The 223,640-nt window shown below is 42.9% G+C and overlaps 6 protein-coding genes, 1 long non-coding RNA gene and 1 pseudogene across 7 annotated transcripts; 5 read left to right on the plus strand and 3 right to left on the minus strand.

The window, feature by feature from the left end:
* The first annotated feature begins 7,718 nt into the window (after positions 1–7,718).
* LOC112230400 (mitochondrial import receptor subunit TOM20 homolog) lies at positions 7,719–13,386 on the plus strand. The gene is made up of 5 exons (XM_024396688.2): positions 7,719–7,957; positions 9,140–9,186; positions 9,818–9,899; positions 10,225–10,367; positions 12,481–13,386. The coding sequence occupies exons 1-5, from the start codon at positions 7,834–7,836 to the stop codon at positions 12,526–12,528; spliced, it is 444 nt and encodes a 147-aa protein (XP_024252456.1). The 5' UTR covers positions 7,719–7,833; the 3' UTR covers positions 12,529–13,386.
* Positions 13,387–14,847: 1,461 nt separating this feature from the next.
* Positions 14,848–22,556, minus strand: LOC112230126 (RNA-binding protein 34-like). Its single transcript, XM_024396327.2, is given in 9 exon segments — positions 14,848–15,587; positions 15,786–15,874; positions 15,877–15,903; positions 17,405–17,468; positions 17,633–17,723; positions 17,725–17,847; positions 17,924–18,042; positions 18,361–18,495; positions 22,539–22,556. Coding segments are annotated over 9 exon segments (810 nt in total). The 3' UTR covers positions 14,848–15,443.
* Positions 22,033–33,207, plus strand: LOC112230399 (annotated as a pseudogene).
* Positions 33,208–62,613: 29,406 nt separating this feature from the next.
* Positions 62,614–64,673, minus strand: LOC121841563 (glycine-rich cell wall structural protein 1-like). The gene is made up of 4 exons (XM_042310650.1): positions 64,652–64,673; positions 63,868–64,380; positions 63,189–63,804; positions 62,614–62,713 (listed from the first exon to the last, which is right to left on the minus strand). The coding sequence occupies exons 1-4, from the start codon at positions 64,671–64,673 to the stop codon at positions 62,614–62,616; spliced, it is 1,251 nt and encodes a 416-aa protein (XP_042166584.1).
* A 484-nt stretch (positions 64,674–65,157) lies between these two features.
* On the plus strand, positions 65,158–109,953 carry LOC112230398 (complement C3). The gene is given in 43 exon segments (XM_024396687.2): positions 65,158–65,263; positions 68,943–69,138; positions 70,533–70,701; positions 71,229–71,299; positions 71,504–71,592; positions 71,682–71,764; positions 74,592–74,679; positions 74,846–74,948; positions 75,106–75,226; positions 75,333–75,448; positions 75,641–75,793; positions 75,927–76,136; positions 76,480–76,674; positions 76,915–77,070; positions 78,534–78,663; positions 80,823–80,891; positions 81,202–81,396; positions 81,578–81,695; positions 81,816–81,895; positions 81,977–82,116; positions 82,294–82,506; positions 83,737–83,797; positions 85,893–85,979; positions 86,363–86,478; positions 86,480–86,507; positions 86,510–86,566; positions 87,024–87,099; positions 87,672–87,831; positions 88,132–88,233; positions 88,419–88,569; positions 99,399–99,562; positions 99,823–99,981; positions 100,298–100,357; positions 100,691–100,781; positions 101,003–101,051; positions 101,223–101,310; positions 105,525–105,614; positions 105,740–105,845; positions 106,173–106,262; positions 106,702–106,785; positions 106,947–107,030; positions 107,902–108,037; positions 109,420–109,953. Coding segments are annotated over 43 exon segments (4,956 nt in total). The 5' UTR covers positions 65,158–65,192; the 3' UTR covers positions 109,571–109,953.
* Positions 66,357–66,850, plus strand: LOC121841573. Its single transcript, XR_006080596.1, has 2 exons — positions 66,357–66,397; positions 66,658–66,850. It is a non-coding gene; the product is annotated as an uncharacterized LOC121841573 (long non-coding RNA).
* Positions 109,954–112,316: 2,363 nt separating the features above from the next.
* Positions 112,317–192,667, minus strand: LOC112230397 (nidogen 1a). The gene is made up of 20 exons (XM_024396686.2): positions 192,343–192,667; positions 169,343–169,645; positions 168,688–168,920; positions 167,822–168,393; positions 162,362–162,502; positions 161,877–162,128; positions 160,215–160,415; positions 158,390–158,623; positions 144,030–144,167; positions 143,030–143,158; positions 142,538–142,681; positions 133,728–133,856; positions 130,863–131,099; positions 130,238–130,410; positions 129,130–129,256; positions 122,991–123,162; positions 120,988–121,145; positions 120,020–120,143; positions 117,735–117,847; positions 112,317–112,848 (listed from the first exon to the last, which is right to left on the minus strand). The coding sequence occupies exons 1-20, from the start codon at positions 192,544–192,546 to the stop codon at positions 112,730–112,732; spliced, it is 3,903 nt and encodes a 1,300-aa protein (XP_024252454.2). The 5' UTR covers positions 192,547–192,667; the 3' UTR covers positions 112,317–112,729.
* Positions 192,668–209,286: 16,619 nt separating this feature from the next.
* On the plus strand, positions 209,287–214,813 carry LOC112230396 (cytochrome P450 2F2). Its single transcript, XM_024396685.2, has 9 exons — positions 209,287–209,556; positions 211,119–211,281; positions 211,530–211,682; positions 212,043–212,203; positions 212,521–212,694; positions 213,081–213,219; positions 213,413–213,600; positions 213,760–213,901; positions 214,049–214,813. Exons 1-9 carry the CDS (start codon positions 209,395–209,397, stop codon positions 214,264–214,266), a joined length of 1,500 nt encoding a protein of 499 aa, XP_024252453.1. The 5' UTR covers positions 209,287–209,394; the 3' UTR covers positions 214,267–214,813.
* Positions 214,814–223,640: the final 8,827 nt, after the last annotated feature.

The following is a 223,640-nucleotide window of genomic DNA, read 5'->3' on the forward strand; positions in this document are numbered from 1 at the left end:
ACTTGTAAATATTAAATCCAACTATTTCCCAGAAATCTAAAAGCATTGGATTGATGGAGGCATGGGCTAGAGCAGGTGTATAAAACAAATGTGGCCCTGGGGGCTCCCTGACTGTCTAGCTTTCATTTTGATGAGTTAGCAAACTACACAGAGTGAAGAGTCTATAAAATGTTAGTCCATTATCTTTTCTACGCAGTTTTGAATCGGTTTTAGTCATTTCAATGACGATTGAAACCCCGCAAAGTAAAAAAAAAAAAAAACTGGGTATTTTACTCAAGCCAATCCCGGGATAGATTAAATGGGTTTACATTTTTCGAACATACATTCCATCTGAAATGCCCCTTCTTTTTTTTCTCCTCCCCGGACGGCGCACATGTGATGTGGGAAGGGGTGGCCCGGTCATCTGGAATCCACCGAAGCTCCCCTTTAAGTCTGGGGTAACCACCAGAGCCCTCCTTTAATGCGGTGGGAAATCATTGCCATGTGCTAACGGGAGGTCGGAGGGCACGGAAAATGTTAACTCACTTGAGGCGGCCATGAGGAAAGGATAGAGAGATGGTGGAGGGAGGTAGTGATAGGGGTGACTGTCTGAGAACTGTTTTGTGGAGGAGGGGATGTAAGTGGAAGGGGAATGCGGTTGAGGGCTTTTCTGGGATGTAGAAGTCAACCAATGTAGAAGTCAACCAATATTGTGACAGTCAAATGAAAGGTGTCAAGATCAAAAGAGAGGCGGACCAGTCCAATTGTTTTCTTTCTTTCTTTTGTGCACTCACTGGCTGGTGGTGCCCCTTTCAAAAAAGGTCACTGTCCTAACATTAAAGTAGGTCTACCTCCTTGGTATGTACTCTACACCTCTTAAGCTCTCTCTTCTTTTCTTCTCCCACTTTTTCACAGGAGTGCCATTATGTTCCCATAAGGCCTCTTTTCTTTTCTTCCCCACTGATCCCGATAAATCTGGGAGGGAGGTTAGGGGGTCAGACTCCGACATTCCTGAGCCCCTGGTTAACCCCTCTATTCTACCCCCCTCCCACTTCATTGCTACATATCCCAAGCTATGACTGGGATATTACACATGTTAGACATATACATTCATTTCTATTGGCCACATATGTAGCCTGATGGCCCATTTCTATCGGCCACATATGTAGCCTGATGGCCCATTTCTATTGGCCACATATGTAGCCTGATGGCCCATTTCTATCGGCCACATATGTAGCCTGATGGCCCATTTCTATCGGCCACATATGTAGCCTGATGGCCCATTTCTATTGGCCACATATGTAGCCTGATGGCCCATTTCTATTGGCCACATATGTAGCCTGATGGCCCATTTCTATTGGCCACATATGTAGCCTGATGGCCCATTTCTATCGGCCATAGGTGGACGCTATTGCTCACACATCACTCTGAATCGAATCATGTCTACACTATTCTGAATCATACTTATGGGCATGACACGGCATGGCTCCGAAATATCCTTTTGCAACCTTATACTACAAACCAGTGGCGGATTTAGGTATAGGCGACATGGGCAGGTGACATGGGCAGCTGCCCAGGGCGGTGTCTTGCCGGGGGCGGCACGGGTCGCCCGCACAAAAACAATCTAAATGGTGACGTTTGCCCAATCGGTTTTCAATTGCCCATTTGCATGTCACGTCAATGATATCATGTCACCGTGTGGGACTGTGGGTCAATTAACCTTGTCGGAGTGTGCGCCCTGATTCTAGATTGTGAGCTAGGCAGGTCTGGGAAGGTCTCCCCCTCAGAAGTACGAGATGGGGAGGGGGGCGTGGGTAGGTTGACCTCAGGTCCCCCCACTGGAAGCCCGAGGTAGGGGGAGCGGGGGAGTCTATCAAATAGTGGACCTCTAACTTTATACAGTACCAATGCAGTTAGTAAAATCAGTCACATTACGAAATACTGTGAATAATATATAGTTTCACAGACATATTGTAGCATTTTTTTCTGGTTTGTGCGAAATCGTTAAGAATAATATAAAACCAATCTGCACACCACCAAGGTGAATTGATTTAGTCTTGACAGTGTTGGGGGATGGGTAATGTTTTGATGCTCGAGTGCCAAATCAACACAAATTTGTTTCTATTTGCCTTTGTTACTTCTTTTTGATATTTATGAGTCTAATTTTTGTATGTATTTGTATATTTATAAAGTTTTAAATGTTATGATGTATTATTTGTGTTGTTCCAAATGTCTGCTTAGAAATTACAGTTAGTGCAGAATGCTGCTTTTTTTTTTTTTTTGGGGGGCTGAAGGGGGTTCACCCAGGAAGCCATACAAGCTAGAACCGCCACTGCTACAAACCATGTAAAAGCTTTGCATTCCTGTCACCAGGAAATGGTAAGGTAAACAACATTATATGAACCCAAGCAATATGGCTGCTTCCGCCACTACACAGCCACAACCATGTTTACATTTTTCCCCCTGCCACTGAATCCCACAGAAATAAAATGCAAAAAACAGTTGCTGGGGAATCCAAACAACAGCTTGGCCTGTGTGTTGATAAAGCCCAGAGGTCCGTCATCATTTCCTGAATAGAGCCCCTCTTTATAACACCCCTCTAGCACTCCTCCCCCTCCTTTCTCCTGGTACAGTGTGCTAAACTAAAGGCAGCGTGTCTGGCTACATCATTGACGACGGGAAACTCCGCTAAAAGCTCACAGACAACCTCATTAAGGTTGAGGAGTGCAGAGATTCGCTGCATGTCACTGCACGGTGGGTATCCCATGACAACGCTAAGGCCCACTCTGGTTTTAAATATTAATCTCCTGATCCGTCTGCTTGTTTGTTTGGTTTTACCCACCTCCAGGCAGGCTGGGACAAGCCACCTTTTCAACCAGACTGCTACCTGCCAAGCTGCCCGGCACACTTCCTCCTCTTGTGCCCAAATTATTTCCTTTGTTTGATGCCTTCTCGACACATAGAGAAGGAAAACATTTGTGGACAAAACATTTGTGGATGCTGACCTATACTCAGTATTCTCACCACAAAGCAAAGCAGATCTGGCGGATGACCCAACAACAACAAAAATAATATGTTCAACCACTAAGACAAAAATAACACTCTCGCTACATTATATAGCGACAACACGATAGCTATACTTCAAAGACGAGTGGGACCTCCGAGGCCAATTGGTATGCTGAGAGAAGAGCCTCCATGTAAATGGATGTCTATCTCTTTCAAAGAGGGTCTAATCATCAGAGACATCTAAGGCGGAGGCGTCACACTGAGCTGCCCATCCCCAGCCATCTGGACAGACAGCGGACGCTGCCAAGGCCTTCCTACGGGCGTGCTTGGCCTGGCAGCCGTGATGGCAGAGAGACGATATAGCTAGCTAGCTTGCTAACCAGGCTACAGCAGACAGGGACGCTATAGGAAGCTAGCACTACTAACCAGATGCCGCAGAATAGGGCTAGGGGTAGATGTATGTTGCCACCCAAGAGCAGATCTAGGAACAACTTACCAGGACTCAATCTTTGATCTGACCATAGGAGATGTTTCTCATAAGCATAGATCAGTGCTAACAAGAACTCTCTCCCTATAGCTCCTGCAGCATCCTGTTATGGAATTGAGAGCCAAGAAAACAAACAAACATACACAGATTAACACTGAAAGTAGGTTTATAGGTTGAGATGTGCCTGATGGTAATTCCCCAAGTGTAAGAATCTGTATTTTGTACTAAACTGCAGCAATGACAGAAAAGCATCTGCTGTTTACAATTAATACAATCCTGTAGAGTTAGCAGTAAATACTAACTTCCAAAGCCTTGTTTTGTCCACTCTTAAACTTCCCACTGGGCAAAAACGGGTTGAATCAACGTTGTTTTCAAGTCATTTCAATCAAAAAAAAAGTCACTGTGATGATGTTGGATCAATATGGAAAACTGATTGGATTTGAAAAAAAGTCATCAACTTAAGGGAATTTCATATTTTTTCCCACACAACTTTTGTTGATTTCATGTTAGTTGACAACTCAACCAAATGTAAATCGAAACTAGACATTGAACTAACATCTGTGCCCAGTGGGTTGTGTGTATTGATATAACTTATTCATAGAATACTACTTTTTTAGTGTCATTCACCCATTACTTCAGCTGAAAGTTATCTTGTTTTGGGAGTGTGTGTGTTTCTCTGAGTGTGGGTGTGTGTTAGTGTTTGAGTGAGCGAGTGTGTTTTTCTGTGTGTGTGGTGGTGCTGTGAATGTTGTGCTGGAGCAGCAGCTACCCCTATTGACAGCTGAAGGGTGATGGACTGTCTGCCTCGGCTCAGCAACCTCTTCTCTCTCTCACCATGCCAAATAGCTCCCTCTATCTTCCACTCTTTTATCAAACCCCTCTATTCCTCCTTGGCTCCATAACAGCTCAAACCCTAAACTATGTCTCAAGTTCTACAACCAAATGATAATCCAGGAGCTAACTCAGAATATAAAGGTCATTCTAAAATGCTAAATAGCCTGAAAGCTAACTCTTGGTCCTGGAGCTAACTCGGCTAACTTTTGGAGATAAAATGGTAGCCAACTCTCACTGGCCAGAACTCTGTTGCACTCATATCCGTCCAGAGATTCCACTCACCCAGAAGGGTGGAGGGAAAGGGAAGGAAACTGGCTGGAGCTGTAGCCAGCCGCCTCCGCCAGCGCTTACTTTCCCCTTACTGACCCCAGAGGGAGGGAGTGGTGATTTCAACATGGAGGACTAGTTGGAGCACTGCAGGGAGGGAGAAATGGTTCACTTACAGCCGCCGATAAAACCTCCACCGCCTATGCCGATGCCAAGAGCTGAAGAGAGAGCTAGCTAATGGGGTCCTGGGGCGCAACGCCATGCTAACACAAGCGGTCCTCTTTTACCTCTCTCTCTCTCCCTTCCTTCCCTCTCTCTCTCACTTTCCATTCCTTTTCAGTCAGCACTCTCTCCCCCATTCAGACACCCTAAACAGAAAAGTCTCTCTCTTCCCCACTTGGCTCAGAGACTTGGCAAGCCTGCCATCCTCCCTCCTCCCTCCATTCCTGGTTCCACTATGTGTTTCTCCCTTGAAAACACATCTAATGACATAGCCTTTGGAATGGGGAGAGCACAGGGTTCATGGAAAATACAGGGTAGGCCTGCCATTTCCAGTTTTATGGGACGTTCCTGGGCCGCGATTCAAAACGTTCTATATTTTATTCCAAGAAGATTTTTTTCAGTTCCTGTCTCCTGGCCTGTCTCTCTGCTGCTGGAGCCAGGGCTGCCAAGACACACAGAAAAGCAGCTGCAGCCAGGGTAAAAATAATTACTTCTCTGTTGGTCCCTGCAAGCTTTCCTTCACTGGAGCCCTTGTGCAAATCTCCACTCAAAAACACTGGCTTGGTGTGTGTGTGTGTGTCTGCCTTATTCAGCTGCTCTGAAATAAAAAATAAATACAAATCCTGTCATGTTTGAACAGCTTTCTCCCCCCCCATCTTATCTCTCTCTGCCACTTTGGGGAATACCAACAGTGTTGCCATAGTTACCTCTCTGGTCTGAAACCATGGCAACAGAGGAGTACGAGCACCATTCCAAGGAAGATGACAGGGCAGAAGAGGATAATTGCTTTTGCACTCACATACGCAAGTCGCCGTGCCAGGTTTTACAGTAAATGTGCAGAGTCAGCATGGGTGTGAATGTCATATAGCGATGAGCTCACCGTGCAGCATCATGCACACTGATTGGATTAGGAGCCCAAGCATGCTAATTACCTAGCCTTTATGGAGCATGCTTAATTAATTTAATAGTGTTATGTGCACAGTCAATAAAGGTACACAGTGAGGCTCGTATACTACACAATAAGCAACTGCAGGGTGTCTCCTGTCTTATTGCCAACCTTAGCACACACAGGAGAACAGTAAAAGTTATACCTATATAAATGGTTTTAAGAGAGATATGTAGGAATCAGTCGGTAAAGCATCCCCATTGGTTGGTTCTCTTTATAAACCCTAAAGTCTCACATAATTCTACTATCTGATTGATAGATAGTTTTGCAATAACCATTATTTGTACAACATCCCTAAACATGTGTGTGTGTGTGTGATGTGTGTGTCATGGTCTTTCTGTCCAAACCTCCAACCCACATCGACATAAGGACATGAGATCTGTCTGAGTCCCAGCAAATGACAAGAGTACTTGTTTCCTAGGGAATTGCTACAGACATGTATAATGTGGCCTGGGGTGACGGCATGGATTAGGAGACCTCCGAACACACAAGCACTGGGATCACATACAGTAGGGCTTCCAAAGCAGCTTCCAGGAACGATTGAGTAATGGTAATAATAACCCACCGCCGCGAGACGATGAGCCTCTGGCTAAGCAGCGACACGTCAAGCCCGGGCACTGGCGGAGCTAGATGTCCCTGAGGGGTGAATTCTTCGCCAAACCCTCAGCCAGCTGCATGCCAGGTGCGAGCTGCTAAGCCGCTGGCGAGAGAGACGACAGGGCAGACGGGTAATCCTCCTACCATGTAAATTGTCCACAGACAAGTGTACACATTCACGCACATACACACACATGCCAGTGGAGGCTGCTGAGGGAAGGACGGCTCACTCCATTCTGGCCATTATTATGAATCATCCTCCCCTCAGCAGCCTCCACTGATACATACACACACAAATGAAGAAGTACACATGCAATGCATGCTCACATACACACACACATAGAGACATAAGTACGGGTATGAAGGTGTACACACGCTTGTTCAAACACACACTTGTACAAACACACATGCACGCACACAACCACACACCCACAGCTTAACTGGAAACCCCCTCAAAAGCACACACCCTCTTCCAAAATCCTGTCAACTGGCGACGTGTGGTCAATGACGCCAATCTCTAAGGTTCAGTTATTCCTTTATTAAACTGTAACAACAACAACCAGCCACAGAAATGGTGCAGGGGTGCAGAACGACATTGAATGCCATTTAAAGGCAAAGGTGCACGCAATACCAGACACAGTCTGGTGAGGATATAATCCATGTAAGGATGTGCATGCCTGATGGTTTGTATTACTGCAGGTCTGAGCATGTGCCCTCAGAAGCCTAATAGTCAAGGTGGTATATTTTTGCAGCTGCCTGGCCTTGCACATGTAATGCAGTTGACCATCTGTTCTGTTGAGCAGCACTTCTAGGGATTAGCTATCATCTGGGAGATGAAAAGTGCAAACTAAGGCCAGACAGGCATAGGAGCAAGGCTCAGAGCAACTGGCATCATTTTTCATAAATGAATTGGTCATAGTGAAAGCAAAATTGTACATGTTGTCTTACTAGTCTAAATGATTGTGCCACACCATGTAGCCTACTGTTCAATATTTCACTTGGCCATTGTTTGCTGCTGTGTAGTCTACCCCAGATTAGTCAAAATACCTATAGTCGTAGCTGAATTGTTTCTATTTTTCTTACTCTGGAGAAAATACTGTTTAATTGTATCAAACGTAATCATTAGCCTGCTGCTTCTTTTTTTGATGAATTGCTACTGCTCCCATGTGGCACTTACATTTCAATGCGATCCAATACTACTTACATTGATTTAAAGAAATCCTAACCCCCCCCCCCATCTGGGTTCAACATACAACACTTTATATTCAATCAAATGCATACGCTATCGGAGATATCATGTGATTGGGAATTAAATGTGTATTATTTTCGATCAGGCGTTCAATGCGGACACCCTAGCTGTCAAATTAGTCAGCGGTCCTACTGGTCCTTTTTGCTGCGAACTTGCGACTGTGTGAGGTCATGTACCACCTTTGATATAAGCCAAAATTGAAATATTCTCTTTGTTAACATAGAAATATCAACCATTTCGGAAGTGATGATGGGCGGTAAATCGAGCACGATAGCCGCCGGTGTTTGCGGGGCTCTGTTCGTTGGCTACTGCATCTACTTCGACAGGAAAAGACGGAGTGACCCCAACTTCAAGAACAGGCTGCGAGAACGTGAGTGTTGTCCACGTCTTTTGCAACTCGCTCCGGTCTCTATTTGGGAGACCTGACGTGCAACTAAATGCCCGAGCCAGGCCGAACTCGTTTAACTATTCCCAATAACTATTCCCAATTGGCGAATTATAGAATCTTGCATGGTTACGTTAATGATTTGTGCACTAGATCTGATTCATTGTCAGCGCACTGCTAACCCCAAAAGTCCTGCACCTAACTAGCGCATAGCAACTCAACTCTGTTCTCTTATAGAGTTGAGCGTTTCTCTGCTAACTACCTCCTTTATCATGTATTCATGTACTTCCTACTCACTCACAAGCGTTCTGTTAAGTTGAATTCAGACATGGAAAGCTGCACCTACCCTGATTCATTCATTGATGGTGTGTTTTGAACTGTTATGTAATCTAAACCAACCATTCTAGGCTACTAGCCATATCAGACATAGAGCTTGCCAAGCAGCCAAAATCCATCTTTCATACTGTAGCCCAGCTACAATTGGAGCCAATTAGAATACACATATGGATGCATGTTACAATAAAAATCCTATACAGATCACATTCCAGTCCCACATTAACTAGACTACAATTGTAGCTGGACTACAGTATGAAAGATGGATTTTGGCTGCTTGAAAAAAAAAACTAAATAAAATGCAAAACAGTGCCTTGCATTCACATAAAAAAAAAAGTTACCACACCAGGGACAGACAGTTAATAAATAATGGTCCATTTCAATTGAGAAATAAATGTCTAAAATTTTGGCTGTTAGCTGGCCACAATACTTTATACACCTGCTTTACTGCAATTGAATGAGCCATGTTCCTCTGTTAGCCTTTTTTAAATTTACCTTCCACTCTGGTAGTTAATCACTCTATCAGAAAAAAATAACTAGGATTGTTTGGCTAGTTGACACTTGCTATTTAGCAGCTACACTTAAGTATTTCCTGATTCTGACCTGGGTAAACCACTTTATCAAGGGAAGGTGTGTGGATTATTTTGGAGCTTTGTTCAAAGCCGAAGTTGTACTTCAGGGTGTCAATTTAGGATGTTAATGGGACTTCCTTACTGTTCCTAATCATAGTCTTGCATTGTAGGATTGCCTGAGAAACTAAGTTGTCTAAGTACAAACAGGAGCAATCCCCAAAGCTATTTATATTAACAGTGATTGTGTTTACCTCTGCCCAAGGGAGGAGAAATCAGGTGGCTGCAAAACAGGGGACAGGACTGTCAAAGGTGAGTAAAATCCCCTCAAGGTACTATTTCTATTCTTCCTCAATGAACACACGTCTAAAGAAGTCATGTCTAGTACACTTCAGATGATACCTTGTGGAAAATAATCTCCAATGACCTCAAGTGGAATAAACAGGATATCTTCACTGGCATGTATTGGGACACGGCAAGGTGATGGCTGGGTATGACTGATTTGAGACTGGAATTAGTGCATTTATTAAACCTTTTGTCTGTACAGTGGTACCGAATTTCAGTCAACACAACTGTATAGCTCCCCAATGGAAACAGACCTACTCGACTACACTCTTCTCTCCAAAATCTGTTACTGTATAGGGCCCACATACTTGACTCGTACAAGAATGGTTCTGTGGCGAACAAGCCATTGTTTTCCAATGGAGGAAGTGCAAACCCAGCAAGAACGGCTGTGCTGAGCTAGGCGGTGCGTTAAGAGTTCACTTAAATTGAACTCTTACCTTACACCTGACGAAGCCTCGGCGGATTGCCCCGACTCATGTGAATAGGCATTTTATTCTTCCTGGAGCATAGGCCATCGACAAGAGCTTTTCCACCTGTCTATGTTTTAGTTATTTCTTGACCAATGAAAAGAAAAGTGTGTGTTGTGGAACTCTTGCAGCTCCCAGACCTGAAGGATGCTGAGGCGGTTCAGAAGTTCTTCCTGGAGGAGATTCAGCTGGGAGAGGAGCTGTTGGCTCAAGGTAAACCAGTCTTGCTTACATTGACATCACTTAGGCTGTGTGTGACTCTCTATTCCCCATATAGGTCTGCTAGTGCACTTTTACCAAGCGATGACCCCCATATAGTGCACTACTTTTTACCAAGCGATGACTGCATATTCCTCCCACTACTTTGGACCAAAGCATTGACATCCTCCCCCACTACTTTCGACCAGTGCAATGACACCTTGTGCCCCATAATGCACTACCTAATTTACTTTTGACCAGAGTAACGACACTGTTCTTCATATAATGTACTGCTCGTTTTGTCAATCTAAACCTCTTTGCGCTTGGTATTCCGATATAGGAGATTACGAGAACGGCATCGAGCACCTGACCAACGCCATCGCCGTGTGCGGCCAGCCCCAGCAGCTTCTCCAGGTGCTGCAGCAGACTCTCCCTCCACCAGTCTTCCAGATGCTACTCACCAAACTGCCCACCATCAGCCAGGTACAGTCCTTTTCTCTACTTCAAGGTCATTTAGCAAACACTCCTACCCTGGGCTGCTTACAGTAAGTGCATACAAGCAAGGAAGCTAATGTATCTAATATGTAGTCAGAACTGCAATCCTATTCAAAATTGAGCTTGTGTAACAACTCCAACACTAACCATCAGCCAGGTATAGTGCCTCTCATACATTTCAGGGTCATTTACAGTTGCAGGTTTTGAAAAGTTATGTTGCGCTGTGCTATTAGCATAACCATTGCCACAATGTGTGCAACACAGTCTGCTACAGATAGTTTTTGACCAAATAACTTTTTAGTGCCCGCATCTGCAGCGGGTACGCTTCTATTCAGAGCAATTTACAGTGTATTCAAGCAAGAAAGCGGAAACCAACTAGGGCTGGCCGATATGGCCTAAAAATTGTGTCTTTATTTCTAAACATTGGTGAGTCACAATATACCTTGATTTTTATTTGTAAACATTTTCCCTAAGCTTTGTTGCACAGTTAAAGGTCAATACACCTCATTTCAAACAGTCAGCAATAATCTTAACTGAATTCAGGGCTTGTAAAATTATAACTAAGCTAAATATGATCTTTCCACAACCATAAGACTGACTAATAATTTAATTATTTGATTAATAGTTTAACCTACTTAAAAAAAAATATATAATTGATCTGTCTTTCATGTCTGTCTATGAAATTGCATGTATTTATTTTTTACACATTTAACCAGAACCATGCACCATGACCAACTTCTTGTAGCAGGCATAATAGAAAATTTAACACAGGTCCCGTAAAATCACTCCAGCACAAACCCACGTGCTAGTGAGTAGCCAGCTAATGTTTATTTCAAGTCTGACCAACTTGAATCTATTTGCTAGCCAACAAGGTAGAACAGTTGAACTTATTTAGATATCGAAATCAAGTGGCCTACCTGGATAAACCGATGCTTATTTCTCAGAATGAGAATGAGTTTCCAATTCCTAATGTAAATGTATTTTTATGCACATTTCTAAAAACACAGACTACACAGCTAGCACACAAGTCTGTGGCTAAAATGCTGCTAGCGGTACAGCGCGTGACAGACTGAGCATGAATTTTCCACCATCATATTCACTGATACTCATTTTAGTAGGGTCTGCTCTGTACTACATTGAGAGTTGACCCACAGAAAGGTTAAGTTCTCGTCTATTTCAGTAAAAGTGTCTTAGCATTTCGGTGTTCCTATGACTGGTTCTGTTGGACCAAACCTCAAATGCTGCAAACAGCGAGTTTTAACTTCCTCTATGACAACAAGCAGTTTCTTTCGTCTTTGTTGTGAGGGGCTTGGTGTCTGTGTGCTAGTGGGAAGGTGCACAAGGAGCGAAGGAGATGAGACCAAAAAGACGTAAGCTCATCAAAATAATAAAAACGTAGATTCCTGCGATACAGGCATCTGAACATTTAGCAAAAACAAATTTAGATCTCGCCCAGCCCTAAAACCAGTTGTATTATATGCTAGACAGAAGTACAATCTGATTCAAAAAAACAAAAAAATGGTCACGTGTTTAACAGATGTTATTGTGGGTGTAGCGAAATGCTTATATAAAAAATACTGCACCGTTGCCTAGGGGATAGAAGCACGGCTGCCCACTATCGGCACCATTTTTTTTCAAGAATGAGTTTAGGTAACAAACATGTCTGAGACTGAAACATAGCTCATGACTTTTGGTGGAGGTGGATGTGCCTCCGAGTACAGATCCAGCATACTGCTTTTACCTATCAAACCTTGTCAAAAATTATGATGGTCTTTCTAACACGATGAAAGGCACCCACCACACTGTTTAACAATCTTCAGTCCTTTCAGGGGCTGTTGTCTCAACCATAGAGTAGGAGTGCTGATTTTTAGGGCCAGTTTTTACCTTGAGTAAGAACATGGACAGAGGGGACCTGAGCCCGTATTCATAAAACATCTGAGTAGGAGAAGATGCTTTTTGAATATGGGCCCTGATCCTAGATCAGCACTTCTACTCTGACTCTTTTATGATTATGGTCCGAGATCAACAACGAAGTGGAAACTGGACACATTTTGCATGTTTATGGCTTTAGAATTTGATGTTATTTCCCTCTTTCCTGCAGCGTATTGTGAGCGCACAAGGTAGCTTGAATGAAGAGGACTTAGAATGAGGATCGTCGCTGGAAATTTCCCCTCGGAACCCTCCTATAACGGAGTGCCCCTAGATGCTGATCTTGGGTCAGTTTTGTATTTCCCCCACTAATCGTTAAGGTCAGGATTGGGGAGGGGAAGGTGATCCTAGATCGGTACCTAGGGGAAAGTTAATCCCGGGGCTCCTATAACCAATTTTCTAGACAAGTCAGGATAAGAGGTTAACTTTTTTTTACTCACTTTTTGAATGGTATTGAACATTCTTTCGCTGATGTCCAAATGAAAGAAACATGAACCCGTCCCCCACACGTGTGTTACTATTGGTCGCATCAAATTACCATATCGTGATTTGCAGCAACCAATCAAAAATGCCCATCGGACAGCATTTTTATTGGATTCATATGTAGTTAGAAAAATACATTGTTTTGCTTCTCTTAGTGGTCGGTCTCTGGAAGATGTAGCAAAGCATTTCTCAGCATTTACAATACAATCCCTGCAACCACTCCCACGTTTACACAGCTCTGGGACCATATGTATTAAGCATCTTGAGTAGGAGTGCTGATCTAGGATCAGGTCCCCCCCCTGCCCATGCATTCTTATTCATTGTGATCTAAAAGGGAAATGGATCCTAAAAAAGCATTCCTACTTGATACATATAGCCCCTGTATTAAGACCTATTTCTACAAACTTCTTAGATCACATGTAGGAGGAACAAGGAAATTGAACGACTGTCTCAATGTTGTTGCTTCATTGTATTTAAGTTATTGTTTTGATTTCAGTCCGACATGCAGATACTTTAGAAAGTGGTTGAATGTTCTGTTAGGTCATTAAGAGGTTGTTCCTCTTTGTAAGAAATCAAAATAAAAAGGTAAATGACACTTGCTTCTAAAACTTTATTTAGTCTCTCAGATGTTAATGTCCAGAATAGTTAATGAATGTTTTCCCTACCATTAGGTGGGACCATAGACGTACAGTTGGAAGTTTTACATACCGTAGCCAAATACATTTAAACTGTTTTTCACAATTCCTGACATTTTTAATCCTAGTAAAAATTCCCTGTCTTAGTCAGTTAGGATCACCACTTTATTTTAAGAATGTGAAATGTCAGAATAGTCTTTCTTTCATAACATTCCCAGTGGGTCAGAAGTTTACATACACTCAATTAGAATTTGGTAGCATTGCCTTAAACAATTTAAACTTGGGTCAAATGTTAGAGGTAGCTTTTCAACAGGCTTCCCACAATAAGTTGGGTGAATTTTGGCCCATTCCTCCTGACAGAGCTGGTGTAACTGAGTCAGGTTTGTAGGCCTCCTTGCTCGCACATGCTTTTTCAGTTCTGCCCACAAATGTTCTATAGGATTGAGGTCAGGGCTTTGTGATGGCCACTCCAATACCTTGACTTTGTTGTCCTTAAGCCATTTTGCCACAACTTTGGAAGTATGCTTAGGGTCATTGTCCATATGGAAGACCCATTTGCGACCAAGATTTAACTTCCTGACTGATGTCTTGATGTTGCTTCAATATATCCACATATTTTTCCTCCCTCATGATGCCATCTATTTTGTGAAGTGCACCAGTCCCTCCTGCAGCAAAGCACCCACACAACATGATGCTGCCACCCCTGTGCTTCACGGTTGGGATGAGGTTCTTTGGCTTGCAAGCCTCCCACTTTTTCCTCCAAACATAACGATGGTCATTATGGCCAAACCGTTGTATTAGACCAGAGGACATTTCTCCAAAAAGTACAATCTTTGTCCCCATGTGCAGTTGCAAACCGTAGTCTGGCTTTTTTTTATGGCGGTTTTGGAGAAGTGCCTTCTTCCTTGCTGAGGGGCCTTTCAGGTTATGTCGATATAGGACTTGTTTTACTGTACCTGCTTCCTCCAGCATCTTCAAGGTCCTTTGTTGTTCTGGGATTGATTTGCACTTTTCGCACCAAAGTACGTTCATCTCGAGGAGACAGAACGCGTCTCCTTCCTGAGTGGTATGACGGCTGCGTGGTCCCATGGTGTTTATACTTGCGTACTATTGTGTGTACCTTCAGGTATTTGGAAATTGCTCCCAAGGATGAACCAGACTTGTGGAGGTCTACAATTTTTTTTGAGGTCTTGGCTGATTTTTCTTTTGATTTTCCCATGATGTCAAGGAAAGAGGCACCGAATTTGAAGGTAGGCCTTGAAATACATCCACAGGTACACCTCCAATTGACTCTGTCAATTGGCCTATCAGAAGCTTCTAAAGCCACAATTTTCTGGAATTTTCCAAGCTGTTTAAAGGTACAGTCAACTTAGTGTATGTGAACTTCAGGCCCACTTGAATTATGATACAGTGAAATAATCTCTAAACAATTGCTAGAAAAATTACTTGTGTAAAAGTGATGTCCTTGCCGAGTGGAGTGGTTGAAAAACGAGTTAGTGACTCCAAACTAAGTTGATGTAAACTTCCGACTTCAGCTGTACATGTTAGTATTTACATACATTGGGTGTGATAGCCCCAACCTAAAAAACAACAGTTTCAACTGGAAATGTGGGTAGGCATGGATGTTAAGTCATGAACGCTTACACACCATCTCATGATATAGCTCCACTGACATGTTAATTGTACAACACATTTTATCTGCTTTAACAATATCAAATTAATTTACATCCAAAGGCACAAAGCACAGACCATCAAATGTGTACGACCTGATTCCTTTTCCTCGGTTTGAGTTTCTTCTTCAGTGCCTTTGCTTTTTTTCTGTTTGGGTCGGCCATCTCACCTTTGAAGGAAGAGAGGCCTGTGGGGGCTTTCGTTGCCTCACCTAGACTTTTCTTGAATGGCTTCCCCTTTGATTTGAGGCCCCTTCCCCTGCGGCCTCCCGGAAGACTTGTTTTGGGGACCGCCCTGGCCCGGTCTCTCCTTAAATCCCCCTTTGGTAGGCTCCTTCCCTGCACCCTTAATATCTCTTTCTTTCCCTCTGGGACCTCTGTGCACCACTTTCTTCTTCTTTCTCCTTCTTCACTGACCTCTTCACCCGGACCGACCTCCCGAGGAGTTTTGAGCCGTCTGGTTTCAAGGCCAGCTGGACAGCATCGATGCTCTACAACAAAAGCGTTAGCTGTTAGAGATGATGCAGGTACGGATGGAGGGGGTGTAGTTAGAAAATAAACTGTGTGCTGCTGCCGTATGGGACTTGGCCAGCTCAGTAGTGGGAAGACTGCTGAAATGCATACATAACTGCTTCACACACATCTCTGAGCAGGTTGGGTGCGTATGAAATGTGCATTCTTTTTCTTACCTCGAATAAGATGTAGCCAAAGCCCTTGCCCATTCCAGAGTTCTTGTCCCGCACCAGCCTCACCCCCTCCACCTTGCCACACTCCTCAAGTGCTGTCGCAATGGCAATTCGTTTATATCTGCAAGTTAATACAGTATGAGCCAAATAACGTGCATTTTATTGTTTTCCTTTTGACTGGGACGTTGCGGGGGTACCGTTGTCGAGGTAATATGTACATGTAGGTAGAGTTATTAAAGTGACTATGCACAGATAACAGAACCGTTCCAGAGGGGGGGGGTGAAATGTAATTAGTCCGGGTGGCCATTTGATTAGCTGTTCAGGAGTCTTATGGCTTGGGGGTAGAAGCTATTTTGGCGTCTTTTGGACCTAGACTTGGCACTCCGGTGCCTGGTATAGAGGTCCTGGATGGCAGGAAGCTTGGCCCCGGAGATGTACTGGGCCGTACTCGCTACCCTCTGTAGTGCCTTGCGGTCGGAGGCCAAGCACTTGCCATACCAGGCAGTGATGCAACCCACCAGGATGCTCTCGATAGTGTAGCTGTAAAACCTTTTGAGGTTCTGAGAACTCGTGCCAAATCTTTTCAGTCTCCTGAGGGGGAATAGGTTTTGTCGTGCCCTCTTCACGACTGTCTTGGTGTGCTTGGACCATGTTTGTTGGTGATGTGGACACCAAGGAACTTGAAGTTCTCAACCTGCTCCACTACAGCGCTGTTGATGAGAATGGGGGCGTGCTCGGTCCTCCTTTTTCTGTAGTCCACAATCAGCTCCTTTGTCTTGATCACATTGAGGGAGAGGTTGTGCTTGCACCACATGGTCAGGTTTCTGACCTCTTACCTATAGGCTGTCTCATTCTTGTTGGTGATCAGGCTCATCAAACTTAATGGTGTTGGGAGTCGTGTTTGGCCGTGCAGTCATGAGTGAATAGGGAGTACAGGAGGGGCCTAAGCACGCAACCCTGAGGGGCCCACGTGTTGAGGATCAGCGTTGCGGATGTGTTGTTACCTACCCTTACCACCTGGGGGCGGCCCGTCAGGAAGTCCAGGATCCAGTTGCAGAGAGAGGTGTTCAGTCCCAGGGTCCTTAGCTTAGTGATGAGCTTTGTGGGCACTATGGTGTTGAAAGCTGAGATGTAGTCCATGAACAGCATTCTCACAGATGTTCATTTTGTCCAGGTGTGAGAGGGCAGTGTGGCGTGCAATAGAGATCTCATCATCTGTGAATCTGTTGGTGTGGTATGCAAATTGGAGTGGGTCTAGGGTTTCTGGGATAATGGTGTTGATGTGAGCTATGACCAGCCTTTCAAAGCATTTCATGGCTACGGATGTGAGTGCTACGTGTCGGTAGTCATTTAGGCAGATTACCTTCATGTTCTTGGGCACAGGGACTATGGTGGTCTGCTTGGAACATGTTGGTATTACAGACTTCGACAGGGAGAGGTTGAAAACATTAGTGAAGCCAGTTGGTCAGCTCATGCTCGGAGTACACATCCTGGTAATCCGTCTGGCCCTGTGGCCTTGTGAAGATTGACCTGAAAGTCTTACCTACATCATCTAACTCACAAATAAGCACTCATTGTCTGATGATGGGTATGAGATTAATCTAATACAGTGAATGGAGTACTTACCACTGATCGAAATCGAATGCTTTCAATCGCTCCCTGATCCTTGAAGACAAGCTGTAGTGTCTGAAAAACCAAACACAGAAACAACATAAGGCATATTTGTATTTTCACTTCGATCACCATTTATTTGCTTTTAAATGCTATTTGAACCCAGGTCTGCTTTCAACATACCTAAATGAGATTATGTTCACTGCTTATAACTCAACTAGGACTGGGGCTGCTGTTACCTTCTTTGTGCAGCTGGCAGGAAGGTTGCCGACAAACACTGTTCGTTTCTGCTTTACCCTCTCCTCTGCAATTTGGGCTCCAGTCCTCTTTTTTTGTCTGCCTCTCCTCCTCCTCTGTCACACCCCCTTCTCCCATCTCAACAGCTTTCCTTTTAGTCTTCTTGGGCATCTTTGGGACCTGTTCATCTTCGTCAGCATTTTGTAACGCACATTCTCTGAAAGCAAGAGGGAGAACTTTTATCTATCAATCTACATCTCTTGCAGCATATTGTTTCATTTTTAATCACTCACCTGTTTTCTAGACTTAGGTCTGCAGCTGATTTGTCCTTTGCGGCTTTCTTTGTTTGTTTCTGGTGTTTCGGGACTTTTGTGACCGCACCTTCCTTCAACTCCACGCTCCTCGGTTCAGGCTATGAATGGAAATACATTTTTTTTAACAGAACTTCACTCAGTTGGCAAATACAGAAGATTCTAGCAAGGGTACACGACTCAGGCCCTCAAGCTTTCTAGTTCTGTTGGTTTTTCCAGGTAATACCTCCCCATCATTTTGGAAAAGAAAGCTAAAATGTGTGTTTCTTAGTGGGTAGGTAGGAACTCCGTTTCACATTATTTCAGAACCTTTTCTCTACTGAATATGGCCTTGGTTTCCTGGAAAACAAAAAGTCAGCTGGGCTGCAGCGTTTAAAAGACCCAAGCTGTGCATCCTTGCCTTGGACTTATGGGCTTACCTTAGGAGCAGGAACAAAGAACAGAGTGTCAACTACTGGCGCAGCTTGGAACAATGCAGATAACGATCCGGAGCTGGATGTAGACTCCTTTGGAAACAAGCTGGCTGATACTGATCCCACTACATAGTCCAAGGACTATTTGTCCACAGATGGCCCCTCCTCACTAAGGAAAAAAGAACAATGTTAGACTTAATAGATACAGCAGCAGTTTGTTCACTACCACAGTTGTTGGGTAGCTAGAGGTGCATGAATGCCAAAGTACGTGTAATGTTATTATTTATTATTTTACCCCCCTTTTCTCCCCAAATTTGTGGTGTCCAGTTATTAGTAGCTACTATCTTGTCTCATCGCTACAACTCCCGTACGGGCTCGGGAGAGACAAAGGTCGGAAGTCTTACGTCCTCCGATACACAACCCAACCAAGCCGCACTGCTTCTTAACACAGCGCGCATCCAACCCGGAAGCCAGCCGCACCAATGTGTCGTAGGAAACACCGTGCACCTGGCAACCTTGTTTAGCGCGCACTGCGCCCGGCCCGCCACAGGAGTCGCTGGTGCGCGATGAGACAAGGATATCCCTACCGGCCAATTGTGCGTCGCTCCACGGACCTCCCGATCGCGGACCAATTACGACAGAGCCTGGGTGCGAACCCAGAGTCTCTGGTGGCACAGCCCTTAACCACTGCTCCACCCGTGAGGCCCTAGTACGTGTAATATTTACACATGTAATATTTATTGCTACAAAGACAGCTTGCTGCCCTTGTGATGACTTCATAAGCATTTCCTGAACTTCCAGAGGTAACACACTAAGGTAGGCTATCCAGTGTCAATGAGCTGCCAACCTAATTGTTTGCGAACAAACATAAGCAATTTACTGAACAAAAATATAAACGCAACATGAAACAATTAACGTTTTCACTGAGTTACAGTTCATATAAATGATATCAGTCAATTGAAATACATAAATTAGGCCTTACTCTACAGATTTCACGACTGAATACAGATATGCATCTGTTGGTCACAGATAGGGGCGTGGATCAGAATACCAGTCTGCATCCCGTGTGGCCTCGTAACACAACACATCTCCTTCGAATAGAGTTGATTAGGCTGTTAATTGTGGCCTGAGGAATGTTGTCTCACTCCTCTTAAAATAGCTGTGATAAATATGGCGAGACCTGGAGCATGCTGTCGTACACGTAGATCCAGAGCATCCCAAACATGTTAAATGGGTGACATGTCTGGTGAGTATGCAGACCATGGAAGAACAGAGACATTTTCAGCTTCCAGGAAGTGTGTACGGAGCCTTACGACATGGTGCCGTGCATTGTCATGCTGAAACATGGTGTTGGCGGCGGATGAATGTCACGACAATTGGCCTCTCGTCATGGTGTCGCTGTGCATTCAAATTGCCATCGATAAAATTCAATTGTGTTCGTTGTCTGTAGTTTATGCCTGACCATAACCCCACCGCCACCTTGGGGCAGACTGTTCACAACGTTGACATCAGCAAACTGCTCTCCCGCACGATGCCGTACACGTGGTCTGCGGTTGTGAGGCCGGTTGGATCTGCTGCCAAATTCTGTAAAATGACATTGAAGGTGGCTTATGGTAGAGAAATTAACATTAAATTCTCTGGCAACAGCTCTGGATATTCCTGCAGTCAGCATGCCAATTGCAAGCTCCCTCAACCTGAGACATCTGTGGCATTTGTATTGTAGCAAATCTGCACATTTTAGTGGCCTTTTATTGTCCCCAGCACAAGGTGCACCTGTGTCAAATCATATTATTGGTCACATACACATATTTAGCAGAAGTTATTGCGGGTGTAGCGAAATGCTTGTGTTCCTAGCTCCAACAGTGCAGTAGTATAACAATTCATGTCAATATACACAAATCTAAAAAATAATGGAATTAAGAAATATATAAAATATTAGATTGAGCAATGTCAGTGGCTCATATGAGATGATTAAAGCAGTATGTAAACCTTATTAAAGTGGCCAGTGATTCCAAGTCTATATAGGGCAGCAGCCTCTAAGGAGCAGGGTTGCGTAACCGGGTGGAAGATGGCTAGTAATGGCTATTTAACAGTCTGATGGCCTTGAGATGGATGTTTTCAGTCTCTCGGTTCCATCTTTGATGCACCTGTACTGACGTCGCCTTCTGGATGATAGCGGGGTGAACAGGCAGTGGCTCGGGTGGTTGTTGTTTTTTGATGATCTTTCTGGCCTTCCTGTGACATTGGGTGCTGTAGGTGTCCTGGAGGGCAGGTAGTTTGCCCCCGGTGATGCGTTGGGCAGACCACACACAGCACCCTCTGGAGAGACCTGTAGTTGCGGTCGGTGCAGTTGCCGTACCAGGCGGTGATATAGCCCGACAGGATGCTCTCAATTGTGCATCTGTAAACGTTTTAGGGGCCAAGCTAAATTTCCTCAACCTCCTGAGGTTGATGAGGAGCTGTTGCGCCTTCTTCACCACACTGTCTGTTGTGGGTGGACCATTTCAGATCATCAGTGATGTGTACGTCGAGGAACTTGAAGCTTTCCAACTTTCCGTTGATGTTGATAAGGGCATGCTCCCTCTGCTGTTTCCTGAAGTCCACAATCATCTCCTTTGTTTTGTTGACGTTGCGTGAGAGGTTATTTTCCTGGCACCTCTCCCAAGGCCCTCACTTCCTCCCTGTAGGCTGTCTTGTCATTGTTGGTAATCAGGCCCACTACTGTTGGGTTGTCTGCTAACTTGATGATTGAGTTGGAGGTGTACGTGGCCATGTAGTCATGGGTGAACAGGGAGTACAGGAGGGGGCTGGGCACGCACCCTTGTGGGTCCCCTGTGTTGAGGATCAGCATCTGGGCTTGCAGCCTTGCGGGGGTTAATACGCTTAAATGTCTTACTCAAGTTGGCCACGGAGAAGGAGAGCCCACAGTCCTTGGGTGTCGGTGGCATCCTCAAAGCAGGCGAAAGTGTTTAGCTTGTCGGGAAGCAAGACGTCTGTGTCCGCGACGTGGTTGGTTTTCCTTTTGTAGTCGAGGATTGTCTGTAGACCCTGCCACATACTTCTGTGTAATGATCATGCTGTTTAATTATGTTCTTGATATGCCACACTTGTCAGGTGGATGGATTATTTTGGCAAAAGAGAAATGCTCAAAAACAGGGATGTAAACAAATTTGTGCACAATATGAGATAAATACTTTTGTGCATATAGAACATTTCTGGGATCTTTTATTTCAGCTCATGAAACATTGGACCAACACTTTACATGTTGCGTAAAAAAAAATGTTCAGTGTAATACAGTGTGCGTTTCCCAAACTACCTTGTATTTCCAACAATGTACAAATTGAACATAATTATTAACGTTAGATACATGCGGATACTCGTGGAATGGCGACTAACCTCTCTCCAGAAAGTGTATTTTTCATGGTCAGTTCACGTCAATGTTCTCGATGGTCGATTCCAGCTGCTTTGAATGATGAGACAATCTTATACAAACGTGCTTTTATCATGGAAATAATTCATCAAATAATTTGTACTGGAAGTTATAATGAAAACATCTCATTAGAACTATGTGTTGATGCCCAAAAAAAATGTATCTATTTACTCACGTTTTACTCCATGAAGATCTGTCCTTCACCTAATTATGTCCTACCATGCACAACGCAATTGTAAATGTTCCTAGCTGTTACATATGGGTGGGCTTTCATCCAGTGATCTAAATATAGATGCATTGATTGTTACCTGATTATAACGATGATGGCTATTTAAATAATGGCACTAAAATTACGTTTTATTGCCGATAACTTAATCATTAATAATCTATCAAACTTGTACGGCAAACGTGTGCATCATCATACTCAGTTATTTCCAGTCGGGGTTTGTGAGCTGTGATTATTTATGCTGCTGCGAAATATGACAACAACTCTCTGATTAAGGTAACTTTCAAACACATATTTGGAAATAACATTATATCCATTCTGTGGACACGTGGTCCTCGTGTTTCATCGGCAGTGAAGATGTTTGTTGTAGCTAATCTCACTATAGTAGCCAATCAAATAAAGCTAAACAACATTGCAGTTTCTTGGGAGTTGACATGACAGCAAGTATTTTAGCTAGCTAACGTTATTACCTAATGCTTTCTTAAATAGCACTGTCAAAGTACAGCAAGTGAGTATAGAAGGCTTTACCTGTTCATTCTTTTTCATTGCACATATATAGGTATACTTAAACCCAACGTTATAGATTCAGTGAGTTCAATGAGAGTCCCTGGCCAGACACAACCCACCACCATGGACGAGTGCCTTCCATCAGACGCAGTGGGCAGACGTGTGGCTTGTGACGGGGAGCGTGGCACGGTGCGGTTTGTTGGCACTGTACCACCAACTGCGGGTAAGCTAACTAGTTTACAGACGGCTTGGGATATCGATATAATAGGCAAAATAACATACGCGTTATCCACAATGTGTGTGGCAGCACCGTTTGAGAGAAATGCACAATTATTCTTGGTCATGCACTATAACCAAGTACTTATTCAATGTCTGTACTTACCAAGTCCTCTGTGCTTAGGGTTGTGGCTTGGTGTGGAGTGGGACAACCCTGATCGAGGCAAGCACAATGGAAGCCATGAAGGTGTCCACTACTTCACGTGCAGGTAAAATAAACCATATCTAGTATCTCCATGATGGTAGCATGACATGGGTGTCATCCTAATTACTGTTAACCCATATGTAAAATCTTCTGTAATTTTTTCAGCTGCGTGATTAATTTCTGTGCTCATTCGTGTTAGAAATTGAAATTCTGGCAAAAATGAAGTCTCCACCCTCAAAAAAGGAAACAGGAAACAGACTTTTGGTTTGGAATGTGGCCGTTATGTGTTTTTGCTGCTCTCAGACCAAGATTCTCTCCCCCGCCACCCCACCTAAGGCACCCGAAGGGAGGCTCTTTCGTCCGGCCCAAGAAGGCCAGCTTCGGGGTGGACTACCTGACAGCCATCAGGCGGCGTTACGAGATGGAGGTCCAGCAGGTCTTGGGAGAGGAGATCCAGATCTCCATGAGGACGGTGGAGATGGTGGGCTTCGAGGCCATCTCGGAGAAACAGAAGTAAGGGGACAACAAGGCTTTGGAGCCTGAGAGTGAGAGGGTATTTTTTTAGGCTTAATCTGATTTTGGGAATCTGTCCCAAAGTGGGCTTGTTTGTACAGTCAACTTCATATGTACTGTTTGTAATACTTAAGGAATATTGTTAAAGCATGCCACCTATACCAGAGGATGCCAGTATCAGGTCCCAAAAAGAGGTTTCTAACCTAAAGGCTATTCCCTGGTTAAATAAATAGATTTTAAGTTAAGAATGTTATAAAAAGTAGGCTAATGCACTTTAATTGGGACTGTTGAACTGCACCACTCTCCAACAGATTTGCACTTCTGATGTGCAGTCATCTGTACTTATTCAGTGAAAAGCGTTGTTATCATCTGTGCTTCTCCACGGGGTGGAAAACCTCACTGATGTTGCACTGGGGTTGCGTGAGGTTTCCAGCCCGGGCCCTGCAAACGAAATCCAAAACACCACTCCCCGTATCCTTTCATTTCGTAGCTTTTAATTAGTTAACAAGTGCCCATGTCAAAAAAATACAACTATAATTTTTGTTAATTTTAATTATTTATTTTTAAACCCATTTTTCTCCCAAATTTTGTGGTATCCAATTGTCTCATCGCTGCAACTCCCGTACGGACTCGGGAGAGGCGAAGGTCGAGAGCCATGCGTCCTCTGAAACACAACCCAGCCAAGCTGCGCTGCTTCTTAACACAATGCCCGCTTAACCCAGAAGCTAGCCACACAGACGTGTCGGAGGAAACACCATACACCTGGCGACCCCGTCAGCGTGCAAGCGCCCGGCCCTCCACTGGATTCGCTAGAGCGCAATGGGACAAGGACATCTCTGCCGGCCAAACGCTCCCCTAACCCGGACAACGCTAGGCCAATTGTGCGCCGCCCCATGGGTCTCCCGGTCGCGGCCTGCTGTGACAGAGCCAGGATCTCTAGTGGCACTGCTAGCAACTGCGATGCAGCGCCTTAGACCGCTGCGCCACTCGGGAGGCCACAAAATGTTAATGTTAATAATACTTGAGTGCACTTTTCTGACCTTGACTTACTGGGATATGTAGCTACATTACACCATGTTTGTGTCCCAAATGGCACCCATTTTCCCTATATAGTGCGCTACTTTTGACTAGGGCTCTGATCAAAAGTAGTGCACTTTAGTGAATGTGTGTGTTATTTGGGATACAGCCCCATGTCCTGTTAGTAAATGTACGGTCCACCCACCCAATTGAATTAGCTTGGGGGAAGCATTGATTGGACATTTACCTGATGGTGCGCTACTACTGCATCCTTAATGGTCACTATCAGACGTGCTGATATTGGACCTGTGTGGGAACCTCCTGTGCTGCTGGGACGACGTGATGGCCATCACAGAACAGATGGAGGAACTCAAAGAGCTTCAGCTCAGGTAGATCACACTGAATAATGGTGTGTGTTTTTGTGCCCGACTTTTCTCAAACTCTGATCCCCTCACTGACGTGTCTCTCTCTCGTCCTCTGTCCCCTCAGCCACAACAGACTGCATGTGCCCTCCAACCCTACGGTGCGACCTCGGGCCTTCCCCTGCCTCAGGGTCCTCTCCCTCACCAACTATGCCCTCACGTGGCCTCAGGTGACAGCCACCACCCTGTACCCTTCCCTTAGGCATTATGGGTCTCTTTCTCAATGCATATTTCCTCAATTCCTTGTATCCTCTATGCTTACATCCTCAAAACCCATTGGAGAAGAAGGCTGGAGGGAAAGAACCTTGGACCTTATCCACCTATATGGTTGAGAAGGAGGCAATGAGATAGGATGTGAGGATTGATGAAAGATTCATTCAGATCAATCCCATCTGAAGAAAATACAATTTTGCAGGCTGATTTTATTTTGAAAGGTGTTTTTATACCAGTTAATACGGTAATAGATCATTAAGTTGCAGTGCACGATATGTTAATTAACGAGCTGGTGCAAACCTGTGAAGGCCTAATGAAATGAGAAAAACTTCTCTATATGCTGTCTCTACATTTAACCCCTCTCCCTTTGGTGTTGGTCTGTTAGCTGCTTGAGTGCGCCCCCATGTGGCCACTGCTGGAAGAGCTCTACGTCTCTGAAAATGACTTCACTGAACTGCAGAGGTAAGGTTTTAGCCGTTTTGGGTCTCCCTTCTAATTTTTTAAAATATTTTTTTATAACATATAGAACTGACTTGTATTTCCGCCTCTTTCGCACAGGCCAAACAATGTCTTATACAGTCCTTGGCAGTTTTGGATCTCTCAACAAACCCTTTGGTTGATGGAACCGTACTGAGTATTGCCAAACTGCCGAGGTAAGAGCGAGCATAACCCTACCAACACAGACACTTGTCTACGTCTTATGACAAATGACACAGCTCTGTCGTTAGCTTCGACTTGTGCATTGACAGTTCTTGGGAGTACTTTACTTTCATGAGCAATAATCAACAAAACATTTTTTGGGGATACATACTATCCTAATAAATTAGTATTTCGTTATTTGCTTTTAACATTAGCATTTCAATGAATAAGCATTTATAACATTTATAATAACTTGTGTAGCATTTATCATGGAATTTTACAATAAAGTGTAACCTTTTTACAGCCATGATTTTCATGAATTTCAGACTGGAGAATCTAAATATGTCTAAGACTGGTTTGTCGACCTTGAGGTTTGATGATGCACTGCCTGGTAAAGTATACATCCACACTTCTTTTTTTTTTCCCGTTATATTTCTGTGTGTTTGTTATCGGAAGTCAAGTTGAATTAACATATCAGTAGAGATATTTGATCAAGATGTCAGAGCATGTATATAGATGACCGGTATTTCACAATGTGTAAAAATCTAAGAGCGAAAGATCGTCATTGAGTATACTAGTATTTTTTTTAATGTCTTCTGAAGGTTGCAAAACAGCTATGTTTCCTGCCCTGAAAATTCTCACAGTCAATAGCAACAACATTTCAGAGGTGAGTAATGTCTGTGAGTGGAGATGAAACGGTATGAACATTTCATATCACGATTTGGACAAATTATCACGGTTGTCAGTATTATTATCACAGTATTGTTCAAATGTGCTGGAAATGTTCAAAAAGTACTGATACACACACACTGAAATAATTTCACCAAGTTTTATATTAAAAACCAACAAACAACAAATAAAATTAGCAGCACTATGCACTTTGTGTACATAAGCATTAAAATAATAACATTAACATTAAAGATGGCACCATGTGGCCATGAGAAGTAAAAGTTTCCCTCGTGCAGGTTTAAATGAACACAACCTCAAGTAAGCAAATCAAATGTGCATATACAAGCAACGTGCATGTAAGAGCAATACAACCATATGTAAACAAATCCAATGTGCATGTAAGAGCAATACAGCCATATGTAAACAAATCCAATGTGCATGTAAGAGCAATACAACCATATGTAAACAAATCCAATGTGCAAGTAAGAGCAATACAACCATATGTAAACAAATCCAATGTGCATGTAAGAGCAATACAGCCATATGTAAACAAATCCAATGTGCATGTAAGAGCAATACAACCATATGTAAACAAATCCAATGTGCATGTAAGAGCAATACAACCATATGTAAACAAATCCAATGTGCAAGTAAGAGCAATACAACCATATGTAAACAAATCCAATGTGCATGTAAGAGCAATACAGCCATATGTAAACAAATCCAATGTGCAAGTAAGAGCAATACAACCATATGTAAACAAATCCAATGTGCAAGTAAGAGCAATACAACCATATGTAAACAAATCCAATGTGCATGTAAGAGCAATACAGCCATATGCAAACAAATCCAATGTGCATGTAAGAGCAATACAACCATATGTAAACAAATCCAATGTGCATGTAAGAGCAATACAACCATATGTAAACAAATCCAATGTGCATGTAAGAGCAATACAGCCATATGCAAACAAATCCAATGTGCAAGTAAGAGCAATACAGCCATATGCAAACAAATCCAATGTGCATGTAAGAGCAATACAACCATATGCAAACAAATCCAATGTGCATGTAAGAGCAATACAGCCATATGCAAACAAATCCAATGTGCATGTAAGAGCAATACAACCATATGCAAACAAATCCAATGTGCAGGTGTTGACATTAAAATAACAACACAAAATATGTAAACAAATCAAGTGAACAGCACTGATTGTATGTCCGTTCTCTCCTTCATACAGAAATAAGGTGCTGCTGGCCTAACATCCTGTATGTATGCATCTTTGCTCACTTGAGAATGAAATGTAAAAATGTCAGCATATTTACTTTGTCCGGTTAAAGTAGTGATCTGCGAGGGGAGACAATGTGCCCACTGGCACTGAACACTCTCTGATGACACGCTGGTTGCAGGGATGCACAAAAGCTTCCTGGCAACCCTGTCAAGGTGAGACAGCTCTGATGCATGGCCCCTCCACCACACCAGTGGATCCTCTTCTGCTGGAATGGGTGGCAGAGATGGGTAGACCTTGATCTCTTCTTTTACTTTGTCTTTTGGGATGGTCGGAATCTGACCCCCTTTACCTCATCAAGGCAACAGATAGGTGATCTTTCTCAGCAACCCAGCCAGGCCTTTCCCCTCCGATGCCACTTTAGGGGTGGAGGTGCTGCTGGTGCTTTGTGGTTCTTCCCTGACTTGTGCAGCTGCCAGCTTCAAGGCCTCCTGTACACAGCTGTCAGTGTCAACTTTTGCAGCCTCAGGCTCATCTAAAAAGCTAATTTTGAAGTGTGGGTCAACGAAACAAACCATGTGCATGACTCTCTTTGCCTTCTCTGTGTATCTGTTGTTAAACTTCTTCGGGATCGGTGTCCCTTCCACAGGACGGTTGAGCTAACGTAGGCTAATGCAATTAGCATGAGGTTGTAAGTAACAAGAACATTTCCCAGGACATAGACATATCTAATATTGGCAGTGTCTAATTTTGAACATGAAGTTATTAATAAACAAATTAGGCACATTTGGGCAGTCTTGATATAACATTTTAAACAGAAATACAGTGGTTCATTGGATCAGTCTAAAATGTTGCACATACACCGCTGCCATCTAGTGGCCAACATCTAAATTGCACCTGGGCTGGAATAATACATTATGGCCTTTCTCTTGCATTTCAAAAATGGTTAAAAAAATACACAAAATGTTTTTTTTTTTCCTTCTTTGTATTATCTTTTACCAGATCAATTGTGGTGTTCTCCATTCTTTTCACATTTCCATAAACTTCAAAGTGATTCCTTTCAAATGGTACCAAGAATATGCATCTCCTTGCTTCCGGGCCTTAGCTACAGGCAGTTAGACTTGGGTATGTCATTTTAGGCGAAAATTGAAAAAAAGGGGTTACTGTCTTCTCTCATTACCCTTTTCATCTCCTTTGTCAGGGATGGCTCCGTATCCTTTTCCACCAGAACATCATGGGTGATGTGGTCCAGGGCAGGCTTGATGGCTGACAGTGTCTCTGAGCAGTTGCTCCATGACGCATGCCGGTATCCTTGGACATCAGATGTCATGTTCCTCTTTCCCCAGCCAGTGTCGCACAGACTGGCTGCTGTTGGCTGAGGAAACGCTCAAGCATCTTGTGTGTAGATCCCCTTCGGGTCACCACATCATGGATCAGAGCCTTCTGTGGCATGTTGAGGGCAGCCTGCTTTTCTCTCAGTTCTCTCCTTCTCTTCCGGCTCCGTGAGAAGCCTTGGATGAGATGACTGCACTCCTTGACTGCTGTGTCAACTCTCTGAATTGTCAGAGCCTTTGAGATGGCCAGGTTCAAATGATGGCCAAAGCACCCAAGCTACAGATCTGGGAACTCTTCAAAAGCCTTGATCATGTTTGTGGCGTTGTCTCTGGTTATGCAGACCAGGTCTTGTTGACCCCCCCCACTCTTCCAGCATGTTCTCAAAAAACTCTCTGTTGTGAGCAGAGTGATCTTCTGGGAAGAACTGTGTTTCCAGGCAGTTTGATTCCAGTTGCCATTCTGGGGTGAGGTAATGGATAGTGAAGCTGATGTAGGGTTGAACCACCCCCTGCTTTCACTGGTCCAGAGGTCAGTAGTTGTAGCAAACCATGTGCCTTGAGCCACACTTTTTCCAACATCAGCTTTAACCTGGTTGTACAGGTTTGGGATTTCAGTCTTGGAAAATAATATTCGTGATGGCACTTTGTAGTGAGGCACGGCAACCTTCATCAGCCTCAGAAAGCCAGGCCTCTCAACAATTTGAAATGGCATCATGTCCTTTGCAATGTAATATGAAAGGGCTGCAGTGAGGTCTTAGGCATTTTTTTGATGTGGATGCATAAGCAGCCTGCCTTTTTAAATGCTTGCTTCAGTGTCTGTGTCACAACTGTAGATGAGGGACCAGTAGCATCACTGGGTTTTTGCTGTGAGTAAGGTCTCTCTTCTAAGGGAGATTTTATTTTAATGAAATGTATCTAGATATATGAATGATGAATTACTAAACTAATTTCGTGAATGTCACTAACCTTAGTCTGCAAAAAGTTAATACTTGTTCTGTAAAGATAGATAGTAGGGGGATGAATAAAGTTTTTGCATATAACTCAATCCTTTATCTCCCCTCTCTAAACCCTACACATACACTCCCTTGTGCTTACACACTGACACTGCAATACATACAACGATAAAATTTGCACACAAACACACACTCACTGACATGCACTCTTACAATCTCATTCACTCACTGACACACTCATTGACACACACACTCAGTGGTCTGTAATAAACGAGCTAGAGAATCTGCAGAGCCTGGTCCGGTTGTCATGTCGGCAGAACCCCCTGCTGAGCCGGGAGAGGAACCCCGGCACTGCCATGCAGCTGCTCATCACCAGGGTGGACCCGGCTGGAGGCCCTCAACAGGTGGACAGTGAGGCCCCGTCCTCCATTTTAATACACCCAGGTTTGAAAGACGGACACAGCTTACAGTTGATCCACACATGGCCGGCATGCAATTTATACTGGTGCATTAATGGTCAGCCAATGCGCGCAAGCGTGAAGTGATCGCTGTGGTAGATCCAGCTATACGCCTCCATCCCAAATGAATGGAAAAGATATGCACCTAAGAAAACCAGGAAATTAGACAGTGCTTACTGTATCTTCATTCGATATTTGAGGTGTATAGTAGCTGGATCTACACATGTCATGGGACGTGGTTTCATCTAGACATTGTGAAATGTACCTTTTAAAGCTATACATGTTTCCTTCTCGTATCTCCCCCTATGAATCCATCAGTGTTTGCTGATGTGCTTAATGAAATCCTCCATTCTCTTTCCCTGTTACCTGTAGATCCTGCCTGAGGACAGGAGGGGGTCAGAGCTGGACTACTGCAAGATGTTTGGGCTAGAGTGGCTGGCATCTGGGGGACACCGAGACCCCCAGCAGAACCGCCCCAGTGCTGAATTCACCGCACAGCACCCCCGCTATCAGAGTCTCATACAGAGTGAGTCACGAGTGGTACATTCCTCCTGAGGTTTTCCCGGCCCTCTGCTGCAACACCCTATTTCAGATGGAGAAGTGGTACAGCCCATCCTATATCTACTCCACTATAGGCATTTCTGAAGAAAAAAACATTTCATGTCTTGTTATCTGCCATACTGCTACCCATATCGCAAGAAAGAAGTGATAACAACGCAACCCATGTCACCATGCCGTCACTCTTACGAAGAGATAATGGCCATCCTAAATTCCCGCCCTGTATCATGAGTTCAATGAGTTCACAGAGGCTCGATATCTTTTGTTTTTCAGAATACGGAGCTCCAGAAGACAGCGAACTGAAGAAGCAGGAGCCATTTGCACTGAAAAATCAGCTCTTAAGTGAGTCCTCCTCACTTCTCTTAAGCCTACTTTCTACAGTATGCAAGGCAAGAACGCAATTAGCTATGCAATTAGCAATCCTATATAGTTGCGTCAAGTTGCACATTCCGGGGCTGCACACATTTGCATAAAGCAGTGTTTCTTAATCCTGGTCCTGGGATGTTTGCCCTAGCACTACACACCTGATTCCACTAGTTAACTTATTATCAAACATTTAATAAGTGTAATCGGCTGTCTAGGGCAAACACTAAAATGTGTCCCCCAAGACCAGGATTATGAAGTGGTTATGGAATGAATTGATTTGATAATAACCTGTAATGTGCTGTGACCCAATAAACACACATAAATATTTAGTCAGGAGACGAGTCAGAGTATCAAAATTGCATTCGTTCGTAAGAATAATATAGAATTTCATACTCCGACTTTCATACTGCCATTTCTGACTGCTTTGAAATAACAATATGTAAGGAGGTCGGGACCCCGATCTCCAATAAAACATTTTTTTTTTAAAGACTTCACAATACTGAACCAAGCTGTACTGAGCTGGCCTGGTTACTCGTCGCCAGCGTAGTTACTGAAACGCACAATGTGAAAAGAAAATGTCAGAGCCAGCACAGTTTGGTTCCGTTCAGCACGATAGTGGGAAAAGGATATACCTGTGCCAAAGGTCTTTTTTTTTTTTCATTGAGGGACTGAAAATGAAAGAAAATCTAGTTAACATCCTCGATACCTGTGTCGAATTATAGTAAGAGATACTTTACTAGGCAATAGGAAACGTGTTGGACATTTTTTTTAACAGTGTGTTTTTTGCTCTACGTCCAACAACCGCAGACTTTGGATTGTTTGCACTTGTTAGGCAATGTTTTGGGCAGCATGCACACTGCACGAAGTTGTCTGCTGTTGACTGTAGACCCATGTGAAAATGGCACGCCAAATTATGAAGTGCTGTTTGGATAAATAGTTGCACTTATCAACTGCTTTTATACTCTTCAATCTCTTTGTGCCAATGGGCGATCATGCATGTAAGATCTTAATGAGATGGTACCATCTGTGTGTGACCTTCTGTGTAAGAGCAATTGAAGTGACGGTAACCTATTGTATTTTAATAAAACACTCTTTTTGATATGTTTTAGATTCCATGATCGTTCAGAAAGTGAAGGGGCTGCTCTACAGACTGCTAAAGATACCGGGTGCTGAGTTGAAACTCTCCTACACCAGCTCAAAGGTAAAGCGGTTTTCTCTCAACAGCAACTGCCCTATACTACCTCAAAGGTAAAGGGTTCTAGTCTAGTTTTATTTCTATGTTGATGTTAACCATACTCGCCACTCATATGTGAATCTGTTTAATAGACCAATGGTACAGTATCACTTTCATAGCAGTGGAAGGGACTCCCTAAAACGGCATTTGTCTTTCCTCAGATGGAGGGCAAAGAGATTGAGATCGACAACGACCTGAAACCGCTGCAGTTCTACTCCATCGAAGACGGAGACGAGGTCCTTGTCCGCTGGTTGTGATCAGGAAAGGTCCGGATTGGTTGCCTGATGACTCAAACTGAATTCTTCCGCTTCCGTGGCATAATGTTTGGCCGGAGCAAGGAGTTTGGGTAGCCAGGCAACCGGATTGGAAGTTTAAGCGATATTCCGAAATCCATGAGATAAATGTACAGCACTAAAACTTGGACGAAAACCCAGCGCAATATCTATTCAGCCAGGGGAGACCAATCGATGTAGGAGAAGGAAACACTTGGGTTGTGTTCATTTGGCATGGATCGAAAGAGAACTGTTCAAAATGAAGTGAAACGGGAAGAGAACATCTGAACTTGTCCAATAAGAGACCCTAGTGTCATGTGCCCCTTAGAACACAACCCAAGTGTGCACTATGTGAACAGTTTGTGTATTTGTATTTATTAAATCAAATCAAATTTTATTTGTCACATACACATGGTTAGCAGATGTTAATGCGAGTGTAGCGAAATGCTTGTGCTTCTAGTTCCGACAATGTAGTAATAACGAACAAGTAATCTAACTAACAATTCCAAAAAAACTACTGTCTTATACACAGTGTAAGGGGATAAAGAATATGTACATAAGGATATATGAATGAGTGATGGTACAGAGCAGCATAGGCAAGATACAGTAGATGATATCGAGTACAGTATATACATATGAGATGAGTATGTAAACCAAGTGGCGTAGTTAAAGTGGCTAGTGATACATGTATTACATAAGGATGCAGTCGATGATATAGAGTACAGTATCTACGTATGCATATGAGATGAATAATGTAGGGTAAGTAACATTATATAAGGTAGCATTGTTTAAAGTGGCTAGTGATATATTTACATCATTTCCCATCAATTCCCATGATTAAAGTGGCTGGAGTAGAGTCAGTGTCATTGACAGTGTGTTGGCAGTAGCCACTCAATGTTAGTGGTGGCTGTTTAACAGTCTGATGGCCTTGAGATAGAAGCTGTTTTTCAGTCTCTCGGTCCCAGCTTTGATGCACCTGTACTGACCTCGCCTTCTGGATGACAGCGGGGTGAACAGGCAGTGGCTCGGGTGGTTGATGTCCTTGATGATCTTTATGGCCTTCCTGTAGCATCGGGTGGTGTAGGTGTCCTGGAGGGCAGGTAGTTTGCCCCCGGTGATGCGTTGTGCAGACCTCACTACCCTCTGGAGAGCCTTACGGTTGAGGGCGGTGCAGTTGCCATACCAGGCGGTGATACAGCCCGCCAGGATGCTCTCGATTGTGCATCTGTAGAAGTTTGTGAGTGCTTTTGGTGACAAGCCGAATTTCTTCAGCCTCCTGAGGTTGAAGAGGCGCTGCTGCGCCTTCCTCACGATGCTGTCTGTGTGAGTGGACCAATTCAGTTTGTCTGTGATGTGTATGCCGAGGAACTTAAAACTTGCTACCCTCTCCACTACTGTTCCATCGATGTGGATGGGGGTGTTCCCTCTGCTGTTTCCTGAAGTCCACAATCATCTCCTTAGTTTTGTTGACGTTGAGTGTGAGGTTATTTTCCTGACACCACACTCCGAGGGCCCTCACCTCCTCCCTGTAGGCCGTCTCGTCGTTGTTGGTAATCAAGCCTACCACTGTTGTGTCGTCCGCAAACTTGATGATTGAGTTGGAGGCGTGCATGGCCACGCAGTCGTGGGTGAACAGGGAGTACAGGAGAGGGCTCAGAACGCACCCTTGTGGGGCCCCAGTGTTGAGGATCAGCGGGGAGGAGATGTTGTTGCCTACCCTCACCACCTGGGGCGGCCCGTCAGGAAGTCCAGTACCCAGTTGCACAGGGCGGGGTCGAGACCCAGGGTCTCGAGCTTGATGACGAGCTTGGAGGGTACTATGGTGTTGAATGCCGAGCTGTAGTCGATGAACAGCATTCTCACATAGGTATTCCTCTTGTCCAGATGGGTTAGGGCAGTGTGGTTGAGATTGCATCGTCTGTGGACCTATTTGGGCGGTAAGCAAATTGGAGTGGGTCAAGGGTGTCAGGTAGGGTGGAGGTGATATGGTCCTTGACTAGTCTCTCAAAGCACTTCATGATGACGGATGTGAGTGCTACGGGGCGGTAGTCGTTTAGCTCAGTTACCTTAGCTTTCTTGGGAACAGGAACAATGGTGGCTCTCTTGAAGCATGTGGGAACAGCAGACTGGTATAGGGATTGATTGAATATGTCCGTAAACACACCGGCCAGCTGGTCTGCGCATGCTCTGAGGGCGCGGCTGGGGATGCCGTCTGGGCCTGCAGCCTTGCGAGGGTTAACACGTCTAAATGTCTTACTCACTTCGGCTGCAGTGAAGGAGAGACCGCATGTTTTCGTTGCAGGCCGTGTCAGTGGCACTGTATTGTCCTCAAAGCGGGCAAAAAGTTATTTAGTCTGCCTGGGAGCAAGACATCCTGGTCCGTGACTGGGCTGGGTTTCTTCCTGTAGTCCGTGATTGACTGTAGACCCTGCCACATGCCTCTTGTGTCTGAGCCGTTGAATTGAGATTCTACTTTGTCTCTGTACTGGCGCTTAGCTTGTTTGATAGCCTTGCGGAGGGAATAGCTGCACTGTTTGTATTCAGTCATGTCACCAGACACCTTGCCCTGATTAAAAGCAGTGGTTCGCGCCTTCAGTTCCACACGAATGCTGCCATCAATCCACGGTTTCTGGTTAGGGAATGTTTTAATCGTTGCTATGGGAACGACATCTTCAACGCACGTTCTAATGAACTCGCACACCGAATCAGCGTATTCGTCAATGTTGTTGTCTGACGCAATACGAAACATCTCCCAGTCCACGTGATGGAAGCAGTCTTGGAGTGTGGAGTCAGCTTGGTCGGACCAGCGTTGGACAGACCTCAGCGTGGGAGCTTCTTGTTTTAGTTTCTGTCTGTAGGCAGGGATCAACAAAATGGAGTCGTGGTCAGCTTTTCCGAAAGGGGGGCGGGGCAGGGCCTTATATGCGTCGCGGAAGTTAGAGTAACAATGATCCAGGGTCTTTCCACCCATTAGGATCGTATCAACAGCTTACATCATAAATAAAACAATCATGTAATAAACTATTGCAAAATTACTCTTATTACTCTCATTCAATGAGGTACCGGGCAAATGAGAACTAAGCCCATGAGGGGTGGAGTTTCCCATCCCTGAGCTATGATACCTTTCATAGCTTGGCCTTGAGTGAGTTAGCAGCAGTTAAGTTCATCAGTTAAGTTCATTCATCATCATCAGGTGGTGTCAAATTAACCTACAACTTTCCAGCAAATACAGCTCTGAATATGTGGCTATGATCCTACACTAGGGCTGACTCCAATTTAGTCGATTGTTTGGTCGATAGGCTGTTGGTCGACCAAGATGGGTTCCTCCCCCCCATGCTTCATGAGACACCTGCATGATTCGCGTCCGTCTCAGTGGACTAATCCATTGAGGAGGAGGCCACAGGGATGCCACGGTCCAAGAAGAAAAGGAGTGTGGCTGAGATGCACAAAGCACATCTCTGTCTAGAATGCACTAAGCATCTGAGTTCTGATCTAGGATCAGGTTCCCCCACCATTACAATATTATTTATGATCTTTAAAAAGAAAAACGATCTGGGATCAGCGGTTCGACTGAATATGGGCCATTCTTTGTATGTAGATACCTTGGCTATTTTGGTCGGGGCTTTATTTTCGGTGTCATCTGGACTTTTTTTTCCCCCCCTTGCCTTCTTTTTCCCCTTGCCTCTCTAAACTTCTTCTGCATTTCCTGTACTTGTGCAACGTGAGCAAGTGGCTGCCTTTCTTTTTTGTATTTATTCTTTATCAGGCCATGCCATGACTCCTTAACAAATGTCATGTGGGGAGGAGAAATGTCACGACGGATTATTTCGACGGAGGTCAGAAGAGCAGACTTGAGATGGTCTTGTTAAGCTGCTGGAAATGTGATGGAATAGCAATGTGACAAGAAAAATTATCCGAGCCAGCACATTATGGTCTGGGTGGGCACAATGACGTAAAAAGGTTATTGGTGTGTGAATTAACGTGAGTAAGGACATTTGAGGAATTCTTACATATCCCTTCCCTTTGTGGTCTCTCAACGAGGGGTACTTTTGAATGAACGCAGTGCACACATCCATGTATTGCCGGGTAGTGGAGTACCTAAAGCAAAAGAGAAAAATACAAGATTACATTTAGACTAACAATTCTGTTTGTAATACAAATGACATTGATGGAAGGCGTTGATTGTCATCATGTAAAAGTTGTGTGCTATGCGATCAGCTGCAGTGATTATGACAAGACAGTATGGAGGAGAGTATGGAGGACAGAGACAGTGCTCAGGATGATACACACACAAGCATTATGACTCATAACTGAGGAATGTATGTCATTAACATTAAGCTAAGATCAGGTAACTACATAACTATACTCACCAAGTGTAAGTACATATGAAGTCGAACAACACCTGCACAATCTGAGACCTCCACTTTGAGCGCACAGTAGGGTGATGAGATCGTCACATTTTTGGAAAAGTTTTTATTATAATACGTCTGGAAATTCAAAGTCGAAACACAAATGGTCAGACTCTTTGGCTGATTGATATGTCCTGTTGCTGTGACATTTTGCTGGACAGACGCTGGCTCATTTTGCTGGACAGATGCTGGCTCATTTTGTTGGACAGACGCTGGCTCATTTTGCACTCGTCTGAGCACTGTGGGTGACCTAGACAACTACAAGTACCATCAGGCTGTGGAAGAAAATCCAGACAATGCATTGATGTATGGCATCAAAAAAGCCTTTTGCTTCTCTCAGCTGAATCATGTGCCATTTCCAATTACACCAGACATCATCATGACCTTCATTGGGGCATCATCAAATCAGTTCAGTCAATATGGAATATTTCAAGGACTTTCAAAGTTTCCCCCAGTGCAGTCGCAAAAACCATCAAGCGCTATGATGAAATTGGCTTTCATGAGGACCGCCACGGGAAAGGAAGATCCAGAGTTAACTCTGCTGCAGAGGATAAGTTCATTAGAGTTACCAGCTTCAGACATTGCAGCCCATTTGGGCAGCCCATTCGACCATGAAGGCCTGATTCTCCTCTGAACAGTTGATGTTGAGATGTGTCTCTTATTTGAATCTAAATATATACTTGAACTCTGAAGCATTTTGAGATGTGTCTCTTACTTGAACTCTGTGAAGCATTTAAATAAATGCTTCACAGAGTCGAATTGCTGCAAAGAAACCACTACTAAAGGACACCAATAAGATGAAGATACCTGCATGGGCCAAGAAACACGAGCAATGGTCACCGGTTCCAACCGCCATGTCTTTGTGATACGCAGAGTAGGTGAACTGACGATTTCTGAATATATGTGAAGCATGGAGAAGGAGGTGTGATGGTGTGGGGTTGCTTTGCTGGTGACACTGTCAGTGATTTATTTAGAATTCAAGGCACACTTAACCAGCATGGCTAACACAGTATTCTGCAGCGATACGCCATCCCATCTGGTTTGTGCTTAGTGGCACTATTGTTTGTTTTTCAACAGGACAGTGGCCCAACACACCTCCAGGCTGTGTAAGGGCTATTTGACCAATAGGGAGAGTGATGGAGGGCTGCATCAGATAACCTGGCCTCCGCAATCACCAGACCTCAACCCAATTGAGATGGTTTGGGATGAGTCAGACCGCAGAGTGAAGGAAAAGCTGCATATGCTCAGCATATGTGGGAACTCTTTCAAGACAGTTGGAAAATCATTACAGGTGAAGCTGGTTGAGAGAATGCCAAGAGTGTGCACAGCTGTCGTCAAGGCAAAGGGTGACTACTTTGCAGAATCTAAAATCTACAATATATTTAGATTTTTGAAAAACGTTTTAGGTTACTACATGATTCCATATGTGTTATTTCATAGTTGTGATGTCTTCACTATCATTCTACAATGTATAAAATAGTAAAAATAAAGAAAAACCCTTGAATGAGTCGGTGTGTCCAAACTTTTGACTGGTACTGTATGTTCAGCAAATCCCCTTATTGTTTGGGATACTTTTAAATGTAGCTTCAGAGGTCATTCAATTCAATATTAATCAGTAAAGAAAAAGCAGTTTCTGTCCAAAAGAGACAAGACTAACAAGGGAAATACTGGAACTAACAGTACAGGTAGATAGCAAAAGAAATAGAAAACAGTACTACAGAGATACGATAGAAGTTAGAGGAAAAACTAAAAGAAATAGAGGAATTTATTCAAGAACAATCTAATGTTTTTCAATTTCAGCCCCCAGAAAAGATACAACTACATTACAACAAATATTATGGTTGAACTCAAATGTGCTGGTTGATAAAATACCTGTATTTATACAAAATGTGTATTTTGTTTTTAAATTATATGTTAAATTGGAATGGTAGAGTTATATCTTTCATGGCGCTATTGGATTTGTATGGAAAGGTCTGCTCAATTCAAGATTACAACCAATTGATTACAGCATTACCTCAAAAATGGAGGAGGCAGGTGGCAGCGGGAGGAGGTAGGGAACTGGTCTGTCTGCCCAATATAAAGGATCAAAACTGGCAGAGGAACAATAATAGCATAAATATGAAAGCATAACAGTTTCATTTGAAGACCAGGATGTTGACTGCTGTGTCATACAGATTGCAAAATAGCTGGGAAGAGATTTTTGATGTACCAATTCCATGGCACAGGGTGTATGAGTTGATATATAAAACTACATAAGATTCAAGACTATTTGGGACATAAAAACATCACAGCTCTCTGCAGATTTTGTTGTGAGGACACAGAATCAATAGACAATTTGTTCTGGTATTGCCCTCAGGTAGCCTGTCTCTAGTCTCAGCTTCAGGAATGGCTGAAAAAGCATAACATTAATTTAAAATTGACCATAGAAAGATCATTGTTGGGAGATTTGGAGAGACCTGGTCAGTCAATGGTTGTTTTGGTTGGGTTGGATACTATGATGCTCCAAATGGGGTTCTTCTTTCATGTCAAAACAAACACCTGTTTAGGCTCTTTCTTTATTGAGAACTCTATTTGGACAGTAATAAAGGCTTCGTGATACAGTACAGTAATTTATCTGGTGTGACCGTCATTGGCATCATGTCATGCAGCACGACACATCTCCTTCGCATCGAGTTGATCAGACTGTTGATTGTGGCCTGTGGAATGTCCCACTCCTCTTCAATGGAAGTTGCTGGATATTGGCAAGAATTGGAACACGCTGCCGTAATCATCGATCCAGAGCATACCAAACATGCTCAATAGTTGACATGTCTGGTGAGTATGCTGGCCCTGAAAGAACTGGGAGATTTTCAGCTTCCAGGAGTTGTGTACAAATCCTTGTGAAATGGGGCTGTGCATTATCATGCTGAAACATCAGTTGATGGCGGCAGAGTGGCACGACAATGGCCTCAGGATCTCGTCACGGTATCTCTGTGCATTCAAGTTGCCTTGGATAAAATGCAATTGTGTTCGTTGTCCGTAGCTTATGCCGGCCCATACCATAACCCTACAACCACCATGGGGCACTCTGTTCACAACGTTGACATCAGCAAAATGCTCGCACACACAACGCCATGAATGGGAGGGGGATTGTAGTGTGTGTGTGTGTGTGAGTCCCATAAAATCCTCCCATTGTCCCGCATTTGGATATCTTAAATGTGGTCACTTAACTGCAAACCACCAATAGTATTAGTATTTCATGTGCAGAGCCATGTTGTATCTGGCACCTGTCACACACAACTTTCCACCTGAGAACAGGGATCAATCTCTGCTTCCAACCTTTCCACTGTTTCTCCCATTTGCCTGTGTCCCTGTCTCTCTATCTGAATACAGTGTAAAAACCACCTAAAAAATATATTTAAAACAATTATTAGCATACTTAAAATTTCATCCCACAAGAAACTCAAAGAAAGTTGTCAAATGTTTAGTGTTCATTTAATGTTCAAAGCATCCTGAATACACTTTGTTTATAAAAAATATAAACAATGTCGACCCTGGTTATAGGCCTAATATGTAGAATTGCAGGAAATTAGCTTTAAAACAGTCAAATGTTCCTGGGAGAGGTCCCCCTGTATAGGGGTTGTGCAAGGGGGCAATGAAATTCACATATCATACCTCACTTCAATCACTCCAAAAGTTGGCAGCCCTGATTTTGGTAGCCTTGTGAAACCAGGCTGACCGCTGCACTCACGTTTCGTAACCGTTCATGTGAGGTCAGCAGACTTGGGTCAAATACATGTTTATTTTCTTGACTACCCAAGGTGTGTTTGATGTCACTGACTCCAGTGTGCTGGGTAAGCAACATTGCCTAAACAAACACTGATGTTTGCAGAGAGATAAGAGCTGCTGGGAATTTTGGTTTAAATGATCGATCAGTAATAATAACACAACACACACGCTTACAAATCAGCTAAATCGCAAAACCTTCCCCAGGTATTGGTGGGATGGAATGCTCAATCTTCTGTTAGGTCCAAGATTACAATGATTTGATTACAGCATTACCTCAAAAATGGAGGAGGCAGGTGGCAGTGGGAGGAAGTGGGTAACTGGTCTGTCTGCCCAATATAAAGGATCAAAACTGTCAGAGGAACAAAAATAGCCAAATAGGAACGTATAACATTTTCATTTGAGAACCAGGATGTTGACAGCTGTGGCAAAAAAACTGGGAAGAGATGTTTGATGTACCGATACCATGGCACAGGGTGTATGAGTTGATATATAGAAACAGGATTGTGTCGAGGCACGGATCTGGGGAAGGGTACCACAATTTCTGCAGCATTGAAGGTCTCCAAGAACACAGTTGGCTCCATCATTCTTAAATGGAAGAAGATTGGAACAGGAAGACTCTTCCTAGAGCTGGCTGCCCGGCTAAACTGAGCAATCTCTGTGGAGATGGGAGAACCTTCCAAAAGGACATCCATTTCTGCAGCATTCCACCAATCAGGCCTTTATGGTAGAGTGGCCAGACAGAAGCCACTCCTCAGTAAAAGGCACATGACAGCCTTTTTAAAAAAAAAAGTTTTTGCTTTGTCATTATGCGGTATTGTGTGTAGATTGATGAGGAGAAAAAAAAACAATTGAATCCATTTTAGAATAAGGCTGTAACGTAACAAAATGTGGAAAAGTCAAGGGGTCTGAAAACTTTCCGTATGCATTGTATGAATCCTATTGTTTTTCTCTTAAATATTATCATAGTTGAATGTCAAGTGTGCTGGCTGGGTGAATTTTGCACTTGTGGAAATTCCCTTGCTTCACTTGTCTGCTAACCCAAGAGCACTTCAACATTTTGAGAGGAAAATACATATTTAAACCCCATGTTTGGTCCATAGTAAGGCTTCTACAGTAGCAGGATAGCTCCTTTGTATTGAATGTGTACTAAATAAAGGTACAGAATTGCTGTGTGAACGTTTTTGTTTGGATTTGTCTTTCAACATTTGGGAATTTATGTGGAAAATTGGCAACATGATTTTAGCTTTGTAGTGCGTATTAATATACTCTTGAACTTTGTGTATTTAATAATAAAAATTCATAGTGGTGATCAAGTTTGGAATATCCTGACAAACCACTACAGCACCCTGCCTGCACCCCCTACCCCCTGGCTGCACCCCCTACTTTCTGAAACCAGGACGACGAGACGGCCTACAGGGAGGAGGTGAGGGCCCTCGGAGTGTGGTGTCAGGAAAATAACCTCACACTCAACGTCAACAAAACTAAGGAGATGATTGTGGACTTCAGGAAACAGCAGAGGGAACACCCCCCTATCCACATCGATGGAACAGTAGTGGAGAGGGTAGCAAGTTTTAAGTTCCTCGGCATACACATCACAGACAAACTGAATTGGTCCACTCACACAGACAGCATCGTGAAGAAGGCGCAGCAGCGCCTCTTCAACCTTAGGAGGCTGAAGAAATTCGGCTTGTCACCAAAAGCACACAAACTTCTACAGATGCACAATCGAGAGCATCCTGGCGGGCTGTATCACCGCCTGGTACGGCAACTGCTCCGCCCTCAACCGTAAGGCTCTCCAGAGGGTAGTGAGGTCTGCACAACGCATCACCGGGGCAAACTACCTGCCCTCCAGGTCACCTACACCACCCGATGTTACAGGAAGGCCATAAAGATCATCAAGGACATCAACCACCCGAGCCACTGCCTGTTCACCCCGCTATCATCCAGAAGGCGAGGTCAGTACAGGTGCATCAAAGCTGGGACCGAGAGACTGAAAAACAGCTTCTATCTCAAGGCCATCAGACTGTTAAACAGCCACCACTAACATTGAGTGGCTGCTGCCAACACACTGACACTGAGTCAACTCCAGCCACTTTAATAACGGGAATTGATGGGAAATGATGTAAATATATCACGAGCCACTTTAAACAATGCTACCTTATATAATGTTTACATACCCTACATTATTCATCTCATATGCATATGTATATACTGTACTCTATATCATCGACTGCATCCTTATGTAATACATGTATCACTAGCCACTTTAACTATGCCACTTTGTTTACATACTCATCTCATATGTATATACTGTACTCGATATCAGCTACTGTATCTTGCCTATGCTGCTCTGTACCATCACTCATTCATATATCCACATATCCACATATGTACATATTCTTTATCCCCTTACACTGTGTATAAGACAGTAGTTTTGGAATTGTTAGTTAGATTACTTGTTGGTTATTACTGCATTGTCGGAACTAGAAGCACAAGCATTTCGCTACACTCGCATTAACATCTGCTAACCATGTGTATGTGACAAATAAAATTTGATTTGATTTTGATTTGATTTGATTTGAGTCTTAACTACTGTACCTGCTTATTAACGCAGCTGTTCTAGAAAGCCAACAATTAGCCTTTTAAAGGTAATTTCCCCAGGGTTCATGGAAATTTGCATTCATGGAAATCGCTGTGGATGTTGGCTTAAGCTTAAGAGTAAATTTCCTTTAATACACGTTATCGGCTGCCTAGAGCAACTGTGCTTATAGTGTGGCTTGGATAGAATCCCAGCCTTACACTTACTAGGCTAGTGGCCAATCCAAAAAAGGGCGCTTTAGTTTTTGAGATACCTGAGATAGAACAAAACACAACCATGTCTCTTATTTCTCACATTTATGAAGTAAAACACACCCTAAACTAAAGAAAGTGCTTCATAAGCTTTTTTAACTCAATATTGCAAGCTCTGAAATGTGGAATACAAGTAGTCAGTTGTCTGCCCTACATACACAAACAAACTGTAAACACAGAGGTACATTTGGCAGAAATATCAACTATGAAGTTTTATGACGAATGTACAGTGCCTTGCGAAAGTATTCGGCCCCCTTGAACTTTGCGACCTTTTGCCACATTTCAGGCTTCAAACATAAAGATATAAAACTGTATTTTTTTTGTGAAGAATCAACAACAAGTGGGACACAATCATGAAGTGGAACGACATTTATTGGATATTTCAAACTTTTTTAACAAATCAAAAACGGAAAAATTGGGCGTGCAAAATTATTCAGCCCCCTTAAGTTAATACTTTGTAGCGCCACCTTTTGCTGCGATTACAGCTGTAAGTCGCTTGGGGTATGTCTCTATCAGTTTTGCACATCGAGAGACTGAAATGTTTTCCCATTCCTCCTTGCAAAACAGCTCGAGTTCAGTGAGGTTGAATAGAGAGCATTTGTGAACAGCAGTTTTCAGTTCTTTCCACAGATTCTCGATTGGATTCAGGTCTGGACTTTGACTTGGCCATTCTAACACCTGGATATGTTTATTTTTGAACCATTCCATTGTAGATTTTGCTTTATGTTTTGGATCATTGTCTTGTTGGAAGACAAATCTCCGTCCCAGTCTCAGGTCTTTTGCAGACTCCATCAGGTTTTCTTCCAGAATGGTCCTGTATTTGGCTCCATCCATCTTCCCATCAATTTTAACCATCTTCCCTATCCCTGCTGAAGAAAAGCAGGCCCAAACCATGATGCTGCCACCACCATGTTTGACAGTGGGGATGGTGTGTTCAGGGTGATGAGCTGTGTTGCTTTTACGCCAAACATAACGTTTTGCATTGTTGCCAAAAAGTTCAATTTTGGTTTCATCTGACCAGAGCACCTTCTTCCACATGTTTGGTGTGTCTCCCAGGTGGCTTGTGGCAAACTTTAAACAGCACTTTTTATGGATATCTTAAAGAAATGGCTTTCTTCTTGCCACTCTTCCATAAAGGCCAGATTTGTGCAATATACGACTGATTTGTTGTCCTATGGACAGAGTCTCCCACCTCAGCTGTAGATCTCTGCAGTTTATCCAGAGTGATCATGGGCCTCTTGGCTGCATCTCTGATCAGTCTTCTCCTTGTATGAGCTGAAAGTTTAGAGGGACGGCCAGGTCTTGGTAGATTTGCAGTGGTCTGATACTCCTTCCATTTCAATATTGTCGCTTGCACAGTGCTCCTTGGGATGTTTAAAGCTTGGGAAATCTTTTTGTATCCAAATCCGGCTTTAAACTTCTTCACAACAGTATCTCGGACCTGCCTGGTGTGTTCCTTGTTCTTCATGATGCTCGCTGCGCTTTTAACGGACCTCTGAGACTATCACAGTGCAGGTGCATTTATACGGAGACTTGATTACACACAGGTGGATTGTATTTATCATCATTAGTCATTTAGGTCAACATTGGATCATTCAAAGATCCTCACTGAACTTCTGGAGAGAGTTTGCTGCACTGAAAGTAAAGGGGCTTAATAATTTTGCACGCCCAATTTTTCAGTTTTTGATTTGTTAAAAAAGTTTGAAATATCCAATAAATGTCGTTCCACTTCATGATTGTGTCCCACTTGTTGTTGATTCTTCACAAAAAAATACAGTTTTATATCTTTATGTTTGAAGCCTGAAATGTGGCAAAAGGTCGCAAAGTTCAAGGGGGCCGAATACTTTCGCAAGGCACTGTAGGTTACTGTTTTTGTAGCTGATTAACTGACAAATTTGCTCTCATTCAGTACTATATGGTCCTGTTGTCTGACAAAAATACATACAGTTACACCTGTCTTTTAAGAATTATTTTTAGTATTTTCATCCAATTAGTAGTTACACAATCTTGTAACTACAGACTCGGGATAGGCGAAGGTTGAGAGCTGTGCGTCCTCCAAAACAACCCAGTCGAGCTGCTTCTTGACACAACACCCACTTAACCCAGAAGCACCAATGTGTCGGAGGAAACACTGCACACCTGATGACCGTGTCAGCGTGCATTGCGCCCGGCCCGCCACAGGAGTCAATTGAGCGTGATGGGACAAGAACATCCTTGCCGGCCACACCCTTCCCTATTGCCTCAAATCCAATATCGCTGCCATAATACCATTTCATTCAAATTAAATCACGTGTAAATATCAATTTTGTACAACTCACAAAAGACTGTTTTGGTGTTATAATTTTTTAAATCAAATATACTGAAAATTAAATAAATAAATATCCAATTTATAAATATCTCTTTCCGGGTAAGTCGCTAAGAGCTTTGCAAGAGCTGGTTTGTACAATATTTAAACATTATCATTTTTTTTAATTCTTCAAGCTCTGTCAAATTGGTTATTGATCATTGCTAGACAGTCATTTGAAGTCTTGCCATAGATTTTCAAGCCGATTTAATTGTGACTAGGGGGCAGTATTTTCATTTTTGGAAAAAATCATGTTCCCGTAGTAAACGGGATATTTTGTCAGGACAAGATGCTAGAATATGCATATTATTGACAGCTTAGGATAGAAAACACTCTAAAGTTTCCAAAACTGTAAAAAATATTGTCTGTGAGTATAACAGAACTGATATTGCAGGCGCAAGCCTGAAAAAAATCCAATCCGGAAGTGACTCATCTTTTGAAACTCTGCATTCCAATGCGTCCCTATTGAGCAGTGAATGGGCTATCAACCAGATTACTTTTTCTCCGTATTCCCCAAGGTGTCTACAGCATTGTGACGTAGTTTTACGCATTGATGTTGAAGAATAGCCGTAAGCGGCTACATTGCGCAAGTGGTCACCTGATAGCTCTCAGAGTGATTCTCACGTAAAATACAGAGGTAGCCATTATTCCAATCGGTCCTACTGAAAAATTGTCCCGGTGGATATATTATCGAATAGATATTTGAAAAACACCTTGAGAATTGATTATAAACAACGTTTGCCATGTTTCTGTCGATATTATGGAGCTAATTTTGAATATTTTTTGGTGTTTTCGTGACTGCAATTTCCGGGAGATTTCTCAGCCAAACGTGAAGAACAAACGGAGCTATTTCGCCTTCAAAAATAATATTTTTGGAAAAAAGGAACATTGGCTATCTAACTGAGAGGCTGGTGAGTGAAAACATCCGAAGCTCATCAAAAAATTTGATTGCTTTTCTGATTTCCGTGACCAAGTTACCTGCTGCTAGCTGGACATAATGCTATGCTAGGCTATCGATAAACTTACACAAATACTTGTCTAGCTTTGGCTGTAAAGCATATTTTGAAAATCTGAGATGACAGGGTGATTAACAAAAGGCTAAGCTGTGTCTCAATGTATTTCACTTGTGATTTTCATGAATAGGAATATTTTCTAGGAATATTTATGTCTGTTGCGTTATGCTAATTAGTGTCAGTCGATGATTACGCTCCCGGACCCGGGATGGGGAGTCACTAGATGTTATTAAGTCAAAACTGTAACTGAACCACTCAGGAACATTCAATGTCGTCTTGGTAAGCAACTCCATTGTATATATCGCCTAGTCTTTTAGGTTATTGTCCTGTGAAAGGGGAATTTGTCTCCTAGTGTGTAACGGAAACACTGGGAGTCAGGAAGCAGGTGCAGAAGGTGAGTGTAATGATAAGAATAAGGCAGAACAAAACAGGAGAGGCGTACTGAACGTGACCAAAACCAATACTGCCTGATGACTGAGCCTACTCGGGACTAAATAAATGAAGAGTAATCAAGGTGATGACAGTAGGTCCAGGTGTGCGTAACAATGGGGAACAGGTGTGTGTGATGACGGTTGCCAGGACCGGTGGTTAGTAGATTGGCGAAGTCGAGCGCTGGAGCGTAAGGAGGGACCTGATGGTATAGGCCAGGCCTGGGCAATTCCAGTCCACAGGGGTCTGATTGGTGTCACACTTTTCCCCCATCCCTAGCAAACACACCTGATTTATACTAATTTAACTTTTAACTGAAGGTCACGGTTAGTTGATTATTGGAGTCAGGTGTGTTAGCTGGGGCTAGGGCAAAAGTGTGACACCTGTCAGGCCCCTAAGGACTGGAGTTGCCCAGGCCTGGCATGGCGGTAGCCCCATCGATGTCAGGAATGGTATGGCGGAAAGCAATGATGATGTAATACTCACGCCTACCCTGGAAGATGGGTGATCATGGGGCCCGGCCCTCGGCCCCCGTGGACCTCGGGTTAGGACTCACCGGACACTGCTGAAACTGATAACCCTCCTGTTCACAATAGGAACAGCTGTTTCAGCGACGCCGCTCTGCAGTGGGGAGGTGTGTGGCCCATACCTCCATGAATTCAGGCTCTGCCTCAGGACGGCGAAAGGAGGAGGGAGAGAGGCGAAGTGGGGCACTGACACTCCTGAAGAAGGTTGTCCAGACGGATGGCCATCGTGATAAGCATATCCAAGGAAAGGTCATCGGCTCAGCACGCCAACCCTGTCTGGACCTCCTCACCCAGTCCACTTCGGAATAGGGAGTGGAGTGCCGGCTCATTCCATCCGCTGGAGGCTGCCACGGTAGGTGAGGGCATATTCCACAGCGGTCTTGTCACCCTGCCGGAGTGGGAGTAATCGTTTACCTCCCTATCTGCCCTCCAGTGGATGCTCGAAGACTACCCTTAACAGAGCCATGGACCTCTCGTATGAACCCAGCTCTTTAGCTTGGCTCTATTCCATTTCTAAATGTATGGATTTCATGACTGGGAATACAGATATGCATCTGTTGGTCAATGATACCTTTTCAAAAAAGTTAGGGCAGTGGATCAGAAAACCAGTCAGGATCGGATCACGTGACCCTTGGACGAGATGGCCGCATGAACTAAGAGCTCCGCACAAGTAGTTTCCAATTCCTAATCTTACCTCCACTCCAAGTTCAAACTCATTTAGCTTTAGTAAGAAAAAGTCATGGCGGCTACAAAAGGCGACACTACAGGCGACATTTTTACCCGGACTCTAGTATTAGCGACGGAAAAAGCCTCCAAGAAGAAGCTAGCTTCAGAAAAAACTAGCGCCATTAGCCAGGAGCAAGAGAACCCGCTCCCCCACGAGGCACAACGAATGCCAACCTCGCACTCTGTCGAAGACATCCTTTCTGAGTTGAGATCCCAACGTACAGAACTAAACACTAAATTAGATGCCATTAACTCTCAGCTCAGTGCGATAGGGGGCAAGGTGACAATCCTGGAAAACGCTTTGCCTGACATCAACAACAAGATAACCATAAACGCGGGCGCCTGGACGAGGCAGAGGGGCGAATCCTATCCATGGAAAACTTATTGACAGATGCCATGGAAACAATAGCATATGCTAAAAAGAAAATCGAGCATCTGGAAGAGAAAACAGAGGACCTGGAAAACAGGGGGCGAAGGAATAATTGTGTTCTATTCAATCTGGGCGAAAAAGAAGAGGGAAACATGCCACTGATCCGCTACCTGCAAGACAAACTTCCCGAGTGGCTCCACATGTCCACCGACAGGCCCATAGAACTCGAGAGAGCTCACCGAGCTCCCACCAGCAGCCAGACAACCACCGCGCCCAATCACCATACGTTTCCTGAGATTCACCGACAAGGAACGAATCCTACAGGTGGCGAAAAACAACACCATCACAGTGGGAAACGCCAAACTCGCTTTACACCAGGACCTGTCAGCTGGAATACGGCGAAAGCGCCGAGAATTTGACGAAGTGAAGAAATACTCCATTGACCGAGGCATCTTCAGGGGATTCAAATACCCAAACGAGCTCAGGATTCTTCACCAAGGAGCCTTGCGACACTTCAAAACTCCCGAAGAGGCAAAACGTTTTTTGAAAGACAATCCTGGCCAATGAGAAACAGACCAATGACTAAATGCGATTAATGCCATTACTAAAGGAGGTAAGACGACATATAGCCAATATCCAGAGACCCACCCCCTAAATGTCATTATAGCCGTCCAATTTATATTTATTTTCCTTTAACTGAGAGGGATGGGCTGTATAGCCTAACCTAGGCCTACTAATGTTTCAGCCTACTTTTATTTCCCTGTTTTTTTTTTGTTGCTATTATTACTTGGGGTTCCCTAGGTCCCTTGGGGGAGGTATATGTAGGCTGGGCTATTGATTTTATTTTTCTCCCCTCTTTTACTGTGGTCTGGACGAGGGCAACTGTGTTATTTACTCAATGCGGGGTGGAGAGGATGAGGCATTTCTTTGGTGGGGAGAAGGAGACGTTGTGCGTTGCTAACTGTTCCCGGTTTTTGTTTTATTCGGAACACAGTATTGAGACTGAGCGGGGGGGGGTAATAGATCCAAGTTGTTTCAGTTGTTTGGGAACTCGGCTGGGGTGTTCAGGATTATTATTTTATGTACACCATTTATTTTCCTTTTATGTGAACGCAGCTGTAATTACTATCCACTTTTACCCAGCGATGACTTGCACTAAAGTTCGATTACTGCTCGATGACGATGACTAGTACCTTAAATCTATTGACATGGAACTGCCATGGTCTAGGGCATGCAATAAAACGAAAAAATATACTATGTGCTCTAAAAAAGGAAAAAGCAGACATCGCGCTATTACAAGAGACACACCTCTGTGATGCTGAACATGCCAAACTCCGCAGAGCTTGGGTGGGACAGGTGTATTTCTCATCTTTCAAATCAAACAGTAGAGGCACAGCCATACTTATCCATAAAAATGTTCCATTCATAATTGACAAAAACATATCTGATCCGGAGGGGAGATTTATTTTGATAACTGGGTCACTATATGGTCAACCAATTACTATATTAAACATATACGCCCCTAACACAGATACTCCTGCCTTCATGTAAAAAATTATAACCCTGTTCAATGAGCATTGTGTCTCCTTTGGCGTGGTGGCCGGAGATTTTAATTGTACCCTTAACCCAACCCTAGACAAATCATCTCAAGTCCCCACCACAAATCCTAGATCTGCAAAGATGTTGAACTCTCTTACTAAAGAGATGGGACTGATAGATATCTGGAGAGAGACTAATAGCTCATCTATGGACTATACATACTACTCTAATTCCCATAACACCTACTCCCGTATAGATTACATTTTTATCCCAAAGAGTTTCATAAATTCAGCCACTTGTACAATCGGACCCATAGCACTTTCAGATCACGCCTTTGTCCACCTCCGCTTTGACCTCTGCAAAAACATCCCAAGGTCAAAGAGCTGGAAATTCAACACCTCCATGCTATCAAACGAAGCGTTCCATACATTGGTAACTACATGGATAGACAACTACACACAAGACAATAAAGTTTTGTTTCTCCGGCCACAATGTGGGACGCTGCTAAAGCCACACTAAGAGGTCATCTAATTGCATATGCTTCCTCTAAGAAAAAAGCAATGGAAGCACACAGGTTAGATCTTGAGAGGGAGCTGGAATGCTGTGAAAAAATACATAAACAATCCCTAGACAGCACCTCCTGGAGTCAACTTAAAGCAGCCAAAGCCAAACTGAATTTGGACTACACTCGGGAGATAAAAAAAAGTTTTCTTTACTAAACAGAAATACCATGAGTATAGCAATAGGCCCAGTAGATTGCTTGCTTACCAATTAAAAAAGGAGCAGTCAGAGCGTACAATCATGGCTATCCGAACAGCAGAGGACGATGTCACATATGACCCAAAAAAGATCCATTTAACTTTTCATGATTTTTACTGCAAACTATATACCTCTGAGAGAAAACACACGGAGGCAGAACTCCACTCTTTCCTAGAGGGAATCTCGCTACCTAAACTATCAGAGACCGACCAAGAAGATCTCAACTCCCCCTTCACTCCTGAGGAGATCCTGGAGGCAATTACCTCCATGCCACCTAATAAGTCCCCAGGCCCAGATGGATTCCCCAGAGAGTTCTACAAAGCTTTTTGGCCCCAGCTCAGCCCTATCTTCATGCCAATGCTGGAGGATTTTTGCAAAAACGGAGTTCTCCCAGACTCAATGCACACAGCTCGCATTATAGTGTTGCTAAAAAAAGGACTCCCTATCCTGCTCGTCCTTCCGGCCCATAAGCTTGTTGGATTTCGACTATAAAATAACTACCAAATTGCTCGCCAAAAGACTAAACACTCTTCTTCCCAAAATAATAAAAGCGGACCAAACTGGATTTATTAGAGACAGATACTCTTCTGATAACATTCGCCGTCTTTTTGATATTATTGGTCAAGTAAACGCACAGAAGACCCCTGTCCTGCTGGCTTCACTGGATGCTGAGAAGGCGTTTGACAGGATGGAGTGGAGCTTTCTGTTTTCAGTCTTAGAAAAGTTCAATATGGGCCCAAATTTTATTAAATGGATCAAATCACTATACTCTCATCCAAATGCCATGGTGACTACTAATGGACTGAACTCTGACAGATTCCCTCTGGAACGGGGCACAAGACAAGGGTGCTCGCTGTCCCCGCTGCTCTACTTGTTGGGGGCGGAGCCTCTGGCAGAGCTGATAAGGAGCAATTCAAGTATTATGGGTGTTTCTGCAGGCGGCCTGCAGCACAAGATTTCGCTTTATGCGGATGATGTCTTGCTCTACATATCCAACCCTGAGAAATCCCTCCCTCTTATTTTAGACACAATTGCTCAGTATGGCAAGTTTTCAGGTTATAAGATCAATTTTAACAAATCCACTGTCTGCCCTCTCAATATTACACTCACCAGCTCTATGAAGACACTTTATCCTTTCCAATGGAAAACACAGGGGTTTCAATACCTCGGGATCTTCATAACACCAGATCTGAATAGCCTTTTTAAGGAAAATTATCTTCCACTCCTGGATCGAATCAAGAACGATCTCCAAACCTGGATCTCCCTCCCAATTAGCTTAGTAGGAAGAATTAATGTAATCCGTATGAACGTCCTCCCTAGACTGAACTACTTATTTCAGATGCTCCCATGCTATCTCCCAGTTTCCTTCTTCAAAACAACTAACCAAAACATCACCAAATTTATATGGGGCAATAAAAAACCTAGGATCAAGTTTTCCACTCTATCGAAACCTGAATCTAAGGGTGGTCTTGCCCTTCCCTCCCTTCAATTGTACTACTGGTCTGCCCAAATCCGCAACATGCTAACATGGATCACAAACAGGCAAGAGTCAACGTGGATTCAGATAGAAGCCCAATCCTGTGGTTCATTGCCCTTAAACTCAATTATATTCATTAATAACTTTAGTGAAGTGGGCAACATAGCCAAAACCTTTGTGATTTACAGCACCCTACTAGCGTGGAGGGACTGTAAGAAATACCTGGGCATTTCCTCCCAAATATGTTCTCACTCGCCTATAGTAGGCAACCCAGACTTGCCAAAAGCCCTGAGGGATGCCAACTTTAATCTTTGGCATACTCTAGGAATCAGGACCTTTTCAGACCTATTTCATCAGAAAACCACTACACTGAAATCCTTTCAAGAGCTCTGCAGTGAATTCGATGTACCAAGATCCCATTTTTAAAAAATATCTTCAAATTAGACATGTAATTTCCTCATTTACCTCCAAGAGGAGGTTTAGAACTCAGTTGAATGAAGTTGAAACCCTTCTTGTCACAGCAAAATCCATTAAAGGCTAAATATCTTACATCTATAGACTCCTTTCTGAGAAAGGAAGCTCCTCCTTTAGTCCTTTGAAAATAATCTGGGAAAAGGACCTTGGTCTGACTATCAGTGATGAGTTATGGGCGGAGGTTTGCGACACGGTATACTGCTCCTCTACCAGTGTAAAAGTGAAAGAATCTAATTACAAATTTTTGTACAAATTTTATTATACTCCTTTGAGACTCCATAGAATGAAAACAGATATGTCTCCTAACTGTAAAAGATGTACCTCTGAAAGTGGAACCTATATGCATGTATTTTGGAGCTATAGAGAGATTGCCAGATTCTGGCAATCTGTACATACTGCTGCACAGAAAATACTAGAGGTACAGTTTGATATGACCCCGTGTATCTATCTTCTTAATGCCCAGCAGGACTTTGTTCTTGATCCTGACAGAGAAAATTTGCTTATGACTATTACATACTTCGCTAAGAAATGATTTCTTCTATTGTGGGCCTCTAATACCCCTCCTACATTTAAAATGTGGATTGATCAGATTGTTAACTTTCTTCCTCTTGAAAAGCTCACTTATGACCTCCACAAGAGACAGCCCAAGTTTGATAGACTCTGGTCTCCACTATTCAACTATATTTCAAACTGGACAGAGTGAAAGGGGTGACTAGGGAAATGCGCAGATACATGTTGTGTAAGGTACTGTAAAACCTAAAAACGAATTATTGGCCCGTCGTCTCAGCGAATGCTTGAAATAGCTGATAAGAACCTTGATAGTGCTGCTGCAAGTGTTATGTGTTTTTTGTGTGTTTTTATTTTAATTTAGTTTTTGAGTACGTGTGCGTATGTGTGTATATATGTGTGTATGTATGTATGTATGTATATATATATATATGCACCAAGGAAAATAAATAGATTAAGAAAAATAAATACTTTTATTTGACTTTATCATTCATTTTAATTGTATTTTTATTTTTTCAAATGTATTATTATTTTTTTACTTTTTCTTTTTTTAAAGCCTGTCACATCTGTGAATGTGGAATGTGTTTTGTTGGTTGATTGAAAAACAAGAAAACTTAATAAAACTTTAAATTGAAAAAAAAGAAAACCAGTCAGTATTTGGTGTGACCACTATTTGCCTCATGCAGCATGATACAGTACATCTCCTTGGCATATAGTTGATCAGGCTTTTGATTGTGGCCTGTGGAATGTTGACCCACTCCTCTTCAATAGCTGTGCGAAGTCGATGGATATTGTTGGGAACTGGAACACGATGACGTACACGTCGATCCAGAGCATCCCAAACTGGCTCAATGGGTGACATGTCTGGTGAGTATGCAGGCCATAGAAGAACTGGGACATTTTCAGCTTCCAGGAATTGTGTACAGATGTGACATGGGGCTGTGCATTATCATGATGAAACATAAGGGGATGGCGGTGAATGAATGGCACGACAATGGGTCTCAGGATCTCATCATGGTATCTTTCATTCAAATTGCCTTCGATAAAATGCAATTGTCTTCGTTGACTGTAGCCTATGCCTGCCCATACCATAACCCGGTTATGGTATTTTTTTTAAATGCCGTTTTTAAAAAAGAATTTTTTTTAAATGCCTTCCTAACCACCTTAAATAAACATGCCCCATTCAAGACATTTAGAACCAGGAACAGATATAGCCCTTGGTTCTCCCCAGACTTGACTGTCCTTAACCAACACAAAAACATCCTATGGCGTTCTGCATTAGCATCGAACAGCCCCCGTGATATGCAGCTGTTCAGGGAAGCTAGAAACCATTATACACAGGCCGTTAGAAAAGCCAAGGCTAGCTTTTTCAAGCAGAAATTTGCTTCCTGCAACACTAACTCAAAAAAGTTCTGGGACACTGTAAAGTCCATGGAGAATAAGAACACCTCCTCCCAGCTGCCCACTGCACTGAAGATAGGAAATACTGTCACCACTGATAAATCCACTATAATTGAGAATTTCAATAAGCATTTTTCTACGGCTGGCCATGCTTTCCACCTGGCTACTCCTACCCCGGTCAACAGCACTGCACCCCCCACAGCAACTCGCCCAAGCCTTCCCCATTTCTCCTTCTCCCAAATCCAGTCAGCGGATGTTCTGAAAGAGCTGCAAAATCTGGACCCCTACAAATCAGCCGGGCTAAACAATCTGGACCCTTTCTTTCTAAAATTATCTGCCGAAATTGTTGCCAGCCCTATTACTAGCCTGTTCAACCTCTCTTTCGTGTCGTCTGAGATTCCCAAAGATTGGATAGCAGCTGCGGTCATCCCCCTCTTCAAAGGGGGGGACACTCTTGACCCAAACTGCTACAGACCTATATCTATCCTACCCTGCCTTTCTAAGGTCTTCGAAAGCCAAGTCAACAAACAGATTACCGACCATTTCGAATCTCACCATACCTTCTCTGCTATGCAATCTGGTTTCAGAGCTGGTCATGGGTGCACCTCAGCCACGCTCAAGGTCCTAAACGATATCTTAACCGCCATCGATAAAAAACATTACTGTGCAGCTGTATTCATTGATCTTGGTTTCTCAAATGATTGCCTCGCCATTCTGTATACTTCTGGCCCTTCTGTGGACACTGTGTTAACAACCCTCCAGGCAAGCTTCAATGCCATACAACTCTCCTTCCGTGGCCTCCAATTGCTCTTAAATACAAGTAAAACTAAATGCATGCTCTTCAACCGATCACTGCCTGCACCTGCCCGCCTGTCCAACATCACTACTCTGGACGGCTCTGACTTAGAATACGTGGACAACTACAAATACCTAGGTGTCTGATTAGACTGTAAACTCTCCTTCCAGACCCACATCAAACTTCTCCAATCCAAAGTTAAATATAGAATTGGCTTCCTATTTCGCAACAAAGCATCCTTCACTAATGCTGCCAAAAATACCCTTGTAAAACTGACCATCCTACCAATCCTCGACTTCGGCGATGTCATTTACAAAATAGCCTTCAATACCCTACTCAACAAATTGGATGCAGTCTATCACATTGCAATCCGTTTTGTCACCAAAGCCCAATATACTACCCACCATTGCGACCTGTACGCTCTCGTTGGCTGGCCCTCGCTTCATACTCGTCGCCAAACCCACTGGCTCCATGTCATCTACAAGACCCTGCTAGGTAAAGTCCCCCCTTATCTCAGCTCGCTGGTCACCATAGCATCACCCACCTGTAGCACGCGCTCCAGCAGGTATATCTCTCTGGTCACCCCCAAAACCAATTCTTTCTTTGGCCGCCCCTCCTTCCAGTTCTCTGCTGCCAATGACTGGAACGAACTACAAAAATCCCTGAAACTGGAAACACTTATCTCCCTCACTAGCTTTAAGCACCAACTGTCAGAGCAGCTCACAGATTACTGCACATAGCCCACCTATAATTTAGCCCAAACAACTACCTCTTTCCCTACTGTATTTATTTTATTTATTTAGCTCCTTTGCGCCACACTATTTTTATTTCTACTTTGCACATTCTTCCACTGCAAATCTACCATTCCAGTGTTTTACTTGCTATATTGTATTTACTTTGCCACCATGGCCTTTTTTTGCCTTTACCTCCCTTATCTCACCTCATTTGCTCACATTGTATATAGACTTGTTTATACTGTATTATTGACTGTATGTTTGTTTTACTCCATGTGTAACTCTGTGTCGTTGTATGTGTCGAACTGCTTTGCTTGATCTTGGCCAGGTCGAAATTGTAAATGAGAACTTGTTCTCAACTTGCCTACCTGGTTAAATAAAGGTGAAATAAAAAATATTTTAAAATATTTAATAAACACCAACACTATGGAGCACTCTGTTCACAACGTTGATATCAACCAACCGCACGTCCACACAATGCCATCTGCCCAGCACAGTTGAAACCGCAATTAATCCGTGAAGAGCACACCTCTCCAGCATACCAGTGCCCATCGAAGGTGAGCATATTTGTCCACTGAAGTCGGTTACGACACCGAACTGAAGTTAGGTCAAGACCATGGTGAGGACTACGAGCAAGCAGATGAGCTTCCCTGATAAGGTTTATGACAATTGGTGTAGAAATTCTTTAGTTGTGCAAACCCATAGTTTCATTAGATGTCCGGGTGGCTCGTCTCGCAGGTGAAGAACCCGGATGTCAAGGTCCTGGGCTGGTGTGGTTACACTTCGTCTGCGGTTGTGAGGCCAAATTCTCTAAAATGACATGGTAGAGAAATTAACATTCAATTCTCTGGCAACAGCTCTGGTGGAGATTCCTGCAGCCAGCATGCCAATTGCATGCTCCCTCTAACCTTCAGACATCTGTGGCATTGTGATGTGACAAAACTGCACATTTTAGAGTGGCCTTTTATTGTCCCCAGCACAAGGTGCACCTGTGTAATGATCATGCTGTTTAATAAGCTTCTTGATTTGCCACACCTGTCAGGTGGATGAATTATCTTGGCAAAGGAAAAAATGCTCACTAACAGGGATTTGAGCACAACATTTGAGCTAAATAAGCTTTTTGTGCATATGGAAAAATCTTTGATTTCATAAAACATGGGACCAACACTTAAATGTTGCATTTATATTTTTGTTCAGTATAATTTGTAAACATTTCTAAAAACACAAGTCCACTTTGACATGAGTTGTGTAGATCTGTGAAACAAAATATAAATGTAATGTTTAATTCGTAATTGCAAGAGTGTGGGCAGAACAAATCAAATCCGCAGACAAACCATTGACTGAAAAAAAAGAGTTTCCAGTGTCTGAGCCCACTTGTTTTCGTTAGAGCCGATTAGATTACAATAGCCACAACATAAAAAAACATGTGTAACTGTTTGTACATTTGTCAGACAGAAGGACCATACAGCAGTGAATGAGAGCAATTTTGACTTGGAAAGTTGTCTAGTAATCAAGTACCAAAAAGTAAAGCTTACATTCATCATAAATATTTTCACCTATTTTAGCTCTGTGTTTCCAGGTCTATATTTCCAAGATAAAGATATCTTAGTGCTATTTGTGCATGTAGTACATATGACTGACAACTCATATTCCAAATTTGAGCAATATCAGAGTATTGGTTTACATTAGTTTGTGTGTCCCATCACCCCTCAACCCTGTAATTATTCTGCACTTGAGTTTAGGAGCGGGGGGGTTGTGACAGTATCTATCAATTTAACCTCAGTTGCAGTAAAACATTTCTACCCAACCATCCAGCTCATAAATGGGAGACATTAGGGATGTGAAAAAACATTTTTTTATTTTGTTATACCTCGAGTTGGATAATAAAAAAATAAAAGGGGGCTCTGCCACTAGCCTTTCACATAACACTGTTTTCAGAGAGATAAGAGCTGCTAGGAAATGTTGAAACAATCAGTAAACACACACACCAGCTAAATCATAAAACATTACCAAGTATTGGTGGGCAAGTGGGGCTCAATCATCTATTTGGTCAAAGTTAAGTACAAAAACCTACTTAGCCTAATGTCCAGGAATTAGTAGGGGGGTCAGTCACCAAGCTACGCTTCATCTATTCTCCGGCCTGCATCTGGCCAAAATACTTCGTCCACGTCACTAGATAGGGTTTCTCTTGCCAAACAGCGAGGGAAGTATCTCCTAGCATGGCGTATCCAACCTTGGACAGAGGCAACCTCTATGTCCCCACATGCGTCCTCCATTGCCTGGAGAAGCGGCATGCGGGCATAGGGTTGGCGATCATACACTTTCCAGCGCCAGGCTGAGAAAAATTCCTCTATGGGATTTAGAAAAGGTGAATATGGGGGTAGGTACAAAACTACAAATTGTGGATGGGTGGCAAACCAGTTTTGGACCAGAACAGCCCGGTGAAAACTAACATTGTTCCATAAAACCACAAATCTAGCAGGCTATTGATCTGGATCAGGGACAATCATTGTATAAATTACATCCAGAAAAGTGAGAGTATGGCCGGTGTTGTACGGACCCAGTGTGGCATTGTGATGGAGGATCCCGTTTTGAGTGATGGCAGCACACATAGTTTATTATCCCCACGCTGTCCAGGGACATTGGTAATTGTCCTCTGTCCTATTACATTTCTTCAGCGGCGCCTGGTTTTGGTAAGGTTGAAGCCAACCTCATCCACATAAATAAATTCATGGCGAATTAAGTAGTGTTGCATACATACCTCTACAAAGTCATGTCGCATATTCTTGACTCTGTCAGAGTTTCTCAAATTGCACCTTGTAAAGTTGTTTCATCTTCACTCGGTGCCGTTGGAGGATGCGTTGTATGGTCGACAGGCTTACAGCATTGATGTTGTTAAATATGGTGTCATTATTCAAGATAAGCTCTCTTATCTCTCGAATCCTAATTGCATTGTCGGCCAAAACCATATTTATAATTGCAGTCTCTTGTACATCTGTAAACAAGTGTCCTCGTCCTCCATGATGGCTTTGCCTTTCCACTCTGTACAGAATTCAAACACAGTATGTGTTCAGCATAGGAACTGTAAACAATGTACAAAAAAATGTAGTACAGCATGATAACCAACCTCATTCATTCAATACAGTGCAGTAAATGGATGGCTTAGAGTTAAATGTTTATGCAATACTGTGCAGTCATACATATTTTACAGTACATTACTGTAATGCTAAAATAGTCATTAGATAGTTGCATACCTGTTCTCATTTCTGAAGGTTCGAATCATGGACGGCACTGTAAATCGACTCAAATTGGGCTGGACTCTGAGTCCATGGTTAAACCGTGGTTGATCACATGATCAACAAGTGTTGCCCTAATCTCATTAGAGATGGCTCTCCTTCCTTCCTTCCTTCTCTTCTTTGCCCTCGTCCTCCTACTCCTCTTGCTCACTGTCCATTGTTGGCATCCATTGTTCAAAACAGGTCATCTGACCTTTGACCAATTTATAGGCCTATACCACAGTAAAGCAGTGATTGGTTAGTGATCAGTTAAGCTATTAGTGTTTGCACATGTGAGGAGTGTGTGTGTGTGACCTGGTGAATAAGTGTAGCATTTTGATTGGTTGTGTTCGGAAAAGGAAAGCAAGTCGCTTCCTGTTAGATTTTTGTGTTTTAGGTAGAGAATTGTGTGTAGTGTTTTGAAAAAAGTGTTTTATGCAATTGACAACTGAGTCAAAGGCTGAGAAATAGCTTATGGTTTTGGATATTTGGTGTGTAGTTTTGCACTTTGAGTGAGAGGTTTCAAAAATCATGTGACATGAAAATATTTTGTGTGTAAGCAGTTGGAAAAAACTGTAATATACCCACATGGCATTTTAAGCATTGACATACACAGGTATAGACTTACAGTTTTTCCAATTGCTAACACACTAAAATGACATGCACATCACAATTATTTAAACTGACACACAGAGAGCAAAACCTCTTCTCAAGTCTCCAAAAGTCTAAACACATTTTCTGCTTTACACACATTTTGCAATTCAAAATGGCACTTTTTAAATGCACTCAACACGGTTCTCTGCATAAGACACAATAATCTGACATAAAGTCACATGTTTGCCATTTCAAAACACTGCCATTCAAAATTACACTACATGAGCTAATTGGCCAATACATGTGCCACCTGGCCAAACACCTCAACGGTTAATTGTTACCACTTCAATCAGGAAGTAAGCACTATGAAAAGACCACAGGTGAGCACCTTTTGTTTTACAACAATGGAAGCCATTGCAGAGAGAGGAAGAGGGAGGGTGAGAATCAGAGGGGGAGGAAGAGTGAGAGGTATGGGTAGAGCTGGTAGAGGAGTTCATGGCCAAAGAAGACAACATCTTTCAAATGAAATCAGAGCAACCTTAGTTGATCATGTCATCAACCATGGTCTGACAATGCGAGAGGCTGGACAGGGTTGTCTGGGTTGGCGCCCCCCCTCCCTTGGGTTGTGCCGTGGCGGAGATCTTTGTGGGCTATACTCAGCCTTGTCTCAGGATGGTAAGTTGGTGGTTGAAGATATCCCTCTAGTGGTGTGGGGGCTGTGCTTTGGCAAAGTGGGTGGGGTTATATCCTTCCTGTTTGGCCCTGTCCGGGGGTGTCCTCGGATGGGGCCACAGTGTCTCCTGACCCCTCCTGTCTCAGCCTCTAATTTCTTTCACACTATGTAGTACACCCCATGTCATAGTGTATCAGTTGGGTGACACCTGTCTACTTCATAAATGGCTGATGTCATACACTAACTGCACAAATTTCCTGTAGAATTTACTCTACTGTGGGGGAAATATCTTTAGGCTGCATTGTCCAAGCCCTATATTTTTGTTTTTTTGTTTTTCTAAAGGACTGAGAGACGCAACCATGGTAGAGGAAGGGGCCAAATGTTCACCGGGGTACAGGAAGCTAACATTGTAAACTTGGTTTTGGAAAATAATGAAATCAGATTACGAGAAATTCAAAGCCAAATCATCCAAGACAACACCATATTCAACAACATTCAACGAGTCAGTCTGTCCACATTGGCTTGCATTCTCACGCGAAACCAAATCCGAATGAAACAACTTTATAAGGTGCCGTTTGAGAGAAACTCTCAAAGAAACAAAGAGGTCAGACGAGCATATGTGGATGTAAGTATAATATTGACTGCAGTACACTACACGCAACATTGTTTCCCAGTGTACTGGATAACACCATATTGACTGCTTTTGTTCTTTGTTTTCAGGGAGTACTGGAAATGGATGCTCATGCAATCCCACATGAGTTCATCTTTATAGATGAGGCTGGGTTCAACCTAGCAAAGAGCAGAAGAAGGGGGAGAAACGTCATTGGCCACAGAGCCATTATAGATGTTCCTGGCCAACGTGGTGGGAACATCACAATGTGCGCTGCCATCTCCAATACGCATGGTGTCCTCCACCGTCATGCCAACCTTGGACCATACAACACAGCCCATATTCTCACATTTCTGGACAGACTCCACAACATTCTCATACCACCAGAGCATATGAATGATGCAGATCATCAAAGAACCCGGTACGTTGTAGTATGGGACAACATGAGCTTTCATCGTGCAGCACCAGTCCAAAACTGGTTTGCTGACCACCCACCATTTCTCGTGCAATACCTCCCACCATACTCACCATTTCTGATAGAAATGCCCATAGAAGAGTTGTTTTCGGCATGGCGGTGGAAGGTATACGACCGGCAGACCTTTGTGCTCATGCCTCTTGTGCAGGCTATGGAAGAGGCATGTGATGAGATTGATGTGGGTGCGTTTCAGGGATGGATAAGGCACTTCTTCCCTCGATGTTTGGCAAGGGAAGATATTGCCTGCGATGTGGACGAGGCGTTGTGGCCAGACCCAGCTGTGATGTGGACGAGGCGTTGTGGCCAGACCCAGCTGTGATGTGGACGAGGCGTTGTGGCCAGACCCAGCTGTGATGTGGACGAGGCGTTGTGGCCAGACCCAGCTGTGATGTGGACGAGGCGTTGTGGCCAGACCCAGCTGTGATGTGGACGAGGCGTTGTGGCCAGACCCAGCTGTGATGTGGACGAGGCGTTGTGGCCAGACCCGGCTGTGATGTGGACGAGGCGTTGTGGCCAGACCCGGCTGCGATGTGGACGAGGCGTTGTGGCCAGACCCGGCTGCGATGTGGACGAGGCGTTGTGGCCAGACCCGGCTGCGATGTGGACGAGGCGTTGTGGCCAGACCCGGCTGCGATGTGGTACGAGGCGTTGTGGCCAGACCCGGCTGCGATGTGGTACGAGGCGTTGTGGCCAGACCCGGCTGCGATGTGGTACGAGGCGTTGTGGCCAGACCCGGCTGCGATGTGGTACGAGGCGTTGTGGCCAGACCCGGCTGCGATGTGGTACGAGGCGTTGTGGCCAGACCCGGCTGAGATGTGGTACGAGGCGTTGTGGCCAGACCCGGCTGCGATGTGGTACGAGGCGTTGTGGCCAGACCCGGCTGCGATGTGGTACGAGGCGTTGTGGCCAGACCCGGCTGCGATGTGGTACGAGGCGTTGTGGCCAGACCCGGCTGCGATGTGGTACGAGGCGTTGTGGCCAGACCCGGCTGCGATGTGGTACGAGGCGTTGTGGCCAGACCCGGCTGCGATGTGGTACGAGGCGTTGTGGCCAGACCCGGCTGCGATGTGGTACGAGGCGTTGTGGCCAGACCCGGCTGCGATGTGGTACGAGGCGTTGTGGCCAGACCCGGCTGCGATGTGGTACGAGGCGTTGTGGCCAGACCCGGCTGCGATGTGGTACGAGGCGTTGTGGCCAGACCCGGCTGCGATGTGGTACGAGGCGTTGTGGCCAGACCCGGCTGCGATGTGGTACGAGGCGTTGTGGCCAGACCCGGCTGCGATGTGTTACGAGGCGTTGTGGCCAGACCCGGCTGCGATGTGGTACGAGGCGTTGTGGCCAGACCCGGCTGCGATGTGGTACGAGGCGTTGTGGCCAGACCCGGCTGCGATGTGGTACGAGGCGTTGTGGCCAGACCCGGCTGCGATGTGGTACGAGGCGTTGTGGCCAGACCCGGCTGCGATGTGGTACGAGGCGTTGTGGCCAGACCCGGCTGCGATGTGGTACGAGGCGTTGTGGCCAGACCCGGCTGCGATGTGGTACGAGGCGTTGTGGCCAGACCCGGCTGCGATGTGGTACGAGGCGTTGTGGCCAGACCCGGCTGCGATGTGGTACGAGGCGTTGTGGCCAGACCCGGCTGCGATGTGGTACGAGGCGTTGTGGCCAGACCCGGCTGCGATGTGGTACGAGGCGTTGTGGCCAGACCCGGCTGCGATGTGGTACGAGGCGCTGTGGCCAGACCCGGCTGCGATGTGGTACGAGGCGTTGTGGCCAGACCCGGCTGTGATGTGGTACGAGGCGTTGTGGCCAGACCCAGCTGTGCGGCAAGGTGCTGCCTAATTATTTTTCTTGCCTCTTTTTTTTCTATACATTTTTTCTGCAATTTTCTTTTTCAGTTTACTGTTTTTTTGTGAGCATATTTTTGTTCAGTCCAATGTAAATATATCTGCTGTGCATATGTTGCACTGACTTGTTTGGTGAAAAATAAATAAACTGTTTCAAAAGCATGTGTGTGTCTCTGCAAATCTTTCTGTGCATCTGAAGATTTTCTACAATTTGAACTATTTTAGTATTATGGCAAAGCATACTAAAGAGGAGAGTGCTTTTCATTATGCCCAAAAGTGTGTAGTTGGTTAGACAAAAATCTGGTAATATGAATGAAGTGTGTGCCATTTCGTGCAAACATTTGATTTTGATAATGCTGTATGTAGTTTTGGTTGCAGTGCTTCATTTTGCAGGATCTGAGGTATTTTGCAGTTTGTTTGTGTGGTTTTGTGAATTGTGTTAAGTATTTTGATAAAACCAGCCTAGTTTGCAAAATTGTGTTTTAGCAATTGGGAAAAACTGTAACAGCAATAAATAAACAATTACACACAGTTAAGATAATGTCTCAATTAATTAGATGGTAGAAGTAAGGTTTAAGGGTGTCTTGTATTGTATCTCTCTGTTCCCGTAAATTCCCAATTCTGATAAGAAGAAATACAGGGTGGGAGGGTGAACATGTTGTCTGGCACTTGTCCAAAAGGGGAGGGTCAAAAGCAGAACTGAGTTATGGTCTGGGAAAATGCCACGATAAAAGCTTGAGCCTGGGTGAAGCAATTTAATTTGGGCTTGAATCAGACCCACGTTATGCTGGTGGAGCTAGTGTTGCTGGCCGCTGTGGCTCTGTCTCTCCCTCTCCTCTCCAATGGTGAAGTGCTGTGAGTACATCATAAATAAAATCGTTTTCAATGTGGTAGAACATTTGGTGCCACAATTCTAAAGGCAATACATCAGCCATCATTCCTAGAATTGTCATGGTAAAACATGTCATAGAAACATTGATGAATAATAAATATTACTTCAAAAAAATTGTAGTATTAATAGATTTCCATCCAATTGGAGACAGATTTTCATGCGAAATTCTAAAATCTGCTTAAAGGACTTGTTGCGGGTAACATTGACTTTTTGTGGATAAAAATCAGGGTGTAATGATGTAGCGCACACAAAATTTACTTTTTGCTTAAGTTGTCATGTACAAAATCTAAATCTGAAGTTCAATATTTTTCCATTGCATTTTCAACAGTACCAATAGTTTTGTCACAAAAACTGTTGCGCTAAATAGCAAATGTGCCTAATCTGGTTTTGGCACATGTACCAGTGGTTCTCAACTGATTTTGCCTGGGGACCCAAAATTGACAATGACAAATGAGTCATGACCCAATATTATGGACTGTTATATTGCAGCTACATTTTGTAATGTTGTATTGCAGCTGCCTTCTTGGGCAAGCTTCACTTGCAAAATAGACTCTGGCTCAATGGGCTACTAGAATACAAACAGTGAATGGTTATACAAACTATAATCCCCATTATCAAAGTCAATCAGTTAGCAAACAATGACGTTTCTCATTTCACTCTTTCAATTGTCTTCATGTGTACATATAATTAATGTCAATACATATGAACCATATCGATTTCATAATTGGCCTATGAGGACCCGTAGGGCCGTGATCATTGACAATTCACATTACACAATATGTTTGAAGCGTGCGCTCCAAGCCGAATTAATAACTATTAACAGTAACTGAATGGCCCACTCTCCCGATCGCCACAGATAATTCAGATGAAAGGTAACAGAGTCGGTGGATTCATGGACGCACAGAACTTCTGGATCAGATGGAGTTAAACAAGAGAAAGCAGCGAGATCAGGCGACGGCAATTTCCTCCTTTTATGGAGTTGAGATCTGTCGGACATTTCCACCTGACCTAATTAAAGCGCCCCTGGCCCAGCTGAGTAAATGGCAATGAATTAAAGGATTATTCCACCAACTCCATGGGCCTTTTCTACAATTATGGTATAAAGGAAAGTCATTACATAGCCATATTAACAAAGAAAACATTTATTATCAATTCAAGAGAATAAGCCATTTAATTAGGCAACCAGTTCAGGAGTGGGTGTAATAAATGATCAGATTCAGAATATGACATCGAATGAATAGCTTCACAACCTTGAAAAGGTGTACATTTTTAACCAGTTCAATAAAATGTCATATGAATGTCAGAGTTGATTAACATACTGAACAATAACTAATTTACCTGTTTATCTGTTTAACAGTTTTTTTCAGTGTGTCGCTGTGTGCTTTGTTGATCAGATTCCAAATCTCGAAATCAGCATTGGGAAACATGTCAATCGTCCCGTTAGAAATATGATTTGCCCAAAGGGTAAGCTTCATCTTGAAGGCATCCACTTTGTCCCTCTGTTCAAGTCGATTGTGCCCCCGTCCCTTGCGTTGACACTTTGAGCGAATTCAGATTCTAAAAAATATCCACCAGGTAGGCAAACTTTGTGAGCTACTCCTCACAAACGAAATGTTCAGCCAGAGGTAACTTGTTCTCCGAAAAAAAAAAAAAAAAAAAAGCAATCTCCGCTTGAAGTGTGTATTGTGTGGGGTGAGAATTGTTATTGTTTTGGTCAGTGAGTGAGTATGTGCAGCGTGAAAATGTAGCTAGCCATTTCATCACTGCGGAAGTGCTGCACGTGGGGGTCGCGACCCCCCAAATTGAGAATCACTGCTCTAGCCAACAGCTTGCAGATACAGTGCGGGTAGGCTAGTTTAGATGATGAGATTATTATGGATAAGAGCAATAATATTTTTATTTGTCATGATATCGCCAGAATAAGACCCTCAATATTTATTGGAATGGAGCATCAAGATCACTGTGCACTTTCACCACCCTGTGAAGTTCACCAGTAGCCCAGTAAACAGTATGGTTTGCCGAGTCATAGTGGGAGGACACCATATCTTCATGACTCCAAGTCTAGTACATATGATGGTTATTATATCAATATTTGTTTATAAAGACGTGTCCATCGTATATTTACTGACACAAAAAGACCACACCATGTCAAACAAACAAATGATCTGTTTGCATTTATAAAATTATACCGAAACTTCCTGTTTCCATGAGCTGTTGTGATTTTTTAAATTTAATATGATATGACTTTACTTACGTAAAAAATGTGGATGGAAACGTGATTTGTGCCATACAACTTGTTTACTAGTTACTGTGCATGCGTTGTGAATTTATTCATGTTTTGTTTGCATGGCCACTGCAGGTACCATCATGTTATGACACACCAGTTACATTTTTATTTCCTGCAATTATACAAAAAAAGTACAATATTTTATAAAAAAGGAGGGGGGAAATTCTTAAAGAGATTAAATCAAAGGGAAAGTTCAGGATTTTACAACTTGATGTTAAGAGGATCATCACCCTAAAAGTAGTCTATGGGCCCGAAGAAACTGTAATCTATGGGTTAGTTGTCTTTAAACGACCTCTACAAACATCGTCTTTGTTTAACCACCGTCTTGACCTCTGAATACTCGGCTATGAAAAGCCAACTGACATTTACTCCTGAGGTGCTGACCTATTGCACCCTCTACAACCACTGATTATTATTTGACCCTGCTGGTCATCTATGAACGTTTGAACATATTGAAGAACAATCTGGCTTTAATGGCCATGCACTCTTATAATCTCCACTTGACACAGCCAGAAGAGGACTGGCCACCCCTCAGAGCCAGGTTCCTCTAGGTTTCATCCTAGGTTCCCAACTTTTCTAGGGAGTGTTCCCTAGCTACTGTGCTTCTACATCTAAATTACTTCCTCCTTTTTGAGTTTTAGGGTGGGTTCTGTGTAAGCACTTTGTGACATCTGCTGATGTAAAAAGGGCTTTATAAATACATTTGATTGATGGACAGTTGCGCCTATCAATGGCCAAATCAACTGAAATCAACTACATATTTGGTTGACAAAAAACATATTCTGTTTATATGATTTTTTTAACCCAAAGTTTGCATAGAGGGGTCAGTGAAGCATTAGCCTACTAGACATCCCAGAATGGCTGAATAAGTCTACTGGTTTGGAACCTTGTTCAGAGGTAATACAATTCTCAGCAGTTTACAACATTTTGCTATACTTTATGAATGGTGTGAGAAATGGGAACTAAAAATGGATTATTACACGGCTCCAAACACAGCATGTATCTGCAGACAGATTCCCCAAAAACACACACGCAGACAGATGCATGTACACATTGATCAGATGTCAGTCATTCCATAACAAAAACGTCTAGCCTGTGATTCAGTGCAAGGTGTGTTATAGTATGGTGCACTAAACAGCCAACAATATGCCTTTAAAAGGCATTTTTCCCAACGTTCGTGGAGATCACATTCATGGTAAACGCTGCCCATGTCAGGTCAACTGTAAATGACCTTTAAAGTGTGTTATAGTGTGCTGTGACGTGCCCTGAATTACATCCCGGGCTTAGTCAAGCACAAATCAATATTCCACCCTCCATATTTTGAATCATCCTTTCCCCTCTCTTCATCACTGCAGGTATGTCATGTCTGCTCCTAACCCTCTACGGGTGGGTAGCATGGAAAGGGTCTTTGTTGAAGCTCAAGGTTACTCAGGGGATGACCTCAATGTCCAAATCAAGGTGATGAACTTCCCTGCGCAAAATAAATTGCTTTACACCACAAGTGTGTCCCTGAATTCAGTGAACAAATACCAGGCACTTAAGGACATTAAAGTAAGTCTTTATACATGTTTCCTCACATAAATTAAATGGCTTCAGAAAGAATTCACACCCCTCGACTTTTTACACATAATACGTTACAGACTGAATTTAAAATTGATGAAATGTAGATTTTTTTTTTGTCACTGGCCTACACACAATACCCCAAAGTGGAATTATGTTTTTTGAAAAAACAGGTAAAAGCTGATATGTCTTGAGTCAATAAGTATTCAACCCCTTCCTTATGGCAAACCTAGAGTTTAGGAGTAAAAATAATAACATAATAAGTTGCAGCTGCACAATTCACTTTTTGTCCTGAATACAAATTGTTATGTTTGGGGCAAATCCAATACAAGACATTACTGAGTACCACTCTCCATACTTTCAAGCATAGTGGTGTCTGCATCATGTTATGGGTATGCTTGTAATCATTAAGGACTTTTTCAGGATAAAAAGGAAATGGAATGTAGCTAAGCACAGGCAAAATCCTAGAGGAAAACCTAGCTCGTCTTTGAACCTTTCTACACAGGTCTTCCGGTCCCTCTCTGCTACTGGACAGCTAAGCTGTTTACCAGTGTATACAACAAGAGTAAACAGAAATCCAACAGGCTTGTCCTTACTGGTGTCAGGTCAACGGCCAAGTAATGTCCGTTAGGTTCATGTCCAGCCACCACCCAACCTCCAAACTAGTTATGTTCAGGTGTGTTCAATTAGGCTCATACCTTTCCGGGCCATCCTCTCCCCTGGCCAGCAGATTTAGCCAACGAGGCCATTGTCCACAGAGGATTTTGGTGGGACAAGGCATCTGCATTTCCAGATGGCCAAAGCTAGGTTAAAACAGCCACCACCCAAATTCCAATCTAATTTTGGGGCTCCCGAGAGGCGCAGCGGTCTAAGGCACTGCGTCTCAGTGCTAGAGGCGTCATTACAGACGCCCTGGTTTAAATCCAGGCTGTATCACAACCGTCTGTGATTGGGCGGCGTTCGGGTTTGGCCGGTGTAGGCCGTCATAGTAAATAAGAATTTGTTCTCAACTGACTTGCCTAGTTAAATAAAGGTTACCTTTACAAGGCTCTTTACCCTTCCAGGCCATCCTCTCTCCTGGCCAGCAGATATAGGCAACGAGCAGGAATATACCGACCTTCACACACCCACCCTCTAAGCTCCATCACTTTCTAAAAACATGTTTTCACTTTGCCATTATGGGATATTGTGTGTAGATGGGTAGAAAAATATATATATTTAGTCAATTTTGAATTCAGGCTGTAACACAAAATGTAGAATAAGTCAAGGGGTATGAATACTCTCTGAAGGGACTGTATCTTCATATAAGTTATTAATTTCACAATTTTACCTATGGTTGTGAACTTTGCACAAAAAAAACACTTGTGTTTTCTCCAACTTGTCAGATCCCGGAGGGACCTGACTTCTTTGATGAGGACTACACAGGGAGCCAATATGTGAACCTGTACGCTCAGTTCCCAAGCCACAAGCTTGAGAAAGTAGTCCTGGTCTCCTTTCAAACCGGCTACATATTTATACAAATGGACAAAACCATTTACACGCCGGAAAGTACAGGTATGGCTGAGCCCACTGACCTAAAGACTTCGAATTAGCATCGCTCAGCAACCACCTATGCTCGGTGGCGGACTGGGACCAGAAATCGGCCCTGGTATTCCTAACACACCGGCCCATTTTTTATTTTCTTGGAGCCCCCATTATTAGCCAGATAATGATCATTTAGCGGAAAAAAAAGACAAGTTAAACAGGCCCACTGGGCTAAAAATGGACCGACCCATCTGGCATTTCGAGCAAATGCCAGATGGCCAGTCTGCCCCTGTGAATCAATTTGATTAATTTGTGGTCGGGTCGAAACTCACATGAAACATTCATGGACATTTAGCTAGCTAGCTGGGAGATGAACATTGGGGTGTTACTTTACCTGAAATGCATGTGGTCCTTTTTTACCAGATCTTTGTAGAATTTTGATCCGCAGTCAAAATCGTGTTTCTCTGCTTAATCCACAGATAAAAAGGTGTTACTCTATAAAAACCTAACATCTTAAACTACATTCTTAGTGTATTAATTCAGTAATATTGTTTCAGTTAAATACAGAGTCTTCAGCTTAAACTCCGGTTTAGAGCCTGTAACAGATAGCATCAATGTGGAAATTATGGTAAGTAAAGTAGTCCTCACAATAAATGTTACTGCATTGACAATGTTTCCTTAGTGGTGGTCGATGCATATGGCCAGTTGTCAAAATATTTTCTTTCTGACATTACTCATGTTTACAACTGTCAGTCTTGCGTAGTAACAGATTAATTATCTGTAATCCATTTATGTTAGTCTTTCACATTTCATGTATATTATTTATTTATAGAACCCTGATGGAATCACCTTACTGCAGGAAGATTTCAAACCAGATGATGGGATGACATCTAGAGTCTTCCCTGTCCCAGAAATCACCAGGTTTTTTTGTGCTATTCAATCATCCTAACACACTTATCAGGAAAACTTTTGCCTGTGAACTCTTCTGCTCTCATTCTCTTTTTATATAGCTTTGGAAACTGGAAAGTCGTGGCCAAGTTTAAGAATAGCCCACATAAGAACTTCACTGCAGATTTCGAGGTGAAAGAATATGGTAAGAAGGGTATTGGTTTGGGTGGCCTTTAATTAAAAGGACAATTACGCCACTTTTCAACCTCATATTCATTTCCAGTCTCCATATGTGAAAATGACACGTTTCTATGATCTGTGGTTAAAAAGATAAGAAAAGAATGTTCCTAAAAAATGCTTCTCTATGACATAATAGGGTAGGATTAAAAGTAAGAAAAACAGTGATTTTCAAAACCTGTTTCTAGCCATAGGGAGGTTATTTTCTTTCGCCCCACATCACTGAAAATATCATAATGATTGAAAATCAATTTTTTTTAATGTTTTAATCTCTGATGATGTCATTGGGAATATTTTTTTGTTTGTTCTTTCTATAAAACATAGAAATGCACCGTTTTCAATGAGATGAAAAGAGGTGGAATTGGCCTTTTAAGAACAGGCCTCGCTTGTATAGGACGGAGTGTTTGCACAGTGTTTGTACAGAGTAAATAGGGCCTATGTAAACTACATGAACTGAACAAAAATATAAACCAACATGCAACAATTTAAAAGATTTTACTGAGTTACAATTCATATAAGGAAATCAGTCAATTGAAATAAATACATTTGGCCCTAATCTATGGATTTCACATGACTGGGAATGCTGATACAGTGCATTCGGAAAGTATTCAGACCACTTGACTTTTTCCACATTTTGTTACGTTACAGCCTTATTCTAAAATTGATTAAATCGTTTTTTTCCCTTATCAATCTACACCCAATACCCCATAATGACGAAGGAAAAACAGGTTTTTAGAAACTCTGGAGCTCTGTCAGAGTGACCATAGGGTTCTTGGTCACCTCCCTGATCAAGGCCCTTCTCCCTCGATTGCTCAGTTTGGCCAGGTGGCCAGGTATAGGAAGAGTCTTGGTGGTTCCAAACTTCTTCCATTTAAGAATGATGGAGGCCACTGTGTTCTTGGGGATCTTAAATGCTGCAGAAATAGATGTAGACAGGTGGGTGCCTTTCCAAATCATGTCCAATCAATTGAATTTACCACATGTGGACTCCAATCAAGTTGTAAAAACATCTCAAGTATGATCAATGGAAACACGCACCTGAGCAAAATTTCAAGTCTAAGGTATTTCTGTTTTTATTTTAAATACATTTACAAAAATGTCTAAAAACCTGTTTTCGCTTTGTCATTATGGGGTATTGTGTGTAGATTAAGGCTGTAAAGCAACAAAATGTAGAAAAAGTCAAGGGGTCTGAATACTTTCCAAATGCACTGTAAGCATCTGGTGGTCACAGATACCTTCAAAAAAAGGTTGGTGCGTGGATCAGAAAACCAGTCCGTATCTGGTGTGACCAACATTTGCCTCATGCAGCGTGACACATCTCCTTCGCATAGAGTTGATCAGGCTGTTGATTGGAATGTTGTCCCACACCTCTTCAAAGGCCGTGCGAAGTTGCTGGATATTGGCGGAACTGGAACACGCTGTCGTACACGTCAATCCAGAGCATCCCAAACATGCCCAATTTGTGACATTGAGCATGGAAGAACTTGGACATTTCAGCTTCCAGGAATTGTGTACAGATCCTTGTGTACAAGTCACTTTGTTCACAATGTTAACATCAGCAAACCACTCCACAACGCCATACACGCTGTCAGCCATCTACCAGGTACAATTGAAACTGGGATTCATCTGTGAAGAGTACACTTCTTCAGCGTGCCAGTGGCCATCGAAGGTGAGCATTTCCCCACTGAAGTCGGTCACAACGCCAAACTGCAGTCAGTGCAAGATCCTGGTGAGGACGATGAGAATGCAGAGGATTTTCCGTGAGACGGTTTCTGACAGTTTGTGCAGAAATTCTTCAGCAAATCCATAGGTTCATCAGCTATGTGGGTGGATGGTGTTCTGACAAACAGAGTGAAAAACTAACGGACAACTAGTCAAAGCTCAAACCAAGTTTATTCACCCACTTGGTCAAACCGCTGAAAAGACATGTTTACACAGGCACATATATTTATACCCTCCTTCTAGGTGGAGTCTGTTGCTAGGCAGGAATTTAAGTGGTGACTGTTCCTTCTCACTTCATCTGACCTGACCTTGGCCCACATTCCTCACTCCTCCCTAATCCACTGCTATACAACCTTATCAGTGACTGAAACCAGACTGTTACTCTTTGCCTCTCTCCATAGGATACATGAGATTTGACAAAAACAAAATGTAAGCAATAGGAGATTAGGAGCAGGAGACAGAGACAATGCCATAGCTATTCTCACGGCAGTCGCTGTATGGACAGAATGTAAACTTTCTGCACTCCCCTTTCTCACTCAGTAGATTTCTATACACCCAGTTCTAATATGGTAACATGAATAAGGATATTTTAAGTTAGAATCCAACACTTAAGCCGGGTGTGAAGGTCCTGGGGTTGGCTGGTTACATGTGGTCTGCAGTTGTGAGGCCGGTTGGACGTACTGCCAACTAATCTGAAACGACGTTGGAGGCCGCTTATGGTAGAGAAATGAACATTAAATTCTCTGGCAACAGCTCTGGTGGACATTCCTGCAGTGCAACGCTCCCTCACAACCTGAGACATCTGTGTTGTGTAACAAAACTGCACATTTTAGTGACCTTTTACTGTCCCCAGCAAAGGCTTTTTGATATGCGGATGGATTATTTGACAATGGAGAAATGCTCACTAACATGGATGTAAACAACATTTTTGAACAACATTTTAGAGAAATATGGTGAGTTTGGACATTTTTTAGGATCTTTTATTTCAGGTCATGAAACAAGAAACCAACCCTTTACATGTTGCGTTTATATTTTTGTTCAGTAAATTAATTCATAACTAACTTCCTATCTAGTTCTACCCAGCTTTGAAGTCAAATTGACAGTGAGCAAGTCCTTCTTCTACGTTGACGACGATGAGCTAACGGTCAACATTTATGCCAGGTTGGAGCCATTGTAGAATGTCAAAATATATTTATAGTTGTTATTTCCATGGTAACTATTGCTAAAATTGCTACTTAACGTTTCATGTCATTTATAGTACTCCTCTATCTGTTTCCCTCCCCCTGAATTCTCTGTGGTGATATTGCTGTATGGTTTGTGTCGGAAGGTACCTGTTTGAGGAGCCTGTGAAAGGAGTTTGTTTTGTGGTGTTCGGGGTGATCCAAGGAGTTGACAGGACGAGTTTTCCTGGCTCTCTCCAGAGAGTGGAGGTTTGTGCATGTAATATGGGAGGGAGTATATTTGGATGATACACATACGGGTATTCACAAACATTCACCATGGGTGGTCTATATTTGATTAGCTCTATAGCTTGAATAACACAAGTCTGACAGATGGACATCTTGTCTTTGTTTCTTTCAAATGCAGCTTAAGGAAGGAGTGGGCAAAGCAGTACTGAAGAGACAGCACATTAAAACAACATTTACAGACATCAATAAGCTTTTGCATAAATCCCTATACATATCAGTCAATGTGCTAACGGACACAGGTAAGTAGAGGCTGTAAGTTGTGGTACGTGCATACATTTGCATCTTTTGAAGTGTGCGTTTGTGTTCAGTCTCAGAACAGGGAAGGTGTTGGTTTTAAACCCTCAGGGAGTGAGATGGTGAAAGCAGAGAAAAAGGGAATCTTCATAGTCAAGTCACCGTATAGCATTCACTTCAAGAAGACCCCGCCGTACTTCAAACCAGGAATGCCGTATGATGTCTTGGTACATTTAAGAACATTCAATCACTGTGTTCTACATTAACTCAATTACTATGCTATTCCAAAGTGTTGCCCAGTTCTTTTAACCAGGGAACCCACCTGGTAACTGTGGTCAAGGGGTAGGATGATATATTGGGCTTACACTGTCTTTCCTACCTATTGGTCTAATTGTACCTCTTTCCATTTGTACTATTAGGTGTATGTGACCAATCCAGACGATTCTCCAGCCAAAGATATCGATGTGGAGGTTTTACAAAAAGACCAAAAAGTGCTGGGGAAGACCCATGACAATGGTATTGCCAAAATAACCATTAACACGAGAGCGGGGGATTCTGAGCTGCCAATCACGGCAAGTTCAAAACTAAAACTTCTCTAAGCCGCAATCCAATTATGTGTGCATGTCTGTTTTGGCTTTTTGTTCTGTATCAATCACAGTGTTGACGCCTTGGAGTCGTTCATGTTGTTACTCTATTTCCACACAGGTGAAAACCAAAGTCGACGGACTTGGGGATGACAGGCAGGGCACACAGAAGATGACTGCCAAACCCTATCAAACAAAAGACAATTCACAGAACTACATTCACATACACATCCATTCTACAGATGTCAAAATCAAAGATCAACTCAAAGTAGACCTAAGCCTCGGCAGCAGTCCCTCGGCCCAAAATAACAATCATGAGATAACCTTCCTGGTGTGTACCGGTCAACTTTAACCACATAGACTTGTGTATTTTACCGAGCTGGGGTGCATTGGTTGGCAACATTACAGGGTAAAAATGCTACATGGTGTGTATTTATTGTATTCAAGTGTGGTATGTAAACCAATATATCTATATTTTTAGTTGTTTTTGAAAAAAACGTAAAAGCGCAGAGGTGCTGCTTTGAGGAAGGAACAATAACCATGGGTTTTGTTCCTTACTTAAACCATGAACTCACTGACTCCACCCATCCCTGGTTGGTAATTTATTCCCTTAGTGCCAGTTTGTCATCCCCGTAGGGAGGATTACTGTCAGTTATCGGTCTCTGTATTCACAGATCTTGAGCAAGGGACAGCTCATCAACTCCCAAAAGATAGAGTGGAATAAGGGACAGGGACTGATGTCACTGCCTCTGGTGGTGAACAAGGATATGATCCCCTCCTTCCGGGTCGTGGCGTATTACCACGTGGGCCATAATGAGGTTGTGTCTGACTCTGTGTGGATCGACGTCAAGGACACGTGCATGGGATTGGTAAGAATGTTGCCTTACTGTGCAGAGCCCATCGTCTAGTGGTAACACTGTGCTCTAGTCACATCTACCACTCTCCACCAGAGAGCGGGGTTCAACCTGTGTCCACCCTTTCTACTGTTATACCCATGTGCCTGTCTCCCCCTCTTAAAAATGGTTCCTTACTGTGTTAGTATTTCAGTGTGAGGTGTTGCATTCAGAACTTCTCAAATATGACCTCCGTCTTTGTGTGCCATACTGTAGCTAAAAGTGAAGGATGTCAGACACAGTCGTAGTTATGCACCTCAGAAAAGAGTCACCCTGTCTATCATTGGTGATCCTGGGGCCAAGGTGGGACTTGTGGCCGTGGATAAGGGGGTCTACGTCCTGAATGACAAAAGACGACTTACTCAGACTAAGGTGAATAACTGCAGACTGAACTTTCCCTACTTCAGCCAGCTAATTAATGATACTCTTTGAGCCTTGTCATCTAAATTGTGCATAATTGTTCACTTATTGATGTTAGACCTACAGTGGTATCCAAAATTATTGACACGCTTGAAACAGATGAGCAATATTGACTGTATAAAATAAATACTGAGCTATATTGCATGCCAAAACATTTTTTTTTATACTAACACAATTGCTCAGAGAAAGAGATTTTGTAACAAAAATTAGGTAGGGGTCAAAATTATAGACACCCCTAAAGATTCTTATGAATAAAGTAGTCAAACGTTTAGTGTTTGGGCCTATATTCCTAGCACGCAATGACTACAGTACATCAACCTTGTGACTCTACAAACTTGTTGGATGAATTTGCAGTTTGTTTTGGTTTTGTAAATAGTATACAGATAATACAGATATTCCTGAATGAATTGTGAATGATGATGATGAGAGGGTCAAAGATTATACCCCCCCCAAGACATGCTAATCTCGCCTGTTATTGGAACTTCAAAAGCAAGCTTGATGTAGTCATTGTGTACTAGCAATAGGGGACCAGATACTAAACCCCTTTATTCGTAAGAATCTTTAGGGGTGTCAATAATTTTGACCCCTACCTTATCTAGATGAAGAAGAAAAAAGATGTTAAACAATATTTATTTCGCAGAGAAATGTATTAAATAATATAATTTCCCAATTTTTTGGAGCATAGAATATTTTATTTATTTATTTTACAAATTTGTATTGTTCATCTTTATCAATGGTGTCAATCATTTCAGACCCCCACTGAATGTATTTCATGTGGGTATAAAAAAAAAGTGACGTGTTTTTTTAAATGTAATCTTTCAAATCTTTAAAAAAAAAAAAGCCATGTGGGTATTTAACATAATTGTACTCGGGAAACTGGTTGGTTTGATAAATCAAATGAATGTGCGAGAGAATTCAACTTGGAGAATCTTTATAAAACAATATGATAAATAGATTTTTGATAGATGCAACATTTTCATTTGTACTCTTTTTTTTGTAAACTTTTTTGTAAACTTTGACCATACAGAAGATTGCACCCTACTTGCCCACCAACACTTGGGAATGTTTTGGGACTTAGCTGATTTGTGTGTAAGTGTGTTTTTGGTTTTACTGTCCTTGTGCGGACCAGAAGTCCACAAGGATAGTAAAATAGGAAAGGTCGGAACAAGTGGGGGAATTTTTGCCGGTCCCCACAAGGAAAAGGCTATTTTAGGTTTAGAGGTTAGGTTTAGGGGTTAGTTTTAGGGTTGGGTTAGGGGTTAGGGGAAATAGGATTTTGAATGGGAATCAATTGTCTTGTCCCCACAAGGATAGTAAAATGTGTGTGTGTGTGTGTGTGTGTGTGTGTGTGTGTGTGTGTGTGTGTGTGTGTGTGTGTGTACATGGTATGGGTATGTGCATGCATCCATCCTTAGATCTGGGACATAATAGAGAAACATGACACAGGCTGCACTGCAGGGAGTGGAAATGACAGTATGGGGGTTTTCTACGATGCTGGGCTGGTGTTTGCATTCAACACTGCAAAGGGCACCCCTCAGAGGACAGGTATTTGACATAAGGCCTCTACATAAAAGCTGCAATACACATTCAGGCCTGTCTAGTCTTGCGTGGCCATGCCTGCCTAGTCTCTCGTTCACTTGACTATTGGAAGTCAGGCAAACTTCACGTTTGGATTTCTAGTTTGAATGGGAATGGTCAAAGTCAATTGCATTCAGCGCTCGGATTTGGTTGCCTCAGTAAAGGCATTTAGTGTATTTTCTTTTTCTTGTTTTGTCCGTGTCTCTGTTTAAGTAGCCTATGCAACATTTGTTTTGTATCTTATGCATGCTAGCTTGTTGCTTGTTATTTTGTTACTCAATGTCTCTTTGGAATGGCACCCATGCAAAATACTTGATTGGTTTGGTAGAGGTTTGATAGAGGTTTGAAAGAGGCATTACCCACTGGGCACAAACTGGTTGAATCAACATTGTTTCAACATAATTTGTCAATGTATTGTGAAGTTGAATCATCAACGTAAACTGTTGTTTTGAGGATGAAATTTCAACCACAGGATTGTCCTTTGCTAACCAAAGGTCAACATAGACAAACCTTTGAATTTGTACCTTTAAAACAACGTCAGATCTTCAACGTTATATCCACTATCAGAAGAAAAACTACAGGCTGGGCCGCACCTCCAACTGGAGAATTGATCTATCAAAAGCTACCCGTTGGTCTCCCATCCAGGGTTTTAACCAAGGCCTGCTTAGCTATGACACATGTGTACACAGGTACACATTTTTCGTTCTGCCCCTGAGCAAGGCAGTTAACCTACTGTTTCCCGGGTGCCAATGAAGTGGATGACAATTAAGGCAGCCCCCCACACCTCTCTGATTCAGAGGGTTTGGTTAAATGCGGAAGACACATTTCAGTTGAATGCATTCAGTTGTACCCCCTTTCCCTTCCCTACGATATTTGTATTACCAATATTATTACCAATATATTTCCTATTACCAATATGCTATGGTGAGAATGATTATTGAAAAATCTCAACCTAAAAACTAAATGGAAACACTGTTGCTTTCGATATTGGCCATATACCACAGCCCTCTGGCCTTATTTCTTAAATAGATAATTCATGTTGTAGGCCTACAGTTTCAAGCTCTGGTTGATTTCAAATGTAATAGTATTCAGTGATAATGAATTGGGTTTGGTTGTCAATGCTGTGTCTTCTGCTCGGTAGTTCCATCTGTGCCACTGAATTAGTCTGGCTTTAATTCCAGTTTGGCTACAAAAAAAGCTACATTGATTACAAATATAGTGTAGACATTGTTAATGTTGTAAATGACTATTGTAGTTGGAAACGGCTGATTTTTAATGGAATATCTACATAGGCGTACAGAGGCCCATTATCAGCAACCATCACTCCTGTGTTCCAATGGCACGTTGTGTTAGCTAATCCATGTTTATAATTCTAAAAGGCTAATTGATCATTAGAAAACCCTTCTGCAATTAAGTTAGCACAGCTGAAAACTGTTGTCTGATTAAAGAAGCATAAAACGGTCCTTCTTTATACTAGTTGAGTATCTGGAGCATCAGCATTTGTGGGTTTTATTACAGGCTCAAAATGGCCAGAAACAAAGAGCTTTCTTCTGAAACTCGTCAGTCTATTCTTGTTCTGCGATAGGAAGGCTATTCCATATGAGAAATTGCCAAGAAACTGAAGATCTCATACAACGCTGTGTACTACTCCCTTCACAGAACAGCACAAACTGTCTCTAACCAGAATAGAAAGAGGAGTGGGAGGCCCCGGTGCACAACTGAGCAAGAGAACAAGTACATTAAAGTGTCTAGTTTGAGAAATAGACACCTCACAAGTCCTCAACTGGCAGCTTCATTAAATAGTACCCGCAAAACACCAGTCTCAACATCAACAATGAAGAGGCGATTGTGTTCTTTTGCCCATCTTCATCTTTTATTTTTATTGGCCAGTCTGAGATATTACTTTTTATTTGCAACTCTGCAAAGAAGTCCCATGTATTATTACTTAACTTGTAAATACACTAAAATAAATATTTTAGCCAGTTATCAGCTGGTGTATCATATATTACTTCACCAGAGTATCTTCATTCTCAATGTGGAGTTTGGTTGATGTAGGCTTAATAGATTTGTCCTTAATATTGTCTTGGCAAGTTTTGTCCATCAGTCTTCTTCTTTGTGTGCTTTAGTCTCCAGCTGCCCTGTCAACTCACGGAGACGACGAGCAGTAACTGTAAATGATGTCGGAACCACAATGGGTAGGACAAGAGTTTCTCTGCTTGTGATGCCTGATCATAAAACTGGATGTTTTTATTTGGACTATGTACTGTATGTATCCATGTACGTATGTATTTATTTATTAGTAGAACTTAGTACTACTTTCTTACCAAACAGACATATGTTGTAAGGATGTCAAATAGTGTTTTATTGTTTATGTTTTCAATCTCTGGGAATGAGAACGAATTGTGAAATAGGAAGACTGCTGTCCTGATTGGTCACTAAACAAACTTCAAGTGACTCTCACTACTGGGTTTCCCAAAGCTTTTAATGCATTTCTCTCTGTCCTAGCGAGCCAGTACACAGGCCTGGAGAGACAGTGCTGCATGGACGGTATGAGGAAGAACATTCTAGATTACACGTGCGAGCGGCGATCCCAATACATCAGTGATGGAACAGAGTGTGTGGGAGCCTTCCTGAAATGTTGTAGAGAAATGGTCACCAAAGGCGAAGAGGCCAAGATTGACCAGCTCACACTAGCCCGCAGTAAGTAAAACAACTGTGGTGGACTGGAATTGTCAATTCTAAAATTGCACACTATGGAAATCGAGAGGTATAAACAAAAACAGAATGTGAATGTTAAAGTATACTGGTATTCCCTTCTGTGTAAAAGGGAAATACATTCACAGTGATGGAAACTGTCTGACTTCTTGTCACTCTTTGTAAGGTGAGAAAGAGGATGACCAATTCGAAAGTTTTGACGAAATCAAGTCCCGTTCCTTCTTCCCTGAGAGTTGGCTATGGAATGAGGAGAGTTTGCCACAGTGTCCTAAAGATGAGGAGTGGTAAGAACAGAATTGAGTGAGATTGTTCAATGCACTACAGTAAAATGCGTTCTTATGCATATCCCTTTTCCCATGTAAATAAAATCCTACTTATTTTCTCTCTCTCTTTTTGCCATTTAGTGCTATACAGAAATCAATTGACTTACCAGATTCCATCACCAGCTGGCAGATCACTGCTATTGGCCTGTCCAAAACACATGGTACAGTCATGTATTTGTGCCCCTCTTTCTATATTGGTGGCTACACTTTCTACATCTTATGGCAACTCTCTTGCTCAATAGGAATCTGTGTGTCTGAACCCCTTACGCTGATTGTTCGTAAGAACTTCTTCCTTGATCTGAAGCTGCCCTACTCTGCCGTACGCAATGAGCAGCTGGAAATCAAAGCCATTCTTCACAACTACATGGCCGACACTATAACCGTAAGCTTATTGTCATTTAAAAGCAGGCACGCAACCCAGCCCAAATATTTTATTCTAAAATCAGTATGACGCCTGATTATTAGTATGATAATTACTATTATTATACCATTCAGTGTGTTTTTTATCTGATCAGATGCACGATGATGTGACAACATCACCTCTCCACCCTAATGGCAGGTCCGTGTAGAACTGAGGGAGACATCAGATGTGTGCAGCTCTGCTAGCAAGAAGGGGAAGTATGTTGTTACTGTTATGGTGGACCCCAGGTCCACACGAAGTGTCCGCTTTGTCATCATCCCCATGATGTTGGGCCTCCATACCATCGAGGTGAAGGCCTCCGTCCGAGATTGGGGTGGTCAAGACGGTGTTAAGAAGGAGCTACGTGTGGTGGTAAGGCAAACCGTTGCATCTTGACAGATCTATCTAGTAACTACCCTGAGGATGATATGGAATTTATATATGAACATGTGTCGATCAGTGTGAATCTGATTGATTGAATCATAAATTCCAGTCCTCAACAAATGAGGGCTACCACCTTACAGTTATGCTAAGAGGTAACACCTGGAGAAGAGTGGAAGGCGCTCAACCAATTTGAGATGAGGTGCCACAATTTTTATATCCAATTATAACCAATAAGGCGGGGGGGTCACAGAGTCACCGGGCCAACATAGAGAAGGGGCCCTTGCCCTTCACAGAAACATTCTGCAGTCAATGTGGCTGTTTCCAAATTACTAAGTTATCGAAACAAGATTTTGACTTATTAAGAATGTGACCTTTCCCAACCTATCCAAGGTACAGGTTGCCAATATTTGGTGCCATCCATGTACCCAGCCGTCCAACTACACTGTAACCAATAAGGCGTCAAACTTAAAATAATTAGTGTTGCTGGAAAAGAGGAATGTGGATTGGTATCAATTCTCAAATCAAGATGTTCTGGTACCTTGAAGTCACCTGTCTTTATGATAAGATGGAAGAACAGGAAGCATTTGTTTGATGCTCTCAATATCTGACACAATGGGTTTGCCTGTCCAGGCACTTGTGAATCTTCAGTTATGTGTAGAAGAGTGGGAAGTTGGACATACATGAACTGCCAAGTAGTGCTGCTTCTTAATTCACTATAGCTTAACCCGGATGCCAGCCGCACCATTTAACTCACAACCGAGGTCAGCTTGCAGGTGCCTGGCCCGCCACAAAGACACGCTAGAGTGCAATGAGCCAAGGAAAGCCCTCCAGCCAGTCCCTCCCCTAACCCGGTCGGCACTGGGCCAATTATGTGCCGCCTTATATGGAGCTCCCGACCGGCTGTCACAGAGCCTGGCATCGAACCCCAGACTGTAGTGGTGCCTCACCACTAATGATGAAATGTGGCATTTCTTGACTCTTGTGGTGGATGTTGATCCTTGAATATTTGGTAACTGGAAAGCCTTGCTATTTAACAATGATTCCAGAATTTTCCCATAAAAAGTAGGCCTATTTGCTGTACAAGTAAATACTTTATCGAGCCTTTTGGAAAACCTAGGCCACCAGGTGAATTGTTGTAATTCAAGCAAATAACCTATATGTTGAGTTGATAAATAAGCATAAGAGCAAATTACAGTGTTTTCATTCTAACAATGACAGGCCGAAGGGGTGCGGACAAGGCTTCAGGTGAAGAATGTGGAACTGGATCCTGCCAGACACGGTGAGTGTATGGCAACATATACAGATGTAAATTATTTATAGTTCCAGTGACAGTGTTGCCATTCGTTTAAAAAAAAATAAACATTTGTATTTAACCATTGATTTAACTAGGCAAGTCAGTTAAGAACAAATTCTTATTTATAATGAGGCCTACCAAAAGGCCTCGTGGGGACGGGAGCTGGGGTAATAAAAAAAAAAATATATATATATATATATATATATATATATATATATATATATATATAGGACAAAACACACATCACAAAAAGAGAGACAACACAACACTATATAAAAAGAAACCTAAGACAACTGTCGTGTCTTTGGCTATGCCGGATTAAGTGATATGACATGCTATTCTATAAAATAATTTCTCGGTAATTAATATCACCTGATGGAGCTAATCATGTAAATGCAATTAACTAGAGAGTCGGGCACCACAAAATAATATTTATATCTTCCGAATAAACTCTTAAGGACCTCGTAATATTTTACATCAATAGCAATCAATATCAATCGTCACCTTAATTCAGTCTCATCTGAAAGTTGTAAATTCTTAGTTATCTGCACAAACCCTGGCTAACAATTTGAATCAGCAATACAAAATTGGGTTTAATTATTTATTTACTATATACCTAACTAATCACACAGAATTACACATATACATAATTAAATCATAACTTGATTACAAATTACATCATAAAGGAAAACGTCCCTAGCGGGCGAAACAGATATGACAGCTTGTCACACAAAAGAAAAGGGGCTGGGTTTGAGTGAAGGAGCGGTAAGACTGAGGAACAAAGGGAAGAAGCTGGGCTATCGTAAATACAGTATCTTATGCATTCTAAATTACCGCCCATTTGGAAAAGGAAAATGCAATAAATATTTACTCTGAGCTGCGCTTCGGTAGGTTGGTGGTAGATGGAAGGCCGTGTTGCCAAACCGAGTCCTTTGAAGAATGTCTCTGGTTGTCAATTGGATACGTTGTAGTAACGTCGTTGGATAGACTGGATACTCTGTCTGTTCCTTCCTAACCCTCGTTGATCTGCTGTTGCTAACTCAACGGCTAGGAGGTATCACTTCTGTAGTGAATAAGAGTTCAAAGTTCATACCATTTGCAACCAAAGCTCACGCTGTTGTTGGCTTCGTTCTGTAGTTATTATCTGAACCATTCTGACATAGGACCATCGTCCTCACATCGTTGGAACAGCTGGTTATATTGTCGTCAAGACTTTATATAGGAAGGGAGAAAAGGGGTGTGTTTCATAGTTTACAACCTATGTCTCTTCACGTGGGCGGGCCATTGAGTGAGCAGCCCTATCTTATGAAAACCCACATCTCACATTTTAGAAGCTAAAATCACATTTCATCCCACCACAAATAATTTCATATTCAAACATTTAAATTGAACAACAATTCCATGTGGTTCCGATATCTCTGATGTGTAGACTTTCCACTGTAGAGTTTATGTCATCTTATCATTGATGAGAATGTCTCAGATGACAACCGAACTGACATCATATTCATTAAGTACCACCGCATATGTTCAATTGGTCGCATTACCAGAATATAGTTCATTTCTCCCCACCTTCTGATGTTCCCAGAATCTCTATGTTAATCAAGAGTTTTGCAAATGTAACATCAGTAGGGTAGAGAGAGGAAACGGGGGGAAAGAGGTATTTATGACTGTCATAAACCTAACCCCCAGGCCAATGTCATGACACAACATAGCAAGGCAGGAACACATGACAACACAGCATGGTAGGAACACAACATGACAACAACATGGTAGCAGCACAACATGGTAGCAGCACAAAAACACGTACCGAAACATGGTACAAACATTATTGGGCACAGACAAGAGCACAAAGGGCAAGAAGGTAGAGACAACAATACATCCCGCAAAGCAGCCAAAACTGTCGGTAAGAGTGTCCATGATTGAGTCTTTGCACTGATGAGTATCATGATGGTTGATAATATACATTTAATATGCAAGCCATATTGTATGGCTTTACCCGTAAGTGAGACTGAATGGTTAAAACTCCTAACAACTGTTTGCTCTCTCTTTCTTTCTGTCTTTGTCTCTCTCTGGTTAAAAGGGGGGACTGATATTGTGCATGTTGGGAGTGGTGCACTGACTGACCAGGTTCCAAATACACTTGCCAGCACACACATAAGTGTGACAGGTGAGACGGAATGATCTGACATACATGCACCATTAAGAAATGTACTGCGGATACGTGTTGACAACATTAGTTGAATTAGCTAGAGTTGCTCACTAGTCTCGTCTGGATTCACAAAGCTATAGGACCGCCATGGCTATTAACATCGTCAGTAGAAAAAAAAACATTGTGTGATGCTTTGGAAGCTTAGTGTAGGGATAAGCTGGGATCAGTAATAATACTGTTGTAGTGTGGCTCTATTGCTCCGTGGTAATTCTTTATCATCTATGTCACAAAAATGTCTTTGTCATTTTGTCACTGACCATTGACTCTGGAGTCATATTCCAGTTCTGATTATGTTTTACTGTCTGCATTTACCTTTGAATGGGCTGTATGCAACTTGTCAGGTCAGCAGTTGGCCCGGACGATAGAGGCTGCCATCAGTGGTTCACCCCTGGGTGACCTCCTTCAGCAACCAAGTGGCTGCGGGGAGCAAAACATGATGAAGATGACTTTACCTCTCATCGCCACACTTTACCTGGACGAGACCAAACAGTGGGATACGGTGGGGTTAGAACGCAGGAAGGAAGCAGTCAACTTCATTAAAATGGGTAAGAAGCTTTAGAAATCCACTTTTGAGGTTTTCAATTTACAGTTGCACAACTCCCAGAGAGGATGGCATTGATTGGAGCATTTGCATTAAAAGTTGATATAATATTACAGTGTAGTTTTAGCAATTGTTTTTTTTTTTTTTACATTGGATTTGGTTAGCAACCACACAAAAAGCAAGTTAGAATTATTTTGTTTAAAGCTTGAACAGACCAGGGGTGGGTTTCCAAAAGCCTTTGTAGCTAATTTGGTACTTTGTCTCTCAACAATGAGTGATGTAGTGGTAAAAAAAAAAATGTGCGGAAACGCTGATCGCTGAATAAAGTAACACTCCCTAACATGTTAGCTACAAAGGCTTTGGGTGTGATCAGCACCCTCGGCACAAATTCTTTGTTATCATCAGCACAAATAAGGCTTTGATTATCTTCATGGTTCCTGGTTTTCTTTTGTTATATCAAGGCTATGAGCAGGAAATGGCCTATCGGAAAGCAGATGGATCATATGCTACCTTTCTTTATGAGCGTAGTGGTACCTGGTGAGCTAAACCTTCCTCCACTCCCACACAAATGTTCTCTATATCCTCCAATGTCCCACAATACCAGGGACACAACATTAGATGTACAACATATAGGCCTAGGTCTACTGTATGTTAAAACAACAGTCTGCAATTGGTACATCATTTAACAAATAAATAGATGATTGACATAGCCATTGATTCTTTAAGAATATAACAACTGTCTTACCCCTCTTACTGTCTTATTTCATTGTTTGTAAACAATGTTACTGTTTTTTGATCTCATGAATGTCCTTGCATCTATAGCTCTGTCTGTAATTTCTTTGAGTGGCTACAGTTCCTCAGCCCCAATCCCTCAGCTGTTTACCAAAACAAGTGTCAGGGCAGCCGTGTTGTTTTTCTCTTCTTCGAATCGCAGACTGCAACTTTAACTGAATTGTATCTGTTGACTTACACCAATAAGACCTTGTAGTGGTGAAACAAAGAAGCACGTAGCACTTTGAGGAATAACAAAGGAGGACGATTTATACATGTACATTTTGTTCATGGCAGGGTATGTGATACATAGGCCTAAATATCATCCTTCCATCTAGGCTCACAGCTTATGTTGTGAAGGTATTTGCCATGGCAAACCCGTTCATCGTTATTCCGAAAGATGTCCTGTGCAGTGCAGTCAAGTGGCTTGTCATGGAAAGACAGCGGCCCAATGGCATTTTTGAAGAATCTGGCAAAATCCTGACCCCCAGCATGATGGTACTGTATGGGTTGCAGGCAAAATCAAGTCAACCATCATTATTTGTGCCAAATTGATTTTCTAAAACAAATGATATCAATGGCAGTAGGAAACATCTCACCCCTGTCCTACCATACATGTAGCCGAACAAGAATTCTAATAATATTCCTCAGTTGTAATTTTGTTTCTGAGTCTTATTTAATCAAAATCTTTGGAGTTTTCATGGAAAGGTTCTTAAACAAATTCAGGGGTACATTCTTGCAGAGAATTAGACAAGAAAACGGACATACCATTTCTGTCTTGTATTTGCTTATCTACAGGGAGATGTACTGGGGAAAGACGTGGACGACACACTGACAGCATTTGTGCTCATAGCCATGCAGGAAGCACACACATTTTGCACAAATTACGATGGTATCAGTGTAAGTGAAATTTACACAATCTAATTTCCTATTACTTCTTTCATAAACATGTTTTCTATGGTCATGCATAGTCGAACAACAATGGCAGTTTTTTAAGAAGTCTATGGAATTGTTTTTGGTTGCATTTTTCCTCTGATACTTCAAGAAGTTCGCAACTGCCTCTCTTTTTCTTTCTCTCTCTCCAGGAGCTACCAGACAGCATGAAAAAGGCTGTGCAATACCTGGAATCTCGAAATCAATACCTGACCAACCCCTATTCAGTGGCCATGACCTCATATGCCCTGGCTAACAAGGGCAAGCTCAACAAGGATATCCTGTTCAAATTCTCATCGAAAGGTAACCTTCAGTTTCATGAAACACAATTGCTGACTCATACAGTGGGGCAAAAAAGTATTTAGTCAGCCACCAATTGTGCAAGTTCTCCCACTTAAAAAGATGAGAGAGGCCTGTAATTTTCATCATAGGTACACTTCAACTATGAATTTATTTGCAAATTATGGTGGAAAATAAGTATTTGGTCACCTACAAACAAGCAAGATTTCTGGCTCTCACAGACCTGTAACTTCTTCTTTAAGAGGCTTCTCTGTCCTCCACTCGTTACCTGTATTAATGGCACCTGTTTGAACTTGTTATCAGTATAAACGACATCTGTCCACAACCTCAAACAGTCACACTCCAAACTCCAATATGGCCAAGACCAAAGAGATGTCAAAGAACACCAGAAACAAAATTGTAGACCTGCACCAGGCTGGGAAGATTGAATCTGCAATAGGTAAGCAGCTTGGTTTGAAGAAATCAACTGTGGGAGCAATTATTAGGAAATGGAAGACATACAAGACCACTGATAATCTTCCTCGATCTGGGGCTCCATGTAAGATCTCACCCCGTGGGGTCAAAATGATCACAAGAACGGTGAGCAAAAATCCCAGAACCACACGGGGGGACCTAGTGAATGACCTGCATGTCATATGGTCAGATGAAACCAAAATATTACTTTTTGGTAAAAACTCAACTCGTCGTGTTTGGAGGACAAAGAATGCTGAGTTGCATCCAAAGAACACCATACCTATGGGGGTGGAAACATCATGCTTTGGGGCTGTTTTTCTGCAAAGGGACCAGGACGACTGATCCGTGTAAAGGAAAGAATGAATGGGGCCATGTATCGTGAGATTTTGAGTGAAAACCTCCTTCCATCAGCAAGGGTATTGAAGATGAAACATGGCTGGGTCTTTCAGCATGACAATGATCCCAAACACACCATCCGGGCAACGAAGGAGTGGCTTCGTAAGAAGCATTTCAAGGTCCTGGAGTGGCCTAGCCAGTCTCCAGATATCAACCCCATAGAAAATCTTTGGAGGGAGTTGAAAGTCCATGTTGCCCAGCAACAGCCCCAAAACATCACTGCTCTAGAGGAGATCTGCATGGAGGAATGGGCCAAAATACCAGCAACAGTGTGTGAAAACCTTGTGAAGACTTACAGAAAACGTTTGACCTCTGTCATTGCCAACAAAGGGTATATAACAAAGTATTGAGATAAACTTTTGTTATTAACCAAATACTTATTTTCCACCATAATTTGCAAATAAATTCATAAAAAATCCTACAATGTGATTTTTCTGGATGTTTTTTTCTCATTTTGTCTGTCATAGTTGAAGTGTACCTATGATGAAAATTACAGGCCTCTCTCATCTTTTTAAGTGGGAGAACTTGCACAATTGGTGGCTGACTAAATACTTTTTTGCCCCACTGTATAGCTCAGTGCTCTTGACATCAAAAAAGGTTCATTTCCCAGTGTAGCAGATGTGTTTTTGTACACTTCTTTTGTTATCAATAAAGAATGTAGGGCTGTCCCCGACTAAAACAAATATTTGTCGACCGAGAGTCATCCTGTTCTTTCGACCAATCGATTGGTCAAAATGTTTAAACAACTTTTTCCGTATAGACAGACACACCCTATGTGTTTGAATAAAATCAACTACATATGCACTGAGATTGACTGACTGATGATTTCAGCACATTGTTTGATTAAATAATGAAGACAAGAAAGAGCCCGATGGTCACACTGGGTTAAAAAAAATGACAGTGACTGGCGCACGTTGTCTCGCTCTCCTCCCTACTGCAGCGAAAAGGCACTACAGCACAGCAAGTGTTTATTATGCTGTCCATGCTGAAGTTGCAACTATCATTTCAGCCATTTAGTTTCATACTTATGTTATCGAAATCCCTAATTTGTTTAGGAAAAACATTCCCTATTTCCTCAACCCTTGCTCTCTTTACGTGAAACATGTAAGCATTGTATGCATGTGAACAATAGGGCCTGACCTGAAGCTTATCATATTCACATCAATAAATTGGTTATAACAAACTCTGAACACAGTAACACATGACAGCAAAATGGATGTGGAGGACGTGAAAAAGAAACTTGACATGGGCGAATGTTTACTGGTTGCTCAGGAGGGAAAGGGGAAGTCATATCTGTGGAAGACACAGTTGTGGAAACTACTGGAGATCAAGAAAAAGGAGGGTATAGGAGCAAAGGTTGGGTAATTATTATGTGTGCCAAAAAAACAAAAACAAAAACATATTTAACCAAACATCAGCTCTGTCTATTGATGGACACTGTGTTTATACAGTATTTTTCTGTAATATCTTTGAAGGAACTGTCTGTAAAATAATGGAAATTGTATCAATAATGTTCTGTTTTTATATGGATATGTTGTTAAAATAGTGCTCCCCCTCCATGTATATACAAAGTTATTTTTAATCTCTCTCTGTAAATCTATGGTAAATACTGTATGTTGAAAAATTGCAAATGTACATAAATTAACAGAAACTATTGTTTTAAAGAAACTGTGAAATTATGATTCAGAAATATTTTTTTGCAAAAGAACAAACGATACATTCCTCAATACAACAAATAAATGCAATAATATAAACACTTAATGTACAATAGCATTGTGTAAAGTACAAATTGTTGTTGTCTATATTGGCAAAAGAGAGAAAAGGTTATGAATTTTTTTTCAAATTCAATTAGTGCTCTTTGTGGTCGGTTTTGATAATGATAAAAATTATCACGGTTTTCACATTAAATACACTTTGCATTATGTTATGAATATGGGTCCAAATACTTAACTTTTTAGTACTTTAATACACAAGTGAATTTGTCCCAATACCTTTGGTCCCCTAAAATGGGGGGGAACTTTGTAAAAAATAAAAAATAAAAAAGGGTCACCCGATATGGATGAAAATACCCTCACATTAAAGCTGACCTCCATAGTCATTGTATAATTTTAAATCCAAACCTTTGGAGTATAGCACCAAAACAAAAAAAAATGTGTCACTTTCCCAATAATTACGGAGGGCACTGTAGTTGGCGACCTCATCCTGTACCAGTGAGGGGCGTGAAAACTAATACATTTGAGTAAATGGGAGTAAAAAGTAAACTTTGGTCAGTATTCTACTTGAAATAGTTGGAAAAATAAATCGTATCCCGTTTCAATGACATTCTTTCCACTTCTGTCTTCCAAAGAGCAGGGATATTTCTCTATGATCTCTTCAGCATCTTGCTGCCCCTTTCCTCTTCCTGGGCCTGGACTCTTTGCTCAGTAGATCATCAGTGAAAATGAGAACCATCTCTCTTCTTAGTGATTTGCTTGATCTCTTTTTTTTCTTCCATTGCAAGAGTGAGGTTTAGAGGGTAGTTTGTGCCAAGGAATTGTGAACACCTCACTGGATAGGCAACTGGGACCTATCAATGTTGGAGGCTATGACAAAACCGGTTGAGAGGGCTAGGGGGCAGCAACACCACATCACCAAAAACAAATCATGAGCAATGGCAGACATAACAGAAATAGTTCAGTTTATTGATTAACTGACTTTTGAGCGCATGTTAAGATCATTCATATTCTTCCATTTGAAAATGTCTTTAATATATAGAATTCATACCCGGATTGATATTTATAATGTGCACAATACAAAACTGACAATGGACAGAAGTAAATGTGTTATCTATCAACTCAGCAAAAAAAGAAACGTTCTCACTGTCAATTGCATTTTTTTCCATCAAACTTAGCACGTGTAAATATTTGCATGGACAATTTTATATTTTTTATTTCACCTTTATTAAACTAGGTAGGCCAGTTGAGAACAAGTGCTCATTTACAACTGTGAGGATAAAGCAAAGCAGTGCGACAAAAACAACACAGAGTTACACGTGGGATAAACAAACGTACAGTCAATAACACAATAGAAAGATCTAAATACAGTGTGTGCAAATGTAGTAAGATTAGGGAGGTAAAGGCAACAAATAGGCCACAGTGGTGAAATAATGACAATTTAGCATTAACACTGGAGTGATAGATGATGATGTGTATAACATTTTTTTTTTAACCTTTATTTTATTAGGCAAGTCAGTAAGAACAAATTCTTATTTTCAATGACGGTCTAGGAACAGTGGGTTAACTGCCTGTTCAAATTGAATAATGTGTCCCTGAACAAAGGTGGGTCAAAATCAAAAGGAACCGTCAGTATCTGGTGTGGCCACCAGCTGCATTAAGTACTGCAGTGCATCTCCTCCTCATGGACTGCACCAGATTTGCCAGTTCTTGCTGTGAGATGTCACCCTCTCTTCTACCAAGGCACCTGCAAGTTCCTGGAAATTTCTGGGGGGAATGGCTCTAGCCCTCACCCTCCGATCCAACAGGTCCCAGATATGCTCAATGGGATTGAGATCCGGGTTCTTCACTGGCCATGGCAGAACACTGACGTTCCTGTCTTGCAGGAAATCACCCACAGAATGAGCAGAATGGCTGGTGGCATTGTCATGCTGGAGGGTCATGTCAGGATGAGCCTGCAGGAAGGGTACCACATAAGGGAGGAGGATGTCTTCCCTGTAACGCACAGTGTTGAGATTGCCTGCAATGACAACAAGCTCAGTCCGATGATGCTGTGACACACCGCCCCAGACCATTACGAACCCTCCACCTCCAAATCGATCCCGCTCCGGAGTACAGGCATCGGTGTAACACTCATTCCTTCGACGATAAACGCGACCATCACCCCTGGTGAGACAAAACCGAGACTCATCAGTTAAGAGCACTTTTTACCAGTCCTGGCTGGTCCAGCGACGGTGAGTTTGTGCCCATAGGCGACGTTGTTGCCAGGGATGTCTGTGGAAGACTTGCCTTACAACAGGCTTACAAGCCCTCAGTCCAGCCTCTCTCAGCCTATTGCGGACAGTCTGAGCACTTATGGAGGGATTTTGCGTTCCTGGTGTAACTCTGGCAGTTGTTGTTGCCGTCTTGTACCTGTCCCTCAGGTGTGATGTTCGGATGTACCGATCCTGTGTAAGTGTTGTTACACGTGGTCTGCCACTACGAGGATGATCAGCTGTCCGTCCTGTCTCCCTGTTGCGCTGTCTTAGGCGTCTCACAGTACGGACATTGCAATTTATTACCCTGGCCACATCTCAAATCAAATCAAATCAAATTTATTTATATAGCCCTTCGTACATCAGCTGATATCTCAAAGTGCTGTACAGAAACCCAGCCTAAAACCCCAAACAGCAAGCAATGCAGGTGTAGAAGCACGGTGGCTAGGAAAAACTCCCTAGAAAGGCCAAAACCTAGGAAGAAACCTAGAGAGGAACCAGGCTATGTGGGGTGGCCAGTCCTCTTCTGGCTGTGCCGGGTGGAGATTATAACAGAACATGGCCAAGATGTTCAAATGTTCATAAATGACCAGCATGGTCGAATAATAATAAGGCAGAACAGTTGAACTGGAGCAGCAGCACAGTCAGGTGGAAGTTGAAACTGGAGCAGCAGCATGGCCAGGTGGACTGGGGACAGCAAGGAGTCATCATGTCAGGTAGTCCTGGGGCATGGTCCTAGATCTGCAGTCCTCATGCATCCTTGCAGCATACCTAAGGCACATTCACGCAGATGAGCAGGGACCCTGGGCATCTTTCTTTTGGTGTTTTCAGAGTCAGTAGAAAGGCCTCTTTAGTGTCCTAAGTTTTCATGACTGTGACCTTAATTGCCTACCGTCTGTAAGCTGTTAGTGTCTTAACGACCGTTCCACAGGTGCATGCATGCTCATTAGTTATTGAACAAACATGGGAAACTTTGTTTAAACCCTTTACAATGAAGATCTGTGAAGTTATTTGGATTTTTATGAATTATCTTTGAAAAATAGGGTTTATACCCCTGTTAGTTTGCATTTATCCTTTGCCAAGATAATCCATCCACCTGACAGATGTGGCATGTCAAGAAGCTGATTAAACAGCATGATCATTACACAGGTGCCCCTTGTGCTGGGGACAATAAAAGGCCACTCTAAAATGTGCACTTTGTCACAATGTCACAGATGTCTCAAGTTTTGAGGGAGCGTGCAATTGGCATGCTGACTGCAGGAATGTCCACCAGAGTGGTTTCCAGATAATTGAATGTTTATTTCTCTACCATAAACTGCCTCCAATGTCATTTTAGAGACGACCGCAGACCATGTGTATGGTGTTGTGTGGGCTAGCAGGTTGCTGATGTCAATATTGTGAACAGAGAGTCCCATGGTGGCAGTGGGGTTATGGTATGGGCAGGTATAAGCTACGGGAAAAGAACAGAATTGCATTTTATCGATGGCAATTTGAATGCACAGAAATACCGTGATGAGATCCTGAGGCCCATATATTTTTTTAAGGTATCTGTGAAATCCATAGATTAGGGCCTAATTAATTCATTTAAATTCACTGATTTCCTCAAATGAACTGTAACTCAGTAAAAATCTTGAACATTGTTGCATTTATATTTTTGTTCAGTATCCTAATTTAGCTGACAGGACAGCATCCTTTCATCACATTAGATAGCTAGCAAATGCAAAATGTCCTCATATGGGAATTTATTAATTCACTCATTACTACGCAGGGCTTTGAGATGCATTATAGCCAGGGCTGGGTTTCCCAAAAGCATAACGTTAATCTTTCGTCTATTTAGTTTGAATTTAATTAAGATGATCTTATGTTTTTGAGAAACCTAGACCAGAACGTTAAAACTAAATTAGCTAAAATAGCTAGCCCAACGTTAATTCAGTGCCAAGTGACAGCGTTTACCGTCCGACCCTGGCTGTAGCCAGCTAGCTAACATTACCCAATGATCAAATATTATTGTAATGTTCGTAGTTAACTTAGCAGCAGTAACACCAGCAGTAACAAATGTATGATATCCAGCAGATCTATCGTATAGTTAACTTATACAGCTAAGTCATTAAAATTGTTCATGATGGAGGTGCTCATCTTTGATAATTTCAAGAACATGTCAAAACTGAATTAACTAAAGTTAGCTAGCCTAGCTAGTTAGCTAGCTAACATTAGCTACATACACCTGCAGCTAGCCATCCAGGCAATAACCCAATTATATTACAGAGATAGGTTGTATACCACAAAATTACTTTCCAGCAGCTATCGTTAAAAAAAGTTTCGCTAGATGTTTAACTACATTTTAATTTCAATGCACAACTTTGTATTGTACTAACATTAGCTAGCTACAGCACATCATCAGGCAGCTAATCTGCCATCAACGATGGAGATATGTTATGCTAAAATATAATTAACGATATGTCCAGTAGCTGTCATAAAATATATACCCTAAATTGTTTACCACAGAGCTCAAATCAATTCAAATTTTATTTGTCACATACACATGGTTAGCAGATGTTAATGCGAATGTAGCGAAATGCTTGTGCTTCTAGTTCCGACAATGCAGTAATAACCAAGGAGTAATCTAATAACCAAGGAGTAATCTAATCTATCCTAACAATTCCACAACTACTACGTGTAAAGGGATAAAGAATATGTACATAAATATATACGAATGAGTGATGGTACAGAACGGCATAGGCAAGATGCAGTAGATGGCATCGAGTACAGTATATACATATGAGATGAGTAATGTAGGGTATGTAAACATATGTGGCATAGTTTAAAGTGGCTAGTGGTACATGTATTACATAAAGACGGCAAGATGCAGTAGATGATATAGAGTACAGTATATACCTATGAGATGAGTAATGTAGGGTATGTAAACATTATATTAAGTGGCATTGTTTAAAGTGGCTAGTGATACATTTTTTACAAAAATTTCCATTATTAAAGTGAGCTGGAGTTGAGTCAGTATGTTGGCAGCAGCCACTCAATGTTACTGGCTGTTTAACAGTCTGAAGGCCTTGGGATAGAAGCTGTTTTTCAGTCTCTCGGTCCCTGCTTTGATGCACCTGTACTGACCTCTCCTTCTGTATGATAGCGGGGTGAACAGGCAGTGGCTCGGGTGGTTGTTGTCCTTGATGGTCTTTATGGCCTTCCTGTGACATTGGGTGGTGTAGTTGTCCTGAAGGGCAGGTAGTTTGCCCCCGGTGATGCTTTGTGCAGACCTCACTACCCTCTGGAGAGCCTTACGGTTGTGGGCAGAGCAGTTGCCGTACCAGGCGGTGATACAGCCCGACAGGATGCTCTCGATTGTGCATCTGTAGAAGTTTGTGTGCTTTTGATGACAAGCCAAATTTCTTCAGCCTCCTGAGGTGGAAGAGGCGCTGCTGCGCCTTCTTCACAACGCTGTCTGTGTGGGTGGACCAATTCAGTTTGTCCGTGATGTGTACGCTGAGGAACTTAAAACTTACTACCCTCTCCACTACTGTCCCGTCGATGTGGTGTTCCCTCTGCTGTTTCCTGAAGTCTACGATGATATCCTTTGTTTTGTTGACGTTGAGTGTGAGGTTATTTTCACCACACTCCGAGGGCCCTCACCTCCTCCCTGTAGGCCGTCTCGTCGTTGTTGGTAATCAAGCCTACCACTGTAGTGTCGTCTGCAAATTTGATGATTGAGTTGGAGGCGTGCATGGCCACGCAGTTGTGGGTGGACAGGGAGTACAGGAGAGGGCTCAGAACACACCCTTGTGGGGCCCCAGTGTTGAGGATCAGTGGGGTGGAGAGTTTGTTACCTACCCTCACCACCTGGGGCCGGCCCGTCAGGAAGTCCAGTACCCAGTTGCACAGGGCGGGGTCAAGACCCAAGATCTCGAGCTTGATGACGAGTTTGGAGGGTACTATGGTGTTAAATGCTGAGCTGTAGTCGATGAACAGCATTCTCACATAGGTATTCCTCTTGTCCAGATGGGTTAGGGCAGTGTGCAGTGTGGTTGCGATTGCATCGTCTGTGGACCTATTGGGGCGGTAAGCAAATTGGAGTGGGTCTAGGGTGTCAGGTAGGGTGGAGGTGATATAGTCACTCAAAGCACTTCATGATGATGGAAGTCATACCTTAAGCTTTCTTGGGAACAGGAACAATGGTGGCCCTCTTGAAGCATGTGGGAACAACAGACTGGGATAGGGATTGATTGAATATGTCCGTAAACACACCAGCCAGCTGGTCTGCGCATGCTCTGAGGATGCGGCTGGGGATGCCGTCTGGGCCTGCAGCCTTGCGAGGGTTAACATGTTTAAATGTTTTACTCACGTTGGCTGCAGTGAAGGAGAGTCCGCAGGTTTTGGTAGCGGGCCGTGTCAGTGGCACTATACTGTCCTCAAAGCAAGCAAAGAAGTTATTTAGTCTGTCTGGGAGACAACCAGCCCCGTCGCAGACCAGGATTTCTTTTTGTAATCCGTGATTGACTGTAGACCCTGCCACATACCTCTTGTGTCTGAGCCGTTGAATTGCAACTCTACTTTGTCTCTATACTGACGTTTAGCTTGTTTGATTGCCTTGGGGAGGGAATAGCTACACTGTTTGTATTCGGTCATGTTTCCGGTCACCTTGCCCTGGTTAAAAGCAGTGGTTCGCGCTTTCAGTTTTGCGCGAATGCTGCCATCAATCCACGGTTTCTGGTTTGGGAATGTTTTAATAGACGCTGTGGGTACAACATCGCCGATGCACTTTCTAATGAACTCGCTCACCGAATCAGCTTATTCGTCAATGTTGTTGTTGGACGCAATGCGGAACATATCAAAATCCACGTGATCGAAGCAGTCTTGAAGCGTGGAATCAGCGAACCAGCGTTGAACAGACCTGAGCGCGGGAGCTTCTTGGTAAAGTTTCTGTCTGTAGGCTGGAAGCAACAAAATGGATTCGTGGTTAGCTTTTCCGAAAGGAGGTCAGGGGAGGGCCTTATATGCGTCGCGGAAGTTAGAATAAAATAAAGTTTGTTCAGGGCCATCGATGTGTCTGCTTGGGGGGGAATATATATGGCTGTGATTATAATCTAAGTGAATTCTCCTGGTAGATAATGCGGTCGACATTTGATTGTGAGGAATTCTAAGTCTGGTGAACAGAAGGACTTGAGTTCCTGTATGTTGTTATGATCACACCATGTCTCGTTAATCATAAGGCATACCCCCCCGCCCCTCTTCTTACCAGAAAGATGCTTGTTTCTATCGGCGCGATGCGTGAAGAAACCAGCTGGCTGCAGCGACTCCGATAGCGTCTCTCGAGTGATCAATGTTTCCGTGAAGCAAAGAACGTTAGTCTCTGTCTCTCTGGAATGCTACCCTTGCTCGGATTTTATCAACCTTATTGTCAAAAGACTGGACATTGGCGAATAGTATGCTAGGGAGTGGTGCGCGATGTGCCCGTCTCCGGAGCCTGACCAGAAGACCACTTCGTTTTCCCCTTTTACGGCGACGTTGTTTAGGTTCGCCGGCTGGGATCCGATCCATTGTCCTGGGTGGAAGGCAAAACACAGAATCCGCTTCGGGAAAGTCATATTCCTGGTCGTAATTATGGTGAGTTAACGTTGCTCTTATATTCAGTAGTTCCTCCTGACTGTATGTAATGAAACTTAAGATTACCTGGGGTACCAATGTAAGAAATAACATGTAAAAAAAACAAAATACTGCATAGTTTCCTAGGAACGCGAAGCGAGGCGGCCATCTCTGTCGGCGCCGGAAGTAATTCCGGAGCTGTTCAATTTTCAAGGCAAAACTTTTCCCGAAAACAAAGGTTGGCACATGGCAGATGTCTCTGTAGTGATGCTGCCTAATACCCAACAGGCAAAACGTGTTTGGTTAAATCCGTAAATGACCTGTAAGCGGTTATACAGAACATTTCTGTTGGGAAAATGCAGAAGATTGTCCATTAAAATGACAGATATTTTTTACAGTGTATGTTTGTGTGTTTCCCCCACAGACCGGACCCACTGGCCTGTTCCAGGCAAAAACCTGTTCACATTGGAGGCCACAGCTTATGCCCTGTTAGCCCTGGTGAAGGCCGGTGCCTATGAGGAGGCTGGTTCCATCGTCAGATGGCTCAACAGGCTGGGGTTTAAAGGTGGAGAGGATTCATACACTCAGGTAACAAGTAACATCAAACATCCAACCAGGGCAAACAAGCTGCCTAACTAACCTTGGCTAAGTAGGGCTACTGTCAATATCATATAATTTGAAACAGGCTGCATCAAGGTCATACAACTTTATAACACAATATTGGTAATATGATGTGTGTTGGAGAAAGCTGCATTTAGGATACAGCAAATACAACACTCAAAACTCAAGAGCCATATATGACACTTTGTACACTTTCTTACCTCCTGCTTCTGTTTCTTCCAAAATAGGCCACTATCATGGTGTTCCAGGCTGTGGCAGAATACAAGATGAAAGCAGGAAAAGTAAAAGACATTGATCTGAATGTGGACATTGATATCGCAGGGAGATCTCAAGTCATCAAGTGGTCATTTAACAAACGTAACGCCTTACTCAGACGCACCGACAAGGTAAGGACGTATGCACACATAAGCCCCTTTGTAACACGTTAGAAGTGCAGACCTATTGTCAATGAGCGCAAAACAACACAATCTAGCTACCTGAATCACCCCTCTGGGTCAAAATGTTGCAGGTGTGAAAATGGTTCCCAGAGGAAAGGAGCAAGGCAACCTGCATCACAGAGGGGGAAGGAGAAATATGTGTTAGAGGAAGCAAAATGAGAGAATAGTTGATCACAGCCAGATGGAATAAGGACTACAACAGTGTGGGATGTATGCTATGTTGTCTGTTAGGCAGGTCTTAAATTAAAGTTTTCATTCTGTATAGGTCATGCTGCATGAGAACTTCACAGTAACAGCCAAAGGAACTGGTCAGGGGGGATTATTGGTAAGAAGCATGCCACTTTTTCTTACAAGGCCTTAATTCCAGGAGAGACACTGGCATTTAGTCTGCCGACAAATGGGCAATGATGCATCATTTTATGGGGGCGGGGGCTATCCCTCTGCCCATCCTTCCTTACCCCAAATCTAGCCTCAGGTACCCAGGCTTTGCTCAAGTCAACAGTTCCCTGTTTACTTTCCACACAATATTGCACACACAATGCACTGGATTTAAATGAGTCGAATTAGTGTGAAGACAATATTTGATAACATTCAAATGAAATGAGTACCTAAGGCTAACCACGTAACACCAACCCTCTCCTTGCCTATCCGTGTCAAGGTTACAACCTTATACTATGCCATGCCCAAGGAGAAGAACCAAGACTGCAAAAACTTTGTGCTTAATGTGGAACTAATAAAACAGGATACAGGTAGGCTACTTGTCATGGCTATTGTATTTGAACTTGTTTCCACTCCACAGTGATAATTCAAGTTTGTTTGTTTTGTTTTATTTAATTGAAATGGGTAAAGAGCTAATAGTGGCAGATTTACGTTCTGTGGTTGTTGATATCTGCAAGACTGAAGTTGCCCCACTGTGTATGATGTCATATTGCTAAATCTACCTTCAAAATGACATTTCTTGTTTTTTAAGTTTCACTCAAAGAAGCTACAGAGACATATAAGCTCTACATTGACGTGTTGTAAGTAAAAGAAAACCTGATTACTCGGGGTATACTGTAATCACCTTCATACCTTGCCATAGGCCAATATTGCTGATCTGATTCTTATCTAGTGAGGAATAGGAAATACTTGCAAAAATGAAATCAGATCAAATCAAGTCTTGCTTATGGACACTCCCATTCTCTCCTAAGGTTTAACTCTGACAGAAATGCCACCATGACAATTTTAGACATCAGCTTGCTGACTGGCTTTGTAGTTGACTTTGAGGATCTGAAACAGGTGAGTGATCAATGTTGATATAGCAGATGGCTTACGGTGCATCGCTACTGCCTTTCTGAGACCTAGAAGTACTGTTGCCCTGGCCTGGATCCAGAAAACGCATTGGCATGTACTGGGTCAGTAGTATTGACTAGAGGTCAACCGATTATGATTTTTCAACGCCGATACTGATATCAATTATTGGAGGACAAAAAAACGCAGATACCGATTAATCGGACGATTTTTATTCATATATTTGTAATAATGATAATTACAACAATACTGAAAGAACACTTTTATTTTAATATAATAAATAAGATCAATGTAGTCTCAAATAAATAATGAAACATGTTAAATATGGTTTAAATACTGCAAAAACACAGTTGGAGAAGAAATTAAAAGTGCAATATGTGTCATGTAAAAAAGCTAACGTTTAAGTTCCTTGCTCAGAACATGAGAACATGTGAAAGCTGGTGGTTCTTTTTAACATGAGTCTTCAATATTCCCAGTTAAGAAGTTTTAGATTGTAGTTATTATAGGAATTAAAGGACTATTTCTCTCTATACCATTTGTATTTCATATACAGTGCCTTGCGAAAGTATTCGGCCCCCTTGAACTTTGCGACCTTTTGCCACATTTCAGGCTTCAAACATAAAGATATAAAACTGTATTTTTTTGTGAAGAATCAACAACAAGTGGGACACAACCATGAAGTGGAACGACATTTATTGGATATTTCAAACTTTTTTAACAAATCAAAAACTGAAAAATTGGGCGTGCAAAATTATTCAGCCCCTTTACTTTCAGTGCAGCAAACTCTCTCCAGAAGTTCAGTGAGGATCTCTGAATGATCCAATGTTGACCTAAATGACTAATGATGATAAATACAATCCACCTGTGTGTAATCAAGTCTCCGTATAAATGCACCTGCACTGTGATAGTCTCAGAGGTCCGTTAAAAGCGCAGAGAGCATCATGAAGAACAAGGAATACACCAGGCAGGTCCGAGATACTGTTGTGAAGAAGTTTAAAGCCGGATTTGGATACAAAAAGATTTCCCAAGCTTTAAACATCCCAAGGAGCACTGTGCAAGCGATAATATTGAAATGGAAGGAGTATCAGACCACTGCAAATCTACCAAGACCTGGCCGTCCCTCTAAACTTTCAGCTCATACAAGGAGAAGACTGATCAGAGATGCAGCCAAGAGGCCCATGATCACTCTGGATGAACTGCAGAGATCTACAGCTGAGGTGGGAGACTCTGTCCATAGGACAACAATCAGTTGTATATTGCACAAATCTGGCCTTTATGGAAGAGTGGCAAGAAGAAAGCAATTTCTTAAAGATATCCATAAAAAGTGTCGTTTAAAGGTGCCACAAGCCACCTGGGAGACACACCAAACATGTGGAAGAAGGTGCTCTGGTCAGATGAAACCAAAATGGAACTTTTTGGCAACAATGCAAAATGTTATGTTTGGCGTAAAAGAAACACAGCTTATCACCCTGAACACACCATCCACACTGTCAAACATGGTGGTGGCAACATCATGGTTTGGGCCTGCTTTTCTTCAGCCGGGACAGGGAAGATGGTTAAAATTGATGGGAAGATGATGGAGCCAAATACAGGACCATTCTGGAAGAAAACCTGATGGAGTCTGCAAAAGACCTGAGACTGGGATGGAGATTTGTCTTCCAACAAGACAATGATCCAAAACATAAAGCAAAATCTACAATGGAATGGTTCAAAAATAAACATATCCAGGTGTTAGAATGGCCAAGTCAAAGTCCAGACCTGAATCCAATCGAGAATCTGTGGAAAGAACTGAAAACTGCTGTTCACAAATGCTCTCCATCCAACCTCACTGAGCTCGAGCTGTTTTGCAAGGAGGAATGGGAAAAAATTTCAGTCTCTCGATGTGCAAAACTGATAGAGACATACCCCAAGTGACATACAGCTGTAATCGCAGCAAAGGGTGGCGCTACAAAGTATTAACGTAAGGGGGCTGAATAATTTTGCACGCCCAATTTTTCAGTTTTTGATTTGTTAAAAAAGTTTGAAATATCCAATAAATGTCGTTCCACTTCATGATTGTGTCCCACTTGTTGTTGATTCTTCACAAAAAAAATACAGTTTTATATCTTTATGTTTGAAGCCTGAAATGTGGCAAAAGGTCGCAAAGTTCAAGGGGGCCGAATACTTTCGCAAGGCACTGTACCTTTGACTATTGGATGTTCTTATAGGCACTATAGTATCGCCAGCCTAATCTCAGGAGTTGATAGGCTTGAAGTCATAAACAGCGCTGTGCTTCAAGCATTGCGAAGAGCTGCTGGCAAACGCAGGAAAGTGCTGTTTGAATGAATGCTTACGAGCCTGCTGCTGCCTACCACCGCTCAGTCAGACTGCTCTATCAAATATCAAATCATAGACTTAATTATAATAAACACACAGAAATACGAGCCTTAGGTGATTAATATGGTCAAATCCGGAAACGATCATTTCGAAAACAAAACGTTTATTCTTTCAGTGAAATACGGAACCGTTCGGTATTTTATAGAATGGGTGGCAACCCTAAGTCTAAATATTGGTGTTACATTGCACAACCTTCAATATTATGTCATAATTATGTCAAATTCAGGTAAATTAATTACGGTCTTTGTTGGGAAGAAATGGTTGCATATATTGTTGCATATACCCTGACTCTGCTTGCACTGAACGCAAGAGAAGGGACACAATTTCCCTAGTTAATATTGCCTGCTAACATTAATTTATTTGAACTAAATATGCAGGTTTAAAAAAATATACTTGTGTATTGATTTTAAGAAAGGCATTGATGTTTATGGTGAGGTACATTGGTGCAACGATTGTGCTTTTTTCACGAATGCGCTTTTGTTAAATCATCATCCGTTTGGCGAAGTAGGCTGTGATTCGATGATAAATTAACAGGCACCGCAATGATTATATTCAACACAGGACAAGCTAGTTAAACTAGTAATATCATCAACCATGTGTAGTTAACTAGTGATTATGTTAAAACTGATTGTTTTTTATAAGATAAGTTTCATGCTTGCTAGCAACTTACCTTGGCTCCTTGCTGCACTCACGTAACAGGTTGTCAGCCTGCCACGCAGTCTCCTCATGGATTGCAATGTAATCGGCCATAATCGGCATCCAAAAATGCTGATTACAGAGCGTTATGAAAACTTTAAATCGGCCCTAATCAATCGGCCGTGCCGATTTTAATCGGTCAACCTCTAGTGTTGACTGTGCTTCTTGCAGATCTCCTAGAATGCCTGGAGTCAAGGCTGTTTCTCCAGAACGCCTGGAATCATTGGATGTCAGAGAGGGATCACAGTGTTTCTTTTGGCTGGGCAATTTCGGTGATACATACCTAGCAAAACAGCTTTCAGATATGCGGTCTTAATTTGATCCCTGTGCTGTCGCAGTGAAATGCAAATTGTGCTGTATTTGAGGTTTAAAAAGGCTTCTAAAGTTTCCACAAATTAGACTTGATTTGCCCTAACGAAAAATGTATCAACCCCTACAAAAATGTTCAGTAGTTATAATCCACATGCTAATAAAAATGTCTTGTTGCTACAGGATTATCTTCCTGCTGTGAGAAACATGGTCAAATTAAGATAGCAGATCTGTATGTACTCTTACCCTTAATAGTCTTTTATTAGCCTAATTGTAATATTTCCCTGTAAAATCAATTGGGTCCATACTTGCAAACATAAAAAAAAAAGGTTTTGTTAATGATTAATCAACAGCCGAATAAAATTGTTGACGTAGTGGCACGTGATCAAAGGCTACATGTTAGCTGTTCGCATTACATTACCTGGCAAATTCCATATTAGCGAATTAAAATCATTGACGTAGTTGGACGCGAGAGAACACTTTTCCATAACAGCAGTCAAACAGCACCATTTGCCAATCAGTTACTTTTTAGTGTATCAATTTTTAACTGGACGAGTCGCTAAAATTGTTTATGTTGTTTCACGTGATAGAACGCTACATTGTAGTTGGTCCCATCAGATAACCTGGCACATGTTAGCCCTATGCTAACCTCACCAGTGTGAGCTCTGGTGTAGTTATGGCATTACTCTTAATCCCTCAACCTGGATGAACACTTCTTAGCACAGCATTGCCAAACACAGTTTTTCTTCATTTCAGATTTTTTTTGTGGATAATACAATAAACATTAATGGTTCAAAGTTCACTCGTGTTTTTGCTTGCAGTTGTCAACCGGGAGGGAAAAGTACATTCAGAAGTTTGAAATGGACCAAAAGTTGTCTGAGAGGGGCTCCCTCATCATCTATCTTGACCAGGTATCTGTTTGTGACTGCATGCCACACTGGTATTGTAATGACTTTCTTCTGCTCAGTGACATGTTTACAATGACGTAACTTAATTGTATTATTCAACTTTCACTATATCTCCGGTATCCATTAAGGTATCTTTTAAACTACCAGAAAAAGTGGCGTTCAGAATACACAAGGTACAAGATGTAGGTCTGCTTCAACCTGTCGGGGTCACCGTTTATGAATACTATGCTCAAGGTATGCTTTATTTGAGAGGTGAGATGAACCAGACCTGGTTTAAATAGAATGTACCTTTCTTTAAAATACTTAACCTGTGCTTGATTCAGCTTGTCTGGTGGAATGGAGCCAATGGAATATTCCCAAAAGTATAAACCCTGCCCATCTGGCATTCCAGGTAGGCTCAATCAAACACTCAAAGTATTTGAAAGAAAATGAAAAACTAGTTGAACCCAGGTCTGATATAAGCACAAATACTCACATGTACCTCATAGACTACAATGCATTCACTAGAAATGCCAACACACAGAAGAAATTGTTTTGAATAAGGGACTTTTGTCATTTTAGAGAACCGCTGTGTGAAGTTCTACCACCCAATGAAGAAGGATGGAACCCTGAACCGGCTTTGTCAAGATGATGTGTGCCGTTGTGCTGAAGGTACCATGCCTCGGTGACCAAATTGCTGCCAAAAAGTAGTTGCAGTTATAGGATCAGCTTACTCTACTCTGATCCTTTTACCATTGTCAACAATCCCTCCATCATCCATTCAATGTTCAGGAAAAACCTAAATGTTGTGTTCCATTTTCACATCGAATAATCAATTTGCCTGTACAATAATATGTTAATGTTGCCAGGGAAACAGTTTGTTTCTGTCATCTTTCAACTCCTTGTGACACCTTGTCATGCCAAACAATGACACGGAGTACAATGCCATGTTTGACAATGACACAGAGTACAAGGAGTGGAATGTTCGCACAAAACATGTTCTGAATTTCAGCCTAATGTTAATATTCTGAATGCCAAAGTAATACTGTCCTCACTATATAGATTGTCTGGTTACTTTGAAATGTTCATACACATGACCTTTCTTTCATAGAGAGCTGTAGCTACCAGAAGAAACTTGGAGACGTGAGTGAAATAAAATTGTTGGACAAAGCCTGCGAAACTCGTATGGATTATGGTAAGTCTGTTGAGGTAGACAATTGTGTTCAGTAGTATGACACAAAGTGCTTTGCAATGGGACCATTTGTGTTTTCTCCCTACTGGACACAACACAGGTTTTATTAAATTGAACAAAATGATATGTTAATTTATTCATATGACTCTGTCTTTTTTTCACAGTTTTCAAAGCCTCCATGGTCAATGCAACATTGGAGTCCTACACCGACACATACCTCATGGAAATAAAAATGATTATTAAAGAAGGTAGGATAAGTCCTTAATGTTTAGTCCGGAGTTCCCAAATGAGAATCATTCACTGCTGGATTATAATGGAGTAGGACTATGTGTATAATCAGTGGCAGTTGATATTTTGTTAACATTTTCAAATGCTCCTCTCACTTCAACACAAATGTGTCATTCCGCAAATAGAATGCCTATCATTGGGTAGTGTAATTTGTCAAAAATATATATTTTGAATTTTTCACCTCATTTTCATTGATCAAATTCATAAAAACATGTTTCCCAATCTCAAGAGGTTTATTTAAAAGAAATTACTATAGTGACAGGGTTGATCATAACAGTGTTGACGATTTCATCTTGAATCAACCATTAACTTCCCTTCTGACAGGGGAAATGGAAGCTTGTAGTGTGCAACAGAGAGGGGCAATTGAATGCAAGCTTAATACAAATATTTCACTTGTTAAAATATTTCTAGCCTTCCTATCGATGAGTAACAGGGTTGACTTGTTATGTTTAATGTGCTCAGTTTTCCACAATTAAACACCAGAAAACGGCCAGCTCACCTGCTTGTACATTTTGATTTGACTATTAAATGTTCAATGTTTCTTTAGCAAAAACTGAGGGACAACTGTTAATGAATCACTAATCACATGAAATAAGTAAACATCTTCAGAAATGACTTTACCAAAGCAACAAAGTAAATAGGGCTTTACAATGATGGTGAAAACTTGTGAAAATATTTGTGAAGCGACCCAAATATTCCCTAGAAACACAATATGGTTTTTCACACAAATGCAAATGTTTTTGTTTTGCAAGCCACTCTTTTTCCAGAAAGTTTAAAACCAAAGTTCTTTACCAAAATGAGATCAACGTTAAATGTTTCATTTCTCTTTAGGCACTGACTATGTGTTAGAAGGGGGAAAACGCTTGTTCCTGGCCCACCCCTCCTGTAGAGAGGCACTAGATCTGAAAGAAGGCCAGAGCTACCTGCTCATTGGAGACACTGCAGATCTAATCCAGAGTGGTCACGGGTAAGAAAGGTCTCATTTCATTACGCTAGTTTCAAAAGGGTTTTGAAGAGAAATCTTGCCCACGACTCATATTTTTTCAAAAAGCAACTTTCATGAACATATGTTTTTTAATCGTAAACCAGACATTTTAGGCTCAGTTATAGTGATACGCATCTATTCTGGTCTTCAGTTTGACCGTTCGTTGCAAAAGTGATATGTTTTGGTATTTTAGTAGTAAATCTAGCTATTTTCGCCCCTAGCGGTACCAATGAAATCATAATGTAAAGGCACCTTGAGAAGGTGCCTCTACGTCATTTCAAGGGAGGGGTTCTGTATGAAATACACTCCCTTCTAGATGTGCTGGGTGGTTCCACCTGAAGTCTTACTATAAAAGCAGGTGAAAGCCTGCCTTATTTGGAAATGATCTTGGTAAGTGGAGTGTGCCAATATATTTAGCATGATGCTACCTTGACTAGACTACTGACGTTACACAAAATTTAAAAGAAAGTATGGTGCATTTCCCCATATGGACATAAATTCTATGTTTTTGCTTATCGTTTCATACACATCTATGCATTTGACAAAAAACATGTAAACTATGAGGATTATACATTCATAGTTGTAGCTACATCCTAAGAAGAAATAGATGACAATGGTGGTCATGTCAACTTGTTGTATTTTTTCCCAACCACTGACTGATGGTGTGTGGTGGTGTGGTCTGCTAAAACAGATGGCTCATACTGTTGTTAAATGGTTGTGAGTTCTAGTCAATATGTATAAACCCTGGATGACCAAAAGGGGGCGCTGTATTGAAACCTCATTGTGGATTCAGATTCCTGATTTAACCTTTCAAGTGTAGATAGGATTAAACAAACAATGGAATGCAGTATCAGCTTTAAAGGAGTAGTTCAGTATTTACAACTTGATGTTAGATGGTTCCTCAACCTTAAAGCAGTCTATGGGCCAGGAAAAACTGTAATCAATGGTTGTTTTTTCCTTAAACAGCCTTTACTTAAACAGCCATTACTTTAGCCACCGCTAGCTAACAATCAATGGAAGTGATGGAGGGGATGTGAGCATGTTATTTTTGAATGGCCAAATCACCTTTAAGTAACATCAAGCCAAATATGGAGTTATTCATTGATTTCGGTGATTTGGAGAAAACATTTTTTTACATTCTCACATGCCCCCATCACTTTCAATGATTTTTATGCTAGCAGTGGCTCAAGTTTGTAGTGGCTGTTTAAAGAAAACTTAACCATGGATTACAGTTTCTCCTGGCCCATAGACTACTTTCATCCTTGAAGTAAAAGCTATAAATGAGCTATTTTATTAACTGTAACTATATTTCCGTCACACTACTAGACCGCAAACCCTGCTAAGAGCTATGTCTTTGTTTCTAGATTCGACTATGTATTGGGTGAGCGGACATGGATCGAATACTGGCCCACAAGTGATGAGTGCAATATGCAGGGTCAGGAAAAGACCAGGAAAAGATGTTTGGAAATCTATGACTTTGTTCACGAAATGCAAAGCGAAGGATGTGTAAACTAGAGTGAACATGTGTTATTCTGTTCTTTTCATTTGACACAGTCATTTTTTTCCTTGCACAAGAATGTCTTTGTACCAAATGTAGCCTAAATTAGCACTATTACTTGTCAATTAAAATGCTTTTGTTTGTTGTACTGGAAGATGCTTGCAAAAACATGAATAAAGATGTTTGTCCAAATTTCTTGGTTGACACCAGTCTCAGTCCAGGGGTTAAACCAGGTTCATCCATGTCCCTACCTGTCTAAACTATACCAGAGTGAACATGTGTTATTCTGTTGTTTTCATTTGACACAGTCATTTTTTTCCTTGCACAAGAATGTCTTTGTACCAAATGTAGCCTAAATTAGCACTATACTTGTCAATTAAAATGCTTTTGTTTGTTTCAATCCCCTGTCGAGTCAGACCAAAGACTTACAAAATGGGACCAATGCCACTGCTTTGCACTCAGAATTAAGGAGATGAATTTATGGTCCAGCCCTTTGATTGACTAGCATTCTGTCGATAGGTGTACTTGTACATCAAGCTGCTTCACGCTACAGACACAGGAGATGGGTTTCTGCCCTATTGGCTGTTCTGGCTCAGACAAGGCTTACTTACTTAGGCTGTGGCCAGAGATGTTGCATTCGCCACAGTTCATTTTGAGATCTTTTAGAAATGTAATGCATATACAAATGACAATGTGTGAATTCACAAACCACAAACTGGTATTAAAGTTACTGTATGCCTTCAAAAAAGACAAATAGCTTCCTGATAACTAACATGTTACTGTACTAACAAGAACAAAGACAATGTACACCAAACTTGTAAAAAAATTTAAAAAAAAAGGTTTAATAGGACAGCTGTACAGATTGTAAATGTCCTATTTTTTTCCCACAGTCGCCGCACAGCTGCACACACAGTACATGTGTTAACCTTATGTAACACTCCTATGGTGGGCTGTCAACCCTCTTATGGGGAGAATGAGGTCATCAAAAGGCACTGGGCCAACTTCTCTCCAGATAGGCTTGTGGCAGTCAAACACCAACAACCTGGCGTTATGCCCAACAATCTGTACACCTTCACAGTAGTAGTCAGCTATAACTGTTCATCAAGCGCACCACTGGAAAGGTGTACTTCAGATAATAGGTCTACAGTTGAAGTCGGAAGTTTACATACACTTAGGTTGGAGTCATTAAAACTAGTTTTCAACCACTCCACAATTTTTTTGTTAACAAACTATAGTCTTGGCAAGTCGGTTAGGACATCTACTTTGTGCAAGACACAAATAATTTTTCCAACAATTGTTTACAGACAGATTATTTCACTTATAATTCACTGTATCACAATTCCAGTGGGTCCAAAGTTTACATACACTAAGTTGACTGTGCCTTTAAACAGCTTGGAAAATTCCAGAAAATGATGTCATGGCTTTAGAAGCTTCTGATAGGCGAATTGACATCATTTGAGTCAATTGGAGGTGTACCTGTGGATGTATTTCAAGGCCTACCTTCCAACTCAGTGCCCCTTTGCTTGACATCATGGGAAAATCAAAAGAAATCAGCAAAGACCTCAGAAAAAAAATTGTAGACCTCCACAAGTCTGGTTCATACTTGGGAGCAATTTCCAAAACCCTGAAGGTACCACGTTCATCTGTACAAACAATAGTACGCAAGTATAAACACCATGGGACCAAGCAGCCGCCATGCCGCTCAGTAAGGAGACGCGTTGTCTCCTAGAGATGAACTTACTTTGGTGCGAAAAGTGCAAATAATTCCCAGAACAACAGAAAAGGACCATGTGAAGATGCTGGAGGAAACAGGTACCAAAGTATCTATATCCACAGTAAAACTAGTCCTATATCGACAAAGGCCGCTCAGCAAGGAAGAAGCCACTGCTCCAAAACCACCATGAAAAAGCCAGACTACAGTTTGCAACTGCACATGGGGACAAAGATTGTACTTTTTGGAGAAATGTCCTCTGGTCTAAAGAAACAGAAATAGAACTGTTTGGCCATAATGACTATCGTTATGTTTGGAGGAAAAATGGGTAGGCTTGCAAGCCAAAGAACACCATCTCAACTGTGAAGCACGGGGGTGGCAGCATCATTTTGTAGGGGTTTTTGCTGCAGGAGGAACTGGTGCACAAAATAGATGGCTTCATGAGGAAGGAAAATTATGGGGATATATTAAAGCAACATCTCAAGACATCAGTCTTGACATCAGTTAAAGCTTGGTCACAAATGGGTCTTCCAAATGGACAATGGACAACAACTTTGGAAGCATACTTCCAAAGTTGTGGCTTAAGGACAATAAGCCAAGGTATTGGAGTGGCCATCACAAAGGCCTGACCTCAATCCCATAGAAAATGTGTGGGCAAAACAGAAAAAGTGTGTGTGAGCAAGGAGGCCTAAAAAAACCTGACTCAGTTACACCAGCTCTGTCAGGAGGAATGGGACAAAATTCACCCAACTTATTGTGGGAAGCTTGTGGAAGGCTCCCCGAAACGTTTGACCCAAGTTCAGCAATTTAAAGGCAATGCTACCGAATACTAACTGAGTTTTTGTCAACTTCTGACCCACTGGGAATGTGATGAAAGAAAGAAATTCTGAAATAAATCCTTCTCTCTACTATTATTCTGACATTTCACATTCTAAAATAAAGTGGTGATCCTAACTGACCTAAAACAGGGAATTTTTACTAGGATTAAATGTCAGGAATTGTGAGTTTAAATGTATTTGGCTAAGGTGTATGTACACTTCTGACTTCAACTGTATATTTCCGGTATTTATTTACAATACAAAAAATACAATGTGACGTTTTATCAAATGGATCAGAAAATAATGCCAAAATAATTTGTGAGGTTTCAAATACACACAGTAACAATGTCAAAGGACTAGATAGGTGGAAGCAATAGGATAGCAACTCCACCTAACCAACCAGAGAACTACAGTAGAGATCCCTATCATATCCTTACAAACTACCCAATCCTCTCAGATCTGCCAGAGGGAAATCAACAAGGAACTGAGCAATAGAGGCCTAGCGATCTGAATGGATTTGGGCCACAGAGCAACCGGCAGCCGGATGCAGCTTATCTTTCTTCCTCTAAAGAGGAAGTTGGAAGGCACACGTGTCACAACTCCTTTTGTGCAGTTAGCAGGAGAATCTACTGATCTCTCTTCAGTCCTCACAAGTTCCTCTCTACACAGCTTCCGTCCACCACGTCTGGGCACCGGCAGGTGAAGCCGCCGCGGCGAGGTAGACAAAGGTGTGAACAGCCTCCGTTGTTCGAGCAGTAGTTATATGCTGTGGAAGACATTTGGATAACATATACCATCATTTACAGGAGTTTCTAGCCATTTGGCACAATTGTACTTTAAATTGTACTTTGATATCAAATGCACAATAAATGTGGTCTGAATAAGAATAAGAGCAAACCCCACCAAAAGCAGCAGTAGGGATATTCACAGTGCTATAACAACATACACAGCTACATACTCGTACACTAAAAACTGTTTAATTGATAACATGTGACATTTCACACACACAAAAACATTTACTGTATGCTCTAGGAGTGTTTCAGACACCCAGAGTACTTTGAAAAAGACAGTCAGAACAGATTTACACTGTTCTTGGTCCTGCGGTCTTGATTATGCAGTAATGTAAACCAGACTGAGAGCTCTATTATTAAAACCTCTACAGGATCGGTGGATCTCCATCAGGACGGTTGAGCTAACATAGGCTAATGTGATTATCATGAGGTTGTACGTAACAAGAACATTAACCAGGACATAGACATATCTGATATTGGCAGAAAGATTAACAATAATTTAAGCCAACTGCACTGTCCAATTTACAGTAGTTATTACATTGAAATAATACAATGCTATTGTTTGAGAGTGCACAGTTATGAACTTGAAATGTATTAATAAACCAATTAGGCACATTTAGGCAGTCTTTATACATCTTTTTTTACACAGAAATACAATGGTTCTTTGGATCAGCCTAAAATGATGCACATACACTGTTGCCATCTAGTGGCCAAAATCTAAATTGCACCTCGGCTGGAATAATACATTATGGCCTTTCCCTTGCATTTAAAAAATTATGGTAAAAAAATATATATATATTTTATCAGATCTAATGTGTTACATTCTCCTACATGAATTGAACATTTCCATAAACTTCAAAGTGTTTCCTTTAAAATGGTTTCAAGAATACGCATGTCCATGCTTCAGGTTCTAAAGCATGAAGCAGCTAGATTTGGGTATGTCATTTTAGGCGAAAATTGAAAAAACGGGTCCGATCCTTTAAAGAAAGAAAATGAAATAAAAATAGAACTATAACAAATAATTAAGGAGCAACAATAAAATAACAGTAGCGAGGCTATACACAGGGGGTTCCGGTACAATGTGCGGGGGCACCGGTTATTCAAGGTAATTGAGGTAATATGTACAGTTGAAGTCGGAAGTTTACAAACACTTAGGTTGGAGTCATTAAAACTAGTTTTTCAACCATTCCAAAATGTCTTGTTAAGAAACTATAGTTATGGCAAGTCGGTTAGGACATCTACTTTGTGCATGAGACAAGTCATTCTTCCAACAATTGTTTACAGACAGATTATTTCACTTCACTGTATCACAATTCCAGTGGGTCAGAAGTTTACATACACTAAGTTGACTGTGCCTTTAAACAGCTTGGAAAATTACAGAAAATGATGTCATGGCTTTAGAAGTTTCTGACAAGCTAATTGAAATATTTTCAGTCAATTGGAGGTGTACTGCAATCAAAAGAAATCAGCCAAGACCTCAGAAAAAAAAATTGTAGACCTCTACAAGTCTGAGTCATCCTTGGGAGCAATTTCCAAACGCCTAAAGGTACCACATTTATCTGTACAAACAATAGTACGCAAGTATAAACACCATGGGACCACGCAGCCGTCATACCGCTCAGGAAGGAGATGAGTTGCGAAAAGTGCAAATCATTCCCAGAACAACAGCAAAGGACCTTGTGAAGATGCTGGAGGAAACAGGTACAAAGGAATCTATATCCACAGTAAAATGAGTCCTCTATCAACATAACCTGAAAGGCCGCTCAGCAAGGAAGAAGCTACTGCTCCAAAACCACCATTTTTTCCAGACTTTTTGGAGAAATGTTCTCTGGTCTAATGAAACAAAAATAGAACTGTTTGGCCATAATGGCCATTGTTATGTTTGGAGGAAAAAGGAGGAGGTTTGCAAGCTGAAGAACACCATCCCAACCGTGAAGTACGGAGGTGGCAGCATCATGTTGTGGGGGTGCTTTGCTGCAGGAGGGACTGGTGCACTTCACAAAATAGATGGCATCATGAGAAGGAAAATTATGTGGATATATTAACAACATCTGAAGAAAATTAGTCAGGAAGTTAAAGCTTGGTCGCAAATGGGTCTTCCAAATGGACAATGACCCCAAGCATACTTCCAAAGTTGTGGCAAAATGGCTTAAGGACAACAAAGTCAAGGTATTGGAGTGGCCATTGCAAAGCCCTGGCCTCAATCCAATAGAACATTTGTGGGCAGAACTGAAAAAGCGTGTGCGAACAAGGAGGGCTACAAATCTGACTCAGTTACAGCAGCTCTGTCAGGAGGAAGGGGCCCAAATTCACCCAACTTATTGTGGAAGGCTACCCAAAACCTTTGACCCAAGTTAAACAATGTAAAGGCAATGCTACCAAATACTAACTGAGTGTATGTAAACTTCTGACCCACTGGGAATGTGATGATAGAAATAAAAGTTTAAATAAATAATTTTCTCTAATATTATTCTGACATTTCACATTCTTAAAATAAAGTGGTGATCCTAACTGACCTAAGACAGGGATTTTTTACTCTGATTAAATGTCAGAAATTGTGAAAAACTGAGTTTAAATGTATATGGCTTCCAACTTCTGTGTAAATGTAAACTTCCAACTTCAACTGTATATTTCAGGTATTTATTTACAAATTATTTTGGCATTATTTTCTGATCCATTTGATAATTTTTTTTGTAATGTAAATACAGCTTGCAGCTGTGCTTCCCTTCGTAGTCCGTAATAGTTTGTAAACCCTAACCCTAACCCTAACCCAACCATTTGTACCTCTGCATTAGCAGTAAGGCAGGGACTGCTTTAATGTAAGGCAGGGACTGCTGCATGTCTAAACCTAAAACCCCTTGAATCCAAATTTTAAAAAGACTGTCTTGATGAATGGTTAAAAGCAGTTGGCTGGCGGTTCACCATCCTAAAGCCTTTAATCACACAACATCGGGCATCATTTTCTTTTTCAACATCGGCCGTCATTTCACGACAATTCTGCATGTTGAATGGCCACCGTTCGTCGACACTCATTAGGCGATCTACAGCACATAGCCAACTATACTATAAGTACTTACTATACCACTCATACTGTACACAAATTAAGGCCAGAAAGTAAGAACAGACCCCCATGGTGGATTGGATCAGACCAGATGAATCCAGCGGGACCCCAGATGTATGAACATGGCAGACGGTGCACATTCCGCCCGACCCGAGTAATTGCATCCAGGGAAAATCGGGCGGTTGCTGAGTAAAGTGAACCTCTGCATAGCCAGCTGTAACCTTACAATTATGAGACTCTCAGCTGTATCCATGTACAGCTGTGTATTTAAAGCTATGTATCCAACTTGACTAATTCAGTGCTATATAACTAGTCTAGAACCACAACCATTAGAGTTGGGATCAATTCCATGGAATAGAATTGGACATAAATTCAGATGGCGTGCGTGTGTGTTTATTGTATAGACCTACACCAGTGGTCACTAACCAGTCGATCACCAAACATTTCTGGAGAAAAGCAGACGATAAAGGCATAAAGGGTCCCTTTTTTTGTGTTTGACTGTAGGCGGTAGGTGCACTTGATTCAGAAGCCCTGCGCACCGGGATACAAAGTGTTCCTATTTTGAACCATTTAATTTGTCTGAAAAGGCAAACTGCCTACCCTGTGGACCAGGAGATCTCTGGTGAAATTGAGTGTTCCGACTGCGTTGGCCAATTGGATAGCTCAAATCACTGTGCCTACCTACAGCTTCCACGACCCTAGCCTATGAGAGGTTTCATGACTTTTAAAACCATGACCAGAGAGACTGTCAAATAACACAGCAAAGAGCAGCTGTTTTTATGAGTGAGTTCACGTCTGAGTTTTATTCAGCACTGTCAACACTGTTTTTATTCAACACTATTACAAAACATAAAACGTGCTTCTCTCTACTTCCACTCGCGCTGTAGCTGCAATGAATGAGTAGCCAGGTGTATCGATAGCCCTGCGTTTTTATTACTATTAGCAGCTTGCCGTGTCTGTTTTAATATCAAGGAGTATTTCACTTTCTCGGGTCATAGGAAAAACAGGAATTTGTGCCTGAGGCAGATGCAGTGCGACTCGAGTTTTGCCATCAGGTGGAAGTCTGTGTCCCGTCTCTCTGGTCAGCCTCAGAGGACAGGAAGGAGGGACCATGAGAGGCAGACCCTCTGCTGAGGCTAGTGCCGTGTTCAAAACAACTGGGAACTCGCAAATCTGAAGAAAAAAAACAGATCCGACTGAACATTTTTTATTTGACCCGCCATCCAACTCGGAAACGCTGGTCTCTTTTTCTAGATCTTTCCGATCTGATGTTCACTGATGTCATAATTTGACCTTTTTTTTGCAGAGTTACCAGTCTTGAAAGCATTATGACCATCAGATGCAGGTACCTATAATCAGTCCAGCGAATGATTTACATTTATGCTCAGCTGTGCCTTGCAAGCGCTACACCAACTGATCTATTTTATTATCAAAGCTCGAGTTTTGAAATATAATATGGTCTGAGAATAACAATATTGACAGGCCAGGCATATAGCCAATATGCTGTGATAATGTATTAGGACTACTGCACAAACCTCATTCCTACAGAACTGTTTTTATTAGGTTAATGTTATATTTTTTAAGTCATGTTTTTAAAAAATCAGAGTGGTGGATCTCGGCTTCCTTTCGACTACGAAAGTGATCTTGACTCAGTCTAGGTCAGTGGTCACCAACCTTTTCTATCTCCAAATGGTACCCTATTCCTTATATAGTGTACTTATTTTGACCAGAGCCTATAGGGTGCCATGTGGGATGCAAACCAAGGCTATTGAGAGAGTGAGGAAGTGTGAGGAGGCTTACCTTGTGGGCATTCAGTTGGGGTCGTGGCAATGCCGTACACTCGTGAACGCTTCTGTGGCAGAAACTCGTCAGTCTCTCTGTCCGTTGTGCGGTCCACGGCAACCACCGCCTCCCTGGCAACAGCAAACGACATTATCAGAGCATTTTCTAAACATTCGCTGGGCCCCCTCGGGACCACACGCCAACGTTTGAGCCATGCTTAGTGCTATACATTACTTAAGTAATAATACTTTTTAAATAATACTTTACTAATCATATTTGACAACTTTTACTTCACTACATTCCTAAAGAAAATGATCTACTTTTACTCCATACATTTTCCCTGGCACCCAAAAATACTTGTTACTTTTTGAATGGTTAGCAGGACAGAAAAGTAGTCCAATTCATACACTTATCAAGAGAACATCCCTGGTCATCTCTACTGCCTCTGATCTGGCAGACTCACTAAACACAAATGCTTAGTTTGTAAATGCTGTCTGAGTGTTGGAGTGATCCCCTAGTAATCTGTAAAGAAAAAAGAAAATGGTGCCGTCTAGTTTGCTTAATATAAATATAAGGAATTTGAAATAATTTATACTTCTACTTTTACTTTTGATACTTAAGTATAATTAAAACCAAATACCTTTAGATTTTTAATTAAGTAGTATTTTACTGGCCAACTCACTTTTACTTGACTCATTTTCTATTAATAAATCCGCCCCTTTTTTTCAATTTTTGCCTAAAATTACGTACCCAAATCTAACTGCCTGTAGCTCAGGCCCTGAAGCAAGGATATGCATATTCTTGGTACTATTTGAAAGGAAACTCTTTGAAGTTAGTGGAAATGTGAAAGGGATGTAGGATAATATAACACAATAGATCTGGTAAAAAATAATACAAAGGAGAAAAAAAAACGTTCTTCTTACCATCATCTTTGAAATGCAAGAGAAAGGCCAAAATGTATTATTCCAGCACAGGTGGAATTTAGATTTTGGCCACTAGATGGCAGCAGTGCATGTGTAAAGTTTTAGGCTGATCCAATGAACCATTGCATTTCTGTTCAAAATGTTGTATCAAGACTGCCCAAATGTGCCTAATTTGTTTATTAATACATTTGAATGTTCAAAATTAGGCACTCTCTTAAGACAATAGCATTGTATTCTTCCACTGTAATAGCTACTGTAAATTGGACAGTGCAGTTAGATTAACAATAATTTAAGCTTTCTGCCAATATCAGATATGTCTATGTCCTGGGAAATTCTCTTGTTACTTACAACCTCATGCTAATCGCATTAGCTTACGTTAGCTCAACCGTCCCGTGGAAGGGAAACCGATCCCGAATAAGTTAAGGTATATTTACTTTTACTCAAGTATGACAATTGTGTACTTTTTTCACCATTAGTCACATCAAATAAACATGGTCATTAAACAAATATGGACATTTATGAGACAGTCGCTTTTTTAAATGAATAGAATTCTTTCAAATGGCTATGAAGAAAGAGAGCATAAACCTCATACTCATAACTTTGAAGTCGACTACCATTCTAATGAAGGCTCTTACTCTATTGACTGCCGTGAAAAAATACATTCTACATGACAATAATCCTTTCGATCATTCATTGCCAAAGTTTTTATTTTATTTTCATGAATCTTTTGAAAATGGGCCATATACTGACCTGATGTATACAAATCTGAGCATTTTAAGTAATGGGAAATGGATGCATGCTCATGAAATAGGTGTGTATGAATTAATTAAACAAATCAAATTGTATTCGTCATGTACACAGCTTACAGCAGGTATGAAAGGTATATCTTTAGGCAAAAATTACAGACAGTAGCTGACAATTAGCAAATTAGAACTCAAATTATTGATATAGAATTTATTTTTATATGATTTAAATATATATATATATATATATAAATAATTAGAAGCCTATAGTGCTAGACCTACTGTATTTCTATTTTAATGCAGTCATGTTTTAATTTGAAGCACCTTCACTTGTTTGTAACAATTGCAAAGACATTGGCGACTTTGTATTTCTGGTCAACTTCATTCTGCAGTTATCGTCAGTCACAGAGAGACAGATAGGCCTGAACATCTTGATTCTATGTATAGCAGAGATTGTATGTGTATAGTAGGATAATCTACAGAAGGGCAGTCAGTAAATAACAAGCATTTTCAAGAGCAACTTTAGTAACAATAGTTTTGGGAAACAGCTTGGAGATTTAACGATGCTCCTACCAAGGTTCAAACGATGAATTTAGCCTTAAGATGCTTTTGGGAAACCGGACCCAGGTCATCATACCTTCTCCAGTCAGTGTAGTAAAGGTTCCTCCCATGGGAGACGATGGCGAAAGGATACTGAATCCCCTCCACAATAGTCCTACGGTTCCTACCATTGGGGTCCATACACTGTACCTTACGAGTACCTGTAAAAAAAAATAAAAAAAACATGCAGCAGTCAAACCAACATCCCTGCTGTGAGCACCAGTGGTGTAAAGTACTTAAGTAAAAATACTTTAAAAAGTACGACTTAAGTAGGTTTTTGGGGTATCTGTACTTTACTTTACTATTTACATTTTTGACAACTTTTACTTTTACTTCACTACATTCCTAAAGAAAATAATGTACTTTTTACTCCGTACATTTTCCCTGCTACCCAAAAGTAATTTGAATGCTTCGCACAGGAAAATGGTCCAATATATGCAAGAAAACATCCCTGGTCATCCCTTATGCCTCTGATCTGGCGGACTCACTAAACACACATGCTTCATTGGTAAATTATGTCTGAGTGTTGGCTATCCATAAATAAAATAAATAAATAATATAGTGCCGTCTGGTTTGCTTAATATAAAGGAATTTGAAATTATTTATACTTTTACTTTTTTTACTCAAGTGGGTGACTTTCACTTTTACTTGAGTCATTTTCTATTAAGGTATCCTTACTTTTACTCAAGTATGACAATACAGTACTTTATCCACCACTGGCTAGCACCATGCTCCAACTAACTGAGTCATCTGAACTGTCTCAGTACAGTGGGATTTTCCCATGGATTGCTACATAGCATGTTTAGCTCACAATATCAATAGTGTTAGCATGTTTAGTGCAGCGTCTTTACCTGCATCAATAGGGTTAGCATGTTTAGCATAGCTTCTTACTAGCATCACTAGTGTTAGCATGTTTAGCACACCTTCTTAACAACTTCAATAGTGTAAGCACATTTAACATAGCTTTTTACAGATAGTGTCTGCATGTTTAGCGTAGCCTCTTACCGGCGTCGGCCCAGCACAGTTGCTGGCTCTCAGGGTCGTATGTCAGACCGTTGGGCAGCCCCAGGTCGTCCTTAACCAAGACTGTTCTGTCGGTTCCGTCCATGTTGGACATCTCGATCTTGGGCCCGTCTCTGTTCCAGTCTGCCCAGTAGAGTCGTCTGGACAACAAGCCATAGAAAACATGTTCCTGTCACAATGCTTAGAACCATATTTTTAAACCAACAGCTTTAAAAAGGAACACAGCACCAGTGATTTGTGTTGTCAACCCTACGTCAAACCTACAGTGGGCAAAAAAGTATTTAGTCAGCCACCAATTGTGCAAGTTCTCCCACTTAAAAAGATGAGAGAGGCCTGTAATTTTCATCATAGGTACACTTCAATTATGACAGACAAAATTAGAATTTTTTTCTCCAGAAAATCACATTGTAGGATTCTTAATGAATTTATTTACAAATTATGGCGGAAAATAATACTTTGTTATATACCCTTTGTTGGCAATGACAGAGGTCAAACGTTTTCTGTAAGTCTTCACAAGGTTTTCACACACTGTTGCTGGTATTTTGGCCCATTCCTCCATGTAGATCTCCTCTAGAGCAGTGATGTTTTGGGGCTGTTGCTGGGCAACACGGACTTTCAACTCCCTCCAAAGATTTTCTATGGGATTGAGATCTGGAAACTGGCTAGGCCACTCCAGGACCTTGAAATGCTTCTTACGACGCCACTTCTTCATTGCCCGGGCGGTGTGTTTGGTATCATTGTCATGCTGAAAGACCCAGCCACGTTTCATCTTCAATGCCCTTGCTGATGGAAGGAGGTTTTCACTCAAAATCTCACAATACATGGCCCCATTCATTCTTTCCTTTACACGGATCAGTCGTCCTGGTCCCTTTGCAGAAAAACAGCCCCAAAGCATGATGTTTCCACCCCCATGCTTCACAGTAGGTATAGTGTTCTTTGGATAAAACTCAGCATTCTTTGTCCTCCAAACACAACGAGTTGAGTTTTTACCAAAAAGTTATATTTTGGTGTCATCTGACCATATGACATTCTCCCAATCTTCTTCTGGATCATCCAAATGCTCTCTAGCAAACTTCAGACGGGCCTGGACATGTACTGGCTTAAGCAGGGGGACACGTCTGGCACTGCAGGATTTGAGTCCCTGGCGGCGTAGTGTGTTACTGATGGTAGGCTTTGTTACTTTGGTCACAGCTCTCTGCAGGTCATTCACTAGGTCCCTCTGTGTGGTTCTGGGATTTTTGCTCACCGTTCTTGTGATCATTTTGACCCCACGGGGTGAGATCTTGCGTGAAGCCCCAGATCGAGGGAGATTATCAGTGGTCCATTTCCTAATAATTGCTCCCACAGTTGATTTCTTCAAACCAAGCTGCTTACCTATTGCAGATTCAGTCTTCCCAGCCTGGTGCAGGTCTACAATTTTGTTTCTGGTGTCCTTTGACAGCTCTTTGGTCTTGGCCATAGTGGAGTTTGGAGTGTGACTGTTTGAGGTTGTGGACAGGTGTCTTTTATACTGATAACAAGTTCAAACAGGTGCCATTAATACAGGTAACGAGTGGAGGACAGAGGAGCCTCTTAAAGAAGAAGTTACAGGTCTGTGAGAGCCAGAAATCTTGCTTGTTTGTAGGTGACCAAATATTTATTTTCCACCATAATTTGCAAATAAATTCATTAAAAATCCTACAATGTGATTTTCTGGATTTTTATTTCTCATTTTGTCTGTCATAGTTGAAGTGTACCTATGATGAAAATTACAGGCCTCTCTCATCTTTTTAAGTGGGAGAACTTGCACAATTGGTGGCTGACTAAAGACTTTTTTGCCCCACTGTACCTACGTGCTATCTAAACCATGACAGATTCGCTAGCAAAATCATTCTAGGCCTTAGCGGTTAAGGACAATATATATTCAGCACAAAGAATTAACTGCTTATTTAATCGCAAATTTGCATCAAAGGAATCAAAGTCAGACATTGTCCAAAGACACGTACCCATAGGAGGGGTCAGCGACGATGGGCCGGGGGTTGACCAGGTCGGTGTCAAAGAGAACACGGCGCTGGCTTCCGTCCAGTTTGGCCACCTCAATCCTGTCCTTCATGGAGTCCGTCCAGAACATTAGCCGGGCCAGGTGGTCGATAGCCAAACCCTCTGGGCTCTCCAGGTCTGAGGAAGAGAAAAGGAGGATATCGTTACGCCTAGTTCAGACAGAAACTACAGATTTTGTATGAGGGTTTTCAGGGATGGAATTTAAGTATTTTGAGCACTGGCCAGCCAGGCGAATAGACCGCAATTCCTACAAGCCCGGGTCCAAAATCTGTGGGACATTTAAGAAGAAAAAAATCACTAGCCAGCGAGCTAGTTGGGCACATTTTCTACAATCCCAATATGAAAAATACTATCCTTAGGTTAGCTTTATTTCCATCTCTGGGAGTTATACACTACATGACCAAAAGTATGTTGACACCTGCTCGTCGAACATCTCATTCCAAAATCATGGACATTAATATGGCGTTGGTGCCCCCATTGCTGCTTTAAAAGACTCCACTGTTCTGGGAAGTCTTTCCACTAGATTTTGGAACATTGCTTGCTTCCGTTCAGCCACAAGAGCATTAGTGAGGTCAGGCACTGATGTTGGGTGATTAGAGCTGGCTTGCAGTTGGCGTTCAAATTCATCCCAAAGCCGTTCGATGGGGTTGAGTTCAGGGCTCTGTGCAGGCCAGTCAAGTTCTTCCACACCAATCTCAAAAAATAATTTCAGTATGGACCTTTTTTTCACCTTTATTTAACCAGGTAGGCCAGTTGTGAACAAGTTCTCATTTACAACTGCGACCTGGCCAAGATAAAGCAAAGTAGTGCGACAAAAACAACAACACAGAGTTACATATAAATAAACATACAGTCGATAACACAAAAGAAAAGAAAAATAGAGAAATCTATGTACAGTGTGTGCAAATGTAGAAGAGTAGGGAGGTAGGCAATAAATAGGCCCTAGAGGCAAAAATAATTACAATTTAGCATTAATACTGGAGTGATAGATGTGCAGATGATGCTATGCAAGTAGAGATACTGTGGTGCAAAAGAGCAAGAGGGTAAGTAATAATATGGGGATGAGGTAGTCGGGTGTGCTATTTACAGATTGGCTTTGTACAGGTATAGTGATCGGTAAGCTGCTCAGACAGCTGATGCTTAAAGTTAGAGAGGGAGATATAAGACTCCAGCTTCAGAGATTTTTGCAATTCGTTCCAGTCAGCAGAGAACTGTAAGGAAAGGCGGCCAAAGGAAGTGTTGGCTTTGGGGATGACCAGTGCAATATACCTGCTGAAGCGCGTGCTACGGGTGGGTGTTGCTATGGTGACCAGTGAGCTGAGATAAGGCGGGGCTTTACCTAGCAAAGACTTATAGATGACCTGGAGCCAGTGAGTTTGGTGACGGATGTGTAGTGAGGGCCAGCCAACGAGAGCATACAGGTCGCAGTGGTGGGTGGTATATGGGGCTTTGGTGATAAAACGGATGGCACTGTGATAGACTGCATCCCGTTTGCAGAGTAGAGTGTTGGGGACTATTTTGTAAATGACATCGACAAAGTCAAGGATCGGTAGGATAGTCAGTTTTATGAGGGTATGTTTGGCAGCATGAGTGAAGGAGGCTTTGTTGCGAAATAGGAAGATGATTCTAGATTTATTTTTGGATTGGGGATGTTTAATGTGAGTCTGGAAGGAGAGTTTACAGCCTAACCAGACACCTTAGGTATTTGTAGTTGTCCACATATTCTAGGTCAGAACCGTCCAGAGTAGTTATGCCAGTCAGGCGGGAGGGTGTGGGCAGTTGAAGAGCTGCACTTGGTTATACTAGCATTTAGATTTACTAGCACCATTCTCTGTGCATGGGGGCATTGTCATGCTGAAACAGGAAAGGGCCTTCCCAAAACTTTGCCACAAAGTTGGAAGCACAGAATTGTCTAGCATGTCATTGTATGCTGTTGTATGCTTCACTGGAACTAAGGGGCCTAGCCTGAACCATGAAAAACAGCCCCAGACCATTATTCCTCCTCCACCAAACTTTACAGTTGGCATTATGTATTCAGGCGGGTATTCGTCCATCGGGACTGCCAGATGGTGAAAAATGATTCCTCACTCCAGCGAATGCATTTTCACTGCTCCAGAGTCCAATGGCGGCGAGCTTTACACCACTCCAGCCGACGCTTGGCATTGCGCATGGTGATCTTAGGCTTGTATGCAGCTGCTCAGCCATGGAAACCAATTTCTTGAAGGTCCTTAACGAACAGTTCTTGTGCTGACGTTGCTTCCAGAGGCTGTTTGGAACTCGGTAGTGAGTGTTACATGCAATGTGTTTCAGCACTTGGCGTTCCCGTTCTGTGAGCTTGTGTGGCCTACCGCTTTGCAGCTTAGCCATTGTTGTTACTAGAGCTGACCGGGGCAGCTCTAGCAGGGCAGACATTTGACTTACTTGTTAGAAAGCAGTGGTGTAAAGTACTTAAGGAAAAATAATTTAAAGTACTACTTAAGTCATTTTTTGGGGTATCTGTACTTTACTACGTATATTTTTGACTACTTTTACTTTTACTTCACTACATTCCTTAAGAAAATATTGTACTTTTTACTCCATACATTTTCCTTGACACCCAAAAGTACTCGTTACATTTGAATGCTTAGCAGGACAGGAAAATAGTCAAATTCACGCACTTATCAACCGAACGTCCCTGGTCATCCCTACTGCCTCTGATCTGGCGGACACACTGAACCAACGTGCTTTGTTTGTAAATTATGTCTGAATGTTGGAGTGTGTCTGTGGCTTTCTGTAAATGAAAAAAAACAAGAAGATGGTGCCATCTGGTTTGCTCAATATAAGGAATTTGAAATGATTTATACTTCTACTTTTGATACTTAAGTATATTTTAAACCAAATACTTTTATACTTTTACTCAAGTAGAATTTTACTGGGTGACTTTTCCTTTTACTTGAGTCATTTTCTATTAAGGTATCTTTACCTTTACTGAAGTATGATAGTTGGGTACTTTTCCACCACAGTTGGAAAGGTGGCATCCTATGATGGTGCCACATTGAAAGTCACTTAGCTCTTCAGTAATGCCATTCTACTGGCAATGTTTGTCTATGGAGATTGCATGGCCGTGTGCCCGATTTTATACACCTGTCAGCAACGGGTGTGGATGAAATAGCCAAATCCACTAATTTGAATTGGTGCCCACATACTTTTGGATATATAGTGTACATGTCACGCCCTGACCTGAGTATTCTTTGTTTTCTTTATTGTTTTGGTTAGGTCAGGGTGTGACATGCGTGATGTATGTGGTTTTTGTACTGTCTAGGGGTTTTGTAGGTTTATGGGGTTGTTTACCATCTAGGTGTTTATATATGTCTATGGTTGCCTAGATTGGTTCTCAAATAGAGGCAGGTGTTTATCGTTGTCTCTGATTGGGAACCATATTTAGGCAGCCATCTTCTTTGGGTATTTTGTGGGTTATTATCTATGTTTATGTCTAGTTGCCTGTGTCTGCACTTTTGTAAGATAGCTTCACGGTCGTTTTGTTATTTTGGATAGTTTGTTTAGTTTAGTCTTCATTAATAAATAGAAGATGTATTCACATCACGCTGCGCTTTGGTCTCCTCACTACGACGAACGTGACAGAATAACCCACCTTAAAAGGACCAAGCAGCGTGATTGGGAGGAACAGCGCTTAATGGAGAAATGGACCCGGGAGAAGGACGAATGGGTAACAACCTGGGAGGATATTGAGAGTTGGTCGATCGATCCAGGGAGAGTGCCAGAGCCTGCATGGGATTCTTTGGAACAGTGCGAGGAGGGATACAGGAGAATGGAGGAACGGCGAAGATATAAGGGTACACGACTAGCACGGAAGCCCGAGAGGCAGCCCCAAGAAAAGTTTTTTGGGGGAGCACACGAGGAGATTGGCTAAGTCAGGTAGGAGACCTGAGCCAACTCCTCGTGCTACCGTGGGGAGCGTGTAACTGGTCAGGCACCGTGTTATGCAGAGATGCGCACGGTGTCTCCACCCCGGTGTGCTATATTCCAGCTCCTCGCATTGGCCGGGCTAGAATGAGCATCCAGCCAGGACGGGTTGTGTCAGCTTTACACTCCAGATGTCCAGTACGCCTCCACAGCCCAGTACGTCCTGTGCCTGCTCCCCGCACTCGCCCTGAGGTGCGTGTCCCCAGCCCAGTACCACCAGTGCCAACACCACGCACCAGGCTTCCTGTGCGTCTCCAGAGCCCTGTACACCCTGTTCCTCCTCCCCGCACTCGCCCTGAGGTGCGTGTCTCCAGCCCGGTACCACCAGTGAGGGGCACCACGCACCAGGCCACCAGTGCGCCTCCAGGGTCCATTACTCCCTGTTCCTGCTCATTGCACTCGCCCTGAGGTGCGTGTCCCCAGCCCGGTACCTCCAGTGTCGGCACCACACACCAGGTCTATAGTGCGACTCGGCAGTCCAGTACGCCCTGTTCCTTCTCCCTGTCCAGAGCATTCGGCAACAGTACCCAGCCCAGAGCGTCCGGCTACAGTACCCAGTCCAGAGCGTCCGGCTACAGTACCCAGTCCAGAGTGTCCGGCAACAGTCTACAGACCGGAATCCCCTACGACGGGCCGCAGATCGGAACCTCCTATATCAGGTCACAGTCCGGAACCTACCACAACAGGTCGCAGTCCGCCAGAGTCTCCCTCCAGTCCGGAGCCGCCAGAGTCTCCCTCCAGTCCGGAGCCGCCAGAGTCTCCGTCCAGTCCGGAGCCGCCAGAGTCTCCGTCCAGTCCGGAGCCGCCAGAGTCTCCCTCCAGTCCGGAGCCTCCAGAGTCTCCCTCCAGTCCGGAGCCGCCAGAGTCTCCCTCCAGTCCGGAGCCGCCAGAGCCTCCCTCCTGTCCGGAGCCGCCAGAGCCGTCAGCCAGCCAGGAGCCGCCAGAGCCGTCAGCCAGCCAGGAGCCGCCAGAGCCGTCAGCCAACCAGGAGCCACCGATGCCGCCTGTCACGCCGTCGATGCTGGAATCTCCCTCCTGTCTGGAGCTGCCAAAGCCGCTTCTCAGTCCAGTGACGCCCTCTACGATGATCTTCAGTCCGGGGCCCGCTGTGGGCCAAGACTGAGGTAGAGCGGGGTCCACGTCCTGCACCCGAGCCGCCGCCGTGAAAAAGGCCCACCCGGACCCTCCCCTTTAGATTAGGTTTTGCGTCCGGAGTCCGCACCTTTGTGGGGGGGTACTGTCACACCCTGACCTGAGTATTCTTTGTTTTCTTTATTGTTTTGGTTAGGTCAGGGTGTGACAATGGTGATGTATGTGGTTTTGTACTGTCTAGGGGTTTTGTAGGTTTTTAGGGGTTGTTTATCATCTAGGTGTTTATATGTCTATGGTTGCCTAGATTGGTTCTCAATTAGAGGCAGGTGTTTATCGTTGTCTGTTTGGGAACCACATTTAGGCAGCCATCTTCTTTGGGTATTTCGTGGGTTATTATCTATGTCTATGTGAAGTTGCATGTTTGCACTCAATGTTTATAGCGGTCACGGTCGTTTTGATATTTTGTTTGTTTAGTGTACTTCGTGGTTTTTTTCATCTATCATTAAAAGGATGTATTCACATCACGGTGCGCTTTGGCCTCCTCACTACGACGTTCGTGACAGTACATTGAAAGACTACCAAGACAATGGATCACAATCCATCATTTGTCCGTGTTTCACACATGTCAAAAGATGAAATTGATGGAACTTTTGTTTTTTGTTTACACATAATACTATATTTCATGAATAAGCCTTTATAAAGGCACACAAGTCAATTATGAGAAATCAATGAGAAATAAAACATGATAAATGAAAAGTTAACTATTATCATTCTTGATGTGTTTCATGGACCAGGCTAGCTAGGTTTGAGCTGATCTCAGACCAGTGTACCGCTCACCTGTTGTGACGAGAGAGATTGTGTCTCCTCCCTCCAGACTGGCCTGACACCTGTGTACTAAAGCGGTTGTGACGAGAGAAATTGTGTCTTTCCCTACAGGCTGACCTCAGACCTGTGAACAGCTCACCTTTTGTAACGAGAGAGATGGTGTCTCCTCCCTCCAGGCTGACCTGAGACCTGTGTACTGCTCACCTGTTGTTATGAGAGAGATGGTGTCTCCTCCCTCTAGGCTGGCCTTGCTGATGGAGGGCCCTGTGATGTCTGTCCAGTACACCATCTTCTCCACACAGTCGTAGGCCACAGCGATCGCCACTCTGTCCTGGGAGCAACACATAGAGACAGAGGGTTTTATTGATTTATGGTTTATTTAGATCGGGACAGATACAAAACACATTGACACATTGAATAGACCAATTATCCAATACTCTTTGCACCATAGTAGTGTGTAGCTGGCCTGGTACAAAAAAATTATTCCTTGTGTTTTCCCTTAACTGCTAATTGGAAACCATTTTAACGTCAGAATATAGGATGTCACACACACTCTCAATGGAGCCCTTGTTTACACCAAGAGAACATTGCAGTAATGTTATAAATGTTTTTTTTATCAAGATTGTCAAATTTATGTTGCAAGCAGAACAGGAATTACTTTAATAGTGTTAATATCTCGCCCCACTCATTTCAGATGGGGTTCAACCAAATGACATAAGAAATACACAATGTTACATTACATTTCAAAATGGCAGAATGCGGTTAGCCAAACAATTGAAGCATTTATGGGGAATCCCTCTGTTCTGCCAGACCATTCCACGCTAGTGAGAAGAAAGAAGAAAAGCCTGAGGACGAGTATGGATGGCCGACTCACACAATCAGGAGATTGTTGAAGTGGCATTTGGGACATTCCAGAGAGTGGGTACGTGGACCCACGACACCCATCAACGCACTCTCAGTCTGGCTAAAGGAAACATCTGACATGCGAGAAAGAGATGATAAAAAAAAAATATTTTCATTCAACCTAAGACTGGGGGTCTTAGAAGACAGCTCTGGCCATCTGGTGAGCGGCCATCTTGACAAGGCGTGGTAGGCCAGGGCTTACAGAGGAGTGAGTTACTGACAGAGTGAATCACTCACTCGAGAAGAGAGTGAGTGAGTGAGTTAAAGTTTGTGAGTCAATAAGTAACTTCCCACAGTGCTTGTAGCAAGTGATGTGCAGTGCTTGACTGAATGACTGACTAACAAACTGACTGGCTGTCTGACTGAGATAATGTGAGGTGAGTTGAGGTGCGTCAATGTGGAGCCTCACAGGCAGGTGCAGCAGGGCTTTGGCCTCCCCTTTGTTCATGCTGTATCCATCCAGGGGGATTTGCTCGATCTTCCCGCTCTGGGCAAAGAGCAGGTGGGTCCCTGGGGCCACAGGAGAGACATCCGGCCTGGTGGTGGGTCCGATCGGGGGAGGAATAACTCCCCGGTCAATACCTGTCAAGGAAGGACAACTGAAGTTACGTTGTCATTTCCCACTGGGCACAGACGTCCTATCCACGTCTAGTTTAGATTTGCATATGATTGAGTTTTCAACTAACCTAAATTAAATGTTAAATCAACAAAACGTTCAACCATGCCATTGAATTTAGGTTAAAAGTTACTTTACTTTTATTACTTTTTGCAAATCCAATCAGTTTTTCACATTGATTTAATGTCATCACATATAACTTTTTTGTTGAAATGATGTGGAAATAATGTTAATTCAACTAGTATGTGCCCAGTGGGTTCCTAATGTATTTTTATTTAGCATGCGGGTGCAAATGTTGAGAATAGTTGTTGGAATAGACATGGGTGCTATGAGTGCATGAATATGTTGAATATGAATATTAAAGGTACAAGCCAAGGATGACCAATCGCCCCCTCCGTCTTTTGAGGCAGTCACTCACACAAAGGTCTTTGGCCGGGGCCAGTTCTAGTGTTGGAGATCTCCTGACCATTGCCGTCCACACACCAGCACTGCCCAATGCTACCGTGGCACTGGGTAGGCTCGTAGGCACCATGCTGGTCGCAGGTAGGAACATACTGACTGACGGAAGGGCGTAGGCGGAAGAAGGAAAACGAGCCTGTGTTGGAGGAGACCTGGATGCTTTCTCTGTCTCGCTCGCACTGCGTCTTCTCATGCTCTGGAATAAAAACAGAAAGATGACATGAGAGAAGTAACAAAAGAAATAGAGGAAATTAAGAAGATAAAAATGGTCCTACATGTCCTTTAGAAAGGTTTCTAAGAAATTGCTCTTTCTTTTTAAAGCGCTGTATAGCTTTGGTTTTAATATAATCTCCTTACTGTATGACATGGCACATGGCAGTTCAAAACTAAAGTTACTTGCCCACTACTAATGTGGATAACATGGAATAAGGAGAGAGCCGATGAGCACATGATTTAAATGTAGAATCATTTTTGCAGTCAAGTAAAGCAGACATAGGGGACACGGTGACATCTGGAATGTAGTGTCTCGCTGAAAGACTTATCCCCAGGGTATCTGTCCGGTTAACCACAGACTAGTCATAACAATCTCAAACAGCCACACCATACAATCTGTGCTTTGCACAACGTCTGGCCGCTGCAATCAACAAAAGCCACCAAAAAAAGACAACTAGTCAATGATGGGAACGGTTGTCTCTGAGGAAAGGTTGTCTCTGAGGAGGAGATCAACGCAGTCTTTGTCAGATGGTCGTTAACTGTCGAGATGCGAGGAAGACAACCAGGACAACTCTCACAGGGTCCAGATGCTACAGTGTATACTACAAGTACAAGTTCAGACAAAAGAGGACAAAATGATGCCCCCTTTTCAGACGGGTTGTACAAAATATGACAAAACTGTGGAGGCAGAGGAGAAAAGGCTATAATTAGCGTGGTGGAGTACATACATGCAGTTGACACCTGGATTGGACTTGAACAAAGAGGCAACAGCTGAGAAAGATGCCAACTCACAAACAACCCAAGGTACATGACATGAAAGCTGCAGCCTATAGAAAAATAATGGAACACTTGAATACACATACCCTAAATTCCCAAACATACAGTGGTGAGTTGAATCAAAAAGAAAATGTATTGGTTGTTAAGTCAGTAGGGGCAAGTGATACTTTTTCCTATTACTTCAGTTGTTGTTGTTTATTAAATGTTTAAATTCCTGGTTGTAACTCCAGGGCATCTTTATCTTTATGTTCAACTAAATTGGACTATTGACCCTGGGGCAAAAGTAGTGCAATATATAGGCTATTAGGGACGCAACCCAGGAGTGTGGCTCTATTCCAGCACATCCATGTGACATGTTCCAGGCCTTTGGCCCTAATTGAATGGAGAATGAGTAGCTATGTTGGTCTTTCTCGGTGGGGATTGTATGTTATCTATCAACACCAACCTTGATTGTATCAACACCAACCTCCCTTTCCATTCCTGTATCCTCCCTACGTAACATCTGTGTGTTGTTATACCCATCCCCGCACAGGAAGGCTGCACAGTGTCAAATGGCAACCTTTAAATGTAATTCAAAGGGGGGAGGGAAGAGGGGGACATGTGGTCAAGGCACACCAGAAACCAACAGACACTCAGTTCAGAGTGAGTTTCAGAATCCCGAAGCAAACGCATACGCACACACCCTTCATCCATCCTCCCTCCCCCTAACAGTTCCATATTTTAGCACGCAGTCTCATAGAATCCTATATCAGTCTTATGGAAGTACACTCTGTTCCGGCCTTCGCCTCAATCCACGTTCTACCATGCTGGGAGCGTTCCATGATTAAATAACTTTCTATTGGTGCCAGGCGATGACACAACACTAACTTGGCGAACAGACCTCCATTAGTAAAATGCACTGTATATACTGTTAAGTCCACTATGGCTTGTGTTGACGTTCAATATAAACAGTTCGTCTCTGGTGTATTATGCTTTCCTTTGATGACAAATCTGTCTCGCTCCGCCGCCTGGACTCTCCCCCTCGCTCTCCCTCTAAACCAAACTATACAGTTAGGAGCTTCACATGTTCCAACTGTTGGCACTAAGACAGAAGAAGTATAACTAAGGCGAATCCTAACATTTTGAGGGGAAGAAGATGGCTGATCAGAGCTCAAACTATACCCATTGAATGTACATTATTTACATACTTCCGGGACATAGCCATATAATTTAGAGGTTCCTTCTGAATGCATGCATCTTGCCTTCCCTTGCACATTTTAGACTACACTGCCTCTGGCTGCTGTTTAACTTATAAGTATCAGTAGCCTTGTCTGAAACAAAATGGCCCATAGGGTAGGAGCCTATATCCTGCTTCTGCAGCATGACACACCCTGTCCATTTCCTTAAAGGGCCAATCTGCACATCACAACTTGTAAATGTCTCATGAACTTATTTCAACTGCCGTACCCCATCAGAACCCAAGATATAAGCTTATTTTACTCCAATGTTTTTTAAACATTGTAATTGTAAACAAACAATGTATATCTTTAAAACATGGGTAAAACTATAATTTTGATGTCATAGAAGGTCAGTTCTTGCATCCATAGCTCCAGCTATACATTTGAGAATGGTTACATTTCTCCAGTCCCATCCCTGAGATATTTACCAAAACACTTGCCGGGTGTCAACTTTGTTATTGTTTTGAACTGCAGATTCACCCATTTTTAGAGGTGTTGGTATGACTTGACCAGGGATCAAACTTCTGTTTGGTTCCAAATGAAGAAGAACTCCTCTTATACAACTTGGGGTTTGAAAATGTGATTTATTTACACCAAAAAGCACAGGGGTTACCTACCCGGGGAGCCAGGAGTACACTGGAAGCCGTCACCATGGAAACCAGGGCGGCACTGACAGGTGAAGGAGCCCTGAGAGTTATAACAGACGGCGTCCCGGTGACAGCGACCTTGCTCACACTCGTCAATGTCTGTGTGTGAAACAACAGTCAATGAGAAACAATAGGGACACAGATGCTATGTTCAACTGAAAATAAGGTATCAACATATTTAAATATATAGCTGAAATATACAGTCAATAGGAATGTGAATATGAAATCCTGCAATGGAAATATACAAAAAAATACACATTCATATGTATTGGTATTGCACTACGCCTTTAAAAAGTATCTAAATCTGAAACATACATTCATGACATGTCACATCCTGTGTTATATAGGGAAAGAAACATCATTATTTCGATAATAAAAACACATTGTGAAGTTTAGCGTTCGATAGGGACAAAGAGACCATTCTTTGGATACAACTTGGATGTAACACACCCAGCTCACTACCCCGACCTCTGAAGTATATCTCTAAGGCCAACAAATGAAAAAGGAGTTCTCCAAATTCTACAAGGACATATGGAAATTCCTACAGCTTTCGTTTGGTGGCGGGCCAAGTCACGTTGGACGAGGGAAAATAAGAAATACAGGGATGGATGGATGAATAAAACGCATGACCAACGAGCTCCCCAGCTGTAGGGCCGGGTTGTGTTTGCATTTCCTGTCCAGGTGCACACATTTCCTCTCGCAGGGGCCTCCGTGTGGGTGCATTACAACGAGAAGGACTCAGAGGGTTCAATCTAGAGAGACCCAGTGGAGAGTTTAGAGAGAAGACATGGTCTGTTTTTTTTTAAAGCTGAAGGGTTTGTGTGTTTCTGTGGTGTCTGGGGGGGTTCTGAGAAAGGCAAAAGGCAACTTTATTTTTCATGTTGGACAGTAAAGTACACTATTCGAATACGGCCTAGTAACTAGACAAGTTCTACAAAGGCAAGTCTAGACATATCTGAAGTAACCAATGGGGAGGGGGTCATACTCAGACAATCAGAGAAGGGACATATTATTGTGGCCCTGGTAGCACAAAATAATAAAAGGTTTGACTGCACAGAGATGCTTGGGGAAATGGTCACAACGGTGGACCACCGTGTGTGTGTTTCAGGGGAAGGAGGTGTATCTGATCTCCATGACCTAGGACTTGACAATGGTTAATCAAATCTCCCCTTTTTGCTCAATTTTGCAGGCCTTCTCAAACAGCTGCAACTGTATATGCGTTCGTAAATCATGTCCTTTCTTGAGTTGGGATCAGGGAAGGAACAACTGTTGAGCATCTGAGCTTATGGTTGTTTGTGGGGGAAAGGGGTTTAGTGAGTGAGTGTGTGTGCGTGTGCGTGTGCGTGTGCGTGTGCGTGTGTGTGTGTCCATCTGTTGCTAGGGGGTAATGATGTAAGGGACAATATAAGATTAATCACAATAATGGATTGCTAAAATAATAATTGCTTCCCAAAAATGAAATTTTTGTAATGGCAATCCTGGTTATAGGTAACAATCCTGGTTATAGGTAACAATCCTTTGCATGAACTGCCTACATTATTATGCATTTTATTTGTTAATTATGGAAATTAAGATATGCTGGATTTTATATATATATATATATATTTCAAAAGCAATATATAATGCAAATTGAGGTGAGGGCAATGGAAATGCTTTTGGCGGTTGATCTGTTTCTGTTCTGTGGGTGGCACTGTGTGCTCTTTTCCAAGGATGGGTCCCGGTCTCTCCGGGACCATGGGATCCAGGTGGTCAGGGGTGGTCTGCCGATCATTGAGATGACAACCCACCTTGGGATGGGGAGGGGTTTTAGCGGGTGGAAATAGTGGGGAACAATTGGAGGTTTACTTAGTAGCAATGCAAATATCATGGTATAGCTATATGGACACTCAATCATCATGTTACTTTTCAATGGTGAGTTTACAAACATATGTTATGATAAATAGATTTGAAAATTGTATCTCACTATGGTAAATGGTGAAAAACGTATAGCCAGCTATAATTGTAATGGCTTAGTAGATAGTGAGAAAAGATCATCAGTGTTTACCTGGCTAAAAGAGAAGGAATATAATATACACTGCTCAAAAAAATAAAGGGAACACTTAAACAACACAATGTAACTCCAAGTCAATCACACTTCTGTGAAATCAAACTGTCCACTTAGGAAGCAACACTGATTGACAATAAATTTCACATGCTGTTGTGCAAATGGAATAGACAGGTGGAAATTATAGGCATTTAGCAAGACACCCCCAATAAAGGAGTGGTTCCACAGGTGGTGACCAGGCCACTTCTCAGTTCCTATGCTTCCTGACTGATGTTTTGGTCACTTTTGAATGCTGGCGGTGCTTTCACTCTAGTGGTAGCATGAGATGGAGTCTACAATGAAAGCAGGTTCACACTGAGCACGTGACAGACGTGACAGAGTCTGGAGACGCCGTGGAGAATGTTCTGCTGCCTGCAACATCCTCCAGCATGACCGGTTTGGCGGTGGGTCAGTCATGGTGTGGGGTGGCATTTTTTGGGGGGCCGCACAGCCCTCCATGTGCTCGCCAGAGGTAGCCTGACTGCCATTAGGTACCGAGATGAGATCCTCAGACCCCTTGTGAAACCATATGCTGGTGCGGTTGGCCCTGGGTTCAATGCTAGACCTCATGTGGCTGGAGTGTGTCAGCAGTTCCTGCAAGAGGAAGGCATTGATGCTATGGACTGGCCCGCCCATTCCCCAGACCTGAATCCAATTGAGCACATCTGGGACATCATGGGGCGGCAGGGTAGCCTAGTGGTTAGAGCATTGGACTAGCAACTGGAAGGTTGCAAGTTCAAACCCCCAAGCTGACAAGGTACAAATCTGTCGTTCTGCCCCCGAACAGGCAATTAACCCACTGTTCCTAGGCCGTCATTGAAAATAAGAATTTGTTCTTAACTGACTTGCCTGGTTAAATAAAGGTAAAATAGTATGTCTCGCTCCATCCACCAATGCCACATTGCATCACAGACTGTCCAGGAGTTGGTGGATAATTTAGTCTAGGTCTGGGAGGAGATCCCTCAGGAGACCATCCGCCACCTCATCAGGAGAGTGCCCAGGTGTTGTAGGGAGGTCATACAGGCACGTGGAGGCCACACACACTACTGAGCCTCATTTTGACTTGTTTTAAGGACATTACATCAAAGTTGAATCAGCCTGTAGTGTGGTTTTCCACTTTAATTTTGACTCCAAATCCAGACCTCCATGGGTTGATAAATTTGATTTCCATTGATAATTTTTGTGTGATTTTGTTGTCAGCACATTCAACTATGTAAAGAAAAAAGTATTTAATTAGAATATTTCATTCATTCAGATCTAGGATGTGCTCTTTTAGTGTTCCCTTTATTTTTTTGAGCAGTGTATATTGTTTACAGGAAACTCATTCAACAATTTCAGATGAAGTTGTGTGGAAAAAGGACTGGGGGGACGAAATGTATTTCTCCCATGGGCAAAGTAATTCAAAAGGGGTGATGAAATTAATTTACAGTAATTTTGATCCGAATATGTAAATTGTCCAAACAGATAGATGGATGATTTTAAATATGTTATTTGACCATAAACAGATATGGCTCATTAACCTATACGGTCCAAATATTGATGATCCACGCTTCTTTGAAAATATATATAATGATTTATCAACTCTACAAGCAATATGAGACTATTATTATGGCGAGAGATAATAATACGGATTTAAATACCTCTATGGACCGTAAAGGAAATCCCACTACAAACTATCACCTGCATGCACATAACGAAATCACAAATGTCATGGAAATATTGGAACTCGTGGATAAATGGAGGCTTAAATATCCTGACTTAGTGATATATACATGGTGGAGGCTCAATGAAGCTAGTTGTCTTGACTACATTCTTATGTCATTCTCTCTGGCACCAAAAGTTTAAAATGTGTTGTTAAGGGACAGAATGCGGTCGGACCATCAAATAATTGGCTTATACTGTATATTACTTACAGAATTTACATGTGAGCGAGGATATTGGACATTTTATCAAACCCTATTGGATGATAACTTGTTTTTAACTAGGACAGAACAATGAATAAAGTTTACATACACTCAATTAGTATTTGGTAGCGTTACCTTTAAATTGTTTAACTTGGGTCAAATGTTTCGGGTAGCCTTCCACAAGCTTCCCACAATAAGTTGGGTGAATCTTGGCCCATTCCTCCTGACAGAGCTGGTTTAACTGAGTCAGGTTTGTAAGGCCTCCTTGCTCGCACAAGCTTTTTCAGTTCAGCCCACACATTTCTATAGGATTGAGATCAGGGCTTTGTGATGGCCACTCCAATACCTTGACTTTGTTGTCCCTAAGCCATTTTGCCACAACTTTGGAAGTATGCTTGGGGTCATTGTCCATTTGGAAGACCCATTTGCGAGAAAGCTTTAACTTCCTGACTGATGTCTTGAGATGTTTCTTCAATATATCCACATAATTTCCCCCTCCTTATGATGCCATCTACTTTGTGAAATGCGCCAGTCCCTCCTGCAGCAAAGCACCCCCACAACATGATGCTGCCACCCCCGTGCTTCACGGTTGGGATGGTGTTCTTCGGCCTGCAAGCATCCCCCTTTTTCCTCCAAACATAATGATGGTCATTATGGCCAAACAGTTCTATTTCTGTTTCATTAGACCAGAGGACAATTCTCCAAAAAGTACGATCTTTGTCCCCATGTGCAGTTGCAAACCGTAGTCTGGCTTTTTTATGGCAGTTTTGGAGCAGTGGCTTCTTCCTTGCCTTTCAGGTTATGTCGATATAGGACTTGTTTTACTGTGGATAGATACTTTTGCACCTGTTTCCTCCAGCATCTTCACAATGTCCTTTGCTGTTGTTCTGGGATTGATTTGCACTTTTTTGCACCAAAGTACGTTCATCTCTAGGAGACAGAACGCGTCTCCTTCCTAATACTTGCATACTATTGTTTGTACATATGAATGTGGTACCTTCAGGTGTTTGGAAACTGCTCCCAAGGATGAACCAGACTTGTGGAGGTCTACAATTCTTTTGAGGTCTTGGCTGATTTCTTTAGATTTTCCCATGATGTCAAGCAAAGAGGCACTGGGTTTCAAGGTAGGACTTGAAATACATCCACAGGTACACCTCCAATTGACTCAAATTATGTCAATTAGCCTATCAGAAGCTTCTAAAGCCATGACATTATTTTCTGTAATATTGAAATATTTCAGGCATTTATATATAAACTCCAATCGTACTTTATCAAATGCCTTTTCAAAGTCAGCTATGAATACCAGGCCTGGTTTCCCAGATATTTCATAGTGTTCTATTGTTTCCAGTACTTGTCTTACATTATCTCCAATGTATCGTCCATGTAAAAAAAAAACTTTCTGATTAGGATTAATTATAATCCGACAATACATTTTTAATTCTATGCGCTATGCATTTTGGCCAAGAATTTGCTTCACAACACTGAAGTGTAAGAGGACTCCAATTTTTTAAATGGACTGGATCTTTATATTTACCACTTGGATCCTGTTTCAGTAATAATGAATCAGACCTTCTTGTTTAGTGTCTGATAATCTACCATTTATATAGGAGTGGTTAAAACATGCTAAAAACAGTCCTCTGAGTATATCAAAAAAGGTTTGGTATACCTCCACTGGAATGCCATCCAACCCTGGAGTTTTCCCGGACTAAAACACTTTAATTGAATCAAGAAGTTCTTCCTCTGTAATTTGGCCTTCACGTGAGTTTTTCTGTACAGCTGTTCATTTGACATTATATATATTTTTAAATCATACAATTAACTTTGGTTAGTAGAGATGTAGGAGACTGAAACTAAAACATAAGCTTAAAGTACTTTACTTCCTCTTTCAAAATATTGTTTTGGTGAGTCGTGGGTGACTCGGTCATTTGTAACAAGTTTCAGTAAATTATTTTTGGTAGCATTTCTATGTTGAAGATTAAAAAAGAATTTGGTGAATTTTCCCCATATTCCCTCCAGTTCGCTTTATTTTTAAAATAATATATTACACTTGATCTTTCTTGAATAAGTTCCTCCATTTATTTTTGTTTTTCCCAATAACTTATTATGAGCCTCCATGGTACAGTTTTTATTGCTATCTGTATGTACTGTTAGTCCTTCCATTTCCTTTGTTAATATGGACTCTTTTGACCAACATTTATTTTGTTTTAGAGATGAGTACTGAATTGCATGGCCTCTATAGGCACTTTTAAAAGTGTGACACACAATAAGGGAATTAGCTGTACCTCCAGTTGAAGTCCGAGGGTTTACATACACTTAGGTTGGAGTCATTAAAACTAATTTTTCAACCACTCCACAAATTTCTTGTTAACAAACTATAGCTCTGGCAAGTCGGTTAGGACTACTTTATGCATGACACAAGTAATTTTTCCAACAATTGTTTACAGACAGATTATTTCACTTATAATTCACTGTATCACAATTCCAGTGGGCCAGAAGTTTCTATACACTTAGTTGACTGTGCCTTTAAACAGCTTGGAAAATTCCCAAAAATGAAGTCATAGCTTTAGAAGCTTCTGAAAGCTAATTGACATCATTTGAGCTAATTGACATCATTTGAGTCAATTGGAGGTGTACCTGTGGATGTATTTCAAGGCCTACCTTCGAACTCAGTGCCTCTTTGCTTGACATCATGGGAAAATCAAAAGAAATCAGCCAAGACCTCAGAAAAAACTGTAGACCTCCACAAGTCTGGTTCATCCTTGAGAGCAATTTCCAAACGCCTGAGGGTACCACGTTCCATGGGACTACGCAGCCGTCATACCGCTCAGGAAGGAGACAATGTCCGTCTCCTAGAGATGAACGTACTTTGGTGCGAAAAGTGCAAATCAATCCCAGAACAACAGCAAAGGACCTTGTGAAGATGCTGGAGGAAACAGGTACAAAAGTATCTATATCCACAGTAAAAGGAGTCCTATATCGACATAACCTGAAAGGCCGCTCAGCAAGGAAGAAGCCACTGCTCCAAAACCACCATAAAAAAGCCAGACTACGGTTTGCAACTGCACATGGGGACAAAGATCATACTTTTTGGAGAAATGTCCTCTGGTCTGATGAAACAAAAAAAGAACTGTTGGCCATAATGACCATCGTTATGTTTGGAGGAAAAAGGGGGAGGCTTGCAAGCCGAAGAACACCATCCCAACTGTGAAGCACGGGGGTGGCAGCATCATGTTGTGGGGGTGCTTTGCTGCAGGAGAGACTGGTGCATTTCACAAAATAGCTGACATCATGAGGAGGAAAAATATGTGGATATATTGAAGCAACATCTCAAGACATTAGTTAGGAAGTTAAAGCTTGGTCACAAATGGGTTTTCAAATGGACAATGACCCCAAGCATACTTCCAAAATTGTGGCAAAATGGCTTAAGGACAACAAAGTCAAGGTATTGGAGTGGCCATCACAAAGCCCTGACCTCAATCCCATAGAAAATGTGTGGTTAGAAGTGAAAAAGCTTGTGCGAGCAAGGAGGTCGACAAACCTGACTCAGTTACACCAGCCCTGTCAGGAGGAATAGGTCAAAATTCACCCAACTTATTCTGGGAAGCTTGTGGAAGGGTACCCGAAACGTTTCACCCATGTTAAACAATTTAATGGCAATGCTACCAAATACTAATTGAGTGTATGTAAACTTCGGACCCACTGGGAATGTGATGAAAGAAATAAAAGCTGAAAGAAATCATTCTGTCAACTATTATTCTGACATTTCACATTCTTAAAATAAAGTGGTGATCCTAACTGACCTAAAACAGGTAATTTTTACTCAGATTAAATGCCAGGAATTGTGAAAAACTGAGTTTAAATGTATTTGGCTAAGGTGTATGTAAACTTCCGACTTCAAATGTACATATATTTACAAAAAAAATATATGGGGGATTGGAAATGAAGCAGACAATAACGTTGACAGACGCTACAATCTGCAATATTATTTACCCGCTAAAATAATTATAACAAATAAATAAAACATGTAAAAAAGGTCTAGACATATCACCTGATGACAAATAAATATTGTTGCTGTGAGTGAGTTCAGTTCATTTAAGTCATTTCATTAGTAAAGATTTTAAAAAGTGCTTCAACCTCAGAGAACACCATGCACACGCACGCACACACACACAGCACGCACACACATTTGTACAACTAACCTTGTGGGGACACACAATTCAGTCCCATTCAAAATCTTATTTTCCTTAACCCCTAACCCTAACATGCTGACCAGACCAGACACGTTGCGTGCGTTGCAAAATAAATGTACATATGCATGTTATTCAACCATTGCACCCACACTGCTCGCGGGTGTCAGCGAGCGTCTGTGTGGCCATGCGCTACAATAGAAATCAGTTCTATTTGTGACGATCATCACGCTGCAAGTTGGCCTCTCCCATCACCTGATAGGTTTTTAGGAGCATACTGTATACCCACATGGGTGATTGAAAGATTAATTGAGGTCCACACTCCGGAAGGTTGTAGTAATACACACACACACACACACACACACACACACACACACACACACACACACACACACACACACACACACACACACACACACACACACACACACACACACACACACACACACACACACACACACACACACACACAGTGCTTCTACACCTGCATTGCATGCTGTTTGGGGTTTTAGGCTGGGTTTCTGTACAGCACTTTGATATATCAGCTGATGTAAGAAGGGCTATATAAATACATTTGATTTGATTTGATTTAAAGTGTCACCCTACCCTGGCAAGTATAACCATCACCCACGAATCCAGACAGACAGGAGCAGATATAGGCAGACGCCCCCGTGTAGCTACAACGTGCCCTCTCTGGGATGTCGCAGTTATTGGTACCCCTCTGGCAGTGGTCTATTGGACGGTCCACTTCTACAAAGGATAGGGGGGAAAGGGAGAGGCAGATTTTAGACTTGGTGGAGACAGAAATACCCTGAATCCTTTGTTTGATGAAACTAAAATTATAAAAAGGAGTAACAAATGTGAGAAATTTCTCAGTAGACGGTTTGATAGACTAAAGAAAAAAACAGATTAATAGACTGAAATAGCATAGAAACGCTCTTAAATTTGAGTTTAAGATTAATATATAGATGATATGAAACAATCTGTAAAAGGTTACTGTATTTAGAGTGTGTATTAAGTTAAGCAACAGAGTTATATTGGGGGTCATCCAAACAAAGAACAACACAGCTGTGAACACGCTTTTTCAGCACTACATACCGACGCAGGTCTTGCCATCGCTGGCGAACTGGAAACCGTCCATACACTCGCAGCGGAATGTTCCTGGTTGGTTGTTGCATATGGCGTGAGAACCACAGATCTCGGACATCTCTCTGCACTCGTCAATGTCTACAAAATGAGCACAGTCAATTCAATTCAACTTAACTCAATTCAAACAACTGTATTTGTCCCATAAGGGCAATTCTGTTGCACCAGATTAACGTTTACTGCAAGTCATATCAACAGCCATAATAATAATTACATTATTTCATTGCATATTTGGAATAAATTATTTAATGTGATCATTTGTAGTATATGTAATAATATACTGTACATTACAGTATATTAATAATATGAATTATTATTGGGACATTTCTGATGACATTGCTTGTTTTCCTATGCTACAGTCTGTCTCAGTCCTGTAATACATGTTTCTCTCTTTGGGCGGTCTTGCCCTTTACTGATGTAAAGCGTCTATGAGTTCTTAGAAAGTGCAAAATAAGCCAAATGTAATATCATCACCACTACTATGAAGATGCCGTCTTACCAATATTACCTGATTTATGAAGATCAGTCATGAAAGGTAATGTGCTGTTTTCACACCAAATGTACAGATCTAGGATCAGTTCGCCCAATCCTTAGTGGGGAAATTGCTAAACTGACCGAAGATCAATGTCTAGGGAAACTTCATTTTCAGTCCTATTACAGCTAGTATTTATTCAAAAAAAATTGCTACAATTGGTATGCTCTGCTACTGAAATTGGGAAATTGGTCACCACTAAATTGTGCTAAGTAGTCTTTATTTCAAAGAATCCCCATGAAACCGATATGTTTATTAGATAATAAAGTAATAAAGTTATTACCATGCATTCTTTAATGAATTTCCAGGTAAATATGTAAAATAAAGTATAACCCAAACTTCAATAGACTATTCCCCATGACCCTTATGCATCAGCTGGTGTAGGTTCAAGCTGATATGTATAGTGTGCAGGGCCCCTACCATAGCATTGACGTCCGTCCCCAGTGAAACCAGTGGAACACTCGCAGGTGAACTGGATGCCTTCTTCGGGTCTGCAGGCAGCGTTGGTGTCGCAGCCGTGTCTGCCGGTGAAACATGGGTTCTGCTCTGGTGGGCCACCTGACAATCATGACAATCATGACAATCATTCCATTCTCTTGAGGGGCAGCAATGGGATCTGTGTTAGTGGGTGATGCCATCAATGCCTAGTTCAGGGTTAGTTCTGATGTTATAGCTAGAATTTAAGCGTAAAAGTTGCAGTAAACATGGTAGGGACCAATTGGTTGGACAAACAGCAATTCAGTTATAGGCTACATGTCATCCTTCAGTAAGGCTTTTGTGTGGCTGTTTTCAGATTATGGATTTTGTAAATCAAGGGATCAGGGGAGTTCTACTTTGGAGTTACTTCAATCTTTGGATACTTCAGTCTGAAAAGCCACAGTATAGTACTACAACCTGAAATGAGTAGATTCCTATTAACCCTCACATTAGTTATTGTTGGAAATGGCTTATGCTGTGGAATATCTGGACAAGATGTTGTGACATCACACACACAAACACACACACACAATGTCTCAGTTTTGTAGATACAGGCATGTAAGACACCTCTCCTGGCTGTTAGAAGGAACATGCAGACCGCTTATCAGACAGCTGCTTATTAGGACGGGGGGCTCCTCCAGTCCCCATTGCATCCTCACAGGAAACTCGGCACAGATGTTACACTTTTGCCAATAAACTCCAGCTGAGTCAAGTTGGTTTGCATAACCTACCCCTGGCCCCCAGACCGCCACCCCCGGGCCATCCCCTATGTACCTTTACCCCTCTCCCGGTGCCTTCCTCTTGCCCTCCCCCACTCTCCCCCTTCTTCTTACACCTCCTACCTGCAGTAAATAACCTTGTGTGAACTGAAGCACGGCCCCTTGTTTACCTTAGCCGTTAACCTTTACCCTGTCAAGGATTTGGGTGTCTTTGAAAGGCCAGCTGAGGAAATACGACAACACAAGGTTTTGGTTTACCTACAGATAATGTTACTCAACAGATAATTACTATTCTTTTGGCTCGACATTCCATACTGTGTATAGTCAGGAATTCAAATGTTCTTGAAGAGAAATGTATGTAATACGATGGTCCATTGAGACAACAAATGAGTGGTAACAACCCCCCAGATGTCTAAAGAAGACACACGTATGAGTAGAGTCAGAAGAATCTGTTGGGAAAATGTATACTGTTCCAATCGCAGGTCCTGATCCTAATCTCTTAGAACCAGCTGTCCTGTAAACACCAGCAAGAATCATTAGGAACCACGGGTGTCTTTGGTTTTCCCGTTTGACGTCAATACGTGTCATAATAATAATGCGATTCATAGATGCTACTGAATGCAAGTGCAACGAAAAACCGACAATGGAAAGGCTACAATTCTTCCAGTGAAGGAAGGTTTTTTGCATTTCCATTTCCATACCCCACACCACACTCACACATAGCAGCATCCACCAGTCAAAAAATAAGAATACACTTTCATACGCTCCCCATTACACACATTTGACCAATCAATCTTCTTTACATCTTCAGCATAGGAATCACTACAAACACGTTGTATGATCTCTTAAACACTATTTTAGGCCCGCCTTTGGAACCTTGGCTTTTCTGGATACAGCTATTTTATCGTGGTCACTACATTCAATGGGTGTGGATGCACCTTGAGCACAAAGTTCTGCAGCATTACAAAGAAATGATCAATACACACGTGGATGATATACAGTAGTTTCTGCACGGTTTGTAAACACGCTGTGGTAGCTTGATTAATAACCTGAAGCAGATTACAGGCATTGGTTACAGTAAGCAGTTTCTTCTTGAATGGACAACTTGATGAAAACCTACATTTTTTTTAGGTCACCCGGAAAATAGTTAACATAATATACGCTATCAAGCATTGCACACATATTATCTGGATAATGTTAGCACTTGGTGGCCAATAGCAGCACCCCAAAAGAAGAGGCTCTAGATGAGGCGGGTGAAACTGCAACCACGATACTTTAACAACTTTAGGCAAGACATCCTCTCTGAGCTTCACTGGAATTTGGCTCTGAACATACAGTGCATTCGGAAAGTATTCAGACACCTTGACTTTTTCCACATTTTGTTACTTTACCCCTCGTAAAAATCCCTCATCAATCTACACACAATACCACATAATGACAAAGCAAAAACATGTTGATAGATTTGTTTGCAAATGTATTAAAAAAAATGAAATATTACATTTACATAAGTATTCAAACCCTTTACTCAGTACTTTGTTGAAGCACCTTTGGCAGCGATTACAGCCTTGAGTCTTCTTGGGTATGGCGCTACAATTTTGGCACACCTATATTTGAGGATTTTCTGCCATGCTATTTTCAGGTCTCCAGAGATATTCGATCAGGTTCAAGTCCGGACTCTGGCTGGGCCACTTAAAGACATTCAGAGACTTGTCCTGAAGCCTCTCCTGCATTGTCTTAACTGTGTGCTTAGGATCGTTGTCCTGTTGGGAGGTGAACATTTGTCCCCGTCTGAGGTCCTGAGTGCTTGGAGCAGGTTTTAATCAAGGATCTCTCTGTACTTTGATCCGTTCATCTTTCCCTTGATCCTGACTAGTTTCCCAGTCCCTACAGCTGAAAAACATCCCCACAGCATGATGCTGCCACCACAGTGCTTCACCGTAGGGATGGTGCCAGGTTTCTTCCAGGCGTGATGCTTGGCATTCAGGCCAAAGAATTCAATCTTGGTTTCATCAGACAAGAGAATTTTGTTTCTCATGGTCTGAGAGTCCTTTAGGTGCCTTTTGGCAAACTCCAAGCGGGCTGTCGTGTGCCTTTTACTGAGTAGTGGCTTCCATCTGCCCAATCTACCATAAAGGCCTGATTGGTGGAGTGCTGCAGAGATGGTTGTCCTTCTGGAAGGTTCTCCCATCTCCACAGAGGAACTCTGGAGCTCTGACAGAGCTCCTTTGGGTTCTTGGTCACCTCCCTGACCAAGGCCCTTCTCCCCTTTTCCTTCGGGTTCTTGGTCATCTCCCTGACCAAGGTCCTTCTCCCCCTGATTGCTCAGTTTGGCCGGGCGACCAGGTCTAGGAAGAATTTTGGTGGTTCCAGGCTTCTTCCATTTAAGAATGATTGAGGCCACTGTGTTCTTGGGGGACTTCAATGCTGCAGAAATGTTTTGCTACCCTTCCCCAGATCTGTGCCTGAACACAATCCTGTCTTGGAGCTCTACGGACAATTCCTTCGACCTCATGGCTTGGTTTTTGCCCTAACATGCACTGTCAACTGTGGAATCTTATATAGACAGTTGTGTGCCATTCCAAATCATATCCAATCTCAAGGATGATCATTGGAAACATAATGCACCTGAGCTTAGTTTTGAGTCAGAGTTCTCTGAGTTCTCTGCTTCACGGAAACATGGCTCACCGGAGAGACGCAATCCGAAGCGGTGCAGCCAGCGGGTTTCTCCACGCATCGCGCCGACAGAAACAAACATCTCTCTGGTAAGAAGACGGGCGGGGGCGTATGCCTTATGGCCAACGTGACATGGTGTGATGAAGGAAACATACAGGAACTCAAATCCTTCTGTTCACCTGATTTAGAATTCCTCACAATCAAATGTAGACCGCATTATCTACCAAGAGAATTCTCTTCGATTATAATCACAGCCGTATATATCCCCCCAAGCAGACACATCGATGGCTCTGAACGAACTTTATTTAACTCTCTGCAAACTGGAAACGATTTATCCGGAGGCTGCATTCATTGTAGCTGGGGATTTTAACAAGGCTAATCTGAAAACAAGACTCCCTAAATTTTATCAGCATATTGATTGCGCAACCAGGGGTGGAAAGACCCTGGATCATTGTTACTCTAACTTCCGCGACGCATATAAGGCCCTGCCCCGCCCCCTTTCGGAAAAGCTGACCACGACTCCATTTTGTTGATCCCTGCCTACAGACAGAAACTAAAACAAGAAGCTCCCACGCTGAGGTCTGTCCAACGCTGGTCCGACGACCAAGCTGACTCCACACTCCAAGACTGCTTCCATCACGTGGACTGGGAGATGTTTCGTATTGCGTCAGACAACAACATTGACGAATACGCTGATACGGTGTGCGAGTTCATTAGAATGTGCGTTGAAGATGTCGTTCCCATAGCAACGATTAAAACATTCCCTAACCAGAAACCGTGGATTGATGGCAGCATTCGTGTGAAACTGAAGGCACGAACCACTGCTTTTAATCAGGGCAAGGTGTCTGGTAACATGACTGAATACAAACAGTGCAGCTATTCCCTCCGCAAGGCTATCAAACAAGCTAAGCGCCAGTACAGAGACAAAGTAGAATCTCAATTCAACGGCTCAGACACAAGAGGTATGTGGCAGGGTCTACAGTCAATCACGGACTACAGGAAGAAACCCAGCCCAGTCACGGACCAGGATGTCTTGCTCCCAGGCAGACTAAATAACTTTTTTGCCCGCTTTGAGGACAATACAGTGCCACTGACACGGCCTGCAACGGAATCATGCGGTCTCTCCTTCACTGCAGCCGAAGTGAGTAAGACATTTAAACGTGTTAACCCTCGCAAGGCTGCAGGCCCAGACGGCATCCCCAGCCGCGCCCTCAGAGCATGCGCAGACCAGCTGGCCGGTGTGTTTACGGACATATTCAACCAATCCCTATACCAGTCTGCTGTTCCCACATGCTTCAAGAGGGCCACCATTGTTCCTGTTCCCAAGAAAGCTAAGGTAACTGAGCTAAACGACTACCGCCCCGTAGCACTCACATCCGTCATCATGAAGTGCTTTGAGAGACTAGTCAAGGACCATATCACCTCCACCCTACCTGACACCCTTGACCCACTCCAATTTGCTTACCGCCCAAATAGGTCCACAGACGATGCAATCTCAACCACACTGCACACTGCCCTAACCCATCTGGACAAGAGGAATACCTATGTGAGAATGCTGTTCATCGACTACAGCTCGGCATTCAACACCATAGTACCCTCCAAGCTCGTCATCAAGCTCGAGACCCTGGGTCTCGACCCCGCCCTGTGCAACTGGGTACTGGACTTCCTGACGGGCCGCCCCCAGGTGGTGAGGGTAGGCAACAACATCTCCTCCCCGCTGATCCTCAACACTGGGGCCCCACAAGGGTGCGTTCTGAGCCCCCTCCTGTACTCCCTGTTCACCCACGACTGCGTGGCCATACACGCCTCCAACTCAATCATCAAGTTTGCGGACGACACAACAGTGGTAGGCTTGATTACCAACAACGACGAGACGGCCTACAGGGAGGAGGTGAGGGCCCTCGGAGTGTGGTGTCAGGAAAATAACCTCACACTCAACGTCAACAAAACTAAGGAGATGATTGTGGACTTCAGGAAACAGCAGAGGGAACACCCCCATCCACATCGATGGAACAGTAGTGGAGAGGGTAGCAAGTTTTAAGTTCCTCGGCATACACATCACAGACAAACTGAATTGGTCCACTCACACAGACAGCATCGTGAGGAAGGCGCAGCAGCGCCTCTTCAACCTCAGAAGGCTGAAGAAATTCGGCTTGTCACCAAAAGCACTCACAAACTTCTACAGATGCACAATCGAGAGCATCCTGGCGGGCTGTATCACCGCCTGGTATGGCAACTGCACCGCCCTCAACCGTAAGGCTCTCCAGAGGGTAGTGAGGTCTGCACAACGCATCACCGGGGGCAAACTACCTGCCCTCCAGGACACCTACACCACCCGATGCTACAGGAAGGCCATAAAGATCATCAAGGACATCAACCACCCGAGCCACTGCCTGTTCACCCCGCTGTCATCCAGAAGGCGAGGTCAGTACAGGTGCATCAAAGCTGGGACCGAGAGACTGAAAAACAGCTTCTATCTCAAGGCCATCAGACTGTTAAACAGCCACCACTAACATTGAGTGGCTACTGCCAACACACTGTCAATGACACTGACTCTACTCCAGCCACTTTAATCATGGGAATTGATGGGAAATTATGTAAATATATCACTAGCCACTTTAAACAATGCTACCTTATATAATGTTACTTACCCTACATTGTTCATCTCATATGCATACGTTGATACTGTACTCTATATCATCGACTGCATCCTTATGTAATACATGTATCACTAGCCACTTTAACTATGCCACTTGGTTTACATACTTATCTCATATGTATATACTGTACTCGATATCATCTACTGTATCTTGCCTATGCTGCTCTGTACCATCACTCATTCATATATCCTTATGTACATATTCTTTATCCCCTTACACTGTGTATAAGACAGTAGTTTTTTTTTTTTTTTGGAATTGTTAGTTAGATTACTTGCTCGTTATTACTGCATTGTCGGAACTAGAAGCACAAGCATTTCGCTACACTCGCATTAACATCTGCTAACCATGTGTATGCGACAAATAAAATTTGATTTGATTTGATTTGATTTGATTTGATTTGAGTCTCATAGCAAAGGGTCTGAATACTTATGAAAATAAAGTTTTTCTGTTTTTTTTGTTTTAATACATTTACAAACATTTCTAAACTTGTTTTCACTTTGTCATTATTGGGTATTGTACGTAGATTGATGAGGAAAACATTTAAATCTCTTTTAGAATAAGGCTGTAACATAACAAAATGTTAATATCCCTGTATTGCTACTGCTGTGTTGACACATTAATTAACATAGTGAGTCTAATTGATTACTAATATACACTATATAAACAAAAGTATGTGGACTCTCCTTCAAATGAGTGGATTTGGGTGTTTCAGCCACACCAGACGTTCAACCTGGCACAGTCTGTCACGCCCTGACCTTAGATATCTCTGTTTGTCTATGTATTTTGGTTAGGTCAGGGTGTGACTACGGTGGGTACGCAAGTTTTGTATGTCTAGGGTTTTTGTATGTCTAGGGTTTTTGTATGTCTAGGGTTTTTGTATGCCTAGGGTTTTGTATGTCAAGGGGTGTTGTATGTCTATGATGGCCTGATATGGTTCCCAATCAGACAGCTGTTTATCGTCATCTCTGATTGGGGATCATATTTAGGTAGCCATATTCCTCATTTGTGTTGTGGGATCTTGTCTACGTATAGTTGCCTTAGTGCACATCAGTAGCTTCACGTTTCGTTTGTGCTTTTTTTGTTTATGAGTTTGTCTTTATTAAATATGTGGAACGCTGCACCTTGGTCTCATCATTACGACGATTGTGACAGAAGATCCCACCAACAAAGGACCAAGCAGCGTGCCCAGGAGGAGGAGAATCCTGGACTTGGGAGGAAATCCTGGCAGGACAAGATCGCCTTCCTTGGCAGGAGTCACCTAGGAGCATGAGAGGACAGCAACGACGTCGGGGAGGTAGGCCACAGATACCCCAAGAAATGTTTTGGGTGGGGGCACATGGAGCAGAGACGAGGAGTGAACCAGAGCCAGGCTGGGAGAAGAAGGAAAATTCGGAGGAGAGAGAAATGGGGGAGTTTTTGAGTTGGTGGAGGACGCACAGATTTGGAATAAAGGAACGTGTCGTCAGTTTGGTGCCACCCGAGTCAGCTCCCCATACTCGTCCTGAAACGTGTGTTAAAGTTCCCGGAACAATTGATGCCGGCTATACACACCAGGTCTCCAGTGTACCTTCACAACCCAGTGCGTCCTGTGCCAACTCCTCGCACTCTCCCTCAAGTGCGCTTTTCCAGTCAGGTGTGTCCTGTTCCTGCTCCTCGCACTCTTCCTCAAGTGCGTGTCCCCAGTCAGGTCCGTCCTGTTCCTCTTCCCCGCACTCGCCCTGAGGTGCGTGTCATCAGCCCAGTGCCACCTGTACCGGTCCCACGCATCAGGCCTCCAGTGCGCATCCACAGTCCAGTACGTCCTGTGCCTCTTCCCCGCACTCGCCCTGAGGTGCGTGTCATCAGCCCGGTGCCACCGGTACCGGACCCACGCATCAAACCTCCAGTGTGCCTCCACAGTCCAGAACCTCCGGCGACAGTTCCCAGTCCAGAGCTTCCTGCGACAGTTCCCAGTCCAGAACTTCCGGCGACAGTTCCCAGTCCAGAACTTCTGGCGACAGTTCCCAGTCCCAGTTTTATATGTCTAGGGGTGTTGTATGTCTAGGGTTTTTGTATGTCTATGTTGGCCTGATATGGTTCCCAATCAGAGACAGCTGGTTATCGTTGTCTGTGATTGGGGATCATATTTAGGTAGTCATTTTCCTCATTTGTGTTGTGGGATCTTGTCTACGTATAGTTGCCTTAGTGCACATCAGCAGCGGCACGTTTCGTTTGTGCTTTTTGTTGTTGTTTTGTTTATGATTTTCTCTATATTAAATATGTGGAACTCTACTCACGCTGCGCCTTGGTCTCATCATTACGACGATCATGACACAGTCAAAGGATACCACCTTGTTCATCAAATTTCTGCCCTGCTAGAGCTGCCCCGGTCAACTGTAAGTGCTGTTATTGTGAAGTGGAAACGTCTAGAAGCAACAACGGCTCAGTTGTGAAGTGGTAAGCCACACAAGCTCACAGAATGGGACTGCCAAGTGCTGAAGTGTGCAACGCATAAATATTGTCTGTACTCGGTTGCAACACTCACTACCAAGTTCCAAACTGCCTCTGGAAGCAACGTTAGCACAAGAACTGTTTGTCGGGAGCTTCATGAAATGGGTTTCCATGGCCGAACAGCCACAAACAAGCCTAAGATCACCATGCGCAAATCGAAGCGTTGGCTTGAGTGGTGTAAAGCTCGCCGCCATTGGACTCTGGAGCAGTGGAAATGCGTTCTCTGGAGTGATTAGTCATACTTCACCATCTGGTAGTCCGACGGACAACTCTGTATTTGGCGGATGTCAGGAGAAGGAGAACGCTACCTGCCTGAATGCATAGTGCCACCTTTAAAGTTTGCTGGAGGAGGAATAATGGTCTGGGGCTGTTTTTCATGGTTTGGGCTAGGCCCCTTAGTTCCAGTGAAGTGAAATATTAATGCTACAGCACACAATGACCTTCTAGACGATTATGTGCTTCCAACTTGTGGCAACAGTTTAGGTAAGGCCCTTTCCTGTTTCAGCATGACAATGCCCTTGTGGACAAAGCGAGGTCCATTCAGAAATGGTTTGTCGAGATCGGTGTGGAATAACTTGACTGGCCTGCACAAAGCCCTGACCTCAACCCAATTTGGGATGAATTGGAACGCCAACTGTGAACCAGACCTAATCGGCCAACATCAGAGTCCGACCTAACTAATGCTCTTGTGGCTGAATGGAAGCAAGTCCCTGCACCAATGTTCCAACATTTAGTGGAAAGCCTTCCCAGAACAGTGGAGGCTGCTAAAACAGCAAAGCTGGTACCAACTCCATATTAATGCCCATGATTTTGGAATGGGATGTTTGACGAGCAGGTGTCCAGATACTTTTGGTCATGTAGTGCATGAATGCTACCTGAGATTAGCAAGTTATTGATTTCATGAATCTTATATGAATCTTAATCTAAACGATATCTTAACCGCCATCGATAATAAACATTAATGTGCAGCCGTATTCATTGATCTGGCCAAGGCTTTCGACTCTGTCAATCACCACATCCTCATCGGCAGACTCGACAGCCTTGGTTTCTCAAATGATTGCCTCGCCTGGTTCACCAACTACTTCTCTGATAGAGTTCAGTGTGTCAAATCGGAGGGTCTGCTGTCCGGACCTCTGGCAGTCTCTATGGGTGTGCCACAGGGTTCAATTCTTGGACCGACTCTCTTCTCTGTATACATCAATGAGGTCGCTCTTGCTGCTGGTGAGTCTCTGATCCACCTCTACGCAGACGACACCATTCTGTATACTTCCGGCCCTTCTTTGGACACTGTGTTAACAACCCTCCAGGCAAGCTTCAATGCCATACAACTCTCCTTCCGTGGCCTCCAATTGCTCTTAAATACAAGTAAAACTAAATGCATGCTCTTCAACCGATCGCTACCTGCACCTACCCGCCTGTCCAACATCACTACTCTGGACGGCTCTGACTTAGAATACGTGGACAACTACAAATACTTAGGTGTCTGGTTAGACTGTAAACTCTCCTTCCAGACCCATATCAAACATCTCCAATCCAAAGTTAAATCTAGAATTGACTTCCTATTTCGCAACAAAGCATCCTTCACTCATGCTGCCAAACATACCCTTGTAAAACTGACCATCCTACCAATCCTCGACTTTGGCGATGTCATTTACAAAATAGCCTCCAATACCCTACTCAACAAATTGGATGCAGTCTATCACAGTGCAATCCGTTTTGTCACCAAAGCCCCATATACTACCCACCATTGCGACCTGTACGCTCTCGTTGGCTGGCCCTCGCTTCATACTTGTCGCCAAACCCACTGGCTCCATGTCATCTACAAGACCCTGCTAGGTAAAGTCCCCCCTTATCTCAGCTCGCTGGTCACCATAGCATCTCCCACCTGTAGCACACGCTCCAGCAGGTATATCTCTCTAGTCACCCCCAAAACCAATTCTTTCTTTGGCCACCTCTCCTTCCAGTTCTCTGCTGCCAATGACTGGAACGAACTACAAAAATCTCTGAAACTGGAAACACTTATCTCCCTCACTAGCTTTAAGCACCAACTGTCAGAGCAGCTCACAGATTACTGCTCCTGTACATAGCCCACCTATAATTTAGCCCAAACAACTACCTCTTTCCCAACTGTATTTAATTTTTATTTATTTATTTATTTTGCTCCTTTGCACCCCATTATTTTTATTTCTACTTTGCACATTCTTCCATTGCAAAACTACCATTCCAGTGTTTTACTTGCTATATTGTATTTACTTTGCCACCATGGCCTTTTTTGCCTTTACCTCCCTTCTCACCTCATTTGCTCACATTGTATATAGACTTGTTTATACTGTATTATTGACTGTATGTTTGTTTTACTCCATGTGTAACTCTGTGTCGTTGTGTCTGTCGAACTGCTTTGCTTTATCTTGGCCAGGTCGCAATTGTAAATGAGCACTTGTTCTCAACTTGCCTACCTGGTTAAATAAAGGTAAAATAAAATTAAAATAAATAAAATAATTTCTTAGGCTGCATGTAGTAATATGGACTATTTATTGCCCTTTCCTGGGTAGCTTATTAGAGATAGACATAATATGGGAAACCACAAACAAAGCATGCAGTCAGTCAGGGTGCAGGGGTTAGGCTATGAACCCATCTGCTTGGTTCTCTCACCCCTTCCAGGCTTTTGGGTGGGAGGGAGGACAATGAGCCTGTGGTTACAGATGTAAGCAATGCCCCCATGCTCTCTGGCAGCCTTCATAGCTGGGATCAGTTTCAGAGTAGTCCTCATTGAGGAAGATGTTGGTTCCTCTCCATAACAACCACTGTGTCTTTGTACCTCAGGAACTTTACCACTATTGACCTGGGTCTGTCACCTGGGCCATAGGTTTTCCAATCCTATGGGCGCACTCCACCTCAATCTTCTTCTGATCTATCTGCAGCTTTTCATCGATTATTTTTCTCACTTTCTCCTCAGACTCCGTCCAGGTCTTGTGTGGAGACTGGGATTTCATTTACAACAATGTTATTTTGCCTTGATTGTCCTTCTTGGTACTCCTGTTTGCCTGTCATTACTAACAGCGATCATACAAATCCATTTTTTCAAATCCACACAGGGCTTCCACCATCATTTAAATTTAAGCATCAGGTGTCGGGCTTACAGCCACATCCAGCCAAACATAGAGGATAAGCTATATGGGGATGAGGTAGGTAGATTGTGTGGGCTATTTACAGATGGACTATATACAGCTGCAGCGATCGCTTAGCTGCTCAGATAGCTGATGTTTAAAGTTAGTGAGGGAAATACAGTCTCCAGCTTCAGCGATTTATGCAATTCGCTCCAGTCACTGGCAGCAGAGAACTGGAAGCAAAAGCGGCCAAAGGAGGTGTTGGCTTTGGGGATGACCATTGAGATATACCTGCTGGAGCGTGTGCTATGGTTGGGTGTTGTTATTGTGACCAGTGAGCTGAGATAAGGCGGAGCTTTACCTAGCATAGACTTATAGAGGACCTGGAGCCAGTGGGTCTGGCGACGAATATGTAGTGAGGGCCAGCCGACTAGAGCATACAGGTCGCAGTGGTGGGTGGTATAAGGAGCTTTGGTAACAAAACGGCTGGCACTGTGATAGACTGCATCCAGTTTGCTGAGTAAGCTGTTGGAAGCTATTTTGTAGATGACGTCGCCGAAGTCGAGGATCGGTAGGATAGTCAGTTTTACTAGGGTAAGTTTGGCGGTGTGAGTGAAGGAGGCTTTGTTGCAAAATAGAAAGCCGATTCTAGGTTTGATTTTGGATTGGAGATGTCTAATATGAGTCTGGAAGGAGAGGTTACAGTCTAGCCAGATACCTAGGTATTTGTAGTTGTCCACATATTCTAGGTCAGAACCGTCCATGGTAGTGATGCTAGTCGGGCGGACAGGTACGGACAGCGAATGGTTGAAAAGCATGCATTTGGTTTTACTAGCATTTAAGAGCAGTTGGAGGCCACGGAAGGAGTGTTGTATGGCATTGAAGCTCGTTTGGAGGTTAGTCAACACAATGTCCAAAGAAGGGCCAGATGTATACAGAATGGTGTTGTCTGTGTAGAGAGCAAGAGCGGCATCATTGATATATACAGAGAAAAGAGTCGGCCCGAGAATTGAACCCTGTGGTACCCCCATAGAGACTGCCAGAGGTCCGGACAACAGGCCCTCCGATTTGACACACTGAACTCTGTCTGCGAAGTAGTTGGTGCACCAGGCGAGGCAGTCATTTGAGAAACCAAGGCTATTGAGTCTGCCGATAAGAATACGGTGATGGACAGAGTCGAAAGCCTTGGCCAGGTCGATGAAGACGGCTGCACAGTACTGTCTTTTATCGATGGCGGTTATGATAGCGTTTAGTACCTTGAGCGTGGCTGAGGTGCACCCGGATTGCACAGCGGAGAAGGTACGGCGGGATTCGAAATGGTCAGTGATCTGATTATTAACATGTCTTTCGAAGACTTTAGAGAGGCCGGGCAGGATGGATATAGGTCTGTAACAGCTTGGGTCTAGAGTGTCACCTCCTTTGAATAGGGGAATGACCGCGGCAGCTTTCCAATCTTTAGGGATCTCGGACGATACAAAAGAGAGATTGAACAGGCTTGTAATAGGGGTTGCAACAATGGCGGCTAGTTTTAGAAAGAGAGGGCCCAGATTGTCTAGCCCAGCTGATTTGTACGGGTCCAGGTTTTGCAGCTCTTTCAGAACACCTGCTATCTGGATTTTGGTGAAGGAGACACTGGGGAGGCTCGGGCAAGTAGCTGCCGGGGGGGGGCTGTTGGCCAGGGTAGCCAGGAGGAAAGCATGGCCAGCCGTAGAGAAATGCTTATTGAAATGTTTGATTATCATGGATTTATCGGTGGTGACCATGTTATCTAGCCTCAGTGCAATGGGCAGCTGGGAGGAGGTGCTCTTGTTCGCCATGGACTTTACAGTGTCCCAAAACTTTTTGGAGTTAGAGCTACAGGATGCAAATTTCTGTTTGAAAAAACTAGCCTTTGCTTTCCTGACTGACTGCGTGTATTGGTTCCTGACTTCCCTGGACAGTTGCATATCGCGGGGACTATTCGATGCTATTGCAGTCCGCCACAGGATGTTTTTTTGTGCTGGTTAAGGGCAGTCAGGTCTGGAGTGAACCAAGGGCTATATCTGTTCTTAGTTCTACATTTTTTGAAAGGGGCATGCTTATTTAAGATGGCGAGGAAAATACTTTTAAAGAACGACCAGGCATCCTCAACTGACGGGATGAGGTCAATATCCTTCCAGGATACCCGGGCCAGGTCGATTAGAAAGGCCTGCTCACAGAAGTGTTTTAGGGAGCGTTTGAAGGTGATCGGGGATGGTCGTATGACCGCGGACCCATAGCGGATGCAGGCAATGAGGCAGTGCTCTCTGAGATCCTGATTGAAAGCAGCAGAGGTGTATTTGGAGGGCAAGTTGGTCAGGATAATATCTATGAGGGTGCCCATGTTTACGGATTTAGGGTTGTACCTGGTGAGTTCCTTGATGATTTATGTAGCGGGAAAATTAGCAGAAAGGTAGCAGAACATTAGCACAACTAAAGCTGAAGATGATCAGTATCTACATGATAGGCTATACTCACTGAGGATGGGCCCAATCCTCTTAGCAGAGGTTTACCAGAACATTTGCGGAACATTAGAAGAACGTGAACACAACTAGCAGAACATAAGCACAAGGTTAGCATAACATTATAGGAGAACATGAACAAAGATTAGCAGTAACACAAGGGGTTCTACTCACTGTGGATGGAGCCGATCTTGTTGCTCATAGCGTAGCGGATCAGCTGGTTGCCCGAGTCGTACATGACGAAGATCTGGTCGACGCTGAGCTGCTGGGTAGACTGCACGGCCCTGACCTCCTCGTCATTGGGACAGCTCTGGTAGGTGATGGTCTGACGCCACTGGTAGGCCTTGGTCTGGACACTGCCATCCGGTAGGCTCACAGTGTAGTCGCGGTTGGAGGAGGAGGTGATCACTGAAGAGAATAGGGAAAATGGAGTGTTACTACATTGAACATCCATATACAGTTGGTATCATAAGTATTCACCACCCTTGGCTTTTTTTTCACATTTTGTTGCGTTACAAAGTGGGATTTGATTTTGATTTGATTTAGAATTGAGTTAAATAGATTTCATTTAGAATTTTTGTCATTGATCTAGACAAAAAAGTGAAAAGAAAATGTGACACAACTAGAATATAGTTGTTGCATAAGAATTCACCTCTTTTGTTTAGCCAAGCCTAAATTAGTTCAGGAGTCAAAATTGGCTTAACAAATCACATTGTATGAAATAATACGGGTTGACATTAATATTTTAGTTATATAATATCTGTAAGTTCCCTCAGTCAAGTGCTGAATTTCAAGCACAGATTCAACTACAAAGACCAGAGAGCTTTTTCAAAGCCTTTATAAAGAAGGGCAGTGTTGGTAGATGGGTAACAATAACAAGTCAGACATTGAATATCTCTTTAAGCATAGTCTAGTAATAAGCATGCTGTGGATGATGTACTGAACCACCCAGACACATCAACAATACAGTCGTCCTTCTGAACTGAGCTGCAGGACTGGAAGGAAAATACGCAGGGATTTCACCATGAGGTCATTTGTGATTTTAAATGGCTGTGATTGGAGAAAACTGAGGATGGAGCAACAACATTGTAGTGACTCCACAATAATGACCTAAATTAAGAATATAAATGTGCAGAATATATACAGAATAGTCCAAAACATGTATCCTGTATGCAACCAGGCAATAAAATACTACTGCAATAAAAGCATGCATAGGAATATACTTTTTGGCCTAAACGGAAAGTCTTATATTTGGGGCTAATCCAACACAACACATCACTGAGTAATTGCCTCCTTATTGTCAAGCATAGTGGTGGCTGCATCATGGTATGGGTATTCTTGAAGCAAAGACTGGGGAGTTTTTCAGGATAAATAGAAACGGGATGGAGCTAATCAGAAGCAAAATCCTAGAGGAAAACCTGGTTCCTTCTGCTTTCCAACAAACACTGGGAGAGGAATTCACCTTTCAGCAGGACAACAACCTAAAACACAAGGCAAAATCTACACTGGAGTTGCTTACCAAGTTACAGTTTGACTTAAATTTGCTTGACAATCCATGGCAAGACTTAAATATTTCTGTCTAGCCATGATCCCTAACACCTTGATAGAGCTTGAATAATTGTTTTAATAATAATGGTCAAATATTACACAATCCAGGTGTGCCGAGTTCTTAGAGAAGTTATCCAAGAAGACTCACAGCTGTAATTGCTGCCAAAAGTGTTTCTAATACAATGTGTTTCATGAAAAGAATAGGAAAGACTACTATCTGGTTGCACTCAAGAGCACTTTGATTAATAACAACATTGGGATTAATGCTGACCTTTCTTATGTGATTAGATGTACTACAAACTGTGAAAGTGTTGAGTTCCAGGGTTGGCGTCAATTCCATTTAAATTCAGGAGATCAAAATAATTTTAGTTTACTTCCTGAATTGACTCAATTGAAATGGAATAGACCCCAAGTCTCCATTCCAAGTTATATTGGTGTGGTCGTGACCTACGGTTGCTGCCATACTGGTAGATCTCCTTGTAGGGGTCGATCTGGACAGTGGAGCCGCGTGGGACCTCAGGGAGACGGCCCTCCAGCTCGGTGCTCACCACCAGGTGGTCGTGCTCGTCGATGCCCTTGAACTCCTGCTTGATGGTCAGCCTCTCGTTGCCCGGTAAGAAGGTCACCTCGGCCTGCCTGGAGAACACGCCACCTGGAGGGGAGCGGGGGGGTGAGGGTGGTTGTGGGGTTGAGGGTGTTTGTGTGCGAGCAGAGATGGGGGTGGGAGAAGGAAAGAGAGAGACAACCAAACCTCATAGTTTCTCTTCAGCTCCTGAGCACAAATCTAGGATCATCTTGCCTTGCCCAAAAGCTAACCTCAACCATTATGTGATGAAACACAAAACCTAGCCGTACCTAAGATCGGCATTTAGGGGCAAGTTCATGCTGCAACCCCACCCATACCCTTGAGTGTATCCCCCCACTTTTAGTTCTCCCTGGAGCCAACAACATTACACATTAAAGGGGAATATTTTGAAAGAAGTGAAGCCAGCTGGAAGCAATGAGCTTGAGCAACATTTTGAGGCCGAAAAGCAGAAAGATTAACCAAAAACGGGAACATAGAACAAATTCCCCATAATTTTCCCCATCATCGTTCTACCTACAAATATTGTCCTAGTGGAAGATTAAAGCGGAGTTCAACATGTTGAGGAACGTTTCAAAAAGGGAAAGATAGTCCTAATCACTTGGCACAATTCATTCAAACATCCTGGTATACCACTCAAAAGCCCAGTAGAGAATCTACTTTCCCTGAGCAAAGAGATTGGCAGTGTCCGAATATCCTTACTTGCATTCTAAATAGAAGGCATTTTGGGTATGCAAAAAAATAATATTTATAATGCATATGTGAAATGTCCAAAATGTTGTATGCTTTAAATACCAGGATGTCATACTCATTTCAGCTTTTAATCTAGTAGAATTCGCTGCATACCATTGAGGAATAGAATCGTCTTTCGAGACCAACGTGTGTTTGACAACAGCTGATAATCAGCCGAGGGGACACGCTCTACCAAAATGAGCGAATGGCGGGAATCAACGCAATTGTGCATTAGATGACACATTCTCAGTATGGATGAGCCTAGTATGCTACTTTACTGCATTTGTTTTTACTAAACAGTACATTCTTAACAGTATGTAGTACTATTAGTACACAGTATGCCATTTAGGTAAGTAAGGCAGATTTTGGACATAGCCTCTGACTATTAAAAAAATCTGTCATTCAAAGAGAGCAAATAAATCAAGCTTAACTTGAATAAATGTTGACCTAATCATCAATCCCACCGCGGTCATTCACACCTGTCTTTGAAGGACATCTCATTAGACCACAACAAAGACCCAAGCCCCAGGGACCTTTGCTACAATGGAGGGAGAAGCTAAACCAAATGCTACCCAACAGACATGATAAAAGCCTAATGTATTCAAATCATCTGCTGCCTTTTAATTACACTATGGCACTTTGTCAACTGTTTTTCCTTGATTTGTTATGAATCAAGAAAGTGAGGAATCCCTTTTGTGATTCACCCAAATGTCAGCTCTTACCTTAAAACAACTCTTAATGACACAACAATGTGCAAGATTGACACAATGTGCAAGATAATCGTCAAACAGCTCTTACCGATGATGCTGAAGCCGTTCTCATAGCCGGGCTGCTCCAGAGCGAAGGCCCAGCCGATGACCCCTCCCAGGGAAGACAGGGGCTGCAGGGAGGGTCCCAGGCCGGCCGGGATGGTACTGATGGCCACGTAGGCGCGCCCATCGTTGGCCACCACGTACGAGTGCAGGTCGTTGTTGGAGAGCTCCAGCGGCGAGGGCGTGTTGCCCACAAACACCCGGCCATTCACTTTGCCGTTCATTCGCTGGGGCTTACCTGCGTGTGAAATGTGAGGAAACTAACTTCATTCGATTTGAATTCATGCAACTTTAAATGTAACTGATGTGTGACTGTGTGTCAAGCATTATCAGATTTTCAATTTCTTTACAAAATATTGAATCATTCTTATACTTTATATCACATATTTCATTAAAAATGAATGAAACAGGCTAGCCCTAACCCTTATTACGCAAATACTGTATGTACTTTGGGTGTGGGGTTACTCCTACCTTCAGCCACACAATCCTTGCCATTGCCATAGAAACCAGGCCTACATTGGCAGCAGTAGCCATTGGTGTAGTCCTTACAGTCAGCGAAGGACGAGCACTTCTGCCTGTTACTGGCGCATGTCTCAGAATTGTACGCAAACACTGTCAAAAAGAAGACAAACCACATTCTTAGAAAAATAACCATTTAGAAAAAAAAGGTGCTATCTAGAACCTAAAAGGGTTATCCAGCTGTCCCCATAGGAGAAACCTTTGAAGAACTCTACATGGAATGCAAAAGGGTTCTACTGGGAACCAAAAAGAGTTCTACCTAGAATCAATAAGGATTATCCAATGGGGACTGTCAAAGAACCCTTTTGGAACCCTTTTTTTCTAAGAGTGTAATTTCATTGTAGTTCTTGTTTGCTACAAAATACTTTGATAGGCTGGTTAAACAAAGCAGCATGGCTCAAAACAAAAAAGCTCAAAACAAACCAGCATGCCTTGCCCTAACTGCACACACAGAACTAACATCAACAACATGCATGATAGTTTTTCATGGTTGTACGCGAAAAGAAGACTAACTACATTCCGTTTGATTTTATACTTTGTTTGTAACTTATTTTTGAAAACATATTTTGTAGTAATGTTATTGCTACCGTCTCTTATAACCGAAAATAACTTCTGGACATCAGAACTGGGATTACTCACCAAGAACTGGAAGAAGCTATTTCCTTTAACGAGTCAGATGAGAAAAATATACTGCTCTCCCGGGAACAGGCCCAGATCCCCGTCATTTACGTGTAGAAAAGACGGAGGAAAAGAGGAAGCAGATCGGGCTGCCTTTTGAGAATCCGTAGGCGAGTGAGTAAATTCCCACTGTGATCAATTCTACTTGCTAACATGCAATAATTGGAAAATGACCTACGATTACGATTATCCGACCAACGGGACATTAAGAACTGTAACATCTTCTGTTTCACCGAGTCGTGGCTGAACAACGACACAGATAATATAGAGCTGGAGGGATTTTCAAAGCACTGGCAGAACAGAGAAGCTACGTCTGGTAAGACGAGGGGTGGGAGTGTGTGTCTTTTTGTCAATAACAGCTGGTGCGGGATGTCTAATATTAAAAAAGTCTCGAGGTATTGCTTGCATGAGGTAGAGTACCTTATGATAAGCTGTAGACCACACTATCTACCAAGAGAGTTTAACTATGTTGTTCGTAGCCGTCTATTTACCACCACAGACCGAAGCTGGCACTAAGACCCCACTCAACCAACTCTATAAGGCCATAAACAAACAAAAAAAATGCTCACCCAGAAGAAGCGCTCCTAGTGGCCGGGGATTTGAATGCAGGCAAACTTAAATCAGTTTTAACTCATTTTTACCAGGATGTCACATGTGCAACCAGGGGAACAAAATCCTAGACCACCTTTACTACACACACAGAGATGCATACAAAGCTCTCCCCCACCCTCCATTTGGCAAATCTGACCATAATTATATCCTCCTGAATCCTGCTTACAAGCTAAAACTAAAGCAGGAAGTACCAGTGACTCGCTCTATACGGACGTGGTCAGATGACGTGGATGCTACGCTACAGGACTGTATTGCTAGCACAGACTGGAATATGTTCCGGTATTCTTCCAATGGCATTGAGGAGTACACCACATTAATCACTGGCTTCATCAATAAGTACATCGATGACGTCGTCCCCACCGTGACTGTACATACATACCCCAACCAGAAGCCATGGATTACAGGCAACATCAGCACTGAGCTAAAGGGTAGAGCTGCCGCTTTCAAGGAGAGGGACTCTAACCTGGAAGCTTATAAAAGATCCTGCTATGCCCTCCAACGAACCATCAAACAGGCAAAGCGTAAATACAGGACTAAGATCGAATCATACTACACTGGCTCCAACGCTCGTCGGATGTGGCAGGGCTTGTAAACCATTACAGACTACAAAGGGAAGCACAGCCGAGAACTAACCAGTGACAGCAGCCTACCAGACTAGCTAAATAACTTCTATGCTCGCTTCGAGGCAAGTATCACTGAAACATGCATGAGAGCATCAGCTGTTCCGGACGACTGTGATCACGCTCTCTGCAGTCGATGTGAGCAAGACTTTCAAACAGGTTAACATTCACAAGGCCGCAGGGCCACATGGATTACCAGGACGTGTACTCCAAGCATGCGCTGACCAACAGGCAAGTGTCTTCACTGACATTTTCAACCTCTCCCTGACTGAGTCTGTAATACCTACATATTTCAAGCAGATCACCATTGTCCCTGTGCCCAAGGAAGCGAAGGTAACCTGCCTAAATGATTACTGCCCCATAGCACTCACATCAGTAGCCATGAAATGCTTTGAAAGGCTGGTCATGGCTCACATCAACAGCATCCTCCCAGATACCCTAGACCCACTCCGATTCGCATACCGCCCCAACAGATCCACAGATGACCCAATCTCAATCGCACTCCACACTGCCCTTTTCTACATGGACAAAAGGAACACCTATGTGAGAATGCTGTTCAACACCATAGAGCCATCGAAGCTCATCACTAAGCTAAGGACCCCAGGACTAAACACCTCCCTCTGCAACTGGATCCTGGACTTCCTGACGGGCCTTCCCCAGGTGGTAAGTGTAGGCAACAACACGTCTGCCACGCTGATCCTCAACACTGGGGCCCCTCTGGGGTGTGTACTTAGTCCCCTCCTGTACTCCCTGTTCACCCACGACTGCGTGGCCAAACACGACTCCAACAATATCATTACGTTTTCTGACGACACAACAGTGGTAGGCCTGATCACCGACAACGATGCGACAGCCTATAGGGAGGAGGTCAGAGAACTGTCAGTGTGGTGCCAGGACAACAACCTCTCCCTAAATGTGAGCAAGACAAAGGAACCTATCGTGGACTATAGGAAATGGCGGGCCGAACAGGCCTCCATTCACATCAGTGGAGCTGTAGTGGAGCGGGGCGAGAGTTTCAAGTTCCTTGGTGTCCACATCACCAATGATCTATCCTGGTCCAAACACACCAAGACAGTCGTGAAGAGGGCATGACATACCTTTTCCTCCTCAGGAAATTGAAAGGATTGGGCATGGAACCCCAGATCCTCAAAAAGTTCTACAGCTGCACCATTGAGAGCATCCTGACCGGGTGCATCAGCTCCTGTTATGGCAACTGCTTGGCATCTGACCGTAAGGCACTACAGAGGGTAGTGCGTACGGCCCAGTACATCACTGGGGCCAAGCTTCCAGCAATCCACGACCTACAATACCATTCTAAAGTTCGGGATCACTTAGAATGCCAGCATCTCGGAGTCGCCTCTTCACTGTTGACGTTGAGACTGGTGTTTTGCGGGTATTATTTAATGAAGCTACCAATTGAGAACTTGTGAAGCGTCTGTTTCTCAAACTAGATACTCTAATTGTACTTGTCCTCTTGCTCAGTTGTGCATTGGGGCCTCCCACTCCTCTTTCTATTCTGGTGAGAGTCAGTATGCGCTGTTCTGTGAAGGGAGTAGTACACAGCATTGTTCGAGATCTTCAGTTTCTTGGCAATTTCTCGCATGTAATAGCCTTCTTTTGTCATAACAAGAATAGATTGACGAGTTTCAGAAGAAAGTTCTTTGTTTCTGGCCATTTTCAGCCTCTAATCGAACCCACAAATGCTGATGCTCTAGATACTCAACTAGTCTAAAGAAGGCCAGTTTTATTGCTTCTTTAATCAGAACAACTGTTTTCAGCTGTGCTAACATAATTGCAAAAGGTTTTTCTAATGATCAATTAGTCTTTTAATGTGATAAATGTGGATTAGCTAACACAACATGCCATTGGAACACAGAGTGATGGTTGATGATAATGGGCCAATGTACATCTATGTAGATATTCCATTAAAAAAATCTGCCGTTTCCAGCTACAATAGTCATTTACAACATTATCAATGTCTACACTGTATTTCTGATCAATTGATGTTATTTTAATGGACAAAAAATTAGCTTCTCTTTCAAAAACAAAGACATTTCTAAGTGACCCCAAACTTTTGGAAGGTAGTGCATAAAATAGATGGTGTCAGAGGAAAGCCCATAAAATTGTCAGAGACTCCAATTACCCAACTCATAGACTGTTTTATCTGCTACCGCACGGCAAGCGCTACCCGAGTGCCAAGTCTAGGACCAAAAGGCTCCTTAACAGCTTCTACCCCCAAGCCATAAGACTGCTAAACAATTAATCAAATGGCCACTGGACTATTACATTGACCCCCCCATTTCTTTTGTACACTGCTGCTACTTGCTGTTCATTATCTATGCAAAGTCACTTCAACACCCCCCCCCTACAAATTACCTCTACCCTGCACACTGACTCGGTACCGGTACCCCCTGTTTATAGCATCGTTATTGTTATGTTAATGTGTTACTTTAAAAAAAAAATTTTACTTTAGTTTATTTGGTAAATATTTTCTTAACTCTTCTTGAACTGCACTGTTTGGTTAAGGGCTTGCAAGTAAGCATTTCACGGTAAGGTCTACACTTGATGTATTTGGCGCATGTGACAAATAAAGTTTGATTTGATTTGGTTGATGAGAAATTGGCTTCTTCTCTTCTTGTCTTTTTAACAAACGTGTGTGTTGAAAATGCCAAACTAATTGTATAATCTATTTACATACACTTCAAACGGAAATACCTTATTTACACAAGTATTCAGACCCTTTGCTATGAGACTCGAAATTGAGCTCAGGTGCATCCTGTTTCTGTTGATCATCCTTGAGAGGTTTCTAAAACTTGACTGGAGTCCACCTGTGGTAAATTCAATTGATGGGATATGATTTGGAAAGACACACAGCCCAGCTACCCTGAGCCGACCCAGCAAAAACCAAGCCATGAGGTCGACAGAAATGTCCGTAGAGCTCCAAGACAGTATTGTGTCGAGGCACATATCTGGGGAAGGGTACAAAACAATTCTGCAGCATTGAAGGTCCCCAAGAACACAGTGGCCTCCATCATTCTTAAATGGAAGAAGTTTGGAACCAAGACTCTTCCTAGAGCTGGCCGCCCGGCCAAACTGAGCAATCGGGGGAGAAGGGCCTTGGTAAGGGAGGTGACCAAGAACCCGATGGTCACTCTGACAGAGCTCCAGCGTTCCTCTGTGGAGATGGGAGAACCTTCAAGAATGACAACCATCTCTGCAGCACTCCACCAATCAGGCCTTTATGGTAGAGTGGCCAGATGGAAGCCACTCCTCAGTAAAAGGAGTGCTGTTGTTCTTGTCTATAACTGTTTGGTACTTTGTCATGTATTTGTATGTTTTATGTGGACCCCAGGAAGAGTAGCTGCTGCATGTGCAGTAGCTAATGGGGATCCTAATAAACTATTCTAAACCAATGTTTCTGTCATGGCAATCTTGACTAATATTCTATTCCCGGTCACAATTTTCAGACACAGATTCAATTGTTGTTTCTTTCATGGCTTACCGTCAACATCAAGGTCATCATCTTCATCCACGACCACCACCTGTGGGGTTTGAGGCTCGTAGCGTGGTGGCTGCGGCTGGGCCGGCTGGACAGGCTCAAGGTAACTGGGCTGGACCGGCTCAGGGTATCTGGGCTGGTCCGGCTCAGGGTTTCTGGGCTCGGTCGGCTCAAGGTAGCTGGGCTGGGTCGGCTCAGGGTAGCTGGGCTGGGTTGGCTCAGGGTAGCTGGGCTGGGTCGGCTCAGGGTAGCTGGGCTGGGGCGGCTCAGAGTAGCTGGGCTGGGGCGGCTCAGGGACAACAGGGTATCTGGGCTGGTACTGGACCGGGTGGACAGTTGGGGGCAGCTCTTGTTCAGGTGTCTCCTCTTCCTCCTCGTGCTCATAGGGAGGGAATTCAATCTCCTGTTGTTCTCCAGTGTTTCTGGGTGGAAACTCTGGCACGGACTCCATCTGCCCACCTGCCATGCCCTCCTCTGGGGACAGGTTGGTGACCTGGCCTGGGGTAATGGAGTAGAAGATCGGGGAGGTGCCGATCTCATACACCCACACACCACGCCTGCCTGAGTTTGTCTCCCTAGCGGAAGACCGAATGGATCATTATGAGACCTACCTCTATGAAGAAGCTTTATGCATATGTCAGGTTATTGTAATCATTACATAATTACCATAATGAAATGTAACTATGCAAATACCAGGTCAAAACATAATGACAGAAACCTAACCAAGTTTTTTATGAACAACACTTACTAAGCCTATGTAAAGTTCTTGGAGCATCTGGAAGCACACTATAGAAATCCAACCAACAACCAACCAATCAACCACCCCAACGAACCCACCAACCAGCCCACCCACCAACCAATCAACTTACTCGGAGAGCTGTCTGACGGACGTCTCGTTGTCGGTGGCAATGCGGTAGTAGGGCCCCGGGCTGCTGCTCCAGTTGAACCAGCCCTTGACCCGGCCCTTGATGAAGCCGGTGTGGACTAGCTCGCTCTGGCCCGCCACAGGCGTGGAGATGTACTGCAGCCCCTCCCTGGGGTAGAACAAGATGGCGTAGGAGGCGGACGCCATGGACGCCACCACCAGCTGGAACGTGTTTCTCTACATGGTAAAAAGAAAAGATAGAGGGAGTCCTAGCACCCTATTACTTCTTTAGTGCACTACCTTTGAGTTTGGCTTGGTAGAGTGAACTAAATATGTAACAAAAAAAATCTTTGTAGTCCACCACAAAAACTGCAAAACTGCAGGTAACACAGTTGGAAAGATTATGCAACCATGAGTAACATCACTCTAATTATAATGTACCTCCATACCTGTAACAACATTGTACAATGTATGGGTTTTAGGCAACTTCATATTAGGTGGATAGAAAATATGGTCTCAAATTATAATTTCAAGTGCTGTCCATATCAATGTGGCATTAAAACAAGTTTATCAACTGTTCAGTATATCCAATTACATATTTTAAAAGACACAAAATGAATATGACCCTATCTAGGCCAAGCGATGAGGGTCGTCCTTACCTTTCTGTCCAGCCCATCTCCTCGACCAGGCACGCCGTGGGCCGCCACGTTCTCCCATGTGATGATTAAGGCGTGGGTGGGCTTGATCTCATCGTCCTGAGGGAATGCCTGGTTGATGTGGTCAGTGGTCCGGAGAAGAATGGAGGGTCTGCTATCCTGTCGGTAGTACACCTTCCCCACTCCGTCGCTGTTGTCCAGATCTCCGAGGAAAACCGCTATCATTCTGAAGCTGGCAGGCATCTTTCCCAGGTACTCAGACTCCACTTGAGGTTCTTCTACTGACAGAAAGCCATTGGTGTTGATCTGGGATTGGATGATCACAAATGTGTTATTATCAGCAAAGACATGGATGCAAATTTCTCTGCAGAATTTTCTGCAAATTCAACATTTTCTCATAACGCCAAATTTAAATATAGCCTAGAGTTCAAATAGGTTTTTGGATAATGATATTTTTGAACCACAGTGTGGTTGAGGTCACAATTGTCAATGTCCATGATACAATTGGAGATCCTGTCACTTTTTACCCCAAAACTGCTGGGAATGACCGGCTGTGGGGTTCAGAAAGTTAATTTTATCATGATGACTTCAACTAGAATTGAAATCTTAGGAATTTTAAGAGAACCCTATCCTGCTGCAAAGTAAATATCCAGATTTACTGCACGGTCAGGGTCCTCGTGAAAATAGTTGTAAATCTTAACATGCCATGACCCCTCCTTCACATTAGTTAAGGCCTCCCCCCTCCCCCCAGGGAACATGGGGTATTTCTCTCCCTCTACTGTGAAAGATGTCTGAGGTTCCCCCTACTGATCTAAGATCAGTATATTCTAGATCAGACCTTCAAAATATGATATGGTTCCCCTACTGATCTAGGAACAGTTCAACCTGGACAAGGCCTGACTGCTTTATTTATACACTACATGACCAAGAGTATGTGGACACCTGATTGTTGAACATCTCATTCCAAAATCATAGGCACTAATATGGAGTTGGTCCCCCTTTGCTGATATAACAGAATCCACTCTTAGGGGAAGGCATTCTACTAGATGTTGGAACATTGCCGCAGTTTCCAGTCAGTCACAAGAGCATTAGTGAGGTCGGGTACTGATGTTGGGCGATTAGGCCTGGCTCACAGTCGGCATTCCAATTCATCCCAAAGGTGTTCGATGCTGTTGAGGTCAGGTCTCGTTGCAGGCCAGTCAAGTTCTCCCACACCGATCTCAACAAACCATTTCTGTATGGACCGTGCTTTGTGCACGAGGGCATTGTCATGCTGAAACAGGAAAGTGTTACCACAAAGTTGGAAGCACAGAATCGTTTAGAATGTCATTGTCTGCTAACCATGTGTATGTGACAAATACAATTTGATTTGATTTGTATGCTGTAACATTCTAAACGTATGCCTTCACTGGAACTAAGGGGTCTAGCCCGATCCATGAAAAACAGCCCCAGACCATTATTCCTCCTCCACCAAACTTTACATTTTGGTGCCATCGGGCAGGTAGCGTTCTCCTGGCATCCATGAAACTCAGAATCATCCATTGGACTGCCAGATGGGGAAGCGTTATTCATTACTCCAGAGAATGCATTTCCACTGGTCCAGACTCCCAATAACGGCGGGCTTTACACCACTCCAGCCAAGGTTTGGCATTGTGCATGGTGATCTAAGGTTTGTGTCTGGCTGCTTGGCCATGGAAACCCATTTCATGAAGTGTCCAACTAACAGTGATTGTGCTGACGTTGCTTCCAGAGGCAGTTTGGAACTTGGTAGTGAGTGTTGCGACTGAAGACAATCATTTTTACGCTCTACGTGCTTCATCACTCGACAGTCCCTCTCTGTGAGCTTGTGTGGCCTATCACTTAATTTCCACTTCACAATAACAACACTTACAGTTGACCGGGGCAGCTCTGGCAGAATTTTTACGAACTGACTTGTGCCACGTTGAAAGTCACTGAGCTCTTCAGTAAGGACAATGTACTGTCGATGTTTGTCTATGGAGATTGCATGGCTCTGTGCTCGATTTTATACACCTGTCAGCAACGGGTGTGGCTGAAATAGCCAAATCCTCCAATTTGAAGGGTTGTCCACATACTTTTTCCCCACATTTTGATACATTACAGCCTTAATCTAAAATTGATTGAATAAAAACATCACCTCATCAATCTACAAACTATACCCCTTATTGATGAAGCGAAAACAGATTTTTTGAAAATGTTTGCAAACGTATAAAAAACGTAAAACAGAAATACCTTATTTACAAAAGGATTCAGACCTTTTGCTATGAGACTCGAAATTCAGCTCAGGTGCATCCTGTTTTCATTGATCAACCTTGAGATGTTTCTACAACTTGGAGTCCACCTGTGGTAAATTAAATTAATTGGACGTGATGTGGAAAGGCACACACCTGTCTATATAAGGTCCCACAGTTGACAATACATCAGAGCAAAAACCAAGCCATGAGGTTGAAGGAATTGTCCGTAGAGCTCTGTGACAGGGTTGTGTCGAGGCACAGATCTGGGGAAAAAATGTTTGCAGCATTGAAAGTCCCCAAGAACACAGTGGCCTCCATCATTCTTAAATGGAAGAAGTTTGGAACTACCAAGAGCTGGCCGCCTGGCCAAACTGAGCCATTAGGAAAGAAGGGAGGTGACCAAGAACCCGATGGTCACTCTTAACAGAGCTCCAGAGTTCCTCTGTGGAGATGGGAGAAACTTTCAGAAGGACAACGATCTCTGCAGCACTCCACCAATCAGGCCTTTATGGTAGAGTGGCCAGATGGAAGTCACTCCTCAGTAAAATACACATGACAGTCCACTTGGAGTTTGCCAAAAGGCACCTAAAGGACTCTCAGACCACGAGAAACCATATCCTCTGGTCTGATGAAACCAAGATTGAACTCTTTGGCCTGAATGCCAAGCGTCATGTCTGGATTAAACTGGCATCATGTTGTGGGGATGTTTTTCAGCGGCAAGGACTGAGCAACTAGTTAAGATCGAGGGAAAGATGAACAGAGAAAAGTACAGAGAGATCCTTGATGAAAACCTGCTCCAGAGCGCTCAGGATCTCAGACTGCGGCGAAGGTTCACCTTCCAACAGGACAACAACCCTAAGCACACAGCCAAGACAATGCAGGAGTGGCTTCGGGACAAGTCTCTGAATGTCCTTGAGGGGCCCAGCTGGAGCCCGGACTTGAACCCGATCAAACATCTCTGGAGAGACCTGAAAATAGCTGTGTAGCAATGCTCCCCATCCAACCTGACAGAGCTTGAGCGGATCTGCAGAGAGGAATGGGAGAAACTCCCCAAATACAGGTGTGCCAAGCTTGTAGCAACATACCCAAGAAGACTCGAGGCTGTAATCGCTGCCAAAGGTGCTTCAACAAAGTACTGAGTAAAGAGTCTGAATACTTAAGTAAATGTGATATTTCAGTTGTTTTTTTATACATTGGCAAAAAAAAACTGTTTTTGTTTTGTCATTCTGAGGAATTGTTTATAAATTGATGAGGGGAAAAAAAAGATTTAGAATAAGGTTGTAATGTAGTACGTTCTGAACGCACTGTAGTGTAGTCAAATCATAATAAAAAACAGAGAAGAAAAACTGGTCTAAGGTCAGTGCTTGGGAATTTCCTCCTATACTGTGAAATATGGATATGAGTCATTGACCTATATTGTATTGTGATACACTGAGTATACCAAACATTAGGGACACCTTCTTACTATTGATTTGAACTGCAAAAACAGTAAATACTGTAGTATTTATTGTCGTATACTATAATATTTACAGTTAACTATAGTATATATTTTTTATATGCTATAGTAATTAATGTTGTGTTTTTGCAGACTGTATTATAATGTAGTATTTGCGGAAATTACTGTAGTACAGTGTCTTCAGAAAATATTCACAACCCTTGACTTTTTACAGTTGTGTTACAACCTGTATTTAAAATAGATTTTGTGTTACTGGCCTACACACAATACTCCATAATGTCAAAGTGGAATTATGTTTTAATCGATTTTTACAAATTAATAAAAAATTATACCTGAAATATCTTGAGTCAATAAGTATTCAACCCCTTTGTTATAGCAAACCTAAATAAGTTCAGGAGTAAAAATGAGCTTAACAAGTCACATAATTGTCCCGTTCTGACCATAGTTCTTTTGTGTTTTCTTTGTTTTAGTGTTGGTCAGGACGTGAGCTGAGTGGGCATTCTATGTTGTGTGTCTAGTTTTTCCATTTCTATGTTTGGCCTGATATGGTTCTCAATCAGAGGCAGGTGTTAGTCATTGTCTCTGATTGGGAACCATATTTAGGTAGCCTGTTTAGTGTTGGGTTTTGGTGGGTGGTTGTTTCCTGTCTTCTGTCTTTGTGTCTATGCACCAGATAGGACTGTTTCTGTTTTTCACATTTGTTGTTTTGGAATTTTGTAGTGTTCACGTTTATGGTCTTTATTAAACATGTTGAACTCTAGCCACGCTGCGCTTTGGTCCGATCCTTCGTCCACAGAAGAAAACCGTTACAATAATAAGTTGCATGGACTCACTGTGTAAAATAATACTGTTTAACATAATTTTTTAAAGACTACCTTATCTCTGTACCCCACACATACAATTATCTGTATGGTCCCTCAGTCAAGCAGTGAATTTCAAACACAGATTCAACCGCAAAGACCAAGGAGGTTTTCCAATGCCTTGCAAAGAAGGGCACCTGTTGGTAGATGGGTAAAAAAAAGCAAACACTGAATATCCCTTTAAGCAAGCTTTTGTGTTTTCTTTGTTTTAGTGTTGGTCAGGACGTGAGCTGAGTGGGCATTCTATGTTGTGTGTCTAGTTTTTCCATTTCTATGTTTGGCCTGATATGGTTCTCAATCAGAGGCAGGTGTTAGTCATTGTCTCTGATTGGGAACCATATTTAGGTAGCCTGTTTAGTGTTGGGTTTTGGTGGGTGGTTGTTTCCTGTCTTCTGTCTTTGTGTCTATGCACCAGATAGGACTGTTTCTGTTTTTCACATTTGTTGTTTTGGAATTTTGTAGTGTTCACGTTTATGGTCTTTATTAAACATGTTGAACTCTAGCCACGCTGCGCTTTGGTCCGATCCTTCGTCCACAGAAGAAAACCGTTACAATAATAAGTTGCATGGACTCACTGTGTAAAATAATACTGTTTAACATAATTTTTTAAAGACTACCTTATCTCTGTACCCCACACATACAATTATCTGTATGGTCCCTCAGTCAAGCAGTGAATTTCAAACACAGATTCAACCACAAAGACCAAGGAGGTTTTCCAATGCCTTGCAAAGAAGGGCACCTGTTGGTAGATGGGTAAAAAAAAGCAAACACTGAATATCCCTTTAAGCAAGGTGAAGTTATTAATTACACTTTGGCTGGTGTATCAATACATAACAAAGATACAGGCATCCTTCTTAACTCAGTTGCCGGAGACGAAGGAAACTGCTCAGGGATTTCACCACAAGGCCAATGTTGACATTAAAACAGTTAGAGTTTAATGGCTGTGATAGGAGAAAACTGAGAATGGATCAACATCATTGTCCTGTAGTTGTTCCACAACACTAACCTAAATGACAGATTGAAAAGAAGGAAGCCTGTACACAATAAAAATATTCCAAAATGTGCATCCTGTTTCCAATAAGATCTTTTGCATCTTTATATCCTGAATAAGAAGCGTTATGTTTGGGGCAAATCCAATACAACACATCCCTGTGTACCACTCTTCATATTTTCAAGAATGGTGGTGGCTGCATCATGTTACGGGTATACTTGTCATCTGCAAGGACTAGGGATTTGTTTTGGGATAAAAAATAAACAGAATAGAGCTAAGCAAAGGCAAAATCCTAGAGGAAAACCTGGTTCAGTCTGCTTTCCAACAGACTTCACGAGACAAATTCTCCTTTCATCAGGACAATAACCTAAAACACAAGGCCAAATCTACACTGGAGTTGCTTAAAAAAGACAACATTGAATTTTCCTGAGAGGCCTAGTTACTGTTTTGACTTAAATCAGTTTGAAAATCTATGGCAAGACTTGAAAATGTCTGTCTAGCAATGATCAACAACCAACTTGACAGAGCTTGAAGAATTTAAAAAAATAACATGTAGAAAATATTGTACAATCCAGGTGTGCAATGCTCTTAGAGAATTACCCAGAAATATATTTTTCCATTTTTTTTAAATTTTTTTTTACAAAAGTTTGAATTTTTCTTCTACTTTGACATTAGACTATTTTGTGTAGATTGTATTAATTCCACCTTGTAACACAACAAAATTATAAAGTATAGACCATATATTGTGTTCCCTACAGGTTATTGGAAAGAGCAGAAGCTCCGAACTATCCGTTCAGAACCCAGTCTTACCTACAGGTTATGGGAATTGTGCTCATTTAGTATTTCTCCAGTAGGTTTCCTGAAGGAGAAAGCCTCCACTTCTATGTCAAAGATAATAAAACATGAGCACAATTCCCATAACCTGTAGGGAACACAATATATGGTCTATACTTTATACCAGCCAACAAAGCAATACGCCTCAATTCACATCTGACAAGTCTCATGTATTTATATCCACTGTGTTTAGCCTAAAGGCAAATAGTTCAAATAGAATTTGAAATCTTTCAAATCGTTTAGCTGTCCTTTAAAAATCTTCCAAATCCTTTATCTGTGCTTGACTGAGCTTGACTGACACAATGGGACCAATTGATGTCTCCAAAGTGCACATGGCAGGTGCAAGCAAACAACACATAGTTCTTGACAGATTTTGAATACTTGATCGCAGTTCTAGCTGGAATTACTTGTGAATTCGTTTTTGTTTTTATCTGGAGAAAACGGGCGGATAACAACTACTGTTGAATAAAACTGTCTGCTAAATACCATCTATTATTATTATTATTAGCTGGCAATAGACTTTGGTTTGGACCAAAGGAGAATCTAGACTACAGTACTACATCTGGTTCAGGCTCTCACACTCAGCCCTTGGCCCCTTTCTCTAAACGACAACTCACCCAAAGGAACGCATTAATGACAAAAGCATCTGGGTGAATAGCCGCCCTCACAGCAGGTATTTGACTTGAAGAAAATACTTGTAGTGCAGGAGTCACTTGGCTGCATTGTGACAAGTCAGGGGCTATCAGAATTTGTCCTAAAGTCCTCCAGGGGTTGATAAGAGAGGAAGCCCTTCTAAAGCCAAAGCAGCACGTAGGCATTACCAATATCATTTTAGGAGACCCTTTCCACAAACCAAAATTAAGCCACTCCTGGATTTTGAATGCCTGCTCAATGGAGAATCTGACAGTCTTAATCTGGATTGGTGGCCTTAAAAAAATAGCTTGTTAGTCCAGGAATATAGGTTTACTCTGGGTCTGGAAAAGCGGATCCAAGAGAGTCCTGTGATGTTCAAGGCTGTAAAGTTATGCTATGAATGCTGTAAAGTTCTGCTATGAATGCTGTAAAGTTATGCTACGAATGCTGTAAAGTTATGCTATGAATGCTGTAAAGTTATGCTATGAATGCTGTACAGTTATGCTATGAATGCTGTAAAGTTATGCTACGAATGCTGTAAAGTTATGCTATGAATGCTGTAAAGTTATGCTATGAATGCTGTAAAGTTATGCTATGAATGCTGTAAAGTTATGCTATGAATGCTGTAAAGTTATCTTTGAGAACGCTTTCCTGAGAGGTAGGAACAGCATATTGGTTACATCATACAGACGCCTGGGATCATAATTATCAGTTGAGGGGCAAGAAAAGCAGATACAGAGAGAGAGAGAGAGGGGGGGGGGAGTGAGAAGACGAACCAAGCACTTGCTTTTTTAGATAAAGAGAAAGTGAGAAGACGAACCAAGCTGTCTTGCCTCCTGTCCAACTTTCCAGACGTGTTAGTCTAATAATGGCATTGTTCGTGGATACATCCTTAAGATTCCAACTGAAAAAGGCTTTACCTGGGTCATTCCACAAAAAGAGTGCCTTTGATATTTTAAGTAGACATTGTGCACCAACATTGCATTTTAAAAGCCTGTTATACACTGCTCAAAAAAATAAAGGGAACACTTAAACAACACAATGTAACTCCAAGTCAATCACACTTCTGTGAAATCAAACTGTCCATTTAGGAAGCAACACTGATTGACAATACATTTCACATGCTGTTATGCAAATGGAATAGACAACAGGTGGAAATTATAGGCAATTAGCAAGACACCCCCAATAAAAGAGAGCTTCTGCAGATGTGGACCACAGACCACTTCTCAGTTACTATGCTTCCTGGCTGATGTTTTGGTCACTTTTGAATGCTGTCGGTGCCTTCACTCTAGTGGTAGCATGAGACGGAGTCTACAACCCACACAAGTGGCTCAGGTAGTGCAGCTCATCCAGGATGGAAAATCAATGCGAGCTGTGGCAAGAAGGTTTGCTGTGTCTGTCAGCGTAGTGTCCAGAGCATGGAGGCGCTACCAGGAGACAGGCCAGTACATCAGGAGACGTGGAGGAGGCCGTAGGAGGGCAACAACCTAGCAGCAGGACCGCTACCTCCGCCTTTGTGCAAGGAGGAGCAGGAGGAGCACTGCCAGAGCTCTGCAAAATGACCTCCAGCAGGCCACAAATGTGCATGTGTCTGCTCAAACGGTCAGAAACAGACTCCATGAGGGTGGTATGAGGGCCCGACGTCCACATGTGGGGGTTGTGCTTACAGCCCAACACCGTGCAGGACGTTTTTAATTTGCCAGAGAACACCAAGATTGGCAAATTCGCCACTGGCACCCTGTGCTCTTCACAGATGAAAGCAGGTTCACACTGAGCACATGTGACAGACGTGACAGTCTGGAGACACCGTGGAGAACGTTCTGCTGCCTGCAACATCCTCCAGCATGACCGGTTTGGCGGTGGGTCAGTCATGGTGTGGGGTGGCATTTCTTTGGGGGGCCGCACAGCCCTTCATGTGCTCGCCAGAGGTAGCCTGACTGCCATTAGGTACCGAGATGAGATCCTCAGACCCCTTGTGAGACCATATGCTGGTGTGGTTGGCCCTGGGTTCCTCCTAATGCAAGACAATGCTAGACCTCATGTGGCTGGAGTGTGTCAGCAGTTCCTGCAAGAGGAAGGCATTGATGCTATGGACTGGCCCGCCCGTTCCCCAGAACTGAATCGAATTGAGCACATCTGGGACATCATGTCTCGCTCCATCCACCAACGCCACGTTGTCCAGGAGTTGGCGGATGCTTTAGTCCAGGTCTGGGAGGAGATCCCGCAGGAGACTATGCGCCACCTCATCAGGAGCATGCCCAGGCATTGTAGGGAGGTCATACAGGCACATGGAGGCCACACACGCTACTGAGCCTCATTTTGACTTGTTTTAAGGACATTACATCAAAGTTGGATCAGCCTGTAGTGTGGTTTTCCACTTCAATTTGAGTGTGACACAGAAACTCAGCCATTTTTCCAGCCAAAGAGAGGAGTCACAAAAAGCACAAATAGAGATAAAATGAATCACTAACCTTTGATGATCTTCATGAGATGACACTCATAGGACTTTATGTTACACAATACATTACGGAAAAAGCATAATCTGAGAACGGCGCTCAGAGCCCAAACCAGCCAGAGAAATATCCACCATGTTGGGTAGTTAACATTATTCATAAATAGCATTATAAATATTCACTTACCTTTGATGATCTTCATCAGAATGCACTCCCAGGAATCACAGTTCCACAAAAAATGCTTGTTTTGTTCGATAATGTCCATCATTTATGTCCATTTATGTCCAAATAGCTTCTTTTGTAAACAAATCCAAAAGCGCGTTCTGGTCCAGTCGGATGAAAAGTTCAAAAAGTTATATTACAGGTCGAATAAACTTGTCAAACTAAGTATAGAATCAATCTTTAGGATGTTTTTATCATAAATGTTCAATAATGTTCCAACCGGAGAATTCCATTGTCTGTAGAAAAGCAATCGAACGAGAGGTACCTCTCATGACAAATGCACATAACTGAGAAAGAGGCTGCTGGCAGACCCCTTAGTCAAACAGCTCTCATCCGGCCCCCCTTCACAGGAGCAGCTTGAAACAATGTTCTAAAGACGGTTGACATCTAGTGGAAGCCTTAGGAAGTGCAAAATAACACATATCCCACTGTGTATTCGATAGGGGTGAGTTCAAAAACTAGATTTCAGATAAACTCAGATTTCCCACTTCCTGTTTGGATTTTTTCTCAGGTTTTTGCCTGCGATATGAGTTCTGTTTTACTCACAAACATCATTCAAACAGTTTTAGAAACTTCAGAGTGTTTTCTATCCAAAACTAATAATAATATGAATATATTAGCATCTGGGACTGAGTAGGAGGCAGTTCACTCTGGGAACTCTATTCATCCAAAAGTGAAAATGCTGCCCCAAATCCCAAAGAAGTTTTAACATACACTGAGTGTACAAAACATTAAGAACACCTCTTTCCATGGCAAAGACATTTGCAGGTGAATCCAGGTGAAAGCTATGATCCCTTATTGGATGTCACTTGTTAAAGTTGAAGTCGTAAGTTTACCTACACCTGAGCAAAATAGATTTTAACTATTTTTTTAAAAAGTTCCTAACATTTAATACTACTAAAAATTCTCTGTCTTAGGTCAGTTAGGATCACCACTTTATTTTAAGAATGTGAAATGTCAGAATAATAGTAGAGAGAATGATTTCTTTCATCACATTCCCAGTGGGCCAGAAGTTTACATACACTCAATTAGTATTTGGTAGCATTGCCTTGAAATTGTTTAATGTGGGTCAAACATTTTTGGTAGCCTTCCACAAGCGTCCCACAATAAATTGGGTGAATTGTGTCCCATTCCTCCTGACAGAGTTGGTGTAACTGAGTCAGATTTGTAAGCATCCTTGCTCGCACATGCTTTTTCAGTTCTGCCCACAAATGTTCTATAGGATTGAGGTCAGGGCTTTGTGATGGCCACTCCAATACCTTGACTTTGTTGTCCAACTATGGAAGCATGCCTGGGGTTATTGTCCATTTGGAAGACCCATTTGCGACCAAGCTTTAACTTCCTGACTGATGTCTTGAGATGTTGCTTCAATATATCGACAATTTTTATTCCTCATGATGCCATCTTTTTCCTTCAAACATAATGATGGTCATTATGGCCAAACAGTTCTATTTTTGTTTCATCAGACCAGAGGACATTTCTACAAAAAATAGGTGGTCTGGCTTTTTAATGGCAGTTTTGGAGCAGTGGCTTCTTCCAAGCTGAGTGGCCTTTCAGATTATGTCAACATTGAACTTGTTTTACTGTGGATATAGATACTTTTGTACCTGTTTCCTCCAGCATCTTCACAACATCCTTTGCTGTTGTTCTGGGATTGATTTGCACTTTTCGCACCAAAGTACATTCATCTCTAGGAGACAGAACGTGTCTCCTTCCTGAGCAGTATTTTACCTTTATTTAACTAGGCAAGTCAATTAAGAACAAATTCTTATTTTCAATGACGGCCTAGGAACAGTGGATTAACTGCCTGTTCAGGGGCAGAACGACAGATGTGTACCTTGTCAGCTTGGGGGTTTGAACTTGCAACCTTCCGGTTACTAGTCCAACGCTCTAACCACTAGGCTACCCTGCCGCCCCGTATGATACCCTGCCGCCCAGTATGATGGCTGCGTGGTCCCATTGTGTTTATACTTGCGTACTATTGTTTATACAGATGAACGTGGTGCCTTCAGTTGTTTGGAAATTGCTCCAAAGTATGAACCAGACTTGTGGAGGTCTTTTCTGAGGTCGTGGCTGATTTCTTTTGATTTTCCCATGATGCCAAGCAAAGAGGCACTGAGTTTGAAGGTAGGCCTTGAAATACATCCACAGGTATACCTCCAATTGACTCAAATTATGTCAATTAGCCTATTAGCCTTTCCCTATTAGCCAAGCTTCTAAAGCCATGACATAATTTTCTGGGATTTTCCAAGCTGTTTAAATGCACAGTCAACTTAGTGTATGTAATCTTCTGAACAACTAGAATAATGATACAGTGAATAATAAGTGAAATAATCTGTCTGTAAACAATTGTTGGAAAAATTACTTGTGTCATGCACAAACTGCACCGACGTGCATGCACCGACTTGCCAAAACTATAGTTTGTCAACAAGTCATTTTAGTGGAGAGGTTGATAAACCAGTTTTAATGTCTCCAACTTAAGTGTATGTAAACTTTCGACTACAACTGTAAATCCACTTAAATCAGTGTAGATGAAGGGGAGGAGACAGGTTCAGCCTTGAGACAATCGAGACATGGATTGTGTACAGTTGTGGCCAAAAGTTTTGAGAATGACACAAATATAAATGTTCACAAAGTCTGCTGCCTCAGTGTCTTTAGATAGTTTCGTCAGATGTTACTATGGAATACTGAAGTATAATTACTAGCATTTCATAAGTGTCAAAGGCTTTTATTGACAATTACATGAAGTTGATGCTGGGGAGTTTCCTTGCCATGGACCCAGAATATCGATGTTTTGTTCGTTATCACTTTTGCCTTATGGCAAGGTGCTCCATCATGCTGGAAAAGGCATTGTTTGTCACCAAACTGTTCCTGGATGGTTGGGAGAAGTTGCTCTCGGAGGATGTGTTGGTACCATTCATACCATGGCTATGTTCTTAGGCAAAATTGTGAGTGAGCCCACTCCCTTGGCTGAGAAGCAACCCCACACATGAATGGTCTCAGGACACTTTACAGTTGGCATGACACAGGACTGATGGTAGCGCTCATCATGTCTTCTCTGGATGCCCCAAACAATAGGAAAGGGGTTTCATCAGAGAAAATTACTTTACCCTAGTCCTCAGCAGTCCAATCCCTGTACCTTTTGAAGAATATCAGTCTGTCCCTGATGTTTTTCCTGGAGAAGTGGCTTCTTTGCTGCCCTTCTTGACACCAGGCCATTCTCCAAAAGTCTTCGCCTCACTGTGAGTGCAGATGCACTCACACCTGCCTGCTGCCATTCCTGAGCAAGCTCTGTATCGGTGGTGCCCCGATCCTGCAGCTGAATAAACTTTAGGAGACGGTTCTGGCACTTGCTGGACTTTCCTGGGCGCCCTGGAGCCTTCTTCACAACAATTGAACCGCTCTCCTTGAAGTTCTTGATGATCCGATAAATGGTTGATTTAGGTGCAATCTTACTGGCAGCAATATCCTTGCCTGTGAAGTCCTTTTTGTGCAAAGCAATGATGATGGCACGTGTTTCCTTGCAGGTAACCATGGATGACAGAGGAAGAACAATGATTCCAAGCACCACTCTCCTTTTGAAGCTTCCAGTCTGTTATTCAAACTCAATCATCATGACAGAGTGATCTCCAGCCTTGTCCTCGTCAACACTCACACCTGTGTTAACGAGAGAATCACTGACAGGATGTCAGCTGGTCCTTTTGTAGCAGGGCTGCAATTCAGTGGAAATGTTTTGGGGGGATTCAGTTCATTTGCATGGCAAAGAGGGACTTTGCAATGAATTGCAATTCACTTGATCACTCTTTATAACATTCTGGAGTATGTGCAAATTGCCATCATACAAACTGAGGCAGCAGACTTTGTGAAAATTAATATTTGTGTCATTCTCAAAACTTTTGGCCTCGACTGTATGTGTGCCATTCAGAGGGTGAATCGGCAACACAAAAAAATGTAAATGCCTTTGAACGGGGTATGGTAGTAGGTGCCAGGCGCACCAGTTTGTGTCAAGAACTGCAACTCTGCTAGATTTTTCATGCTCAACAGTTTCCCGTGTGTATCAACAACTGTGGGAATCATTGGAGTCAACTTGGGCCAGCATCCCTGTGGAACGCTTTTGACACCCTATAGAGTCCACGCCCTGATGAATTGAGGCTGATCTGGGGGCAAAAGAGGGGGGTGCAACTCAATATTAGGAAGGTGTTCTTAATGTTTTGTACACTCAGTGTTCAGTATGATCTGTATGTTACAGATCTGTACATTTTTTCTCAAGATAACATTATGTAGTTCGTCAGAAGATCACTGAGTTAGAGAATCAACATTGACCATCTCAATGCACTTTAACATCCAGAATATAACAAGTCGCAAAATACCAAAATATTTTTTTCTTCTTCCTGAACAAACACACTAATGGACAAACCCACTCTTCTCCCACTCTTACAGAGCACTGAAAGAATTCAACTCCCTGACCCCCAACTCACACACACACATCCACCCTCTACCCCTCTGCCAACCTCTAAACATTCCCTCCCGGAAGTGTGTGTTTATGTGAGTGTGTCGGGGGCAATTTCAAAGACAGCTGCTGGGACTGCTGGAAAGGCACTGACTAGAGCAACACAGCCTCGACCTGCACACCAGACGAGGGGGAGAGGGAAAGAGGGAGTGAAGGATGGAGGTAGGGGTGGCTCTCAGCATCTGCTGAAGCTCAACAGACCGTGATTGAGAGTGAAGGGGAAATCCCACATGCACAAGGGGTGTGGGAGCAGAGTTTGGTGGAAGGAAAGCAGACTTTAGAACCCGTTGCTTAAGCTTATAGATGACACGCAACACAACGAGACGGTGAAGGGCAGCAGGAAAACGACACTCTGATATATCTTAAACAAACTCACACCAATGACCATACAAAGTTTTTCTTCTTCCATTTGCTGTCGCGCATTGAAACATTTTGGGATTTTTGTGGGTGGTTTAGAAAGAAATTACATAAAAACTGAAAAGAAAAAAACATGCAATATATATATATATATACACACAACCGGTCAAAAGTTTTAGAACACCTACTCTTTCAAAGGGTTTTTCTTTATTTGTTTTACTATTTTCAACATTGTAGAATAATACTGAAGATGTCAAAACTATGAAATAACACATGGAATCATGTAGTAACCAAAAAAAGTGTTAAACAAATCAAAATATGTTTTATATTTGATATTCTTCAAAGAGCCACCCTTTGCCTTGATGACAGCTTTGCACACTCTTGTCATTCTCTCAACCAGCTTCACCTGGAATGCTTTTCCAACAGTCTTGAAGTAGTTCCCACATATGCTGAGCTCTTGTTGGCTGCTTTTCCTTCACTCTGCGGTCCGACTCATCCCAAACCATCTCAATTTTGTTGAGGTCGGGGGATTGTGGAGGCCAGGTCATCTGATGCAGCACTCCATCCCTCTCCTTCTTGGTAAAATAGCCCTTACACAGCCTGGAGGTGTATTGGGTCATTGTCCTGTTGAAAAACAAATGATAGTCCCACTAAGTCCAAGCCAGATGGGGTGGCGTATCGCTGCAGAATGCTATGGTAGCCATACTGTTTAAGAGTGCCTTGAATTTGAAATACATCACAAACAGTGTCACCAGCAAAGCACCCCCACACCATAACACCTCCTCCTCCATGTTTTACAGTGGAAAATACACATGCAGAGATCATCCGTTCACCAACACAGGTTAGAACCAAAAATCTCAAATTTGGACTCAGCAGACCAAAGGATAGATTTCCACCGATCTAATGTCAATTGCAAGTGTTCCTTGGCCCAAGCAAGTCTCTTCTTATTATTGGTGTCCTTTAGTAGTGGATAATTTGCAGCAATTCGACCATGAAGGCCTGAGTCACACAGTCTCCTCTGAACAGTTGATGTTGAGATGTGTCTATTACTTGAACTCTGTGAAGCATTTATTTGGCCTGCAATTTCTGGGGCTGGTAACTCTACTGAACTTGTCCTCTGCAGCAGAGGTAACTCTGGGTCTTCCATTCCTGAGGCGGTCCTCATGAGAGCCAGTTTCAACATAGCGCTTGATGGTTTTTGCGACTGCACTTGAAGAAACTTTCAAAGTTCTTGAAATGTTCCGGATTGACTGACCTTCATGTCTTAAAGTAATGATGGACTGTCGTTTCTCTATTCTTATCTGAGCTGTTCTTACCATAATATGGACTTGGTCTTTTACCAAATAGGGCTATCTTCTGTATACCAACCATACCTTGTCTGTTTGTTTGTTGCCAGTTGATTTTGTTCGTCAAGCCTACCAGTGTTTTCCCCTTGCTCCTGTCTGTTTCTAGTTCCTGTTTTCAAGTTTTCCCAGTTTTGATCATTCTGCCTCCCCGACCATACCTGCCTTTCTGTACCTTTTAGACTCTGATCTGGATTACCGACCTCTGCCTGCTCTTGACCTGTTGTTTTGCCTGCCCCCGTTCTAGTAATAAGCTTTTGTTACTGCGACAATATCTGCATCTGGGTCTTCCCTAAAACGTGATAGTACGAACTGGCCATGACTGACCCAGCAGACTCGGACCAGCTCCGCAGCACAATCTCCTCCCAAGGAGCCACCATTGGAAGGTACAAGGAGTTGCTTCATGGTCTGATGGAAGGGTTCCAGACCTTGGCCAAATGCCATGACCGAGCATTGAACACATTGCTGGAGCATGTCTGCGGGTTATCTGTTAGGCAGACGGTAACCTTCCAGGCCGTCAGTAATTTGGGAACTCCGCTTACCTCCCCCGGAACGCTTCGATAGAGAGCCGGGCACCTATCGGTCATTTCTCACTCAGTGTTCCCTCATTATCGAGCTGCAGCCCTCCTCCTTCCCCTCGGACCGCTCTAAGATAGCGTACCTCATCACACTAATGTCCGGGAGGGCTCTCGCATGGGCTACAGCAGTATGGGAACAGCAGTCAGTCTGGAGGAGTTTGTGTCAGAGGTAAAGAAAGTTTTCAATGAGAAAGGCTGCTCGGAAGTTACTCCAGTTTCGGCAAGACTCCCGCAGTGTGGCAGACAATGTGGTGGATTTCCGCATGTTGGCAGCTGAGAGTGCCTGGATCCCGGAAGAGCTGTTTGACATGTTCCTGTACGGAGTTTCGGAGGAAATAAAGGATGAGCTTGCAGCCCGGGAACTACCGACATATCTCGACTCGCTCATCACCTTGACCATACAGATTGATGGGCAACTACAGGAACGAAGGAAGGAGAGGGGAATCGATGTCACTCGCTGCCCAAGGATCCCACCTCGCCTCCGAGGCATCCCAGAAGTCCCCGATGGCTCCGTTGCCGAGAGAACGCGATGCTACCCGAGTTCCCCCGAGAGTCTCCGAAGTCAGCCGATTCACCTCTTCCCAAGCCAATGCAACTAGGCAGAGCTAGGCTGTCTCCAGCCGAATGGCTATACAGGCTTCACCCTAAGAGCTGCCCGTATTGCGGGACTACTGGTCATTTCGTCTCCACCTGTCCACTAAAAGACCAGGCTCACCGGTAGGAGCGAGTACTCTGGTGGGCCATATGGAGATCTTTTCCTCTCCCATTACTCACACCCCTTTTCATGCCATTTTGGTGTGGGGGAACCAATCTAAATCTTTCCGGGTCTCATTTTTATTTTTTTATTTCAACCAGGTAAGCTAGTTGAGAACAAGTTCTCATTTACAACTGCGACCTGGCCAAGATAAAGCAAAGCAGTGCAACACAGACAACAACACAGAGTTACACATGGAATAAACAAGCGTACATAAATAAATAAAGGTCACTTGCTCATTTAAGGCTCAGTCTAAACATAACTTCAAAACACACCTGGAGTGCGCTAAGCAGAATTTCATAAGATGGTTGTCTCTTCCCATTTCATTACCAGGTCGCACTAATTCTGTTAAGATGACTGTATTACCTAGGTTTTTGTACTTCTTCCAAATGATTCCCATTTGTCTGCAGAAGTCGATGTTCAAACAACTGGACAGCTACAATTCCACCTTCATTTGGAACAAGTGAAATCCACAAATGAGAAAGGTATTTCTAGAGAGACCTAAGCCCCAATTTTTTACACTACTACGGGTCAGCAAATATATCTAAATGTGTGTATTGGGTTTCTACATTTGAAAACAAGGATTTGGGCCATCATGGAGCTACAGTCAATCCTTCCAACTTCTCCAGTCTCACTCCTGTGCTTCCGACTGCCCATGTTTTGAAACCCATTGTCAAGAACTCCCTTAAAATCTGGTCCCATTTCCAAAATCACTTTAGCCTTAAAAAAGCAAGTGACTTCTCTCCATTAACATCTAATCATCTCTTCCCAGCGTCACAGATTGACACGGCATTCCAGTTCTGGCGTAGGAACGGTCTGGTGGTTTTTTTTGTGACCTATTTGTTGACAACACATTTGGGTCAAAATTCCCAATACCCACTTTTTTTTAGATATCTGCAAACTCGCAGCTTTGCTAAAAAACATTTCCCTTAATTTCCGCTCGAGCAAACTAAGTGTCCAGTTGAGAGGGGCTTAGATCTTAACCTGTATTTGAAGGGCACAATCTCCAGATTATACGACATAATACATAACATTAATCCGCCTTCCTTGGGATGCCACCAGAGTCCAGCGACTGTGGGACACATGTTTTGGTCATGCCAATCTTTGAGTGGCTTCTGGGACCCCATTTTTGAGGCATTCTCACATGTGTAATACAACTGTTAGTCCCAACCAGTTCACTGCCATTTTTGGGGTACTTCCCCTAGACCAGAATGCTACCACGCATTAGGCGAATGCAATAGCATTTGCCTCGCTGCTAGCTCGCCGCCTTGTCGTCTTTCACTGGAAGTCTGCAAAGGCACCCTCCTTTATGCAGTGGGTTAAGGAGGTGATGTCATCTCTGCCTCTGGAGAAGGTTAGGTACACTGTGCTTGGGTCCCGACAAAAGTTTGACTTAACCTGGTACCCATTAATACAATACGTGGAGAGCTTGTTTTTTAGTGTAACTTGCATATTTTGGTAAGCAGTCATGTCTGTTCTAGTGGCCATTTGTACTGATAAGAATTTTTATTTAACTTTTTCCATAGTTTTTATTTCTATTACGGTTTTTCAGTTTTTTTCTGTCCTATTTCATTTACTTTAATAGTACACTGCTCAAAAAAATAAAGGGAACACTAAAACAACACATCCTAGATCTGAATGAATTAAATATTCTTATTAAATACTTTTTTCTTTACATAGTTGAATGTGCTGACAACAAAATGACACAAAAATTATCAATGGAAATCAAATTTATCAACCCATGGAGGATTGGATTTGGAGTCACACTCAAAATTAAAGTGGAAAACCACACTACAGGCTGATCCAACTTTGATGTAATGTCCTTAAAACAAGTCAAAATGAGGCTCAGTAGTGTATGTGGCCTCCACGTGTCTGTATGACCTCCCTACAATGCCTGGGCATGCTGCTGATGAGGTGGCGGATGGTCTCCTGAGGGATCTCCTCCCAGACCTGGACTAAAGCATCCGCCAACTCCTGGACAGTCTGTGGTGCAACGTGGAGTTGGTGGATGGAGCGAGACATGATGTCCCAGATGTGCTCAATTGGATTCAGGTCTGGGGAAGGGCAGGCCAGTCCATAGCATCAATGCCTTCCTCTTGCAGGAACTGCTGACACACTCCAGCCACATGAGGTCTAGAATTGTCTTGCAGTAGGAGGAACCCAGGGCCAACCCAGGGCCAACCACACCAGCATATGGTCTCACAAGGGGTCTGAGGATCTCATCTCGGTACCTAATGGCAGTCAGGCTACCTCTGGCGAGCACATGGAGGACTGTGCGGCCCCCCAAAGAAATGCCACCCCACACCATCACTGACCCACCGCCAAACCGGTGATGCTGGAGGATGTTGCAGGCAGCAGAACGTTCTCCACGGCGTCTCCAGACTGTCACGTCTGTCACATGTGCTCAGTGTGAACCTGCTTTCATCTATAAAGAGCACAGGGCGCCAGTGGTGAATTTGCCAATCTTGGTGTTCTCTGGAAAATGAAAAACGTCCTGCACGGTGTTAGGCTGTAAGCACAACCCCCACCTGTGGGCGTCGGACCCTCATACCACCCTCATGGAGTCGTTTGAGCAGACACATGCACATTTGTGGCCTGCTGGAGGTCATTTTGCAGGGCTCTGGCAGTGCTCCTCCTTGCACAAAGGCGGAGGTAGCGGTCCTGCTGCTGGATTGTTGCCCTCCTACGGCCTCCTCCACGTCTCCTGATGTACTGGCCTGTCTCCTGGTAGCGCCTCCATGCTCTGGACACTACGCTGACAGACACAGCAAACCTTCTTGCCACATCTCGCATTGATGTGCCATCCTGGATGAGCTGCACTACCTGAGCCACTTGTGTGGGTTGTAGACTCCGTCTCATGCTACCACTAAAGTGAAAGCAACGCCAGCATTCAAAAGTGACCAAAACATCAGCCAGGAAGCATAGGAACAGAGAAGTGGTCTGTGGTCCCCACCTGCAGAACCACTCCTTTATTGGGGGTGTCTTGCTAAATGCCTATAATTTCCACCTGTTGTCTATTCCATTTGCACAACAGCATGTGAAATGTATTGTCAATCAGTGTTGCTTCCTAAGTGGACAGTTTGATTTCACAGAAGTGTGATTGACTTGGAGTTACATTGTGTTGTTTAAGTGTTCCCTTTATTTTTTTGAGCAGTGTATATCCTTGTGTGATGCCTTGGTGGGATGGAGGGAGGGAGGGAGGGGTTGGGGTTGTACTGTTCTTGTTCTCATATTTGAAAATCTATGAATACATTTTTTTTAAGACTAAAATGTAAATGTAAAATGAACAGTAAGATTTAATGAAAAATGTGATCAATGTGATTTTTCCCTTCTGCAATTCCATTTAAGTACAATGTTGCTCTGATTGCATCCAGCCCTTTGTGTCGTTCTGCAATTAGTGGGTGGTATATTATCTGGCTAATCTGGTTGGAAGGGGTTCAAATAGCACTGGGAATATTACTAAATTCCAGGATGTCACTCATTGGGAGGGGAGGAAGCTGTTCTGGACAGATAAATGCAGCCTTTTCAACAAAAACAAGAGATAGATGCGGTGAGAAGTGAGAACAACCACAAGCGTGTTGGAATCTCTTTGCATAGAAGAACAATATGAGCAGTTGAATGGTCCCAAATGACAGAATGTTAACTGACTTAGCTATGTAATGACAAAAAAAACTTGAAATGCAGAGACAAATTCCCTGCTAATATCCCTAAACAATGACAAACACTGCACACATTTTTTTATTTAGGGTAGAGAAAAATCATCTTCAGTCGAATCAAGTCAAGTCAATATGATAAGCATCAGGATTGGCTATCAATTGGATTTGAGCTCGCATACAGCATGAAACACACTGAGAATCTCACTGCCGATAGACTGCCGATAGGTAGGCCTACTTATCAAAGTGGGAGGCCGTTCCTTCTCTTGCTAGAACAAAAGCGGTACCTGCTGCGTGCTGACCCGGTAGCGACGAACCTACAGATTATACTTGTAGAATCGCAATGCTTGTCAGTGGCCAACAACTTGACTTTGAGCCAATCAAAGAGCACGAACCCCCACGTGGGGGAGCCAACAAAAAGATGAAAAATAGGGCATTTTCTCAGTACATCCAGGGATGAGCCAGTCGCACTTCATATGCAATGTAGGCTAGCTAAGCGCATAGACGCAATGCATACAACACTAAATACTTCCTCCAAGCTTGCTAACCACTGTAGCTAGTATTGACCTTATAATTAAATCACAATGGATTAGCTAGTTTCCATGAAACAGCTGTCTGTGTTAGCTGCCAAGTTAGTGCAGTGTCCTTAGCTAGCTAGCTATGTTGTACTAGCTAGCGTATATGCTAACATTAGCTAGCCACCCAAACATTTTGCTATGGACTGACACTGGCAGTATAGAATTATGGAGAGTGAATTAAATAGTTTCTTCATCACCTTGCAAGGTACTGTAGTTATCTAGCTGTCCCATCTGACTAATATTTAGTTGAGTTAATCAGGATCCCCATTAGCTACTGCAAATGAATCAGCTACTCTTCCTGGGGCCACATAAAGTGTACAAATACATGACAATGTACAGAACAGTATTAGACAATAACAACATAGTATCAACAAGGACTTTCTACAAAATAGCAACATTAGCGAAGATACAGTAGCTTCAAATCTAGGCCATAAGCAATACACACGGATATGCATTGCCAAACAACACTACTGCCACCTTCTGGTTTGGAGTATTTTAGCAAGGCTGAGTCGCTGACACCTTCCAAGGTCTTTGCTGTGTGAACACAAAAGAGATTGACTGCCTCTTTGGAGATAAATCACACAATAGGCCTGCTGTGTGGGGAACTCATCAGTTCTCTGTGCCGTCTGTTTTTTGATCCAACAAAAGGCGGGTCACGTCACAGACAAAGCTTTCTTATGGGGCACAGGGATGAGCTTACCTGGGCCTTGTGGGGTTAATGTTTTGTCAATTCACAACAATGGGGCTCAGCGCTTTTTAACAAACAGACTAGTCATTGTTTGGGTTAATTAAGCCTTACACTACACCGTCTGGGATCCATTGCTATAGGGGGATTTAATATATAATGCAGTAGATACATGAGAGAGAGAGAGAGAGAGAGAGAGAGAGAGAGAGAGAGAGAGAGAGAGAGAGAGAGATTTGGGGATAACAGGGGTAACAATTGCCAATGTGACATTTTGGGCAACTTTCAGGTGCTTGGGATGATCTAAAACATTCTAAACTAAATACATATGTGGATGTGGATCAATGAATGTATCATTCTCTATCAATCATCATCACATGATTTGTTGGTATGTGATATTCTACAGTATAAGGAGGCACAGAGCCAAGTTTATGAAGGTGGGTGTTGCCTTATCAGTCACATAACGAATTGACTGACATTCCAAACCCTCCCAGCAACATTCCACATGGCCTTTCATCACCCCAATTCATGGCATTTGAGCAATTTATGCTAATTGATTATCATCAAAGAGTACTTTACTTTGTGAACAGATTTTCAATGATGTGATATGTGGCATATGCATGAGGTGGTTAACTAATTGAGAACATAGCTAACAAAACAATTACATTCTATCTTTCATGGATAAAATCGCCTATCACAATGAATCCATAGGAAGGGGAACAGTCAACGTGCATGTGAATATCATAATTGATGGCTGTGCATTTTTTCCATTGATATATTTTGCAGCTATTCTCGTGCATAATTAAGCTACTATTTGCGCATGTGCATAAAACATAATTCTACTCACATAAACAGTGTCATATGTGCCATCGAAGAAGAACATTGACTGATTCAAAATAAGTTGTTGAGTTTGGTCGGTCCCCTGCTCCAACAGTTGGTCTCCAGCTTGCTCTCCATAATCAAACATGTCGCGTTTGCTCAAACCGTTCACTGATAACGCAATGGCAAAAATAGTTGCCCATCCTAACCAACCTCGTAGATGGATGTCCATATTTAAATACGTCTATGCCCAGAACTTTTATTAGTTTTGACCTATAGGCTTGCCTACACAGTTTGCCAAAGCGGTTCCGATGCGGCGTACACCTCAGGGCGCACAATAACGGAATGAATCCGCGGTAGTAAAAGCCCATATAAAGGGAGGGTGGAGTTGGAGAAGGCGGAGAAATATGCATGGGACACTTGCGCGGGATTGCCTGCCTCACATACCGCTTTCCATTCTTCACAATCATGCATCTGTCCTGACGGTTTAACCTTCTCTCTTCTAGCTATACTAGATAACATAACCATGAAAAAGTAGATTTAAGTCCCTTTGCCTTTACTCGCAGTCTTTCACCAAACAAACTGAACCTTGTTTTTTCATGAATTGATAACCACATATTTAAGCAATTTATGAGTGATGATTTTGGGTGCAGAATTACAGATCATTATATATAACAAATCATTCTGTAATGTTTGTCCAACAACATACTGGTGGTTAAACAGTTTTAAATGTGTAATTTACCAAGCTACAGCAACTACAGCGGCAGGTAGCCTAGATGTTAAGCGCGTTGGGCCGGTAACCTAAAGATTGCTACTTCGAATCCCCGAGCCGTCTGGGTGAAATATCTGTCGATGAGCGCTTGAGCAAGACACTTATAACCATAATTACTCCTGTGAATCGCTCTGGATAAGAAAGTCCGCTGAATATTGAAATGTAAACAACAACACTGTTGAGTAGAGCGTCATGCCAATATATTGAACAGCTGAAAAGTGTTGACTATGTTCCCCTTCAACCCACATTTTGTTCCAAGTTAAGTAACAGATTGTGAACAATTGCAAAGGGTTGCAAAATAACTATAAAATATGTGGGCAACATATTGTAGTGTTGCAATGGCAGGTCGCCATTTTCTTTTTCCAAACCAGATGAACTAGTTAAGCAAATTAATAACAAAGGAGATAAAATATAAAGGTACTAGAAACATATAGAACATTGCTTGTAATTGCCTTATTTTGTGTTACTTTCTTTTTCATTCGAAGACACTGCCACCTGCTGACTTGATGTCAAATAGTCTTTAACAATCCATTTGAATGGATGAGGAGCATTTCATCATCTCTTTTTGTGTGTGATGTATTTGCTTTTTGTTTGAAATGAAACTACATTGACCTGTTTTACACATGTAGTTACTACATTCAGAGGTGGTATTGTACCACCCTATATATTCCTATCAGGGCCTGGTCAGTTTGATGTACAGTGCAGGCTTTACTGACAGATGTTTACTTGTTAAAATATTTAAGAAAATATCTATGATGCACCAATAATCAAGAGGCATTCTTGTGTGTGTGTGTGTGTGTGTGTGTGTGTGTGTGTGTGTGTGTGTGTGTGTGTGTGTGTGTGTGTGTGTGTGTGTGTGTGTGTGTCTTTGTATAAGTGTGCCAGGGTTGGAGTCAATTCCTTTTAAATTCTCTCAATTTAGGAAGTAAACTGACTTTCCACTTCCCGTTCCAATATTCCCCAATGCCTCGTTTTAAATCAATTGTTTTAATGGAAACTGGGATTTCAGCTTACTTTCTGATTTGACTGAATTGAAATGGAATTGACCCCAACCCTGATGTGGGCATATGAATGAGTGAATATCAGTGACTATGCTTCCTCCTTTTTCTTGCAATCTGGGGTCTCCTCCTTCACTCTGGCTATATGCTCTTTGTAGCCCCTGCTGCCAAACCCCTTCTGACATATCAGCAGGCCTCTAGCTGCTGCTTAAGTTTAGGCCTCTTGGACTTTCTCAGTTCCTGATTGAGAATATCCCTCAGCCGCTTCCAGGAAAGGTACGCAGACACCGGCCTCCACATGCTGCATATATTTAGCTCAGGGGATGACAGTTGAGGTCTCTTGAGCTGGCTCACTTCCTGATTGACGGAATGACTATCATCTCCCATGTCAGGGGGCAGCAAAGGTACCCAGAAACCTGACTGGCATTGGCACTGGCCTCCACAGCACTCTGGGACAGGTCTGGACACTGCAAGGCCTGCTTGGTCAACTTGGGGCCTGACAGCCTTCTGAGATGAGCCTTGACAACCAACCTTCTTCAGGATCATCCTGATTGCAGAGGTGTTTCTGGGGTCGGCACACAGGATGCACTCCCAGAGGACTTTGGCCTTGCACCGGTCAGCGGCTCTGACTTTGGAGCCAAGAGATTGGGTCTGTGGTCAGGCTGTTGGAGACCAAAAACTTGAGACCAAAACTTGACCACTGTCACTATGAAAACTGGGGTTCTCCTCAGAGTTGAATCCTATGTACTGCAGTGCAGTTCTCTAGGCCCTCTACTCTTTTCTATTTGTACCAATGACTTGCCACTGGCATTAAACAAAGCATGTGCCCATGTATTCTGATGATTTAACCATATACGCATCAGATACCATAGCCAATGAAGTCGCCAAAACCCTTAAGAGTTGCAGTCTGTTTTGGAATGGGTGGCCAGTAGTAAACTGATCCTGAACATCTCTAAAACTACGAGCATTGTATTTGGTACAAATCAAGTTCTAGACATCAGCTGAATCTGGTAATGAATGGTGTGGCTGTTGAACAAATTAGGACTAAATTAATTGGTGTTACCTTAACTGTCATGGTCAAAACATATAGTCAATGTTTGAAAGAAATGGGGAGAGGTCTGTCACAAAGAGATACCCTGCTTTTTTGACACCACACAAAGCAGGTCCTGCAGGCACCAATTTTAGCTTATCTTTATTGTCCAAAAAAAAAAAAAAAAAAAAAAAAAAAAAACATTATGGCCAATCGTTGCAAAAAAACAAGAGTGGCACATCTTGCTCTTCATTGTAATCAAAGGGCTAATATTAATACTATGCATGCCAGTCTCTCTTTGCTGAGAGTTAAGGAAGGACTGACTGCATCACTTGTTTTTATAAGAAACATGAACGTGTTGGAAATTCAAAATTGTTTGCATAGTCAACTTACACACAGCACTGACAGACACCCCCCCCCCCCAGGGGTATTTTCACAGTCCCCAGGAAACATATAGTATTATACCGAACCATGAGTGGAACTCCCTTATATCTTACAGTGGGGGAAAAAAGTATTTAGTCAGCCACCAATTGTGCAAGTTCTCCCACTTAAAAAGAGGTACACTTCAACTATGACAGACAAAATGAGGGAAAAAAATCCAGAAAATCACATTGTAGGATTTTTAATGAATTTATTTGCTTATTATGGTGGAAAATAAGTATTTGGTCAATAACAAAAGTTTCTCAATACTTTGTTATATACCCTTTGTTGGCAATGACAGGGGTCAAACGTTTTCTGTAAGTCTTCACAAGGTTTTCACACACTGTTGCTGGTATTTTGGCCCATTCCTCCATGCAGATCTCCTCTAGAGCAGTGATGTTTTGGGACTGTTGCTGGGCAACACGGACATTCAACTCCCTCCAAAGATTTTCTATGGGGTTGAGATCTGGAGACTGGCTAGGCCACTCAAGGACCTTGAAATGCTTCTTACGAAGCCACTCCTTCGTTGCCCGGGCGGTGTGTTTGGGATCATTGTCATGCTGAAAGACCCAGCCACGTTTCATCTTCAATGCCCTTGCTGATGGAAGGAGGTTTTCACTCAAAATCTCACGATACATTGCCACATTCAGAAGCTAATCAGAAGCTAGTTAGCTTCTTTACTGGCTAATCGTTAGTATTCAGCTAACCACGGTTTGTGGTCATCAGCTATCCTTTAGCTCGAAAATCTATCGCCAGTTTTGTACGGCGCGGCTCGGACCGGAACATACCGGACCTATTTTTCTCCCCAAGTCCCTGGATTTCAACCGCTAACTCTGGACATTCATACCTGGATCTCGCAGCTAGCTAGCTGCTATCCGTGTGACTATCGGCTTTCGTCGATTCCGGAGCAAACATCAATTCCGGAGCTAGCCAGCTGAAGAGTTCCATCAATCACTCCTGGGCTACAATCACCTATCCGGACCCGTTTTACTGCCAACGCGGAGCCCCACCGGGCCTTCACAACTGGACTACCGACGTTATCTACCCGAAGGAGTTATCCGGCTGGCTCCTCCGTCGCGACGTTACCTGAAAGCCCATCTGCGGTCCGCTAACCGTTAGCTGTCTTATCGGCTGCTATCTGAATAGACCTATCGGACAATTCATTTATTTTAATTTAATTTTTTCTTGGGCCTCTATAACTATATCTATTGTTTTTTGTGTGTGATTTGGATTCATCCCCTCTACCACACGGAACCCCACTAATCCTACCAACGGAAACGCACGAGGTGGCTAATAACAGACCTCCATCCTATGCTAGCTTGCTACCGATGGCCCGGCTAGCTGTCTAAATCGCCGTGACCCCAACCAACCTCTCTACTCACTGGACCCTTTTGATCACTCGACTAAGCATGCCTCTCCTTAATGTCAATATGCCTTGTCCATTGCTGTTATGGTTAGTGTTTATTGGCTTGTTTCACTGTAGAGCCTCTAGTCCTGCTCACTATACCTTATCCAACCTATTAGTTCCACCACTCACACATACGATGACATCTCCTGGTTTCAATGATGTTTCTAGAGACAATATCTCTCTCTTCATCACTCAATACCTAGGTTTACCTCCACTGTATTCACATCCTACCATACCTTTGTCTGTATATTATACCTTGAAGCTATTTTATCGCCCCCAGAAACCTCCTTTTACTCTCTGTTCCAGACGTTCTAGACGACCAATTCTTATTGCTTTTAGCCGTACCCTTATCCTACTCCTCCTCTGTTCCTCTGGCGATGTAGAGGTGAATCAAGGCCCTGCAGTGCCTAGCTCCACTCCTATTCCCCAGGCACTCTCTTTTGATCACTTCTGTAACCGTAATAGCCTTGGTTTCATGCATGTTAACATTAGAAGCCTCCTCCCTAAGTTTGTTCTATTCACTGCTTTAGCACACTCTGCCAACTCGGATGTTCTAGCTGTGTCTGAATCCTGGCTCAGGAAGACCACCAAAAATACAATCTAAACTTGATGCCCTCAATCTCACACAAATTATCAATGAACCTACCAGGTACCTCCCCAAAGCCTTAAACACGGGCACCCTCATAGATATCATCCTAACCAACTTGCCCTCTAAATACACCTCTGCTGTCTTCAACCAAGATCTCAACGATCACTGCCTCATTGCCTGCATCCGTAATGGGTCAGCGGTCAAACAACCTCCACTCATCACCTGAAACACTTCAGCGAGCAGGCCTTTCTAATTGACCTGGCCGGGGTATCCTGGAAGGATATTGATCTCATCCCGTCAGTAGAGGATGACTGAGTATTTTTTTTAAATGCCTTCCTAACCATCTTAAATAAGCATGCCCCATTCAAGAAATTTAGAACCAGGAACAGATATAGCCCTTGGTTCTCCCCAGACCTGACTGCACTTAACCAACACAAAAACATCCTATGGCGTTCTGCATTAGCATCGAACAGCCGCCGTGATATGCAGCTGTTCAGGGAAGCTAGAAACCATTATACACAGGCAGTTAGAAAAGCCAAGGCTAGCTTTTTCAAGCAGAAATTTTCTTCCTGCAACACTAACTCAAAAAAGTTATGGGACACTGTAAAGTCCATGGAGAATAAGAACACCTCCTCCTTGCTGCCCACTGCACTGAAGATAGGAAACACTGTCACCACTGATAAATCCACCATAATTGAGAATTTCAATAAGCATTTTTCTACGGATGGCCATGCTTTCCACCTAGCTACTCCTACCCCGGTTAACAGGACTGCACCCCCCACAGCAACTCGCCCAAGCCTCCCCATTTCTCCTTCTCCCAAATCCAGTCAGCTGATGTTCTGAAAGAGCTACAAAATTTGGACCCCTACAAATCAGCCGGGCTAGACAATCTGGACCCTTTCTTTCTAAAATTATCTGCCGAAATTGTTGCCACCCCTATTACTAGCCCGTTCAACCTCTCTTTCGTGTCGTCTGAGATTCCCAAAGATTGGAAAGCAGCTGCGGTCATCCCCCTATTCAAAGGGGGGGACACTCTTGACCCAAACTGCTACAGACCTATATCTATCCTACCCTGTCTTTCTAAGGTCTTCGAAAGCCAAGTCAACAAACAGATTACCGACCATTTCGAATCTCACCATACCTTCTCTGCTATGCAATCTGGTTTCAGAGCTGGTCATGGGTGCACCTCAGCCACGCTCAAGGTCCTAAACGATATCTTAACCGCCATCGATAAGAAACATTACTGTGCAGCCGTATTCATTGATCTGGCCAAGCCTTTCGACTCTGTCAATCACCACATCCTCATCGGCAGACTCGACAGCCTTGGTTTCTCAAATGATTGCCTCGCCTGGTTCACCAACTACTTCTCTGATAGAGTTCAGTGTGTCAAATCGGAGGGTCTGCTGTCCGGACCTCTGGCAGTCTCTATGGGGGTGCCACAGGGTTCAATTCTTGGACCGACTCTCTTCTCTGTATACATCAATGATGTCGCTCTTGCTGCTGGTGAGTCTCTGATCCACCTCTACGCAGACGACACCATTCTGTATACTTCCGGCCCTTCTTTGGACACTGTGTTAACAACCCTCCAGGCAAGCTTCAATGCCATACAACTCTCCTTCCGGGGCCTCCAATTGCTCTTAAATACAAGTAAAACTAAACGCATGCTCTTCAACCGATTGCTGCCTGCACCTGCCCGCCTGTCCAACATCACTACTCTGGACGGCTCTGACTTAGAATACGTGGACAACTACAAATACCTAGGTGTCTGGTTAGACTGTAAACTCTCCTTCCAGACCCACATCAAACATCTCCAATCCAAAGTTAAATCTAGAATTGGCTTCCTATTTCGCAACAAAGCATCCTTCACTCATGCTGCCAAACATACCCTTGTAAAACTGACCATCCTACCAATCCTCGACTTCGGCGATGTCATTTACAAAATAGCCTCCAATACCCTACTCAACAAATTGGATGCAGTCTATCACAGTGCAATCTGTTTTGTCACCAAAGCCCCATATACTACCCACCATTGCGACCTGTACGCTCTCGTTGGCTGGCCCTCGCTTCATACTCGTCGCCAAACCCACTGGCTCCATGTCATCTACAAGACCCTGCTAGGTAAAGTCCCCCCTTATCTCAGCTCGCTGGTCACCATAGCATCTCCCACCTGTAGCACACGCTCATCCCCAAAACCAATTCATTCTTTGGCCGCCTCTCCTTCCAGTTCTCTGCTGCCAATGACTGGAACGAACTACAAAAATCTCTAAAACTGGAAACACTTATCTCCCTCACTAGCTTTAAGCACCAACTGTCAGAGCACCTCACAGATTACTGCACCTGTACATAGCCCACCTATAATTTAGCCCAAACAACTACCTCTTTCCCTACTGTATTTATTTTATTTATTTATTTTGCTCCTTTGCACCCCATTATTTTTATTTCTACTTTGCACATTCTTCCACTGCAAATCTACCATTCCAGTGTTTTACTTACTACATTGTATTTACTTTGCCACCATGGCCTTTTTTTGCCTTTACCTCCCTTATCTCTCCTCATTTGCTCACATCGTATATAGACTTGTTTATTCTGTATTATTGACTGTATGTTTGTTGTACTCCATGTGTAACTCTGTGTCGTTGTATGTGTCGAACTGCTTTGCTTTATCTTGGCCAGGTCGCAATTGTAAATGAGAACTTGTTCTCAACTTGCCTACCTGTTTAAATAAAGGTGAAATAAAATAAAACAAAAATTAATTCTTTCCTTTACACAGATCAGTCGTCCTGGTCCCTTTGCAGAAAAACAGCCCCAAAGCATGATGTTTCCACCCCCATGCTTCACAGTAGGTATGGTGTTCTTTGGATGCAACTCTGCTTTCTTTGTCCTCCAAACACGACGAGTTGAGTTTTTACCAAAAAGTTATATTTTGGTTTCATCTGACCATATGACATTCTCCCAATCTTCTTCTGGATCATCCAAATGCTCTCTTGCAAACTTCAGACGGGCCTGGACATGTACTGGCTTAAGCAGGGGGACAAGTCTGGCACTACAGGATTTGAGTCCCTGGTGGCGTAGTGGGTTACTGATGGTAGGCTTTGTTACTTTGGTCCCAGCTCTCTGCAGATCATTCACTAGGTCCCCCCGTGTGGTTCTGGGATTTTTGCTCACCGTTCTTGTGATCATTTTGACCCCACGGGGTGAGATCTTGCGTGGAGCCCCAGATCGAGGGAGATTATCAGTGGTCTTGTATGTCTTCCATTTCCTAATAATTGCTCCCACATTTGATTTCTTCAAACCAAGCTGCTTACCTATTGCAGATTCAGTCTTCCCAGCCTGGTGCAGGTCTACAATTTTGTTTCTGGTGTCCTTTGACAGCTCTTTGGTCTTGGCCATAGTGGAGTTTGGAGTGTGAATGTTTGAGGTTGTGGACAGGTGTCTTTTATACTGATAACAAGTTCAAACAGGTGCCATTAATACAGGTAACGAGTGGAGGACAGAGGAGCCTCTTAAAGAAGAAGTTACAGGTCTGTGAGAGCCAGAAATCTTGCTTGTTTGTAGGTGACCAAATACTTATTTTCCACCATAATTTGCAAATAAATTCATAAAAAAATCCTACAATGTGATTTTCTGGATTTTTTTTCTAATTTTGTCTGTCATAGTTGAAGTGTACCTATGATGATAATTACAGGCCTCTCATCTTTTTAAGTGGGAGAACTTGCACAATTGGTGGCTGACTAAATACTTTTTTGCCCCACTGTATATACTGCAAGTGAACAGCATACCTGGTTTTAAAAAAACAAATAAAGCAACATATCATGGTACAATGCCTCTCCCCCATGTGACCTACTTGTGGCAGTTTCGGCGACTTGATCTTGGTAAGGCAGGGTTTACACAAACACACACCGCCAGTCCACAGGAATGGTTAATACGGTTTATTATTTTAAATCGGGTACCGGCAACTCAAACAAACAAAGTAAATCCATCTTCACCAGTCAAAGATCCTCCACTCTTGGTCTTTGGGGTTCATGCCTTGCTAAAATCTTCAGTTCCTTTATTCCAGTAAACCTCCTTCTCCACTATATGTGCAGTCTCTCCAATAGCCGCCGCCGCCACCGCCACCGCCACCACCGCCACCGCCACCACCTCCACCTCCACCTCCACCTCCACCTCCTCCTCCTCGTTCACCTGCCGGGGTTAAAGGAAAGACAAAGAATGCATACACAGGGCGCAGTTAAGTAGAGGCCCGATTAGTTTCAATCTGCTATTTAGCCTCTAATTACAACTGGAGACAGGTGTGGCTGTTCTGCTGTAGTCTGGCAGTTTCCCCTGAGCTGTCCATGGTCCTGCCCCTGGGGAATACAGAAACCTCATAGGCACATACCGACCATCCACCATACAACCCCTGAAACAGTATGTAATGACATGTATGTGTAACTGATAGATGCACACACACACTACATGTTCATATTTGTATATAAATTGTAAAGTATTTTGTCTGTAATGTATTTTTCAATATGTGTCGGACCCCAGTAAGACTAGCTGTTGTCATTGGCATCGGCTAATGGGGATCCTAATAAATCAAATCAAATCTATGGTTGCCTCTGCACCCCCATCCAGAAAAAAAATATTTGTCTTTGAATGGATACCTGAATAAGAGATATAATTTTGAGTTTACAAGCTAGTGTAATGTACACTATTTCTAAATTCATGAAGATATACCCTTACCCAGGTAGTAAGGGTAGGTAACAACACATCCGCCACGCTGATCCTCAACACGGGGGCCCCTCAGGGATGCGTGCTCAGTCTCCTCCTGTACTCCCTGTTCACTCATGACTGCATGGCCAGGCATGACTCCAAAACCATCATCAAGTTTGCAGATGACACAACAAATGCTAGGCCTGATCACCGACACTGATGAGACAGCCAATAGGGAGGAGGTCAGAGACCTGGCCGTGTGGTGCCAGGACAAAAACCTCTCCCTCAACGAGATCAAGACAAAGGAGATGATTGTGGACTACAGGAAAAGGAGGACCGAGCACGCCCCCATTCTCATCGACGGGGCTGTAGTGGAGCAGGTTGAGAGCTTCAAGTTCCTTGGTCTCTACATCACCAACAAACTATCATGGTCCGAACACACTAAGACAGTCTGAAGAAGGCATGACAGGAGACAGAAAGGATTCGGCATGGGTCCTCAGATTCTCAAAAGGTTCTACAGCTGTACCATCGAGTGCATCACTGACTGGTATGGCAGCTGCTCAGCCTCTGGAGCCAAGCTTCCTGCCATCCAGGACCTCTATACCAGGCGGTGTCAGAGGAATTTCCAGATGCCTGAAGGTACCACGTTCATCTGTGAAAACAATAGTACACAAGTATAAACACCATGGGACCACACAGCTGTCATACCGCTCAGGAAGGAGACAGGTTCTGTATCCTAGATATGAATGTACTTTGTTGTGAAAAGTGCAAATCAATCCCAGAACAACAGCAAAGGAACTTGTGAAGATGCTGGAGGAAACAAGTACAAATGTATCTATATCCACAGTAAACCGAGTCCTATATCGACATAACCTGAAAGGCCGCTCAGCAAGGAAGAAGCCACTGCTCCAAAACCGCCATTAAAAAAACAGACTACTGTTTGCAACTGCACACGGGGACAAAGATCGTACTTTTTGGAGAAATGTCCTCTGGTCTGATGAAACAAAAATGGGGATCCTAATAAATCAAATCAAAGAGGGTAGTGCATATGGCCCAGTACATCACTGGAGCCAAGCTTCCTGCCATCCAGGACCTCTATACCAGGCGGTGTCAGAGGAATTTCCAGATGCCTGAAGGTACCACGTTCATCTGTGAAAACAATAGTACGCAAGTATAAACACCATGGGACCACACAGCTGTCATACCGCTCAGGAAGGAGACGGGTTCTGTATCCTAGATATGAAACAAAAATATAACTGTTTGGCCATAATGACCATCGTTGTGTTTGAAGGAAAAAGGGGGAGGCTTGCACGCTGAAGAACACCATCCCAACAGTGAAGCATGCGTGGCAGCATCATGTTGTGGGGGTGCTTTGCTGCAGGAGGGACTGGTGCACTTCACAAAATAGATGGCATGATGAGGGAGGACAATTATATGGATATTTTGAAGCAACATCTCCAGATATCAGTCTGGAAGTAAATAGCTTGGTCCCAAATGGATCTTCCAAATGGACAATGACCCCAAGCATATTTCCAAAGTTGTGGCAAAATGGCCTAAGGACAACAAAGTCAAGGTATTAGAGTGGCCATCACAAAGCCCTGACCTAAATCCTATAGAAAATGTGTGGGTAGAACTGAAAATGTCACGTTCTGACCTTAGTTCTTTTGTTATGTCTTTGTTTTAGTATGGTCAGGGCGTGAGTTGGGTGGGTTGTCTATGTTTGTTTTTCTATGAGTTGGTATTTCTGTGTTTGGCCTGGTATGGTTCTCAATCACAGGCAGCTGTCATTCGTTGTCCCTGATTGAGAACCATACTTAGGCAGCCTGTTTTCACCCTTGATTTGTGGGTGATTCTTTTCTGTTGCGTGTTTGTATTCCGCACCAGACAACTGTTTCGGTTTCGTTCGTTCACTTTGTTGTTTTTGTTTAGTGTTCAATTTCTTTATTAAAAATATGGACACTTACCACGCTACGCATTGGTCCTCACCTTCTTCCACCACAGACAGCCATTACAGAATCACCCACCAACCAAGGACCAAGCAGCGTGGTAACGGGCAGCGGCAGAAATCTCAAGACTCCTGGACATGGGAGGAGATTCTGGATGGCAAGGGACCCTGGACACAGGCTGGGGAATATCGCCGCCCCAGGGAAGAGCTGAAGGCAGCCAAAGCAGAGCGGCGGCATTTTGAGGAGTTGGCACGGCAGTGCACACGGGGCACATGTGGAGTGTCGCTAAGTCAGGTAGGAGACCTGAGCTAACTCCCCGTGCTTACCGTGGAAAGAGGTGAACCGGGCAGGCACTGTGTTATACCGCGAGGCGCACGGTGTCCCTGGTGCGCAGGCATAGTCCGGTGCGTTATACATAGCAGGGCCTCGCATCGGCCGGGCTAGAGTGGGCATCGAGCCAGGTGCCATGAAGCCGGCTCAGCGCCTCTGGTCTCCAGTGGGTCTTCTCGGGCCGGGGTACATGGCACCAGCCCTACGTATGGTGTCCCCGGTTCGCCAGCACAGCTCAGTGCGGTCTATACCACCTCGCCACACTGGCCTGGCTACGGGGAGTATCCAGCCAGGTAGGGTTGTGCAGGCTCGGTGCTCGAGACCTACAGTGCACCTCCATGGTCCGGTCTATCCGGTGCCTCCTCCACGCACCAGCCCTCTGGTGGCAGCCCCCCGCACCAGGCGGTCTCTCAGTCTCCTCCCTACAGGTGCTCCCGCCTGCTCAGCCCTGCCAGAGTCTCCCGTCTGTCCTGAGCTGCCAGAGTCTCCCGTCTGTCCTGAGCTGCCAGAGTCTCCCGTCTGTCCTGAGCTGCCAGAGTCTCCCGTCTGTCCTGAGCTGCCGGAGTTGCCCGTCTGTCCTGAGCTGCCGGAGTCGCCCGTCTGTCCTGAGCTGCCGGAGTCGCCAGTCTGTTCTGAGCTGCCGGAGTCTCCCGCCTGTCCGGTGCTGCCAGAATCTCCCATCCATTCGGGACCCGTTGCTAGGGTCCCCAGTCCGAGGTCGGCGGCGAGGGTTCCCGCTCTAAAGAGGCCACGGAGGCGGGTAAAGACTATGGTGGAATGGGGTCCGCGTCCCGCGCCAGAGCCGCCACCGCGGACAGACGCCCACTCAGACCCCCCCCTATAGGTTCAGGTTTTGCGGCCGGAGTCCGCACCTTTGGGAGGGGGGTACTGTCACATTCTGACCGTAGTTCTTTTGATATGTCTTTGTTTTAGTATGGTCAGGGCGTGAGTTGGGTGGGTTGTCTATGTTTGTTTTTCTATGAGTTGGTATTTCTATGTTTGGCCTGGCATGGTTCTCAATCAGAGGCAGCTGTCAAACGTTGTCCCTGATTGAGAACCATAATTAGGCAGCCTGTTTTCACCCTTGATTTGTGGGTGATTATTTTCTGTTGAGTGTTTGTATTCTGCACCAGACAGAACTGTTTCGGTTTCGTTCGTTCACTTTGTTGTTTTTATTCAGTGTTCAATTTCTTTATTAAAAATATGGAGACTTACCACGCTGCGCATTGGTCCTCACCTTCTTCCACCACAGACAACCGTTACAGAAAAAGTGTGTGCGAGCAAGGAGGCCTACAAACCTGACTCAGTTATACCAGCTCATTCTGGAGGAATGGGCCAAAATTCACCCAACTTATTGTGGGAAGCTTGTGGAAGGCTACCCGAAACATTTGACCCAAGTTAAACAATTTAAAGGCAACGCTACCAAACACTAATTGAGTGTATGTAAACTTCTGACCCACTGGGAATGTGATGAAAGAAATAAAAGCTGAAATAAATCATTCTGTCTACTATTATTCTGACATTTTACATTCTTAAAATAAAGTGGTGATCCTAACTGACCTAAGACAGGGAATTTTTACTAGGATTAAATGTCAGGAATTGTGAAAAACTGAGTTTAAATGTATTTGGCTAAGGTGTATGTAAACTTCCGACTTCAACTGTACATGTACATATTACCTCAATTACCTCGACTAACCGGTGCCCCGCACATTGACTCTGTACCGGTACTCCCTGTATATAGCCTCTCTATTGTTGTTTCACTGATGCCATTTAATTATTTGTTACTTTTATTTTACATTTTTAACTTATCTATTTTTTTTATTTAACACTTTTTCTTAATCTTCTTAAAGACTTGTTGGTTAAGGTCTTGTAAGTAAGCAATTCACTGTAAGGTCTACACCTGTTGTATTCGGCACATGTGACAATTAAAAATGGATTTGATTTGATCTTTATTTGGAAAAAAATTGGAAGACTTCAAAAAAAAAAGGTAGAACAGCGTTCATAGGCCTACGGGCCAAAGCAGTCCACTTTCTGACTAACATTTTAAGTCACAAAAGAAGAAAAAACTCACATTGTCCATTGTATGTAGTTCTGTCCTTGAGCTTTTCTTGTCTATTGATGTTCTGTATTATGTCATGTTTCATGTTTTGTGTTGGACCCCAGGAAGAGTAGCTGCTGCTGTTGTAACAGCTAATGGGGATCCTTTTCAAGCCACCACCGGCCTGAGGAGAGACACATTGAACGAGGGGTTAATACGGTAATCGGGGGAAGCTGTAACCGATAACTAACCTCGTTCAGTCACCTCAGGACTTTAAATGGCCCCACAAACCGCTGCCCCAGCCTCTGGCAGGGCAGGCGGTGGGGCAAATTTTGGGTCGAGAGCCATACCCGGTGGAGGTGAACATGGGCGGCGTCCCAGGTCTCCTCCGCGCGCCTGAACCAGTCGTCCACCGCAGGAGCCTCGGTCTGACTCTGATGCCAAGGCGCCAGAACCCGGCTGGTACCCCAGTACGCACTGGAAGGGCAAGAGGTTAGTGGAGGAGTGGCGGAGCGAGTTCTGAGCCATCTCGGCCCAGGGCACGAACGCCGCCTACTCCCCCGGCCGGTCCTGACAATAAGACCGCAGAAACCTACCCACATCCTGGTTCACTCTCTCCACCTGCCCATTACTCTCGGGGTGAAAACCCGATCAGACACTATATCCTCAGGCACCCCGTAGTGCCGGAAGACGTGTGTAAAAAAGGCCTCCGCAGTCTGTAGTACCGTAGGGAGACCGGGCAGAGGGAGGAGACGGCAGGACTTGGAAAAACGGTCCACAACAACCAGGATCGTGGTGTTACCCTGTGAGGGAGGAAGATCGGTGAGGAAATCGACCGACAGATGCGACCAAGGCTGTTGTGGAACGGGTAAGGGTTACCTCTGGGCAGGTGCCTAGGAGCCTTACACCGTGTACACACCGAGAAGGAGGAAGTATGGGGGTAGGATACATGGGCCATTCCTCTGTGTCATACAGCCGGGACAGTGTGTCTGCCTTAACATTCTGGGAACCTGGTCTGAAAGTAAGGGTGAAAACAAAACGGGTAAAAAACATGGCCCACCTTGCCTGACGAGGATTCAGTCTCCTCGCTGCCCGGATGTACTCCGGGTTGCGGTGGTCAGTTCAGATGAAGAAAGGGTGTTGAGCCCCCTCAAGCCAATGTCTCTACACCTTCAACGCCTTCACCACAGCCAACAGCTCCCGGTCCCCCACATCATAGTTTCGTTCCGCCGGGCTGAGCTTCGTCGAGAAGAAGGCACATGGGCGGAGCTTCGGTGGCGTACCCGAGCGCTGAGAAAGCACGGCTCCAATCCCAGCCTCGGACGTGTCCACCTCCACCGTGAACGCCAAAGAGGGATCCGGATGTGCCAGCACGGGAGCCGAGGTAAACAGAGCCCTTAGGTGACCAAAAGCCCTGTCCGTCTCAGCCAACCACTGCAAACGCACCGGGCCCCCCCTTCAGCAGAGAGGTAATGGGAGCCGCTACCTGACCAAAACCCAGGATAAACCTCCGATAGTAATTGGCAAACCCTAAAAAAGGCTGCACCTTCTTTGCCTTGGTGGGAGTCGGCCAATTACGCACAGCTGAAATGTAGTCACTCTCCATTGACATTTGAAAGTTTGAAAAATTCATGTAAAATCGGGTGAGATGAAAATTGACAAACTAAACGGTGTGCCATGTGTAGGCCCACTGAGTGGACATTCTGAACCTTGTTTGAAGTCAGTAGGTCACATGACCAAGGAGCTATTGAAATTTTAAATTTGGAAAAATTAATGTAAAATCATGTGTCATGAAAATATAGAAGTAGTAGTCAGTGTTGCAATATAGAAGGGTAGTCAGTGGACATTCTGAACCTTGTTTGAGTCAAGTAGGTAACATGACCAAGGAGCTATTGACATTCAAATGTTAAAAAAAAAATGTGTACTTTGTTTACGCTCCATAACTAATTCAACTAGGACTACAAAATGCTGCTCACATTTCCACGTTTATTAGCTTTGGAAAGCTAATTAATATCCAAATCGTGAAAATAAGACCTGTGCAATTTTTCCAACATCCTGACACTTATTTGGAGCCTGTGGCTCAAGTGGTTTGAAAGCTGTTGAGGTTTGAAAGCGCGAATATCTGTAACGGTTCTCTAGGTGTGAAGGAGAGTCGGACCAAAATGCAGCGTGTAGATTGCGATCCATAATTTAATAAACAAACGTAACACGAATCTAAATACAAACACTACAAAAACAATAAACGTAACGAAAACCGAAACAGCCTATACTTGTGTAAACTAACACATAGACAGGAACAATGACACTAAGGACAATCACCCACAAAACCCAACACAAAACAGGCTACCTAAATATGGTTTCCAATCAGAGACAATGACTAACACCTGCCTCTGATTGAGAACCATATCAGGCCAAACATAGAAATAGACAAACCAGACACACAACATAGAATGCCCACCCAGCTCACGTCCTGACCAACACTAAAACAAGGAAAACACATATGAACGATGATCAGAACGTGACAATATCCGTCAAATATCCCATTTGAAACTGGCTTTACCTCGTATTGGGCGGCAAATAAACCCCCAGTTCCAATACCAAATCAAACAAAAAATATTATCAAGTCCTGAATCAAGTCTGTAAACCTACAAGTCTCCCATAGGCAGACAGGTTACCTCCCACATTGACTGTTGCCATAGATCTGTGAACTTAGAGTCAGCAAATATCCCTCTCATAAACCCTTGTTGACTAGTGTTCAAAACAAAGTCCACAATTTGTGTGGGTGGCAACCGGCGTCTTTAAATCAGCTAGCTTTAAATCGTGAAGTAGCCTATGTAATTCCTGAAGCCCAATTGCAATGCTTGGGTCGGTGGTGTTGTTGTGGCTCTTTATCCTCCTTCTATTCTTCTTCATCAGGGTCCGCCGACCTAAAAACTTCCCACCAGGACCCCGTCCCCTGCCCATCCTTGGCAATCTGCTACAGCTGGATCCTGTCAACCCCCTCAAAGACCTGGAAGGGGTAAAGTAGGCTATACTTTGTAGGCTAGAGTTAGACCAACTCTCGCTAGACCTGCTACGATTATGCTGCTGGAAATAACTTTTTTTGTGACGCTAATATTTTGGATATAGCTTTCTTCAAGCAACTCATAATATAGGTCAACGGATTCCTATTATTCTGTATAATAAATCCAAGTCGCTCCATTTAGTATGTATGATATGTTACGTTTCATATGGTGTGTATTATGGATGACCATCACCTATTTCGTATGATATGTTACGGATTATAATTTGTATTATATGTTATGTATTTGCAAAAATGAACAATATGTTATGAATTTGCTGGGCCCTCCCTGCACGCACGCACCACGTCTATTTATATGGGCACAACACTGTTCATGACAAAAAAACTGTTCACACCCCTCTTGTTGGTGGAGAGGATTTTGCAGGTTTAAAGCTTATTTCCTGCAATTCTACAAATTTTGTCATGGGGTGCAAAGAAAATGTTGCCGTTTTAAAACTACATTTCTTGCAATTCTATACAGTTTCACATGTCTAATGTGTATTCATGTGATATTTGAGTGACAAAAAAATTACAACAAAATCTATGGGACTGTAACAATCTTCTAGAGTAAATTTAAATCTGGACAGGGTTCTTAAAAATAAGACAAGTTTTGGAACCACTGCCTTAAGTAACCATCTGCCTTTTGTAACCATACCAGAGGTAACATTATACTAATTTGAGAGTCCCGGATCTACATTTACTATGTTACGTCTAGTCAATGAGACCAGTCTGACTGAATGGGTATTAAGTGTGATGTAGGCTAAAGTTTTAGGACAACAGATACAATAGTTGATTCATGCCACAATTGGACAAAAGAATGCTCCACAAGGTTGGAATGTCATAACACAATTTCAACAAAAGACAATGGTGAATTAATTTGACAATAAACAGAAATAATAAGTGGCACAGTGGTCTAAGGCACTGCATCTCAGTGCAAGAGGTGTCACTGCAGTCCCTGGTTCGAATCCAGGCTGCATCACATCCATTCTGATTGGGAGTCCCTTAGGGCGGTGCACAATTGGCCCAGTGTCACCCGGGTTTGGCTGGGGTAGGCCGTCATTGTAAATAAGAATTTGTTCTTAACTGACTTACCTGGTAAAATAATTTGTGAAAGCATGGATAAAAACCATTCTGTTATTTCTAAACAGTAACATTCTATGGGATTTGTGAACAAGGAAAAAATATTGAATTAAAAAAAAGGGAAAAACTTTATTATCCTGGTGTAATAACACACTAACAACACCGTATAGATATGTTCTGAATAAGGTTGATCTATTTTGTTATTACACATAAAGAAAGGAAACCAGGGACTCAATGTGTAATATCAGAGTGCTACACAACTTGTAAAGGGAGAAATAATAGTAGTCAGCCAAGAGTTACTCCTGTTAACCACTCCAAAAACGCACGACTGAAAGCTTATCCATCAACCCTTGCGTGCTTGAATAACATTTCAAAAGAAAAGTTCCCCATTATATTCTCACAATAAATACTCCCCCTGTCCCTCTCCTTCTGTGCTTCAGCTGAAGAGGCGCTATGGTAACGTGTTCAGTCTGTACATCGGCTCACGGCCTGCAGTGGTTCTGAATGGCCTGGAGGTGGTTCGTGAGGCACTGGTGACACGCGCAGCGGAATATGCTGGACGACCAACCCATATGATGGTCAGCCACCTCTTCAAAGGCAAAGGTAGAACTTTCTTGACCCCTTTTATAATATGTTTTATAATAAGGGAACTCTGTGTGTGTATGTGCCAATGGCGGTATCTGAGCCCTGGTCTCCCACAGGAGAAACCAACGTCTTAAGAATTAGCCCAATAGGAAATCCCCCCCTGGGCTGAGGGTGACACTGATTTTAAAGTCGCAGGCATGAGACCGTGAGTCCGACCCACTTACGCTCCGTGTGTGTTTGTTTGTATGTGTGTGTGTGCCGATCAGGGATCGTCATGGCCAATTATGGCTCCAGCTGGAGGGACCACCGGCGCTTTGCACTGACCACGCTGAGAAACTTTGGTCTGGGCAAACGCTCCATGGAAGAGCGCATCCTGGAGGAGGTGTCCCACATCTGCACTGAGCTGGAGAGCAGTTCTGGTACAGTCTCACACACACAACGTCCTAGTAATCACAGTCATCACTGTACATATTTATGTCATTATCAGCGCTTAGTATCCACCCCAAAGCTCCTCCAAATACTGTATCAAACCATTACACTATTAACCCCTTGTTGTTGTAACAAACTTCCATAAACCACACAAACTTCACAGATATAAGATACTCTCAGTAATACTCCCAGTATGACTATATTTACTATACTTGTTTAAACATTAGGTATAAAGACTGTGGGGCTTTATCTATCCTGTCAGTGTGTTCAATTCAGTAGCTCTGTGATCGTTGTTCTTACCTTGTCCGTGTGTATTGCCTCGTGTGGTGATCATTGCTGTGCCCTGGTAGGCGGTTCGATGGATCCTCAGCACCTGTTCCATCTGGCTGCGTCTAACATCATCTGCTCACTGATCTTTGGAGAGAGGTTTGAATATGACGACCAGGTCATCCTCACCCTCATCCAGAGGTTAGAGGAGTTTACGAAGGAAGCTCTCGGACCTTGGGCCATGGTACAGTCTAAGCCCTCCGTGCTTACTAAAAAAGGGTTCCAAAATGGTTCTTCGGCTGTCCCCAGGTAGAACCCTTTTGGGTTCCAGATAGAACCTTCTGTGCAAAGGGTTCTACACTGAACCCAAAGTGTTCTTCAAAGGGGTTCTTCAAAGTGTTCTCCAATGGGGACAGCGAAAATAATCATTTTAGATTCTAGATGGAAACTTTTTTTTATAAGAGTTACACGATCATCACTGACCTCTCTGTGCTAGACATGACACACTGATCCACATTCCCCTCTGTTTTACCTCCATTTCCTCCCATCTATCTTTTGTAGCTCTATGAAATCATACCAGTCTTGAGGCCCCTCCCTTTGCCATTCAGGAACGTTTTCCACAAATTTGATAAAATGAAAGAACATATCAAGAAGGTTGTGACCAAGCACAAACATTCAAGGGTCGCAGGAGAGCCCAGAGACCTCCTTGACTGCTACCTGGACCAGATTGACAAGGTAGGAGAACAATAGAAGTATGGTTCTAGAAGTAAAATAAAGAAGATAAGATATTAAAAAAAGTAGCCTTGTACAAGTAAGCCTGAATGGTCCATAGGGCAGGAGCCTATCTGCTGTTTCTGTAGCATTAAGAAGCTTGATGTAGAAGTACACCCCTGGATAGGACACTAGTCTGTTGCAGGACTTTACCCTGAATCCATTTGCCAATCAGAGAGGCATCGGGTCCCATTTTTAGTGTTTGGAATGACTTCCGTGAACGGGGCAAACATTTTCATTGGGCTGGTAGAAGAGGAGGACGTACTTTACAGGATGGAGCAGGGTGGAATGCAGAATTTAATGTAGATGCCTTTGGTGTCTGCGTGCGTGTATGTGTTTGTGTGTTTCAGACAGCTGATGGAGGCTCCACATTTAATGATGCTCAGATGGTGTCTCTACTACTTGACCTGTTCATTGCTGGGACAGACACGACTTCCAACACCCTCCGCTCTGCCATGCTATACCTGATGACCAACCAGCATGTACAGGGTGAGGAAATACATACACAACACACACACTGGCAGACATTTCATTCAATTCGATGGCGCTTGTAGACAATGGTTCCGCATTCACGGTAAATTATGCATATGTCGGCTAAATAGGAAATTAGCTGTAAATATTAAACATTCTACAAAACTTGATCGGATGGAAAACCCGGCCAAAGAGTGTGTGTTTGTCCCAGATCGCTGTCACCGAGAGATCGCCGAGGTTCTTGAGGGACGTGCAGACGCTTCGTTTGAGGACAGACATGCCATGCCGTATGTTCAAGCCACGATCCACGAGGCACAGCGCATGAGTGACACCGTTCCTCTTAGCGTGTTCCATACTACCTGCAGCAACACACAAATAAACAGCTACCAGCTGCCCCAGGTGAGCATTACCATGACGACTGATATGCTGCCTGTTGTTGACCTTAGAACTATAAAGGTCTCCTGGGCTACAGTGAATGATGTCATGATTGGTGCTGTCTCAGTCTTTAGTGTACCTCTTCACCTCTCCTTCTCACCCTTAATCCCTCATCTGTTCCAGGGCACGGTGGTGATTCCTAACCTGTCTTCAGTGCTGCATGAAGAGGGCCAGTGGAAATTCCCTCACGAGTTCAACCCTGAGAACTTCCTCAACGAGGTCGGAGAGTTTGTGAAACCAGAAGCCTTTCTGCCATTCTCTGCAGGTGCCTTTTTGCCAAAAGCGTCAATATCTATGGCTTATAAATTATACTAAGACAGGAGAATATGTTGACATAAAAGGCCAGGCTGCATGCATATGAAGGTATGAGCGAAATGTTGTTCTCATTGATAGACGTGTGTGTGTTCCCTAGGATCTCGTGTGTGTCTGGGGGAGGGGTTAGCACGTATGGAGCTCTTCCTGGTTCTAGTGACATTGCTTCGGCGTTACCGATTCGTCTGGCCTGAGGATGGAGGTGTCCCAGATTTCAGCCTCATCTTTGGTGGGACACAGTCTCCAAAGCCCTACCGCCTTGGAGTGCGCCTGAGGAGCAGCGAGGAGCTACCCACAGTCTCCACAAGAGAGATCTAGTTCTGACAGACAGCTATAGATCTTATTCTGTAATAATTCAACTTCATTTCAGTAATTCATCTGATGAGTAGTTTTTCAACAATGTGTAACCCACCATTTAATGCCTTATAATCTGTGTCAGCTTCTGTAAGGATCAGATATTGGAATGATCATTCAAACTAGATCTTTCAGCATGCTTGCATGTATCTTGTAATCCATACCATTGTTAAAACTATTGGTTTTGTGTTTATGTTAATTACAACGAATTGTATTTTCTTATCAAGTTTTCTTAAGTAAAATAATAATTACTAAAACCATGTGATTTGGATTAAAAATGTGAACCTCTGATTTTATGTCCTCCCATCCCCTTACCTGCATCTGTAACTCTTATGATTGAGGTTGAATCTCCAGAACCCCAAAAAATGTTGATGATGCTCTTCTATAAGCTGCAATGCTTAACCTAGTATTACAGACGAACGTTTCGTGCAGATAGTGATTGCTATTTGCCTCCTAGAAAGCATATGCTGGACATTTTTATATAAAATTGTTTCTTAAAGCTTCTAAATGATTTCGCCTTTACCAAACTGTTTATTGCTCTCAGATCAATAATAACCACTCAGATTTAAGTAATTTATGGAGGGACCTATATAGTCTCCTCTCCAGAAAGATCCATGAAGAAATCTCTCCTCTGCACTGGGGGCGTTTGAGAGGCCTGCTTTTCAAAGTTTGTGACTTTCGAAGACATTTGAAGACTTTCGCCTCCATGTTGACTGCATGAACATTAAAACAGCCATCATGAAGTTCCAACTACAGCCTACTTACATTTTCTGCAGTTGCTCCTCACCAGCCGCAACTTGAAGCTATCTCCTGTTTTGTTTTGTTTTGACCCACGTACTTTGGTGCGAAAAGTGCAAAGAAATCCCAGAACAACAGCAAAGGACCTTGTGAAGATGCTGGAGGAAACAGGTACAAAAGTATCTACATCCACAGTAAAACGAGTCCTATATCGACATAACCTGAAAGGCCGCTCAGCAAGGAAGAAGCCACTGCTCCAAAACCGACATAAAAAAGACAGACTACCATTTGCAACTGGGGACAAAGATTGTACTTTTTGGAGAAATGTCGTCTGGTCTGATGAAACAAAAATAGAACTGTTTGGCCATCATGACCATCGTTATGTTTGGAGGGAAAAGGGGGATGCTTGCAAGCCGAAGAACACGATCCCAACCGTGAAGCACGGGGGTGGCAGCATCATGTTGTGGGGGTGCATTGCTGCAGGATGGACTGGTGCACTTCACAAAATAGATGGCATCATGAAGAGGAAAATTATGTGGATATATTGAAGCAACACAAATGGGTCTTTCAAATGGACAATGACCCCAAGAATACTTCCAAAGTTGTGGCAAAATGGCTTAAGGACAGCTAAGTCAAGGTATTGGAGTGGCCATCACAAAGCCCCGACCTCAGTCACATAGAACATTTGTGGGCAGAACTGAAAAAGTGTGTGCGAGCAAGGAGGCCTACAAACCTGACTCAGTTACACCAGCTCTGTCTGGAGGAATGGGCCAAAATTCACCCAACTTATTGTGGAAGGCTACCTGAAACGTTTGACCAAAGTTAAACAATTTAAAGGCAATGCTACCAAATTCTAATTGAGTGTATGTAAACTTCTGACCTACTGGGAATGTGATGAAAGAAATAGAAGCTGAAAAAAATCACTCTCTACTATTATTCTGACATTTCACATTCTTAAAGTAAAATGGTGATTCTAACTGACAGGGAATTGTTACTAGGATTAAATGTCAGGAATTGTGAAACTGAGTTTAAATGTATTTGGCTAAGGTGTATGTAAGCTTCCAACTTCAACTGTATTTGCTTTTATATAGGGACATATTGTTAAATAGAAATAAATAATTTAAGCTGTTTTTAGATTGATTTTATATTGACATTGCTAGCTATTGATTTACCTCAGCCAGAGAGTTTGATTTAAACTAATGTTATCTAGCAAGCTAACTGTTATTGTAGCTGCTTTCTGTTTGTATTTTCTGTTGGATTATATTTTATCTTTCCAACCAGGCGAAGTACTACGAAGGCACCACTGATCTCGACAAGAGACGCAACATTCATAGGGGAGCAGAGAAATTCACAATTCAGGGTACCGTTGAGCAGTTCATTTCTATTAACTTACTGTTACTGTTATATCACTGAAAGGATTTATGTACGACCATTTTCCATCTAGCTTACGTTATTTGCTCATCTACATGTCACTAGTTATACATTTAGTTATATGTCTGTCACATTGACGTATGTAGCTATAAGTTAACCCTGATCAATCAAATGGATAGGTCTAAGCAATTATGGTAACTCCAACTGGCCTTATATAGGTGTCTTCGCTAGACAGAGAGAGACCCATACAGAAAGAGAGCGAGGAAGAAAGTGAGAAAGAAAGTGACAGGGAGAGAGAGGTGGGAAGAGAGTGAAAGACGGAGAGAGATGGAGAGCAAATTGACTTAGACTTTAGTATTTCAATGACTTGTCTTCCAACTTGTTAGGCAATCACATATACCTACAGGGGAAGGCTGCACAGCCGCACAGGAGGGTAATTTTCCCTAAGGAGGAAAAGGAGGCGGGGCTGACAGATGCATGCTGGACATTTCGGAGTGAAGCGCATGATTGCCAAAATCAGCCTACACTTCTTCTGGCGTGGGATTGTCAAGGATGTGGACAGCTGGGAAAGTCAAATAACCTTTTGTTTATCAATCACATGCTCTTATATCTGAAATAATTATGATTTCGATGAATGTCATATCAGAGTGCACACAGTGTTTCAATGTGTCACTTTGTGCTTATAGGTCAGTACCTGTCTAACCTGACAGAAGTTTGAGAGGGTGAATACTGTGGCTCCGGAGTTGAAGCCCATCAAAGTTGTTTCACCATGGCTGGCACATGATCGGTGAGTGTGTCACAATTTAAATTTTGCATTGATAAATTGTTTTTTAAATGGTTACTTTATTTGACCCCCCAGAAGATATATAAGAGAGGTATTTGTAATAATATGAAATATATATATTTGCATATTTCTGTTATCAATCAAGCTGAGACTGAACATCAACAAGGCACAGGATAAGCAGAAGGAGAGCTACCGGAGGAGAATCAAGAAGGGGACCAAGTGCTTCGACATCCGTGCAAATCACTTGGTTTGGAAGAAGGATGAAAGGAAGGCGAGACCTGGGAAATCTCGTTGCTCTTTCGCTCCTAGCTGGGGTCAACATCTGTTAAGGTGAATATAAAAATCTCAGAAAACTATTTGAATTTGCACCCCAAATATCCAGAAACTAGTTTTAGTTTTCCTAACACTGGCATTTTTTTCTTTGTCTTCATAAGGGTTACCTGGGTGGAAGCCAACAATATTCTCCAGTTGGAGCAGTTGGACGGTCGACCACTGAAAGCCCTGACGCCCTACACTTCGGTGAAGCCCGTGAGACAAAGTATGCTAAGTTGTGGTTGACTTTTGAGAAAGCAAGAAATGTTAGTTATGCTGAGCTCATAAAAATGTACATCTTCAATTTACCTCTCCAAATGACTTTAGGGCTGTCAACTGCCCGAGCCACCCAGGAGGTATCCAATCCACCAGAGCCAGTAAGTTCGGATCAGTCTGATTCTCTGTGCTCTGAGTCGGAAGAGGACCAGCTTAAGGTAGGCTATACTTTCAAAAACGGTTGAAAAGTGTATACCTCCCCTTTATAACACTGTACTAATCCATCAAATGTTCTCACAGGTGGCTTGCGTCAGACTGGAGGAACAGGGACAGGTAAGTCCAGTCACTGGACAAGAAGACACTAGTGAGATGTTCTCATCACTTTTGTCTCATGTTTTCCCCACCCTTGTTTTCACTGCTTGGCCGGCTCCCCACCTCACTGTATCTTGTTGTAAATTGTATGTTATTGTAAATAACCCTAATAACCAGTTGTAACATTGTTTTTAATTTGTATAAAGATGTGTTTTCTTGCAGACATTGGCTGTGAAGTTGGTAAGTATACAGCACATATATCTGTCTTTTATTCCAAGTAAATATATTAATTGCAAGTAACATTTTCAATTGACAGTCAATTTGACAGTTCAGTTGCCCAGTTCCTTACCACATCCTTCGAGCGTCAGAGCCGGTGTAGTACGATTCAATCTTAATCCTGTATAGACACTTTGCTTGTTTGATGGTTAATTTGAGGGCATAGCGGGATTTCTTATAAGCGTCCAGATTAGTCTCCCGCTCCTTGAAAGTGGCAGCTCTAGCCTTTAGCTCAATGCGGATGTTGCCTGTAATCCTTGGCTTCTGGTTGGGATATGTACGTACAGCCACTGTGGGGATGACTTCATCAATGCACTTATTGATGAAGATGATGACTGAGGTGGTGTATTCCCCAATGCCATTGGATGAATCCCGGAACATTTTCCAGTCTGTGCTAGCAAAACAGTCCTGTAGTGTAGCATCCGCGTCATCTGACCACTTCCGTATTGAGCGAGTCATTGGTACTTCCTGCTTTAGTTTTTGCTTGTAAGCGGGAATCAGGAGGATATAATTATGGCCTATATGCCAAATGGAGGGTGGGGGAGAGCTTTGTATGCATCTCTGTGTGTGGAGTAAAGGTGGTCTAGGATTTTTTTCCCCCCTGGTTGCACTAATAAAAATGTGGTAAAACTGATTTAAGTTTACCTGCATTAAAGTCCCCGGCCACTAAGAGCACCGCTTTTGGGTGAGCATTTTCTTGTTTGCTTATGGCCTTATAGAGCTGGTTGAGAGCGGTCTTAGTGCCAGCTTCATTTTGTGATGGTAAATAGACAGCTATGATTAATACAGATGAGAACTCTCTTGGTAGATAGTGTGGTCTGCAGCTTATCATGAGGTACTCTACCTCAGGCAAGCAATACCTTGAGACTTCTTTAATATTAGACATTGCACCCCAGCTGTTATTGACAAAAAGACACACACCCCCAACCCTAGTCTTACCAGAGGTAGAGCCTCTGTTCGGCCGGTGCATGGAAAATCCTACTAGCTCTATGTTGTCCGTATCTTCATTCAGCCACGTCTTAGTGAAACATAATGTTGCAGTTTTTAATGTCCTGTTGGTAGGATAATCTTAAAAGTAGGTCATCAATTTTATTTTCCAATAATTCTACGTTTGCAAGAAGAATGGAAGGATTTGGGAGTTTACTCACTCGCATCCAAATTCTCAGAAGGATCCCCGATCTGCGCCCCCTTTTCCGGCGTATTTTCTTCACGCAAAAGGCGTGGATTTGTGCCTTTTCCAGTGAAAGCAGGATATCCTTCTCGTCGGACTCATTAAAGTAAAACGTTTCTTCCAGTCCATGGTGAGTAATCGCTTTTCTGATGTCCAGAAGATCTTTTCAGACATAAGTCTCTTAGTCTCTTAGGTTGCAGCAACATTATGTACACAATAAGTTAAAAAATAAGTTACACAAAATGCCCCAAAAAATAACAAAATAGCACAATTGTTTGGGAGAATGTAAAACGTCAGCCATGTTCTTCAGCATCATTTCACATTCAATGCTAGAGTTTTGGGTTCAATTCCCGCCGGGGACCAGTAGAAACATTTATGTACTGACTGCTGTAAATTGCTCTGGATAAGAGCATCTACTAAAATATAAAAGGAATGAATAGACTATTTCAATTTACACGTAGAAATAAATTGCATTTGCAAAGTATTTCAAGAAACTGGAAAACATATCAAGCAGGTATTTTCATATTCCATAAGTATTATCATATTAACTGTTTCGTACAGATAATTATCAGACTCAAGTTATAAATGCTGTTAAGCACTAACATACGCCTCTCGAGTGGCGCAGAGGACTAAGACTTTGCATCGCAGTGCTGGAGGCATCACTACAGATCCGGGTTCAATCCTGGACTGTGTCGCAGCTGGCCGTGACCGGGAGACCCATGAGGTGGTGTACACTTGGCCCAGTGTCATCCAGGTTAGGGGATGGTTTGGCCGGCTGGGATGTCCTTGTCCCATCATGCTCTAGCAACTCCTTGTTGCGGCCAGGCGTGTGCATGCTGACTTCGGTCGCCAGCTGTATTATATTTCCCCCGACACTGTGGTGCTTCTGGGTTAAGCGAGCAGTGTGTCAAGAAGCAGTGCGGCTTGGCAGGTTGTGTTTCGGTGGACGCATGACTCTTGACCTTCCCATGTCCGTACGGGAGTTGCAGCGACGGGACAAGACTGTAACTACCAATTGGATATCACGAAAAAGGTGGTAAAAATAATACATTTAGTATACATTTTTTTTCTCACAAAAGTAGTACATTGGGCCTTTACTAGTCCATTTTCTTCTGCATTGGAGAGATTTGTGCCACTGACTTAATATAAGACCACAAGGCAGAGGGTTGAGCTCTGATATTTGTTATACCAAAAGGGGTAGGCAAAATGCAGGTCGGGGACAGGCAAGAGTTCATAAACCAGGTCAGAGTCCAAACAGTACCAGGGGATAGGCAGGCTCGAGGACCGGCAGAGTGGTCAGGCAGGTGGATTCGGCGTCAGGGCAGGCAAGGGTCAAAACCAGGGAGGGCTAGGAATAAACAGAGACTGAGAAAAATAGGAGCTAGGAGAAACGCTGGTTGACTTGGCAAAACAATACGAACTGGCACAGAGACAGGAAACACAGGGATAAATACACCAGGGACAATCACAAAGACAGGTGATACTTAGTCTGGCTTTAATTCCAGTTGGACTACAAATGAATTATTGATATGCTGGATTCAAAACTCCATCTCAACCAAGATCTAATGTAAAGAATAGGATTAATTCAGTGGCTCAGATGCAAATATCCAAGCACATCTTCTTAGGGTTACAGTATTTATTTAACCTTAAAATTAGTAACACATCCATGGCCACATTTTGAGGTTATCGTTACTAAATGTCTTATGCAATCATAGAAAATGTGCAAGCTCAAGATGGCATTCAAAGGTTGCAGGTCTGTGGAGTTCTTCACAATTGTTATAATAATCTGTGCGAACAGCACTACTCACTTGCACTATGTACTTTGAATGTTATCTCAACTGCAATCCAGGTCATTTGGTTGTGCAATAACATGAAGCACAGTGATAACACGTTAAATTGTTGTATAAATACAAAATATTTGAAATTGTATTCCCATTTCAACATTGTTGTGCTTTTAAACGGTTGAAAGCACAGTAATAACACATTGAGATGAGAACTAAACCAAAAATCAGACGTTGTTTTTCCATTGGAATGTGATTTTATATGGTTGAAAGCATAGTGCTAACACATTGGGAATTCAACAAACTCCTGTCTATGTTTTTGACTGGGTGAATAAAAGTTGAAATCTCATCGATCAACGTCTCAACCAAATACTACCTACATTTCCACGTTGAAGTTGTGGGCCCAGTGAGTAGCACCTGAACAGTGTCGGCAGTCAATCTCTTTTGTGTTGACACAGCAGAGATCTTGAAGTCATCAGCCACTCCAAACCAGAAGGTGGCAGTAGCGGGGTTTGATACTGTCATGTCTGCTCCTCCCCTCCGGAGTACAACTTCGCCAGAGTACTAACCATTATTCTTGTGTCTCGGCGCACTGCCTTACGTTAGTGTTGTGTTCTTGGTTTTGTTGTTTTATTAAAACATTTCACCTGCACCTGCTTCAATTCACCGCCCCATCATAACAGTTAGCAAGCTGTTCTAAAAGCATTTAGTGCTACATTGTGCTGCACTGACCACCCCATTTGTTTCATATGAAGTGTGTGTCACTGCCTTGCTCAGTAATCGTTAAGTAACTAATAAGATGGGTTTGATAATGTGCACTAACAAAAAATCCTTCTTCCAGCACAAAACTCCATAGCTAGATGTAAAGTCCTTCTCTAGAAAAAAAATATGGATTATGCAGCTTTATTGTTTTAGAACAATTAGATTAGGCCGGGAAAAAATGCCCTGGTCTTTCCTTTTCAATTGTCACTTGTCAGCTCCCCCACATAAATGTTCGAGCTCTCTGATTGGCTCAAAGTCAAGTTGTTGGCCACTGCCAATTCTACAAGTAGAAACGGTAGTTTCGTCGGTACCAGGTCAGTACACAGCAAGTAGTCCTTTCTTCTAGCAAGAGAAGGAACAGCTTCTTACTGTAATAAGTACCTTTCGGGGGGGCCGGTATTATGGGTGGGCCTTAGGGGCCTGGACGGGCCTCAGGGGCCTGGCCCGTCTTACCTTACCTCATTGCTGTCCTAATAAAATATTTGACTTTTGATCATTTATTTGACCGAGCCGTGCGCCAACAGAAAGACGCATCCATCTCAGATAAAGTATCCGAGCGAGCAAAACAGCGACCCTTTGTCTCAGTATGTGTATGCCCATGTATCTGATGCTGTCTGGAAAAAAAATAGTATGACATGCAAATGTATTTGATCCCCATTAGACAAACCTTCTATACTCTATTGTCCAGACAGCATCAGATACATGGGCTACACATAGTAAGACAGAGGTTTGCGGTTTCGCTCACTGGGATGCTTTCTCCAGTGAGATTGTTTCGGAAGTCCAGAGAGGACGTGAATAAAACATTTTTAAAAATACCTCATTATGTTCAGATGCACGATAACCACATCATCGAGGAGCCCTGTGGCTGCTTTGGTTGTAATGACCTCGTGGGGCGGGGCATTTAATGCCTGACAGGCAGCTCTATCTCCCAGGCTGCGTGCCGCCCCTAATACCACAGCCATGGCTAGTCTTGTGAACTAGCTAGTTAGCTAGGTAGTCTTGTTAGCTAGCTAGCAAGCTAGCTTGCTATCTCTGCTGGTTGTTAGCTTGCATAACTGATGTGTATAATTCGGAAAGTATTCAGACACCTTGACTTTTTCCACATTTTGTCACGCAACTAGCTTGGCATAGCTGTATTTGGGGAGTTTCTCCCATTCTTCTCTGCAGATCTGTGCCTCGTCACAATCCTGTCTCGGAGCTCTATGGACAATTCTTTCAACCTCATGGCTTGGTTTTTGTTTTGACATGCACTGTGGGACAGGTGTGACAGGTGTGTGGCTTTCCAAATACTTTTCTGTCAATTGAATTTACCGCAGGTGGACTCCAAACAAGTTGTAGAAATATCTTAAGGATGATCAATGGAAACAGGATGCACCTGAGCTCAATTTAGTAGTTAATAGTTATGTAAATAAGGTATTTATGTTTCATTTGCAAAAATGTCTAAAAAACAGTTTTCACTTTGTCATTATGGGATATTGTGTGTAGATTGATGAGAGAAAAAAATATATTTCATCAATTTTAGAATACGACTGTTACATAACAAAATATAGAAAAAGGGAAGGGGTCTGAATACTTTCCGAATGCACTGTAGGTAGGTAAATGGTGGTTTCTTTCC

Source organism: Oncorhynchus tshawytscha, linkage group LG32, assembly GCF_018296145.1.
Source record: "Oncorhynchus tshawytscha isolate Ot180627B linkage group LG32, Otsh_v2.0, whole genome shotgun sequence".
NCBI classification, from domain to species: Eukaryota; Metazoa; Chordata; class Actinopteri; order Salmoniformes; family Salmonidae; genus Oncorhynchus; species Oncorhynchus tshawytscha.

What these genes read in the sequence shown, in the direction of transcription:
- LOC112230400 (XM_024396688.2), top strand. Translation starts at nt 7,834, where the DNA reads ATGATGGGCGGTAAATCGAGCACGATAGCCGCCGGTGTTTGCGGGGCT. An exon ending in AGGGGACAGGACTGTCAAAG is followed by an intron (nt 9,187 to 9,817) that starts GTGAGTAAAATC and finishes GAACTCTTGCAG; the next exon opens with CTCCCAGACCTGAAGGATGC. An exon ending in AGAGGAGCTGTTGGCTCAAG is followed by an intron (nt 9,900 to 10,224) that starts GTAAACCAGTCT and finishes ATTCCGATATAG; the next exon opens with GAGATTACGAGAACGGCATC.
- LOC121841563 (XM_042310650.1), bottom strand. Translation starts at nt 64,673, where the DNA reads ATGAAAAGCACTCTCCTCTTTA. An exon ending in CCACATCGCAGCCGGGTCTG is followed by an intron (nt 63,805 to 63,867) that starts GCCACAACGCCT and finishes ACCACATCGCAG; the next exon opens with CCGGGTCTGGCCACAACGCC. An exon ending in TCGTACCACATCGCAGCCGG is followed by an intron (nt 62,714 to 63,188) that starts GTCTGGCCACAA and finishes CCTCTTCCATAG; the next exon opens with CCTGCACAAGAGGCATGAGC.
- LOC112230397 (XM_024396686.2), bottom strand. Translation starts at nt 192,546, where the DNA reads ATGGACATCCATCTACGAGGTTGGTTAGGATGGGCAACTATTTTTGCC. An exon ending in GAACGGCTTCAGCATCATCG is followed by an intron (nt 160,416 to 161,876) that starts GTAAGAGCTGTT and finishes GCTCCCCTCCAG; the next exon opens with GTGGCGTGTTCTCCAGGCAG. An exon ending in TGATGGTTATACTTGCCAGG is followed by an intron (nt 133,857 to 142,537) that starts GTAGGGTGACAC and finishes TTTCACACACAG; the next exon opens with ACATTGACGAGTGTGAGCAA.
- LOC112230396 (XM_024396685.2), top strand. Translation starts at nt 209,395, where the DNA reads ATGCTTGGGTCGGTGGTGTTGTTGTGGCTCTTTATCCTCCTTCTATTC. An exon ending in CCCTCAAAGACCTGGAAGGG is followed by an intron (nt 209,557 to 211,118) that starts GTAAAGTAGGCT and finishes TCTGTGCTTCAG; the next exon opens with CTGAAGAGGCGCTATGGTAA. An exon ending in GACCAACCAGCATGTACAGG is followed by an intron (nt 213,220 to 213,412) that starts GTGAGGAAATAC and finishes TGTTTGTCCCAG; the next exon opens with ATCGCTGTCACCGAGAGATC.